Source organism: Ambystoma mexicanum, chromosome 12 (genome assembly GCF_040938575.1).
Source record: "Ambystoma mexicanum isolate Mex_15411 chromosome 12, UKY_AmexF1_1, whole genome shotgun sequence".
Taxonomy (NCBI): domain Eukaryota; kingdom Metazoa; phylum Chordata; class Amphibia; order Caudata; family Ambystomatidae; genus Ambystoma; species Ambystoma mexicanum.
In genome coordinates this window covers 15,139,414-15,427,771 of record NC_090936.1, presented here as the reverse complement: position 1 = coordinate 15,427,771, position 288,358 = coordinate 15,139,414, and positions in this window count along the sequence as shown.

Genomic DNA, 288,358 nt, shown 5'->3' with positions numbered 1-288,358 from the left:
TGGTACTTCTGATGGGTCTGGCTAGTGACAAGTTGAAGGCAGGACAAGCGCTGGTGAGACATTAGTACGACCAAAAAGCTTCCCTCATCAACTTTACACCTGGTCAGCAAGTCCTGATCATGAATCCATAAGGCCTAGAGCTTAACAGGACAAATGGTCAGGCCCTTACACAGTGGGGGAGCCCCTGGGTGAGGTCAACTATTTAGTGGTCCTTGGAAGGCCTGGACAGCTCCAAAAGTGTTCCATGTAAATAGGCTGAAGGCTTTCGTCCCAAGAGTCGAAATAGCAGCACTGCTACTGGCTTCAGATGTTGAGGAAGAGGAGTCTGAACCTCTCCCCAACCTGTTCCAAAGCGGTCCTGCAGATAGCTCCATTGAGGGTGTCCGAGTGGCCCCTCACCTGACTTCTGATCAGCAGGCTGAGGTGAAAAGTTTGCTTGGGCAATTTAACCCCCTGTTTTCACAGTCCCCTGGTTTGACACCTTGGTGCAAACATAACATAGACACAGGAGACAGTGTACCTACCAAAAGTAGGGGATACAGAATGTCGGACAAAGTACGGTCTTACATTAAGACGGAAGTCAACAAAATGTTAGAACTTGGGGTGATTGAACCCTCTAGTAGTCCTTGGTCCAGCCCTGTGGTTTTGGTTCCAAAACCAGGTACTTCTGAGTTGAGGTTCTGCGTGGATTACAGGGCTCTGAATGCTGTCACCAAGACAGATGCACACCCCTTGCCTCGACCAGATGAGCGGGTGGAAACCTTGGGCGCCTCCAAGTACCTCAGCACGCCTGACCTCACTGCAGGCTATTGGCAAATAGCCCTTGCAGAACATGCCAAGGAGAAGACAGCTTTCTCAACTCAAAAGGGCCTTTACCAGTTCAGGGTAATGCCTTTTGTGTTGAAGAATGCACCTGCCACATTCCAGAGGCTCGTGAATCATGTGTTGAATGGGTTGGACGAATTCTGTCTTGCATATCTGGATGATATAGCAGTTTTCAGTGCCACCTGGGAAGACCATGTGAAACACCTTTGGATTGTGTTACAGGCTCTTCAGAAGGCCCAATTGACCATAGAGGCCAGTAAATGCCAGATTGGACAAGGCTCAGTGGTTTACCTTGGACATGAAGTAGGTGGAGGGAGGATACAGCCTCTACCCAGTAAAGTACAAGCAGTACAAGACTGGCCTACCCCCACTACACAGACCCAAGTGAGAGCCTTCTTAGAACTTGCTGGGTATTACAGAAATTTCATGGCAGACTATGGCACCATAGCTGCCCCTCTGACTGCTCTCACTACTCCAAAGAAACCCAAGAAGGTAACTTGGACTGAAGAGTGTGAGAAGGCCTTCAATGGTTTAAAAGACTCCTTGTGCAAGGCCCCTGTGCTCAGGGCCCCTAATTACCAAAGACCTTTTATTGTGCAGACAGATGCCTCTGACACTGGGATAGGAGCTGTACTATCACAAGTAGATGAGAAGGGTAAGGAACACCCTATTGGTTTCATTAGTCGCCAGCTTAAGGACAAAGAGCTCAGATGGTCCACAGTAGAGAAAGAATGTTTCTCTGTTGTGTGGGCCCTACGGAAGCTGAGGCCCTACCTCTATGAGACCCACTTCACTGTGCAAACTGACCATGAGCCCTTACTTAAAGTGGCTAATGAACATGAAGGGAGAGAATCCAAAGTTGCTTAGGTGGTCCATAAGTCTGCAAGGCTTTGACGTCACTATTGAGCATAGGCCAGGTGTCCACCATAGCAATGCTGATGGGTTGTCCAGAATGTTTAACCGACCTGAACACGAAACTCATCCAGGGGTGGATTAGTTCCCCATGTCCTTAGTCTGGGAAGGGCGAGTGTTAGGAAAGATTTCATATTAGAATGTCATTTTCCCTCCACGTGTCAAACCCCAAACATTTTGCTGCTGTTTTACACCTTGATCCAACCTTTGCCAGAGAAGCGCAGCCCTCATCCGCACTCCTCTGGGCTTTCGCTCACTTCTTATGGGGAAACTGACATGCCCTTAAGACATTCAGTACTGGGAGACTTTGTTTCGCTTAGTCCTTTCCTCATGTTGCAGCTTTTGTGCAACATGTAACAAGAGTGCAATGTACCTTACTTTACCGCACCCGTGGGTCTCTAGTCATTTCAGAGGCCCTAGAAACTCTCGCTGGACTTTTTATGAACTGTGCAGGTGTGTCACAGACAGGACTGGTGGCAGCTATCATTTTTCTTATGTTTTGAACCCTTTCTTGCCATGTTATCCGCGCTTACTGCGTTTGGTACGAATAGGTGGTCTGGTTCCAAAATGGCCATGCCACGAGGTTCTTTGTCCTGTCCGTTGGCCATCTTGCCCCTTCACCCTCCAGAGGTCGAGCCGACCTGGGTCAGTCCTTATTTGGTCATGCACTTTTCCGCAAAATCCCAAAGCTTTCACGGGCTTCTACATGCCTTGTGTGCGCCTCCAGGATGTGGGCTGGGATGTCTGTTCCCAATACACATCCTGGGAGCCAGAGAGTCTGGTGTGTCCTGAATGCCTGGGACCACCGTGGTCCGTGATTGGTCCACGTATGGAGTGAGTGTTTGTGAGCAGATCTCCCATTGGGTCCTCGCCGTTTTGGCGTGAAGGGAACTTTGGATACCTCGCCGTTTTGGCGTGAAGGGAACTTTGGATAAGAGGAGGCCAAGAACACCACTACCATGTCGATCTCCTGAGTTCACACGAACAAAGGATAAGGAGCCAAGTATCATGCAACAAGAAGCCGAATCGAGGAACTGCTGGTGGCCCGCTGGAAGGATTGGCACCCTTAACCCGCGAGACCCCTCTGCATCTGATCATCCTAGAAGGTCTGCAAAGGTGCTTCGACCCATTGGAATAGTGGGACCAACTATTCTCGGCACCTTCATCAAACCCTGCAAGTAAGCCTTTTCTGAAGTGTCCCTGGGCCAACCAGGTGGCTGACCAGAAAGTTTGCTCTGTCACCGCCGCGGTTTCGAGGAAGCCCTCGAAACTTGGCATACTGCTTGCTCTGTGTCCACGGCACCCTCACACTGAAGTTCGTACACTTGGCATTCCCAGGTCTGAAGTGAAACGAGTGCGCCCGGACCGGAGTAAACGCGGTTACCGTGTTGCCCTGCTGTGGCAACGACCTGTGCAAGTTCGCTGCACTTATGACCCCCTTGACCCTAAAGCCTGCTACCACGGAAACTACACGGTGTCGAGATGTCCTGATTGTCGCATTCGAACCTGCCAGCGAATTGGACTGTACTGGCGAAGTCTGGGTCTGTCTGCATCAGGGACCTGTGAGTAGTCCATACCCAACCGGTGGCCCCTAGCGCAGGAGCCCATTTGTACGCACAAAGTGGCCCCCTTTCCTTTCCACCGCTATTGCAAAATAGCGACTCCATCCCGCACTCTCAACCTGCCTCTGCCCGCAAGTGGAGGTCCTGCTTGAATAGTGGGGACTTGTTCTTCATCGACCTTATCCACCTTCCTGAGCTGCTAGTGACCCTTGAAGAGACCCTATTTGTCCATTGGCACAAGCGCGTGCATGTACTATTGAGCATGAGGCTCCTCTCTTCGTAGGGCTTGGACTGCCTCTTAGGTGTATTCTTAAGGTGGAACTGGGTCTAAAGATTACTTGCACTGCCTGTTTTCCTCCCCATCTAGGTGGTCTTCATATTTCATGCTTCTTAATCTGTTAGACCCCTCTGGACTTGTATACATATCGTGTTGAACGTGATATGTTGGTTTACTTTAATATTATTGTGATTCTTTGTTATGGTCTATATTAGAAAGGCCTTGTAATAAATGTGTCTATAGTTTTAATATAAAGCCTGTCTGGAGTAATTTCTAAGTGTCCTTGCTTTGTGTGCTCATTGAGGTCTTTCAGTCACCCTCACCCCTCTTGAGACTTAGCCTTGACCGCCTGCCATCACTACCCTGATTGGTCTGGCTTGTCCAGAGGTTACCCTGTTCCAAGAAACTAGGTTGGCCTTCTGAACCTCTGCCCCTCCAGGTCAGAGTTCAGAAATCCATCTTAACAGTGCAGAAGAATGTAATTCAGCAACTTGACACTTTTGACAGATTTGATTTTAACAGAAAAGCACAAAGAGAGGTTGAGCTGGAGGTAAAGGTGATTTCATGACATCTTAGTTCATATTGGTTAGACAATATATTTGTGGCAGCTGGCAATCCAGGTGAACTAAACTTTGGCCCAGCCACACATGTCCCTGTCTTCACCCTTTTAGATGTCATGTTTTTGTGGTCCAGAGGATCTACACATACCACTGGGCCAGGCAGTGCTTGAAATGTGCTTTGCAAATGGCAGCTTTCCAACAGCTTCCCACTTCACCAGCTGAAGGGGAGTGCTCACTTGCTGGGATTCCATATTGTGCACCGCCAGACTGCCTGTGTGAGCAATGCAATAGGTGGCCTATTAAAAGTCACACATTCACCTCGATAGAGGGCATTCTTCATGCCAAATCCGTAGACAATGCTTACCAGTATCCGCTCTGTGCTACAGCCATTTCTGAAGGCAGCTAATCAAAATAACCTGTATGGTTCATCAGACAGTGGGGTACTGCGGCTGGTATCTCAATGACACAAGGCCTAGTAAGATAGTTTGTTTTGTCCTCCATTAGTGGCCAGTTTTTTGTCTATTCACACCTAGAAACACTTGTGTACAGGCGTGTTATAAATGACTTATTAGATCATATCAGACATGTTGTATATGAACATGCTAAACAAAGTTATGCAAAGTGGCTTGGCTGACAAAGCAAGGCTGGCAAGAAAACAGATGTCAACATTGCATTAGCTTGCATACAAATATCATCTAACACCTCTTGGTGATATTCCATAACCAGTGATTGAAAGTTGATTTTTCTGCTTTTACTGAGCATGTTGATGAGAAGGAATAAGGGGGCCCATAGGCAAAGCAAAGAGCAGACTGCACAAAAAAAAACATGCACTGCAGAGAAATAAGACCAATTACAAGAGGACAGGAGTAAGTAAGAAAATGCAAGAATAGTCCAAACACTGTCATGCTCAACTCTTCAGCTAATCAAATATCATCAAGCAGGGAGTGAATCCACTTCTAAATCCGAGGCTGATGACATGTCGATGGATACACGTCAGACACAGCTAGGGTGGTCTGGGGGTCTTGCATGGCAGTAGTAGCACCGATTCTAAGGAAATGTTAGGGCACGGATAAGATGCAATACAGGAGAATGATGAGATAATGAATGGGTAAACTAAGAGTATGGTATTGAGAAAGGGATCGGAAGGGATACAAGGTAAGAAAGGGATATAAGTAAAAGGGGCCACAAAACACTTCCTCTCTTTCTACAATTGTGAGTTTGCCATGTCTTTCTCACTAGCAACCTAGTACAACCAGCAAAAGATGAAATACTGAACATGGTCCTTTATTGATCTTCAAATCTATCAGATTAAAAGGGCTCTGGCTGGCTGCCTTTACCTGCTCTTGGAGGTTGTTTTGTTTGGTTTGGTTTCTTGGACTCCGGCAGCAGTTGTGCATAGACTGCATACTGAGGGCTGAGGCTATTCCTCTCTGGGCCACTCAACATCCATCAGCCCCTGCCTCAGCCCTCCCAGCATGCACTGAGGCCCCTGCTGCACAGAGCGCTTGTACTTTTCAGGTAAGCCCCTCTGGGTTATCTCCATCACTTCAGGAACGTCAGATCCTTTCTGAAATGGCCACTGTTGCCTGCACTGGGCCACTGAGGACCTGTGTGTGTTCGCTCACGCCCCCACAAGTGGCTGATTGGTCAGGATGCCTCTTTTGCCCTTGTGATGATGTCCTCATAGTGAGCAGGCAGGGCCACCGCTAAGGGCTGAGGCTATTCCTGTCCCCGCCTGTTAGGGCCCAGAAGGGGCCCTGCTAATCTGCCCCAAGGTATGTGCAAATAGCTGCTCTTCCTTACAAGATTACCCGTATGACCCCCACATGCCTCTTAATCATACAACTTGACATGGATGTAAGGACTCAGCATCATTCCTACTCTTTACCCAGTGGCAGCTTCTGGAAGTCATTCACCGAAAATGTCTCCCTGCTTTCTCCTAAAGAAACTATAATGCCCTCATCTTCAGAGCTTTGACTCTTCACCCCTCTGCCTGCTCTGTTGATGTAGCCCCAGTCACTTTGGGCGATGCCTTTCCAGCAGCTTCTAGCTGTTTTCTTTCCTTCCTTCCCATTATCCTGTATTTAATTATTGCATGGTATTCTACTGCACGCCTGCAACCTACCATATCAATACTTTACAGCCTCGCACTGCATGAGTAACTTGCCTGCAACAAACAGTATTATGACTTTTCAGCCTAGTGCTGTATATGTAACCTACCTGCATGCACTGTATTATGACTCTACAGCTTTGCGCTCCATATGTAACTTGCCTGTAACATATGACAACATATTCTAAGACCATGTCCGCTGTAACTAGTGCCTGATGCCTCAGGGCTGTGTGGGCTACTATAAATGCAAAAATAAATAGACGTGATTTAATGAGGGGCCTGAAGAGCCAAATTGCTTTACACAAACATCCCAGTCTCCTCTAAGTAGCATACACCCTCCCATTCAGGGCCCGGTTCTCAACTGGTCTTAAGTACGAAAAGGTCTTTTAAAGGGTTAATGACCTTTTTTCGGTACTTAAGACCTATTCTGAAGGTGGCACATCCTTCCGAAGTCGTTAGGGATGCACCCCTTTTGGAATACATGTGGCGGTTGCTAGGATGGGTTGGAAACCTACCTAGCAACCGCCACATTCCTTACCTGGCTTTTTAGAAGGCTATTCTTGTGGCACTCCTCCAGTTTATATATGCGCTAAAATAGCACACATATACAATACCATTTTGGTGCCGTTATACTGGAGGAGTGCCACAAGAAGCCTTGTTTGGTGTATATGAATGAACACTTTCATTTACATGACGTATACGAACACTTTCCTATACACCAAAGTAAGGAGCTTCAAAGCTGCTTACTTTGGTGTATAGGAAAGTGTTCAGATACACCAATGATCCCTGCAGCAGTTTTGTAAAATAACTAATATGTTGTTACTTTACAAAAATGCTGCCGAGATTTCAGGATTGCGCCCGTTGAGCCAAAAATGGGCGCAATGCTGAAGGTTCACTGTCGCGCACTACGAGGACGCCGAGGCCCACTTGAGAATACTGGTGCAGCCTGGGTGTCGTGATTTGGCGCAGTGAATCATGCTCTTTAGCACGTTCACTGCTCCAAGTTATGACTCGGGCCCTCAGTGCCTACTTTGAGATAAGGATATTCAGGATATGCTGGCAGGAATGGGCCTAGTTGAGAAATAAACAACCTGTAGACCTGAATAATACCTTTGCATGGAGGGAGCGGACCCTCAGAGTAGGAAACCATTCAGCCCTATTCACTCGTCACATAATGTGAGACAACGAGCGATAACCTACAAAAAGGGCAAGAAAGAGTAAGCAGTGCTAAAAGCGCACAGTATCACCTTAAAGAATACACCGCTTAGAGCAATGTTAAGGTGCCTGTGAAAATATGTCGTTGATTAGTAAGCAAGCAAATATCTCAATAGCAATATCTGGAACTTTGTTATGCCGGCCAGGACCTCTCATTCAAGACACCCTTTCGCTTCGGACAGAGAATACATCTGTGAGACCGAATCTTGTAAACATCATCCCTTTCTCAACTTGTGCGCACCTTGACCCGAATCCTGGGTGCCGCATTAGACCTGGATAGCAGGTTTGCTTCTGAGAACATTAGGTCTTGGTGCTGGACTCATTTCCAACAGTTGCTGTGCTGGGCATGGACTGCTCCAACATTCACCGAAGTATGTGGTTAGTCTGTGCAACTTCTATGGTCAATATTGGTCACGTATGATGCATACTATGTTTATGTATTCCTGCATTGGAGAATTCCTGTTCCTGTGAGGCTGGATTGCCACCTCAGGATGGACAGATATGAGGGAATTTGGATTGGATTCTTGAGGATTTTGCCAGGCTGCTATGCCTTGGCCAACAGGGAAGCACCTGGATAGGAGAAGCAGACAGTTGTTAGGGAGATGGTATCAATGGGGCAATGACTTCCTGTTTGTTGGATTTTGGTCGGTTTATGGGAGGGGTATTTCAGTCGACCCCACCACTACCATGCAGCTGTCTGGTTGGATGGTGGCTGGAGACTATGGTTGGTGAGAATTTGGTTCAAATGATGTCCTTTGTGAGAGTTTAGCATGCAGTCGTGTAGCATTTTTGGAGGTCCGGCTAAGTTTGAATGTCAGGAAATTGTGTATTCAGGTTATGCCTCGTAGTCATGCACATTTTTATCTCAATGAATTCTGTTAGTAGTCTTAGTCGATAAGTATTTCACACCAGCTCAGCTGATATATATATAGAGAAGGTGAAGCCCGCGTGGTGTAAAGGGCGCGCTGTTGTCTGCTGTGCGGCTGCTACATTGTGACAAAACTCTGTGGGAAGAACTTTGGAAATACCTGCATTCGTCTGGGAGGAGGATCGAGTCAAATCCCTGCGTCCGCTCCAATTCGCGTGAGCCTCTCAGCTTCAGCAGAGAGCAGTTGAAGTGAGCGGCATCCTGCAGCAACACGTGACCCGTGTCACGTGACTACCAGAAGCCACTCCCACTGCTTGAAGCCTCAAAGGCAGAACAGCGCGATCCTTGTGGCGTGAAGCCCGCGTGGTGTAAAGGGCGCGCTGTCGTCTGCTGTTTGCGGCTGGGTGCGGCGGGAGGTGCTGATCAACTGAAGTGGAAATTGTTTCCTGTAAGTCACGCCTAGTCGTGTTTCCGATTCCAGCAATGGAAATCCAAAAACCAAGAACCAGGCTGCAAGGGAAGCTAGAGGAATCTTCTGCGCAAATATCCAAGAATCCAGCTGCTCACATGACAACGAAGGAAATCATTGCAACAGATGATAACAGTAGAGAACATATAAGCACAGAAAGAAGCAAAGAAACACCAAAAGTAGAAGCAATAGCAAAACCCGGAGAGGCAACTGTACTCCCATCTCAGAAAGATCAGTTGCCGATTAAGGATAATATAACTGTAAAATACCTAACAGATTTGGACAAAACAAACAAACACAACGCACCAAAATTGATTGCATTGAAAGCTTCTGGAATGAACACTTCTATGTTTCTAAACAGCTACTCACTGAATCCGCAGCGAGAAGAACCTATGAATAATATGCAAGGAGATGCAGTCTTGGCGCATATGACCCCATCTGATGGTACACTACACTCAGACCAACCATTAGCTAAAAATCTGACAAAAGCAGGTGAAGAAGACAGTTGCTTTACCCCGTCTTTATAAGAGCGAGCAAAAGCGGCTAAATTACATTGGCAGTCAACATATATACCAACGGCGACACAGAACATTGATCAAAACAAACCCACAGCACTGAGAATCGCTCGCCTATCCCTTGATATCCCTGAGATAGATGCCATTATGGAGTCCCAGGAAAAAAGAAACAAAGTTTTTGACGGGGTAATCACGCCAAATCCTCTAAGAAACATCAAGACCTCCACACCAATTGTACGATCAAGATCTGGCTCACCTGGTGATAAAAAGACAATGCATTTGAATAAACTGTTACCCAGGCCTAAAACGGAAGACCTTGACTCTTTCTCCTCAAATGTAACAACTGAACATCAATCCCAAGCACCGGAATCCCAACAAAGAATCCCAACGACCATGCTAGATTTAAAAATATATTGGTACAAGTGTTGTCGACTGCAATGATTCTGTTTTTAAAGATACAGGAATATATGGTTGATTCTACAAAAGATAAGGCAACGTTGTTAGCGATGATAATGAATAAACAAACTTCTTTTGAAACCTTCATAAACACTTTTCAGGAACAGCTGAAACAAGAAGCCGAAACATCTAGAATATGGCAAAGGCAATTAGCAGAATTGACCCGGTAGACAAACAGAATCTTTTGGAGACTGTCTCAACGATTACCAAAAAATTGATTGATGATAAAACAAAAAAACAGGCCCACATGATGGAACAAAAACACTATGTAACAAATCATACACAAACTGAAGATATAAATAAAAAAGAACACGAATTAGACCAAAGTACACAATATGAAATTCAGATCATCCTGATGATTCCAACCAATTTGTCAATACCGACACATTCAGCTAATACTGAGCCACCATCTTGTACGCCGTTTGATATATCTGATCTCTCAAAGCGTGGGATACTGGGTCAAGATTTGTTAACCAAACCAAAGAGTAAAAAAAACGACAAAAAAAAACCAGAATGGATCTCGGGCATTTCTGAGAAAAATGAAGTCAATGCAGAAAACGTTAACGGATGAGTCAAAGAACAACAATAATCATCTGACTTTAAAACAAAAGGGTACACAACAGAAAATGTGTGAAATAAAAATGGCGGTAAGACAAAAAGAGCCTACCAATGTAGAGACGAACGAAGTGATGGAACCATTGGATGTGCTGTTAGAGGTAATCAATCAAAAAATACCTTGTGAACCAGTAAAACCTATTCCAATAATAGACTTATCAATTGCTGACGATATGACTGACTATAATGCTATATCAATTAATTCACAAGATGCGACTCTGATCGTCATTGATGAATACCAAGATACGATTATTGAACAAACTCAAAGTGAATATGAAGAGGAAGAGGCAGCTAACTTCTCATTGGAATATTCAACAATATCTAACGATGAATCGTGGTTATCACTAGAGACGCAATCTGAAGATATCAACAACAATAGTCTGATGACTGAACCAAGTCCTACATTAGTTAGACCAATATTCCAAAATCTGCAGACTACAACATGTGCCTATAGAATAGCTTTATTTCCAATGACAGCTAACACAGAAGAGCCGGTAATAATGAACAGAGCCAATATTCTGCAGTTGTTTAAAGCAATCCCATAAGTGGATAAAATAAAATCGGATGATCTAGAACTAGTTCTGTTTCCAAATAAACAATATATGGAAGAGGTCCAAATTGATTTTTATAAACAAAATACAATGCAAAGGGTTCTAGCAACTAAACATCAGTTTGAGAAACTAGGTTTTGGAATAGAAGAAATATTTGTGTCACGGGCATCGGCTGAAAATAAAGCAAAACATCTGGCTCCGTTTAGACAGCATAAAGCAATCAATAATGAGGAACAGAGCAAAGGGATAAAAGCTGCTCAAAATCTTAATAATTCAAGACCAAAGCTGCAGGAACAAGATTACAAACACTCCCAAAACCTATGGCGTGATTATCGTGAGACTCCACAAATGAAATCAAATGTGAAGACTAAGCAAAGTGGAAGGAAAACCTATTTATAACAACGAAAAATGAATGAATCCCAGAAGTGTAGAATATCACTGGGATCTTGGAATACAAGAGGAAATAAACATCTCCTAGGAAAACAGTCAACACTCCTGGACAATTTGGATATCATCTGCTTGCAGGAAACGTGGCTGACTGAAGAGGTTATCTGTGATGAGTATAGTACCCTAATGAATCCGGCGATATCAACACAACAGGGAAGACCTGCAACAGGAATGTTGATACTAACAAAAATATTGCCCACATGGACAATTGCAAGTAAAAACATACATCCATGGGCTCAATATTTAACTATCAAAAGGGCAACAGATGATAAGGCTGAAACAGCTTCTTCCTTGGATGACAACCTGATATCTATATTTAATATATATTGGAATCCAAATGCAATGTCTGAGACGAAATTCATCGATTCAATATACGATGAAATTGACAACGTGGCCATCTCTAACATCGGAACGGATTTCATTATAGTAGGAGACTTTAACTTTCATCTATTTAATAAAGAAGGTGAGAATTTAGACCCCAGTATATTGTCGAGTAGAGCAAAAAAATGGACTATAGAGCGAATCTGAGAAACCTCTTTCTCAGTAACCAACCTACAGACAGTGAGGGAAAACCGTTACCAACATGGTCAAGGGAAACATCTAACTCAACTATCGACTATATTTTTGCTTCGGAAAGGATCAGAAACTTAAACTACTTCAATTGGAAATTCAATTCAGCAGGATAGCGATCATCATTTGATTCAGATCGAATGGGCTATCCAGGCAACAACTGACCAACATCTAATACTACCTGACTTTGAGCTTACAAATGGGATGAATAGACTCAGGATAAAACACAACCAAATGGCGGAAATAGTCTCAATTTTTGAAGGTGCGCCGATTCAAGATAACCTAAAATTGAATTATGGTTGGATCCTAGAAAAATACCAACATATGGGATCAAAGAAGAATCAAAAACAAATCCACCCTCATTACTTCAATATTGAAGTTCAAACAAAAAAAAAAACACTACAAAACGTTGCGAAAATTGCAAAAACACAAGGCACTAAACTTTGAAATGGAAATAAAAAAAGGAAAGATTAAGTATTCCAATGCAATAAAAGCCATCAAAGCATTGATAAAACAGAATAATGCAGAAGCAATTTTGACAGCACTTAATCAAAAAAATACACGCCATCTATGGTCTATGTTGAACATCTCATCTGCAAGACAGAATATGATTGAAGAAGTGGATGCAAGGAGATGGGTGAATCACTACTGAATATTATATAAAAATACTGTACAAAAAGATATAATTGATATAGAGAGAGATGATGATTCCTGGGACCTGAAATGGGAGACAGAAGACATTATTAGTACCATTAACTTACTCAACTCCTCGAGAGCACCAGGCCCTGATGGCTTAGCAAATAGCGACCTAAAAACGACCCCAGAACATTGGGCCAAATTCTTTAGTCATCTATTAAGAATAATTGAAAAGACAAAAAAGATACCTCAGACTTGGACGACAGCTGTCCTGATCCCAATTTACAAAGCAGGAGATAGAAAAGATCTGGCCAATTATAGACCGATAGCTTTATTGGACCCGTTGGGAAAATTATTTGCCAGTTACCTTCAAACAAAATTGAATCTATGGGCAAGAGATAACGATAAAAAAGCCAAAAGACAAACAGGCTTTGTAAAACGAATAGGCACGAATGTCAACCTCCTGCTGCTGAATATGATGAAATATGAAGAAATGGCTAAATCACAACAACTGTATGCTATTTTTATAGACTTAAAAACCGCTTTTGATTCAGTCAATAGACAACTACTATGGGCTAAGTTAAGAGATTGGGGATGCCCTTCAAATATTCTGAATCCAATAAAACAACTATACTCAAATACTTCTATATGTGTCTGGCTGACGAAAGAGGGAAGAGTGACAGAATCAATTCCAACTGAGAATGGTTTAAAGCAAGGCTGTCCATTAGCCGCGTGTCTCTATAATCGCTTTACCTATGATTTCGGAGAAAAAATTCAAAACAATACAGCAAATCCACCAAAAATCAACAGCAAAACCATTCAAACGCTAATCTATGCAGATGATATCATTATTTTAGACAAAACATTGAAAGGATTACAACAAACAGTGAATAAAGCACAAGATTACATGTTGGAGAATAACCTACAAATCAACATTGACAAAACGAGAATAATGAAACTGATTACCCTAAAGACAAAGACACAACAGAACATAAAGATTCAAATAGAAAATAAAGTGATCATGACAACCAAAACAATCAAATATTTAGGGGCTCTAATCAATCCATCGGTGAATGAAGCAGAATGGAAAGAACAGATTGAAGGGAAAGTGAGATCTTTGGTAAAACAAGGTTGTTTCTTCCACTTAAAATATGGGACTTTTTCAGTAAAAGCCACAATTCTGCTGTACAAACAAAAAGTAATCCCAATCTTGACATATGCAAGCGAGACAATCATTAATCAACAACTAATGAGATGGCCTTAACATGAAGCACTATTTTGGAGGAAAACTCTTGCCTTGCCTAAAACATTTCCAATGAATAGATTAAGATTCAAATTAGCTTTACAATCGGTACAATCTATAGTACTTTGGAAACAAATGGACTTGTTAAGAAAAATCACTGCTGAAGAAGAAATGCCAGCTTTGGAAATCCTAAAGGGGAAAAAAAGGAAGCTTTTCAAACAGCACCATTATTGAAATGGTCCAATGAAATTAAAGCGAAAATGAGAGCTGAAGACATCACAGAGGAATTGTTTAATAGACCACAATATGCAAAACGGAAAATACAAATGAATGATTGGTGAAGAACAATAGAAGTACAGAAAAGGTACAAGTGGCACCTTCATGCGGAAATGGAAGAGAGAGCACTTAATGAACTACCGTCATATTTGGCACAGTTTCCCTGTTGCAATATTCGAGATGTTTTTTTGCGCTTTCGGCTAAATATATTGCCCACCCGAGAATATCAAGCATTGATAGACAAAACACATTACAAATCCGATGTCTGTCGTTTTTGCAACCAAATTAGACCAGAAACCCTCTTTCATTTCATTATGGTTTGTCCAGCCCTGAACGCTAAAGGAGACTTATATAAAGATTTCTTTAAAATTTCTGAAAAACAATCAACAACAGACGAAAGATGGGCGGAACTTCTCGAAGGAAGGAACCAACGCCTGATATTTACTGTGATCAAATTTTGGAATGACATTACTAAAGAAACTGTAGATGAATAAGAAGAATGCTACTGTTTGATAATTGTTAAAGATATATGTAAAGACAAATGAAAAGTTTGTTAAATCAAACAAAGCATTTCAAAAAAAATATAGAAGGCTTACCTGTGGGTATAATTATAATGGGACTTGCAGCATTCTCACAACACATTACGCATCTTTGAGGCTTGACCAACTTGTAATTTTCTCTCATTAACTGGCTTTGAAATGTGCAAATCACCACAACACTAACCAAACAATTGTGCACACAAAGAATAACAAACTAATGTACACTGATGATATATCTCAAATATTTAAATTAAGTGAAAAGGCTACTTCAGAATTTGTCATGCAATAATTGCGTCTTTATTTCATGTTGAATTACTTGCTGCTGCACGAGTAGTGTCAATGTTTGCAATGCACAGTATATCTTCATGTTCTTGAATACCACTTACAGAAATAGGAAAAAGGAAGAAGACAGAGCCATACGATATTTCTTGCTCCTTAAAACAGCCCTTTTACCTCTCTTTTGCTTTTTGTGTGAGACAATTCAGAGTTGGATCATTAATAAGTAGCAACCCTTGAGAAAAGGTCTACGGTGTGAAACATGTTGGCTAAGAGTCATACTAACCAATAAAGGTGAAATAAAACTGATTGTACATGGCTACGAATTTGACCTATTGACTAAACTGAACACATAGTTTCATGATATTTAACCATTCTATCAACTAAGAGCATTTATAAGCCTGCAATCAGTAATAACCCAGAGAGCACTGAGCCTGCAGAACATACAACTCCATAGACCCACCTGAAGTGTCTATTCCTTAAAGGATCTGTGGAGCCCCAGGGAATAAAGGACACCTGATCATGAGGGCGCAGTTGAGGGAGGGGGTACTATCTATTCCCTCACAGATTCCGGGGTTCCTTTGTGGGGCATTGGACTAGAGGGATGCATGATATTGGGGTAAGGATGAGGCAGCTGAACTGATAATATCGACAAATACTGCAGGTGACGTGTGGAGGGACGTTTGGAAGAGACTAACCCAATCAATGCTTGTGACACAAGGGTTGTGGCTGTCAATTTGAGGTGTCTTGGAGAATCTATTACTACTGGAAGCTGTGTTGCGTGCGCGTATGTCAGCTCGGGAAACAGGAAGGCAGGCCCAAGACAGGACTCCATGATTTGCTGTTGAAACAAGCAATTGTAGAAAATGCTAAAAAGGGGGTTTCCCTGTCCTCAACAATTTCATACAACGAGCCGGAAAAGGATACACAAAGGGCATTAACCCAGTTCTATGCAGGATGACTGACCAGATTGTTTGACTCCACTCATAAAGTCAATGCACTTACTTCATCGTGAAGATACAAAAAAGCGAAATACAGCCCGTGTTCCCCTCCCTTTGCTTGGTCGCGCTCTGAAACACGTGTATGAGTGCGATATAAATAGAATATCATATCATACGCTGGCAATATGCCACTCTGCCCTGTGTTATGTATTTGTCAATTACCATGACATGGATATTGACTGAGCATTGCCCTGCCTGCTGTTGTGCACATGCTTTGGATCAGCTGATGGGCATGTTGGTATGTCAGCCCGCTCAAGTTCATCCATCACATTTGAGGAATGTGGTGGAGCACGAAGGGAGTAAAGTGTTTGCGTTTTGTTGATTTTTGCTACGTTTTCAGTGTATTTTTGTTGTTTGTGGTCAGCCTTGTTCGTTTGCCTATAATGGGTTTTTGTGTACATTCCAATACTTTGTGCTTGCCTTTTTTGTAGCCATTGACACCATCTGTGTGCATTGCCTCATTCACCTTACGGTTGTGCCAACGCTTTGCGGCGCAATTTGCAATTGTGCTCTCATTAGCGGGGCGATAGGTGTATTGCCAAATGTTGTCTCTGCTCCAAGTTTCATGTTCTGGCATTAGAGTGAATTTGTTTTTAGAATGTTTCCATTTCTTCATTAACAGTCTCTGCCAAAAGGACCATCCAACAAATAATTTGTTGTGAAAACAAGTGACACCTTTTCTCGTAAAACTGACTAGAAGCAAATTGCGAAATGATGTGCTGCATGAGACAATGTTCCCATAACACTCAATTTGCACTGTGGCATCCCTTTTCCCCCTCGTCCAAGTTTTATTTTTATTTTTTATATTGTCATTTAAATGCTAATGGAAAGCAGATGGAGAGGGAAGCAATGAAAAGAAGCCCTTGGTGGAATTCTCTATTCTGGCCAAATCAATCAATTGATTCATACACAAGCACTAAATTGAACAAGTGGAGACATTAACATCTGTGCTTCTAAGGTTTTCTCTTCTATGAATATCAAGTGCAATGAAAAACAAGCAATTGGACATGATGGCAGTAGACCGCGACAATATTTGTTGATGAATTTTGAGTGCCGTAGAGCTCCAAGGGGGTTGTGCTTTGTGTATGTGCGTGACACGCATGGACCAGCTTCTCAAAACATATGTGCAAAAAAATGCAGCAAGTAAACTTGGCACTAATGTTTCTGCTTGGCAAAGGCAGAAAGGAGCAGACAGACCTAGCGCACACTTTATATTTTCAACAAAACAAATCACCAGAGCAACAATCAAGCACGCTGTTTTATATACTACGTTTGCTGTGTAACATCAAATGTAATGTCTCTTTTTAAGTCAAGCAGCAGACTGTGGCAGGTCAGACGAAGAACACAGACTCTTATTTTACTACTGGTATTTATTAAAGGAAAGAACTCCTAAATCTGCCTATCCTAAGGTTGTCACCTCCCTAAAAAAGCGAACGAAGGTAGTCGTCAGTGTGAGTCCAAATCAGACCAGTCCACTGTCCAAAATAACCTATACCAATCCGACGAATATTGGAGCAACACAAGCACTGGAGAATGTCTCCCTTTACTGTGGGCTGGTTGTTCACCAAGTTCAGTTTAATAAAGTATGCTTGTATAGCTACTTTTATTAAATCACATATTTCTGGTACGGGGTTCTTCATGGTTTCAACCTTCTCTTGCAGTCGCTTACTCTTTCTCTCCTTCCTGAAATCATCTTGTCTTCTTCTAGCTGTGTTTCTTTTTCCTTTAATGGGACAAGTTTGAACCTTTCTCTAAATTCAGACGTAATGTTTTCCCCTTTCTAAATGCCCGCTCTTTATATTGATTGGGATGAATTTGAAAATTCCAGTATTGGTTCTCTTGTCTTCCTTTCAGTCTGAATCTTTTGTCTCGACTGGGATGAGCATGAGCCTTCCAGTAATTGTCTGTGGTCCCCATCCCACATCTCCCGCTTTCCCCATTACCTGAATTGTTCAGGGATAACATCACTGAGAATCATAACAGGCTGGTTCCCTCTGTTTCATTTGTTAGGTGGGCTTCTCGGTTTGTCTATAGGTGCACATACGTTTTTCCATTCCTCCTTTGGCTGGTTCACTCCACAAGACCCCAAGGGAAGTGATATCAGCGATGTTCTCTGACTCGCTGTTCCATAGCAACTTATCTGACGTCGCACCGTAAATTCTCTTGCTCAGGATCAGGATGCCGTGCGTCACCTTGGTTTCTCTTGTTTCCTCTTCTCTCAAATACTGCATGTCGGACTCAGTACTTGGGTTCTCCTGTAGCATTGGATGCCGTATGTCCAAGTTTCTCACAGTGTACCTCTGCGAACCAATTCGAAACTCATCGGCTCTCTCTCATCCGACGTCCCCACCTCTGACTTTTATTTCACTGCCATTGGGCTTCCCCAGCACAATGGCAACATCATTTCTCTTTGCTTAATTCATACTATGTATTCTTCCAGGTGTTCGCTTCATCTCAGTACAACAAAAGTTATCTTCATGGGCAAAATATTCGGATGACAATAACAGATTCCGGTTTGTTCTTTATATCTTTCTTCACTGGATGTTTTTGAAGGTGGGCTACTCATCTATTCCTTAGGCAGTGCCTTGTAAGAATGGGAGTCCTTATACCCGACGGGAGGGGTTCTCGCTCGGTGATGTTCCACTTGCTCTACCCCTAGGGAAGATATTGCGAAGCCGGCTCAGCACCCTAGCCAGACAAGGCAAGTCTTCCCTCCTTGGGAAAAGGGACGGAATCCTGAGAATCATCACAAGACATAGCAGAAACAACATTCAAGTGCATTTTTACACTAGTGCCCATTTTTTTTACACACTAGTGGTTGTGAAAAAAATGTTTGTTCCATTCTGTATTATCTAAGCATTTGTTCAATGTATTTTCACTGGTTCAAATATTAGGTAATCTGCCCCCATATGTTCCATGAACTTTCCAGTAAAATGCGGAAGACAAAATATTGAAAAACTTTAGAAAATGTCTGCGCTGTTCCATTTCACATTGATTAGCAACAACAAGCACTGATGTGCGCCCTTAACTGGGTATTTTGTTAAGAACAGTTCACTGCAAGATTTTTCTGTGGTGCGCTTGGCTTGATGGAAAGAAGGTAGCATATTGCATCCATTGAAGTGCATCATTCCTCAATACTTTATTTTTATTATTTGGATGCTAAGATTATTGATGTCATAGATGGCATCCAACTAAGTTGCAGGAATTGCACCAAGATTGCACGGTTTACCATGCATTCAATTGCTGTGCTTTAAGATGCAATTCATATGGTGTCTTTACTCACTTTCTCCCCTAAGAAACAGCGTGGTGACTCATATTTGTTTTTAAAACCATCTATTGTATTTCCTCAAACATGGTGTCTTAACATGTCAATGTATTTTCACCTTGGTTTGTATTGTGCCTATGGAAGAATTTGGTGACAGGTCTACCAGGTTTGGGAGGCGGTTTTGTCCAAATAAATTTTGAAAATTCAATAACTATTGAATGAGGGAGTTATTATTTGGTACCAATGATAGACAACATGTTCATAAAATATACTTGTAAGCAATATTTCCAGCCACTTTTCTGTCATCAGATTGTGGGCTCCTTGGTTAGACATCAAAAGGCTTAGTAATGTGCTAGGCACCAGATTTAGTAACACTGTATATCATAAAGTGAACAGGCCAAGCAAAACCAAACAACCATGCAGGCTCACAAATCCATACTTTTAATATAAAGATTCTAGATCCCTTAACAAGGTGATAAATATTCCCATTTGCATTGGCTATAGGTAAGAACATGAAACAAGTCCAAAATAGAATAAAAAAAGAAGCACCAGCAAAACATACATTCACACAGTGTTAAAAAATAGAACATACAATTGAATTCTATACTAACAGTTATTTTGGGGTTCTGAAAAGATCGAACTGGCATTCATTGATAATGTGTAGCACAGCATGGCACTCTTAATTGCTTCCCCCTGATTACTACCAATAGAATGGGGATGGAATTAAGAGACACCCTGGCAAGCACTTCAGTTGATCTTTATAAAAGCAAATGCATTTTAGAAACAGCTTCAACTCCCATTTACCCCTCGCCCTTTAGCTGAGGCTGAGCTAGTATGATCTTACAGTAAATAAACACTTCCGCAAAGCAGAACAATTCCTGTACCCAATTTTGATTTAGGCAGCTACCTTGATCTCTTGGACCTTAGGGATAGAGGGAGATGCAACGTTTGGGTCAGTTTGACCAGGCCAAAGCACCCCTGCAAGAGATTCCAGTTACTTTTGTCCCTATGGATACTCACTTCCCTTTACTTGACTCTTGTAACCCGAGCTCTGCTTGCCTGTCTGCTGTCTCAACACCAATCACCAGCTACTGCTAATGTTTAGCTCAGGATTCTTTGGAACACTGCACTGATTGGAACTCTGTCGCACTGCCGCTACCCAGATAGTACCTTCACTCACAGTCCCAGTTTAAGACCAGTGAGAAACCAGAAGGCACTCTCGCAGCTACTCGCCAGGGATCTTCTGCTCAGGTGGCCAGCGAAGGGCCATTGCTTTTGGATCACTACCCTGGGGCGGACAAGCGAGGGAGGTGCACCCAAGTTTCTGCTGGCCGTGTTATCTGTACCCTCCACAATTCTGATCTAATTCTTTTATATATCCTTATATTTGAAACTGAAAACTAGACCTGCATTTCCTGCTGGGCCCAGCCCAAAGGTCTTGAGGTCAACGTTTCAGAGGCACAGACCTTTCAGTTCAGTGGGGAAAACAAGCTACATACATAGTTCTAACAGAATAGCATTTTATTTTGAATACATGTGTTCAACATGACATCTTGTATCACATCTGGTCCTGCTGTTTATAACTACAATACAATATTTAAACAGATATTAGTTCACTTTGGGTTTTATTCGCCCATAATCCACAGTTAACATAGGAAACTATTGTTCACTTCTTCAAGTAGGCCTTTCCATTTTAATGTCAGTTTATTTGAGGAAAGTAACGGTAATTCTCCAAATTATTTCTCCAAAATATGTCACTTGGCTTCACTTTTTAAATGTAAGGCACAATTCCTCCTTTGTATTTTTCAAATGCACAGCATTTCAATGCATCTTTTCCCGTGTGTACTTCTGCAGCTTTGAATCTGTCAAAATGTGCCTTTTCCCAGGTTACATGAAGACAGCATCTGCAGCGGCACGTGTCATTTTGGAATCCATGGAGCACTGTTAGCAATATTACAGTTCGGAGGCACACTCTCCTTCAGCTGAGCGCCTTTCCATTTTGACAGAGTTGAGGGAGGCCCGTTTTCGTTCCCTCATTAGGTATCATGTTGGAAAAGAAGTGTTTTGAACTGCTTTGAATATTCCAATAGGTATCCACATCACCCAGCTTCATTCTTAGGACGAGGCCTTGCATGGCCTCTCGACCTCTGTCACTCTGGGGCTGTATTTTCACCCCACAACATGATCAGTCTTTAAATAACAAAGCACAGGTTCACATACCGCTCTCATCCTTTGAGGCAGTGTGCTTGCAAACCATGAGGGTCATTCTAGACATCAATGACACAGTGAGTAGTTATTGTTCCACCCCCACACCCCTCCCCCCCACTGCCTGCAGAGGGTTCACTGGTAAACTCAACCTTCTGATGAACTCAAGAACACCAGCTTACCTTCTTTCTCAATCTGGCCTTGATGATTGAAGACCTATGTAGATGCATGCCCCCGGGATCCAAAAAACAGTAGGAATCGCCCCCCAGTAGGAGTTTACCCAAAAGGATCGACCCATGCTCACTAACCACTAGCTCTACCCTCCGTAGCACTGCATATGTGGTGGGACTAGTGTGTGATCTGCTTGTGGTGGAGCAATACACATGTATGTAACTAAAATGTAGCATTTGTGAAAAATTGTTCAACACCTTTGCAGCTCCCACCGATGTTGGCATCGCGTGCACCCTGAATAAAGTCCTTGTTAATAAGGAATCATAAACATGTCACTGTGCACTCATTGAAATAATGTTTCTAAGGCATTTGAGTTGACTTGAACTAAAATGTGGAAAGCATGTTTCATCAGAATTCAGATACCTATTTTTAGGTATGCAGTCAATGTGAAGCCCATTACAACTGTAAGGTACTCATGCAGACAACAGATGGGTGATTGAGGTGATCAAACGTATGTATATATATTAGTATGTGTAGTACATTTCATTAATATTTTATCTCTCTATATATGTATGCATGCCTTTGCATTAAATGCCATGATTGCGACATAAGGCAAATCTGAAAAAGACCAGATATTCTGAGAAGCTGCAGTTAATCTTGGCAGGTCTTAGTCTGTTTGTCCAAAAAAGGCTCCAAGAGGCCTCTGTCCTTGGTCAATTTTCATGAAAGATTTTAGAGTTGACGTGTCAGTCTCTTCGTAGTTGTATGTTTTAACCAACACCACGTGTGTTTTTGTTACTGTATACCCTGAGGAGCCTGCTAGTGGGGGTCCTCTCTATTTTGGCCCACCGTGTCTAGCTAGCTACCTTCTGTAGCAACCGGTCCTAATTGTCACTCTTCACTGCACCTAAACCGCCTCTTTATGAACCCGTAACTACCCATCATCCTCTTCACTGCCATGGAGTAAAGCAAATATGTCCTTATTTTAAGTTGGTGCATTCTCTGAAGGGTGGCATCTGGCACTGGTAAACCCAAGAGTCATCCCATGTGGCGGGCTGTAGGTCATGCTGCTGTCGCACTGCAGGTCACGCTGGTAGGAAATAACTACAGCAATAGCTACTGCTAAGGTACTCATTTTGGATGCCTTGAATTGAGGGAAATGAGGGCGAGGGGTGGGTGTACCATGTAGGACAAACATTCCAATGCCAATAGCATCGCAAAGTCCTGCAGGAAGCATCTTGATATTGCAGATGAAGCATTTCAGCAGTGTGTTGTAACATGTTTTAGTGATTATTGTAATATATGTATCTTTATCAATAATGTTGCGTGTGTTCTTTTACTGAGTGCTCTCTTTTGTATCTTGGTGTATGCTGTGTGCTTTGTTGATGATCTGTTTTTAGTAGCTGGATGTGTGTAGGTGGTGCACTCCAGCTCTTTGTGTGTGTTTCTGGCCTCACATTGTTTGCCATCTTTTGCATGCTGTTGCCTGGCTGTGCCAGTGATCAGCTTATTGAGTTTGTCTCTGTTCCTTTCCTCTGAGGCACTTGCATTGCTCTCTGGCAACTGCTGGTACGGGATCCTGGCTAGCATTCCACTAATCCAAAGAGCTGTAATACAATGTCTGGAATGAGAAATGCTTGTGTCATTTTCTGGCGGGGATCCTATTTGAATAATCCCTTGTTTGTCTCTTTGCCAGAAGAAGGATATTGAAGCACACAAAGAAGCGCGGCACGCGAGTAATTGAAGCGTATCGCTTGGAATGGACACCACCTAAATGGGGAGCTTGCATAGACGTGCATTGACCCCAAGTATATTGCTTTTAATAAAAGACAGGAAAGCTATGCAGGAAACTAACAGACATATATCCTCAAAACATCAATCTTGCCCCAAAGCATTATGGGTTCCTTCTTTGGGGAGCTCCGCCCCCGCGTGCCAAGCTCTGTCCCTGCATGCCATTTGCGCTCTTGAACAGAACTTAGTTCATAGTGACACAGAAAAACGACCCAAATAAAACAAACTTTTACTATAAATTAAATCCACAGAAATGTGGAATCTACTAGAGCAATATTTATTTAACATCATTATTTTCTGTTAGTTGAAGCACTGTTCTTCATTTGGAAAAGGACTGGTAGTAATACATTGCTGGTGTCTGGCAAAGAACAAGCGATTCAATCTGTGCCAGTGTCTTTAAAGGGGCTGAGCGTTTTTGACTATTTAGTTTGATCTTCTGGCGTCCGGCGACATCCAAGCTGCAATCCTTTTTTTTGGTTTTTCTTTTGAACGGTAGGTCTTCCAAACTGCAAATCCATTTCTGATATATTTCTGGAAAGGTTCAGCATTTTTTAATCATTTTGTTCTTGTAAAACTCCCAAGCAGACCTATTTATTAAAGTTCACGCCAGACCCTGTCCAAAGCTATGACATATATTTCTAAAAATAACTATCCTGATGCACAATAGCATTTTTTTTTTATTTCTAATGTATCTTTATCTCACAACAGATGACAAACGGAACAGAGGACATATGTACTATTCTTATAGATGTTGAAGTGCACTCCACAAAACTCATGTTGATAAGGAATACAGACAATGCTTTACCAATAATCAATTTATTTTTTTATTATTAATACCACCGCCACCACCACAGGAGCTACCGAGCACTGTACAGGGCATAGAGCAAGTTTGGGGCAAGAATGTAACAAGTCTCCATCACTTCATGTTATGGGGCATATCTCCTTTGAATGTCCAAAAATCTCTCTCGTTATCTGCAAGTATTCATTTGAATTGATACACAATAATTGCTGTAATTGAACACAATGACGGAAGCTAATTACCTATCTTATGAGGAACTAGTGGTAGGGATCCCATCGATTCTAGGACCTGATGACCCACAAAGTGGAGGGGTTAACACAGACGAATAGAATGAACTAGAGATGTTGAAGAAACAGCTCATTACAATGGAGCTACATGGTGCCATGATGACAGAATATATCAGGGCACATATGGCACAAATAGGACTGATGATCAAGATTGAGCCACATATATTTCTGAACCAGCTCCAGATCCACAAGGACTGGAGCTACAATGTCAACAAATGTACCAGAGACGGGCAAATCCTGATCATTAGCACCACTAAATCTTTGTCAGAAAAACTATTACATGACATTGAATCCAAACACAACTTGCTGTACAATCAAACAATGGTGGCTAACTTCAAAACAAGCCTGGAAGACCAACAGGCATCCATGAAGAAAAAATGTCAAACTCAAGAAAGGTATTAACTCCTTCAAACATGAGACCGCAGAGTCCTATTATGTTTGTTTATTTATTTGTAGCACGCGCCAGACCCGGAGGTAACCGGGCGCGTGTTCAAGAATACTTTAAGCTTACAGGTTACAGTTACATACAGTTACAGATTCCAAGTAATTACATGGTGCATTGACAGCAAAAGGATGAGGATATACAAGGTTATATACACAGGTATTTGCACACAGAGGTGTATACACAGTATACATTGACAGTTAAAGGAGCATGTCGGTGTACGTTCAGTTGCAGGTTGACAGGTGGGTCAGGCGTGAGTAGTCCTAGTGTCGGTCAGTTATAGGTCATTTTCTTTGAGCCATTAAATACAGCTGAGTCTGAAGTGTGGATAGGATTGGTCAGACCTTAAGGAGGATGGGAGGGAGTTCCACAGCTGGGCTGCTTTGACAGGGAAGCTGTTGCCTCCGGCTGTGCTCAATTTAAATGGAGGTACAACTAGCTGGTTGGTATATGCTTCTCTGGTAGCTCTGTTACAGGTTCGTCTTTTGAATCTTTCTGTTAGGTATTTGGGGGCTAGGTCATTGATACTTTTGAATGTTAGTGATACTGTTTTAAGTTTATTTTTGTCCGCTGTAGAGAGCCAGTTAGATTGTTTTCTGATGTCTGATATATGCTCTCTTCTTGGGATTCCTAGTGCGGCTCTAAGGGCGTTGTTCTGCAAGGTTTGGATTTTTTGCAGTGTGTGTTTATTGGACTCTATGTATAGTGCGTTGCAATCGTCCAATTTGGATAATACCAGCGCTCTTGATAGGGTGAGGCAGCTGGTAGTGGACAAGTATGGTTTAGCTGCTCTGATCAGCTTAAAGGTGTATGCAGTACTAGAGGCCATCGCACTCACCTGCTTTGTTAGGGAGAGGCAAGAGTCGAGGTAAAAACCTAATGTTTTTACCTCTTTTGCTACTTTGATGGTGTTGCCATCTATAACAAATGATGAATAGTCATTGTTCAGTCTTTTGATATTTTGTGCGTTCCCCAGTAGGATGAGTTCTGTTTTGTCATCATTCAGGCATAGACCATGACGGGCCATCCATGCCTGGATGATGAGGTATATCTTGTTCACCAAGGCCAAATCCTGTTCGTAATCCCCCGAAAGTGGGATGAGAATCTGAGTGTCATCTGCATAGTTTGTGTAGGTGACACCCAGAAGATCCAGATCATCAAACAGGGGCTTCGTGAAGATGTTATACATGGTCAGAGAGACACAGGATCCCTGGGGAATGCCTCATGTGATGGGTACTGATTCAGATGCTGCAGAGGTAGAGAAAACCCTCATGGTTCTGCCACTTAAGAACGACTTGATCCAAGCAATGGCACGTGTGGAGAAGTGGGCCGCAGATTCCAGGTGGGAGCAGAGCACATCATGGTCCAGCAGGTGAAATGCCGCTGAGAGATCCAATAGGAGGAGTAGGGCAATTTTTCCACGATTTATCAGCTCATCGACTTGGGTTTTGAGATCGATAAGTGCAGTTTCGGTGTCATGTGGAGGCCTGAAGCCTGATTATCTGGTACCTAATAGTTGATGCAGCTCTAGGTATTTTTGGATCTGTAGATAAGCCACTCTGTCTAATATTTTTAGCAGGAATGGTACCGTAGTGATTGGTCTGTAGTTGGCCGGGATGGAGGGGTCCAAGGTTTGCTTTTTAAGGAGGGGGAGGACCCATGATTGTTTAAGGTTGTCTGGTATCGTGCCTGATGCAAAAGAGGCATTGATAAGTTTGGAAATAAATGGGGATAGGTCTCTGGCCGCGTCTTTTATCAGTTGTGCTCGGCATTTGTCACCTCGACAGTTGGTTGGTTTGAGCGAAAGTATTATTTTTTCAATCTCTGAAATGGTTACTTTGTTGAAGCTGAATTCATGTTCTGGTTTGGTAGAGGTAGGTGGTTTACCATTTTGATAGGATGAAGGAGGAATATTTTGTTTCTTATTCTCAATTTTGTTTTGGAGTGTGGTGATTTTGTCGTTTAGAGCTTTTTGGATGTTAGAGCACCACGTTTTATTTTTGTCGCAGTTGTCAGGAATAGGGATGGGGTTTTCCAGTTCCTTTAGTATAATGAATAGCTCTTTGGTTCCGGATTTAGCCTGTAGTATTCTGTTGTTAAAATTCTCTTTTCTTGCTCTCCTTATTTCATTTTTGTAAATCTTGGAGGCATTGATGAGAGCTGCTTTATTTGTCTTAGATGGAGTTAGTCGCCAGGCGGATTCACATTTGCGTTTTTCAATCCTTAGGGATTTGAGAAGAGGGGTGAACCAGGTGTTTAGGTGTGCTCTGGGCTTACTTTTTCTCATTTTCAAAGGGGCGATAGTGTCCAGGGCTTTGGCCATGGTTGAGTTGAATTTGTTTACTAGAGCTGATGGATTTAGCGACAGGTAAGGAATTTAGAGTTGGGAGGATAAGTGGTAGCAGTTATGAAGACCAGACAACCAAGATGGGTGGGGGAGTAACAACGGATTCCAACAAAGAAGACACACTAATGGACCATTCCCAAGACCAGATAATTGGAATTTTTCCAGTGCTAGTTGACAGTGGACCAACCACCTCAGACATAATAATAGTAGCAGCCCTAAATCTTCCGGCGGGAAGTGCACAATTCCAAGATAGGAGCAACACGACTGAGAATAGGAAGAGGGTTCCTTTTTACAGTCAAATTGAGGAAGCGCAAGCGGACAAGACAGACGGCAAGATCGCTGGCAAGAACAGTAACCATGAGTAACTCGTAGCAGAGGACGAGGGTGGAACCAAACACAGAACCCCTAAACCAGAGGAGGAATGATTCACAACTATCATGTATGAATATCAACTTGTGTATGCAACCATCCCTTATATTGAACCTCTCTGACCCAATAATCAATCAAGACCAGACATCCCTCCTGGAAAAAGGTTTATCCTTTGACCCCATGCTCAACATGATCTATCCCAGACCAGAATATAAATCGCACAACATGTGCGCAAAGTGAGATTCTTTGGAGAAACAAATACAGAAGAACGAACTAGCTCTACGAATTTGAGGAACAAATCAACTTTTAACCCCCTCCTGGAGCTATACACATGGAGTCAGTAACCTTAGAGAAAGCAATCATCAAAGAGCAGTCATACACACAGGGATTTTCTAACTTTTTCCACCAAAGATAATGCTGCCCTCAAATCCTTCACCAAAAATGAGGACATCATTATTAAACCAGAACTTTGAATAGCACAACACACGATTGTGTGCACTAGCCTCGTTGACTTGCAACGTTTGATATTTACAATGTACACATCAAGTACCTCGGTGTAATATGTAAAGGACTGTAATATCATGAACGGAGTTGGCAGCAGAGTTGAGTAGCTGCAGTCTGTGGCAGTCTACCCTGTCAACCTCTACAGAGACCCGAGTCTCTCTTCAGTTGCAGTTTCCAGTGTGTGTGGGAGGTCCATTAAACCCCACTCCAAACGCGGAGCGGCCGCAGAGTTGGCAGCAGAGTTGAGTAGCTGCAGTCGGTGGCAGTCCGTGGGCAGGACGAGCAGCCCCCCAACTATGGTACTGAAACCTCCGTCGGACCAGGAGGAAGACCGGCACTGGTTGCTGAGTACCAGCGTATCCCATAACAGATCAGAGCCAACCAGGGGTTCTTCGACCTGACTAACCCCAGGCTCTCGAGGTTGCCCTCCTCTGATTCTATCCCTCACCAATGGGCCCAAGGGTGTTAGTACCTCAGGAACAATCAGCAGGCTATCACCAACAGAATCATCGATCATCCGAGCGGGGTCTCCTACCCCCTTTGTCCAGTCCACATCTGCTCCAGAAATCTCGGCCTTGGATTCTACCAAGTCAGGTACCCCGACGAAGATCGAAGTTCCATCGAGCGGCATATTGACCCCTGCAAAGGTCGGGCCTCCACAGCCGGTACAACCCGTTGCGGTGCAAACTCCCGGCTCGCCCCCAGTGCAGCCTGCCGAAGGGCGACTGCGAGGGACTTGCCCGCCAGTCTGAGTTGCTCCGCCGGGGCTGCGCACAAGCTGTGTCAGGGTCACGTCATGGAGCCCACGAACCGACCTCCACTCACCGTTTCTTCGCCGCCATCAACGGGTGCTCGTGATTCGCTGTCTGAATCCACGGAGGCCCAGGTCGGAGTCCCGGGCTTCGACTTCACCGTCGCGCCAGTGGTGCTGGAGGGAGCGGAGGGGCAGGGATCGTAATCGGAACAGAGGCGGACGGCGGCTTTATTCCACGCCTCCGAAAATGCAACTCTGCCTCCAAGTGAAGGCGGAGCCAAGTGGGGCCCAGAAGAAAACAAGCTGGCAACGTCGGAAGGGCGAAGGCCACACGCTCCGATCTCGGAATCTAGTGTCCTAATAGACGACTCCATTGTAAAATTGGACATTACGGAGTCTTCCATCTCGCCTTCTGCGACTCCCCCTCCAAAAAAAAACTATAAATCAAGATCTGGACATAAGGCGGCACACTCAGCAGTGTTAAAAAAACCAAAAACCATCCAGCAAAACGCCCAAAAAAAAAAACATCTGCTCTGAAGACTTTGTCTAAAACAGTGATAAGCAATTCCCTGAAGAAATACTTTGTGAGCCAAGGGAAAAGAAAATATGACGTCCTAAAAGAACTCACGTATGCAAAGATACTAGAAGTCACCATTGAGCACTCAACAGCTCCAATTCGAAGCATGCCTGCCTGAACTGACTTCAGTAATTACAATAAAGTAAAATGTGCGCCTAATCATCCGTGTGCAGGAGGGGAAAATCGGTCGCGCTTGCGCCCGATAACCTCACCAGCCCCCGAAAATCCATCATCTCCTATTAATTCTACGCACCACACAATCTGTAAAGCCCTGGGGCTAGTCACCCCCAACTTTCTTATACAGAACCCTTTGCCATGGCCTACTCTGACTGCATCGTTGCTGCCGCAATTTCTCTCGCCTAATATAGCACAAGCAGAGAGCGCGAGGGAACTTGAATCTCCAACAGAACACCCCTCCGCGTCCTTAAATCAGGGAAACACAAAGGGAAACCAGTCCAGCTCCCCCAAAAGCCTCTCCCCACAACAAGTGAATTTATCTCCAATTGCTAAGGACTCAAGTTGGAGAGAAAGGAAAAAGAGTGGGGAGCAAACCCCCCCCACCTCTTGACACCGCCCCTAGCGACAACAAGAAGAAAAAGTAAACCAGGGGAGCGGGAATAGGATGAATCTCAGAAAGAATCACCGCCTAAGCGCCTAGACATAGCAACTCTAATGTCGGCAATTACCATCGCCCTTGCCCTGTTTGGCAAACTATACGAGGCAATAAGTGACTCACTCAAAGATCAAACAACCTTGCTTGCAATGACTCATGCAAAACTGATCTACCTGGAAGGTTATATTGCAGCAAAAGAAAAACTGGACTCCGAACTTTTCAATAAAATTCTGCTCACGTCCACTAGATCAACCCCCATATCGAAGCAGTCAACCCAGAGACCCATTGAGATCAAAGATTCCATAGATCAAGGCTCCCAAACAGAAACCGCCTTCCCATCTGGGCAACAGTTGACATCCAACCAACGACTGGCGGCCAACAAGTTGTCTTCTGTCAACTCTCCTGTTCTTCAGAACAAACAAAAAAAGAGCCTGTCCTTCCCAGCTCTCCCGGTCTTAACTAACTTACCTTTGACGGAAACTGGGTTACGGGGGCCCACTACCTCGCACCTACAATCAAAAGGGCAACCTGCTAAGCTGCACGAATCCCAGAACCACAGGAAAACTGTGGATGGTGTGTCAACGTCTCCAAAGAAGGTGGAGACAGCAAAGGTGTCACTACAGTCCGACAATACCACAGAGTACCGTGAACGTAAGGATTCAAATCCCCAGTCGCTTCAAACGGGCCCTTCAGTCAGGCCTAAAATGAAAGTCCACAAGGATGATGAACTTCCGAGACCAGTACCATCTGGTGTTTCTCAGGAAGAAACCTCTAACTAGGCAAACCAAAGAAAGTCCCCAATCACAATGGAGGACTTTATGAGAGATAACCTTATGAACCTAACCATCCAATCATCGCCGACGAGTGTAGTCGAACCACAGAACTGGCTCTTTGAAAAGCAAAAAACACCAACAAAAAGCATCAAGCCCGTCTCTCCTCTCCCGAAAAAACGTAGACGACAGAGTGGCCCCTGCAAAGAAGAGTCCCAAGCTAACACCCCCAGAAACCCTTGAGGCCCGCAATAAATGAGAAACCGTCTATCTCCAACAAAATACCTCCAAAAAGAAGCAGAATCAACGGATAACGACTACCACAAGCAAAGAAGCAGAAGAAGTGCCGATAGTCCAAGAAGACGTTATAGCCCAAAAAAACAAAATAGTCCCAACAGACCAAAATTTTCCTCACAAGTCCACAGACCTCAGCAAAACTTCCCTCCGTCCATCATTTTCAAGATTGAACAGATCCCACAAAACTCAGAAGCAATAACATTGAACAGAGGAACGGTCTTAAAAATTCTGAAACACTCTAAAAACTTAAAACACTTGACAACGGCAGACCTAACACTAGTGGAACCTTACCACAAAGGACACAGGGCTAAGGCCTTCCTCCACGTCAAAATCCACGCGGTGAGGAGGGGTTCAAGAGACGACTCCAGCGACCTCCACAAATGCGGGTACACCATCACAGAATGAACAAGTACAGCAGGAAAGGAAACCAATCCCGCGCTGAATTCGCGGTCCACTCAAAATCAATCTGCAACAGAAACCAACTGAGCACCCACGATCGCATCAAACCTACAAGCCAAAGGACGGCCTCCTCACTTGACTTCGGCAAAGAGGGCTCAGGTCCAAAAAGAAAAGGGAACCAAAATTCTGCAGCGATGGAAAGAGAAGAAAGAAACACAAGCCCAGTGCCACAAGGTTTATCTAAAACATTAAGAAATGAACGTCATCTCAAATGAAGAGACGAGCGTGAGGTCACCCCCAGAATCCTCAAACACTTAGTCATCATTTTCTCCCATAAAACAACTGCTAGCATGGTTGCCCAAAGCGCTAAAGTCCTCGATGAAAAAATAGCAATCAACACCAGTGAGTCTGCTAAACAAAGAAACAATCCAATTTCCAATTTCAGCAGCTTCACAACACACAACGACTCAAGATCGCTCTGAGATTACAATGATGTCCTGGAACACAAGAGGATTCAACCACCTTACAAGACCAGGTGAAGTCAACCTTGCAGAATACAACATTATAACGCTACAAAAAACATGGCTCCTTGACAAACCAGGAATCAATGGCTTTATTGTCATGGTTGCGCCTGCCAGCAAGGGTCATCTGGGACGTCCGTCCTCCGGTCTTTTGGTAGCAGTCCAGAATGGAGTTGGTCTTACAATCAAGAAACGACTGGCCGCTACCCAAAACCACCTAGCAGTGCTTGTTGAATGGGCTCCCTCTTCTGAAGCAAAGACCGAGAAACACATAAACAGAAATAAAAAACAAAAGGAGACCCAATGGCTGGCCATAATCACTACGTATTGGAACCCGCAGTCTATCACGGATGAGAAATTTCTTAATAGCATCAAAACAGAGATCGATGGAATTCTAGCAGCCCAAGAAGAGGCGCAAATTATAATAAGTGGCGACCTAAACGCGATGTGCCCAAAAAAGGGACAAAAAACTATCCGCCTGAGAGAAAAAATCAAGGCCAAGTCCGAGGGGAGAAATGGCAGACACTAATGAATACTAGAAACCTTCATAACATCGAGGAGGCCCTCCTCCCAGTAAACCTTATCCCATCTTGGGAAAGAGGCACGCAAAAGGGGACTATAGACTACATCTTTACATCGGAGGGCATGTTAACCCGGATGGCTTCATTCGAAATATTGCAGACCGCTGCTAGCGACCATAACATCCTGAAAGTCAGCTGGCCGTCGGAGCATAGCACAAGAGTATTCCTGTCTGAAGCCCCGGACCCTACAGCTCAAGGAAACCGACTCAGACTTACGAGGGAAAGGATCAGAGAACTGACGGGAAACTACGAAAGGCAACAGTACAGAGAATCTGGGCCTTTAAATTATTTAGCAGACTACCAACCTCTGCTAATTCCATACTACTCAAATACACAAAAAAGCAGGGTTTTCAGCCAACCCGCTGCACGAGTACAACTTAGAGCTAGTACTCAAAAGGCGAGAACTCCGGAAATTGAAGAAACAAGCGGCAAATTTAAAAACAAGTGACGCAGTGAAAACCTACTTGCTAGAGCAAAAAAGCTACAAATCCTGGCTAAGATTCCACGGATCAGCCTTATACCAACAAGACTCTGAAGAAATGCTAAAGAAATTGGCAGATAAAAATTCGGGAGCCCTTTGGCAATTGATAAAAAAGAACGACAACCACATGCCCTCTTCAACATCAAACTGTGTCACAGAGGTTGCTTGGACAACTCATTTCTCCTCTATTTTCAAACCCCCGAGGCGAAGGCTCTCAATACAGTCCCGCCGTTGGATTATACTGTTTGGAAGGACTTCTCCGACATTGAAGACATCATGTCAGCTTTAAAAAGGCTAAAGTCATCAAGAGCTCCGGGACCCGACGGAATTACCAACATCGACTTGAAAAACCACACGTGAGAATGGGCCTCCTTCATTATTCAAGTCTTTAAGAACTGTGCCCTGTCCAGATCAATTCCAGCCTCTTGGTCCACCTCAGTTGTCGCCCATATATACAAGAAAGGAGACAGGTCGGCTCCTGTAAACTACCGCCCGATTGCTTTGCTGGACACCATCGGAAAGATCTATGGCTCGATTCTACAAAGGAGCTTCCAAACTTGGGCTAAATCGGCTGAATGCAATGACCCTTTCCAAGCGGGCTTCATGAAAAACTGCGGAACTCAAGTCAACATTCTGATCCTCAGCATTTTGAAGAGCAAACTCATGGAAGGTTCTGGGAAGGTCTTCTTAGCCTTCATAGATCTTACCCAGGCTTTCGACCAAGTCGACAGAGAGAGATGCTATGGTCCAAATTGTCCGCCTGGAATTGCCCGACATCACTACTGGAACCCATCAAAGCTCTTCAAACAGAAACCTCCATGAGAGTTAAACTGAACCACCAAGACTTACTCTCTGAAGTTATACCAACATTCCGAGGGGTCAAGCAGGGATGCCCCCTGGCCCCGGCTTTGTTCATCTCTTTTCTGGGGGACTACAAAGAAAGTGAAAACCGAATAAGATCTATCCCACCAAAAATCGGCCAAACACCATTAGCTCGACTTCATTACGCCGATGACATTATCCTCCTTGACCAGACAGAAATAGGTCTCCAAAGACAACTAGATAATCTGGCCTCCTATATATCTGCAAATAATCTGGAGATTAACAAGGAAAAGACGAAAATCTTGATAATGGAAAAACCACCTGGGACGAAGTAAAAAAAAAAATCGAGTTGGCATATCGAAAAAGCAACCTTGGAGGTCATCAAAAACTTCAAATACCTCGGTGTGATGATTGATAGCTCCAAATCAGAAGTCGCAATGCCGAAACACCTGTGGGGAAAAAACACGAAGTTAACTACACAGGCACGGATCATCGACAGGAAGTACGGCCGGTTTTCTCTGTTACCTGTCCTGAAATTCTACAAAGGAAAGGTGGTCCCCTGCCTGGTCTACGGAGGTGAAGCCCTGCCCACTCTTCCAACGGCGATATGGGGAAAATTGGAGGGTTACTTCTGGCGGAGGGTCCTCCAAATTCAGAACTCGACATCGATCGCAGGCATCAGACGAGAACTAGGCCTCCGATCCCTGAAAGCAGCTAAAGAGGCTGGAGAAATGTCACTCTTCAGGAAAATACTCATGCCTGAATCGCCCCAGCTTTACAACCTGATAAATACAGAAATGAACAACGACACCTGCAAGATGCTGACCACATGGGCATCCAAACAAAGAACTACCCTGGATAACATCACATGCACAGAAGAGACACTGATCGGTAATCCAACCAAAGTGTAAAAAAAAATGGACCAGGAAGACTGGATTGAAACCCAAACAACTGCGGAAAAAAACAAACTTCTAAAACACCTGTCCTCTCAACCAAAAAAATTGGATGCTTTGCCCGAAATAATCAAAAGATTTCTGGACAGAGCTCTACGTTCAACCCTCCTTAGGGCTAGGCTGAACTTACTGCCAACCAACGAAGTCCAGGCCATAAGGGGCCTTTCTGCCACAAACCATTGTCGTCTGTGCAAAACTCAATCTGAAAAGGAGTCAGTGAAACATCTCCTCTTAAACTGCCCAATGACCATCAAATGGAGACAAGCTTTTCTCGGCCCTCTACTGGAACCTTTCCCTCAGTATGACGAAGACGTGTGGTGGTCCCGCTTAATGAGTGGGTCAAGGACTTCGTGGTCCATAGCCACGGCAAAAATACTAAAAGCCGCCCTGGACGAATGCGCAAAAAAGGAGACAGGACTAACAGCAAACCCGACCGCCTAAAGTAATGATGGCGAAATGTTAAACTGAAACTAAAAGAACACAGAATTGAAGAGAAATGAAACAAAGTAAACCACTTGCAAAATCATAAAATTGATAAAAGCAAAAAAAAATAAAAAATTAAACCAGTAGATAAAGGTGGGGCCACCGTAATTATGAATATGACTGATTATCGACAGATGGCTTGTGCTATACTTAACGATTACACTAGCTATAGAAAACTCGGCAGTGATCGCACTGAACAAATAAAGGAAATGATAGATCGTATTGTGGATGACCCATTACTAGAAGGCTACATCAGTAAGAAAGAACACAAGTTCCTTATAGCAGAGTATCCCAAATGCCCAGCATTCTATGCACTGCGTAAAGTGCACAAAGGGATGAATCCTCCATCAGGAAGACCCACAGCCTCTGGGATAGGATCCATCCAAGAATCTTTATCCCATTGTTGACTATTTCCTTAGACCAGAAGTCGCTATGATGAGGTTTTACGTGAAGAATACCACAGCAGTCCTTAACCTTACCAAGCACATACCCTTTGATCTAATCAACCAAATCCCGGTGACCCTGGACATGGAATCCTTATACACCAGAATTCTACAGGAAGCTACCCTAACTGTGACTGACAAAATTCTGAGGGAAAAACAGCTGCCCCTAAATACTCCAATAACCTTCATCATGCAACTGGCAGAAATTGCTTTAACCTAGAACTTCATTTATGAGAACAATTTTTTTGAACAAACATCTGGGACAGCCATGGGGGGCAACTTTCGCCCCATTGTCTAACTAATCTCTATGTAGCTGAATTTGAAAAAAGAATCAGCTATGACCCAGGAAATCCATACAAGAAACACATCAAAATATGGACCACATACATAGATGACATATTGATGATCTTCAAGGAAATGATGAAGAACTCGCCACCTTCATGACATGGCTTATTTCTCAGATGGACTTTTTGAAGTTCACGAAGACCAGTAGCCATCTAGAGGTCAGTTTCCTAGACCTGGACCTAAAAGCTCAGGATGGAGGAATAACAAGTACTATTTACCAAAAACCCACAGATAGAAGCTCCCTCCTGCTGTTCCAGAGTTATCACCCTAGGAGCCGTAGAGCAAACCTCCCCTTTGGGCAGTTGCTAAGCTACAGAAGGAACTGTACAGCATTGAGGGTCTATGACAAACAGGCACAGAACCCGGCACAGAAACTGAAGAACCGAGGGCACCTCCAAAAAACAGTCCATCATGCCATAAATAGGGCCAGACACATCCGCAGCGAGATCACTCTAGAGCAACACGGGAAGAGAGATAACGATCAGGAAAACATCACAGCAGTATTTAGCTACTCTCCGCTTATCAATCCCTTCAAAAAAGGAAGTGATTAAACTCTGGCCCAGTCAGAATGTGGGCAGTGTGAACATTAGGCCTCCTAGGTTCTCCATGAAACAGAGACTGAACCTTTGTGATTGTTTTGTACAGACATACAAGGAAATTGAAGAAAATCCCACTAGTACGCTTTGGGACACTTCCAACTCGATGGGACATGCACCTTGTGGGCAATGTGCAGTATCCCCAGTAACACAAATAAGCAAATCCATAGATATCGATTGGCACTATCTGTGACAGCAAAAATAGTTTACCCATTGCAACAACTGTAATGTTATTTATATCATTACATGCCTTTGCGCCCTAAACTATATGGGCATGACAACTCGCCCTATTAAAACCTGTATTGTGGAGCATCGCTCTTGTATCAGGACCAAGAGGACCACCACTCTGATGGTGGAACACTTCCTACAAAAAGGACATGGGCATACAGACTTGACTTGGACTGTTTTGGAAATAATCATTGTGCCTAGAAGGGGAGGTGATGTACACTCCTTTCTTTTAAAAAAATAACAACTCTGGTTCTATTTCTTGCAGACATAGAGAGTAGGCCTCAATGAATGAACTTGCTGGCAGACCCTTTCAACCGTATGAAAAGATTGGCAATCGTCAATCTTTTCCACAGCACACACCCAGGTTGCATTTTTGCAGCGTGCATTTTTCCATGTTTGTCTTATTGTACCTTTGTATCTCATCAGCGCGAGCACTGTAAAGATGTATGGCTAAAAATGCACAGACCCCTGGATACTGCTCTCAAATCTAGATTAGAACGCCTCCTTTGCACGCATTATGTATGCCCCTTATTTCCCTGGTGCTGTATGGGCAATCTAATTATGTTATTAATGTAACATACTCACAAGTGATTTTTTCAAATTGTGCAGTATCCATGCAAGTGAGCATCTACAGAATATAGACTACAGTGTATAAATGCACTGGAGCTTCATCTTGACATGCAACAGCAATGTGCAACCTTACCCAACTGCCAAACCCTCGAACATTGGTCTCAACGTTGGATTAACAGAACTCCACTGTACTTGGGCCAATTGCCCATTGTCCATTACTGACATGGGGCCCTATGTCCGTGGTGCTCTACGCGCAATCCAACATTAACTTTACCCGTGCAACAGACGCATCTATGCCCCACACTTTTGGGCATTGCAATTGCACATGTAGCTTCCAGTGGATACACTGTTCGGTGTTGCTCTTGCAGTTTTACACATTTAAACACATGTAACATTCATCTCAGACCTTGAATAACAAGTACGCTCACTCGCATTGATGGTTGCCATAGGAACCATCACGCGCAAATAACTGAGGCAGTGCCAGCCACTAGTTCTAGGCTGCACAGTGCACCCTGACTCCGATTGAGCAGTCTTTTAATTATAGCAGGTGTACATCAGCAAACCACAATATTTAGATTTGCACTTCAATGATTTAGCCTGCATCAGTAGCAATATTCATTATCAATATCTCTTGCTATCATGCGGTCTTAATGATACCATCATGAATGTCTAGGCAGACACACGTGGCATACCAGACAGTGGACCTGTGAGGACCACACGACGGTGCTGCCATAGAGAAGGGCAAAGGAGGCCACACTCCAACATGCGCACAGCGCATGTATGGCCTGGGATGCCGATTCATGAAAGGAGGGACGGGGATGCAGTGTGCACTGTGCTTCATCTACACAGCACATACCCGAGCCTTTGTTCCTACAGACAAGTGCAATACAAGGTGAGAGAGTGTCTAGGAGGCATGGATGACCAGCGGGTGGTTTATCACACTACCCACTGCTCCCAGTATGCCTCCCATATTGCACTTAATAGTAGCATTCAACATAGATCGCCATTTAAAGACATCATTTGTTATTTGTGTTCCCATACCCACTCCTGACACTATTTGTATGATTGTGTTCAGATCCTGGAAGCAGTATAGAATTGAGAGGCCACTATACTGCTCGATCATAATGTTGGGTAAGCGAGCGTGGTGAAACACCCACAAAGGTATCTTGTATCAGCACACAAGGTTGCATTGAACTTTAACCAAAGCATTCTGTCTGCCCCTCCTATCTCCTTACAGGTAGCAGAACCCTCATGTATCCAGCAGCACCCGAACAAACAGGCTAGTATACTAATAGCCGCATTTTAGGACCTGGAGAAAGCGGGTTTACCATTGCCAGCCACGGAAACCAGTCGACCAGTATTAGCTAGAGATGTCCCAATAATCGTGGCACACCCAATATCAAGATTATGTGCAGACGGCTAAAAGTAATTAGGATTCCTGTGTTGAACTATTTTATGTATACACCCCCATGTGAAACCTGGGTTTTTATTATAGCTGAGCTATAGGGTCAGTCGCTTCTCTGCTCCCTCACCCTAGATAGGTGGCACACCACCGACATCCAGGGCAATTCAACAGCTGGAGGGACATTTAGTGTGGTTCGAGGTTCAAATAGGGCTCATTAATAGATGACAGCAAAATAACTCTTGCTCCTCATCTGTACACATTTATTAGTGAAAGTGTGTTGATAATCTGTACAGGGTGTCTGCAACCACCCCTGGCCCCTTTAGGTACACCATATGCAGAGCCGTCTAATGTCATTCAAAGCGAGGCTGAAATGTGTCCTGTAGGAGGTGATTAAAGAAGTCATTCACATGCATTTCATTAAATGTCAGCTTGATGGTGAGACATGGAGGCCAGGGAGAGGAGAGGGGCAAGGAAGCAGCGTCCCCACATGTTGAGCCAGAAGATACACACGGTCTCAGACCCGCCGATCGGTAGAGTCACATGAGCAGGAAGACAGTGAAAGATCTGCCCCTGCCAGGCCCTCAGGGGGTGGCTACTGTAGGTTAAGCGGTGCCAAGCCAGAGCCTCTGGCAGGAGACATGGCCACAAGAAGCACCAGTCGGGCGAGTGAAGGAGTGTCATTATTTCATTGCCAAGTTGGTAGGTTCCCCATTTGCTTGGCATATTTCGAGGTGATGATAAGTTTGGCATAAGGAAGAATCACGTAACTTGAGTTGTTGGTAGCAGAAGAGACATTGCATGCTAGACTTTTGTTTCAGCTTAGCATGGACGGTCCCCTGGTTAGGTAACTGCCACACAATGTTCTAACCTTGTCCTGGCGTGCCATGCCAGTACCAGCAAATATCTCACTGACCAGAGCTCCTTTCTTGCGGTCCAAGCTCCGCCATCACCCTCGGTGTGGTTCTGGGCACCATCAGGCACACTCAAATGGCAGTCGGGAAGTCTGCTCAATGTATACTCGTTCAGCCTGGCCTAGCAGTATTCATTTTCCTGGGGGTAAATGACGTGTAACTGCAAATAGTGATTATATGTAGCTCGCGACATGCGAGGAATTTCTATGGATAGCGATCCCAGTCTAACAGCGGGACAGAATAGGAAACACATCCTGGCAATTCCCAAACCTATACCTTCATGAGATGGGGGAAGAGGCCACAAACAAACCAATACATGGAAAGAACCCACATCTGTTGGCCGGTGTGTAGGGAATGTGTGCGAGGAACACTTGAGTGGTAACCAAGACCCAGGTAAATGGAGACTGATGCCCCGCAGAAGAAAGTCCAGTCCCAGATTCAAAGCCTTCCTGAAAACATGGCAGGAATGTGTGGAGACTTGCATATTCCTCGACTTGCCTGTCCCAATAAAAGAACGCGCGGTTACGTCCATCTTGGAGCCATTTCCACCTTATTCAGGGTGAATTTGGAAACACAATAGTGGCCCAGGAGGCTGTAGTTCACTTTCAACTACAGGGAAATAGAAGCGGAGTGAATTGTATTGGTCGCCTTGAGTGGTCATTGTAGAAGCGAGGCTGCTCTTATACAATCAATGAACTACAAAGGCCAGCGAGTTCTCGCCTCTCCTGACTTTAAACCATGCATATTACATAGAAAGTGATTTTTATTTTAGATATTCAAATGCCATACTCGCATTGGAGAGAGTATGGCACATTCATAATCTGAGAATCTAAAATGAAACCAGGATGCCCCTCTGAACAAACAAGAAGGCAGCCAGGACATTTCTGGACAATGCATGAGATCAACAGGGCACTGACTCCGAGCAACCGGCAGCCTCCGAGCAAGAGGAAAGCATCGTGTCCTGTGTTTGGACTTCTGTCTGAGCCGCTGAAGCTTTGCCGCGTCTAAACTATCTGCCAGTACGAGCCCACGTGACCCACGTTGTATGAGGGGGCCATTTTCCCTGCTCTCAGTACCTCTGTCCAGACCTCTCTGGGTCGCCTAAGGAGTGTGATTGTCCCTCCTCGCCGCCTAGCGGTCTTGTCACTGGCAGCCAGCTCACCCGTGTACTCTCCTGCGTTGCCCCACTTCTTTCTGCTGCTTCTGAGAGGCTGAATCCCATCACTCCCTTGTCCACCTTGCTCTCCCGTCTCCGCTCCCTCGGGGTCTTCCTCCACTCTCTTGCCATTCTTCTTCGCCTGCCATCATTCACACAATTTCTTCTTGAGATTTCAGGATTTAAGGACTAGTATGAGGGACAATGGCAACAAGGTACATTTCGAGATGTGTTGAAAGGTGTTATGGAATAACTCAACCACTAACTCTCTGGGTAAGGTCAAAAAGAACTTTAGGGTGAAACTAGTATTGTGTTTTCTGTAGCCTTGAGAACTGACCATCTGCCTGCTCACTGCCCTGTAAGACAGAGACAATGTTCTGGATCTAAAGGCTTGCATTTGGGCTAATTTACATAGCCACAATGCTTTGCGCATGTGGCACGGAACTGGGGGTGAACTTTCAGTGATGGCTAAAGGCTGGTGCTGTGGAATATGTGACTCCTCCTATAAAGGCAACCAACCATAGGATCACATCCCATTTCTACAGCCTTGACAGGTGTTTGTCACTGCAGCAATCTCTTCTGAGTTTCACGCCCCCTCTGTCCCACCTCATTATTAACCGGAACAGTACCACATTATCACACCACCAGCTTCTCCCTTGTATTACTCTAGCAAAGACTCTGACAGATATACAAATACACCACAGTCACAGTGCATTGATTGAATTGAATTGTTTTTAAATGTTTTATTGTATGTGGGAGTCACAGGAACAACACTACAGGGGCAGTAGGGTTACACCTCTTCACCTCTTTCAAAGAGGATATTTGTGTGACAGGAAACATCTCTTCCACGTACTGTGGCAATTTCTTAACACAAATCACCAGAACACGTGTAATCTGAAATTGCATTTGAGTGCCCATCACTGTACATCAGCACTTTAATTAGCGAGGTGGTATGCAATGACGCTAATCAATTCTAGCAATTTCTGTAACCTATTATCTATGCGAGCCAATCAGGCGATGTCTGTAACCTACCACATCCGCAAGTAACCTGTAACCATCCTCTGTAACCTTTTTACACGTGCAAGCTAATCATGACATGTCTGTAACCTACTACCACTGTAAGTAACCACTGTAACCAACTCCCTGAAGCAAAAAGTGCCTGGATGCCTCTGGGTTGTGTGTGCTATACAAATGACAAATGAATACGTTATTGCAAGTGTAAATGCTACCAGACGTCGTCTACGTCAGTAAGCATGCCACATTTTGTAATATCTCTTTCCCGGCTATGATGGACTTACCTTTAAATTAGAAATGGGTTAAGTAGCTGGATGCACAATATTTGATGATTTTTTAATAGGTATCCATTGCACTGACTTTGCTGCGCTCTATCCTGCAAATGTGCAATATAGAAGGGGGAATTGCTTCAAGTAGGATGGATTGGACGGATCGGGCATTAAGCTCAACAGAGCATGTCCCAGAGTAATTGCCTGTCCAGCGGAGAGAACATAACCCAAAGTCAGGACTTCTGCAGGATTCTATTTGCAATGCTTCATTAAGCTTCATAAAAATTGCTGATATGCCCTTTCCAACGTCGAATACTGGCGAGTTTCGTTTAACGCTCATCGGCAGCATTAACCGCGTCTTCTTCACACTGCTGCACTCAGGACTTCTTTTTTTGTACTCTCAATCTAACCTATTATTCTCCACTCTGTTGTATGTAGCTCTTACAAATACTTATAAAAGAACTTTACAGCTGTTTTCCATATTCCAGGCTATTTTTTAATGTCTGTCCTTTCAATGAATTGTACACTTACCCTTGACTGGAAAATGCTTTGAATTCCTCCATAAAGTCAATTCATCTAGACACGCTTTTATAACTGTACTGGGAGCTTTGGGAAAGAAAATAGCAACAGAAAAAAGGAACATTAAAGTTTGAAGGGACACCTGAAGAAAAATAAGAACTCATCCGCTAGCACAAACTTGCATTTTGCATTTTCTTTTTTAACTGTTCCAACATTTTGGAAGTGCAAAGGAAACTGAAACCTAGAAAATGAAATATCTCAAAAGCAGAAATATGCAATTTTAGGGAGGGGGTTTGGGGGCTTCCCTATTTCCCTTCCCCTTTTTGTGTTGCCAATTTACTGCAGTATTCTCTTCTCAGGCACGTTGCTTCAACTGGTAACCACAAAGGTGCATCAACTGCTTGAGAAGGCCAACCAGACCTGAAGCTCCCCTACAGAAACACAAGCCCCACCTGCCCTTACCAAAATTCACCATAAGCTTACTAGCATGGACGCCAACTAGATGTACACAGAGGCACCAGCAGCTACTCCTGGCAATCTACCCACTACCCCGGGCTCTGCCTCTGAGACCTCTGCCCTACTGGCCCTCACACTTATATGTCAAGGAGGGACTGATTGACAGTGGAAAGAAGACTGCTGACGTGCAATACATCACTGCATCGTTGGCAGTCTGTTAGGTCTCGTATTCCTTTTCGGAAGCAGACTGTACAGCGGGAGCCACCATCAGCACAAGTTATTGCTGAACGTGTGTCCACTGTGTCCATTGGCATAAGGCAAGTCAACATTCTCCACAAATGCACTCAGCACCATGACACTTGTCATGGCGTCACGAGGTTCATCATTTGGTAGGGCGCTGTAGTTCTCTTTCTACATGCTGTGACGGTGTTAGGGACATGACCCTTTCAAGAGGGGATGGGGACCCTTCCTAACCTGTGACAGGAGTCCTACAAATGTGTTTGCCAGAACAAGTACTTCCCCAGAGGGTGGAGTTGGAAGGGCCCCAGTATCTGTCCCTTGTAGTTGCGCCTGGCTAGAAATGCCAAGTACCACTTGTAGTCTCGGGAGGAAAAGCTCAGGGGCAACATGTTCACCTTGGAAGCAAGACAACACAGAGCACTCACATGTTCGATCCCTGGTACGCGCTTAGAAACCTCTGGGTATAAAGTACGTTATAAATAACCTATCATATCATATCTTTACATAGCCCTCATCCCCTGTTCTGGCTAGTGTTGTCTCTCATTCCTTTAGGACTACAATGAACAGATGTCCTTACAATGAAGGGTGGAGTGAGCAACACAATGCAGAGAGAGTTGTGGTGAACTATTGAACCACAGAGCAATACGAGCTGCAAATTGGCGAGCAGTAAATTCAACGCTATAGGTTTACGAGCTTGCGGAGTGAATGCTGTTTTTGTAGCCGTCATTGAAAATATCCGGCGGAGCTGCATTTTGGGATCGAATGAGGAGGACCTGAAAATGAACTATAATTTCAGTGTCCCACCATTTCAGAACTCGGGTAGACCCACATTCCACGACCACGCTCATGCCAACTTTCAAAATGACTCTTTGTTGTGGGCCACTATGGTATAACCCCGGGGAGCCGTGGTCGTAACGGATGAGGCAGGGCTCACAAGGCCTTTTAAGTGTTCCCAGGTAAAGAACAGGATCACAATTGGCCCAGGGATCCAGGTAACCATCAGGATCAATCTGAGGGGGAGAAGGAGCATAAAAGGGGGGGTCTTGGGAGCTTGGAAGTGTGGTCTATTCGGGTGAGGTCGGACGAGGAGGAGGCAGACCAAGAGACGGAGAGGAGGAAGAACGGTGCAGCAGAATGTGGAGGAAGATTGTGAAGAGCTTGTGCAAGGTGAAGTATTGGTTGGTGAGGGAAAGTGGTGCATGGCTACGAGAGTGCGTTCATGGTACAGTGAGTGACTGAATGAGAGTAAGTGGGAGAGTGGAGGAATAAGTGAGGTTGAGTGAACGAGGAGGTAAATGGTGAAGTCGAAGTAGTAGGGGTGGAATATAGAAGAAATGATAGGGCAGAGTAGTAAAGAAAGGAGAGTCGTATGAGAGTTGAGAGGGGAGACTGCTAGCAGGACTCAAAGGACAATAGGATTAGACAGAGGGACATTGGGGGCAGAGAGAGGAAGAGGAATCGAGAGGGAGGGAGGTAAGAGAGGGGCATGAGAGAGGGGAGAGCAGAAGGAAAGGAAGGATAGAACATCAGAGGGAAGGATACAAGAGAGTGCAAGGAAAGGACAGAGTGATAACCGGGTGATTTGAAGGTGTCTGTGCTGGATAATGTTATTATTAGTGTGGGATCCGGGTTACGATTCACCTATATTCATCCCAGAGGAAGTGAGAAAGGTAAGACATTTACTTTTAGGCCATCATGAACAGCCAGTAAATTACCAGATAATAAGGGTTACCGATCTCTAGTAACCAACTTGTGTTACAGGGACACCTGGGCTAGGGTGCAACAGCCTGTGGGAGATGGGGGGGGGGGGCTGTCCTTCATGAGCCCCTTTTCCAACTTGTTATATAAATTTGTTATATAAAAACCTTGAACTGTGATTGAGAGATTGTGTGTTCTTGAGGCCACCTTTGACAATTTTCTTTCTGCACGTTTGTGTGTGTGTGAATGTATGTGTGTTTGTATGTGTCTGTGTGTCTGTGTGTGTGTGTGTGTGTTTGTGTGTGTGACATCTCTGTGTTTGCCATTTGATTGTGTAGAGGAGCAGGTAGACACATCATCTCTGGCTCCCGCCCCCTCACCTTCATATTGGAACAGCAGGGGAAGAGCCGTATGTGGGACACCACATATTATCCCAATACTGCATCGAGTGTGTGAGAGATGATATGCACTCGGCAACCATTCCGAATGTACCCTCACACTGAAAGGGTGGAAGGATGTTTGCACGCACCATTGTACATCATGCAGTGATAAGTGAAATCGGACGAGGGCACAATGGCGTCATGAAGGAGACATACTAAGACGTTTTGAAATAATATAAACATAGTCCAGAACAAAGATGTCACTGAAGTAACAAGAAAGATATACAAAGAAGATAACGTAACCTGCTGACTAATCAGTGTATATACGCAGAAACACAAGGAAGATGAGACATATGGAAGCTTGCTGCAGAGGAAAACATAACGTGGCTAGGACCACCATGATAGAAAGATTGACATCGGACTCGTATTAAAACCAATAAAGCTACTTAAGAGATGCAGAGTCAGGAGACCGAGGAGAAAATGCTTTGTGTGAGAAATAAAGAGGAGTCGATTTGGCCTGGGGTCAAGGATGTCATTTCAAGAAATAATTGCAAGACACAAGGGAAGTGAAAAGGATAAGTCCTGTACACAAGATATTTCCCTTAGATTAAGGAAAGAAGTAAACCTCTGCAAGAGCCAACTGTTGGACAATTAAGATGCGCAGAGCCTATTTAATGTGGAGTGAGCAATTATCCAGAGGCCAAGAAGAGTAATGACACTCAGGAATTTCAATGAAATAGCGGTAAATAAAAAGTCTAAATGGACAAATTTGTGGTCTACTCACACTTCAGTTAGAAGTCGAAAGCAAGGGCTATTCATTAAGCTTTGCATGAATATATTGTTCTGGCTTCACTCCCTTAAAAGTCCCAGAACAGAGAACAGGCTGCAAGGTCAACTACAGATGAGAAACCTTGGCCTGGGGTGGACCGATGAGAGACAATGGACTAATTGGGAAAGTGGGGAGTAGTCTGCCGTTACTCTAAGCACCTGCGGTCCATTCTGCTTACGTGCTAACGAGCCGAAAGCCCAAGGTTGGGACAGCATGCCAACCAATCGGAGGGTCTATGGAGCAACATGCTATACAATGTGGCATATTCCAACCTGCTGCCATTTATATGTTATAATAAGTATTATACATAATTAGAGGTGGTTAGAGGCATGTCCAACAGACAGGGGGCAGCCACTGGTGTCATTAACACGTATGTATACTATAGGTAGATATGCGCCTTTAACCAGTCCCTCCGTTAAATAAGTTTCATATTTTGAAACATAGGATGACGTCATAGATGACGTACATTGAGGTATAAAACCTCTGTATAAAGATGTTTGTGTGCGAGTGTCTGAACTCTATAGATTGTAGTCCTCCAGATGGCCCTACTTATTTTATGCTAATAATAAAGCAGTACTTTGCCATATTCCTTGAGTCTGTCCAGTTATTTGGATCTGAGATCTATGTTGGTAATTCCATCTGGCACCAGAGACGCTTCAAGGTGCTAGGGCACAATGGAGTGTCATATTTTAAGTCTTATGTGTGTAGCACGTCACTGTAAACTCTGCAATGCTCTTAAGTGTATGCGTTCTGTACATTTAGGAAATAACTGCCTTTGACAGGATGCACCAAGAGCTTGAAATAGCTCAGTGAAGAAACCACTTGCCACTAGTAACTGTGTTCATCCTACTTCCCAGTGCACCACAATCATTCATAACTTCATTTTACCCAACAGGTTTTGAAGCAGATTTTTATTTTAATATTTTCAGATTAATGTGTTTTGGTTTTGCACATCTGCTTCTGCTGATGTGCTCTAGTGTGCAAACTGGAAACAGTGGGACAGGGGTAACTGGGCACACATCCAGGCTTCTCTCCAAGTGAGATATGTGTACATTTGTCCAAGGTTATCACCAGTTTACTTGACAAAGATGTATCCCAGGGTGCACATGTTGTGGACTAGGAGCTGCAGAATCCCTCCTCATTGACTCTGTTGGCTAGGTCTGATGGGAGTTGTAGTCCAAAACATCTGGCTAGGTAAAGATTGCAGACCCCTATTATAGGGACTCTTAGGATCCATCAAGCAGGGGGAGGCATTGGTGGGCAACAGCGCAGTCGCAGCTCATTGCTTAATCAAGCATTATCGGAGGCACTGTTCCTGCAAGAATGATGACCTCTGACATATATAAAAAGGGTAAAACTGTGTATTTAATTTAGGAAAAAATGTAAATCTCATTATCGGCTAATAAGCTAAGTTAAACAAAAATGCAATGAATTAGTAGAGCCAGGGCCCTTGCATGAAGGTGGCCTGGTGAGGCTAGGTGAGCATGTTTTAGAAATGACAGTGCATCAGTCCTCCATCTTGTAGGTACTATTGGTTCACAGCACAGCGGTCTTGCAACAGTTCACATGAATGCCAAAGGCATTAAAAGTCTCGTATTATTGGACAAAGGACGTTAGTATCTCATCGCTCACATTTTCACAACATGCAATTAAATTGCCAATGGTATGCACAGGTGTGTCGGATTTGCAGGTACATGGGCCAGCCATCTTTCATGATACGCCTTTGAAAGTGTAATGGCGGTATCCACGGCGCGGTTCACATGTTGCCAGTTCTGCTGATCCGTGAACAGGCAGGACCGTGGCAGGGCATTCATGGATATGATGAAGGCCTGGCACATCATTCTGCCAAGCAGCCCAGCCCAATATCTCTGGAGTCCTCCAACACTCTAACAACTGTAAGGGCCGGCCTCATAACACCCAATTCCTTGATAACTCCCGAAGCCACATTGTGTGTCACGGGAGTCAAAAGCAGTAGTAAAGTGTGTTGCACGTCAAGGGCTATTTGACCTGTGTTACTGACACTCTACTTTAAATGGCAGGCGAGGTGAGAGCCTGTGACTATGGTAGTGTCCTTGATAAAGAGAATGCCATTATGTTATGCATTATCTGTAATCATGTGCCAATACACTCCCTGAATCAATCATGACATCAATGATTCCAACACGATTGCATTGGTCTAGATGAAAACAAATGCTGCAATGGCATAAAGAAGAGGGGGGCTGACCTGAAGAGGTGGCTCTGGGGCATCCTGTCTGAGAACAGGGGGAAGTGCAGGGTCTTCCAGACACATGCATGCGACCGTTGGAGCCACAAGCAGCATTGATGATATTAGTGTGACGGGTGCAGATGCCGAGAGAAGAGGAGTGTCACAGAGTACATCATCACGCCCAGAGCACCCTCTTAACCCACAAACGATCAGTCTACGCTGTACCCCAAAAGAATGCGGTGAAGGGGCAGGTTCCCAATTCGGACCCCGTGTCACAGAACCATTGGACACCTGTGCTAAACCAGTTGACGTGTCGCAGGATGTTCTTCAACATATGGTGACCACAGATGAGACCACAGACACTGCAGAAGTGTCTGCAGCAAATGTAAACTCAGATGACCCACTCAGTGCAAACCATTGCTACTCAAGTTACTCTGCAAATAGCCGCCATCATGAGGCAGAATGGCCGGTAGACCCCTTTTCAGACTCTGCAGCCACTCGGAGGGGGCAGCAGTGATCCCAGGCACATGGCAACTGTGCACACCCTGGGGCCATCATGATGCTCATTGGGAGGTGGATTACAGACTGGAGTGACAGGTGGGCCCTGCCTCATCCAGCCTGAGTGTGATGAAGAACATCTGGAAAGTAAAGACAGATGTGGGGAAGAAGATGAGGGTGTCATAGTACTTGCCTATGTGCCGGTCATGAAGTGATCACCCAGCAGAGCGGACGAATGAGGGAGACAACCGGTGCTGTGGCACAGGGCTACCAGGAGCAGTCAGGTGCTGTGACACAGGGCTACCAGGAGCAGTCAGGTGCTGTGACACAGGGCTACCAGGAACGGTCAGGTGCTGTGGCACAGGGCTACCAAGAACGGTCTGGTGTTGTGGCACATGGCTACCAGGAGCGGTCAGGTGCTGTGGCACAGGGCTACCAGGAGCGGTCAGGTGCTGTGGCACAGGGCTACCAGGAGCAGTCAGGTGCTGTGACACAGGGCTACCAGGAACGGTCAGGTGCTGTGGCACAGGGCTACCAAGAACGGTCAGGTGCTGTGGCACAGGGCTACCAAGAACGGTCTGGTGTTGTGGCACAGGGCTACCAAGAATGGTCTGGTGTTGTGGCACAGGGCTACCAAGAACGGTCTGGTGTTGTGGCACATGGCTACCAGGAACGGTCAGGTGCTGTAGCAGAGGGCTACCAGGAGCGGTCAGGTGCTGTGGCACAGGGCTACCAGGAGCAGTCAGGTGCTGTGACACAGGGCTACCAGGAACGGTCAGGTGCTGCGGCACAGGGCTACCAAGAACGGTCTGGTGTTGTGGCACATGGCTACCAGGAACGGTCAGGTGCTGTGGCAGAGGGCTACCAGGAGCGGTCAGGTGCTGTGGCACAGGGCTACCAAGAGTGGTGAGCTGCTGTGGCACAGGGCTACCAAGAGCGGTCAGGTGCTGTGGCACAGAGCGACCAGGAGCAGTCAGGTGCTGTGGCACAGAGCTACCAGGAGCAGTCAGGTGCTGTGGCACAGGGCTACCAGGAGCAGTCAGGTGCTGTGACACAGGGCTACCAGGAACGGTCAGGTGCTGTGGCATAGGGCTACCAAGAACGGTCTGGTGTTGTGGCACAGGGCTACCAGGAGCGGTCAGGTGCTGTGGCACAGGGCTACCAGGAGCGGTCAGGTGCTGTGGCACAGGGCTACCAAGAGCGGTCAGGTGCTGTGGCACAGAGCGACCAGAGCAGTCGGGTGCTGTGGCACAGAGCTACCAGGAGCAGTCAGGTGCTGTGGCACAGGGCTACCAAGAACGGTCTGGTGCTGTGGCACAGGGCTACCAGGAGCGGCAGGTGCTGTGGCACAGAGCGACCAGGAGCAGTCAGGTGCTGTGGCACAGAGCTACCAGGAGCAGTCAGGTGCTGTGGCACAGGGCTACCAGGAGCAGTCAGGTGCTGTGGCACAGGGCTACCAAGAGCTGTCAGGCATTCTACAGAGTACTGAGAAATGCCCAGCCAATGTGCTGTCTACTCTGGTGTACAGTATCCTATACCATCTTCCACTGCGACTCCCACAGGGGAATCTATGCTTGCGTGTCCTCCGTTACTCTCTCTGTGACTATCGTGCCTCCCTTCCACTGACTTCCTGGCTGAGGCAATACACCAGATTACCCATGAAGGTACTACATGTCTTGATACAGATGTTTTGTTGGGTGGGAGAGTCTGCTGGGGTGATGTGGTTATTGTACAGCAGAGGGGTGGTGGTGCATGTTGGGATAATTCTAGTGGAGGCGGAGAGCTGTTGTGGTTATTCTATGGCAGAGTGGTGAATCTAGGGGAGGTGGCGTATGGGTCCTCGGATCTCTACCCCTGGTACGCAAGGGGATGTGAATTCCATCAACCCATGGCCCGACCATGGTGCAGCACGCCGTTGGTACATAACAAAACATGTCCATGTTTACACTGGCACATGCAATAGGCCTGGTATTGCAGTTCCTCCATCAACATGCGCCGGACCTCATTGCACAACCTATCACCCCAGAAACCTCTGTCACCAATGTGTCTTCTAATATAATATTGTAACACCAGACACCAGATGTCACCTTTAGACCACATATGTAACATTGATGCAGGCCCGTGTGTGGCATTAGGTGGAACATAACACTGCTGCACTGCCACACTATCAGTATTGGGGTGACCTCTAGTGCTCCTCAAAATGTTTCTGAAAAGCCCTTCCAGGCACAGCTCGGAAGAAATGCTGCCTCATGATTTGCCCATCCCACTCGTCTCATTGGCAATAGACATCAGGTTCTAGGCCATAGCCACCACAGTGCTGGCACTGATATCTCTCACATTGATGGGAGGCGGGGGATACACCCTCCTCTCCTGCATTCCCGTGATGCACTTGGCCCAACACTCCAGGGCAGCACTCGACCGGAAGCAACACATTCCCCACATTTCACCCATCCTAAGGGACCTGCCCTGGCTTTCAATGCCAGCCAGAGCACTCTTTAATGCTGCCCACTGTGATGATGAACAAGGTGTCGCCACATCTCCCAAGGGGGAGCCCTTTTCCATGAGGCTAAGGAGGTGTGGCTGCTACCCAGTAGTCCTCCTAGCTGTGGCTTAATGTAGGAGGACCGCATGGGGAGGGACCCCCTTCTGGGGATAAAGACAATCACCTGAGGAACAGACCATTGAATGTTGTTTCTCCCCAGCATTCCTTAGCCCTCCTTAATGTCCAGACCCCCTACATTGAAAGCAAACCAATGTATTAAAACCTAAAATCAAAAGTGCTAGGAAGAGCACAGGAGACATAAAGATCATTGACTGTGTTAACACTGCTACGAGGTGGCCCCAAGGAGGCATGAGGCTTAAGTCACTAACAAAGAAGGACTTTTTGAAATCTGAATGGGAGGAACTGGATACAATATATAAAAAGAAACAAAGGACTATTAGAAGTGTCAAGCTCGGCTGTGGAGCTGAACCCAGCAATAACGAGAAGCACAGTGGTGGCTGGCACAGCGGTATCCATTTCTGTTGGTGAAAGCAGCCGGCGTCCTAATTCCCCAACGAGGTAGATTCAAATGCCAGCTGACAGCTTTGGAAAAGCAGTGAGTGGCGCGAGGACGACAAAGAAGTTCTTAACTGGCAGAGTAGAGGTAGACGGAGTCCTGAAGCCAGGAAGATGCCACAAGCCAAGAGTTCAAAGAAGAGAAGCCCACAAAGTCAGAGAAGGGTGCCCCAGTCCTGGGAACTCATGGCAACATACCAGAGCCCTGTAAGGGAAGGTACATGAGAAGATGAGGGGAGCCAGGGGTTGACACAGAGGCTAAGGTGGGATTCCCACAGCCCAGTATTAGCAAAGATGATAATGGGTATACGGAGCAAAGGGTCTGGGACCCCAACAGTGAGAAAGAGAACGCTAGCATCAGAGGAAATCTTCCTCAGCACAGTGGCACTGAGGAAACTACTGGCCACCAGAAAAGGATCTGGGACCCCAACAGTGAGAAAGAGAGTATCAGGGGTAATCCTCCTTGGTGCAGATGTAGTGAGGAAACCACTGGCCACCAGAATAAGGTCTGGAATCCCAAGAGTAGGAAAAAACTGTGCCAAGCAATACAAGGAGAAGGAAGTCATTCTCCTGGTACCGAACGATACACTGGCCGTATTGTGAACTCTTCCATCCTACGTTAGGAACATGGAGTCATTCTCCTGGTACAGGTCCAGCACTTGGGCTGAAGACACCATGGAAAGGGAGTCACTCCCCCTGGTCTCGTGGGGAACTGTATCAAGTAAAGCCAGGGGAAGGGAGTCATTCCCCCTGGCATTTCTGCTGTAAGAGAACATTCTTTTGGCACTGTTCAAGAAGGATAAGGGAGCCATTGTCCTGAAGAAGGAACTTCCTGTTAGTTCATCTTTTAGTTATAGTGCGTGGGTTAGAGTAGGATTTGACACAGGGCAGCGGAACTTTGATATGACTGACATTCTGATAATTACTTTAGTTTTAGTTTGAGGCAAGGAAACCCCTCTTAAAGATTGAGCCAGATTGGAATTTCTATTAGAGAAATAAAGGTTTAGAACCAAAACGATGCCGATGCCCTTACACCAGACACACCCACCGACACACCTCTGTACCTCCGGTGAGTCCCACCACACCCTGATCCGTGCTATTAACAGGCTCGCTACTAAGCTGGCATGAATAGAAATCACCCGGAAGCAGGCCTTGTTTTGCTACTGGGACAGCACCTGAGTGGGAACACTCTTGCGTCGAGGAAGAAAATGAAGGCCTAGACCTTTAGTCAATACCCAGATCCTACCAAGGCACGTTTTGTTCTCACACTGCATCCCAACCTCATGGGAGAATCATCCAGTGACTCCTTCCTCACTCATATGTTATCCTTAGTGACATGTAGCGCTCTTTCTTGCTGGGTTTGTACTACGTAAAACCCCAAATACAGTGCGATTCTTCTGGTGCTCCTTCATCCATGTATTCATCGCTGCCAAGTGGCATGGTGCCATGGATGATCATGGGCACATGGCGCCTTATGAATAGATGATGAATCGTGCCACACGCAATGGCAATGTGTTTGACGATCGCCCACGGCTCGTACGTCATGACTTCGCTGTAGGTATCAGACCGGTCATCTCAATGGTGCATATGCACTTCATGGCATCGACCTCTTATCTGGGCGCTGTAGGTTACTGGATGCCATCGGGAGCCATGGCAGGAGGCGTAACACTGGCAATGGGTGGCCTCCGCACACTCCTCCTTGAATGTAGAGTCTGCTTTTACTAGTGTGCTTCATTTCTCATGCCACCAAAACTAGGTATAGCTCCCAGGTTCATTGTTCCTCCATGCGGCTGTGTGCGCGCGCATCCGCGCTTCAATGTCTAGCTAGGCCGCCTTTTTATTTTAGGGTGGATGGGCCTCACTTGAGTGTCAGTGGCACTCACTACCCCTTCACCTGCAATCAGTTCTGCCTCCACTTAGCAGGTGGTAAATTTTGGAGGTATTTTCTGCTATGATTTGTGGCAGTTTCTTGACCCTCCATCTTGCAGTATTTACCATATCGTTTGGGTGCCTTTTATTCCAGTGTTTACCACCTTCAGTATCTAAAAGTTAACCTATGCATTGAGTGCAGTCTGTGCCAGTCTGTTTTCATGCGGTTTGTGGCTCTAAAAACATCCTGTATGACAACGTTGTCTGTTTCGCCACTGTCCCCCGAACTCAAAACGAGGCCCTCAGACTTCAACGTTGGTGATTGACAGGCGGACAAATGAAGCACGCGACTTGTGTTCGTGCGCCAGAGGGTTCACGTCCGTTGGTGGCCCAATGATAGCTCGTGGTTTATGCTTTTATTTTATTCACACATGCATTTTGGCGAGACAACCTTTACTTGGTTCAGAATTGTTTTCTGATTGGCAATGCGAAGCACAGGAATTGGACACTTCAAGCAGTTTGTCTCACAGATAGCCAGCCGCGTGTGGGAATGTACTGCCCAGTGGTACAGACTTTGCCGACTTTATGAAACATGGTCATAGCGGCTCCCAACAGAGATTAGGAAGCTGCTTCCAGCACTTAGTGAAGTGCAAAGAGATTGGTGTTTGGCAACCGCGAGGCCGTGGAGTCATTGTGATCCAACCTGGACTAGACTCGAGTCTGGGCACCGATCCTGTCGAGCAAGTGAACGGCAGTCGTTTATTTAATGTTAATATTTTGCAAAGTTACAGTGTATGTCCTAGGAGTCACATAACACTGGTGCTGCTTGTGATTTTTTTTTTTTTTTACATTGTTCTATTTTCTTTTTTTTTAAAGTTTGTTCCAGAAAATTGACTGCTGCAGCGCTTATAGATCGTATGTAGCCCAGGCATGATTCTTTCATAGCAATCCATGAGCCAATAGGCTGTCTCCTGCGAAGTGCAGTTTGCAGACATAAGAGCTTCAGGCTGTGTTTTATAGAAACGGAGTTCTGTACTCATTTTTTGGTGCCACCTCATTAGTTGAGGCCTCCTCGCTCAACTCCTCAGAATCCAGCGTCTTGGCGGAGGAGCTGCGGTTTTACAGGCAGTGGTCCAGTAACTGATCCGCAGCTGTCCCGCTTAGGTGTTAGCCATGCTCTGAAGACAGTCCATTGGTGACGGAGCGGAGAGTGAAACCGCTCTGCTCCTGAGAGCAGAGGGGTGGTGCTGGAAAGACAAGTTCCAGTAACTGCTTCCTTCTGTTCCTGCGCTCTCCTCCTTCCCCCAGAAGGCATGATGTCATGGGCCGTGCCGCGAAACACTAAAATGGACATTGCTTTCCGGCTTCAAAGATAAGTTCCGGAAATTTCTTTGAGCCCGGCTTCGTACGTGCCAGTTGTAGTTGTTCACTCCTCCCGGTTATGACAGATGACCGCTTTACGCGCGTCACTGATATAGGAGAGCGATCATTCTTTTTTTTTTTTAGTCATCTGTTACAAATAACATATTGGAAGTTGACCTGAAGAAGTGTCTGACTGAAGCTTTCAACAAGTTTAAACTTTATCCTGCTTTATGTCTAAACATATTTTTGAAATATTAAACTTAGAGTGCACAATTTATACTGTAAATTACATAAACACACCAGCTACTATGATTTTTTAGAATGTACTGGGGTAATGCATTACAATGGGAGTTTGCAACACTGTATACATGATCTATGAAAAATGCTACTACGCTAATTTTATGATCTCTTTAGTTTTATTTTTTACACATTTGCGTCCCCTCATTTTTTCTCTTCATGTACGGGTCCGCCCCAAAGCCCATCCAAAATTCTTACCCACAATATCTCTAAATGTGTCGGGGTTTGGAATTCAGACAGCCCCATCTCTCCAGGGTGTTTTCATGTTGTTCTATTTTCAAGAAAATACCCACAAATATAGGAATGCGTTGGTATTTGTCCTTGCTGGGTTTTTCCAACTTAATTGAAAGTAGGATTACATATTTGACAATAAAAGTAATGTGCATACATGTGTTTTGACCATTTGTGTCATTGACATCAGAGTTGCACAATGTACACCCAAGTCACCTGACAATGGATGGCTGCTTAATTTACTAGGAAGGTTTTGATGAAGTGCGACATTACATAGGCAGAAGAGCAAGAGATCATAGTCCCAACAATGGCATCGCTCTAGAAAAGCAAAAATAACAAGAATAAAAAGTTACCCGCTAACACATTTTAAGCTCCTTTTGGAAAATGGCAACCCATCACTAATTTGCTGTTGTCCAGTAGGGAGTTGATTCAGGCAGTAGTAGGACCACGCACAGGAAAGATGGAACCTAGATGCCGAATGCAGAGTTCCTGCTCAATCCCAAGAGGCCTGAATATCCCAGAGGTTGTGGAACGTCCCGGACAAGCAGGTCCTGCTGAACTAATGTGAACACTATCATTTGGTCAAAGTAAATTATTTCATGGTAATGACCTTCACCGAAATTACCTTGCAGCGACAAAATAGGTAAATATATGTTGCGGGGTGTAGGGTTGTGGCTTAACTGGGTGGAGATGATGGGAAGTACAGGCAATAACACCTAAGAAGTATTTTCATAAAAAGATATTTACTTCAATGAAAGCATGTACAATAGATTTCTAAGAATATTGATTTTTTTAAAATATGTTTTACTTTTAAATTTCCCTAATAGTTCCTTGAACATTTGCACAAAAATGCAACTTCACAGTGCAACATCTTGGCCGTCTCTAAACATGAAGTACATTGCTAACAGCTTATGCTAATATGCACCTGATGAGCAAGTACAACCAGAACTATTCTAGAATGCCATTATCGTCCAATAGTCACCCTGCAGACAAAAACCACCTCAAACATGAGGAAAGCACAGAAGCGATGGGGATGGGAGAGGGGGGAAAAAGAAGCATGACATGAGGCTGGGTCCACATTATACATGTAATGCAACACACCAACCTCTCACTATAGACATCTATTACACCCTTTGATGTGTAAAGACATGCTCCCCATAGCTGGCAAGGAAGCCACGCCCAGTGACCAGTCAATATCAAACCTGTATCCTCTTAATATTCAGAGCCAGTAGGTCAATTTCATTCAGCAAATACACTGCACACCCTTTACAGCTGGGGAGCACCTAGAAATGCCCATTATAAATGATAATCTATGAAGTCCCACTTCCGCCTGTTGCACCGCTCCCTGCACACCTCTTTGCAGCATGCTTGCTGTCTTTGCACCCAGGGCAACTTTAGCCATGCACCTTTCCCCTCTTTTGCAACGTCTCCATCCTGCTCACATTCCCTCAATTGTTCTTGTCCCATTTGAACCTTTCGCCAGGTCTGAGAGGTTCTTCCCCAATCCCCCACCCCCATACAGAAACACTTTCACAAGGCCAACCCTATTGGCTTCGCCAGTGCATGTTTTATTATAGAGATGGATATGGCTTCAGTCATTTCCAGAATGAGGCACCCTGAAGAAAGAGCCCTTGTCTCCATTACTGTCGAGCCGAAACCTTGTGAACATAAGAAGCTTACTACAAAACGATTTCAGAGCTCTGCCATGTATGTAACGTGTTCCTCAACGCATGATGAAACCAGGGTCTGCCAGCTGTAGAGACATATGTACAATTTAATGAAAAACAAATTATGTAACAGTTTCATCCTACCTATATCAAATGATTTTTGGGTGAGTGTACTCTTGAGAAAGTGTTTAGTGAGTGATTAGGGGAGAGAGAGATGAGTGCGTGACATCTTAAGTGAGTTAGTGGGTGAGAATAAACATGGGGAATTTTGCAACACATTCTATGATCAACGCAATGTGAAACATTGCAAACAGTGCGCTAGATGGGTTCCTGCAGGAGGTTCCTGCAGAGAGGTTTCCTGCAGGGAAGGCGGGAATCAAATGCCTAAGATGGTTGTGAAGGGAGGTTTGGGAGGAAAGTGCCTAGAAGCAGAGGTTGTGTCCTGCAGTTCTGTCTTTGTGAAGCCTTAGGACACAAATGGGTAATATTGTAGAGCTAAGGCCGGGTCTGGGAGGACAGCACTGGGGGAACTGCGCTCATCTTGGTAACAAGAATACACTGAGCTGCACAGGTTTGATTACCGCTCCCACGCTTAGACGCTGGAGTCTGGCATGAAGCAGGTTATAAGAAACCGAATCATTTTATTTGTTAATTAATGCATTTTGATCCACTTTCAGGGAGTGGATTGGTGGGAGGAAGGGGCGGTCAGAACTGTAGTGTATGACAAGATGTGTATTGTTGCAATATGCAACCCAAAAAAACATCTAAACATGATCAATGAAGAGAAGTTCCTAAGAGTGAAATGAGACACAGCTGCCTGAATATGGCTGCAGAGTGTGTTCCAGAAGCAGGCACCCTGAAGAGAGAAGCCTTGTCCCCATTAGTGGCTCTCCAAAACAGTACAAATGTCAAAAGCTTGCCATAAAAGGATTGCGGAGCTCTGCCAGGTGTGTAGTGTGTGTCTCAAGATACGAGGTAACAAGGGGCCTACACACTGCAGAGACATATGCGCAACTAGTGTCTGCAGAACTAGCCACAATGGTTAACAAAGAAACCAGCGGGCTGATGGCACCCATCCAATTGAAACTAATCTGATTGTATTTTTTTTTTTTTTGTATTTGTATTTTATTTATTTGTATAGCGCTCCAGACCCGAAGGCGACCGGGCGCGTATCTTAGAACAAGGTACAGATAAGGCAATGGTTACAGTTACATTAGTACAAAATGAGCAGGTTAAATAAAGTACATAGCAGTGCAAGAAGCGAGAGGTTGTTGTCAAGTAGTCAGACGACAAACGTCAGGTGGCAGGGTAAAAGGCAGTTAGTCAGGTTTGGCGGATAGCCAGAGCTTTGCTTTGTGTTTGAATAGAGTTGGAGAGGACAAGGATCTGATGGTGAGAGGCAGTGAGTTTCATAGTTTAGAGGATAGAACTGGGAAGCTTACACCCCCGGCTTTCTGAAGTTTGTATCTGGGGATGGTCAGGCAGTGTGGTTGGGCTGATCTGAGTGTCCGCGTGGGTATGTACTGAGAGAATCGAGAGGCTAGGTAGATGGGGGCTTGATTGTTTACACATTTGTGTGTGAGGGCAAGGGATTTCAGTGATATCCTTTTTGCAACTGAAAGCCAGTGTAGACTTTTCCTTGTTTCAGATCTGGGGATGTTGAGGGCCGCTCTAATAGCATTATTTTGAATGAACTGGTGTTTGTTGAGGTTACGTTGGTTAGTTAGTTACTTGATAAAGTGCATTGCAGTAATCAAGTTTGGACATGACCAGTGTCCTGGCTAGAGTAATGCAATTCTGTGTGGAGAGGAAAGGGCGGCAGGCTGTGATGAGCTTATATGTATAAGCAGAGGCAGCGACAACCGCATTAGTTTGTCTATTAAGGGGAAGTGTAGAATCGAGATAGATTCCCAGAGTTTTGGTGTCTTTGGACACTTTGATGGAATTACCATCAATATTGTAGGTGCTGAACGATGGGTCAAGCTTGTTGAGTCTCTGTTGGTTGCCCAGGATGAGAAGCTCTGTCTTGTCATTGTTGAGACAGAGCTCATATTGGGCCATCCAAGTTTTGATGACTTGGTAGATGTCATTCAAAGCTTTGGAGTCAGCCATGTAGTCACCAGTGATGGGGATTAGTATCTGGGTGTCATCAGCGTAGTTGGTGTATGTGACACCCAGATAATCAAGCACATCAAACAATGGTTTGGTAAATAAATTGTAGAGTGTAGGTGAAACACAACCTTGTGGCACTCCACAGGGGACCGGGGTTCGATCTGCGGATGAGGTAGGTGAAAATACACAAGTGTCTGTTGTTCAGGAAGGAGCTGATCCAGTTAGTGGCTTTTTCAGAGAAGTGGGCAGCTGATTTCAAGAGACGGCAGAGTATTTGGTGGTTTTACCAAATCGAAAGCTGCCGAAAGATCAAGTAGTAGTAGGTGGGCCGGTTTGCCATTGTCTTTTAAGTCCTCAATTTGAGTTTTGAGATCTAATAGGGCTGTTTCTGCCTTTACATCTTTAAAGACTGTTTCTGTCCCATGCTTAGGTCTAAAGCCAGATTTTCTCGTACCAAGTAAATTGTTAGTTTCCAGGTACTTCTGGATCTGTAAGTAAGCTGCTCTGTCTAGTATTTTTAGAAGGAAGGGGACCGTATTGATGGGTCTATACTTGGAATGTATAGAAGGGTCCAGGGTGGGTTTTTTCAACAGGGGGATGACCCAGGAGTCCTTGAGATTGTCGGGGACGATGCCAGAATGATATGAGGAGTTAATAAAGGAGGTGATGAAAGGGGCAAGGTCATGCGCAGATACCTTAATGATGAGGGCAGGAATAGCCTTGGCAGTTGGATGGTTTTAGCTTGCTAATGAATTTTTCAACCTCTGGGATGGTGAGAGGTAAAAAGCTGAAAGGAGTATGAGTAAAGGAGGGTGTGGCCATCTTAGATGCCAGGAGTTTGGTTTGGGAGGAGGTGAGAAGGCAGTTTTGTTTGGCATTAATTTTAGATTGTAAAGTGGTTATTTTAGTGAGGAGGGCATTTTGAATATTGTTGTACCACGTGCTGTCTTTGCTACATGTGTCTGGGATGGGCAAAGGGGATTATAATTCTTTAAGAATTTTGAATAGCTCCTTCGTGTTGGATTCTGCTTGCGAGATGCGTAGGTTGTATGTCTCATTTTTTGCTTGTACAATCGCTTCCTTGTAATTAAGGGATGCTATGAAGAGGTTGTCTTTATTAGTCTTGCAAAGGAGACTTTTCCACAGAGCTTCGACGCTGAGTTTTTCTTTGCGTAGTGCTATCAATTGTGGTGTAAACTGTGAGTTCAAGTGAGCTCGTTGTTTAGCTTTCCGTAGTTTGATGGGTGCTGTAGTATTGATGGCTTTGAGCAAGGTTTGGTTAAAGGTGTCCACTGGGACTGTAAGGTCGTTGTGCTCTGAAGCACATTTGTTGAGTATTGGTAAGATGAGGGGGGAGTAATTTGTCCCTAATAATGTCCTTTTAGTTTCTTGTAGGAATAGTGGATGCCAAGTTGGGTTTGGGACGTGGGTTGTTAGCCGGTATGTGAAAAATGATGTGGTGGTCGGACCAAGCACATGCGGAACTGGAATTTATCGACGTGTTGCAGTTTAAATCTGCAATCCAATCAAGCGTTCTGCCCTTGCTGTGAGTTGGTTTGAGAATGCAATGCGAAAAACCTAAGTTTGAAATGTTGCTAGCTACCTCATTGGCCTGTAGATCCTTGGGGTCTGATAGGCCAAGATTAAGGTCGCCCAGTAGCAACACTTGGGAGTTAGGTTTGGTGTTGTCAGTAAGGATGGATATAATGTCCTCCGAGAAGGAAGTGAGGGGTCCTGGTGGGCTGCAGATGAGGTGCAATGATGCAGTGTTAGTCGGTGATAAAGAAAGTTTGACTGATAGAGATTTGGCCGAGCTGAGTTGAGTGTTGGGAATGAGTCTCATATTAATGTTATCCCTGTGTATAAACGCAACACCACCACCTTTGGAGAGGCTGGAACGACAGTCGTTTCTGAGGATGGAGTATCCGTCTGGGATAGCTAGGGCCAAAAGCGGACCAGAGGCGAGGCAGCATGTAGGCATGTTTCCCTGATGACAATGAAGTAAAGGTTCTGGGCAGTGATGAGGTCTGCAATGTCAAGAGTCTGGGCCGGGAGGGATCTAGCATTGGTGGTCAGGTTGAGCCTGCATAGGTGGTTGGAGAGGATTGTTGATGAAATATCTTACTAGAATTTAATGTATAGTATATTTACACTTTTTCTTCTGAGATATTGTAATGTTTTTTTAAAAAATAAATAGACACAATGCAAAATTAAAACCATGGATAAGCCCCTCACCACCTCCTCGCTCCCCCTTCTAAAGACTAGTTTTAATAAGCATCCAAAATATGCGATCAGACACTTTTGATTACCAGGCTTACCACGTCTGCCCAAACATTACCCAAAAATTACTTCTTACCACACAAGAAGACCCTAGCAAAGTGTAGGCATGTTTGATTGATTATTTGCGCTTATACGCAAGTGTTTCAAAGCAAAACCATGCATGGGAGGGGAACACAAGACAACCGATTTTACTAGGCATGTACATTCAGATTATGCACGTGAACACAAAACGAAGTGTGTGTGAGGTGGGGGAATGGATCTCTCATGGGTCGTAACCGAAGTGCAGTAGTGCTGTGGCAAGTGCAGGAGACAGACCAGGAAAGCTTGGGACCTCTGAGGGGAGAGGGAGAGGGAGGGAGAGGGAGAGGGAGGGAGGGAGAGGGAGAGGGAGAGGGAGGGGGAGGGAGGGAGAGGGAGGGGGACGGGGAGGTAGGGGGGGAGGGGGAGGGGGAGAGGGAGGGAGAGGGAGGGAGAGGGAGGCAGAAAAAAAACCTCTTTTCACACACACCTCTTTTCACACACTTTGACCACTGACAGGGTCTCTTTTTCACATTGATTTGATAGGAGGCGGGATAAAGTTCAGCAAGACTTGCAAAGTTTGCAGTGGGAAGGCGCTGTGGTGTGCCAGAAAAAGGCTTATTAACGTAAATAAAAAATGCATAACCCCAAGCCTTGCGGCTAGGATGAGATTCTCTCTCGGTCTCAATCCTAATCTAACTGTTTGGCCCGACCACTAGACTGAAATTATAACTACTGAAGTAAATGGCTGTTAGAATTAGGGGTGGGCAAAATGTCCACCTGCAAACTGAAAAAAGTGCAGAATTCGCACTGGATTGCTCTCAAGCCCGCAAAATCAGCATTATATTTCAACAGCCATTTACATTTTGTCTGTTTTCTTTTTGTGGTTTCACATGGATTTCCAATGCAAAGGGTCTTGAACGTAATCCTTGAAGCCACGGGGAGCCAGTGAAGTGATTTCAGCACCAGAGAGATGCGGTCCCTGGGCTTGAGGCCAAGGATAAGTCTTGCGGTTCTGTTCTAGATGAGTGTAGAGGATGGGAGTAGAAGTAGGAAGGTTGAGAAAGAGGCTGTTGCAGTAGTCCAGCTGAGAGAGGACCATGGCTCTAGAGATGGTGAGATTCTGGGGGAAGGTGAGAAAAGGTAGAATACCTCTGAGAAAATACAGTTGGCAGTGGGACTTTATAGAAATGTCTGTGATGTGAAATGAGAAGGAGAGAGTGGAGTCGAAGATGACCCCCAAGTTATTGAATTGTTGGTAGGTGGGGGCGTTGCCCCAAGGGAAGCCGGCTGACCAGAGAGGAAAAGGGAAGGTGGGAGCAGGGGTCCCGATGAGGACAACCTCGCTTACTGCAGTTGAGGCAGAGGGCGCTTGCAGCACACCATGAGTGAATTGTGGACAGACAGTCCGGTATGAGTGAGGAAGAGGAAGAGGCTGAGTGTCAGATTCCCATCCTAACATCCGTGTTCTTGCCCTGCCAAAATGCATTAAAAAAACATAGCTGGTTCGTACCTCTCATTCAAGAAAACACGTAGCAGCCAAAGATCAGACCTTCTTTAACCGAAGGTGGCGGTTGCCATGGAAACTAGGGCAGACCCGATAGCTTCTGCACGCACGCACGCACACATTACATCCCAATCATGTGATCTATGCTTTCCTTGTTTAACTCCTCACAAATGTTCATTCAGTGCTTCTGAATTTGTTGAAGTACATTCTTTCCTTGCTCTTGTTACATGACCTAACCTGTGTTCTTGAACTATTGCCTGGTTTTCTGGACTCCTTTTGCCTGCTCCCTGCCTGTTACCTCGTTTGGATTTGCTGACTTCCTAGTTGCCGACTCAGACTACTTTCCTGGATTCGTTTTTTCTTCCCGTTTATCACCGTGCTAAGGAATACTGTTACCGGCTTGCATCATCTTAAAACAGATTCCCAGCCGGGTTCCCTGGACGTTTCCGGAATGGGCTTACTGTTGGCCGGATCTACTCTACCTTCCTGTAGCACTACCATCTGCATCCACTTGGGCAAACCCGGAAGCTTTCTTCTTGTGTGTGCCCGTACAGACTAGAGACTTCCGCGTACTGTTGGGGCATACTAGGAGCATCCTTGTGCCGTCGAGTAAAGAAAAGGACTTCCTGCCCTTAGATGTACTTGTGCCGTCGGGAATAGCTCCTGGTCCCGTAGTGCTTCTGGGGTTTTTGCCATAAGTGAACTATTCTGTAGTGCATCAAGATCCTCCCTCCTCAAGACACAGTAAGACACCCTAACAAAACCTAACTCAATTCACATCTTGTATATCTGCTACAACCTGTATCATTTAGTTTATTGTCTCCTTGCCTTAGATTTCCCAGATCCATCTTGAGTTCTATTTGTTTGCCTTGACTCCTCATTTAATCCCTGCTGTTCCGGGACTTACCTGTATCCGTCACACTGGTTGGTTTGATCCTGCATTGTTTTCGTCTCCTGTTTGCAACATCTGTTTTCAGTGTCTAGCTAACTTGCTCTTTTCCTTTCCGGTTCTCTTAGATGGTCTGCAGATCGCGTTGGGTCCATTCTTCCAAATAATAGATCCCTTGGCATCAGTTATTCTATCCATACACCGGGTTATACTGTTAGGTAGAATTCGTCGTCTACACTTAGTGGGAAAAACAAAGGTGGATTCTGACACTGAGGGGAGCCTGAAGGAGAGCTGCGTGCGTGTCATCTACGTAACACTGAAAGTTGGAGTTGAAGGTGGCTATCATACGGGCCAGGGGGGCCATGTAGCCATTAAAAAACCAGGGGGATGGTTAGATCACTGGGGGACAAGGCAAGTAGAGAGAGTGATAGGGGAGAGGAAATACCCCAGTTCCACCTGGGATGGGCGGTCCGAGAGTAAGGAGGTTAGTTGATGCCCAGGGTATCGCAGAGACGGGCAATCAGGATGTTGTGGATCACCATATCAAAGTCAGAGGAGAGGACGAGTAGAATGAGGACAGATGATCTATATACAAGAGTTTCAAGGTGCGGCAAGGGAGGGGAACAGAGGAAGGACAAAAAACAACAATCTTACTAGGCCTAGTGACATTGAGATCACACAAGTGCAGCAGAGAGGGGAGGAGAAGAAGTGCCAGTGGAGGGGTGTGGGAGGAAGGACAAGTGCAGGACCAGGAATCAATATAGCAAGTGGTGCATCCAACAGGTGGCAAGTGGGAGTGTTAGAAGTGCAGACAACAGGTGTCTATTAAGTGCAGGTAGAGAACTGTAGGATTACAGATACAGACCACAAGTGCAGTGGGCGCCAGGAGGCAGTGCTAGTATGCAGCTGGATGAGCAGGGACCTGGGCCCGAATTCAGAGGGTAGCCAGGTGACCAGTGTCAGAAAGGAGATCCGCAGGGGAGAGGAAGAGAGAAGGTAGAAGCATAGATGAAGGTCTTGAGGTGCTTCTGGAACTGGAGATGGTTCTGCTCAAGTTTCAGAGAGGCGGGGAGTCTGTTCCAGAGGAAGGCACCAGCCGAAGAAAGAGATCTTCCCCCGCTCATTGCTTGGAAAAGCGACTGACACTGAAAGAGTTGGAGGTAGAGGAGCGAAGAGCTCGAGTAGGAAGATGTTTCCATAGAGAGAGTTGGAGGTATTGCAGTCCCAGGCCCCAGAAAGCCCTGTGGACAATGCAGAGGGTCTTGATCCTTGCTGCCACTGGGAGCCAATGGAGGGATTTCAGAGCTGGAGAGATACGATCCCTGGGCTTGAGGCCAATGACAAGTCTTGCAGTCCTCTTCTGGATGAGTTGTAGACGACAGAGGCAGGTAGATTTAGAAAGAGGCTGTTGCAATAGTCCAGCCTAGAGGGAACCAGAGCGCGAGACAGTGAACTTCTGGGGGGAAGTGAGGAAAGGAAGAATACCTCTGAGGAGGTGCAGCTGGTAGTTTGACTTCTTAGAGATGTCAGAGATGTGAGGAGAGAAGGAGAGTGTGGAGTTGAAGATGACCCCAAGGTTCTTGGCCTCATAGGTGGGAGCAGGAAGAGGTCCAACAGTGGGCAGCCAGAGAGTGACAGGAAAGGAAGGTGTTGGTGAGCCAATGCGGAGGATCTCTGTCTTACTGGCATTAAGGCAGAGATCATTGGTGGCACACCACTCCTGTATTGCGGACAGACAATTCCAGATGAGAGAGGAAGAAAAGGCAGCTGAGGGGAGCCTGAACATTAGCTGAGTGTCATCCGCATAGCACTGAATGTTGGAGCATAGAGTAGCTATCTGGTGGGTGAGAGGTGCCAGTTATTGGTTGTACAGCCAGGGAGAAAGATTAGACCCCTGTGGAACACCACGGGTAGAGAGACAGACAGAGGAGAGGAAGGACCTTATTTGGACCTGGGAGGGTCGGTCAGAGAGAAAGGAAGTCAGCCAGTCCAGGGCCTGATCAGTGATACCCAGGTTATCACCAAACCAGTTGGGCAGGATGGTTTGGTTGACAGTATTAAAAGCAGAAGAGAGATCGAATAGGATGAGGAAAGAAGGGTGGTTAGAATCAAGATTTGAGAGCAGAGCTTCACGGGTGTTCAGAAGAGCAGTTTCCGTGCCTCTGGATGTTCTAAAGCCAGACTGATGGTCCTGGATGCACCCAATAGATTCAGTGTGGAGGGTAAGCTGAGAAATAGCCAACTTCGACAGGAGTTTGCCCAAGAAAGGAGCAATAGAGATTGGGCGATAATTTCCTGGAATAGAAGTGTTAGAAGAAGGTTTTTTGAGGAGAGGGTGCACAGGGAAGTGCTTAAGAGTAGTGGGGAAACCTCAATGGCGAAAGAGAGGTTGAAGAGGTCGGCCAAAGCTGAGGTGTGAAAATATATGTTGTCCTTGAAGGTTTTGGAGGGACAGGGTTTCACCTGTTTGGAGGAGGCTTTCATAGACCAGACTTGTCTAGTGACCTCCTCAGGTGTGACAGGAGAGAGAGAAGAAGGGTACGGGTGGAGGTGGCCAAGGGTGGTACAAGAGATCTTGGTGCATGAAGTGGTGAGGAAGAGTTAGAGGATAGGATATTCTTTGTTTTTGAGGTGAAATATGCAGCCAGGGCCGAGCAAAGGGCCTGTGAGGGTACAATGATGGAGGAGGCTGCAGTAGGGTTGGCTTGTTCCTTGCAGACTTTGAAAAGTGTGGCCATGTTAATGGATGCTGTGGAGATGCAGGCTTGAATAACAACTCTTTTCTTAGGGTGGATACAGTGTCTATACTGCCTTTGTAGGAGGCGGCAGGCCCGTTTGTCTGAGGGTGCGCCTGAGGAATCCCTTTTCCGTTCAGTTGCCCTGCACTTGTATTTAAGGGCAGCCAATTCGGAGTCGTACCAAGAGTTGCTCTTTTTGGTAGGCTACAGTCGTACTCTCATGACACGGGCAAGAATATCAAGAGTGCTGGAAACGGGGAGGTTGAAGTTGGAGAGGGCTGTGTCAGGGTGGCAGTCAGCTGCAGGAGTGGAAGGAGCAGGGTAAGTGGATGCAAAGGCAGGTCTGATGTTCTTTTCATGGATTGGATGTCCTTGTAGATGGGAGGCACCGATGCAAGAGGAGAAGAGAACTTCAAGTGAGAAGAAAGGAGAGAGTGATCATTCCAGGAGAGAGAAGTAGTGTGAGGGAAAGATGGAGGAATGTCAGTTGAGATGAGAGCATCCCATGTGTGGGCAGCACTGTTTGTTGGGCCAGAGGGTAAGATGGAAAGAGAGAGTGAGTTACTAAGGTTGCTGAAAGGTCCTGAGGAATCAGGTGAGTCGAGATGGATGCTGACATCACCAAGTAGGAGCAGTAGAGAAGAGGAGGAATGGAGAGAGGAGCCAAGGTTAGCCTTTTCCAAAAGGAAGAGGGAGGGCTGACCAGGTGGCCAATAGAGGGTGGCCAGCAGGAGTGAGGAGCTAGGAGACCAGGAGAGCCTGCAGAACAGGTCCTCAAAGGATGAGTAGGCCTGAGTGGGAATGACAGACACAGGGATCCACTCAGGGAATATCAATGCTACTCCCCCACCTGGTCTGTTTGGTCTAGGATGAGAGAGTATTGTGTAGCCTTCTGGGAGAAGTGTGTCAAAACTGATGACAGAGCAACCCTTGAACCAGGTTTCACTGATAGCAAGAACATCACAGTCCAGGAGTTCAATGAGGTTGCAGATGTCGGAGGAGTGTTTGACAGCAGAGTGAGTGTTTACCATGGCAATGTGGAGCAGATTGCAATCAGTGAAAGACTTACGCGGGAAGCAGGGGACAGTGGGCCCCCCTAAGTGACGCTAGTGCCTGACGGACAGAGGTAGAAGGGGGCAGAGGGGCCAAGGCTGGCAAGGGGGCCAGGATCCTAGTGGTTGAGAAGGGAGCCATTGCGGTAAGGGCGACAGGGGGCGAGAGACCCCCAGATATGGTTTTAGTGGCTGACAAGTTCACTAAAGAGGAGGAGGGTGATGGGGTTGTCAATGTGTGGGGTGGCAGCAAGGAGGCTGTGGCGAGGGTAGATGGGTGGTTAGGCAGCAATGGAGCCAAGGTGGGCACCTCTGGCAAGGGATCCAGGGATACTGAAGGAGCTGGTGCAGAAGGAGGAGGGAGGTTGGTAAGGCAGGGGAGGAGCCTATCGAAGAGTAGAAGGTTGGGTTGAGGACCCTAGACAATGATGGTACCATTGCTGTAGGCATTGATGATGACCCTGCAGGTGGGGAAGGCGAGAAGGACCTCCCAGCGGGTGCCACCATTGATGGCTGAGGAAGAGAAAGGAGAGAGAAGAGCGATCATAAGGAGAGTCCATAGGTCGGGTGAGGGAACGACAAAGAGGATGTCAGTGCGAGTCTCCCTGGCAGAGGCAGTAACGTTGGTGTCTACAATGGAAGGCCTTAGTTAGAGCCCAGTATTGAGTGTCTTTCTGCCGGACTTACCAAGGGGTGAAGGATAAAAGATAGAGAAGCAGTTTGAGAAGATAGGAGAGCTAGAGGGGCCATATCAAACTGCAGAGAGTGATACACACTTAACCAGGCTGAGGCCACAGAGGCGTGGGCAGAGCAATAGGTAGTGGTTGGGGGGACCAGGGAAGAAGACTTGGAGAAACACAGTGGGAGCTGGGGGGCGGTAATATGCAAAGAAAAGCAGTGAACATGCAGAGGCAAGGAGGTAGTGGGTGTATGGCTGAGAGGAATAATAGCACAGAGAGACGATGGCAACTGAGCGAGGGTGACGGAACAGGTAGCAGACTACGCAGAGAACAGGGGGTGGACTTGTCAACACATTCTCATGAAAATCAGGTTAGGCACAACGCTAGAAACAGATTAAAAACAGCAGCAGGACAACCAGGATGTGCACACAGCTAAATTTGATTTTAAACAGCAGCAGGACAATCAGGATGTGCACACAGATAAATTCGTTTTTAAACAGCAGCAACACAATCAGGATTTGCACACAGATAAAACACAATTTTCTTTCTCTCGTCAACAGGTATATGAGCAGGTTAGAACACGAGTGTAGCAGTGGAGGTAAACGTCCAGGAAGATGTTTGTTTTAAGAGTCAGTGTTTTTGAAACAGAAGTGAGAAGAAAAGTGTCTTCCAGGGATAGTTAATAGCGAAATGTCAGGAGAGGCTCGGAGTCCAGAGGAAGATACAGGCAGCATAGAAAAGGTCACACTTACGTGAATGGTGAGGGGGCGATCCCACAGCCAAGGAGCGCCAGGATAGGGTCCCCAGCGTGCAGGTGCATGTTGAGGGGTTGGGAAAGTGGGGGCTTCCTTTAAACCTCTGTCTTCTTCTGAAAGGGGACTTAATGCCAGCACTGCCAAGCTGGGCTTTTCCTGCTGCCTGCCCCTGTTGTTTATCTTGTCAAATAGTGTTAATCCTGATTCTCTTTGACATTGTGCCCAGACTGTGTCAAACCACAACCGGGGGAAAAAAAGAGGTTATTAAAAATGCACTAACCTTTTTTGTGAGCCTTCATTTTGCTCCAGAGCAATGGCCAGGACAGTCACTGAAAGAGCTGGCTTGCCTGAATGAAAAGGGGGCATGTACTGTACTCTTGGAAACAGGATTCCCAGATTCTCAGAATATTGTAGCAAGCAACATGTCAACATATCAAATATTTAGCAGCTTTGCTTATGCAGTGGATATGAGCCAAGCCGATTGGAGCTCGACGATTGGCGTACCCATCGGGGAACCTATTTAAAATTGCTTAGGTAACGCATTTAAATCTGGGTATGCCCTGATGCAAATCGGCCCTTTTGGCTACAGTGTCCTTATGCAAGATGCGCTGCAGCATAAACAGGCAGCCAATCTGCAATGCCTTTCCCATCTTGATTCATTGCAAGCAGGGATTTTCCTATGCGATATCCAATACGTTGCACACTCAAAAGGCATAATTACACAATCAGATAGTGTAATAATAATAATACATTTCAGCAATAGGTCAGAGATTAGAGCTAAGCTGGCCCTCACATTCTAAACTAATCGTAAAGTGAGTCAACATGTTCTTTGGGCTGCCTTCTGCAGCTATGCTTTGCAAGTTCAATTTAAAGTTCCAAAATGGAGCAAAAAGGAAACAACCAGTGTGCCAAAAGGATATGGAAGGCGTTCCCGTCCCCTACAATTCCACAGTCCCCTTATAACGGACAATCTCAAGATATCAACAGATGTTCACTTCCTTTATCTGGTTTTCCAATGTTGCCACAGAATGAAGAAATGTATGTTTCTCTTGTTCACGAGACTTGCAGCGTCAAGCTATAGCTTTTCCTCTTGTTATGAACCCAATGGTGTCATCACTTCTTTCCTGGCAGTGACCTCTCCCCATGTGGCCAGGCAACAGCAGCAGCTTCCTGTCCCTGACGGCGACTATATGATGCTGGATTACATGGGTGAGGCAGCCCTCAGGGTGGTGTCATGACATCATCGGGCAAAACATGGTATACCCCTTTTTCTTTTGAGGATACCCCTGCCATACCCCATGCGTTAATGGCATATTGTCATACCTCTCCTCTCCCATTTAGGAAGAGTACTCAAAACACTTTCACAGGATCTGTATACAACTCATCAAAACCTGATTTGTCATTCAAGATTCCTGAAAACACCTGGCCATACTCTGTATACAAGTAATCAAAAACGGACTTGCTTTTCAAGATCACGGAGAACACTGTCCCAGACCCTACATACAAGTTATCAAGAACTGGCTTCTATTTGCCTAAATTTGAAAATACTGTGACAAAGAACATGAGCCGAGAAATGAAGATCGATGGCAGCCAAGAGCACAAGATGCGCTCTAGTTGTTGCAGGAACATGCCTGATCCCGGGAGATTTAAACCGGTGAACCAGCTGACAAGGAGACTCTAGTTGGAGTGTACACCGAGGGACTGCACTGCTGGTGCGAGGTCTGTGGAGCCACCCGGCTCAACAAAGAGGTAGAGTACAGTTAACTAGAGGGTATATGTTATATATTGTTTATATAGCACTTATACACAGGTGAAGTGCTTCAAAAGCGCTTCATGGTAGGAAGATAACAAGGGATACAGTAATTATTCTTCGGCCTTAAAGATTCTGAATAATCTAAATAGAAAAAAGTAGCATACTAGGCCTATCGGAATTTCTCCTAGTGCAAGTGCATGAAGTGGTACAGTTCAGACCAAGCTCGGGAGGTGGGGGGCAGGACAGACAAACTAACTGGTACTAGTACATATAGGTCATGCATGTGACTGGAGATTCCAGCCTTTTAAGATGAAGTAGCAATACCCTTGAGATGGATGGGGATGCAGAAATTATTCAAACTTCAATAATCAAATCAGGTAGTTGGCTAAAGGATAACTGTTTTAATATCAATTATCTAAAACAGGGAGTACAACGGACATCAGCGGACATCTCAGTTTAAGGACTCTCAAAGCATTTTTTTTTAAAGTTTGCTTTTATAACAAAAAATTGTCATAGGTGACGTCAACCTTCGTACTTCTAACATCATCCTACATCGTAAACTACAAAAACGTATTGAAGAAAGTGATAGGATGAAGGGATCATCTTAGTATGCAATCCATACTCGTCTAAGGCAGTGGAAGAAAGTGATTTGTTTCTTAACATCAGGTGGGGCAACTAAGACCTCTCCTTAAACAGGTCACTATGAACGTCACTAAATACACGACGTGCCATTGGCTACACAAACTATAGGACCCTCAATCACAAAGCCCCCTATCATTGGTTGGCTTCTAACCTCTGTCATTACTTTTCCACCTACGTTTAGCAGCACAAACACTTGGCTTCCAGGTGCTGGTAAGCTAGTCTTAAGCATAGCTTCCCACCAATTAGCATAATCCTCCATCATCACCTCAGTGGTATGCTGTCAGTTAGGGCTTTGAACTTGTCCTTGGGAGTGTTCTTTGCTCTGGAGAATTCAGGGGAGTGAAGGCACACTTTGCCGTCATGTGAAGGTGTGACCATCATGCTCGTCCAACTTCATCCCTCCATGTGACTGAAGACCACAAAATTAAGCTTCTAGTGTATTAAAATACTATTTTCTAATAGACCTCTGACGTCTACCTTGTTTTTGTCCAAGCCTCCTGAACAGGAGCTTCGTTCTTTCACACGATTTGTATTAAATGTCTGCTCAACCCAGCCTAATATGGCCTTGGCTTCTTGGCTCATCTAGCCTCGTCTTTCCGGGACTCACTTTGTAATTCACTTGATTTCTAACTGTGGCACACTGGAAAAGAGGCCTTCCTTCTTTAGCCCAGCTCTGTTATAACACGTAGCGGAAACATCAATTCTTTACTCACTCCGATATAAATGACACATGTTGGCGCATGCCGCAATCTATTCACTATAAGCTAGCCTCAGGAATACTTTGTCTGCATGTGTTTCTTTGCATCTGTACACGTGTAAAACAGCTTGATATCTTCATCACATGTAGCATAAGTTTCTTCATCTTGATCCCAAGGTGTCACTTATTTTTGATACTTCCTCAATGCCTTATAGAATATCTGCATTCTCTAGTCACTGCATCTCTTCTATGTACCACAGCTCTGCTCTGCATGACAACCCCATTCTTCGTCATTCAACCGCCCGGCTTTTTCCGGGATTTCATTAAAATGGCCATCATACCGTCTTGTATGCAGGTATGGTTTTCTTAATGGGAACCTTGCATCCAGGATTCTCCTTGGCATCAGTATTTTCACTGGTACTGCACATGTCTCCCACGCTGGTTCCCAACATAAAGGCAATATGGGCGAGGTGACTGAGGTGGGGGTACTTAGCTTCTTCTCTACAAATGCGTAAATACAAAGGTGCAGAGATGGGGGGCTCTGGGGGAACAAAGACTCCGATCCAGCAAGGCCCTGGGTTAAGTGCAGAGAGGTTGCCCTGCTCAAGGAGCGTAAGCTGAAAGTGCAGTAATGTTGAATAAAGTGCAGTGGCCCGGAGGCAAGTGCAAAAGACTGGTGGGGGAGCCTGGGACCTGTAGACTCTGGAGGTGAACCAGGCAACGAGTCAGTAACAACTGAAACCGTGTTAGGGAGGAAAATGAGAGCAGAGAGAAAAAAAGGAGGTTAGCAGGGGAGAGGGAGAGAGAGGGAAAAGGAGGAGGAGAAAAGGAATGTCTTGAGGAGTTTTTCGAAAATGAAGGTGCTCCGGCTCAAGACGGAGAGAGGCAGCGAGGATGTTCCAGAGGGAAGCACCTGCAGAGGATAAGGATCTACCCCACATCTCCGTTTGTGAAAGCGGCTCACACGCAGAGAGTTGGATGAGGACGAGCGGAGGACTCTAGAGGGAGAGTATTTAGTTAGAGAGTGTTGTAGATAGTTGGGCCCCCTTCCCTGGCCCCGGAAAGCCATGTGGATTATGCAGAGGTTCTTGAACTTGATCCTTGCATCCCTGGGGAGCCAATGGAGGGATTTCAGCTCTGGAGAGGTGCGGTCGCAGGGCTTGAGGCCAAGGATATGTTTTGCGGTTCTGTTAGGAATGAGTTGTAGAGGACAGAGAGTAGAAGTAGGATCATTTAGAAAGAGGCTGTTGCAAAAGTCCAGCGTAGAGAAAATCAGGGCTCTGGAGACGGTGAGCCTCTGGGGGAAAGTGCGGAAAGGTAGACTACCTTGAGGAGGTGCAGTGGGTAGTTGGACTTTTTGGAGATGTCTGAGATGTGAGATGAGAAGGAGAGTGTGGAGTCGAATATGACAATTCTTTGTCTCATTGGTAGGTGAGGGTGCAGGGACAAGGGAGGCAGGCCAGTGGGAAAGCAGTAGCAGGGGTCGCAATGAGGACAATTTCTGTCTTACTTGCATTCAGGCAGAGATGGTTAGGAGCACACCAAGCCTGAATTGCGGACAGACAGTCACGGATGAGCGAGGAAGAGGAGGAGGATAGCGAGGAGGAGGGTAGCCTGAAAGAGTGCTGCGCATCATCTGCATAACACTGAAAGTTAGAGGTAAAGGCAGAGATCCTGTGGGCCAAGGAGGCCATGTAGATATTGAAGAACCAGGGGCAAAGGTTGGATCCCTGGGGGACACCACAAGTAGACAGAGTGGTAGAGGAGAGAAAGGGCCCAAATTCCACCTGGAAGGGCCAGTCGGAGAGAAAGGAGGTGAGCCACACCAGGGCCTGGTATGTGATGCCCAGAAGAGAGGTCGAGAAGAATGAGGACAAAGGGAATGTTGGAGTCAAGATTTGAGAGCAGGTCTTCAAGGGTGTTCAGAAGAGCAGTTTCCGTGCCTCTGGATACTCTAAAGCCAGACTGATGGTCATGGAGACAACCAACAGATTCAGTATGGAGGGTAAATTGAGTGATAGCCAGCTTCTCCAGGAGTTTTCCCAGGAAAGGGGTGATGGAGACTGGGTGATAGTTTGCCGGAATGGACGGGCCGGTAGAGGGTTTTTTGAGTAGCGGATGCACAAGAGAATGCCTGAGAGGGGAAAACTCCAGTGGTGAAAGAGAGGTTGCAGAGGTCAGCCAAGGCTGGAACGAGTGTGTCAATATTGTCCTTGACGGTTTTAGAGGGGCAGGGGTCCACCTTTTTGGAGGAGGCTTTCATAGACCGGACTTGTCTTTAGACCTCCTCAGGTGTGACAGAGGAGAGGGAGAGAGAAGACGGGGAGGGGTGGGGATGGCCGAGGGGGGCCCAAGAGATGTTGGTGCAAGGGGAAGCAGAAGAGAGAGAGGACAGGATGTCTGGTGTTTTGGTGGTGAAGTGTGCAGCAAGGGCCGAGCAAAGGGCCTGGATAGGTGTAGTGGACGATGCGGCTGCAGTAGGGTTGGTGAGTTCCTTGCAGACTTTGAAGAGTTTGGCTTTGTTGTTAGACACTGCAAAGATGCAGGTTTGAATGTAGACTCTTTTATTGGAGCGGATGCAGTGTCTATATTGCCTTTGAAGAAGGCGGAAGGCCAGTTTGTCAGAGAGTACTTCTGAACATCCACATTTCCGTTCCACTGCTCTGCACTTAAGGGCAACCAGATCAGAGTTATACCGATATTTTGAACTTTTTGGCAGGCTTCAGTCGGACCCTCGTGACAGGGGCAAGGATGTCAAGAGTGTTGGAGATTGAACAATGAAAGTTGGCGAGGGCTGTATCAGGGTGGGAGTCAGCCACAGGAGTAGAAGGAGGAGAGTAGGTGGGGGCAAAGGCAGCTGCTGACACTCTTTTCACAGGCTGAATGACCTTAAAGGCAGGAGGTGGTGTAGGGTGTGCTATTGCCAAAGGAGAAGAGAGCTTCAAGTGAGAAGAGAGAATAGAATGATCAGTCCATGAGAGTGAAGTAGTGAGAGGAATATAGAGTGGGGTGTCTGTGGTGGGGGGAGCATCCAAGAAGTGGCCAGCAGTGTGCGTTGGACCAGAAGGTAGAATGGAAAGAGAAAAGTAGTCATTCAGGTTGGGCGAAAAGGTCCTGATGAGTCAGGAGAGTCTAAATGGATGTTAAGATCCCCCAGAAGGAGGAGTTGGAAGCCGGAGGAAAGGGGAGAAGATGCCAGGTTAGCCCATTCCGAGAGGAAGAGGGTGGACTGGCCCGGTGGATGATAGAAAGTGGCCAAACTAAGAGAGGTGACAGGTGAGAGAGAGAACCTGCATACCAGGCCTTCAAAGAAGGAGTAGATCCGAGTTAGCTGTTGGGCCTTGGCTCAGAGAGGATCTTGTAACCTTCAGGGAGGTGTGTGTCAAAACTCGTGACCTAGCTGTCCTTAAATCAGGTCCCAGTGAGAGCAAGAACATCAAGGTCCAGGAGTTCCAGAGGTGGAAGAGGTCAGAGGAGTGCTTGACAGCAGAGCAAGTGTTTTAGTGTGGTGACATGAGCAGGTTGCCACTTTTGAAGGACTTACATGGGAGATGCAAGGGACAGAGGTCCCCCCCCCGCAGGTTGCAAGAGTGCCTGAGAGATAGAGTCAGGAGGAGGCAGAGTAGGCAAGGGAACTCCAGATTCAGTGGCAGTGGGTGGCCATGGCAGCAGGGTGGAGGGGGCTGATGAGGTTGTCAGTGTAGTGTGAGTAGCCAAGGGAGCTTGTATAGTTGAGAGTGTCAATGGGGAAGTTGTGAGGTTGGTACGAGGCAAGGTAGCCATGGTGGGCATAGTTGGCAAGGGAGTCTGGGTGGCCGTAGAGGCAGGTAGTAAGAGTGCCCATGAAGTGGAAAGACGAAAGTTGATAAGGCGAGGAAGGAGCTTATAAAAAAGTAAGAGGGTGGGTTGAGGCCCGTGTACTAGGATGGTACCGTTTCGATAGACATTTATGATGGCCCTGGGCGTGGAAGAGGAGGAAAGAAAGGCCTCCCAGTGGGTGCCAGCATTTATGTGTGAGGAAGAGTAAGGACAGAGCAAAGCGGCCATATGGGAAGTCCATAGGTCAGGAGAAGGAATAACAAGGAGGATGTCAGTGAGAGTCTCTGTGGCAGAAGCACGATGTAGGTGTCGGAGATCGGAAGGCCTGGGTTAGAAGAAAGTATGTCCTTCTTGAGTTTATTCCTGGCAGACTTAGTTAGAGGCGAAATGTACGAGATGGAGAAACAGTTAGGGCAGATGGGGAAGATAGAAAGTGTCATAATGAGGGGTACAGGGTGTGGTACACTTAACCAGGCAGCGCAATTGAGGTATTTGAGAGGAGGTAGGCAAGAAGGGAGCAAGCACAAAAGAAGACAGAGATAGAATACAGAAGAGACAATGGGGGATGACGAGGGTAAGGACACGGATAGCAGACCAGCAGAGAAAGAGTGTTGGGTGGGGTAAACCGGTCAACACGTTCTCATGAAAAGCAGGATGTTAGCACAGCTAAAAACGATTTTAAACAGCAGCAAGACAACTAGGATGTGCACACAGCTAAATTCAATTTTCTTCTTTTTTAGGTCAAACAGGAATAGCAGCACAACAGTACTGGGGTGTAGTTAATGGAGGTGAAAGTCCAGGAAGGAAGTGGATATTAAGGTTTGGTGGTTTGAGACAAAAAGAGAAAAGACAAGTGCCGCCTAAAGACAGTTTATAGAGATTGTTAGGAGAGGCACAGTGTCCAGAAGATGATGCAGGGAGCACAGAAATAGTCCACACTTACGTGATGGCTTACGTGATAGCTGAGGGCGCCTGGATAAGGTCACCAGCGTCCAGGTACATAATGGAATTTTGGCAAAGATTGTGGGCCCACAGCGCCCAGCCAGGACTGGGCAGGACCATTAGGAGTGGGGCCTTGGGAGGTGGGCCAGCATTTGCCTGCTGGCTTGTCTTGATTGGGCCTGACGCAGGAGAAAGGCTTCAGAGCATTCACAAGTACCGAAAGGCATCTTCCACACCGCCCGAGCCTGGAGAGAAACAGAATCTACTGCACAGAGGTGGCAAAAGAACAGAACGCCAAAGAGCCACTGCAGATTTTCGTCATGAGACCCTACACACACCATGTAGAGCCAGTGAGTCCACCCAAGAGAAGTGGGGACACAGGCATTTTGGCAACCCTACCACACGCAAATAACAGTGAATGCAGTATAGAATAAATGACGAGCAAGTGAATATCACTTAAAGAGAAAGCACAAAGTACATATAAGAGACTGTCAAGTTTGTAAGTGTATTCTGTATGCCTATAAAAGAAGTCCTGCCAGGATAGTATACTAGGCAGATACAAGACAGAACAGAATAAACATAAGAGACTATCAGGTTTGTAAATGTCCACAATTCAAATAAGGAAAGCCCTGGCAGGAGAGTGCACCAGGCGGACTCAAGACACAAAAACATCATTATGTGAAAGGCCTGGCAGAAGAATATACCTAGCAGGTTAAAGTGTTGAGAATATACATATAAGGAAAGCCCTGGTCAGAGAATATACCAGGCAGATTCAAGTCACGAGATGAAAACCATGCAAGAGAATATTCCCGGCAGATTTCAGTCACTAGAGAAAAGCCCTTGCAGAAGAATAGACAAGGCTTATGCAAGTTACAAGTGTGCTCATATGAGAAAGCCCTGGTAGGGAAGCATACCAGACAGATGAAAGCCCTGGCAGGAGAGTATACCAGGCAGATGCAAGCTACATGTGTGTTGATATGAGAAAACTCTGGTAGGGAAGCATACCCGGCCAGGTCAACTTGAAAAGTGTGTGTAAAATACATCACCTAAGGAAGTCATGAGAAGGATATATCTGGACTAGAAAAAAGGTGTGTTAAAACATATTGACAAGGAGTGAATCCCTAGAAGGAGTGTACACCAGGTATCCTACCAAGATACATACTCACAGCCAAGTTGTTTTGTGAACCAGTTGTGTTGTTGATCAAGAGAAACCTAAGGAACTAATATTCTTGAAAGTATAAAATAAAGGGAAGAGAAATCCAGGGGAAGGAAAACACCCTCTGGAACAAACAACTCTATTATTCTGAAACTTTTGTGCTGGAGTTACACATTTCCTTTTGAACATTTGTACACAATTCAAGGCCAAAGACATTTCCTTTTCTCATTAGAGTCAATTTTTAGAATGTGAGGGCCAGAATAGTACTTTGCACACAGGACGTTTTGCTTTGGACATTCTGACGTTCCACAGACCCTTAGTTTTGTTTGAGGTAGGAAAACAGAGAGGCCTTTCCCAACCCTGTGTTCTTTTATTAATATATGTCTATGGCCAAAACCATAAGTCTCCATGTCGGTGTCTCATTCCTTGTTCCTCATACTCTTTTGACAAACACCAGTTTCAATGCATCCGTTTATATGGTTCACAACACCAATAGATTGCTCCTTCTCTCTCAAAGAGCAGGACTGCTCTCTTGTTTGCAGATTTCACAGGGTCAAGAGATTGCTTCTCCTCTCTCTTGACAGAATTATTAAAAATATGTCTAGTTTTGATGTCTTTTAAAGCAGTTTATCTGGTGTACTCTCCTGCCAGGTTTTGCTTGAGCATCTCAATTCACAATTCTCCAAAACAACACACATGGTATACTCTCCTGCCAGGTTTGTTTCAAGCATCCCAGTTCATAGCTCTCCAAACAATGCACCTGATCTACTCTCATACCAGTACTTGTAAAAACTTCATATGTTTTCCCGCCAATATTGGGTTCTTTCCCATTTCCTGTTGGCCTTTGTCAATGCTTGTTCTTGTTCACTACTTCCCCACCTTGGGATTCCCTGGTTTTCCCAATTTCTTGCTTGTTATACCATTATTGCTTGCTTAAATGGCCCAGCTCCTTGAACCGAATCCTCCCTTCTCAATCTCTATGCGGTTCACACAGCAAAGTGCCCTTTTGTCCCCCTTTGCTTGCTTGGACTCACTGGTAGTTTCTAGCTGCTTCAGCGTCCTCTCCAGGCAGCATTCACTGACGTGATCTTCCTTCTCTTCTTGTCAGCATTTCCTGCACTCTCCAGTCTTCTAACCGCTCTGACATTCACATCGGAGCTTCACGGCTCCATATATTGTGAAAGCAGTGCTTCCAGTCTTGAGTCTCTCCTGCTGACATCTTCTGCTCTGCTGCACGCCACAACATGTCTGCTTCCCGAGTCACATTTGGAAAGGAGATTCTCCATCTTTCAGTCATACTGTAGCTTTTAAACTTCCTGGTATGGGTCACCTGATCAGAATGACTAGACCACATCACATGCTTCTTGCTGCTGTAATCAGCATGGCTCTTGTTCTCTTCTTCGTCCGGTGGTACCAGCAAATGAAAGCATGACTTCAAACACAGGTAAGTAGAATGGGGACATAATTGCATGGGCGGGGAAAGGGTTAGACTAGTAGGGCAATGCTGGGAAGCATGGTGGTTGAAAGGGGCCCATGTCCAGAGAGAGCTCCAGGGTAGCAGAAAGGGACAACAAGCAGTGAAACAGGTAGCGCTAAGAAGATGTTGATTCAAGTCAGCATGCGTAAAGCCTTACGCCAGATTAGGATCTTAAGTACCTCCACAATTAATGCCCTGTTTGCACTGTGGGCTGGGTAGAGATCTATTAGGTGCATACATATGTGCAGGTGTGTCTATGTGCATGTGCTTTGCATATGTTTGTGTTTTCCTGTCTCTGCATGTTTGACTGCATGTGTGTTTGCACCACTTAGGTAGGTGCACAGTTTGTGTGTATGCATATATCTATATCTGCATGCGTGGGTACTAGCATGCTCTCTATAACACATTGTACACGTAATGCTGGTGCATATCACCTCCTTCCCCAAGCAAATATGCCGCTCTTAGCAAAAAGCTCTACCCCTGTTCAACATAGGAAGTTAACACTGATTGCAAGTGGGATAAGCTATTAAACAGGCCTTTTACTGGTGCGCACTCGATTATGCAGAAAAGACTGCCCCTCCACCACATCCTACACTTCAGGAAGTGCCTGGAGACCCTACTCTTCAAAGAACATCTCAGCAATTGCTGATCCGGGTGCTGATCGCTACACTGCACCCTGTTCATCCCCTTTCCAAACTATGTTCTCCGGTGCTACCTCTACTCATTACAGCTACTACTGCTACATAGGGCCCTACCTGTAACCCCACGGTGGCACCCCCTATCCATCCTCCGCAAGGTTTGTGCTTCATCAATCCCAGACACTCATTTGTCCAAGAGCGCTTCCCTCTTCACGGAGTGTACATGAAGCGCTGGAATGTAAGATGGGACCCCGTATAGAAACAGTGCCCCATCGCTCATCTCCAAATAGCACACTCCTTGCAATTTCGCAGACATTGTTTCCCAAATCCCCCTTATTCTAAGTTCTTTACCAATCTGTGCCACACAAAAAGAAATCAAACTTACATCCTGCCACCCAGTCCATTAGACGTTTTAGTCAAACTCAAAGTCAAAACCTTGATGCTCCGTATACCTGAGTGATTTGTGTGATAGGATCTTGACCATCGCGTGGTAGACGGTCTACCGGGGCATATGCCAGAGCTGATCCTACCCAAGAAAGTGGGATGAGGGAGTTGATGGTGTCCTCAGTTCCGTATCGTTCCGAGCATGTCTTGTGCGGTAAACATATCGGTACCACTGCTTTTTCAACCGTGCCTTCCGAAGTTATTTGCAGGATTACAGCATCCAGAAAACACCGCTGCCACACCAGGACAAGCCACATGAGAGAAAAATGATAGATCAGCTGCAAGTCTCATTCCACCAATGCTCGCCACAACACCCTGGAAACTCTAGAATTCAACAGCCCAAGGTGGTCAAACTAAGTGGCACCAAACCAGCCAAACAGAGCAAATGCTGGCAAACTGAAAAGGGATGCATTCAAGAATAGACTTGTGAAAACCCGGCATCTGGCAGAAAGCACAGGGAAAGATTGCGTGAAGCGGACAGGTGGGCCTAAGAACCAATGGGAAGGCGGGAGTAGCTGAACATCAGAAAGGCAAGGCTTGAAATGCCCCCCATGAAGGAGGGGTGTTCAGGTGAGTTTGGTGGACCGAGAGACCAGGGAGTGCAGAGCGGAAGGGCGGTGCAGATTGCCGAGGAGTTTTTCTAAGAGTTGGATAAGAATGCAGGTAAGGTATTATGCAAGAGTGTGCTACCAAGCTTGGGAGGCCGTAGTGATTGTGGTGTAGGTGTCAGTGTGTGAGCAGAGATGGGTATGGGAGAGATGGGATTGTGAGATTAGCCGGAGGGGTGAATGTAGATAGTGGAAGATGAGCGTGGAACATAGAGCGAGAGAACATGAGAGTTAGACGGGGAGGTTAGTATGAGAGCGGAAGCAGGCGTAGTGGGGGAGGCTGGAGAGGAAGGGGGAGGAAGTGGTGGCAGGTGGAGAGCAGCCAGAAAGGAGAGAGGTGAAAGCTAGCAGTGGGAAGTTTTGAATTAGGAGGGAGTCGTGAGCGGGAGAGAGAGGAAGACGAGAAGATGATGTGTAGGGAGAGCGGTGGAATGAAGAGGGAGATAGAGGACCTAGGAAGAATAAAGGGGGGCAGGGAGGGAGAAAGATCAGAGAGAAAGAGACACACTGTGCATACGCCATCAGTGCATCATGGAAACCCTCCTGGGGAACCATTAGACTTGGGAACGCTTAGGAAGTCTCACACGCAGTAAGGTAGATGAGCCTGTGCCTTGTAGGCCCTCATTGAAAGACTAGGTAAAAAACAGAAAGTAGGAGATTCCGGTTTCTAGGCTTGCACCACATACTGTTGGAGAGTAGGGATGACTGTGCAAGAGACTAGTGCGAGGGTGTCGAAGAAGGAAGCTGTAACAAAGGTGGCATGGTGGTGGTTATAGACTTTTATTTAAGGAAAAAAGACCCTCACTATCACTATAATCGGAGGGTATTCCCTGCCTGAAACTTATACTAAAGGACCCATCAGAATGTCCCATCAAAATGATACTCCACCGTCCTGTGTCACAACCTACTTTTATCCTGTCTCTCTGGGTGCTTCTTCCCCATTCCCCTGAGGTTATGGCCCTTGGAACGTGCATCTATGGCTGCATGGGATTACACCAGAATAATTCCAAATAACCGGACAAACACAAGAAGATGGCAAGTTGCTGTTTCATTAGCAATTATCTATAATGGGGAGGTTACAACGAACATCAACGGAGGGAAGCTCATTCTCTCAGCGATTTCCACAAAAAGTACAATGATAAACTTCTTTAGGCGTCAGAATGCTGTCCTACTACGTGGCAATAGTGAAAAACATATCAAGGGTCGGGATTGGTTAAGGGACACATCTAGATATACAATCATATAGGAGCTAGGTTTGTTATTGGCTGTCATAAATTATCCACCTGATATCTGACTACCTCTTCTTACGTGTCCTTTTAAGAAAAATCAGTTACACAGGGCATTGGTTTCTCAACCTATTAGGTTCTTCATTATACAGACTAATACAATTGTTTGGCACGCTTGTGACATGTCTGGAACATTTGGTTCAATTAGCAGCACCTAAGCCAAGAGCCAGATGCAAGCAGATGGGACATGAGGCTGCCCTAACCACCAATTAGCCCAACATCTCGCATCACCCATGCCTTCTGCCACAAAATTATCTTTGTAGTTGGCCTTGCAGAGTATTCTTGTCCTGCGGATTCAACGGGAGTGAGAGCACTCGCTATTGTGCCTGGAACTCCAAGTTCAAGCCCTATTTCCATCCTCTACTCACGTGACGAGAGACCACAAATCTGTTCATTCTGCAAGCTTTTAAATGTTCTAAATGAATTAGAATTGGCATCCTTTGTGTTCTTTCTTGCACTTAATGCAAGAGGATTCGTCCTCCGCACACATGTTCCTCTTCAACATAGATAGCCGACCACTGCGTCTCAGTTCTTGACTTTAGGCCCGACAGCCTCCAAACACAGCTGCAATCAACCTGCTATTCTACTGCGACACAGCCTTTAATTCTTTCTTCATGATTCTGTGGCTTTTTTATTTCATGATACCAATGGCAATTGTTTGTACAATGGCAGCTCCACCTGCACTCTATCCACTACTTGTAGCTAGACTATACGATGACTTGATCTATCTTGTGTTTCAGCGTCTGTACATTCTTTATACTTATAATTTCTGCAGCAGTTTTTACTGTTTAATCTTCTTCTTTTACACTTTAAGGTTCACTTGATTCTTGTAATTTCTCCTCTAGAATCCATACATTGTCTTAATTCAGTATTTCAGGACATCGTGCACACTTTCTTATGACATCAACAGTTCATTTTCTGAGCTCTTTCTCATATTCCTTAAGGGAATCCTCCTGTGGGCTGTCATCAACTCAAGGGTACATTCGATATGGTCATCTTAATAGATGCCGTCTTCCATATACTCGCTGTGGTATTGGTACAATAGCTGGTGTTAAACAAGGCACAGTCTGATGTCTCCAATACAGGGGAGGTGGATGGGGGGGTAGGATCTCCTGCGGATATGTACGTCTGCTCCTCTACAATCTCTTACACTGCAACTAAAGACTAATAAAATCCCACAAAAAGTTCCTTCTCCTTGGGAATGACTCCCTTCTCCTGCTATGTGGGGAGTGTTCAAAGGAATGCTCTCTTGAAAAAAGACTGCCAGGGGAATGACTCCTTTCACCTGGCCTCTCTTGATTATGTCCCACGGGTTACTGTGTTGTCTCCAGGAGAATGTGTCACATGCCCTGGTAGTTGCCGCTTCTGGAGCCGTTGGAGGAATCGCCTCCATTGATGTTCCGTTAAGATTTGTGCCGCACTTTTGGTGCAGTCTAGTTGTTTTAAGATGGCTGACCGCTGGAAGGTTCTTATTCCCATGCCTCCCAGCAGTCGGCACGTTACAACTCTGATGTGCCTCTATCATTTGGGTCTAAACGCTGTGATTTCCTCTTTGTCTTCCTGCCATCTATTCTTTCATCCGTCCTTGACGGTAATCTTCGCCTTCATTTTCCACCTTACGTGGCAGGTTCTCGTCCCTGTCCACGGCATTGGTTTCCCTGAGTGCTGTTCTCTCTGTCTGTCTGTCTGTCTGTCTGTCTGTCTCTCTCTCTCTCTCTCTCTCTCTGTCTGTCTCTCTGTCTCCCTATCCCTCTCCCTCTCCCTTTCTCTCCCCCTCTCCCTCCCGCTTTCCCTGGTTTTTCTCACCGCTTGCTCTCCACGCCCTGATTTTTGACTTCCCGGTTCTGTCTCCCACTAGTTTTCCATTTCACCAAGGAAGTTCTCCTCAGGCTCTCAGTTCCCTTGTGTTGGATCCCAGACCCTTCCTTGGTGGTCAGTGGACTTATTGCTGCCACTGTGATGATAAACGTCTCCTTGGATGCTTGCTTTACTGTTGTTAGGGTCCCATACCCTTCTCTGGTGGTCAGTGGGCTTATTGCTGCCACTGTGACAAGGAAGTTCTCCTTGGGTGCCTTCTTCACTGTTGCTAGTTTGCCAGGCCCTTCTCTGGTGGTCAGTGGGCTTATACAAGGAAGTTCTCCTCGGATGTCTTCTTCACTGTTGCTAGGGTGCCAGGCCCTTCTCTGGTGGTCAGTGGTTGTATTGCTGCCACTGCGACAAGGACCTTCTCCTCTCCTGCTTGGTTCCCTCTTCCACTGTCCAGTAGCTACTTCGTTACTATGGGTATGAGGGAGATGCTTCCTGATGCACTCTACACAGTTCTGTTCTCCAATAGCCCCATTGATGCCACTAGGGTGAGGAACGTTACTGTGTATCCCTCTCTCTGCCTCCTCTGTATCCCTGGGTCTCTCATGCCTCCCTTTACCTTTTCATGGGATGCATCATGTCACTGGTCTTTCCTGGGATGGGGTTCCTGGATGTATGTGATTTCACTGAATCCATTTCACCTAAAGACAACAACTTTTTTGTTTTTTTTCTTCAAATTCTTTTCTTTATCATGCAGCGGGAGACTCCCTGCCGCCCCACTTCCCCCTACCGTATCCTTTACCTGTACCCCATTCCCATCTGTTTTGAAATGTAACCACTAAGCAAATTCAAAGAAAAGAAATATCAAAGATTTCTCATTCTGTGAAATTGGATTCGGTGACATGTAGGTGTTGGCGGCTTCCTCTGCTCTTCTCGTCCACTTCGATGGTCCCAATACAGCTTTGTGGTCCTCGGCTCTTACGGTCTTGGCTTTGCTCTTGGACCCGCTGGTACATCTTGTTGCAATCATGCTATTGATTCTGACTTCGGCCTCGCAGTTGGGTCTGCTCCCGCCAGACCCACAATGGACTCTTGCAGCCTGTCGATGGCGTCCTCTGCACAGCCTTTCTTCCAGCCCTCGCTCAGAGTTTGAAACTCGTGGGCTCCAGCCGGCTTGTAGCTTCCCCACTATAGGATACCCTTTAGTTCATCTTCTCTTTCCTTTTTATCTCCAGGACTCTGCATCAACACCTGCAAATAATATCCCTTGGCATTCCTCATGCCTTTGGTAGCCACCTTCTGGCAGAATTTAATAGATGGTTACTCTTCATGATTGCTGTGTTCTTCCTCGTCTCAGTATGTTCTGTCCTTGCAAATTTCCCATGTGTTACAAAAATACATGGGCTTCCTCTCAATGACATGGCTCGGTATGGAAGGGGGGCTAGGGAATGTTGGGGAGTGCCAGGGCTCAATGAGCTGTACCCTAAGCGGACACCCTTCTCCCCAGATTTGAAACTACCTGTGACATTTGTTGGCACCATACAGTGCAAACACACATAATGAATAACTGAGTTAATAAACTAGGATACAATGGACCTGATTCACAGAAATCTTTGCAAATACAAATCCATTTGAGCATACATGAAAGGGCATTTTGCATATGTGTAAACTGTGTCTGACCCACAAAAGGATAAACTGTGCAAATGTGCACGTGCTAGGTATGTGCAGATTGGGCCGCCTGTGTCAGTTTGCACACACACACACGTGTGTGACTGAATGGGAGGGGGTGGCATTCGCACACCAGTATAACTGGGCATGGTTAGGATGGGTGTGACTGGGGGAGTGGCTATGGACAGGTGAAGCAATTGAGGACCAACACTGTGCAAACCTGCACAGAGCAAGTAAATGCAGAAACAAGGAGCTCCTTTTCTCACAGGTCTCAATCTATCCCAACTTGAGGAAGTCTTCAAGAACTCTGCCTATTCTGCGTTGATCATGTTGACTATTCGATTTAGCTTGTGCGAGCTCTGCGGTCTGGCGCGGCCTCGTGACATGTGCTGCTTCTTAGTGATGGGGGACGATATTTAATCAGCAAATTCTACCCGACGCAAACTGAAGATTTCAGGCAAAGGGATTCTTGGTGAATCACCATACGCCTACGGTGTGGGTGGTCACTTATACAAATTGTGCCGGATATAGTTTGCTCATCATCCAGAGGAGGTTCTGTCAAGCAGGCCTTTGTCAGAAGTTCCTACATCTAGGACTACTGACTTCCGGAATGATTTTTAATAAATTGCCAACAAGTAAATGTTGGGAAAAGTAGTAGCATGGTCAATTTATCAGCAGAAATTAATCACCACCTAACAATATACTGCACATGACTAAGAGGCAGTGTGATAAATTGCCGCAAGTGGGAACAGAAACATCTTTTGCTGTCATTAGTTTGAGCTAATATGTGAGTGCGTGAAAGGTTATCGCGCGCTGCAGATTAAATGGATTGCATTCGAATTGCAGCAAATGACCCTTGCAGCTCCTTAAACTTGATCGATCGCAATGTAATCGTCCAGGCGGTCTAGCAATTAATTTTCATTAGGCTTGGAAGCCATTGCCGCGTGCTGGTAGGGGAAGTAAGACTTTCGGTGGGGGGGGGGGGGGTGGGAGGAAGGCAATCATACGTGGGTTACTGCTGAATCCATATGTGTAATAGAAATTCGGGGTGCCCCTCACACGCTCCTTCTCTTGAGATTAACCTGCAGTGCATTGAAATACAGAATACTTTGATGCTGGCCCCGAAAGGTCACGGCAAATTGCAAAAACATGAAAACAAATGTAGATTATTTTAAACAAAATGGCTGTAGTGTATGGTTTACAGTATAACATAGGTTAAATGGAAACATTGACCGTGTTCTAAAATTAATTTCTATGACATAACGAGCTTATGCACCCGTCTTCACCCGGGATGTCCATTCTCAGATTTTTTGTTCTTATTCCACCGAAAAAGATGAACAAATATTGTTGTTTGCCACAAAGGAAACATGCAATACCTGTTATAATAATTTGACCACCAAATTTTGATTAACTCCAATTTAAATTCTCACATGAATGTCATATGTGTATGCTTCCTTTAATATTGTCAGTGTTTTGAGCACTGGTGGCAATTGTTCGCTGCTAAACACACTCTGCAAATAATCAGCGTAAGCATACACATATGAAATTCATGTGAGAATTTCAATGGGAGGTAAATAAAAATGTGGTTTTCAATGAATTTGTACAATTAACAGGTATTGAGTTTATTGCAAAACAAATCAATGAAAAGAAAGACACACTAACTCTCACGTAAGAAAATGTGTAAACAAAATAAACACAAGTCCGGTTTAGCACAGACAGCGCAATGATGAGCACTTTACACAAAAAACCTGTAGATGGCGGCGGAACACCACAAAACGTAATGCCGAAAAATAAAACAAATGAATTATATCGGGAATGGGATGACCTGTCGATCTAGAAATAGTTTAATTCATTCGGCAATGAAATAAAGAAAATCTCATGCAAAATTCAAGATGCCAGACCGCACCGTTCATTAGGAGTTACGTCCCCAATATCAACCGGGGAGGATAACTCAGTGGCAACGTGCTTGCCTTTGAAACAAGACTACACAAAGCAACACATGTTCGATCCCCGGGTCCGTGCTTTAAAACTCCGGCTATTAAGCGCGTTATAAATCCGCAACTAAGAGACCTATTCCTGTAACAGCGCCTCGATGCCCACGGGCTGTGTGAGCGCTTTAAAACTGCAAATAAATAAAAATGCAAATAAATAAAACCCCATATACACACCCACAAACAGGACTTTGTTTTATATATATATATATAGATTCCATTATAGTTGCAAAACACTGCATATGTGATTATATATATATTTATATAATATATATATAGTCATCAATATTTGCTATCTGGTCCAACACACAGTGCCTCACTGCTGATATATGATCCTTGCATCTCGGAGAGCCATCCCAACACATTTTTCTTTTTTCTTCCCCATTATCGATGCGCCTAAAAGAAAATTAATTGCACGTCTCTATTCTCTCAATGGCATGTCATCCGTTGAACAATACATTTCTCATGTGCAAAGCTTGAGCCCTATCCAGCATGTCGCATTATCTGCTGTCCTGCAGTGTAGGTACCATCCATAAAATGGGTCTGCTGGAGAAGGATGCACCGTGCAGTGTTTAAGCTTAAATAACCTTGTACTAGCTTCATAAATGAAACATTGGTAATGTAGAGAAATGGACAGAGCATTGAAGACAAAGTGATCAAACTTGTGAGCTGGGTTCAAACCTTTCCACCAGTGCTCAACTTTGTTTCAGATGTAAACTGTTATGAGTGGAACTGGCCTGCATTTAACACACACAGCTTGATTCAAATAAGTGTGGGGGAACTGTCCCTGTCTCCTTGGGGTGCAACACAAGCAGGGCCCCTCTTTTCAGGGGGGTGGAGCTCATGGTGAGTGCCTATTTTGACAGAAAGTGTTATTAGGCAGTGATTATGCAAGCAGCCGGTCGCCAACAGCCAGTGTGGCTGAAAAATAAAATAGATTGCTGGTCTTCTGGGGGTTCAGATATGGACATTTCGACTGATAGAAGAACTCCCTCCTCTGCCATTTTTCCCATGAGCATTAGTTGCCTCTGAGGGGGTTGAGGAGGGTAAGCATACGAGTGTAGTCTGTTAATATTCTGTAGCCTCAGACAGTTCTCATAGACTTCTGCCACCTTGCCTGAATCTGTGCATCAGGTTTTTAGGGACTACCTTCTAACTCTATAGAGTAGATTTTAATAAAAACGTATTTATTATCTACTACTTCGTTGTGAAAGAGCTCTGAATTCATACCATTGCTTAATGGGTCATACTAGAAACAAGTCATGTCAATTATTACATTTTTTCAGCAACAACAATTGTGGGTTCAGCGGAAAGGTTTGGTTTAACACCTTTCGGGGAAGATGCTTTTGGGCATGTGATGGGCTTGGCAAGCTTTTACAACATGGTTTGTATTTCAGAAGGAAAGTTTCAATAATGTTTTACTTTGGTAAGATGGAAAAATCACCTGTAATTAATATACTCCATAAACATCCATGGGGCCAGGGATCCCTTCATGATGGCTGCTCGCTATTCTTCCTTTTACTCTCCATATCTTTAATGGGGAGTGGGATATACCATCTCATGGAGGTTTCTTGTCATCCTCACCACCACAGCAAAGTGAACTCTTTTATCACAAGTGCTCAGTTTTTCCATTTGTGCTGACACACCTGGTTTCTGCAACCATAGAACTGTGAAGCCACTTCAGGCAATTCACTTGGCGCTGTAAGGAAGGCATGGTATCAACAGGAAGGCAGACAAAAGGGACCACAGTTCAAAGGTGTTTATTGAACTTTAGTTGGGTCTGAAAAATGTCTATCTAATCCTAAATCTAAAGATGGGAGCAAACCATGCCCATCAAATAATAGTATCACAGTCCTAGTGGTGTCTTGTCAAAATAAAGGGGCCTATACTAATAAACCTATTGTCAATCCTTACCTCTAAATACAAATATTGTGGGAAACCATGTTATGCACAAGAAACGTGCTAAAAAAATGATATGTCAGGATTTTCAAATAGTTGACTTCCCTTCACCACATTTTCAGCACGGGACAAGGTGGAACACTCGAGCTTAGCACAGTATCTGGCTTCTCAAGCATGAGGGTACAGTTCAAAATCTCAGTATCTGGACCTTCTGTGCCAAAGTGTCTTTGCCATTCAAAGTCTCTTATTTCAGAGGGTGTTATGCAACAAACAAACAAAGTTCCTTTCCTTTTTGTATTTCACGTGTACACAATTTTTGTAGGTGATTTACTATTTACCTCTTATCCCCCTCCGCCGGGCTCAGATCCACTGTAACACAACATTCTCAGGATTTTCGCGTATCCAATTTCTCAGGTGATTCACCGCTCACCCCAGATCACCCTCTGCCGGGCTCAGATCCATTTTGGCATAAAAAATCTTTAATCAGTCTCCCTCTGCTGGGCTTGGACCAATTTATCTATTGTAACACAAATCTTTAATGTATCAATATCGAAGAATTGTGCGCAGGATTTTGGGTGACCCAACGCATGACCATTTTGATTCACAATCCGTTGTCACTCTTTTACTTTTGTCAATTTTCAGCTAGATACCTTATAGAGACCTTCGTCTGAGCATACACCCGATGCCGGACCATTCTGTCAAAGGTATTGTATCTTGGTATCAAAGTTCACTCACTCATCTGTAGTACAACTTAACTCGCATTGGTTATCACAAATGTTTCATTCAATGTTCGTTCCAGCGCTCACCATACAATGTTGCTCCTTGCAACCTTGGCTTCAACACAAACCGGTCTTGTATCGGTCTCCCAAACTCACCGGCTGTGTTGATTTCACTTACGCTGCTTTGTTTTTGGAGCCAAGAACAGTACTACAGCAGCTGGCTATTGTTGCTGCCTTGACTATCGATGCAGGAGGGCCCCGGGTACCTCCGACACACCATGCAGGATTGGTCAGCCTGGTTTCCTGATCTTATGCATTCTATTCTCGAGTCTTTGTGAAAGTAATTGTTCCTTGTCAAAAAAGTCAAGGGAACTTCCCTCCTTGCGATCCCCTTCTGTGTTGCCCTCTTTCTCCTTTTGTTAAACTGCCATCTTGGAACTGCTGTTTCCATGTGTGCTTTGTCTCACTCAAAGTGTGTTCTCGTGCTCTGCCTTTTATCCATGTGGGGAAGTGAAATGGAAGTCAGGTGTGTGTGATGGTCAGTAATTGCTGGACCATTGTATTCTGACATGTCAGGTATAGGGCTCGGGTGTTAGTCTATTTTCTCTCATAGTGAGCTGTCTGTGAAAAACTGTAAGTGTTGTAAAAGAGGCGGGAGGTAGAGTTCCTAAATATCCTACCTGTTAGGATAGGGTAAAGGTGCTACAGGGAAGGGGATACCGCATCTCACCATCCGTTGTCTCACTCCTACTCCCGAGGACCCCTCACCTAGGTGATCCTCCCGCACTGGTCCACCCTCAGGAACTGGATCCAAAAGCGATGGCCATGTCCTGGCCACCTGGATGACCAATCCCCGGGGACCAGCGGGTGAGACAACTTCTGGTTTCTCACAGCACTCTGATGGGAGCATCTTCAGGAGAGGAAATGGAGAATATCATTGTGGAAGAGGCCAGGATAATGTACTTCTTTACCATATCAGTTCTCGGCTTCTCGGGAAACAGAACTCCTAGAGCAAGGTGATGAGTGATTGAATGCATTGTCAATTCATGTTGATATCATCTCAAGACATCATCAATCAATGATATTTATGATCCCGGCAATTGGGATATCTGGAAATCAAATTGAGACCAGAATTCACAAACCGTGCTTGCCATCCATTCCAACACCCTATCTATTTTAACTTAAATGTTCAGATGCTTAGCACATTTTAGTACGATGTGATTGAACTGTGGGAGCATATATGCATATTATAGACAAGTCTGCTTTATTGCTAACCAGTCTATTTCCAAAATGGAGAAGTTCCGTTTACAAACCATCAATGTGTGAAATAAGTATACAATAGGAGATCCTGAACCATCATTGTGTTGCTTCAATGAAACTGCATATAAATCCCACTCTGAAGCTTCCGACTACTATGTAGAGCGCCGTATAGCATTCAGGTGTCAAGCACTAGGAGCTGCGGGGAAGGAATGTTTTATTTGTTTGAATGCATGTTGAGTGATCAAGTACAAATGCAACAGCACTTCAAAATACCTAAGCATTGGTTATGGATTTTCTTGAAAGGTTTGCAAAGTTCAAGAAACACTGCATCACTGTGGGAGCTTGGGCCAGTTCCACATTGATGCATATGAGTTAGGCTCCACAGCTAAGCTGCTCAGGAGCATGGCACATTCTAGCTTCTAGATAATAATTTAACATATTCTAGATTGTAGTTATTATTCTAGATATTCTTTATCGGTCTCTCAAACGTTTGCTTGTCTGGTTTCAGTGCTAGTCGACCACTCTCTCAGATGTCCTTGACTGTGTGTGTTACGGCATTGTCGACATTGTATGATTTAAGCTTCTCTGGATCTGCCAGCCCATGCCTTGCCACCTACCTTACTAACTGGTTCAATTCTCTATTGTAATGATTCAAGACCGTAAACTTGGCCTTGACCAGTGGACATCCTCCTAGTCTCTGTGATCCTCATTTCAGAAAGTTTACTCATGATTACTAGGTCCACCGGAATCATGGCCAATACAACGGATAGCTTTCTGAATCCAAACATATGACTAGATTCCTGGGCAAGACTTTAAAATACCACACACTCCATCACCCTGTGTCTTGCTACGTACTAGCAACTTTCTGCAGAGTGGATCCTGCTTCTCATTGCAAAGACCGGCCAGATCTTGCATGACTGCTGTTTGTGGGTTTTCTGGTAATTAAGGGAATACCAAAATACTTGCAACAATTCCCTTGTTGTACAATGCAGTTAAGATCTCGGCTGAGTTGACAGGAAGCTGCCAGGCATTTTTCCATGTCAGCATTATAGGGTAAAGGCAGTGCATAGTAGCATATCGGGTATTCTGTCGTGTTCACGTTACATGTTTTGGTATATCTATGTTTTGTGAATTTAAGAACCACATTACTGGATATATATTTGTGTTTCTTCCACTGCTCACAGGAGGGTCTCACCATCTTAAGTAGCCTGGTTGTGGACTCTTATTAGCAAAACCCACAGTCCACGCACTAGTTGCAATCATAGATGGATGCCACGGTTGTCCACTGTGCCCCGACCCGACTTGATGTCTTCCAGCCTCTTGACACATTGCTTAATCACACCACCTGCATGTTTTTCAATGTCTCAACATCCATCTGAGTTTGATCAAGATGCTGAACAATGCTCTTGGAATGTGTGTTCTTCATCTTTAATTTTATTTGAAAAATGTTTAGGACCATTACCCAGGCCTAAGCATGTCCCCCTAGGCATGCCCCCACCGCCTTACCTTACTAGGGCGATGCAGCCTTGCCCTGTATTTCTTTTCTTGTAATGTGCTGTGTTGTTCGATTCTTACTGATCACGCTGGTAGCGCAGAAACTAAACTGGGAAGTCTTTCATACCCTCAGTTAGCCATCTAGCTGAGGATTATAGAAGGACAAATGTGGCGCGTGCAGCATCTGGCGCGTGACCAAGAGTGGAACCAGCAACAGTTAATGGCTGCTACACGCAGAGAGTCTGAGATTCATTTCAATGTACGTATATAGGAGTTATCTGCTACATCATGGGTAGGCTAGGCTGAAACAAATACATCATTGTTTCAACATTCCTACAATGCGTACATCTTTTACAAAGCTGTTTCCATGGTATTGACAGCCATTTTGGTCAGATGTCCATGTGCTGAAGGTGGATATTGGAATGATAGTCCCGCTTTCATGATAAACAACTTATACTGTGTGCATATCGTCTTTTAGTGAGGACATGTGTGATTAGTGAAAAGCAAGGACCGAGACTATTTTAGTATCACAAACCCTATCTCGGGATCAATACACGGCTAGTTTTAATGTGTCGAGGCCTACCTTAAATTCATTCTTAAGTGGAAAGATGCTGACCGGGTCATCAGCAAACATTCATCAAACAACAGATGCAAGATAAGCCAAGATGGAAAAAGTGCTGAAACCGCACGCACCAGAGTTATTTCTAGAGGGACATTCCAGGTAAACGGGACACAAAAAGACTGAATGAAATTTCCCCCGATTCCGGGAAGTCTGTCTAAACCTGGCTCTCTCAAGAAAAAACTGTTACTCATATCACCAATGCGGCTGACCTAGGAAGTAAGGGAGACAAGAAGGCAGCACCAGAGGGAGAAATGACTGGTGTGTTTTAGTGTCGATGTACAGGCATGAATGCACTCGAGAACTGATTAGAACTATTCTCTGAGCACTTGAGTGCATTCATGCCTGTACATCGACACTACAACGACTTACCCACTGCCAGGAGACTCTCCGGAGCAGTCCAAACCGCAGCCAGCCTTCTTTGCAAGGCCATATGGAATGGCAGTACCGGGTCAGTTGGTGGACCTTGGTCCAAGATATATGTCAGGTCATCCTGCAGAAAATCCAATGGTGGCGCAGACCACCCCAAGTACTCCATATCACCCTCGACATGAGCAGCCGGTACGAAGACTCGGCATGCGTGCCAGGCTCAGGCTTACCGAACTCAACCTCCGGAGAGGTGTTCAGACCACTGGCGTCGTGCAAAGACTGACGCAGGTCTTCCATCTGGCTATGACCAGATAAGACGACGTCAGGAACCTCATCAGGAACCAAACCTTCCTCAGACCCTTCATCCATCTCAGAAATATAATCAAGAGGCTGGAATAAATCCCTGGATGAGGGCACAGAAAAAGGCACAACCACATTTTTTGACTTGGTCAGAACCTTTCTCTGGTTTCCACCAGTCTCCGGGGCACCCCCGATAAAGCCTCCTCGAAAGGCATCGAGGTCATCAACGGAATCGGCATTGAGCGTGACACCAATGGCTTCGACACAGACCTCGAGGGCGGTGCCCCGAGCGTGTCCTTCGACGGCCTCTGCGCTGATGGCTTCGTCAGAGGTGGAGCCTCGAGAGAGTCCCTCAACGGACATGGTGCCGATGGCGTCGACGTCTTCTTCGAAGACCTCACAGGCTTTGACGGTCTCAAGGGCATCGAGGACTGAGGACCGGGACCTGGAGCGGGCATGTCTAGAGCGATCCACCTTGTCCGATCAGGATCTTCGAAGGCTCCCGATGATCACGCCGACCACCCGAGCCCAAAGGCGTGCGAGCGGTGGCCCTAGCACGTTCCCTGCCGGCTTCTTTCGAAGGCGCGCATGGAACAGAGCCCTGTGATTCAAAATTCGCCATCTCCTTACGAAATGTATCCCTTCCGCAGGAGAGGTATGCTTGTTGGGACAAGCAACCCACCGACGGGCAGAGTCCTCGGACGAGGGAGGGGAAGGTGACGGGTGACTGCACTTCCGCGAGTGCCTCGAAGAGGCAGAGGAATGGCGGGATCCACTCCGGGACCGAGACCCCCTAAACTTACGCCAACAACGCAGAGAGTCACTGTCATAAATCACCCAAGTATCTTATGAAAAGGATACGGTAACCAAAAAGTATACAATTGGTAGGGCTCTTCAGGATTCTTGATAAATCACACGGCTTGACAGTAGTGCAGTCAAAATTATACCTTCCAAATGATAAATCTCTGAGACTAGTAAAACAGGCAGAGAGAGGGATAACTGGAAAGGGTGTGGGATCATCATAGGAAGTAAGCCTTGGATAAAATAAAGTATAATGAGAAAGTGTCCCAACTAAACTCTCACTAATACTACAGCAATAGCACTTAGTACAACACTAACCTGAAGACTTAGAAATGGAGTCTCCACCAACAAAGTCTCTGAAGAATTCCAGGAATGAAACAACGACAAAAGGTTAGTAAGGGAAACTTATCCCGAATGGCACGTGGCTCACGCTAGATACCGGGTTGGTGCACCACAGGATAGCATTCAAAGTAGTGTGCACAATCACCTTCAAATAAACAATTATTGGTAATACTTCCTTTCCCACGTAGAATTGAAAAATGATGAATAGAGTCCACCTGTTATCTCATCGCAGGTGCCAAGGATTAAATCCAAAGCGAAGCACAACCTACATGTGGAATTACACTTTTAACGAGTTCAAAAAAAGTGTGCAGTTACACATGCGACAAAAGTTCATGCAGCCTGGACAGCCGCGCTCAAAAAGTACAGTAGACAGCGTGGGGTTTTACACGCGACAAAAGTACACGCTGCCAGGAAAGCAGCATGCGAAGATATCAGGAACCCGCGTGTGTTGATACACGCGACTGAAGTGCACGCAGACAGTGCTGCCAGAACCTCGCGTGTGAAGGAAAGCCGTCCGTTGGTCTTCTAATGGACTGCCGAAGATAGCGTGTAGAAATTTCACGCAAACAGGAAAAATCTGCCATAACTTCTAGAATGCAGATCCAGGAGTTCGCGTGTGGAAGGAACACGCAGAGGAAAACCAAAGAAGTAACTGAAGAGATGCGAGGATCCAGATCAAGGATTCAGCTACCAAACGCCATGTTGGTTCAATCAGAAGCAGCAAGCAACGTCTCCACGCTGCTTATGAACGTAATTCAGTAACACACGTAACTACCCTGAATCACGTGAATTCAACGACGTGAATAATTCAAACGTCGTTTTCCAGGCAGGACATCAAACAACCTCCATTTAGAATAGAAAGGTCTAGCAGTTCTATGAGCATAACCCGTTCTGTGTGAATGCGGTGTTCCAGGTCCAGAGGTAATATGTCCACCATGCATGACAGTCGCCTCTCGAATTGTTGGTCGAAAGCCCAGCGGATTTTGACTTTCGGGGCTTGGAAACCCTACTGACAGAAAGCTGCTTCTTCTGCTCCCGCAAGGCCTTTGATGTTAACGACTGGCAATCGTCACAGTCATCCGTGGCATGGTCCTCACCGAGGCACCAGAGGCAGGCGTTGTGCGGGTCCGTAAGGGACATCTTGGAACCGCAGTCCCGACACTTATTGAATCCCAACCGTGCGGTAGAAAAATACAAAGACATGATATCTTCACAAACAAACAAGTTCGAAGAACCAATAGAAGTACTCGGAAGAACCGAGGCACGCCGAGATCACCGAAGCGAACACATTCGCACAAAAAACGGAACTGAGGCTACGGGCGTCGTGCATCCTACTTATAACATCTGGTGACATTGGCTCGACGGAGGCCCTCGAGGACAGCGTATCGACGTCATCGACGCAGGACGCAGACGTCGAACATTTTCCAAAGCAGCACAGCTGTGGTGATTACCTGTCATAGATGTGGAATACGTCGGAGGAGCCAATCCCTTCGAAACTGGGATATTAGTACATGGTCTGGGACTTGTCGCGATCTTGGAGATGGAAAATGTTTGCAGTCTTAATGGTAATCCTTGGCATTATACTGTTCTGTTGTTGTTGCATACAATGTCTGCCTCTCATTTGTTCTATGATAGGAGGAAGTTTTGAACAGGCAATAGGGACACTAGAACCTAAGACACTTATGCCTGGAAAATGTCTAATGCCTTAGTAATGCAGGATATTACCAACAAGGAGTTAATGGCGATTAATGTTTTGGAAGACAGCGATTCAGGATGTTCTAACAAAGATACATGTTTTACAGATAATGCTGATGTTGAATAAATGCTCTTCGCTTAGGCCAAAAGGAAGGTTTGTTACAGTATATCTCACATAATACCACTTAGAAACGAACATTTACCTAAGCACATTCGCATCGCATTGAAAATCGCATTTGAATGAACCTGAATAAGGCGGACTACTCCACCATTTTAAAGTCATCTGCCATTTTGATTACCTTCTGCTTTCTGTCTCATGTTAAACTTTGTGTTTTTGGCTCCAGCAGAGAAAAAATACTTTGTACTGTGTCAACGTAGATAAACATGTTGAGGCTGTTGAAAGTGGATTGTTCGTCCTGCACTAAGAAACCCTGGAGCTAAACTTGATTTGAACTGAACAGTAATTTAGATGTTGTCTGTATCAATAGCGTTATCCTCATTCAAACAGTGTAACATAATGTTGAATAGCTGAAACCATGTACCTTGGCAGAAATCTGTGTTTGTTCCTTGAAACTGGATTAACTTTAAGCTTGAAAACAAATGTTACCATTATATCGTATGTGCAGAAAAACATGTGTACTATTTCAGGAAAACATTGAACAATGTAAAGTTATTTGAACCTGTTTTAGTTATGTGCACTGGCTACAAACCCTAAAATAAATGAATAACACGAAGAGGGGCTCGACAATGTAACTGGGATTGTGTCAAAATGTATAAAAACCTGTGTCTTTGTAATGTTCAGCACTCTCTCCCCCTCAGTGTCTGCTGGTGCACAATGTAAGGCGTTGGGAGCCAGATAGCTATCTGACCAATAAACTGTACATGTACTTTTGAACTTGTGACTGGCGTTTTTCATTTTTGGTGGTATTAAGCCTCGATATTCCTTAGGATCTCTTTCAGATACTCAACTATAGTGAACCGATATTTCATTTAGTTAAGAGAGAAAATGTAAAGACGCTTTTTTAAAAAAAAATTCTATCAATACATATATTTATAAAGCATGTTTTAAAGGATTTAAATGCATTTCTAAAATGTGAAACATGTCAGCAGAAGCCAGTTTTGAAAAGGGCACTTATTCTAGACCCATTTTAACCCTGTAAGTGCCAAGGACGAGATTCCTTGGCACTTAAGGGGTTAATGACATTACACGGTAGGCGGAGGACCAAGGTGCTATTAGCACCTTGGTCCATGCCGGTAAAATACCGGCACTGCCTGGTGGAAAGGGGAAAGAAGAATTGCCGCCCTATTCCAAGGTTGGCGGGGCGGTAATTCCTCCTTCCCCCATTGCCTTTCCCCATTCCCATTTTTGCCCCATAGGGCTCTATGGGAATGGGGAAGGCGCTAATTACGGTTCCGCAAATTGCGGTACCGTAATTAGCACACTGGTCCCTTTGCGGGTTGGTTTTTAACGCCTGCTAAACAGCGGGCGTTAAAGTACCTACCCGCAAAGGGACCTCGCAGTAAGGCGGTAAGGGTTAACGGTCACCGGTACCATTACCGGTGACCGTTAACCCTTACCGCCTTCCGTATAATGAGGCCCATTGAATGGTGAAATACCGGAATCACCAAAAAAGGCCTTGGCACTGGGGGTGGGGGAAGGGGGACCAATGACAGTTAAAAGATTCAAATGTAGATGCACAGTTATGAAAATTGTCAGTTTCCACGTCCTTATTGGGTACTCCGATGCAGCCATGATTCACCAGCTTCATATGGGATGGTTAGCGCAAGTTTTAGTTTTTTTATGTTAAAAATACAAATCCTAATTATGGACCCCACACTGTCCAATACTGTAAAACTAAACACGCATGTTCCATCATTGACTTTTTCACAGACTCATTTATTGCACGGAACTGTATGCTTGCCCCCCAAATATCTCCTTGGGATCCCCCACTATCACCTACTCCAACTAGTGGACAAACTCCCTCACTCCTCTCCTACCAAGCCGCACCATGTCATTGCCCCCCAAATATGCTCGGATCACATCTGACTGTGGAAGGTCTCACAAGTGGCCTCTTCTGCCTCTTGCGACCCTTACAGCCACCGATCATCATCCACTAATGCATTATAGCCATAATTTGCTCTGCAAGTCAGTCATTCCCAATGCTCAGCCCTGCTTGCCAGGTGTGCGAATAACCATTGGCTCAAACTGTGCAAATCACCCCAGACTGCACGCCCAGGAAAGTGGGAGACCGAATGGCTGGAAGTAGCCATCTGCTGACTATTGTGAATGCATCCGCACACCTTGCTCAATGTCGTCAATTGGCCTACCATCTTTACCTCAGCATCTTCCATCCCTGCAGAAGTAATGGTACATAAGTACTTCTGGATCTACCCCTTTGGCCATCAAAGAGATTTCTCTTGTACAGTAAAATAGTTGAACGCAATGAGAATCAATATATACCTTTGGGTATCTGCATGTTGTGATGTCTCAATGCGAATTATACACCCTCTGGAGATGAAATTGCAAGAAACTTCCTTAGACTCATGTGTGGGTTCTCTGAAAGCCGTATTTTAAGGTAATCCATAGAGCCACTACAATAAATACTAATTAAAAAAGCCAACAAAACGAAACCTATGAATGAATTCCACTTTCACAGTCTCATCTTTAGTTTCCTGAGTGAGATGCCAGCACAGTAAAATAATATTGCAACCTCCATCATGAATTCTCCTTGGCCAACTTCTTGGCTTGTTGTTCATTCTCTATGCTATTAGAAGCCATTGGCAGTATCCTGTTGGCCCACCTTTGCTGGAAATGGTTCTGGATCTTTTGGCTTGCCGTGAACACCCACACCTACTACATTAGCGGGTGAAGGGGTGTGTGCTGATCCTTGGGGAGCCTTTTACCATGGTTGCCACCCCTGGACCTACTGATATTAGGAGAAGGGGTATTCCCACGGTCTCCCTAGCCATTTCAGACATGCATTAATCTCCCATGGGCCAGCGGTCCCTGGACACAGCATTATGAGGTTCCCACAGAACCAATATGGCAGTGGCCTACGTGGGTCCCTCAGTTCAGGAGCAGAAACTGGTGCAGCCACACGTGTTTGGATCTTAGGAGCCCGGGGAAGGTGGCAGGGTTGGAGGGGCTACCAAAGGCTCATTGACGTGCACCCTGAACCCCTTTTGAGTCACTGAGTTCGGGGAAGCGCAACCTTCAGTGTTATCCCTGGCCTTGTGGGTTGCTCTGCTAGGGTGAGCAATACCACCTCATGCGCTGGGTTAGATGCGACTGCCTGTGTTGACACTAAGCTTCCAAATGCCCGCTCCAATCCTTGGTCCCTTTCATGTTCTCACCAGGTGCCCAAGTAAAACCATTACCCCTGAACCCAAATCTGTTTCTACTGATCCCTGTGGAACCATTTCAGGCCTGTCAATCTCACCGGGTCGGGATGGAAAACTGGACTCGATCCCTTTCTCTATGTCTGGAGATCAGGATCTATACCCACGTCCCATGGGGGTCCACGGGGGTCGCCATGGGAGCCAGATGGTTATACTTGCAGGTGCCACCCAGTGGCAATATCCATCGTGTGAGGCACTGTCTCAAGGGGAAGAAATAAAGGATGACCCAACATTCTTGAAACCTACCACCTCAAAGAGAGGTGTGCAAATCACGAGAGTTCAAGGTTTCCTGGCTTATCTCTCCTCCTTCCTTTGCCTCGTCTGCAACCTTTGGGTTCTCAGGTGGTTTGGACTACAGCTCCCATCAGCCCGAGCCTGCTGTGAGTTGACTTTGTGCCTGCAGGTTGCACACAGCCACCTACAGCCAGAGCAACTCCCCCAGCTGCCCCACCAGGTATTCACTACACAGGTGAAGATCACTTCAGGGTAAAGGGGGCTGCTGCAATGGGCCAGTTTATCACTCAGCTAAGAACACTCTGTCGCAAGCTAGTTTTAATGTTCCATTTCTTTTTTACAGCGACATATTGTGTTGGGCTGCTGTTAACAGCTTTGCACTCACCCTGAATTGCATGCTTTATTGAAATGTGCGTGAGGCTCAGTAATTCCATTACACAAACTCTCAGTTCCTTTTTCTATTTGATGTTCTTATCAAGCGCCAATAACCAGCTATTTTCCAATTTCAGTAGCAATGGATTTAATCTGCTGAGTTATTGCATTTTTCACTCGCATAAGCAATTTCTTTACAGTGTCTTTTCCAGCTCGTTTACAATAATGAACTACAACTAAAACGCCGTTAAAATGTGTGTTACTTGACAACTTTTTTATTGGTAATTTGCATTGCCGTAAGTGACGTATCCAAATCGTGATAGTGTGTAGCCCTAAAGAGGAGCAAGTGCAAGAGATCCCTGTGGTAGTGAGTAGTCCTAAAGAGCAGCACGTGTAGCCCTAAAGAGCAGCACGTGCAAGAGAGTCCTGTGGTAGTGTGTAGCCCTAAAGAGCAGCAAGTGCAAGAGAGCCCTGTGGTAGTGTGTAGCCCTAAAGAGCAGCAAGTGCAAGAGCGCACTGTGGTAGTGTGTAGCCCTAAAGAGCAGCAAGTGCATGAGAGCCCTGTGGTAGTGTGTAGCCCTAAAGAGCAGCAAGTGCATGAGAGCCCTGTGGTAGTGTGAAGCCCTAAAGAGAAGCAAGTGCAAGAGAGCCCCTGTGGAAGTGTGAAGACCTAAAGAGCAGCAAGTGCAAGAGAGTCCTGTGGTAGTGTGAAGCTCTCAAGAGAAGCAAGTGCAAGAGAGTCCTGTGGTAGTGTGAAGCCCTAAAGAGCAGCAAGTGCAAGGGAGCCCTGTGGTAGTGTGTAGCCCTAAAGAGCAGCAAGTGCAAGAGAGCCCTGTGGTAGTGTGTAGCCCTAAAGAGCAGCAAGTGCAAGAGAGCCCTGTGGTAGTGTGTAGTGGTAGTGTGTAACCCTAAAGAGCAGCAAGTGCAAGGGAGTCCTGTGGTAGTGTGTAGCCCTAAAGATCAGCAAGTGCAAGGGAGTCCTGTGGTAGTTTGTAGCCCTAAAGAGCAGCAAGTGCAAGAGAGTCCTGTGGTAGTGTGTAGCCCTAAAGAGCAGCAAGTGCCGGGGAGCCCCTATGGTAGTGTGTAGCCCTAAAGAGCAGCATGTGCAAGAGAGCCGTGTGGTAGTGTGAAGCCCTAAAGAGCAGCAAGTGCAAGAGAGTCCTGTGGTAGTGTGTAGCCCTAAAGAGCAGCAAGTGCAGGAGAGCCCCTGTGGTAGTGTGTAGCCCTAAAGAGCAGCAAGTGCAAGAGAGCTGCGTGGTAGTGTGTAGCCCTAAAGAGCAGCAAGTGCAGGAGAGCCCCTGTGGTAGTGTGTAGCCCTAAAGAGCAGCAAGTGCAAGAGAGCTGCGTGGTAGTGTGTAGTCCTAAAGAGCAGCAAGTGCATGAGAGCCCTGTGGTAGTGTGTAGCCCTAAAGAGCAGAAAGTGCAAGAGAGCCCTGTGGTAGTGTGTAGCCCTAAAGAGCAGCAAGTGCAAGAGAACACTCTGGTAGTGTGTAACCCTAAAGAGCAGCAAGTGCAGGAGAACCCCTGTGGTAGTGTGTAGCCCTAAAGAGCAGCAAGTGCAGGAGAACCCCTGTGGTAGTGTGTAGCCCTAAAGAGCAGCAAGTGCAAGGGAGCCCTGTGGTAGTGTGTAGCCCAAAAGAGCAGCAAGTGCAAGGAAGCCCTGTGGTAGTGTGTAACCCTAAAGAGCAGCAAGTGCAAGGGAGCCCCGTGGTAGTGTGTAGCCCTAAAGAGCAGCAAGTGCAAGAGAGCCGTGTGGTAGTGTGTAGCCCTAAAGAGCAGCAAGTGCAAGAGAGCTCTGTCGTAGTGTGTAGCCCTAAAGAGCAGCAAGTGCAGGAGAGCCCCTGTGGTAGTGTGTAGCCCTAAAGAGCAGCAAGTACACGAGAGCCGCGTGGTAGTGTGTAGCCCTAAAGAGCAGCAAGTGCAAGAGAGTCCTGTCGTAGTGTGGAGTGTTAAAGAACAGCAACTGCAAGAGTGCCCTGTGGTAGTGTGTAGCCCTAAAGAGCAGCAAGTGCAGGAGAGCCCCTGTGGTAGTGTGTAGCCCAAAAGAGCAGCAAGTGCAAGAGAGCCGCGTAGTAGTGTGTAGCCCTAAAGAGCAGCAAATGCAAGAGCGCACTGTGGTAATATGTAGCCCTAAAGAGCAGCATGTGCAAGGGAGCACTGTGGTAGTGTGTAGCCCTAAAGAGCAGCAAGTGCAAGAGAGCCACGTGGTAGTGTGTAGCCCTAAAGAGCAGCAAGTGCAAGAGAGACCTGTGGTAGTGTGTAGCCCTAAAGAGCAGCAAGTGCAAGAGAGCCCTTGTGGTAGTGTGTAGCCCTAAAGAGCAGCAAGTGCAAGAGAGCCCTCTGGTAGTGTGTAGCCCTAAAGAGCAGCAAGTGCAATGGAGCCCTGTGGTAGTGTGTAGCCCTAAAGAGTAGCAAGTGCACAAGAGACCTGTCATAGTGTGGAGGCCTAAAGAGCAGCAATTGCAAGAGAGCCGTGTGGTAGTGTGGAGCCCTAAAGAGCAGCAAGTGCAAGAGAGCCGTGTGGTAGTGTGTAGCCCTAAAGAGCAGCAAGTGCAAGAGAGCCCTGTGGTAGTGTGCAGCCCTAAAGAGCAGCAAGTGCAAGAGCGCCCTGTGGTAGTATGTAGCCCTAAAGAGCAGCAAGTGCAAGGGAGCCCTGTGGTAGTGTGTAGCCCTAAAGAGCAGCAAGTGCAAGAGAGCACTGTGGTAATGTGTATCCCTAAAGAGCAGCAAGTGCAAGGGGGACCTGTGGTAGTGTGTAGCCCTAAAGAGCAGCAATTGCAAGGGAGCCCTATTGTAGTGTGTAGCCCTAAAGAGCAGCAAGTGCAAGAGAGCCCTGTGGTAGTGTGTAGCCCTAAAGAGCAGCAAGTGCAGGAGAGCCCCTGTGGTAGTGTGTAGCCCAAAAGAGCAGCAAGTGCAAGAGAGCCGCGTGGTAGTGTGTAGCCTTAAAGAGCAGCAAGTGCAATTGAGCCCTGTGGTAGTGTGTAGCCCTAAAGAGCAGCAAGTGCAAGGGAGCCCTGTGGTAGTGTGTAGCCCTAAAGAGCAGCAAGTGCAAGAAAACCCTGTGGTAGTGTGTAGCCCTAAAGAGCAGCAAGTGCAAGAGAGTCCTGTGGTAGTGTGTAGCCCTAAAGAGCAGCAAGTGCAGGGGAGCCCCTGTGGTAGTGTGTAGCCCTAAAGAGCAGCATGTGCAAGAAAACCCTGTGGTAGTGTGTAGCCCTAAAGAGCAGCAAGTGCAAGAGAGTCCTGTGGTAGTGTGTAGCCCTAAAGAGCAGCAAGTGCAGGGGAGCCCCTGTGGTAGTGTGTAGCCCTAAAGAGCAGCATGTGCAAGAGAGCCGTGTGGTAGTGTGTAGCCCTAAAGAGCAGCAAGTGCAAGAGAGCTCTGTCGTAGTGTGTAGCCCTAAAGAGCAGCAAGTGCAGGAGAGCCCCTGTGGTAGTGTGTAGCCCTAAAGAGCAGCAAGTACACGAGAGCCGCGTGGTAGTGTGTAGCCCTAAAGAGCAGCAAGTGCAAGAGAGTCCTGTCGTAGTGTGGAGTGTTAAAGAACAGCAACTGCAAGAGTGCCCTGTGGTAGTGTGTAGCCCTAAAGAGCAGCAAGTGCAGGAGAGCCCCTGTGGTAGTGTGTAGCCCAAAAGAGCAGCAAGTGCAAGAGAGCCGCGTAGTAGTGTGTAGCCCTAAAGAGCAGCAAATGCAAGAGCGCACTGTGGTAATATGTAGCCCTAAAGAGCAGCATGTGCAAGGGAGCACTGTGGTAGTGTGTAGCCCTAAAGAGCAGCAAGTGCAAGAGAGCCACGTGGTAGTGTGTAGCCCTAAAGAGCAGCAAGTGCAAGAGAGACCTGTGGTAGTGTGTAGCCCTAAAGAGCAGCAAGTGCAAGAGAGCCCTCTGTTAGTGTGTAGCCCTAAAGAGCAGCAAGTGCAGGAGAGCCCTTGTGGTAGTGTGTAGCCCTAAAGAGCAGCAAGTGCAAGAGAGCCCTCTGGTAGTGTGTAGCCCTAAAGAGCAGCAAGTGCAATGGAGCCCTGTGGTAGTGTGTAGCCCTAAAGAGTAGCAAGTGCACAAGAGACCTGTCATAGTGTGGAGGCCTAAAGAGCAGCAATTGCAAGAGAGCCGTGTGGTAGTGTGGAGCCCTAAAGAGCAGCAAGTGCAAGAGAGCCGTGTGGTAGTGTGTAGCCCTAAAGAGCAGCAAGTGCAAGAGAGCCCTGTGGTAGTGTGCAGCCCTAAAGAGCAGCAAGTGCAAGAGCACCCTGTGGTAGTATGTAGCCCTAAAGAGCAGCAAGTGCAAGGGAGCCCTGTGGTAGTGTGTAGCCCTAAAGAGCAGCAAGTGCAAGAGAGCACTGTGGTAATGTGTATCCCTAAAGAGCAGCAAGTGCAAGGGGGACCTGTGGTAGTGTGTAGCCCTAAAGAGCAGCAATTGCAAGGGAGCCCTATTGTAGTGTGTACCCCTAAAGAGCAGCAAGTGCAAGAGAGCCCTGTGGTAGTGTGTAGCCCTAAAGAGCAGCAAGTGCAGGAGAGCCCCTGTGGTAGTGTGTAGCCCAAAAGAGCAGCAAGTGCAAGAGAGCCGCGTGGTAGTGTGTAGCCTTAAAGAGCAGCAAGTGCAATTGAGCCCTGTGGTAGTGTGTAGCCCTAAAGAGCAGCAAGTGCAAGGGAGCCCTGTGGTAGTGTGTAGCCCTAAAGAGCAGCAAGTGCAAGAAAACCCTGTGGTAGTGTGTAGCCCTAAAGAGCAGCAAGTGCAAGAGAGTCCTGTGGTAGTGTGTAGCCCTAAAGAGCAGCAAGTGCAGGGGAGCCCCTGTGGTAGTGTGTAGCCCTAAAGAGCAGCATGTGCAAGAGAGCCGTGTGGTAGTGTGAAGCCCTAAAGAGCAGAAAGTGCAAGAGAGTCCTGTGGTAGTGTGTAGCCCTAAAGAGCAGCAAGTGCAAGAGAGCCCTGTAGTAGTGTGTAGCCCTAAAGCGCAGCAAGTGCAAGTGAGCCCCTTGGTAGTGTGTAGCCCTAAAGAGCAGCAAGTGCAAGAGAGCCCTCTGGTAGTGTGTAGCCCTAAAGAGCAGCAAGTGCAGGAGAGCCCCTGTGGTAGTGTGTAGCCCTAAAGAGCAGCAAGTGCAAGAGAGCCGCGTGGTAGTGTGTAGCCCTAAAGAGCAGCAAGTGCAAGAGAGCCGTGTGGTAGTGTGGAGCCCTAAAGAGCAGCACGTGCAAGGGAGCCCTGTGGTAGTGTGTAACCCTAAAGAGCAGCAGGTGCAAGAAAGCCCTGTGGTAGTGTGTAGCCCTATAGAGCAGCAAGTGCAAGAGAGCCGCGTGGTAGTGTGTAGCCCTAAAGAGCAGCAAGTGCAAGAGCGCACTGTGGTAATATGTAGCCCTAAAGAGCAGCATGTGCAAGGGAGCCCTGTAGTAGTGTGTAGCCCTAAAGAGCAGCAAGTGCAAGAGAGCACTCTGGTAGTGTGTAGCCCTAAAGAACAGCAAGTGCAAGGGGGCCCTGTGGTAGTGTGTAGCCCTAAAGAGGAGGAAGTGCAAGGGAGCCCTGTGGTAGTGTGTAGCCCTAAAGAGGAGCAAGTGCAAGGGAGCCCTGTGGTAGTGTGTAGCCCTAAAGAGCAGCAAGTGCAAGAGAGCCCTGTGGTAGTGTGTAGCCCTAAAGAGCAGCAAGTGCAAGAGAGCCCTATGGTAGTGTGTAACCCTAAAGAGCAGCAAGTGCAAGGGAGTCCTGTGGTAGTGTGTAGCCCTAAAGATCAGCAAGTGCAAGGGAGTCCTGTGGTAGTTTGTAGCCCTAAAGAGCAGCAAGTGCAAGAGAGTCCTGTGGTAGTGTGTAGCCCTAAAGAGCAGCAAGTGCCGGGGAGCCCCTATGGTAGTGTGTAGCCCTAAAGAGCAGCATGTGCAAGAGAGCCGTGTGGTAGTGTGAAGCCCTAAAGAGCAGCAAGTGCAAGAGAGTCCTGTGGTAGTGTGTAGCCCTAAAGAGCAGCAAGTGCAGGAGAGCCCCTGTGGTAGTGTGTAGCCCTAAAGAGCAGCAAGTGCAAGAGAGCTGCGTGGTAGTGTGTAGCCCTAAAGAGCAGCAAGTGCAGGAGAGCCCCTGTGGTAGTGTGTAGCCCTAAAGAGCAGCAAGTGCAAGAGAGCTGCGTGGTAGTGTGTAGCCCTAAAGAGCAGCAAGTGCAGGAGAGCCCCTGTGGTAGTGTGTAGCCCTAAAGAGCAGCAAGTGCAAGAGAGCTGCGTGGTAGTGTGTAGCCCTAAAGAGCAGCAAGTGCATGAGAGCCCTGTGGTAGTGTGTAGCCCTAAAGAGCAGAAAGTGCAAGAGAGCCCTGTGGTAGTGTGTAGCCCTAAAGAGCAGCAAGTGCAAGAGAACACTCTGGTAGTGTGTAACCCTAAAGAGCAGCAAGTGCAGGAGAACCCCTGTGGTAGTGTGTAGCCCTAAAGAGCAGCAAGTGCAGGAGAACCCCTGTGGTAGTGTGTAGCCCTAAAGAGCAGCAAGTGCAAGGGAGCCCTGTGGTAGTGTGTAGCCCAAAAGAGCAGCAAGTGCAAGGAAGCCCTGTGGTAGTGTGTAACCCTAAAGAGCAGCAAGTGCAAGGGAGCCCTGTGGTAGTGTGTAGCCCTAAAGAGCAGCAAGTGCAAGAGAGCCGTGTGGTAGTGTGTAGCCCTAAAGAGCAGCAAGTGCAGGAGAGCCCCTGTGGTAGTGTGTAGCCCTAAAGAGCAGCAAGTACACGAGAGCCGCGTGGTAGTGTGTAGCCCTAAAGAGCAGCAAGTGCAAGAGAGTCCTGTCGTAGTGTGGAGTGTTAAAGAACAGCAACTGCAAGAGTGCCCTGTGGTAGTGTGTAGCCCTAAAGAGCAGCAAGTGCAGGAGAGCCCCTGTGGTAGTGTGCAGCCCAAAAGAGCAGCAAGTGCAAGAGAGCCGCGTAGTAGTGTGTAGCCCTAAAGAGCAGCAAATGCAAGAGCGCACTGTGGTAATATGTAGCCCTAAAGAGCAGCATGTGCAAGGGAGCACTGTGGTAGTGTGTAGCCCTAAAGAGCAGCAAGTGCAAGAGAGCCACGTGGTAGTGTGTAGCCCTAAAGAGCAGCAAGTGCAAGAGAGACCTGTGGTAGTGTGAAGCCCTAAAGAGCAGCAAGTGCAAGAGAGCCCTCTGTTAGTGTGTAGCCCTAAAGAGCAGCAAGTGCAGGAGAGCCCTTGTGGTAGTGTGTAGCCCTAAAGAGCAGCAAGTGCAAGAGAGCCCTCTGGTAGTGTGTAGCCCTAAAGAGCAGCAAGTGCAATGGAGCCCTGTGGTAGTGTGTAGCCCTAAAGAGTAGCAAGTGCACAAGAGACCTGTCATAGTGTGGAGGCCTAAAGAGCAGCAATTGCAAGAGAGCCCTGTGGTAGTGTGGAGCCCTAAAGAGCAGCAAGTGCAAGAGAGCCGTGTGGTAGTGTGTAGCCCTAAAGAGCAGCAAGTGCAAGAGAGCCCTGTGGTAGTGTGCAGCCCTAAAGAGCAGCAAGTGCAAGAGCGCCCTGTGGTAGTATGTAGCCCTAAAGAGCAGCAAGTGCAAGGGAGCCCTGTGGTAGTGTGTAGCCCTAAAGAGCAGCAAGTGCAAGAGAGCACTGTGGTAATGTGTATCCCTAAAGAGCAGCAAGTGCAAGGGGGACCTGTGGTAGTGTGTAGCCCTAAAGAGCAGCAATTGCAAGGGAGCCCTATTGTAGTGTGTAGCCCTAAAGAGCAGCAAGTGCAAGAGAGCCCTGTGGTAGTGTGTAGCCCAAAAGAGCAGCAAGTGCAGGAGAGCCGCGTGGTAGTGTGTAGCCTTAAAGAGCAGCAAGTGCAATTGAGCCCTGTGGTAGTGTGTAGCCCTAAAGAGCAGCAAGTGCAAGGGAGCCCTGTGGTAGTGTGTAGCCCTAAAGAGCAGCAAGTGCAAGAAAACCCTGTGGTAGTGTGTAGCCCTAAAGAGCAGCAAGTGCAGGGGAGCCCCTGTGGTAGTGTGTAGCCCTAAAGAGCAGCAAGTGCAGGGGAGCCCCTGTGGTAGTGTGTAGCCCTAAAGAGCAGCATGTGCAAGAGAGCCGTGTGGTAGTGTGAAGCCCTAAAGAGCAGAAAGTGCAAGAGAGTCCTGTGGTAGTGTGTAGCCCTAAAGAGCAGCAAGTGCAAGAGAGCCCTGTAGTAGTGTGTAGCCCTAAAGCGCAGCAAGTGCAAGTGAGCCCCTTGGTAGTGTGTAGCCCTAAAGAGCAGCAAGTGCAAGAGAGCCCTGTGGTAGTGTGTAGCCCTGTGGTAGGAGAGCCCCTGTGGTAGTGTGTAGCCCTAAAGAGCAGCAAGTGCAAGAGAGCCGCGTGGTAGTGTGTAGCCCTAAAGAGCAGCAAGTGCAAGAGAGCCGTGTGGTAGTGTGGAGCCCTAAAGAGCAGCACGTGCAAGGGAGCCCTGTGGTAGTGTGTAACCCTAAAGAGCAGCAAGTGCAAGAAAGCCCTGTGGTAGTGTGTAGCCCTATAGAGCAGCAAGTGCAAGAGAGCCGCGTGGTAGTGTGTAGCCCTAAAGAGCAGCAAGTGCAAGAGCGCACTGTGGTAATATGTAGCCCTAAAGAGCAGCATGTGCAAGGGAGCCCTGTAGTAGTGTGTAGCCCTAAAGAGCAGCAAGTGCAAGAGAGCACTCTGGTAGTGTGTAGCCCTAAAGAACAGCAAGTGCAAGGGGGCCCTGTGGTAGTGTGTAGCCCTAAAGAGCAGCAAGTGCAAGAGAGACCTGTGGTAGTGTGTAGCCCTAAAGAGCAACAAGTGTAAGAGAGCCCTCTGTTAGTGTGTAGCCCTAAAGATCAGCAAGTGCAGGAGAGCCCTTGTGGTAGTGTGTAGCCCTAAAGAGCAGCAAGTGCAAGAGAGCCGCGTGGTAGTGTGTAGCCCTAAAGAGCAGCAAGTTCAAGAGAGCCGTGTGGTAGTGTGGAGCCCTAAAGAGCAGCAAGTGCAAGAGAGCCCTCTGGTAGTGTGTAGCCCTAAAGAGCAGCAATTGCAAGGGAGTCCTGTTGTAGTGTGTAGCCCTAAAGAGCAGCAAGTGCAAGAGAGCCCTGTGGTAGTGTGTAGCCCTAAAGAGCAGCAAGTGCAAGAGAGCCCTGTGGTAGTGTGTAGCCCTAAAGAGCAGCAAGTGCAAGAGAGCCCCTTGGTAGTGAGGAGTCCTAAAGAGCAGCAAGTGCAAGAGAGCCCTGTGGTAGTGTCTAGCCCTAAAGAGCAGCAAGTACAAGGGAGCTCTGTGGTAGTGTGTAGCTCTAAAGAGTAGCAAGTGCACAATAGACCTGTCGTAGTGTGGAGCCCTTAGGAGCAGCAACTGCAAGAGAGCCCTGTCGTAGTGTGTAGCACTAAAGAGTAGCAAGTGCACGAGAGTCCTGTCGTAGTGTGGAGTGTTAAAGAACAGCAAGTGCAAGAGAGCCGGTGATAGTGTGAAGCCCTAAAGAGCAGCAAGTGCAACAGAGCTGTGTTGTAGTGTGTAGCCCTAAAGAGCAGCAAGTGCAAGAGCACCCTGTGGTAGTGTGTATACCTAAAGAGCAGCAAGTGCAAGGGAGCCCTGTGGTAGTTTGCAGCCCTAAAGAGCAGCAAGTGCAAGAGAGCACTGTGGTAGTGTGTAGCCCTAAAGAGCAGCAAGTGCAAGGGGGCCCTGTGGTAGTGTGTAGCCCTAAAGAGCAGCAATTGCAAGGGAGCCCTCTGGTAGTGTGCAGCCCTAAAGAGCAGCAATTGCAAGGAAGCCCTGTGGTACTGTGTAGCCCTAAAGAGCAGCAAGTGCAAGAGAGCCATGTGGTAGTGTGTAGCCCTAAAGAGAAGCAATTGCAATTGAGCCCCGTGGTAGTGTGAAGCCCTAAAGAGCAGCAAGTGCAAGGGAGCCCTGTGGTAGTGTGTAGCCCTAAAGAGCAGCAAGTGCAAGAGAGCCCTGTGGTAGTGTGTAGCCCTAAAGAGCAGCAAGTGCAGGGGAGCCCTTTGGTAGTGTGTAGCCCAATACAGCAGCAAGTGCAAGAGAGCCGCATGGTAGTGTGTAGCCCTAAAGAGCAGCAAGTGCAAGAGAGCCCTGTGGTAGTGTGTAGCCCTAAAGAGCAGCAAGTGCAAAGGAGCCCTGTGGTAGTGTGTAGCCCTAAAGAGCAGCAAGTGCAAGAGCGCCCTGTGGTAGTGTGTAGCCCTAAAGAGCAGCAAGTGCAAGAGAGCCGTGTGGTAGTGTGTAGCCCTAAAGAGAAGCAATTGCAATTGAGCCCCGTGGTAGTGTGTAGCCCTAAAGAGCAGCAAGTGCAAGAGAGCCCCGTGGTAGTGTGTAGCCCTAAAGAGCAGCAAGTGCAAGAGAGCGCAGTGGTAGTGTGAAGCCCTAAAGAGCAGCAAGTGCAAGGGGGCCCTGTGGTAGTGTGTAGCCCTAAAGAGCAGCGAGTGCAAGAGAGCCCTGTGGTAGTGTGTAGCCCTAAAGAGCAGCAAGTACAAGGGAGCCCTGTGGTAGTGTGTAGCCCTAAAGAGCAGCAAGTGCAAGAGAGCCCTGTGGTAGTGGGAAGCCTTAAAGAGTAGCAAGTGCAAGGGAGCCCTGTGGTAGTGGGAAGCCTTAAAGAGTAGCAAGTGCAAGAGAGCCCTGTGGTAGTGTGTAGCCCTAAAGAGCAGCAAGTACAAGGGAGCCATGTGGTAGTGTGTAGCCCTAAAGAGCAGCAAGTGCAAGAGAGCCCTCTGGTAGTGTGAAACCCTAAAGAGCAGCAAGTGCAAGAGAGCCCTGTGGTAGTGGGAAGCCTTAAAGAGTAGCAAGTGCAAGAGAGCCCTGTGGTAGTGTGTTGCCCTAAAGAGCAGCAAGTGCAAGAGAGCCCTCTGGTAGTGTGTAGCCCTAAAGAGCAGCAAGTGCAAGGGAGTCCTGTGGTAGTGTGTAGCCCTAAAGAGTAGCAAGTGCAAGAGAGCCCTGTGGTAGTGGGAAGCCTTAAAGAGTAGCAAGTGCAAGGGGGCCCTGTGGTAGTGTGTATCCCTAAAGAGTAGCAAGTGCAAGAGAGCCCTGTGGTAGTGGGAAGCCTTAAAGAGTAGCAAGTGCAAGGGAGCCCTGTGGTAGTGTGTATCCCTAAAGAGCAGCAAGTGCAAGGGAGTCCTGTGGTAGTGTGTAGCCCTAAAGAGTAGCAAGTGCAAGAGAGCCCTGTGGTAGTGGGAAGCCCTAAAGAGCAGCAAGTGCAGGAGAGCCCCTGTGGTAGTGTGTAGCCCTAAAGAGCAGCAAGTGCAAGGGAGTCCTGTGGTAGTGTGTAGCCCTAAAGAGCAGCAAGTGCAAGGGAGTCATGTGGTAGTGTGTAGCCCTAAAGAGCAGCAAGTGCAAGGGAGTCCTGTGGTAGTGCCTAGCCCTAAAGAGCAGCAAGTGCAAGGGAGTCCTGTGGTAGTGTGTAGCCCTTGCATTTGGAAGAAGGTCATTTAGCGATATTGAAGGTTTGCATATATAGGGGCATTTTCGAGTGCATGTTGTATGGTCTGAAGATCCAGCTTCATTTCAGCCTCTCAGTTCCCCCTGTGACGTGTCATCCTACTCCAGACTCGTTGCAGCAGCTGTGCCAAGCTTGAGTGCAACACACACAGGATGCACCACTTTCTTAGGGTAAGAGGAGAATAAATCATTTCATTCTAAGTGGTGTTAACTGTTCCTTTATGCGGCCCGTTTGTATGTTGAATGCCTGCTCTTGGCTTTGCTCTTGAGTCGTTGCCCTGATATCCCTGGGCTGCGGGCAGCTTTACCTCAGGGAGTGGGTGATGCCAGTTAGGTCAGACCTCCTTCAGTCACTCACAATTGCTTTTCCATTGACCACTTGACCTTCACATTTGCAAGAAAGTAGTCCAGTTTTTGCTTTGGGCAGCACATTGGGTGACTGGGGTTTAGTCCTGCTCTGCTCCTTACCCACACTGTGGCCTGTGGCCTCGTGGGAAAATCACCCATATTATCTACACTTCGGCAGCTTTAGCTAAACATTTGGGATTCATAAAGGGACCCCAACACATGCAAGAGACAGCGATTGAGCTGAAAAGCAATACATCTTCGGGGCTCACACCACAGTGACCGAGGGACAACTGTAAAACAAAAATGGCACCCGCTAAATGTTCTCCCACTCCCTGCAGGCCATCTTGCCTCTCTCCCCCAGCAGCACAAGGGTAATTGACCAATTAGATTTCACTAAATCCTCTTTGCGCTGCACGCCATGCTGCTCTGGCCCTACACCATTTCACCACATTTAACAACGGGCATTGAGGGTGGGGGGAATCCCCATACCCCCCTGTTTTTCCTCCACTTTATCCTGTGCCCCCCCCCCCCCTATGCCCTGTTCTTTGAAAACCCCTACCCCCCACCAGCCCTACACTTGCGGGGATAAATTGCAATGAGTTGCGCTGCACTGACACAGAGGTAGGATGTGGTAACATATTTTTGGCATTTATATGGACGCAAGCCAAGGAGAACCATCACAAGTTGTGCTCAAAACACTCTACACCACGATGTACTCCATTCACCTTGACATAAATATTTCCCACCTTATGTCTTCTTTTCCTACATTTACGGTTGTGCTCTAGGGACGTTTTGTCTGAATCGGAGAATTCACCTTCTTTTGTCATTAGTAGAAAGCGAATGCCCGAGTACATTTAATTTCAGAGAGATTAGGGCCCCGCTCGTAACATGCATTCATTCTTTAGTTATGACGACTTGGGCTAAAAACTGGCTTTTGGTCAAAAGCAAAATCAATGTCCCCGATTCCTTGTAGAACATGCAGACATCTGCCTTTGGTACACTGACACAAATGAGTGCTGCTGCAGTTAGGAGTTATGTCCCCGGAAGTTCATAAAAGTAAACATGGTGAACGCATTATCCCGCCCTGCCAGAGGGGTCACTTTCCGGTTCATTGGGAAAACAAGATGGTGGCGCGTGCAACATGGCCGCCTGCTAGGGATTAAGGGAGCGCTTGGCCTTCTGTATGGCCACTGCTAGGGTACTAATGGGATTTGAATTCATCACTGGCAGCTCAGACACACCAGGACCCAATTGAAGTATACAGGTTAATATGGATCCCAGTGAGCCGTCTGAACAGAAAAACGCAAAAATTCAAGATTTTAAACGAGCATACATTTTTCAAGGTTCTCAAAAGGCATGTTCTCTGCACTGCACTCCCCCACAAGACAGGGGGAGGTGGTCATATATGCCTGCCAATTAGTTATAAAGCAGGATCAGAGAACAGTAAAGCAACTTCAAAATGCAATTCATCATTAGGCAACAACAGGCTAAAAACGAATTGCCAATTTTAGGCTTAGGTGTAAATTATACGATATTCTGGAGTTAGGGGGGAGGGGGATGGTGTACAAGACACCCCATGGGAAGCACCAAGGATGCATTCATGCAAGGGTGAACCTTACTAAAGGGCACTGCATATTTTGTGAGGGGAGGGATGTAGGTGCATGTTATTTATGTGGGCCCAAGATGCTTGCCCAAGGAAGACACGGGGCATGAGCAGGGGTGGGGAGAACAGGGGAGACACGGAGCATGAGCAGGGGTGGGGAGAACAGGGGAGACACGGGGCATGACTGGGGGACGGGGGTATCACGAGGGAGACACAGGGCATGAGTGGGGCATGAGCGGGGAAGTGGGGGTAACACGAGGGAGACACGGGGCATGAGTGGGGGGGTGGGGGGAACAGGAGGGAAACACGGGTCATGAGCGGGGGGTGGGGGGAACAGGAGGGAGAAAAGGGGCATGAGCGGAGGTGGGGGGGAACACGAGAGAGACACAGGGCATGAGCGGAGGGTGGTGGGTAACACAAGGGAGACACAGGGATGAGCGGAGGGTGGGGGGTAACCCGAGGGAGACACAGGGGATGAGCGGAGGGTGGGGGGTAACACGAGGGAGACATGGGGCATGAGCGGGGGGTGGGGGTAACACGAGGGAGACACGGGGCATAAGCAGGGGGTGGGGGGGCAACACGAGGGAGACACGGGGCATGAGCAGGGTTTGGGGGTAACACGAGGGAGACACGGGTCATGAGCGGGGGTTGGGGGGAACACGAGGCATGAGCGGGGAGTGGGGGAACAGGAGGGAGACACTGGCCATGAGCAGGGGGTGGGGGGTAACACGAGGGAAATACGGGGCATGAGCGGGAGGTGGGGGGAATAGGGGAGACACGGGGCATGAGCGGGGAGTGGGGGGACGGGGCATGAGTGGGGTGTGGGGGGTACAGGAGGGAGACACGGGGCATGAGCGGGGGGTGGGGGTCAACACGAGGGAGACACGGGGCATGAGCGGGGGGTGGGGGTGAACACGAGGGAGACAACGGGCATGAGCGGGAGGTGGGGGGCAACACGAGGGATACACGGGGCATGAACGGGGGTGGGGGAACAGGGCAGATGCGGGGCATGAGCGGTGGGTGGGGGGCAACACGATGGAGACTGTGGGCATGAGCGGGGGGTGGGGGCAACATGAGGGAGACACTGGGCATGAGCGGGGATGGGGGGCAACACGGGGCATGAGCGGGGGGTGGGAGGCAACACGAGGGAGACATGGGGCATGAGCAGGGAGTGGGGGGGCAACACGAGGGAGACACGGGACATGAGCGGGGGGTGGGGGGAGCAACAGAAGAGAGACGGGGCATGAGCGGGGGGTGGGGGAATAGGAGGGAGACACGAAGCATGAGCAGGGGGTGGGGTGCACAGGAGGGAGATACGGGGAATGAGAGGGGGGTGGGGGGAACAGGAGAGAGACACGGGGCATGAGCGGGGGTGGGGGGAACAGGGGAGAGACACGGGGCATGAGCGGGGGGTGGGGGGCAACAGGTGAGAGAAACGGGGCATGAGCGGGGGTGGGGGGCAACAGGAGAGAGACACGGGGCATGAACGGGGTAGGGGGCAACAGGAGAGAGACACGGGGCATGAGCGGGGGGCAACAGGAGAGAGACACGGGGCATGAGCGGGGGCTGGGGGCAACAGGAGAGAGACACGGGGCATGAGCGGGGGGGTGGGGAACAGAGGAGACAAGTGGCATGAGCGGGGGGTGGGGTTGAAAAGGAGGGAGACATGGGGCATGAGCAGGGGGTGGGGGAGAACGGTAGGAAAACACGGACATAAGCTTAGTGTGCAGGCGGCAGATCCCGCTCCTCGGCCCTCCGCAGGCCACCGTGTGCCGATGGCGTGAGCGGGGACTGGAGGAACAGGGGAGACACGGGGCATGAGCGGGGGTGGGGGGACAGGAAGGAGACACGGGGCATGAGCGGGGGGTGGGGGGAATGGGTGGAAGACACGGGCATGACCTTACCAGCAGGCGGCAGATCCCGCTCCTCGGGATAAACAAAGATGGCGGGCGTCTTTCAAAATAGACGCACTGCACGTTGCGCCGCAGCCAATGGGAAAGCATGTAACATGTCTGCGGACACCACACAAGCCACTTGCCCAATCCCTGTCCTGTCCGCGGAATGAACAGGGAAGTGTGTCCGTGAAGCGGACACAGATATCACTAATTTTTTCTGACCTACTTTTTGGTCATTTTTTAAAAAACTACTGGACGGATTTTCACCAAATTTGCAAAAGCACGCTTTCGGGACCAAGCCGCTGCTCCTGGTCCAAATTTGGTGAAAATCCGTCCAGCGGTTTGAGCAAAGTTTTTTTTCCCATTCAGTCTATGGGGAAATAAAAATTTGGGACCCCCCCTATAACTTTGCCCCCCTGGACCAAACCTCACCAAAATTTGCAAAAAAAAATCAGAGTGGGCCATATACTTTTTTTTGCAAAGTTTGGTGTGGATTCCTCCATGGGGAGCGAAGTTATAAGCCGCCCAAAAAGTGCTCTTCCTATGACAACAGCAGTTTAAGCATAACTACATGGCCACTACCATGGCCATGTAATATATATATATATATATATATATATATATATATATATATATATATATATATATATTTTTTTTTTTTTGTAATGCAAGCTCCTTGGCTGTGGCAGCACCATGTTTCTCTTTACTTCTGGAGTGGCTGGCTTTCTTGTTCAGGCCCCTTTAAAAAAAAAAGAAGAAACATAAGAACAGGAGTGCCACAAGTCTAACACTTTCAGCACTGACCCTAAATAATGTTAATGTTAAAGAATATTTATACCGCACACTATCACCACCGGATTGGTCCCCTGGCGCTCTGGCGGCTCTGAAAGAGGGAGAGGGGGGGTGAGTTAGTGGGAATGAGCTGGAAAAGTGCAAGAGTGCAGTGATTTGCTGTTGGCAGTCTCAGCCCGGTGGGTCCGTTGCTTGGGCTTGAGGTGTTTGCGGTCCGTAGTCGTGTGCTGTTGTGCAAGTCTATGTGCGGTTTGTTTTGTTGTTGTAGTGTAGTGAAGTTTGTGCGGATTGCTGCGTATTAGAGTTGTGGTTGTGTTTGGTTAGAGTTTGAGCGGTGTATGCAGAGAGCAGAGTTTGTTAGTGGATTGGTTAGTTGCTTTTTCAGTCTTTGCAATTGTGTCTAGGTGTGATGTTTGCTATCATTCACTATTCCTTTTCAGTGTGTGGCGCTTGCTAATTTCAAAATTCTGTCTAGATGTGAGGAAGGCTAGTGATCGTGATTGTCATCATTCACAGTTTCATCTAAGTGTGGCACATGCTAGCATTCATAGTCCTGTCTACATGCTAAAATTCATAAACATGTCTAGATGCGAAGCAGGATTAAGTCAAGAATTCCATGTAAGTGTGGTACATGCTAACATTAAAATAATCCTGTCTAGTTGTGACGCAGGCTAAAGTCATGAGTTCCATCTGAGTGTGGTACATGCTAATATGCGTAGTCCTGTCTAGATTTGACGCAAGGTAAAATTGAGAATTTCATCGAAGTGTGGTACCTGCTAACATTGGCAAGTAGTTTGGTTAGTATGTAATGCAGGCAACATTTACAGTCTAGTCAGCCTTGAGTAGATTTAGGTTGGTGGTCATACATCTCTAAGTATGCGTGGTGTGAGGCTATGGAAATCCATAAAAACGAAAAGTAAGCTAGAGAAGGTCTTTTTGGAGTAGAGTAATTGCTCTACACCCCACCTGTGCCACACTTAAAGTTTGTGTTGGTGTCTGTTGACTTCTGGCTTCATTGGCTTCCCCTGCAGACACCTGCTGACACGTCTTGGAGCCGCCAATGTCGGAGCCGCCCTTCGCCTTGGGGCCCTTAGCCACAGGGGCTGCCGGGCAGAGGGCTGCCCTGGGTGGGTTTGTGATATGTGGCCAAGAGAGCAACCAGGGTGCCGGGGGAGGGCTGGGAGGTGGGATTGGGCTGGGGAAGGAGGAAGGGGACTGGAGCGCTGAGAGTGCTAAAAAGCCATTTTCAAAACACTTTTACGGTGTTTTAAGTAGTTGTGGGGCCATCTGGGGGCAAACTCACCGTGGGCAGCCTTCTGGAGTGAGAATAGGAAAGAATAGGAGTACCAAATAATGTGTCTTTCTAGAATTCAATACGATAATTGCTAGACTCATCAAAGGTTTATTTCAGGCACAATTTAGGGGGGGTGTCACTGATTTAGTCTGTTCTTAAATGCCTCAACTCAGCCTTTCATCCTTCTGAGGTCGATAAATGAGTACCAACACAGGTTGGGTGATAGTGGGTGTATATTTTTTCTATATAAAGCGCTTAAGCGTAAATGCTATATAATACCACATCATTATCATTTGGTCATGGACGTCTGCTTGCATTCACAGTAATTTGGTAATATGGGCCTATGCACACTGATCTTAACGATACATATGGCGATCCATTCTTGTATGAAATGTACATCACATTAGAGTGATATCGTAACCATATTTTTCGTAGTATACAGTGCTACTTCCTGTTTTGTCAACGAGTGAAAGGTCGTGTTCCATCGCTTCCCGCGATATCACTTCAGGGTGGGGTCAAATGACACCACTTCCTGTGATGTCATCAGGGGGTCAAGGGTCGTGTGATGTCACGTCTGCTACTCCTGGCATTTTGGTGAAATTACGTCCGTGATTAGGCGTTTTTCCAGCCCGCATATACAGTTTAATAAACACCCTTGAGCTGTGATCACGTGTGCCTGTCTTTAATGTTGTCAGCATGAGTTGCTTACACCCAACACTGCTATAACATGCCCAGTACTAACACTACATCCAACCTTCATGGCCAGGTAATGCCATTACAGCAGAACCTGGACAATGCTTATCCCATTCCTAACCAAATGCCAGTGTTTACTAAAACGTTTGTACACTGTACTAGTGTCCACAAAAGTCAACCAGATTCATGAGATGAGAAAGACCTTTCTCATCTTTCCAAGATGGGGTGAATGGGGGGGGGCTCATAGACCCCCATTTAAATAATGAAACTGACAGCATTTCCTGTTTACTTCCTGTATAAGCTGATAAGTACACCTCAATGATTCCATTTCACCCAAAGGAAATTGTGTGTGCGTGTGAGGTCTTACAAGAACAAAGTAATGTATAATGATTTCATGTAAATAGATGTGGGAGGGTGTCAGTGCTGATACAAAACACTAAGTAAGAGTCTCTTGAACACACTTGATTTTCTTGCACGGAGATGCTTTTTTATATAGAGTTTTAATGTGTGTGCTTAACATCTTATCACCCCCCACAGTGGATAAACAGGTCACTTCATTCATTCAAATTTTGGCTATCCAGATGTTTGGACTACAATTTCCACCAGGCCTTCCCAGCAAAGGCGATGATGAAACATTATAATTGAAAGGACCTCGAGCGCCTCGAGGCCCATTCACCAGCACTTTGACAACCTCCAGGTGGTTTTATGAATGCATGGCACACTTTGGAGTGTTTTTGAGGAAGTGTGAACATAGGCGACGTTCAGATTTTGGTGTGTTAAGATTAATGCAAATGTTTCTATTATACAGAAACACAAATACCAACACAGAAAGACAGTGAAATGCCAGAGTGAGTTGGAGCTCCCGAATACTGAACCAACCGGTCCAGCATCAAACAAGGTGGGATGGGGGCAGATTCACAAAGACGTTACTCTGAGTAACTCTGACTTGCCCTTGACTAACCTGGAAAGCGCTACTTGATGTACAAAGTAACTTCTTTGTTACTAGGCAGCGAAGTGTTGCATGTTTGGTGCCTGTCTGACTTAGAGAGGGGGTCCACAGGCATGGGTTGCATTGCAAGGGTCTGTGGGCAGCTGTGACGCCGCCGAGGTGAAAGACGTCTTGTTAAGCATGCAGCTTTGAAACACTTATCTGAGTGCATTAGGCCTTCATATCGCAGCTTGTTAGAAAACGGAGAAGGGGGGACTATATTTAAACCAGCAGTCACTGAGCTTGGTGCTTAAGGGATTAAGGGGAGAGTAAGGCCCGGCGCGGCTAGGAATGCCGCCCAGATGCTCCGTTCCTTTTTTCGGCCATTATTGCGCACTCTGCGTGGTGCAGGGGGGCTAACAAGCCGGCTGAGCAGGGCCCGGCTAATTCCTTCCTCCTCTGCCGGCCACCTTGGGCGCGAGGACCGCAGGACAGCGGTGTTGTGCATGAGCAGAAACAGCTGGTCATGGGAGCCATCACGCATGCAGGCTTAGGGTTAGGCCCACTCGGCTCCGCTGCCAAGAATGGGCTTTGGAACAGCAACACAACCCGTGAAACCCAACCCTGGAGTTCTTATTGTAATTTAGCTTAAAGGCGGGTTCTCATTGGCTGTTTACGTTATTCTGTGAGTTGGCACGAGGCACCACATTATGGGCTGGCCCGTTTCTCTCTCCATGGTCACCCGTTCTTATGCGTGTGATAGATGGATTTAGTTTAGACGGTCACCTGCATGACGTGGTGCATCCATGTTGGCCGCGTGCCTGCCCGGGTAACTATGAAGGCGGTTCCTCGCCATTTTGTGAGGCACGAGAGAGGAACATCTACTGAGGGTTTGCCAGCCAGTGGGGGGGCGCTCTTTGTGACTGATGCTCAGTTAACCGTCATGTAGCAATCTCCCTCTACTTAACAATCCTATATGGGTTCTAAAGGTTGAAGTGGGCTACAGATGCTTAGAGCTCGGTTTTGTCGAATCTTGGAGTCCGTCTTTTTGTGTGTGTGTGAGGTTTACCCTCCGCTCATAAGCCCATGAAATATACATACATGTCTAGGTATGTTTTTACAGATGAAGGTATATATGTATACATGTTAGACTTATTACAAGATTCAGCAAAACCATGGTCGAAGTAACCACATGTTTTATGATGTAACCTGCACTGCATATTGTCTTACTGGATATATTTTTAGTTATTTGCCTGTCTAATTATGCTTTTTGCTTACTAACCCCACACACTTGTCAAGACTCTCCTCTTCTCCTCTTCCGTCCCCTCCCGCTCCCGTGCTAAACTCTTAAAACTGCAGCTGCGACTGGGGCCTGGTCCCTTCAGTCTCATACAGGGGCCGGACCACCCCCCCACCAGTCTCTCCCAGCATCCTTTCCCAGCACTTGCCCTCGGGCTCCCTTTCCTGGATTATACCAACGTAGTCCTCCCTGTCCAGTGCACTCTTCCTCCTCTCCCCCTCGCCCCCCTGGCACTTGCCGCCTTGGCCCGCCCACCACTTGCTTGCCCCCACCCGTGTGGGTTCCCCGCTCCTGCACTTCTCCCTCTACCCTCCCCGCCCTTGCGCTTACCTTGTCATGCACTTGCATGGTAGGATTGTCACAAGGCTAATATAAGCGGTTCTTTGTTGTTGTACTTGTGTGATTCCCATGTCAAACCTCCCCACCCCCATCTTGTCTTGTAGTCCTGGAAACACCTGTGTATAGCCATACAAATGCCCAATAAATACATATATAAAATATATTTGTCTTGAAATCTGACAAATTGAGATGCCCACAAATCCGGAATTATGGCACAGCCACAAGACTTAGTCAATGCTATGCCGCCTCTTTCACAAGAAGTCCAGGCGTTAGAAGCCCAAAAATGCTACTGCATCTCGGGAAACATTAGGAATTGAACCCTCTGCCGCCTCTAACAATATGCAAAACATGATGGAAATCCCAAGAAACTGAAACATTCATAAACACTTGCTCATTGTACTTTTTTTTCAGGACCTTGTCTTTTTCATCTGACCGGGCTACAATAGGATATATTGTATCCAATTTAAGCAAAAATGCACTGGCATGGACTACGACTTTCTTAACACCGGACAGTTCATCCATGAGAGACCATTGAAATGATCTTCGATCCTTTAAGGAGACGCTTGCTCGGCGAGAGCTGGCCTATTCAGAGCAAGAAACCCTCCTCGACATTACTCAAGGCTCAGGAGTTGTCATGTCGTATATAACACAGTTTTAACAGATAGCTTCTCCAACCGGTTGGTCCAAATCTTCTCAATGTTCCTTCTGTCTTGAGCAACGATCAAGTCCAACTTTCTGCTGCTTTTTGATGTGTTTATATTCGGACAATTGATGGATCCAGCAGGAGCCTTCCGAAGTCACGTCCTTACAGTATGGTGCATAGCCACGCCCCTTTAAGGCTCAGGAGATGTAATGTTGTATATAGCACGATTTAAAGAGAAAGATTTTGAAACTGGTTGGTTCAAAACTGCTCAGTTCATTTTATTCCGACAAGGTCTGAATGATGATTTAAATGACGGCTCATGCAATTTCCACAACCTTCCTCTTTTTCGGGTATAATGACCCTGGCGATGCAAAAAGACTTTTCGGATGCAAAAGAACCCTTACCGGGGATATACAGACTTCAGAAGCTGAACTCATGCAAGTAGGAACCGCTATCAGAAGAGCAATGAAAATGCAGAGGCGAACAAGATGTATACTCTGGTACCACCATGAAGCTCGGGAAACGAGCATTCACACCCAAAGTAGGGACTATGGGTCGGGAAACTTGTACGATTAGTCCCTTCAACCCTTTGTGTCCTACAAACAACATGGACAAATCTCCCTCATCGTTTTGCGGGTCTCTCTTGAAACAAAAGCCACTGTTATTGAAACTGCAGGGCAGTAGGTTTCTTTATGGACACTGAATGAGCCCAAAAGCATGCAATTGCATGGACAACCAAAGCTGAAGCTCAACCTGTTGAGGGAATCGGTGGGCTGCCTCTAAGTTCCGGTCCTATTACCACACATACTTTTTTTTTAAAGCTGTGGATTAAGAGCCACCAGGAGACCGCTGTTTTCAATCTAATACAGGCAGCTCATTACCCAATTGTACTGGGGATGCCATGGCTCCAGATCCACAACCCTGCTACCGATTGGTCAGCTCATACGTGCATCTAGACTCTTCTTATTGCACAGAGTATTGCTATACGACAGATGTTCGCCCTCAGCATATATCGTCCATTAATCCTATTTAGTCTACTTAGCCCGTAGGTAATATCAACCTAGTACCTACAGGGTACCATGCATTTATGGACATCCTCAGTGAACAAGCAATCATGTCCCTACTACCCATCATGAATTTAGATTGGGTACCGGATATGTTATACCAATCGGAAAGATGTTCATGCTTTCAGAGTCAGAAAAGAAGGCCCTCCTTGACTACTTGCAAGTTAATCTTCAGAACGGTTTGATAACTGAGTCAAAAAGCTCCATGCAGAGCCTCACTCTGTTTCAGCCCCAAGAAACATGGTAAAGAGTTACACCTGTGTCTGGATTATAGAGGACTCGACAGCATCACAACAAAGGACACATATCCTCTTCCTCTTACTCATGATATACTAGAAGCGGTCCGCGGGGCCATCGTATTTACTAAACTTGATATCCGGGGTGCTTACCATTTAATCGGAATCAGAGAGTGAAAAGAATGGAATACGGAATTCCAGACTCCCTTTACTAAGTTTGACTAGAGGGTCATTCTCTTTGGACTTACCAACGCTCCCATCACATATTCTTTGACCTCCTATTCCAATCTATTATTTGGATGACATCTTGATCTATTCACGAAATACCGTAGAACATTCCTCCTATGGGTAAAAAGTCTTGTCACATCTCTGAGAGACTAATTTCTTGGTTAAACCTGAAAAATATCTTTTCAGAGTATCGAGCATATCTCTTTTGGGCCACATATTGTCATCTTGCGGAATACAGATGGATCAAAGGAAGATCGATGCCCTCTCAAGTGCATTTCCCCTAAATCAATCAATTTCACTAATAAAAACCTATCAAAACCAGTTGAAAAAGTGTTTTAAAGGGATATTATGGTTACAAGATAAATCGAACCCCCCTCCCCCTAAATTCACCAGTTATGGTAAGCTAAGCAACCATGACTCGCTCCTTCACAGTGCACGTCTAAAACTAACACCCAGGACGTGAAAGATGTCTTCACAAATGTTATTGAACAGCGCATGTAGTCTGCGGACATAGCAGTAAAAACAAATAAAAAAACACAACATTGCCCTTGTCAAACAAATGAAACTATCTCTGGGGAGGTGATGGGTGATGCGGATTGGATGAGAAATTGCCATAAAAAGACTGGAAAGTACACTGAGTGTCAATTGCAAACACAACAATCTGGTGTATTTTCTCCTCAAATGTGTCTGTGTTTTATGTTTTGAAGTGTGTCATAATGTTGGAACAGAAAATAGTGATGTACCTTTGGTGACTGAACCCTGAGCAAGGACAAATGTGTACTCTGATTTGCTTACTAGGGCGTGCACCAGGGACAAAGCCCTGGGTTTGAATGGGGACAAATATTCTGCTTGCAGCTACAACCTGAAGCGCTGGACTGGATTATAACAAACCTGCACAAGGAGCCTCAACAAGGACCTGAAAGCATGGTTTTGCAAATCTGTCTTGTGTTTTATTTTTGTTGCACATCATGCAAAATTTCAGTGGGAATCCCACAGGATTACCCCCGAAAGACGAAAATGTTTTTCATTTTATGTTTTTTTTCCCCGAAAATGTCAAAATGTCAGTACAAAAACCAGTGATATAACTTTGGTGCATGTACAGTGGGCCTGGATCTTGGCAAGGATGAATGTCTACAATGATTTACTTATTGGGGCGTGGGGCATGCAGCATGGCCGAAGCCCTGGGATTAAGTGGGCAAAAGAAAATCTGCTTGTGGCTGCAGCGTGAAGTGTTGGACCGGATTGCAACAAACTTGCGTGAGGAGCATCAGCAAGGACCTGAAAGCATGCTTTTGCAAATCTGTCCTGTATTTTGTTCTTTTTGAAAGTGTCAAAAAGTAAGCACAACAAATAGCGACATAACCTTTCTGTCTGGGCAGTGGACCTAGCTTTGACATGGACAAATGTCTACTCTGAATTGCCTACTGGGGAATGCGGCATGACCAAAGCCCAGGCCCTACGGATTGTGGAGACTGGCCATGGCTGTAATCCATGAGCACTGGCCATGGGTCACATTATGAGGGTATAGTCGACAGTGTAGGGGAGATGCAGTGGACAACAGGGGTGGTTCAGTGGAGCTGAGGTCATGGTCGAGCCTCATGCCCTAAGCAATTCAACCATGACATGTATCGCCAGCATGCGCTGCTGATAACGACTCACATCAGTATGCATTACAAAAAATATGTTTCTTAAAGAAGGTCTACAGTTCTTGAAGACACTCATTCTTTCTCTACTTTCTGACGTACAATAGCAATTGCCATGATTTTATTTGCAAGAATCCATTACAACATCGTCTAATGTTTGGGGCTCAACACGAGCTCAGTCACGTTCTTATGGAAACAATTATCTCTTTATGGAAATCGAATTTAGGATATGTTCTTTATCCCATCTCCCCATGGGAGAGCACCCCCTTTGGGACTAGGGGGGTGATCCTGCTAAGCTTAACACCCCTCAGGGGACAGGGCATGCAAGTCCACACTGGGTTTTACCAGCCCCACCACACCGTAAAGGACAGACAATCCCTAGAAAGGAAGTTGCTGAATGATACCATCTCAACAGTACAAAGATTACACGCTTCAGCCGTACACGAACGGCCCTTATGTTGAGGTTGCCTTATTCTTCCTGAACCTATCAAATGACTAATTCAACATAGTGTTAATACATTGAGTGGTGGAAACCTATTGATTCACCTTCATGAACTGCAAAGGATGTGTGTTAGTTGAGGTTGTGACTACCACTGCTTATACCACTGCGTCAATCCCAACCGTCTTCCTTTAAGCATTCTTGCATCCAACCTCCCTAAGCTCCAACAGGCTCAGGACGGGGCTGGTGCCGCGGTCTTGATTCAACCACGTTATATCTGCACTGGAGACTTTCCCTTTCGGCCATACGCATGAGTTACTATGTCTGATATAAGACCACCAGGAATGTGTACCAGCTTTCAGCACACACTGCAGCCCTTCTCGTTCTGGGGAGGCCACGTTCTCTGTACACCGTGCAGTGTATCGCGAGGCACAGCTTGGAGCGCAGGCTTCGTTCTCCCTGTCCCATCCCACGTGTGCTCTTCCCTGTGGAGCCAGCCCATTAGCGGGGTTGCGGGTGGGCGGGTTCAGATGGTAAGGCTGCCTGTTGCGCTTGGACTCCCACAATTTCTGGAGAATTCGGACAGCTAAGACTTTCTGGTCCTGGTTTCCCAATCTCTGCTGCACACAATTAATGAGACCTACTGCTGTGGTTGACTGGGTCCTGTCTGAAGCTTCTAAATCACGCCCAGTCCTTGTGCCTGATGCTGGCTAATATCCTGACCTCCCACCCCCATGCGTGGCAAGCCATTCCTTCAGAGAGGTTTGCCACCTGATCAAATCTCCAAGCCTTAGCTGAGTATTTTTTTTCTTTTCCATTATGCTGCTCGGCTGCTGCACCTCATATAGCAATCATTTTTAGATAGTTTTTTTTTTTAGTTTAAAGTGCTTTATTCAGGAACTATATAACAGGATGGAATGGCATTAAGAGCAACTGAAAACATGTCAGTATGGGTCCAGCGACTTATAACAAAAACGAAGGAAAATCAAAGTGCGACATGTCTCTCCGTCTCAGGCAGTACCGGCATTCCTCTCCTGTACAGTGAAAATGGCACACAAACAAAAACATTTCACACAAATGAAAACGTCTCTAGGTCTGGACTTGCCATTCACTGGGTTTCTTAAGATTTAATCACCTGTTTCGCTGGGCTGCCTCCCCTTAATGTCTCCTTTGTCCCACTTGGCCTTGCTGGTTCACTGTGAGTGCGACGTAGCAGTCTCCCCTTTCTTATGGTCTCCGAGGAAGTCTCCCCCCTGGAGGTCCTGCTCTCCAGAATACACAGAATCAGGTGATGGGGCGTCATTCTTGACACTGTGCAGAGTCCAGGATGTTGTCCAGGGAAGCTTAGTAGGGTGAGGGGATGGCTGACTACCCTTTCCCCTCTTTAATTCCCCCCATTATCTATGTTTGACCCCTGTTCAGGCCGTAACCCTCTCCTTCCCTAGCCACCTCTGGTCAGTGTATCCATGGTACCCCTCTGTCCTTGTGGTTACCTTCTTTGCCACCCTGTAGGATGCGTCCATGGCCCACTCCGCGTGTTGGTCTTGCCAGTCTCCTTATTGCCTTCTTTGTGCACAGCTATCCCTCTTCCACCCTTGTCACCCCTTTGGGATCAACTGGCCCTGCACCCACCTGCTTTGTCCCCCTTGGGCAAACCTTTACACAGTTGCAGGCTCTCCTCGGTTATCACCTCCTTCATGCTTGTGGGTACACAGATTGGACCAACACACACAATGTTAATTTAAAGTGGTTTATTCAGGAACTAAATAAGATTCAATTAAACACGCGTCAGAACGGGTTCACAATATCCCTCAGTCTCTGGAGGCACCAGGGTTCCTCTCCTATAAAGTGAAAATGTTGCACAGAGCAAAGTCTCTCCCATAAGAAAATTCCTGTGTTGTCCCTATATCCGGGACTTGACTTTATCTGGGTTCCTCAAGGCTGAGATAATCACAGGTTTAACTGTGGTGTCCCCCCCCCCGACTTCTCGATCCACTTTGTCCCTTGGCCATGCTGGTTCAATGTGGGTGAGACTCAGGAGTGACCCACCTGGTGTGATCTACGAGTCTGTCTCCCCCCTTGCACATCATCGATCTCCAGTACCAGCAAAATCAGGGGATGAGGGGTCTCTCTCAGAAATTAGTAGATGGAGTCCAGAATGCAGGGCCAGGAACGTTTGGCTGTATTAGGTGGTGGCCAACTACACCCCCTTGCCTGCTTAGTTCCCCAGCTACACCAGTCTTTGTGCCCCGTCCAAGCTATCACTCTGCAGAGTAAGTCTATTTGTACATTTCAAGCCACCCATCTCTTGGAGGCTCTCCGTCTATATCCATATCTGGTTAGTGTATAATTTTACCCCCTATCTACTCAGCAACTTTCTTCACCCCTCTGTTCTCTGGTAGTCTCCCAGGATCTGCCCTTCTCTCTCCTTCTTCCACTCTTTGCTCAGAGCTATATTCCGGCTTCCATGTTTACTGCTTCCTCCCTTTGGGCACCACCATTACCGCAAGAGATCCCGTTAGCTCATATTCTTTGCCCCCTTGGGGACAATTGGCTCCTCTCACAAACCTTCTCACCATCTACTTCAGAACTTTGGGCACGACTTTGCCCACTCACCAGCTCTCCCCAATTATCATCTTACTTCATCGATTTGTGCACAAAGTTCCCCACTCTCCAGTTCTCCTCAACTATCACCTTATTCACCTCTTTTGGCACAAGGTTTACACTTTCCAGCTCTCCCCAACAATAACCTTCTTCACTCCTGTGGGTACAATTTTCCCGCACTCTCCTGCTCTCCCCAGCTATCACCTTCACCCTTTTGGGTACACCTTTCCCTGCTCTCCAGCTCTCCCTTGATATCACCTTCATCACCCCTTTAGGCACACCCTTCCCCACTGTCTATCTCTCCCCAGCTATCACCTTCATCACCCCTTTGAGCACACCTTTCCACTTCCTGTATCACCTGCCTCATGCCTTCGGGCAGGCTATCATCCACTTCATTCTCTTTGCCGTTTGCCTTCTTCACTCCTTTGGGCACACCTTTCCCTGATCTCTATCTCTCCACAGCTATCACCTTCATCACCCCTTTGGGCACACCTTAGCCTGCTCTCCCCAGCTATCACCTTCATCACCCCTTTGGGTACACCTTTCCACTTCCTGTATCACCTGTTTCATGCTTTCGGTCAGGCTGTTGACTGCTTCATTCTCTTTGCCTCTTGCCTTCTTTAGTCCTTTGAGCACACCTTTCTAACCTTCTGTGTTTGTTTCACTAGCACCTAATGCACCCCTTTGGCACCTACCTCTCCAGGGGCACCTTTATTCTATTTTGCCACTGCACACTCACTCGTTACTAGCGGTATCATTTCTGTTGGCCCTCCAGTCTGGTCCCTTCTCCAGCCAGCTCCAGTAGGACCCAGCATGCCATACTGCTCTTCAAGAATGTTGGCCTCTGCCCCTCTCCCCAGCACTCCCATTGTGCTCTCCTAAAACATTCCTCAAAACAGCTCCTGTTTTCTTCATCTGGTCTCCAGATCCTTCTGTCATCGTTTCCAACCACAGAGGCTTTGGCCTTTTAATACTCTAGCCCTGCCACCAGCCTCTCTCTGACAGAATGGCCTTCTCCAAAGGCAATACGGACAGCCCGTCCGCTCGAAGGAGAGGGCCTATATCCAAGCCCGCATCCCTGGGCCCACTAACTACATGGATGAACTTTTCAGAATCTGCAAGGAACTTGCCAATCCATCTGCAGTCTCCATTTCTCCTCTGCCTTCCCTGGCCCTCCGCACTGCACTTAATTAGTAAAACTCAGGACACCATGTCCTCACTCTCCTCTACACCACTCCTTTCTCCCTCACCTGCTGTCAGGCCTTCCTTGGCCGCCTTCGCCCTTCCCTCCTCTCCTATTTCACCTGATGAGGTCTCGAGACAAGTCTGCTCCATGAAAGTCTTGTCCAAACAGGTGCTCCGCTGCTCCTCCAGAACTATCAAGGACAACATTGCCTCCCTTGCTCCAGCCTTGGCTGATTTCTGCAATCACTCCTTTGCCATTGGATCCTTCCCAGTACTCCTCAAGTACTCTTGTGCACCCTCTCCACAAAATGCCTTCTGCCGACCCCTCCTTTCCAGCTAACTACCACCTATCTCCATTACCCCTTTCCTGTGCAAACTCTTGGCGAAGCTGGCCATATCCCAGCTTATTCACCACACTGAGTTTGCCGGTTGCCTCTACAACCACCAGTCTGGCTTCAAAGCAGCCAGAGGCAATTAAACAGCACTCCTGAAAACCCTTGAAAACTTGATTCCAACTCTCCTTCTGTTCTCATCTCTCTTGGCCTTTCCTCTGCCTTTGATACAGTGAATATTGCCACCCTTATAAATTGGTTCTTTGATACCCTTGGTATCAGACACCTGGCTCTGGACTGGTTGAAGACCCCCCTCTCTGACCGAACTTCCCAGATTCAACTGGGCCCTTTTCTCTCCTCCATATCACCCTCCACCTGTGTTGTCCCCCCTACCTCTATCCCCTCACCACAGCTTTTCAACATCTACCTTTCGCCTCTAGACCATTTTTTTTATTTATTTTTTATTTTTATTGGTTTGTTACAAACCTTTAAAAAAGTAAAGTTACAAAAGAACAAAAATAAACAAAATTTGAATAGCAGCTTAGGAAAAGGGCAGAAACAAACCTAAGGCCATCATCTACCATGTGCCAGAAGCCCTGCAGGAAACACTTTTCAAGATAGTTAAGCATTCCACCAAATAGTGAAAATGAAGTTCATAGCATGTTTTCCCAAAACAGGTAGAAGTTGGCAATAGGTTTGGCATGCGCTAAATGATTTAGCCATTTCTAGTGTCTTTGGCTGTTGGATTCTGGATTTGTTTCTTCCTTTAATAGTTTTTCTTGTCTCTGAAATGCACAGGGAACCCCCCCTCCCTAGATTGGGGTATTAGCGTAATAATTCATCTCAGAAAGAAAATCCAGGGGAAACAATTTACAGAAAAGTGTATTAAGGATTTTATTGTACCCAATACATTTTACTCTGTGAATTTAATCACTAATTAATCTGCACTCAAATATTTATTTTATATACAGGAATAGTTAAAAAAACATCAAAATGTGTTAAAAATCATCCTATTAAATCATTCATACATTTATCCGCATCCATACAACATTCATCAAACTACTCATACAACTCATCAAAAAGTACAAGATAAAAACATATAACAAATATGACAATTCATCCACAATGTCATTATTATACAAAAAGTTTTTATGAAAAACATATAGTGCAAGGCCACAATAAGTTTTTTAAGTGGTCAGCAACAACAACACACAATGCATGGCCACGGTAGATTTTAGAAGAGGTGGTCGGCAGTCGGAATAGGCCAAAAAGAGACTTCACAAGTGGCCTTATCCTGGGTTTCTCTCTACCGGTTTCGACGTGTAAGCGATGGTTTTGCTACGTCTTCATCAGGAGATTATGGGCAGTTGTCTACAAACAAAACAAGTATATGGACCCATCAGTTCCCTATCCAACACTGAGATTAAGTGAAAAAGAGGCCAAGTGAAAGGAAAGCGGAAAAGAAAATGTAAGTAAATGACTTCACAAGGCTAGATCGCAGACATGAAATATTCTGTTGTTGTCCTGCTTGAAATGCCCCAATATCTACATATAATGGGGTTAAGCTCAGGGCGTCATGCATGGAGTGCTACCATAAAGAATCAGTGTCCCTAGACCAGGCCGGTGCAGATCATAGGCGTGGCAAAAAGTGATAGAAAAATTAGATACACACCAAATGGGAAAGAATCAGAGCCCACATACAGTTGTTTAGAAAAAGCTTTTAGAGGAACAACTTGAAAACCAACCTTAGCAACTGTGACAGGAGTCAATCCGTTGTATATATTTTTGTATGGAACAGATCACACTGTCGTGCGAATTGGCAGTGTTCTGGTTAACGATCCTGCATGGCAGATGGCTGAATTATAGACTCCAATCTGTGTGGGATTCAAAAGAAAAATCAGAAACCTTAGCCAAAATTGCTAGATAATTAGATTTGACCAATATCCGAGGTGTCTAGTCTTAAATAAAAAAAAGGTGGAGAACCTCGTTATAAAGACCCAAACGCCTCATTTGACAAAGGCAGGCAAGAATGCCTTATAAGTTATTCTGTGGCTGACACCAAAAAGCTACTTACCTGCGGATAACAGCCCACAAAGTTTGTAGCCGCTGCTGGAACGGGAACTGAAGTCCACGGGACCAGCTGCCTGCTCCGGTCATCTACGGGTCGTTCAAAAGGGTAAAAGACGTGCATCTAGACTGCGTCTGCTTACCAGCGTGTTAAATGCAGCTGGCTTCCTATCACGTGGTTACACTGTGCCGCGTTGATAGGATAATACACGACCTTAGGGGACACCTGATTATGGGTCCACAAAGCACGTGTATCCGTCAATCGTAAATGCTAGATGACTTATTTACATTGAGCCATGTTAATGGGAAAAATTGTCGGCTTGAGATGACCCGTGATTGTTGGTCCACGTGGCGCGGGCAACAGTCACCCGTAGATACTGGGTGACGTGAACCACATGCAACCACCAAATGTTACCTCAGCAACCAGATGCTCGAACTGAATCGAGTAGTTTGTTTTGGGAAGAAAGAATGCTGAGACACAAACCAAACCCAGGCAAATGTGCATCTTTTGACATGCAAATGGACCTTCCCCGCAACTGCGTCATGCCTGCACACTTGGCCCACACGCTTTTCGCGGGACGGAAATTCGCAGCACGCCATGAAGGCAAAGCAGAACCAATTGCCGTTACAACGAAATAGCTCTGGTGTGTACCGGCATCTGACCCAATGTATGAGTACAAAATAAATTTTGGAATGGATCAAAGAGGGACACTATGTGCCTAAATGCCATGGTTCCAAAGTATTTAAACCCTGGATGATGACTCTCCCCGCTCCTCGGTGCTCAAGATGACAGGTTCCTTAACTAGAGGACTCCTCCCTTGGTGGTTTAAGATTGATTTGCATGGAGGGCTCTTGTTGGTTGTCCTGCGTCTGTTCTGTGAGCATTCAAAAGGCTGTGATAGGCTTGAGGCAACACGCCTTCTTTTCCTTGCCCCACTTGGCCAGTGTTTCCATGGAGTGGATTCTTTTACCTAAAACATTGGCGATTGTAGAGCCTGCCAAGGTTCAATTTTGGATCCTTCCAAATTAGATTTCAAGTCATTAGCCGCAGAAGGTTTTGAATTTAGGGTTCCATTTAATTCTGTTAGGGCCAGCAACAGTTTGTTCACGATGGCCAGCGAATTTCGTCTTTTGACAGGGGATTCCACGATTTCTCTCGGAGTGTTTTCCTTTACGAGGGGTGATGAATCTGCTTCCCCCTGTGCATTTTCCTGTGGAGTAGAACCCCCGCCTCCTCCACAACATTTTCCCCCATCCACCTACCCCCCACCCCATATTACAGTTTGGTGCCTCTTTGCTCATTTCCGTCCACAACTTTCCTTCTTAGCTGTCCTTCCCAAAAAAAAGCCATCCGTAATCAAAGGAAATGTTCCTTTAAGAACCACCTTTCACAGTTTAAAAATATTTTTTTCAAAAATGCACACACTCCATCTACTTTATATTTCTCAGTAAAGGACATAGACACAATAACATTTGCGATTAACAATCTATATTTGCAAAGCAGTAACATGTGCTACTGAAAAAGAGGATTTGTCTTTCTAACACGGGACGCCTGTGGCGTCCCGGATTAGAAAAGAAAATCCTTTTCCAAGATGGCCACCATAGAAAGGGAAGGCGATTGCTCCATACATGGCCCCTCTTCGCTTTCCATGGCTGCCTGCAAAAATCAAAAAGGAAATGCTGTTAACATATTACCACCAGCACTTTTTCTGCTCCCTTTCAAATGTATCGTAATGTCGAACAACTTTACCACAAAGCCAGTCCCAGGTGGACATGGCCACTGTAATCCTATCGTTTCTCCCTTTTGGTCATGGCTAGTAGCCACATTGTGCGGATCATGACCTTATACCATGACCCCAACATTCTGCCCACTCCCCATGGCTGCAGCCTACCCCTCAGTCAATAAACATATACCGCTACGTTTTTTAACTACATTGGGACACTTGTGTAATACAAAGACACTCCCACATCTCGTCACATAACCAACCCTAATGATATTGAACACTTGTTTGGATGACGTTCCTCTCCAGCATAGCCAATTGCGCCCATAAGCACCTACGTGCCATGACACAGAACCTGCAAATGAACACACAGCGACGTACAACGTAGCACGTTACATTTTGAAATAATAAACTGTTTTCTAAAGGAAAACATTAACAATTTTAGAATTTATAAAGTACTTTAATTTCACAATAAACTGTCATAGACCATCAGACTATTCCCATTTTCAATCAAATAGTAACTTTGTTTGTTCGGTTGTCATTGAAAATGTTAATCGTGAGGCACACGTTGATCTTTTCCCATACACAAAGTATTCACTTTCGATAAAGCAACTGCTTCGGTCGTACAATGATTTCCAAGACGTCGGCATGAATTTTGGCCTACACCACCATAAAAAATGTTATGTTGCTCCTAATGGCCACTCCAGCGTATGGACAAATGGGGGCGGGCCGGTCGTCCCACAATACAGTGACGGTTAGGCAGCCGGTCATGATTACGTGCATCTGGTGTGCAAAGAATCCATCACTTGGCATCTGGAATCCACGGCAATCACAGTACAGCAGAATATAGTTGTTCAGAAAACGTAACAGAAAATACGTATCAATACCCAACCTTTACCAAACAATTTTAAAAAAGACAAAAAGAACGTGGAAACTGATACACAAATCGACGTGGTCATGCATGACATTTTAAGGAAATAATAGCGTTGAACATGGGTGAACCTAATGATAGCCTACAAATGGCGAGAATCTGCACTCTCCATAAGTTTAAAAAAAAAATGACAACTACACAGAAAGATAGTACCTCAGTTATAATGCCAAAATTATTGTTCTGGTAATAAAAAATTAAAAGTCTTTCCGGTGTTGAGTCGTCAAAAGTAAACTTACACGATATTTACCATCTCCATTGTCTTCGTTAAACCCAGACAGCGATGCACTTGCAGCAAAGAATCTTCTTTAACTGATATTACATGTGTCTTACAAACGTTTTGAATACATAACCTTATCAAATAGTATTTTTTCCAAACATGCACTCCCTACATTCTTACTGAATTTTCCCTTTCGCTCAAGGTCAAAAAACAATTGACCCTTATGGGTTCAGTCGGATGCGTGGGGCTACTGAGCTCGCAACCGAAAAAGCAAACCAAGTAACCTTCACTCAGAATGAAAATACATTCTGACTTTGCAACAACATATCTGAATCTATGCATGAGAACTGCTACTCCCATACACTTGCAGAACTTACACTTCTGCAAGTGTATGGGAGTAGCAGTTCTCATGCATGCATTCAGATATGTTGTTGCAGTTTCCATAAAACAGTGCAGGTACTGTTAGAACTGATATAATATTGTTTCATCCTCATCGTATATGTTGGCCTATGCCCAGTCGCTTTGCGAGGAAATCCTTATTACAAGGTCGTGACCTCAAGTGAATCAAGCCTCCATTTAGGTTAGAACCGCCATTTTGGGGTTTTGTACAAAGTCACCCTGCAATCTAAAATGGCCGTCTCGTGTGCTCTTGTTCTTGCCTTAACCTCTTCAACCTCTGTAGGAGAGTTAATGTCCAACCTGCCTTCAGGCCACATGTTAGGGTCATGTAGACCTTGTCCTTTGTTGACCTCGGGAGCAGGGAATAACTTGAATCAGCAATGCTAAACTACAAGTACACAAAAACAGTAATGCTATCCGAATATAATATGCAAAACATTTGTTTGATCTATATTAAAACCATATGTAAAGAGTGTAAGGTTAAATTGAGTGTGTTAGTAAATGTATTTAAAGGTAAACCGCATGCACGAGGTATGTAAATTAGGAAAGTGAACCTGGTGCGACCCTAGCCCAATGTATTATTAACTTCTAAGAGGCTGGACATCATTTTTACAAATTGTATAAATATGTCGATGTCCAGCTAGCAAATTGTGCTCACTGCTCACATTGAACCCTGCTGGTGGTCTCTTTGATGTATTGATGGCCAATTAGCTATTTGTGTACTTTGTTGAATACTGTTCAGTTTTGTAATAAAGATTCTGGGAATCTTTATAAGCCCGTGTAGGTGTATTTTCCTTTGCTTGGTGTAACAGCTGTAATGTTGTATTTTTTTCTGATTCCACAGATGCCGCCCGAATAGGGACCCTCAAGATTGACTTTGTCTCGTTGAAGGTTTGCTCGGCTATTGGACCGGGATCGGACGGTGCCAACAGAAACGGCCACTCTAGACGAGAAGCGAATTCCTCGACAAAACTGCACAATCCGATCCCTGAACGGTGAGCTGTAGCCCGAGACGACGTCTTGACGAGGGTCCATACATTCGAGGTGGGTAAGTTTGCCGAAAATCACCAGACACGTGGGTTCTTAGATTGTCCTTAGTAACCCGATCGGGCCTCCCAGTCCTTTGGTCAGGTGAATCGTGTCCCGATTCTTAATCTAACCCTGACAATTTGAATTTGCAGCATTTTACTTGCGAGCACAATTATTTAACCAGGTAACACCAAAACTTTGATATGCCTGGGAAATTATCTGCCTGCTTTAGGGCATTATTCCACAGCGACAGACAATCTTTGGAAGATAGCCGTCCCGCACCACAGCAGGGGTCGCCGGCATGTACTATGTACTGTAAGAAAGGCATTGGTAGTATAGCATTTAATGACATTTGGCACAGACAGACCAGACATAATTCTAATCTTCGGTGGCCAACCAATGGTAGTTTTGAAATCCCCCGTATAGAATATTTAGAGTCTGTATTAGTAAAGAAAAAGGCTAGACCTGCAGCATTTGACGCATTGCACAGTTGGAAAACAGAAGCTTTGCAGAAACAAAAGAGTAGAAAGAAAAATACGCGTAGATATATGACAAGTGTCGAAAAGGCACGGTTATATGATCAAAATAAACAATTGGAGTCAGGAACACGGACAGGGCGTTTCAATTAGGCATTCAGAAAATCTACCCTTAAAAAGATTTTCATACGTCAGATGAATTGATTAATAAACTTTTGCATAAACGAAGGCCCGATGCCTCCGCACATCCCTCCTCATGTCGCTTTACCCCTTCCCGTTGTTGTTCCCCTCCTATAGTTCCTCCAGTCCTCCCTTCTGTTCTTCCTGTTCTTCCAGTCGTCGCTCCTTTGCCTGCCCCCTTGCCTCCACCTGTTGATATTCAGCATGTGCCTACTCTTTTTCTTCCAAGTGATTCTGCATCGCTTATAGTAGACCAGGGAGCGAGACCAAGGGTTGTGACTCGTAATACTGTGTTCCCAGACAAGAAGAGTGAATTGATTGCTTGGGCTAAACATTGTATGGAGAAGGGTGAACAAGCCGATGTTTTTTCCACACTCGAAAATTTAAAAAGTATTCCTGAGAAAAATGTTTTTAATGAAGGATTAGGGACTCATTTGAGTATAATGTGGAATAGACTAAGTGATGTAGATTTCCCACAAGGGTTACGGGATTTGAACGCCTTAGCGTTGTCCAGAGATACTGCGGAGAAGATATATGAGCATGTTGAGAGGATTTTTGAGTATAGGAAGGAGTTGGAAGGGATACAGAATGAGGAAGCAGATGGTGATAGTTTAGGTATCATGTACTTACAGAAACGGTTTTCTCTTCGCCGTGAATTAAAAGGTGAGGAAGCATGAATTTCTATGAAGGATGTGATAAGATGGATTTCGGATATGTCGATAACTCCAGATGAAGTATATGACACGTATAGTCAGTATACGTTAGAAATGCAAAAGAAAGTGATACAGGTTATGGTAGAATGCATGCAGAATGAGTGTGTAAGAAGAAAGATCTGTCCCGCAGAATTGTTTAGTGTTTATAAGAGAGCCCTTTCGATTGATACTTCTTCGACTGCCTTAGCGCTTGATTTGGCTCTGTTGCTTAGTAAGCGTTCGGAGCTGCCTACTTCTCAGTTGCCTATGAGAGATATCTCCAACATTTTTCCCGAATGTTGAGATTGCGGCTGATGCTGCACGAGGTATAGAGTCCGGAGAAATTCCTTCACATTACGTTTCACAGTTTGTTCATGTCCCGTTTTCAAGACAGTAAGTGAACACCATAAAGCAATCTATTCCCGATATAAGAAAGAATCTGTTCGGATTCTATAAAGAATTAGAGTCGGTCTTACAGTCGTCGGTATTCACCTTAAGTGATATTGACCTATTATTTCCCGTACCCCTGCCAGTTGATTTGTGGAAACAGATTAGGACTATAGATGACATACCTGGTTTGGGAGATACATGGGATAACATGGTTAGGCTAGATAGATAAAGACCAGCTGGCGAACGATCGCCACAAGTGATATTAACCTTGCCTGATAGAATTATTGTAAAATTGAAAACTATGGTTCCTGAAAAAAGAATCATTTGGGACAAGCTTACACCCTGTGTCCAAGGAAAGTCTGAGGGCGCTACCGATTTCTTCAATCGGTTCGAGCAGATATTCTCAGATTTCAGTGGACAAGACTTAGGCACAGAGTCAGGGAAAAGGCTGTTTGTCGACAAATTTGTACGTGGATTGCTGCCTGACATCCAGTTACAGATTATGTCTTCTCAAAGCGCTTGGCAGGCGAAATCTCAATCAGAAGTACTGCATATGCCTCAGTACTATGAAAATTGTTTAAATACTGAAAAGGAAAATCTTGAGAAAAAAAAAGGTGTCCTGAAAACTAAAGTTTTACTACAGCAGATTGTTAGAAGCCCTAGAGGGGTAATCAATTTAGAGGTCAGTACATTCCACAGGGAAGTGCACCCTTGGCTCCGGTAACCATTAACCAGTGTTCCCATTGCCTGCAGGAAGGCCACTGGTGGGCACAATGTCCGACCTTGCAGCAAAGGTCATTTGGGAACATGGGTAGCCGATCCAGAGGTCACCCTGGTGCAGGGGGCCCTGGCAGAGGTCAGTTTGCACCAGAATCACAGCAACCTCCTTCACAAGATAAGCATGTTTCGAATGTGGATAATAGAAACATTTTTGATCACCCTTCTGCCGCGTACCTCTCTGAAGAGCTTCCCTTTGAGAATATTCTGTTTCGCTAGGATTGCCGAAGCAGGATTTGGAACCTACGCCTATTCCCGTTCATCAGAAAGGCCCCTACGCTGAGATGGCGGTGGGAAATAGGAAGCATCTATTTTTAGTAGATACGGGAGCACAGAAATGTTCCATTGAACATTCATGGGTTCCAAATATTCCCCTGTCAGGGCAGTCCAACGTTTCAGTAGGGTTTTCAGGCACACCTGTAGTTTGTCCGGTCTCTTTACCAGTACCAATAACACTGGGTCCCTTGACGGAACAGTGTCCATTTCTACTTACCACAAACTGTGGGGAGAACTTGCTGGGGCTAAATTTATTGAAGGCATTGCATGCAGTAAAACATTGTTCTCCGGACGGAGTTTGGTTAACAATTTCACCTCAGCAATCACTCGCCTCTCAGTTTTTGACTCGACCTTTACCGCCAGAATTCAGTAATGTCCCAGAATGCTTATGGGAAATTGATGATAATGATGTGGGCATTTTTCAAATTGAACCTGGTAAAATTATTTTGAAACATGGAGTAAAATTGCCTCGTATCCCGCAGTATAAGATCTCAGTTGAAGGAGAACAGGCTTTGAAATGTATAGTTTCTGATTTTGTACATCGTGGAGTAATTGAGGAGATTATGGGTAGCATATGTAACAGCCCCATTTTGCCAGTATACAAAAAAGGTGATAATGCGATTCCCTTTCGTTTTATAATTGATTTACGTGCTATTAACAAAATTGTGGCGCCTCAATTTCCTATTGTACCTGATGTTACAACGATACTAACCATGATTCCGGCTTCTGCCACTCATTTTAGCGTTGTAGATCTTAAAAACGCGTTTTTCAGTGTTCCCATACATGAGGATAGCAGGTATTTGTTTGCGTACACTAGGTGGACGCTCGTTTACGTTCACTCGTGCACCACAAGGGTACACTGAGAGTCCAAGTATTTATAGTAGGGCATTGAAAGAGCAGCCCGATACTCTCGAGTTGCCTACTACTTGCACATTACTACAGTATGTAGATGACCTCCTCTTGGCTGCTGATTCTGAGAGCGCCTGTAAAGAAGGCACTGTGTTGTTGCTTTGTCATCTAGCGAAACATGGCCACAAAGCTTCACTTAAAAAATTCCAATATTGTTGTCAGGAGGTCGCCTATTTAGGCTACCTCCTGTCAAAGGAGGGAAGACGGTTGACACCTGAACGAATAAAGACTATTTTTTGGCATGTCTGTCCCAAATACACAGACGGAAGTTAGAGCCCTGATGGGTATGGCTTCTTATTGTAGATTGTGGATCCCTAACTTTTCGTTAACGATTAAACCAATGCTGGCTTTGACAAAGAAGGGCATTTCTTTGCCATTGCCATGGACTTTGGAACACCAGACAGCATTTGATTTGCTCAAATCCACGCTGTGTTCAGCGCCGGTTATGGGAACTCCGAATTATGACAAGGCTTTTGTATTGTTTGTGCATGAACGTGATGGATGTGCTTTGGCTGTATTAACGCAGGAGCATGGAGGGAAGAATGGGCCGTGTGGTTACTATTCCTCCGCCCTTGATCCTGCAGCATGCGCTTTGCCGAGATGTTTGCGTGCTGTTGCTGCATCTGTAAAACAGAGTGAGGGAATGGTCTTGGGTCATGCGTTAACCCTAATGGTACCTCACTCTGTAGATATTTTATTGAATAGAACTCAAACGCAACACCTCACTTCTGCACGATTGACAAGATATGAACTAATCTTGTTTGCCCCCCACATTCAAATTCAGAGCTGTTGTGTATTAAATCCGGCTGAACTTTTACCTGTCTCGCAACATACTGCTGATGGTGGCGATACGTCACACGATTGCCTTTATATGACAGAACAGGAGACTAAAGGCAGAATCGATCTGAAAGACACGCCTTTGAATAGCCCACAAGGAGAGCTATTTTGTGATGGCTCTTGTTTTAAACTTCCAGACGGTACATCCACGGCTGCTTATGCTCTTACTACTTTAAGCACAGTTGTGGAAACTAAAAGAATTATGCATAACTCTGCGCAGGCCGCAGAAATTATAGCGTTAACCCAAGCTTGTGAACTTTCTGAAGGGCTTACAGTGAATATATATACCGATAGTCAGTATGCTTTTGGGGTGGCCCACAATTTCGGTAGACTTTGGAAAGAACAAGGTTTCTTGACCTCGCACGGAACGAAAATCCAGCACAGCACTTTAATAGTGCGATTACTTTCAGCACTCGCACTCCCTGTTCAGTTAGCTATCATAAAATGTTCAGCACATCAAAGGTTTACAGAGGATGTAGGAAAAGGGAATGCTTTCGCCGATCAGATAGCTAAATAAACTGCCACTGATTTCAGTTCAGAAATGTACGCTGTAAAAGAAATTGTAAACGTTTGCACTTTGGGTGAAAGTATCGATGCTGTAAAAGATATTCAAGCAGATGCTACCATAGAGGAAACTAAGAGATGGATCGAGGGTGCAGGGAGATTGGATGATGATGGGTGTTGGGTAGACAATATTGAAGGAAAATGGTTACTCCCTGACGCCTACATTACAATGATGGTTATTATGGCTCATGGTCCGACACATGTTTGTGAGCGTAAATTAACAAAAATTCTACACAGTGTATGGGCCAATGATAAGGTTTTCGAAACCGCGGAGCGTTTTGTCCAAAGCTGCATGGTCTGCTTACAGCACAATGTAGGAAAAGGTACCTCGCCTCCTAGAGGAAGTTTCGCTCCACCTTCTGTTCCGTTTGAGGTTATTCATTTTGATTTTATTGAAATGGAACGTTGTAACAATCTGAAATATGTGTTGGTTGTCATTTGTGCCTTTAGTAAATGGGTCGAGGCCTTCCCGGTTAGAGATGCAACGGCCATAACCACGGCAAAAACTCTGTTGAAAGAGTTTTTTCCTAGGTTCGGGCTGCCGAGCGTCATCTGGTCGGATAATGGGCCACACTTTATTGCTACTGTAATCCTACAAATTTGCAAAGGATTACAGATTGACAAATGGTTCCATTCAGCTAGACATGCCCAAAGTGCCGGATTAGTAGAAAGGCACAAACTCGCTAAGACGTGTGCTGGCACCAAGCTAAAATGGCCGGACGCCTTACCAATCGTGTTGCTATCGATGAGAACAACCCCTCAAACTAAGATTGGGCTCTCTCCCTTTGAGGTGGTAATGGGGAGACCTGCTAATATTTGGTGTATGCCAAAAAGTTGCTCATTGCGGGACATAAAAAATGTGCTTCTTTCAGATTACTGTAACCAGTTGACTAAAAATCTGTTTTCGATTTATCACCAGGTGCGAGAGGCATTACCTGTGCGTTACGAGGGTCCTAGTCACAGTTTACGACTGGGGGGACTGGATCCTCACAAAGGTTTTTGAGAGGTTGTCTTGCCTTGCACCTTGGTGGAGGAACCCCTACCAAGTCCTGCTAGTCACCCAGACTGCTGTGCGGGTAGCGGGTCGTAAAAACTGGATTCATGCGACACACACCAAACGGATCCCATAGCCTGTGCCATACGATACAGAAGATACAGAATCTCTTCCCACTGCTTTATCTAGTGTGCCTGAAATAGCAACAACCAACAAGGGAGAATCGGAGACCGCTTCAGAATACGCAAGGCTGGACAAAACGGCCATCTTGTCTCCGCACTCCCCAACAGTGGAACTTCCGGAGCAATCCTTTTCTGATCCCATTTCCGTCCATTCGCCACTTCCAGGAGGAAGTGACGACACTTTGTCCTCACCAGAAGCTGCAAAATATAATTTGCGCCCAAGGAAGTAAACGTACAGCATGGTCTGACTGTGTGATTGAGAAAATCATTTGAGGGCTTGCCTTTTGGCCCAACTGTACGGGAAGATTCTGTTGGCTAAGAGTTGTGGGAAAGAAATTAAGAAGACGTGCGACTGGAGTCGCCAGCAAACAAACAATTGGTGCTTTTTCGGTTGAAGACGACAATGCCTGCACCCGCTACCGCTCGTACCAAACTTTTAGATAAACATTTGACTAGCAGAGACAATGATCAAACATGTAAGGGGACCCCCAAAGTGTATTGTTGCCATTTTGTGATAATTACTGGATTTTTAGTAACTGTTGGGTTTGGGTTATGGTATCTGGAGGAAGCATATCCGTTAGAGGACTTTTTACCTATTGAAAATGTATCTGTTATTCCCACTCCTTCCGTGCAATTGCATTTTGTCCACTATAATCAGGATTACACGTATTTAGAGGTAGTTCGAGGTATGTCTTACAGATAAGAGACAGCCAATGATGTACTAACCGTTAGTACACTGCCACGGTAGTGGCCGTGTAGTTATGGTTAAGTTGCTGTTTCCATAGGAAGAACACTTTTTGGGCGGTTTATAACTCCGCTCCCCCTGGACGAATCCACACCAAACTTGTGTATGGGCCACTGTGAATTTTTTTGCAAATTTTGGTGAAGTTTGTTCCAGGGGGGGAAAAGTTATAGGGGGAGGGGGATCCCAAAACATCTTTTTTTTCCCATAGACTGAATGGGGGAAAAACTTTGCGCACGTCTACAGCCCAAACGGATGGACGGATTTTCACCAAATTTGCGGCAGGAGCTTGGTCCAGATAGCGTGCTTTTGTAAATTTGGTGCCAATCCGTCCAGTAGTTTTCTTTAAAACGACCAAAAAATATGTATGAAAACATTTGTGATATCTATGTCCGCTCCGCGGACACACTTCCCTGTTCACTCCGCGGACAAGATATCGATTGGCTAATCCGTAGCGTCATGAACTCACACATGTGGCGCATTCACTGATTGGATGTTGAACAGCGTGAAGTGCGTCAGATTCTGTCGCTGCGCCCGCCATCTTTCATTCGTGTTTTGGTGTACACGGACATTGCCGCTAACTCATATAAAACAAAACACCATTGCACTTGTTAACCGAGGCAGGTATTGTGGAATCAGAAAAAAATACAACATTACGGCTGTTACACGAAGCAAAGGAAAATGCACCGACACAGGCTTGTAAAGATTCCCAGAATCTTTATTACAAAACTGAACAGTAGTCAATAAAGTACACAAATAGCTATTTGGCCGTCAATACATCACAGAGACCACCAACAGGGTTCAATATGAGCAGAATTTGCTAGCTCGACATCGACGTATTTATACAATTTGTAAAAATGATGTCCAGCCTCTTACAAGTTAATAATAGGCTAGGGTCGCGCCAGGTTCACTTTCCTAATTTACATATCTTGTGCATGCGGTTTACCTTTAAATACATTTACTAAAACACTCCATTATTCTTTAATTTAACGTTACACTCTTTACATATGGTTTTAATACAGATCAAACAAATGTTTTTATATTCGGATAGCATTACTGTTCTTGTATACTTGTAGTTTAGCATTGCAGATTCAAGTTATCCCCTGCTCCCGAGGTCAACAAAGGACAAGGTCTTCATGACCCTAACATGTGGCCTGAAGGCAGGTTGGACATTAACTCTCCTACAGAGGTTGAAGAGGTTAAGGCAAGAACAAGAGCACACGAGACGGCCATTTTAGATTACAGGGTGGCTTTGTACAAAACCCCAAAATGGCGGTTCTAACCTAAATGGAGGCTTGATTCACTTGAGGTCACGACCTTGTAATACGGATTTCCTCGCAAAGCGACTGGGCACAGGCCAACATATACGATGAGGGCGAAACAATATTATATCAGTTCTAACAAAGCCTCCTTTTGGCCTATGCCAAGTGCTAAACTACCTTCAATTGCTTTACGATTAACTCCACATTTCAATGTCTATACATCCCGAATCATTGTCGGACATATCTATTGCCATTAGATCTGACACCAGAGTTTCTTTTAACACATATTCTTAGGAAACCTTCTCTGGGGCGTATATTTTATGCCCTAGTACACTTGTTGCTTGCACGCATCATCCCCCTAATACTGAGCATATACCAGGGAGACACTGTATACAACAGCAAAGAAACAAAAAACTTCCCAAGATATTCAGCAAGGCTGAGAACAACTTCCATCCCCATGACCGTAGGTGGTCCCAAAACCATGCACTAAGTGCCCAGTTTCCTTCAGGAACATGTACTTCTGAACTAAGAACATGTAGATTTTGGATAGCCCTAAAGATCGTTGGAGAGGAGTCTAGTACGTAAACGCAGCAAGCGGAACCCACTAATTTACATACTCCTTCACGCTCAGCCAGAATGACATCTAATGCCATCCGGTTCTGAAGAGCCACTAATCTTATCGCTCTCTGCTCTAACGTCATATTATAGAGTATGTCAGTGGTCCGGTTGATGGTTCTCTCCAATACTCTCGCTAGTCACCTGATATCTTCTGAATTCGTAATTTGCCCAAAAAATGGCACGAAGGATTTCATAATGTCCCCTAGAGTTTGTGCTGGAGTATCCCGTTTCACACCTCGTCGTGGACGAGTCTTTGAAATTTCTGTAGTACTGGCAATAAATACCCCAGGTAATAGAATCCCTAAATAACAGGTTCCTTGCCAATCCCTGGGCGACCATGGAAATGCCACATTACCGCAAACAAAATAGGCAGGTTTGCCTACGTACAGAGGTCTGTTTTCACTAGTCAAATTCGCAACGTTGGCACACTTTCTAAAATTACCCATTGACCGTGTTCCATTCCTCTGTATGCAGAAGGATACTGAATCGGGGCTATGGTTAACAGAATAAGATGGAGGCGTGGCATCCTGATTGCCTATAGGAGCCATTTGGAAAGAGATCAAAGACTGAAAGGCCCTCTGATAGATTGTCTCGTCCCTAACAGAAGCAACATTTGGCTTACTTCTATTTGCAAAAAGCGAGCATCCCAGGCGCATCAAAACATTCTTCTCAAAGTTATTTAAATTTGTACCATCAAAGTTCCCTGAGATGCTGTCATTCCATCGACCAAAAAATAGTGCTCTAAGAGAAGCGTAACAGGCAGTTGTCAAAGGTAAGGGATAAATATACCAACCTAGCCCCTTATCCCCATGTTGTTGTAAATGCGAACAGATCCAACAATTGGTCTTATTAAAAATTGCATGAGTGGCATTCATTATTAACAAAAGAATATTATTCTGATAGTTCCGTCTATGCAAAGAATCTCTAGGCGAATCTCTAGGCAACAGATTGGTCTATGCAGCATTGTATAGCAGGTTGCCCCATAGACCCTCTGATTGGTTGGCATGCTCACTGTACCTTGGACTTTCGGCTTGGCTAGCAGCACTCAACCAAAATGAAACCCAGGTGCTTGAGTCAAGTTAGATGACTCCCCGCTTTCCCAATTAGTCCATCATCTCTCATCATTTCGGCCATGAGCCAAGGTTTCCCATCTGTAGTTCACCTTGTAGCCTGCTCTCTGTTCTGGGACATTCAAGGGAGTACACGCACATCACTATCTTGGTCCAAAGTTTAAAGACTAGCCCTTGTTTTCGACTTCTGAAACACACATTTGTCAATTTCAACCTCTTATTTACTGCTATTTGATTCAATTATGCTGGGTGTCATTGATCCTCTTGGCATCTGAAGACTTGCTCACTCCATCTTGTATAGACTTTATACACTTTCAATTGTCCATTACTTGACTCCTGGAAATGTTTTCTTCTTCTTTCATCTAAGAGGAAATATGTCTCTCATTCATGGCTTATCCGTCTGCCTCCCATTTTGCTCTGCAGCGATTCCTCAAATAGCATCCTTGATCCCAAGCCAACATAGGCACCTCTTTATTTTGCACACAAGATCATTTCTCCAATGTCTCCTGACCCTGCAGACCTGGTCTGAGGTATCTGGAATGAATCTTACACAAGCCGATGTCCATCTTCCTATTATGGCCATCCTTGCCACATTATATTGTCCTCTATAGCAAGCTTCTATGTGTCTCGTCTACCTTGCATTGCTGCATATTTACACTTATTGGTCAGCAAGTTAATCTAATTTATTTTACTTATATGATTACTTTATCATTTCGTACATGTTTCTCTTGTTGCTTCAGTTACATCTTCATTATTTACTTTTGCATTTATTTACAGCGCACATAACCCGTAGGTATCTAGGCGCTAGTTTCATTGTGAAAGGGTAGATTATTTAGAACATGCGTTTTCTTTTCTTTTTTTTTTCTCAAGCGCAGGTCCGGTATTCAAACCTGTTTGCTTGCTCAGTGTCACCTTGCTTCCAAGACCCGTACCTTGCCACAGAGCTATCCTCCCGTCCTTCACTCTTAAGTATGTTCATATCGTTTCAGTGTGTCTTTGTTCATCTTCTTGATGCCATCCCTCTTCCCTCATTTGATTTCAGTCAGCACTCCAGGTTGTCCAATGGTGCGTGCTGTCATCCTTCCACTCTTTCAGTGAGAGGGTACACTTGGTATGGTTGCCTGAGTGTGTCGCATCTCTCGTAAACTTGATGCGGATAGGGACAACAAAGGGGGTCGCACACACAGCTCTTCTACTGCTGTACCAACCAGTATGATGGTGATGAGGGGGTGGGAGTTAGGGTAAATGCGTCCATCAACTCCTCTACACCTCTCTCTCCTTCTCTACTCACATCACAGACATTGCCAAGAAGTCCCACTTTCAGCTTCACCTCCTCAGAGGCATTCTCCCTTTCCTCACCTTCCCCCAGAAGCTCAATGTCTCCAGAGCTCTGGTCCTCTCCAGGCTGGACTACTGCAACAGCCTCTTCCTCAATCTGCCTAACGCCTCCTTTTGCCCCTTCAACTAATCCAGAAATGGACTGCAGGCCGAGGGACTGAATCTCTCCAGCCATAAAATCTGTCCATCATCCCTAATGCTTTCTGGGGCCTGAGACCCCGCTAATTCCAACTCTCTCTCCCTATATACCTCCTTGATAGAGCCCTTCAGTTTTCTAGATCCAACTCTCTGCAGACCAGATGCTTTTCTAAGCAGAAAGTGGGGGGTAGATCACTCTCCTCCGCAGGTACCTCCTTCTGGAATTACCTCCCTGCCCCTCTCTGACTTGAGCCAGATCTTCTTAAATTATGGCAGCTTCTCAAGCCCCTCCTTTTCTCTTTGTCCTTTCCTCTCCCCCTCCCCTGCTAATGCCCCCTCTGCCTCTTTTACTAGCTGCCTGGTTCCTTTAGATGCTTGCAGGGCACCAGGCCCTCCTTGACGAGTCTACATCTGGTCTCCCCTGACCCCCCTCCTTACGTGCACTTGCCCTTCCGAGCTACCTCCCCCTGCCCTAGCCTGGCTGGACCTGCACCCCATTGAGCCCTTCCAGCCCCGTCCCTTGCACTCAGTACATGGACCTTCTTTTCTCTGAACTCTCTGCAGTCCCCTGGCACTTTCCCACCTGGCCTCCCCTTGGCACTTGCATAACCCATGGGCCCTTTCTGTCCTGACTGGCACTTCCCGCCTCTCCCTCGCAATTCTTGTTACTGCACTTGCACGATCCAAATGATACAAGGCCTTTTAGGACTGTATTTGTTTTTCTTCATCCCAGCCCCCCTCTTTTGTCTTGTTGCACATGGCAGTGGCCTCCTAAGGCACCCCTGAGCAAAACACAAAAAGTGTTCGGGACCCTCTGTGTCAGAGTTATTTAGTTTTTTTCTATACATACAGACTTTGGCTGCTGAGTGCGTGGTGCCATAATATTGAAAGGATATTTTGTTGGGGAGACATTCCAAGACAGTAGCACAATCACTTCCAATCCAAACACGGAATCTGTGCAAGTAAACAAGAAATTCTCCTGTTGCGCTTTAATTTTTCTCAAAATGCATTTACATCAGTATCTGCATCGGAAGGCAGTTTGTTTTTGCAGAGCAGACAGTATTAATAGGAAGGTTGGGCCTGTCACTCTGTAGAAAGTCACTGTGTGGCTTTATTTTTGAGACCGCCAAGCTGAGGTTGTCCTCCACTTCGAGCCTTGTGGGTATTTCGTTTTTAGTACACCCATTGCTGAAAACGGCTATTTCGCACAAGTAGGAAGACCCAAAGGGTAGGCAAGCTTGTATAGCAGACCGTGCCAATGTAGGATAGTCCAGGTTTACCTTTGGCCAAAAGTCACCGACTGCAATGTTCCTAAATTAAGATTGCGGGGTAGTGTCCAACTGAACCTCAATCAGCTCTTCCTGGGCATCGAATGGAAGATGCGCCACCTCCTCGGCCAGAAAAGGCTGCATCACCCAGTCATTAATGCCAGCATTTTCTTCAGGGAAGTATTTATCGAAGCTGGCCCTTAATGTGGATAAGTGACTTGTGTTGGTGCTAGGACATGCAGCAAACTGTACTCAGTTTCCTCAATTGCTTCTGCAAGCAATGGTAACTGAACTCCTACCCCAACTTCAATTGTTATTTTCCAGAGGTCAACATATATGTTTTATTCATTGGAAATGATTGCAATTGGATCCTTGCAAAGACATATTGATGGTTTTTAGCTAGTTGAAATTATCAGTTGTTTTGCGTTACTAGCATCCATAGCAAAAGGAATTGCCACACTTTGTTTCGGAGTTCGAACACACATTCCAGCCCTCTTGTGTCTGAAAGAGCAAACCTTCATGCTCTGCTCCCCTTTCTGCACACAGAATGGCAAAGAGTTGTGCTCTTGTTGGCTGTGTTTTGATGGCATTAACCATTTTTACAGCCGAATTGAGCACATCTGCAAGTTCATTGTCCATATTCCGAGCAGCAAGCGCTTCACAGTGAATTATGCAGTGCGTCCATGCAACATGTGGAGCGACTGCTAACACTTTGGCCTTCAACGCCAATCTATCTCTACACATTGAAAGCGATCTGATGCTGTTACCCTGGTTTTAATGGCTTTACAGTATTAAAAATGTCTTTTTCCAGACAGCGGTCTGTCACAGAGCGCCGAGGGGGTCCCCTTGCATAGGCAAACTCACTGGTCTTCCTCTGCACGTCCTTCTGGACAACTGCTTGTTTGGTTTTTGCTTCCCGTATCGGGATTTAAATGCCTAACCGCTCCGCTCACACCTCCAGTGCTCAAGCTTTTTGTGCAGGGAGTCCACTTCACTCTGTTCGTACTCCGGTGTTCACCAGCCACCCAAACAGCACACAGAACTGGGTGAGCTCCTCTCGTCCGCGGGACAGTCAGCCTCCACACCGCTTCCCGCTGCATGATCTCTGCAATGACTCTCTCAGGATTGCAACATTCTCGAAAAGCAGCAGTGGTTCCGGCAACTCCTCCCTGCTTCTGCTGCTCACACGGCTGATGAGTTCTTCTGCTACTATTCATCCTTCTGATCTGCACCTCAGGAGGATTTAAATAATCAACATTCCTGCTTAGGCGTAGGTTGTATGGAGCAGTAGACTGCACACTGCAGTTCCTTGCCTCTGAGCCAGTCTTCCTCGTCCCAGTATCTGTGGCATTATGGGACTTGAGGTTCCTATTGCTTTGATTCTTCTTCATTCACATATTTCTGTTTTCATTTTACCAAATTCATTCTGTTGATAAGACACATTTCTGGATACAGCTTTTAAAGATAGTAATGGTTGGTTCTTACTTTAACAACTCAAAACAAAGTGAACATCACATCTCTCAGGAATACTGATATTGAGGTTCTGAGCTTTACAAGTTCACTTCATATGTGGACCATAAGGTTTTTTTTATTATTAACATGTTGGATATCTTTGGGAAGGGAAGCTTTACTCTGACAGCAATCTATTGGATATTCTGGCATCATGGACATCTCATCCTCTGAGGAAGAGGAGTACCACACATCCCTTGGGGGACCTTCTCCTCCCAGGTGATCTACCCGGGTACTACCACCCCCAGGGCTAGGATCAGGTAGTGGCTGCCTTCCCCATGCCACCTGGGAGGAGACTTTAGGCTGGGATTCTGCGAGGACTCTGCCGGATTCATCACACTGGGGAGTGAGAGACTCTGAAACACGTGCAAGAGAGAGAGAGGCGTTGATGTAAAGGAAATCCAGAGGATTCATAGTCAAGCGCCTCAAGTTCGCAAAAAAGGACAGGGGATACCTGAGAGAAGGTGGAAGAGTCCCCTTTAGGAAGTAAAGGAACTGATTAACTATGTCACAAGGAACTATCTCAAGATAGACTATTAAGCCTGAGAAGCCCTCTCCTGGAGAACGGAGTAATTCTCCTGGAACCCCCTCTTTCTTTTGTTAGTTGATAATTAGTGGTAGGATCTTATTAGGGTAATTTCTGGAAATAAAAATTATAATTACACTATCAAAAGGGAACGACGGTTTACCCTTTGCTTTGCCAGCATGTCCATACATGCAAACATCCCAACTACACACTGTTGCGTAAATAAATGGGCGTTCCAGAACGGGAGCTTCTGCGCTGTTCTTTCCTATCCATTTTCACCTAAATCGTGAATGTTAAACTTTAATTGTGAAATATTGACAGTGTTGAGCCAATCTCCCTGTAAAGAATACTTATGGCGGGGGGGGGGGGGTGATAGGGCCTGACTCTATGACAGATATTTTTATAAAACAAAGTTTCCATATGTGTCGGTAATATTATGTAATCCAAAATATGGGGTTCCATTATTGCTGATAATCAATGCAAATGCATTAAACAGGGTTCTGCTTACCTGTGTCTTAAACTGCTTTGATATCATTATTTATTCTTTGTTTCCTTTCCCTTCTCTTTCTTCCCTCTCGTTTTTTTGTCTAGTTTAATATGTTTACCCGGTCTGTCCACATTAATTATGGTAATTTATTTCATCAATGTTCTCATATAGATATTTAAAATTGTTTACTCATCTGCAAATATTCTATTAATCATGAAATGTTATTTACAATCTACGTAGTAAATTCATTAATACATTAATATGATTAATGTAAATCAACACACAAACACGATAATAAAAGCAAACAGAAAATACAACAAGGAGGTTTAAAGTCCCCATTTAAGCACATGTTGAATATCACAATGCACCTGATGAGGTAAGTAATTAAGCAATACGACCCTCGCGGGGGGGCATTACCTACTCAGGTAATGCCCCGGGGCCCATAGTTATAGGCCTGAGCGAAGCGAGGACCTTAACGAAGGCACCGGGGCATTACCTGAGTGGGTAATGCCCCTGCCACGAGGGTCATATTGCTATTAGTATCCCGGCCCGCATTACATGTGTGACTGGGGCACTAAAAGCATTTTTTTCTGTCCCGAAACGCTGCAGCGTTTCGGGACAGAAAAAAAAGAAATGACCAAGAAAATGGCCGCCATGGAAAGGGAAAATGGAGTCTGTTTTCCCTTTCCATGGCAGCCATCCGGAGCGGATGAGCTGGGAACACAAGGTAAGTGGGTTTGGGAGGGCGAGAATGGGACGGGAATAGAAAAAAAAAGCCTACCTGCGTCCCCGGCGAGGGACGAGGGAAGCCTCCAGCCGTGTGGAGCCGTGGAGCAGGGATGGCTCCTCTCCGAGTCTCTACACGGCTGGAGGCTTCCCTCGTCCCTCACCGGGGAAGCAGGAACAAGAAGGTAAGTGGGGGTAGAGGGGAAGAGGGAGGAAAGGGAATTTAAAAAAAAAAAAAGCCTTACCCGAGTCCCCGGCGGGGGGCGAAGGCAGCCTCTCAGCCGCGGGGAGGCTCGGACCTGGGATGGCCACGCTTCAAGCCTACTCATTGGCTGAGGGGCTGCCACGCCCCCCGCCGAGGACGAGGCAGCTGGAATCCCGGCCGATAATCGAAGGATTCTCGGCCGGGTAAGAACCCGGCAAGAGCCAATCAGAATGCGTGTTGCATTCTGCTTGACTCTCGCCGGGTTCTAATTATGCATTAAATTGTGTTTTCAAGTTAATTGGAGGAGGGTTTCCCAATTCTTGCACATAAGAAGTAAATTATAGTGCCAGCGCCTCCCCGGCATCTTCTTACAATGCCTAGAAGTCCTCTATCTCATTATTTCACCGCTTCTTCATCCAGCTCTCCAGAATAATGCACCTTTTTAATTACCTTCAAGATAGAATCTCTGGCTTTATAGCTGTTTGTTTAATTTTTAAACTCGGGGTTTCACCAAAGAATGTATTGCAATCACATTGTCCGATTCAGAAGGGATTTATTGCCGGCGATGTTTGCACTCTGCATTTTTTTGCACATCTTATGAAACACAAACTAATGCCACTTGCCACCGATCGCATCAAAGTACAGGTGTGCAAATAAATTCTAATTGTGCAATTTCCGTTCCTGCCGTTCTTTGAGTTTATGGGCGTTATGTGATTGGCTCTACCTCAACACCCAGTTTAAATATGCAAAATAGGTGTCTTTGGAGGAGTGACTTTGGCCAGTGAAAGCAAATAAATGGACACGCCTACAAATGCAGAGGACCCACCCTCCCCTATTCACCAAACAGGAGCTAGCCTTTTCGCTCCTCAATTAACATGTCTCCCTTGCAGTGTTCGCGCCCACTAAAGTCTAACGCCACTTTCAGGGGGGGATGTGTATTCATTTGTCTATGTTCCACTTTTCGCCTCGCTTGCTACATGCAGTTTCCCAGCAATTGGGCCTGTTTTTAATGACATTCTCTAGGTGCAAATTGCGCATGTCACGTGGGGGATACGCACTGAATTGCCATGTGTGCACCTCGTGAAATTCGGCATTGCTCAAATGCGCACTTTTGGGCATTTGCATTATTTGTGAACTGACCGCACTGTATTGGCTTAATAGGTCCAGAGAAGATCTAGTTTTATGTTACTTCTCAAATACCTCAACAGGTGCCTCTCCCTGTTCTTTCTCGTCCGCAGCCACACAACAGCTGATTGCACTCACACTGTGAAGACCCTCTACGTTGCGTTGTGGCCGTGCATGGTTTAATGCATGATGTCACTTTTGTAGAGTGGATGTAAACCATGAGTGTATATTGAACAAAACAAAGACACGTCTCAGGTTTATGAAAGAGATAGACATACAATATATGTATTATTTTAAAGATAAACGCCTATAGCTGTCATACTGGCTAAGAACCCTCATCACATAACAGCTGTTTTAAGATTAGGACATTATCTGAGGCGCGCAAAGGGTCATTTCCCTATCCCTGGGTGATGTGTGGGGCGAGTGGAGATGCAGGGCGCAATCTGCAGGTTATTTTTATCCTGCGCTATTTATATCCATAGCGATGCATATACATTTCATATGAAAATGCGTCAACACAGCTGCAGGCCTTCGGGTCCAGAGGAAATGCGACCCCTGCTCGCTGGACAATACATCCTAGGAAGACTAATGCAGTGTAATGTGATTTAGCAATACATACTGTGAAACACAGGGCTTTGAAATGGGAGCTAAAAATAGATATTGACAAAATAATCCCAAAATGCGGCAGGTAATATAGTAGGTCGAATCGAGCGATGTCGTCACTGCTTCTCTTGCGTGACGAGCGGAAGGCAGAAGCACCTCACTGTGACCCTGAGGGGGGCTATCTGCGGTAGTGTCACATGTGCGATGACGCACTACAGGGAGGCAGGGTAAGGACATTCGATCAAAAGAATTCCTTGCCAGGATTCCTTTATCAGAACCCTCTGATTTTCCCCCATTCTTGTATGGCACATTGTGGGGTGGGTAGACAATGTCCAGTGCTTACGTGCCACCAACCTTATGTGCACACCTCCCCCTTTACCACTAAGACGAGACGAAGGGATGGAGGAATTAGGATCACTAGTATTGGGAAGCCAACACCGAGTTCCAGTCGTTGGAGGATGTTATTTATTTTATTTATTTATTTACATTTTTAAAGCGCTCACACAGGCATCGAGGCGCTGTTACAGGAATTGTTTGTTTTTTAGTTGCATAATTGTTTTTTTCTTTTTTGTCTTAGTTGCGTATTTATAAAGCGCTTAAACACCCAGAGGTTTCTAAGCGCGGACCCGGGAATCGAACCTGTGTTGCTTCCAAGGCGCGCACCTTGCCGCTGAGCTATCCTCCCGGGTCATGTTAACAGGTGCCAAGATATTCAAAAAGGGAGCACCTGAACAGAACGAGAGACTCCGCCCTCCTGATGCTGATTGGGATATAGGAAGAAAGCAAGCTTCTGACCAGGGGCGTGGAAACTGGCGAGAAGAGCATCCATGGAAGTCAGGCTGAAGAGTGCTCACGCACTACCGTTAGAGGCAGGAGCAGCTGACGAGCGAAGGAGAAGGCAAGGTGGGAACCGAGAAGCCAACAAGGTGCGCTCCCAGTCAGCAGATGGACAGTAGAGGAAACGGTGAAACACGAGGGATGCCGGAGCTGCCAAAGAAGACCAGTAAGCCAAGATGATGAGATTGGGATACTCGGGCGCTTCAGGGTGTACAACTGAAGAAGGGTCAGTGGCCCGACATATGAGAAATATAATTACCTTGATACAGAAACAAGTGAATGCAAACTAAGTGTGTAAACCTGGGATTTGCACTTAAATCTTGAGTGGATTTAAAAAGCCCTAGCAGGAGAGTAAACCAGGCACTCAGTGAGTCTTTGACTCACACCCACGTGAAAAGGCAAACAATTGCTAAATAAAACCCTGGCAGGAGAGTAAACTAGCAATTTGAAAAACGGTGCATAGAGCCCCCAGGGTGTGTGGAAAAGTTTAGAAAAAAGGGGAAGAGACCTTCCCATTTCACGTTATATTGAGTTTAGTGAGTGAGGGTCAGCTTAGGATTTTGGACACATGACGGATAACTCTTTTTGATTTTGACATTCTGACGCAGACGTTCCTTAGTTTTGTTGAGGGAGGGAAAACCCTCTTAGAGCCAGGAATAGGTAGGATTTCCCCAACCCTTCCTTTTGTTATGATAATAAAATACTTTATCCAACACACAACTTGTTATTGTGTCTGAGTCTTCCTCTTGATCCCTCACAGTAGCTACACATCCTTCACATTCAGCCCTCCTCTCTCTGCTACTGATGACCTCACATAGGATCACAGAAGACATTACACAGGTCAGCAGGGACGACATCTTTGATAGCATCACATGCGACAGCACACGGTGTGCACATTGTTTGTTGGAACATAGAATATGTGTGGTCAGTGCAGTGAACAACCAATGGACAGCTCATTGGGCAAATCCTGAAGCCAAATATGACCTGACATGACATGACATGTCATAGCAAGGCCTGACCAAGCCTAATAAGTCAACATAGGCTGCTTTTCTCCCTTCCCACCTACCACTGGCCTCTGCAGACAGCACAGCTCCCATTTCACGTTCTCACGTTGCCACTAAGCTATTCATTCTTTGGTCTCTTTCTCTCTCGCTCTCTCTGTTTCCCAAACATATTGCACTCCATGTACAAGGATCTGGGAATTGGCAGGTGAGGGGAGGGGCCAGACTCCGCTCAGTGCTATAGGTGAAGGGCTGAGGCACCATGAACCTTTGGTTTGGAGAAGTGGCTCCATGAGACTTAGAGGTCCAGGTGCTCATGTCACCTTGCTTAGAATGTGTGTTGGCAGACTGAGAGCTGTCTAGTTCCTCACTTTAGGGTGAGCAAGTGCTGGGCTCAGTTTGTGATCAAGCGCCACGTTCCCTGGCACTATCTCCCGGAAGTCAAAGCTCGTGGATCCTTCAGCGACGCGTAACTATGTGTATTAAGCATTTAGCGCAAGGCCTAAAGACTGCAGTAACCTCCAGCTTCTCCAGCTGGTAAACATGAACTGACCCAGTCTTTCTAGATCATTCTGGTTCAACTGTAGGCATTCTGACTGCAGCCTTGGGAGTAAGCTGCACCCAGTGGTAAAAGTGTATAGAAGGAAGTAGTGGAACTATGTTCCCCGCTGGCCTGCCCCTGCTCCCCACAAGCCCCATCGCCACGCCCCCTCCCAGGTGCAAGCCAAACCCCCAAACTCATGCACCTGCTGTTTAAGGGAATGTTCACTGCAAGTTTCAACTTCTCACTACAAATTTACTTTAAAAGTAAACCATTCCAGAACGGCTTCCGTTTAAAATAAAACATATAGGAACAGTAAAATCTTTTTTTTCCAAGTGGATGAGAACCCCTCCAACCACTCCCACAAACTTCGACCACTGGCTGCACCAAGATGCTATTGAGTCCTTTGCTATACAATATCTACCCCAGTGTTCCCCATATTCCCCCCAAACTCCTCTCTCTCTCAGGCAGAGCATGCAGCCACTGGCCAACATAATATTCCTCCCCACCTCCAGGTTGCCCTCCTCGTTTGGTGTTGAGGCAGCGCCGTAGCTTCAGTTTCAGAAGGGGTCCTTCACAGGAAGGTTGATGAAATGAGGTCCTTCATGGGAAAGGTGATGAAATGAGGTCCTTCACAGGAAGGCTGACGAAATGAGGTCGTTCACAGGAAGGCTGATGAAATGAGGTCCTTCACAGGAAGGTTGATGAAATTAGGTCCTTCACTGGAAGGCTGATGAAATGAGGTCGTTCACAGGAAGGTTGACGAAATGAGGTCCTTCACAGGAAGGTTGATGAAATGAGGTCCTTCACAGGAAGGTTGATGGCATGAAGATGGGAATAAAACGAACCCAGCTTCTTGTCCGTTTTTTCATGTAAGACACTGTTTAGACATTTTTCTTCAATAAAAGATACACCAGAAAACGGTTTAGAGCCGTCTTCCGCGACCTTGTCCTAAAGCCCGGGGTGTTTAACGTCCACATATTAGCCCTGATGCCCCACCAGCATTGCCCTGATCGCCACATTGTTTCTCTGACACATGCCCATGCATTTAAAATTTAAAAGAAGATGGTGGATGCAGACTGAATTGTAATTGAACACCTGGCTCCCCGGAGGGGCCGGGGTAGACTTATAAGTGTATTTTGAAAATAATGATGCTGTCCTTGCCTTGTTAGCACACTAAAGCGCGCGGTCTCTTAACCCCCGCCAGGTTACCCACCGCTGCCAAGTGCAGCTCTGTGCCGAGTGTGTGGCCTCCCCATGTTAGCACACGCTGATCAGAATCTGCTCCTGATGTCGAAGGCTGATATTTCCATCAAGCTGGAAAGGGGAGCCTCTCGGATCTCCACGTGCACCGAACGTGATGAAAAGCACGCCGCCTGGTGCTGATGTCATCGCGTTATCAGATGGCAGCCTATCTTTTTTGGAAACCTCATGTGTAAAGCTGCGCCTGGCTGCACAGGCCTGAGGAGTGGATCGCTTTCATCTCGAGATGCCAGGCATTGCAAGTAGAAACCCGAGGAAGGGGCTGGTGCAACCCACCACAAGGAGGCGTTTTATGCCACCTGGGCCAGGCCCACCCAGCACAGAAACGTGGCGCATAGTGCCCCTAGTCCCCGGACATTTTCTGCAGGGTGGACTACACCCCCCTGCTTATGTGTTATGGTATCTGCCATTTGCATAGTGCCTCATGCAATTTATAGCAACAAATGAAACATTGGACCGTGGTGTCAGTTATCTACATAAATTGATATGTGGACATGTGCGTATATGGTGGTTCAATACAAACAAAATATGTAGGGGGTCCAGAGGGCAGTTAATGCTGGGAGCAAACAGTGGGGGTGAAGCCATTTTGGAGGAACTCCCATTAGAGATAAAAAAAAAGAGAGTAAATGACCAAGTAGTAATGTATGTTTATGATACAACATAGAGCCAGCACAGTGTCAGGTGTTTTGTTGCCACATGTGCTGTTTAACACGCTTTGGAATTCTCTTGATTCTCTTTCTCTGTATAACAGCCGGCTTCTGGCCACAGGAAAGACATTGATTGCTGGATCATATACAAGACACGTTGTGGCATTGACACCGTGCCTGATTCCCATCAGCACACCAGAGGTTGCGCCTGTGCCTGTATTTATGGCGACCATCAATGCTTTCTCTATGTGGCCCTTCGCATTGTCAATCAAGATATAGCGGTCAGCCCCTCGGACCACCATACTTGTAATAACCCCTTTAGTTCCACTAACGCAGGGATTTGCAAACTTTGCCTGTCCAAATGTTTTGGACCACAACGCCCATCAGCCCGTAGTCAATGATAAGAGATCATGGGAGTTGTAGTCCAAACCATCTGGCAAGCTGCAGGTTGCAGACCCCTGTACTAGCATTTCCATCTTGACATGGTTATTTTTCTGTCTTGCCCCGTGTGATGAAACGCGCCATCCCTCATAACAGGTATCATGTCTTTAGTATTAGTACAGACGGACAGACACACAAGTCGCCCGTACACAGCCTAGCCCTCACTAAGCTTCACCCTAGGCCTTGGTATACAGATATCATGACTTCTCTGTGTATAAAGGCACATGCACAGCAAAACCTTCAGCACCCTGATACACACGAGACGTCAAACTCAGCAAATGAGTCATTAGAAAATAAGAGAAAACCTGGCTTTTGAGGTGCAACTCCTTAAGTTACAGAAACTCCTCAAGACCTTCCTTTTCTCCACCTCTCCCCTAACTCTGCTCAGCTCGCTCACCTCCAGAGCCTCACAGGACCCAGGCCCCCGCACAGTCTTTGCACTGGCCCCGGGCCTCTGCACTATGCCCATCACATCATTCCACGAGGGGGGTAACCCCTACTGCACCTCATCCTGTGTTCCATGAGAGAGGTAACATCTCTGCACTTAACCCAGGGCCTTGCTAGACTGGGCACACTTCTTTCACCCTCCCTCTCCCTTGAACCTCCGTCTGTACACTAGCATGATCTGAATTTACTAGGCCTAGTAAGTTCTGTCTTGTCCCCCCTTTGTCTTCCCGGCCTTATCTGGTTGTGCCTGTTACACCTCATGCACTTGCACCAGGTGAAATGCTGGCAGGCCTAGTATGCTATTTACTCTTTTTGTTAGATCAATTCAGAAACCTCAAGGCCTGAGAATGACTACTGTTTTTCCCTTGCTCCTTTCCCACCTTGAAGCGCTTAGAAGTACTTCACTTGTGTAAAAGCGCTGTACAAATAAACAATTACAATTACTGCCCTTGGACCGCACCTGTCTAGGCACTCAAGGAACTACAAGCAACCCCTTGGGAATTATTTAACACAGCCAAGGCTTCCTACTATCATAAGACCTTGTCGGAAGCTGACAACAAAAGCAGAGCCCTCTTCAAAGCTGTCAAGCACTGCGTCAACCTGCTACCTGACCCTGCCGCCATACTACACTCCATCGAAAAAACCACTGCCATCAACACTGTTGATCGACAAAATCAGCAAGATATGCCAGCACATAGACGCCAGCTCTTCATCCACAGACCCACCTCACACCCGCCTTCGCAAAATCTTCACACCCTGAACAACATTCAAAACACTCAACAGAGGACCTGGTAGAGACCCTGGCTGCCCTCAAAGCCACATTGTATACAGGCAACATATTCCCATCATCCATCCTCCAGAGTAGCTCTTCTTCCCTAACTGGAGATCATCAACAGCTCACTAACTCAAGGCCCCTACCCATCGACCCTAAAGATAGAACAAATCCTCCCTCTTCTAAAGAAACCCACTCTGGATCCCGACACCCTAGGTAGCTGTTGCTGCATCACCCATCTTCCCTTCCTAGGGAAGATCGGGAAAGCAGTAGCCACGCACCTCCTCCAACACCTTGGTAGGTTTGGAGTAGATTGTTTGGGATTACTTTCCCATTAGACTGGATGATAACTCCAAGGCGGTGTTTTCTGTGTACTCAGCGGTTATGTCTAGTGGTTCTGCAAACTGGAGACAATGCAGCACATAGGCACTGACCAATCGTCTGCGGTCCAAGCACCACAGTGACTACGTTCTATATGAGAGGTAAGAAAGGCTGTTGTAGGAAGAATTAAAAGCAATGTGACTCGCGCAAAGTGCAAGAGTGTATGGTTGCAGCTGCCCATTCAAGATTACCTGGACAAAAAGCAAGTCTGGCCTCCGGGAAACCGTTCCGCAGATGCTGTGCATCGCGGTATTGGTGAAATGATAGCTTTAGACTTAAAAGCATTTTCCGATGTTGAGGGTGTAGGTTTTGTGCTTTTACTTAATGAGCTGAAGTCACGGTACAAAGTACCATCACATACAAATTTTTCGACTCGCATCATCCCTGACCTGTATGAAGAAGTGAGCCAGTATTGGGCTTCTGAGGTTCAGAGTTCTGATACAAATGCATTTACGGTAGACCTTTGGACCTCTGATAATACAGTAAAGTCTTTTATGAGCTTATGTGAACATTGGCTAGCCAGCAACATGAAAAGGCATGGAGTTTTTTGCAACGTGAGGCTTTTAATGGAAGCCACACTGGTGCCAAAATAGGCTTGCCATTCCAAGAAATACTTCAAAGGTGGCACATTAGCCATTCTAAAGTGTATGTGATTACTCGCGATAATGCAGCTAACATGTGTAAGGCCTTCAGAGATGCTGACTTTGTTAGTGTGCAGTGTTTTGTGCATACCCTACAGCTTTGCATCCATGATGGCCTTTTCGTACAAAGATCTGTGTTGGACATGCTGTTGCATGCGAGAAAACGTGTTGGCCACTACAAACTTTCGAGTTCCGCCACTTCTCACTTGCACTCAATGCAAAAAGATCTTGGGTTTCCTGAACTGCAGTTAATTCAAGATGTGTGAACACAGTGGAACTCCTCATTTTTGATGCTGGGGCAGAGGTGGCCAGTGAGTTGGCACTGTGTGGAGGACGATAAAGCACCTAATCTTTCTGCCTGTCAGTGGCTTTTGACAGAAAATGTTTCATCTTTGTCTGCACCCTTTGCAGAGCTTACAAAGGAGATTTGTTCAAATGCATCAATGATCTCCTTGGTTGTTCCTGCTGTCAAAGTGTAACGGTCCTACCTGGGCTTTGGTGAGGTTAGGGACACTCATGTGAAGCTTGTGAAAACAGAGTTATTGAAGGCTGTAGAGGCAATGTTTAAAAACATTGAGGACATACTTTTCAAATTCATAATTTTCAGTAATGATGTGGCTAATAATGGCGAGTGTGCAATCCACTATACTGCCTTAACCCTGTGTGAAGAGACCTCACACCCTCCTGTGGGGCAACCTGCCAACCCTGACCTGCAAGTCGATGAGCCACCACCCAAGAAGAGTGTTCCACCATGTGGCATATGGGCCTTCTGGGACAGTGTTGTTCAGCAGTCCACGGCTGGTGTGAGTCAGTCCATTAGATCCCCGGTCACTGAGCTCACTCTGTTTTTGAGTGAGCCTCTGCTCCCTAAATAAGAAGACACGCTGAAGTGGTGGGAAATGAACAGTGTACAATTTCCAGGGTTGGCACAAGTTGCTTGTGTGTACTTGGCACCTGCTTATACCAGTATGAATAGCGAGTGACCGACCAGTACAGCTGGAGATATTTATTCAGAACACAGACGCCTCTTAGCAGAACATGTTGAACGCCTTGTTTCTCGGAAATATAACCTTGCCCTTAAAGGTTTCACTCATTGGTGAGATCGGAGCAAAAGTGAACTTTTTTCAGGTTATTATGTTTTATTTCTTTTTATCTTTCTTTTTAGTCAGTTTACAAACATGTATTTGTCTAATTGAAAAACAAGAATACCCGTGCAATAGTATGTCTTCATATTTTCTTAATTGAAATGTTGTTTATTATGTTCTAGACCATGTTTACACTTTTATTTTATTTTTTTAAACAATTCTGCTAACTATTCGGCTTCGGTTGAATGGCTGGACCAACTATTTGGTATTCAGCCGAATAGTAAATTAACTATTCGGTACACTGCTACTTCAAATCTGATTTTTCATCTATTGTATGTTCTTTTGTGATCAAAAGAGCACTGTTCATCCATGTATAAATAAATAGATTGAGGCCTGCAAATCATACTCAGTCCCAGGAAGTGAACCGAAAGGAGAAGGAAGAGGCTGGATGGGTTGGAGGGGGGAGCAGTGCTACAAAGATATGGGAATTAAATATATCTGCCCTTTTGTTTTGAGAAAGGCTGAGCATAAGGCCAAAACATGTGTCAACAGTATCCAAGGGCGATCACAAGATTTTATACAATTTGAAAATACAAGATTGTGTAATAACTAAATAAACTGTGGCACAATTCTTTGGTGTATAAAAACGTATGTCTCAGGCTGCATATGGCAGGAGTGGCCTGGATATTAAGGAGCATCAAGGGGCTTAATAAGAGGCCAATATCCCTGGCCATGTATGCTAGCAGCCAGGGTGAATGAGAAGAGCAGAGGAGGATCATATTTCCATGTGGCAGGATTGTCCCGGGTGAAGGCGCGCAGCAAGGGTGTAGGCTAGCGAGGTATATAGCAAGTCCTAGGCAACCCGGACAAGGAATGGTCTGGATGATGAGAGGGTGGGGAGTAGCGGCAGCTCTGCAACCACGGGACGCAGAAATGGGAAACTTTGTGGGAGAAAAGGAGTAGGGCACCGGGTGGGTGAAATTGTTCAGTTTTCAATATCCTCAGAAGAGGGTCACAAACAGAAGAGGTACATGCACTCTTTAGAATGCTAGTGGTATGGGCTCTTCTAAGCAGGGGAAATACATGTCTCTTAAACAATAAAGAAATCAATCAACTTTATAAACATTTCCACATGCACTTCACATTTAACACCCATTTTGGGAAGGAGATTACAAAGTGTGTTACACTAAGCATAGTTAACAATATACACAAGAAAAAGCAATGCCCCCTGACTCCTTCTCTTCATCTCAGCTCAGAGCACAAATCAGTTTTGATTTACACAATATTTTCTCTCCTTCGGCTCACAAAACATATTCTGCTTTTTGGTAACACAAACGTGTTGTATTTGTTAACAAACAATAAAAACAACAGGTATGAACATGCACTATTACATCTCTCAGAGAATGTAGCATTGGGATATCATCCATGGCAATCATACTCTGGATATCAGTGGGCTTCATATGTATTCCCACGTTTCCCCGCCCACCCCCAAATACTCCTGCATCACCTCTATTGTATCTCAAACAACTCTGGGAAATTAACTAATATCATGTTTTCCTTACTTTGAATAGGAAAATCTAGACAAGGTGGCAGTTGGGTGGGCTCTGTCGGAGACCAAATGCAATGATCATGCTGCTGGTGTGCAACCCCCACATTGCTCGATGGAGCTGCCCTCCTAGGGCCACACACCACTGCTCTATTCAATCACTCAATTGATATGATATGGCATTTATAACGCACCTATACACAAGTGTTTGACCTCCAGAGTCCCTCAGCTCAGCTCATCCTTTCAAGTTCCATGATCTACCGTATGAGATTGTGAGATTTAGAAGAATACAAAGTAACACCTGAACTTTCAACAAATGAGTATCCGCTCCCCTTTATTGCACAACCCACTACATAATATTACCCCATAGAATGAGGTAGAACAAGCAGACAAAGTAAAAGCAGGAACAATGTGTTGCAGTGCAGGTGTTCAATTTGTCTCTGACATGTAGGACCTGCTTCTCTTTGCTCAAAGAGGTTCCTTCTTTGTGTAGACATTGTTGTACAGCTCATCTGATGACACATCTGTGTACTGGGAAACTCATGCACACATTTCAGCACAGAGACAAATTGGGCATTGTTCTCCAACCTGCAGCTCTCCAGATGTTTTGGACTACAACTCACATGATCCCCCTCCTTTTGGATAATCTGGGTAAGGCTGATTGGAGTTGTAGTCCAAACAGGGTAATTGTTTGGTTAGAGAAGATGGACACGAAGGTTGCATGTCTAATAATAATAATAATATTAGCATAGACAGTCAGAATAGTCTTCGCTGAAAGTTTCTATCATGTACGTTTTCTGACCTTTGCACCTCTAGCTTTAATGTCCAACTCTTTAGAGTTCCCGAAAGGTTATGCCACACCCCCCACCTTTGGCCATATGGTCTCATTGGGTTCCATAAAGTTGCTCTTTAGTTGCTTCCAGGTGTGGGCTCTGCGGGTCTCATGCACTGTGATTATCGCTGTCACCGTTCTTCGTGGCAGCCGGGTCATTGGTTCCATCTGGCAGAGATAGGTAGAAAGGGCTGCCTAGACATCTTCCACTTTCCCTTTCCGAACTCTCTCTATTTTCCAGGACGCTGCATAATAAATCCCCCCCCACTTTCTGTACCTACCTGGAGCCAACCTGGCCCCAATGAACCCTAATATTCAGGCTGTGTAGGTCGTAGTCTTCCTTGCTCTCCTCCTTACTCTTCCTTAATTTATTTAAAGAGTATTTACAGTGTCTTCTGTTGTTGCATCTGCTTCTGTGTCACTCCTGGGTAATGATGATGTCTCTCGCCCTTACCTGATGGATCTGCATCCTTCTCCTGTCTTCTACCTGATCCCATTAACTCCTCCTTAAACTTCTTCCATACTGATGCCTCTACTTCTCAATCTTTACCTACTGTGGTGAATCCCAGGATGTCGTCACTTCCACCCAAAGGGGAACCCTTTCCCTAGGGAGGTGAGCCCGCTACCCGATAGTCCCCCCGGGGGTGGTGCACAGTGGGAGGATCTTACGGACGGGACTCCGCCTCTACCCTCCTCTTGCTCTACTCTTTTTAGCACATCTATGTGCTACTGTAATGTTGGTAGAAAACCTTCTGTAAGTACTGACACAAGAAAAGGCACAGAACCATGAAGAATACCTGGTGGAATTGCAATGACCATTCTAGCTTTCTGCAGAGGGGTGGTTGTGACTCAAAGATGAACACTGAGAAGGGACTTACAGAAGCAGTTCTGAAGCCTGAGGCGCTGCACTCGGGAGAGCTGCATCCACACTAGCCGGCCAGCGCGAAGGACTGCCCAGCCCGAGAGATAAGAGGACATGGAGAAGAGGAAAGTCATCCAACCTTGAGGAGCAAAGACAGCGGTGGTGTGGGGCTGGTTCAGAGTAGAACTGGAAGTTGGACGTTCTGTTGGGAAGGAGAGGCATGGGACGGACCAGGCAAGCACAGTAATACCCACGCAGTCTGATGAACAACACCAAGTACCCATGGAGAACTGGCAGAGCATCCCAGAGCCCAAGAAGGTATAGGGTTCGATGCTAATACCGGTGGAGGCTTGAGAAAAAACGGGGTCATGGACCCACATCAAGAAGTGTGGAATCTTCCTTATGGCATTGTTTGGTGAAAGAGTCAGCCAAGTGGGTTGATCTGAAGAGCGAGAAAAAACGGGTTCTGGGACCCACATCAAGAAGGGAGGTATCTTCCTCCTGGCAGAATTTGGCGAGATAGTAAGCCAAGTGGGCCGAACCAAAGCGTGAGCAAAACCAGGGTCTGGGACCCAAATCAAGAAGCAAGGCACCTTCCTTGTGACAGTACTTGGCAGGTTAATGAACCAAGTCTGCTTGTCAGTCTAGAAATACGGATACCTCTACTTTGAGACCGCAAACGCATTTTGGTGGCCGTGGACCAACTGTCTCATGCAAGATACGACAGAATATAGGTTTTCGAGTTTGCCAATGAACGGCCATTTTGATGTAACAAGAATCGCCATTTTGTTTTCTAACCATTGCTCATTGCTTTCTGTTCCTATTGCTTCGCAGTATATTTTCCGCTTACACTGCTCGACTGTGGAACATTGTTGTCTGTATGTGAAAAGGACAAGGCCGCAGGGCCGTGAGGATAACAAGAGTTTGCTGAAACACAAACGTAGGCAGCGCCAGGAAGAATGCCCGGCTCCCTCCTTAATGTAGGCTTGAAGCAGAGCTGCAGGGCATTTAATCATTTCACAGCTGCCAGCCAGTCTCGTTATATGGTAGAATATGTTAGAATAATACCGCTAAAGGCTTGAATTATACCCCCCTTTGCTGAACCCGCTAGAGCATGTCGGCTGCTAGGACGCGAATAGCACCTGATAGATAGCAAGTTCCGGAATGCAACTCCCCCCCATATGTAGTTTGCTTCCAAGAACAGAAGCGCCGTGTGCTATTCAATAACCAAAAGATGCCTTTGCACTCACAAAATGCAAATTGTCACTAGAATAGATGTTTGAAGGTGTCATAGTGGTCGATGTCCATCATCACACCAAGTTCAAAGAAACCCAATAAAGGGGGGGTGTTAAACATGTCATGGCTGATTGTTTGATATGCATTTTGTATATATGTAACTGATGTACGTAATTCACTCTCTTGCGTCCCTCGAGGTCTAGAGATACACGTCGCGGGGCGTGAGACCGAGTTGGCCAACTGAGACTTTTGCTTTGCAATGAAACCCTTGCTTTGGGAATACAACCTTGTGTCTGGCGCCTCTATCGTGTGTGGTGACCCGCCTTGTTTCCATAGACGTCAGGGTCCCCTAGGGGCCCCTTTCATGCTCATGCAGCAAATCTGGGGAACACAAGTCTGGGACCAACAAGAAAGGAGAATGAAATAAACCTCAATCTTATTCCTCGCAGCAGCACTTGGCAGGAGAGTGGATCAAGTGAGCCGTGACTGGGGAAGACTGGCTCTGAGACACTAAACCTTATGTGAACTGTGCTGCAGAGCAGCGTAACAGGAAAGGAGACCAGGAGAAGGGAGTTATTCCCCCTGGGCTCAATAGGCTGAGAGATCCAAGATACCAGGAGAAGGGAGTGTGACACTTGAGGTAAGAAGACAAAGAGCCTGGGAAAGGTAGTCATTCCCCCCCATGCTGATGATGAGCTGCAGCCTGGAGAAGGGAACCATTCTCCTGGTAGTGTGACACTTGAGGAAAGAAGGCAATGAACCTGGGGAAGGGAGCCATTACCTCAGGCTATTGATGAGCTTCATCCAGAAAAAGGGAGTCATTCTCCTGGCTACTTACACCCGGGGAAGAGAGTCACTCCCTCAGTTTGTGTGAAGAACTTTCTGATACAGAGTGTTACAAGTTGGGAAATCCCTTTGCCCATGAATTATCCAGTCCAGGAGAATAGATCCCTTCTCCTGAACCAAGCACATTGCAATGATTTATTTTTGGAATCCTGGGATCGGGGGAAGGGAGTCATTCTCCCTGTTTAATAACTGCAACCAATACTGATTTCCAGTCCAGTAGATGGGAATAATTGTCCTGGACAGGAACATTGACACAACCTTCTGGTTTAGTTATAAGTGTAGGGGACAGAGTTAGAGATTTTGCACACAAGACGGTGGACTATTTAAATTGCACGGTCAATCTGACAGACCCATAGGCATTTTAGTTCAGGCAGCAAGACCACTTATAGAGATTGGGAACATTTGGTTTTCTCTTTATTTTCTTGGTAAATAAAAGACTACAGCAAACACTATGCCACCTGTGGGCCAGTCTCGTCCATCTGCACTCATACACTACATATCTCACCACCTCCTCCACAAACAACTGTCCCTGCCGTTTACTCTCAGCATGTGTGGAAACCATCGGCTTGGCTTATACTACACCCTTCTGCATTGTCTCCTCTGATGTTTTAACTTTTGTGACAGCCACCATCTTCTTGCTCCCCACTCCAGGTGTTACCACCTCATTTGATACCATCATCTCCTTCAATTCTCTTTCCACTCCTTTCATTCCCACCTCCTTCCTCTCCATTCACAGACATTACCACCTCTCACCACAACCTCCTTACTCACTCCTTCAGCTCTCACTAAATCCTTGTGCTCTCCTGTGCCACCATCACTCCTCTAGCCTCCTGGTTTTCCACTGAATCTAAGTCTCCAGCCTTACCTGAAACAAGGTTCAAGCTCCTGCAAACCACAGGGCTGGTCTCGGCTCTCTGCCCTCATCCTGGGTGTGGCTCTGGTTGGGTGCCTGCACCTGTGTTATCCAAGAGTTTGAGGAGGGGCTGGTCTTGGTTCCTATGTTCCTGTGATCAGAATGAGGCAAAAGGCCTCTTCCTATATGACCCTGGCAGGAAGGAGACTCTTTTTTGAATGTTCATGCTTTATGAAGTGGTTCAAAATATGGGTATCAGTACATATTATCCCCACCAACAAAATCGCAGTATATATGGTCGTTTGAAAAGGCCATAGGTGATATGGACATAGCAGACCAGTAAACAATTGAATATGTCATGTATGGTAGTGCATGTTGAGCACCACATCTGTTCTTATTCCAAATGATTGCAGTAAAACTCCAAAAGATGGACTGTTGGTCTTCCCGCTAATGCAGACCTGTGGAATCAGAAAAAATACAATATTACGGCTGTTACACCGAGCAAAGGAAAATACACCGACGCGGGCTTATAAAGATTCCCAGAATCTTTATTACAAAACTGAACAGTATTCAACAAAGTACACAATTAACTATTTGGCTGTCATTAGATCACAGAGACCACCAGCAGGGTCCAATATGAGCAGTGAGGGAATTTCCTAGCTGGACATCGGTGCTTTTATACAATTTGTAAAATGATGTCCAGCCCCTTTTACAGGTTAATCATGTACTGGGCTAGGGTCGCGCCAGGTTCACTTTCCTAATTTACATATCTCGTGCATGCGGTTTACTTTTTCAATACATTTACTAACACACTCCATTATTCTTTAATTTAACATTTACACTCTTTATATATTGTTTTAATACAGACCAAACAATGTTTCGCATATTATATTCGGATAGCTTTACTGTTCTTGTATACTTGTAGTTTAGCATTGCGGATTCAAGTTATCCCCTGCTCCCGAGGTCAACAAAGGACAAGGTCTACATGACCCTAACATGTGGCCTGAGGGCAGGTTGGACATTAACTCTCCTACAGAGGTTGAAGAGGTTAAAGCAAGAACAAGAGCACACGAGATGGCCATTTTAGATTACAGGGTGACTTTGTATAAAACCCCAAAATGGCAGTTTCTAACCTAAAATGGAGGCTTGATTCAAGATGGCGGCTTACATCAATTTCTAAGGTCAAGACCTTGCCGGAGAGAGTTATTTGCGTACAATTTTAAGCAACTTGGCGTAGGCCAATATACATACAAATCGTTTGTAATAAGAGGCATAAATTAATATCCGGTTTGACAGACCACCACTTTGTGATGTGGGGAAGGACATGTGAGTAGGAACTGCAAGAGCACAGACAATTTGGTAATTGCACATTGAAAGACATCTTAATTATTAGTTTTCTTTTTTTAATCTCATTAGATAGAAATGTGCTGTAAAGGTTTTGGTGGCTACTGGCGCATAAATTCTATCAATTTAAATGTTATGTGGACGAATTTCCTTATAATAATCATAAACACTGCTGGAGACAGCACTGCAGTTTTAATCAAGTCTCAAAGCTGTTTCCAGCTCAGTGGATTCTGTCAGAATCATTCCCACATCCAATCTTCCTGTACAGTGTTACTTACATAAGCGTGTATCCTTTTCATATGCATAAATGCTCACTTGAAAAAGCCAATGTAATAATTATAAGTTTAAACAGCAAAGTGTCATTTCAAATAAAGGAGCTGTACATGGCAAGATTTCCCTTGTAAACAGCACAAAAAAGTAAAGAATTTATCAGCAAAGGCCGCATGCAGAGGTTGGAAATTAGAGATGGTTTGGTCTGCACTTGCTTCTACAATATTGTATTTCTCACCCCATATCAATGAAACCAATTGATTATCGATAGCTGACTGCAATCCTAGAGCAATGTTTTTTTTAAATCATTTGTTTTAATACCATGTTCTGGCCCAAGGTGGTCTTGTGTTTTATGGTTTTGCTAGAGATGAGGTCAGAGCTTTCAGAGACAGTCCCACCCCCTCCCCCTCCAATACAATCACTGGTCATTGGAGGGGTGGGGAGGTGGCGGAGAGGGCCTGCATCTGTGACTCAATCTCATTGGAAACAACGGTCCCTTTTCTGGTACTAGGACCTTTGTATTTCTGTGTCTCTTTGTTTAGTAGAATTGATGGTTGCAAGGGGTCAATCCTTGCCATTCCATTTGGGAATCTCTAGGGCAAATTCTTCCTAAACCAGAGAGAGTCAGATGCAGACAGAGGGCCAATGTCCAATTGTGTGAGGAGGGGGTCACTGGATTCTTATTCACAACAATATGGTGCAGGTGGGAATGGGGTTTGATGGTTTTTGAGTGGAAGGTCCACGACTCCATCAGCTTCAAGGGTGTCAAGGTCCGCGTTTTAAGGCTTTTTAGCAAAGCGGGATGTTCACTTCTCACATGTGGCTCAAGAAGTAATTTAATATCTCCCACTCTTATCCAATGTATGACCTGGGCACAACCTCTTCATCTTCTCAACATTCATCCATGTCCTGTACCTAATATATGGAGCACAAACGGGGGCAGCTACAGCCAGGCCAGCGGGTAAGAAGAGGTGAGTGAAATGTGGAGTCAGGAGGAGGTCTTTTGGGGAAGGCAAGGGGTTGAGGGAGAAGGGAGCATAAGCAAGAAGGTGGGAGTGGCAGGGGTGCTGGGGGTCTCCTCTGGATAAGGTTAGCAAAGAGGGAGAATAACAGGCAGGGGTTCCAGAGATCTCTACCGGAGATGCAGTGAGGTGACAGGGAGGAGGGTGATGGGGAAAAGGATGAAGTTATATTTGTTTCACAACTCCATGTACACAAGACCGTCACAGTTGAGATGCAAAAAGGACGAATTTCATAAAAGCAATGTAGAAACGAGGATCCCCATCTGAGATGCTTGGGGTTCCACTGCATGTTGCTGAAGAGGCACTGAGAATTCCTAAACAAGTGAAAAGTGTAACCTACAGGCTCTTAATTGCCACCTTATTTTTTATGAACAATACTGCTCGCAAAAAAACAGTTAAGAAGCTGCAGGTGACAAGGGGAATAGATTCAGCAACGAAGAAGTCAATGCTCTGGACAGCTCTATTTGTTTGAAGAAGGCAATGCTCTGGACACCTCTGTTTTTTCTTGAGCGATGAAGAAGGCAATGCTCTGGACTCCTGTGTCTGTTTGAAGAAGGCAATGCTCTGGACAGCTCTGTTTCTTTTGTGAGAAACCATAAGGTGTCTCACCTGCTAGTCCCCGGGGATCTGTCATCCAGATGGCCAGGACACGGCCATCACTGTTGGAGCCAGTTTCTTGGGGTGGACAAATGCGGCAGGATCACCTGTGTAAGGGGTCTTCGGGTGTGGGAGTGGGACACCAGATGGCGAGACACACTATCCCCATCCTATCGGGTACAATACTTAGGAACTCAGCACCCCACCCCCCTTCCTCCTTCCTGACACAAATACTTTGTCGCTGACAGCTTACTGTGTGAGAATACAGACTAACACCCGAGCCGTATATCTGACATGCCCCAATTCAATGATCAGAAAGGGTCAGGAAATTACTGATCATAACACATACCTGACTTCCTCACAATTCCCCACATGGATTAAAGGTGGAACACAAAAGCACACTCTGAGCGAGCACACGAGAAAGCAGCAGTTCCAAGATGGCAATTTAATACAAGGCGAAAAATGGTAAGAGTAAAGAGGGTTGCAAGGATTTAAGTGCCCTTGACCTTTTAAGTAAAAGACTGTGACTTTCATGAACCTTTGAGAATAAGAAATGTAAGACCCAGAATCAAAGCTGAAGAAACCTTCATTGTGTGTTATACCAGGGGCTCTCTGGCTTCGATAGTCCAGGCGGGGAGAACCGTTTGCCACCACGGTACTGTCCTTGGCACCTTCAACAAAGCTGCACCAGTGAAGTCAGCACAACCAGTGAAGGCAATGCTCTGGACACCCCTATTTTTTGTTGAGCGATAAAGAAAGCAATGCTCAGGACACCTCTGTTTGTTTGAAGAAGGCAATGCTCAGGACACCTCTGTTTGTTTGAAGAAGGCAATGCTCAGGACACCTCTGTTTGTTTGAAGAAGGCAATGCTCAGGACACCTCTATTTGTTGAGCACAGTGGTTATTTCATTCTCTTACTGTCTGTCTTCTTCATCCAATATTATTTCCACCTGCTGCATGGGTGTATTTCAGCTGTGTCTTGTTGGGTTCTCAGTGTTTTCTAATGCCTCACTTTGGCCTTGATTTGTGGGCCAGGAAAGGGTGCAAGCAGGGATTCATTGGAACAATATGTGGCTTCCCACACATAACTGTAAGACATCATTTTCAAGTTGCTTTCTATCCATATCATTGATATCGTGTTGGACAGGTTGAGGTCTTGCTGGTAAACACGTGGAGTCCTTCAATGGATGATGCGCTGTGAACATAGTAAGGGCCTCCTCAAATGGTTGTAGCACATGATTGTCATGACACCGCAGCTGGCACTGTCTTCATGTCAATGATTGCCCATCTAATGCTCACACGTGACTATTATCCAAAATGTGCAAAATAGACATTTAGTCGGTGGTAAACATAGTCTATTTGTTCAGTTGCAACTTGTGGTGCAGCTGCAGTTGGCGCAGCACATTGCACTGTAGGCTGGGCTGAAGGTTTAGCTCTTCCCCTGACCCATGGTGATCATTTATTTACCAGGTTGGCAATTACTGATGGCATTTATCACAAGAAATGTGAAGGGCAGGCTCACAGCCAGGAACACGCATGCTCCTTCCAATTAATAGGTAGCAGGGATGTTAGAGGACTTGTTAGCAGCAACACAACCAGCTGGAGATTTCAGACACTTATCCTGTGTGCCACTACTTCCTCCAGCTTCTACCAGGAGGCATCATGTCTGGGGCCTCTGCTTTCAAAGCGTTTTGTCCATAAAGGGGTCTGTTGACGACTTCATATACCTGCTGCCCACATGGAGAAATTCAGGATTGGGACCCCGCTTGGTTGGGAAGGGAGGGTCCCAAAGTATGCACACACAGCCATGTATCGGTGTCCTGGCCGGTGGTCCACTTGCGCACGAATATGAATTGGACTATTTGGCACTGAGGTTGGTCTATTGTAGTTCCCTCTGCCAAAAATTCTTACGTACAACTCTTGCAGTCTTGCATGAAAAATCATGTCCACTGGAAACGACCTGTCAATCATTCATTTTAAGCATAAGCCAATAAAAACAGAGGTTTGCACAGTAGCACCTGGAGTGTTCCAAGTTCTCAATAAGATGACCACTATACATCAGCTATGATGTCATCCTGTGTGGCAAACAGTAAAAGCCTATTGGGCGGAGGGATTGATTAAGGGGAATGTATACATATAGTCTGCATAGGTGTTACTATCATCAATGGCTGTTTATGGTCATAAAACCGAAATTAGAAATCTCGAAAAAAAAAAATCACGAAAAAAAAATATCGAATTTTTGACGGTTTTTTTTTCGAAATGGGGGGGTTCCCCCCCCAACCCTGCTTTTTTTCTATTTTTTTTATTTTAACCCTTTTTTTTACTTACCTGACCCAAAAAATACATATATATAAAAAAATAATAAATTTTATATTTTTTTTTGTCGGCTTTTTTTTTTGATATTTTTGTTATTCAGGATTTTTATTTCGGCCTTTTGACCGACCACCATCAATGGCTGCCCCATATCTGGTAGATATGCCTTGAACAACCTCAAAGTATGTAAAATACTGATAATAACAGCAGCGGATAGGCTTTTGCAACAAAGTATTGTCCACCATTACATGGGCCCTTACACATGGTTGGCACTCTCTTGCCAACCTTGGACATACAGCTCGTTAGCAGCATGGAAAAGAAATCCAGATGCAAGGGATCAACATCACACAACTGCCCTCCTTAGCTAATTAGCCGACCATCTCTCATCAGTTAGCCCTAAGCCAAGGATGCTGCTTCTCTGTTGTTTACCTTGTGCTATATGATTCAATCATATTGGGTGCAATCACTCTCCTCGGCCTCTGGAAACTTGATTGCTTCACTCTGCATATGCTTTCCATGTCTTTAATTGTACAATACTTGGCACTCACTGATGGTCGCTCCTCTGCTTAATCTAAGAGAAGTATGTCCTGCATAGGCTCATACTCTTCGACTTCTTTCAAGCTTTGCAGTTGCTTCTTGCTGTGGCATCCTTGTTCCTGCACAAATTTCTATTTCAGTGCCTTTCAGAATTGCATCCTTGCTTTTCCTTTTCGATGCTTTTCTCTTACTATTGTATACAATGCCGATGCCCATTTTCTCATCAAGGCTGCTTTACTCGCGTGCTATTTCCTACATTTAGCAAGCTTCTATATTGTATTATCTACTTAATGTTTCTGCGCAGATACATCTACATCTCTTGTCACTTATCAACTAAGCATGTATGGTTTTCATCATATTTACATATATGTTTGCTTGTTACTTCAGTCATGTCTTCACTCTTTCAATGTTCATGAGTTAGTTTCAGTGCGCCCCCGTGCATTCTCTTCTTCATGACATCATTTTACTTCAGTCAGACTCGACCTATAGTTCTTCTATGTCCAATGGTTTCTGCAGACTCATGCCTACCGCATCAGTTTGGGGAACATTCAGTATGGTTGTCTGAGCACATAATGTGTCTCATATCTACGATGTGCTATTGGAATGATACCAGGTGTCGTACACAGTGCTTTCTTGTGGTTCTTCCAGTGTGACAGAGGTGGTGGGGTGGGCTCTACTAATAACGTGTACGTTTGCCTCTCCACCTTCCCTCCCTTTGGTCAAGTCCTCAACCACCTCAACTTTCTTCACCTTTTCTTCACACTGTAGTTTCCTCAGGATCCATATCTTTGTCACCCCCCTCAGCTCACCTGCATTCTTCATATGTTCATCCACACTCCAAATAGTATAGCAGCACTCCCCGGTCGCTGAACAGAACACCCAACGTCCTACATAGTTCTTATGGTCTTTACGATTCTGCAACTTTGTTCCTAGGGTGCCATGGTACTTCCTTTCAAATGCTCACAGGTGGCGTTTTCGGTCTGGGTGTGCTTGTCAGCCACAACATTCATGTCGATCATTATCTTCATCCCAATAGCTTTCTCGGCTGTCCCTTTCCATTGTTCTATGATTATTCTTTTAAGATACAATTCCAACAACACTAACACTAGTATTACTCCCAACATTATGAAGGCATTTGCCATCCAGTTTGGAACACATGGGAATAGAGATGAAGACCAATCTTCACCTTTGGTTTCATCTACTTCTTCCTCCATCTACATTTTCTCCATCATGGGCAGGATTAAATGTAAAGCAAGAAGGTCCAGTTTGTGCGCACACGCCCCCTTCCATTGCTGTAATTAAGAACAGTACATACCTGTTCTGAGGGTCATAAGTCTGATGGCCCTAAATTCTTCTTTAATTGCGTTAAATCCTTTTATTGTCGTGTTAATTGTTTGTAGCAGCTCCCATCTGGTGATTTGTACCCACTTGGTGTTTGCAGCAACCTGAATTCCTGGCATTAATATAGTTGTAAATATCACTGCCATCCTATCAAATAATGTGTGCTCATCTGGAATGTTGTGATTAGCTTCTATTGATTTTGCCAAAAAGCCATGTTCTCAATTATTTTTAGGTGAGGTTGAGCAACTTCCTCTTCCTTTGGTGTGCATCCATTTTGTAGAATGCGGCTATATGGAGATCACCAATACAGGAACATGTATTATGACTAAAGAACATATTCCTCCCCAATGTATAGGTAGCTTCATATATGTTTTGGATCCACAGTCCCGATAGTGGTCCATCAACACAGCAATTCCTCCTTTCATTCCTGGCACATCAGTGATATGCTTGCATCCATTATTTTCTCCAACTTTGGTCTGACCACTGTTTCTGAAACATAGTGTTGCATTCTTCATTGTTAATATCGATACAGGTGCTGCTTAATCTTCAAGCCATGTTAGTAACTTAAAATAGTTGGCCCATTCCTTAAGAAATGTGTCCTTCACTATGTGCACTATCTGCACTGGTGCTGTCATCAATACGTGTGAACTGCGTCCCAGCATCCCTTCTTCCAATTCTGTACTTGTGGCCACTTGTCCATGTACCAATAGCTGAGATTGCTTCCAGCATCCTGGCAATCCTGGTGTTTCCCATGCACCTGCACAATTCAAACTCTTATGTTCAACAATCCTCATCTCTCCTCCCCTCAGACCACTAAATGCGTACAGGAGCCTTCTGCTCTACCAATTCGGGTCCTTTATGCAAGAATCTTCATATGGGAATGATATTTTTGACATCCACCGTAGGGTTACCCACTTCCCTTCAAATTGTCCTCTGGTCATGCACGCTGCTAGATGACGGAGGCACTTCACATTAGGCATTTGCATTTCTCTTGCTATAAATGTCCGGGCTGTGCTCATGGCATAAGGGATGAGAGAGGATACATGGCAGCTCTCATCTGACATGCTTCTCCCCACCTCAATCATGTGCTGATACTGCATGTTGTTTTTTTTAAAAGGGCTGAATTATCAAGGTATGCATTTATTGTCACTCGCAGTCGCGGTCATCACCACGACTGGCGATTTCTTCCGCGTTAGAGTTTGAGAGGACGTAGAGGAGGATTGCTTTAGTCCTTTTTCTGTGTTTCGCTCCGCAGCTCCGAACGCGGGACGCGACGCTGCCGGGAGTATTTAAATCCCCGCCTCCCGTACTTTTTTCTTCGCCGCCGTCCCTGGGCGGCACTAGCTGTCTTCTCTCTCTCTCTCTCTCTCTCTCTCTCTCTCTCTCTCTCTCTCTCTCTCTCTCTCTCTCTCTCTCTCTCTCTCTCTCTCTCTCTCTCTCTCTCTCTCTCTCTCTCTCTCTCTCTCTCTCTCTCTCTTCTCTCTCTCTCTCTCTCTCTCTCTCTCGTCAGTGTGAGGGTTCCTTCCGTGCTCCTCCGCAGTGCTTTCCTGGAACATTATCGACCTCCACTGCAGCCTCCTCAGCCGCTGCCTTCTCCGCCTGCGCTTCAGGCCTACTGCTATTGTTGGACTTGGACATTTATTGCCCCCGTCAGTTGTTGGAGATCCTTCGCTTCCGTCTTTTCATCTGGGAACAACTGGCCTTCACCGACAAGTCTTGGCACCTCTTATCAGGGTTTTTTCCCCTTTGCGGGTTTTTCCCTGCATTTTCTGGCTTGGTTCCGGAAAGGAGGTCACTGTGCCGCTGTTCTCACCCAGCGGCCACAGTGGCTTCTCCCCGTGACAAGCCCACGCATCAGAAAAGAGAGAGAGACTACCTGGCACGTCGAGGACTGCAAGGAACCATTGACTCGGAAAGCTCAGGTGAGGAGAACGTGGGTACAGGGGAAACTCAGCCAAGGGTACTTGTCAAGTCACAGATTGCAACGCCAAAGAGTATCACGATGTCAGCTGAGGAACAGGTCCAAGAGCTGTGGAAGGCTTTTCAAGCTATGTCCCAGGAACTACAAGGGGTCAAGACTGAAAACGCTTTGCTTAAACAAATGGTTACGGCTAGGGAACCGACTCCCTCGGAATTGCCACCCATGGCGCTGTCCTCTGGGAAGTTTGATGGCTCCCCCAAGAAGGTGAAGGAGTTTCTTGAAGCAAGCCTGGTACATTTCACATTCAGACCTCGTACCTTTGCTACGGATCAGGCCCGGGTGGGTTTCCTAATATCCAACATGACTGGAAACGCTCTGTCCTGGGCCACCCCATTGGTGACTAGTGGAAACGCCATTTTGCAAGACTATTCGGGGTTTCAGAATCTTCTCAAACAGGCCTTTGAACGACCAGAGCTCTCCTTCACAGCCTGCGAAGATCTGTTGGATGTCCGGCAAGGCTCGCTTGACGTTTTATCATATATTTCCTCTTTCAAGACATTAGCAGCCGGAGCAGGATGGCCCGAGACAGCACAGTATGCCATTTTCAGAAGAGGGCTGAAGGAGGAAATTAAAGACGAGCTGGCCAGATCTCCTCGTTCCCCTACTTTCTCAGATCTACTTTCTGCTGCACTTCATATAGAGTATCGCCTTCAAGAGAGAAGAGTTGAACGTCGGAAGCAAAGGATTCCTGGCCATATCACAGACCCCTATGTACCCGTTCTCCCTAGTCGCTCTACTAACATCGTTACTGAAGAACCCATGCAGATCGGTGCCACCAGGGCGCCCTTGTCCGCAGCGGAAAGACGTCGCAGAAGAGAGAAAGGACTGTGTGCCTACTGCGGATCAGATCAACATTTTCTCAGAGACTGTACAGAGCTGTCCAATAAGAGGTCGGGAAACGACTACCCTCGGCGTCAGTAGGGACAAGCGACCGAGGGTCTTTGAGCAATCTTCATCGTCCCTATGTCTCTCTGTCAGTGACTTCTTCTGAAACCAAGGAGGACTCCAGGCTGATGGTCATTCCAGTACAGCTCAACCTCGGAAAACATCAGGTGGAGACACTGGCCCTATTAGACTGTGGCGCGGCAGGAAACTTCGTTGACACCCTGTGGGCAGACAAGGTGGGTCTCCGTAGGATTCCCAGGGCAGAAGGTCAGAAGGTGGAAGGTGTGGACGGTTCACCTTTGTCCTCAGGTCCCATCACCCATACCACCGAAGATCTCTCCTTGACGATTAACCAACATAAGGAAGTCCTGAGTTTTGATATTATCAGGGCCGCCCATTTCCCCATCATATTGGGCATTACTTGGCTCCGTCGACACAATCCTCTGATCAACTGGACCGAAAATCAAATAAGTTTCAGTTCCCCGTACTGCGCAACCAACTGTTTTTTACTGGAAGGTCGAGCTGATCTGCAGCCAGTCAAGGTGTTTTCCAACAACCATGTTGGTATCCATGCTTTACCCAATTTCTGCTCTGGCTTCTCTGAGGTATTTCAGGAGTGCCTCCATGCCAGACTTCCACCCCATCGGCCAGAGGACTGCACTATCGATCTGGAGCCCAATGCCTTGGTTCCGTTTGGACGGATGTTCGCTCTCACCCAAACCGAGAGACAAGTCCTACGGAGATACTTGGATACCAACATGGAAAATGGTCTCATTCAACCTTCAAAGTCTCCAGCAGGAGCCCCTTTGTTTTTCATTAAAAAGAGAGATTCCACCGATCTTAGACCCTGCATTGACTACAGGGGCCTGAATACAGTGACAGTCCGTGACCGGTATCCTATGCCCCTTATTACGGACATTATTGAGGCGGTGCAAGGTGCTCGAGTATATACCAAACTGGATCTTCGCAACGCATACCATCTGTTGCGGATTGCCAAGGGTGACGAATGGAAAACCGCGTTTCGTACTCCCCTGGGCCTATTTGAGTATAAGGTTATGCCGTTCGGTTTGGTGAACGCCCCAGCGGTGTTTCAGAGGTTTATGGACCGGATGTTCTCTGACATGCTTTCTATCTCGGTTATCATCTATTTAGATGATATCTTGGTTTTTTCCCCTAACATGAGAGAACACATCACACAAGTACGACGTGTTTTGGAGCGTCTTAAGGTGAACAATCTACTGGTCAAAGAGGAGAAATGCAGATTCGCTGTACCATCGGTACATTATCTGGGATATGTTCTATCAGAAGGAGGGATAGCCATGGATCCTGACAAGGTACACGTTATTCTTGACTGGCCGGCCCCGACCTCCGTCCGGGAGATCCTGAGGTTCCTGGGTCTTTCGAATTACTACAGGAGATTCATTCCTAACTTTTCGGAGGTGGTATACCCCATCACCCGCCTACTCAAGAAGACGGCCTATCCTTTTTCCTGGTCTACTGAGGCGGAAAAGAGTTTCTGTTATCTAAAAACCCTCTTCTGCTCTGCCCCGATTCTGCAGCATCCCAACCAAACTCTTCCATTTATTCTGGAGACAGACGCCTCTGCCATAGCTGTCGGAGCAGTGTTGCTTCAGTCCTTTAACCAGGTAGAGCATCCTGTCGCCTATCTCTCCAAGACTCTTTCTCCCAGCCAACTCAACTACTCGGTTCTGGAGAAAGAATTGTTAGCAATGAAACTGGCTTGTGAGGAATGGAGGCACCTTCTCATGGGTGCCCGCCATCGGTTCCTCATTCGCACCGATCACAAGAACCTAAAGGCTTTACAGGACATGGAATGTTCAAACTCCAGACAAGCCAGATGGGCCTACCTGTTTTCGCAGTACGACTTCCAGATCACGTACATCCCTGGGTCTCTCAACCGTCTGGCTGACGCTTTGTCTCGCAAGGATTCCCACTTGGAAACGGTAGCTGTCAAGTCTGAGCCAATGTTCCACAGAAATCGGATCCTAGCCATGGTGAGTTCTTTTCTTCAGGAGGTCAAGGCTGCTGTTGCGCAAGAGGCTCCTCATATCTCTTTTTCAGCTGATTCCCCTTTCCAAATCAAGGACGGTTGGGTCTTCTACAAGAAGAGGTGGTATATCCCTGAAGGGTCGTTGCGCCGGAAGATCCTTAAATGGTGTCACGACTCTCGTCTAGGCGGTCACAGAAGCGGAAATGGTACGATGGAACTTATCTCAAGGTCATTCCTTTGGCCCAACATCAGGAGAGACGTGTTCAACTACGTAAAGACCTGCCCAACTTGTGCCAGAATCAAATATGCCTCGGGGAAGCCCCTAGGACTTCTCACCCAAGTGGAGATACCGACTCGCCCATGGGGACTCATCTCCACGGACTTCATAGTGGAGCTTCCTGAGTCTGAGTCATGCACATGTATCATGGTTACGGTAGACTCTCTAAGCAAGTTAGCCCATTTTTCTCCTCTTCCTGGACTTCCCTCTGCCACCAAGATGGCAGAGACATTTGCCCGAGATATCTTCAAGCTTCATGGCCTCCCCGACAAGATAATATCCGATCGAGGAAGCCAGTACATTTCCAAATTCTGGACAGCTTTGTGTTCTCGTTTGGGAGTGGAAAGGGCCCTTTCCTCTGGGTTTCACCCACAGACGAACGGCCAAACGGAGCGACTCAACGCAACCTTAGAGCAGTACTTGCGATGCTTTATATCCCAGCGTCAAGATAATTGGGTTTCTCTACTCCCTACTGCAGAATTCGTCTACAATAACTCCAGGCACACTGCCACAGGCCTATCCCCTTTTTTTTGTACCTACGGTGTTCACCCGCGTTATCTAATGCCCGAGGTGCCCAGGTTCTCTAACTCTCCGACTGCAGAAGAGGTGCTCAGAAATGTCAAGGAGGCCAGGGACAGTGCATTGCTAAGCTTGAAGGATTGTAGACAGCGGAATAAGACTGAAGCCGACAAACACCGCAGGGAAGCACCTTCATGGAAACCCGGGGACAAGGTGTGGTTGTCTACCAGATTCCTTCCCAGATGGACGAGACCTTCTAAACTGTCTCCGCGGTTCTTGGGACCTTTCCCCATCCTCTCCAAGGTCAATCCTGTTGCCTACCGTCTAATACTCTCTCCATCCCTCAGACGCATACACCCTGTCATTCACACCTCTCTTCTTAAGCCCTACTACTCTGATCCACATCGCCGGCCTCTCAACCGGAATCTTCCTGTCACTGCTGCCAACCAGGAGGAATACGAAGTTTCTGCCATCCGCGATTCTAGATTTCTTCGTGGCCGGTTGGAATACCTCCTGTCATGGAAGGGCTACCCGGTATCGGAGGATTCCTGGGAGCCTGCTTCTCAAGTCCATGCCCCTCAGCTGTTGGCTAGGTTCCATCGCTTGCACCCGGGTAAGCCCGGGTGGTTGCACTCTAGGGGGGGCATACTGTCACTCGCAGTCGCGGTCATCACCACGACTGGCGATTTCTTCCGCGTTGGAGTTTGAGAGGACGTAGAGGAGGATTGCTTTAGTCCTTTTTCTGTGTTTCGCTCCGCAGCTCCGAACGCGGGACGCGACGCTGCCGGGAGTATTTAAATCCCCGCCTCCCGGCAGGTCGTTGCATTGCAACCCTCCTCTGTTGTTTACTTTTCGACTCTGGGTCCTTCGCTCTTCCTCTACACCTCGCTTTGGAATTTCTCAGGGGATTTTCCCCTTGGATACTTTACTCCGGGGTTCCGGCTTTTCAGAACACCGTACTTGTTTCCCTTTTTTCTTCGCCGCCGTCCCTGGGCGGCACTAGCTGTGCTTTTTTCTCTCTCTCTCTCTCTCTCACTCTCACTCTCACTCTCACTCTCACTCTCACTCTCACTCTCACTCTCACTCTCACTCTCTCTCTCTCACTTTTTCTCCTGTTTCCCTCACCTTGCTCTTTTTGGTCCAGTCAGCGTGAGGGTTCCTTCCGTGCTCCTCCGCAGTGCTTTCCTGGAACATTATCGACCTCCACTGCAGCCTCCTCAGCCGCAGCCTCCTCAGCCTGCGCTTCAGGCCTACTGCTATTGTTGGACTTGGACATTTATTGCCCCCGTCAGTTGTTGGAGATCCTTTGCTTCCTTCTTTTCATCTGGGAACAACTGGCCTTCACCGACAAGTCTTGGCACCTCTTATCAGGGTTTTTTCCCCTTTGCTGGTTTTTCCCTGCATTTTCTGGCTTGGTCCCGGAAAGGAGGTCACTGTGCCGCTGTTCTCACCCAGCGGCCACAGTGGCTTCTCCCCGGGACAAGCCCACGCATCAGAAAAGAGAGAGAGACTACCTGGCACGTCGAGGACTGCAAGGAACCATTGACTCGGAAAGCTCAGGTGAGGAGAACGTGGGTACAGGGGAAACTCAGCCAAGGGTACTTGTCAAGTCCCATTTATACCCTGATGATCTTCTCCAGCATCCCTCTTAAATCGGTTAATTTGTTTCAAAATATCAGGGAAAATATCACTTGTGTTTTTGTTGGGGATAGAAAGAGAGGTCTCGTTGTTGGATACGCCATTTAAATTAGAAAACATAATTTCATGAAGCACTATAAGCATGAGAAACTAAAGAGAATACATTGTACAAAATGCAGCTACAGGAAGTATTGCAAAATAATTATGTTGAATTGTATCCTGTGCAGTTTGCAGCCTTCTTAATAGTAGTGTGTGTCTTACACAATGGAAGATTCCTATTCTTCTTTATCAACATTAAGTTCCTGTTATTTTTTATAACCACCACACTTTTTTTATAACAGAATTTGTACCAATATTGCAATGATAACCCTGCAAATAATAGGACTGTTTTCAGGATTTCTGAAAAAAGTAACAATATAAACATTTTGTCTTAGTAGAGCTGGATAAGATCGAAGTATGTAGACAAAAACAACATACAGAAATGTTTGCAATGTTTCAGGCAACATAACGTGTTGTGTGAATCCTTAGTCTTCTATCTTAAAAGCATTTTCTCTTTAGCTTAATAGGTATAGTTCTGTGTACCCTAAAAGGTTTGTTTGTTTCCCTTTGAAGTTCCGAATAATCGGTAGTTCAAATTGTTTTTACTTTGCCGTCTCTTGCTGGCTCTTGGTAGCCAATCTGGTCTGCATGCGCAGAACTTATCTTGCTTCACTGTCAGTAGGTGCCAGAGCGATAAAGGTCTCCACTTCGTAAGGCTTTGCGTCATTCAGATGCATCCAGCGTTGTCGTCCTTGGTTCTTCACGGCAGTTGGAGAGACCCCCTCTACTAGATATCATCCTTCAAAACGGGGCTTATTCCAAGTGCGAACAAAACTCTAATCATGCAGTTGGTCCCCCGGATACAAACTAGGTAGGTGACTTTAAAATTTCAATAGGGTTGATCATTTGACTGCTGTCTTCTTTAATCTTCTTCGACCCTTCCCTCCAATTTTTGATAGGTTGGGACATAAAAGAAACACCAGCGTTCATATTTGTCAAATAATCATTCATCTCACCCCTAATTTTCTTGCTACACTATGGGCTTCAGTTTCAATTAAAGTACAAGGAGTGAATGCACCCACTCCCTAACATGTCATACCAAAAGGACCAAATAAAGGATACACCCCGCTTGGGAATGAGACCAGGAGATGGATTGCAAGTGAAACAGGTTTATATAAGATCAATTGTGCACTCAGAGAACTCTGCTGCCCGCAGAGCGCTCTGCCAAACATTACACGGGCAGCACGTTATAAGTCAAAATCGCGGCGCTACTGACTACACACTATAGATATAAAACTCTGCTATACAATTGGTGAGAAACAATGGTAGACTTTGTATCCATACAGTGTGACCAAGTTGTATTGGCTGTTGCTTAGGTGGCAATCTCGCTGCACGAGGGTCAGTTGGGTTAATTTCTGTGGGGTGAATGTCGTGTTGGCAAAGCTCTACATTCCTAACTGTCTAATCTAAAATAACAGGACCTGAGGACATGAGTCAAATGGCAAGCATACAAGTTTGACATGAATGAGGGTGCTTTCAGAGTTCACCGACAGGTAATATGGGCATTCTACCCTGTGCACCCAGGCACCCATAAACACAGTGCCCCAGACCAAGGTGCCTGTCTTGGGGGTTTTGATATATCTGATGCCTCATGATATGGATAGACAGGTGTTATTTTTTGTAGAGTATATATTGGTGCTTGGGATTAGGGCTATGGCTGGTGTCCTCATATGGTCACTGCAAGAGTTCAGATGGGTATCTATATCAAGAGAAGCGGTGTGGCATGGGCCCAGTGGACAGTGGCCTGGTGGGCTGGGGGTCGATGGAGCATAATTGGGTTAGTGGAGATTGATGGGGTCTTGGGCTGGGCCTGCTCCGGTCTCACACAGTGCAGTGAGTGCATCTTTCCCCTGGGCAACACTAACTGTTGCAACAATGAATGGCTGGACTTCCATGAGAACAGGACTTGTGTGTAGCTGGCAGGAGGTGGGGTGGCCTGTGCTCTTTGTGCGAGTCATTAATAGTGGCTAGAGGGTGATTAGTACATATTAAGCACAGGAGAGAGGTGGCATATTCCCCTTTAGTATATGTGGGATTTATCCTGTGTGGGAATGGAAGGGGGGCGGAAAAGACCACCTCTCCCCCAACATTAGCAAGGGGTATTCTTATATGGCGTCCAGTCACCAACTCATGAGGGGTCAAGTGGTGATCTGACCCAGTCTGATACCTCAAAGCAAAAAGGGCAAGGGGAAGGCAATATATCCATTCCTTCTTCAAAGTCATCTTTATCTTGGCGATCCTTTCTTTGAGGAGTCTGTTTATATGCTCACAAATATCATTCGCCTGTGGGTCATAAGCTGACGATAACATATGCTTTATGCCTAAGAAAATAACTATCTGTTTGAACATTTCATTTATATAATGCGGCCCATTGTCAGACCAAAGGACTTTGCATACACCCCATCTAGGCAATGCCTTATGTATGAGAAACATGGCAGCATGCGTGGCATCAGGGTGCATGCATGGAACTGCCTCAATCCATCTGGAAAAGGGACATACTACCACTAACATGTATCTGTACCCATTGCATGTTAGCAACATATCCACATAATCCATATGCAGATGCTGAAAAGGGCCATTGGGACAGGTTATAGCTCCTGTCACTGTTCGCAAAGTATGTCCTGTTGTGAATTTCTGACAGACAAGACAGTTCACAATGAACTGTGCAATGTGTTGTAACACATTTGGTGAAAACCTGTCTTCTGCAACCATGGCAGCAAGACTCTCTGGTTGTATGCGTGGGATAGTGAAGCTGATCCAGAGCAACTTTCAATAATGCTAGATGCATATCTGGCTTTCCGGTACTCTCTTGTCTCCACATAGCCTCTGCTGGGGATAAAGAACACCACAGTCTTTTATATAAATCCTGGTCTTCCTGTGGAGCTCGGCCTTGCAGCGCAATTAACTGTACAATTGATAACATAATACTGCCTTCCTTCATCATCATCATACATCGTTCTGACACTTGCTTAACACTTTCTACTGAACAGTTAGAAATATTTGGAAATGATGCTGCTCTTTTTGCTTCAACATCTGTGGTCTCATTACCGGGAGAAATCATGTCTGGCTTCTTAGTACAGGCTGCGCACTTCACCATGGCGATAGCCAATGGGAGCTTCAGTACACCTCAATAAGCTTGTCCAATAGCAGCGCATGTTCCATTGCTGTGCCATCTGTGCGGAGGAAGCCCATCCTTTTGCAGCGTGACAATCCTGTGTATATGGATGATGTCACATAGATGGAGACAGAGTATACTGTCACTTGCTCATCCTCATATATCTGGAGTGCGGCGATAAGTGCCACTAATTCTGCAGCCTGTGCTGAACAATGTAAAGGCAATCTTGCACTTGTCACTACTTCAAATTCAACATCCTTTTTAACTTTGTACTGCTGATCCCATATGTCTTTCTCCTGTTGTCTGATAGATTTGCAAAGACCAGTCAATAAACAGCATACCCACCCCGCAAGCATTTTCTCTAACATGGGGAATATCATCATAAACCTCAGTATATGTTGTGCAGTCATGTACATAGTCCTCCTTCTCTACTGCTTCTGTTATGAATGTTGCTGGATTCACTATTCTACATCCAAAAATTTTGAACGCTGGTTTAAATTATCATCTTATAACTTGACCCACTTTGTGTAGTCAATGTACTCTTAGGTTTCTCTAAAATGGTGAATAAGAGTGCTCGACAAATAACCTCATTGAGCATCCCATTGTAATGTTTGCAGCTTTTTGCAGCAACTGACACTTGTTCACAGGGGTAATTCCCTCTCATTACTGGGTCTAAAATCCCACTGTAATAAGCCAATGGTTTATATCTGTGTCCTAATGTTTGTTTCTGCATGAGGACTGCTGTCAATACCACTGCATTTGAATGCGAAAATAAATAAAACTCTTCTTTGTCTGGAATCCCTAACAAAGGGGCTGTACAAATCACCCTTTTTAATTCTTCAAATCCTTCTGTCATTTTGTCTGTCCATACTCTCTCATCTTTACCTGTCTGTGCTTCTTTGAGTCCTTTTAAAAGTGGTCTAATATATGTACTGTAATCAAAAACCCAGCTGCTAGAATAATTGCGTAGCCCTATACATTGCTGCATTTCCATCACTGTCTTAGGTCTTAACATTTTTGTGATAGCTTCTGCTCTCTCAGGTGTCACCTTTCTCCCCTCTTAAGAGATGAGCTGTTCTATATATATGACCTCTTCCTGGCAATACTGTAGTTTTTCTTTGTCCACTTTGTATCCTTTCTCTTCTTTGTATCCTATTCTGCCAGGGTACTCTTTGTATCCTGCAGTTGCTTCTTGCTGTGGCATCCTTGATCTCTGGCCAACACCTATACTTTGTGTGCAAAGCCATTCTCCAGCATCAGTCAGATCTGCAGCCCTGGTCTCTCTTCTGCAAGCCTTTTACTTACCATTATTCAGAGCCGGCATCCATCTTTTCAATATGGCCGCTTTAGCCGTGTTATATTTTCTACTGCAGCAAGCTTCTATATGACTCATCTACCTTGCATTTCTGCGTATTTACATTCACTACTGACCTGGTTATTTACATATATATACTTACTCGTATTTATGTTTACTTTGCTTCTTCAGTTACACCTTCATTCTTTAGGTATTTTCATATCATTTCAATGTGTCGTAGTCTCTTCTCCTTATGAGATCACTTTGCACCTCTCCGATTTTTCTTACAGGCCCCATCGATATTCAGCTGGGTCTGAAGTTCTCCTTCTACCGCTCCAGTTCGAGGGTACGTTCGTTATGCTTGTCTGAGAGCATAACATCTCTCAAACACTAGATACAGTTTTGGAATTATACCTTATGTCATGCACAGCTTCTTCAGGTTCTTCATACAGTATGTCGTAGGTCAGGGGGTGGGTTCTATTAATGACATACTCATCTGCTGCTCTACATTCCCTCCTCTGGTTGAGTCCTCGACCACCACCTCCTCAATATTCTTCATTTTTATACAGAATGACTTCTTAAGTGTCCATATCTTAGTCACCCTCCCTCAGGTCACCTGCATTCTTTATGTATTCATCCACACCCCAGTCAGTTGACAGGACACCCAATGCCCTACATAGTTCTTATGATCCTTGGGGTAATGAAACTTGGTTCCTGGTGGTGTCAAAGGACTTTCTTTCAGGTGCTCACGGGTGGTGTTCTAGGTTTGTGTGTGCTTATCAGTCACAGCATTTACATCAATCATTATCTTTATTACAAGTGCTTTTGTTTCTGTCTTATTACACTGTCCTATAAATGGTCTTATAAGACAGAATCCCAGCAACACCCAGCAACACCAACACTAGTATTGCCGCAAATATTTTGAAGGCATTCGCCAGCCAGGTTGGAACACACGAAAACAGGAATTAAATCCAATCTTCATCCTCAGTCTCGTCTACTACTTCCTGTCAGGGTAAATTTTTTCCATCGTGGGCAGGTATGAATATACAGCAATAAGGCCTACTTCCATTGCTGTAATCAAGTCCAGGACATACCTGTTCTGAAGGGTCATTTGTCAGATGGCCCTCAGATCTTCTCTGATTGCATTCAATCCTTTTATTATTGTGTTAATTGCTTGTAGCAGCTCCCTCTTAGTGATTTGTAACCATTTGGCTTTTACTACAGTCTGAATTCCTGGCATGAATATAGCTGTAAATAACACTGCTGTTCTGCTGGATAGTGTATGCTCATCGGGAATGTCATGATGGGCTTCTATCGATTTTACTGGGAAGTAATTCTCCCTATTTTGTCATGTGAGGCTAAGCAATCTTTTTTTCCACAAGTGTGCATACATTTTCAGAAAGCTGTCAATATGGAGATCACTTTGGGGAATCACCAATGTAGGAACATTTATGATCACCAGAGAACAAACTACTCCCCAAATTTTAGGCAACTGCATGTAGGCTTTACATTCATAAGCCCAATAATGGTTCATTGGCACGTCGCTTCCAACATTCATTCCTGGTACATAGGTTATTTGTTTGCGTCCTTTATTCTCTCCAACTGGAATCAGGCCTTTGTTTATGAAACACAGTATCGCATTCTTCATTGGTATTATGGACACTGGTCCTCAATTTTCAACCCATGTCAGTAATTTAGAATACTTGGCCAATAACTGTAGGCATTCATGATCCACTATCTTTATGTGTGCTGTCATCAACAAATCTACTCTGCATGCTAGCATTCCTTCTTCCCATCCTGTACTGGTGGCAACTTGTCGGTACACCAACGTCTGAGGTCTCTCCTAGAATCCTGGCAATCCTGGTGTTTCCCATGTGTCTGCACAATTCAACCTTTTTTGTTTAACCATCTTTATTAGTTCACCAGTCGTAAATGAGTACATGAGCATTCTGCTTGTCCAACCGGGATCTTTTTCTATCTTCTGTGTTTTTAAGTAAGCATCTTCATATGGGAATGTTTTCTCCGATCGCCATCATAAGGTCGCCCATCTTCCTTCAAATTGTCCTTTTGTTGTGCACGCTGCTAGATGGCTGAGACACTTCGCATCATGTATGCATATTTCTCTTGCAATGAGTATTCTTTTTGCGCTCATGGCATAAAGGATGAGAGAGCATAAATAGCAGATCGCATCTGACGTGTATCTCCCCACCTCCTTCATGTGCTGATACTACATGTTATTCTTTGAATGGGCCAAATTATCAAGATATGAATGTATAGCTTCATTATCTTCCCCAGCATCTCATTAAGAAGAGACAATTTGTTTTGAAATATTAGAAACAATATCATGTGTGCCTTTATCAGGGATAGAAAAATATGTCTCATTGTTAGATACTTTAATTGTAAAACAATATGTGTCGAAATGGAAAATCCTAAGAAAATAAACAGTGTAACAACATCCATGTTTCATGGAACCATAGCTGTATAGGTTGGGAGTATGTATACAAAAACAGCTTGCAGAGATGTGTGCAAAGTTTCAGGAAGCATAAAGTGTGTTGTACAATCTTTGTGTCTTATTTTTAATAATGGTCTCTTTTTTTGTTTTCTTTTTTTTTTTTTTGTTTAACCAAAAATGTTCTAGAACTGAAGCAAGTCCATTCATTCCCTATTAGGGTTAGAACATGTCAATTTATTCCAGAATGTTTTTAATCTAATGGTTCTTTATCCTTGCCCTTGACAGCCGTTCTGGTCAGCATGCGCTGAACTTCTTCTCCTGCTTCACTGTTAACCATGCTAGAGAGGTCTGGGTGTCTCCTGTGTAGAGCATTATGTCATTCAGATGCAGCCAGGCTTTTGTCCCTTGCATCTTGACAGTGGTGAGGGTTACCCCCTCTACTAGGTATGGTCCCTCAAAGCGGGGCACGTTCCAAGAACGGACAAAGCTTTTGATTAGTACTCGGTGCCCTGGGTACAAACAAGGCTGATTGAGTGAGTCAATAAAATCAGTTGGATGGCTGTCTTCCTCAATCTTATTTTACCCTTCCCTTTGATTTTTGAACTGTTGAGAATTAAAAGAAACACTGGCGGTCATATTTGTCAAATAATCATGCATCTCATCTGCTAATGTTTTCGCTACACTATGGGCACCAGTTTGTATTTGAGTGGGAGAAGAAAGGGGTACTCTCATGCAACATCCAGTCACCAACTCATGAGGAGTTAGGTGGGGATCTGAACCAGGCTGGTTTCTCAGAGCAAATAAAGCAAGGGGTAGGTAATGCAGCCACCCCTTCTTCCAAGTAATTTTGATCTTTGCTATACTTTCTTTGAGAAGTCTGTTTAGCTTCTCACAGACCACATTCACATGTGGGTTATAGGCTATGGAAAACGTATGGTTTATGCCTAATAGAAGTACTAACTGTCCAAACAACTCATTTACAAAATGTGGTCCATTGTCAGACTGTAGACTTTGCACGCACCCTATCTAGGAAACACCTCATGCATGAGAAACTTGGCAGCACATGTGTCTGCGTTCATGCATGAACCTACCTTAATCCATCTGGAAAAGGGACATACTACTACCAGCATGTACCTGTAACAGTTACATATTTGTAACATACCCACATAATCTTTGCGTAGATGCTGAAACAGGTCATTAGGTCTAGGGATTGCTCATTGCATTGTTCACAAGGTGAGCCCACTTGTAAATCTTAGCATACAATGCAATTTACAATAAACTGTGCAACATGTTCTATTAAATTTGGTGTGAACCAGTCCTCTGTGATAATTGCAGCAAGATTCTCTCTGGTGGTGTGTGCATTGTAGTGAAGCTGCTCCAGCACCACTTTCAATAATGCTAGAGGCGTAACTGGCTTTCCAATGCTGTCCTGTCACCATAAAGCCTCAGTGGTGGATAATAAACACCCCCGACCCTTTCATAAATCCTGCTCTTCCTGGGAAGCTCAACCTTGTTGTTAAATTGACTGTACAATGGATACAATATTAAATCCTTCTTGCATAAACATGCATCAGTCTCATCCTTGCTTAACATCCTCTAATTCAAAATCTGAATTTTCTGAAAAATATGCTGCTCTTTTGGCCTCTACATCTCTGGCTTTGTTACCGCAAGAAATCAAGTCTGCCCCTTTAGTATGGGCTTCACATTTCACCATGGCGATAGCCAATGGGAGCTCGTGTACCTTAATAAGCTTGTCCAATAGTGCTGCATGTTGCACTGGAGTGCTGTCTGCATGGAGGAAATCCCTCCTTTTCCAACGTGACAACCCTGTGTGTATGGTTGTCATCATGTAGGCAGAGTCAAAATACGCAGTCATTTCCTCATCTTCAAGTCTCTGAAGCACGGCGAAGAGCACTACGAGCACTACGAATTCTGCAGCCTTACCTGAACAATGTGAATGCAGTCTTGCACTTGTCACTACTTTGAATTCACCATTCTCTTCTAACTTCACTATTGCCATCCCAGTATGACTTTCACCAGTCGTTTGATCAATTTCTGAAGAACCATCAATAAAGAGAACTCCCCCCATCGCCCCAACGCAGAGAGCAATTTCTCTAACATGGGGAATATCATCAAAGAATTCAGTGTAGGTTGTGCAGTTATGCACATAGTATTCCTTTTCTACTGGTTCAGCCATAAATGTTGCTGGATTCACTATTCCACATCTAACCATTTTGATTGCAGGGTTCGAGATGATCACTTCGTATACAGGCGCACTTTGTGTAGTCATTGTACTTTTGGGTTTCTCCAAAATAGCTAATAGAGAAGGTTCATGAAATAATGTTATTGAGCATTCCATTGTAGTACTGGTAGCTTTCTCAATTGTGAAAGCAACAGCAGCTAACGCTTGTTCGCAAGGATAATGTCCTTTCATTACTGGGTCTAAAATCCCACTAAAATAGGCTTATGGTTTGTGTCCATGTCCTAATGTTGTCCTTTGTGTAAGTACTGCCGTCATCACTTATCCATTTGAATGCGAGAATAAGTACAATTCTTCATTGTATTCTGGTATTCCGAACACAGGGGCTGTGCAAATTGCTGTTATTAATTCTTCAAATCCTTCAGTCAAGTCATCTGTCCACGTTATCTTACTTTGTCAGTGGTTCCTTGAGTCGTTTTAAAAGTGGTTGAATATATGTACTGTAATCAAAAACTCAGGGCCTACAATAATTACATAGGCCTAAAAAGAGTTGCATTTCCCTCACTGTCTCAGGTTTTGGAGTTTTCATGATTACTTCTGCTCTTTCGGGTGCCCCCCTTCTCCCTTCTTTTGATTTAAGCTCTCTTGTGTACAGGACCTCTTCCTGATGATAATGTAGCTTGTCTTTGTCTTCTTTGAATCCATTTTCTGCTAATTGTGCTAATATTGTCATTAGTCTAACTGAATCATCCCTGCATCTGTCCTCTGCACACTAATATATCATCTACATATTGAATTATTGTGCTCTCGAACTGTACATTGCCTAGGTCCATCTGCAGGGCTCTATTAAAGATTGATGGGGACTGCCAGTACACTTGAGGCAATCTTGTTTGGTTTAGGCACTGATCTATATACGAAAACAAAGTACAATCCTGAAAATCTTAATGAAGGGGAATTGAAAAGAAGGATTTTTTTTTTAAATCCATCACTTTAAATTATTTATCTGTGATGTTACATAATAACACAGCAGTATTTGGAACCACAGGAAACTCTGCTTCAACAATATTGTTTAAAGGGTGGAGATCTTGATTATATCTACTTGACGACCCTGTTGATTCCTTCACTGGGTACACAGCATTATTACCTGGGGACTCGAGCGGCACCAATGTTCCCTGCTTTATTTAAACAGAAATGGTCTCAAATATGCCTACATCTGCTTCTCTGGACATGGGATACTGTTTTGCTTGTGGCAACATTGCTTCTGGTTTAAACTTAATTTAATCTGTTCCTGCCCCACTCAATAGACCTACATAATATGGACTATTGGTCCATTAGAGGCTTGGCACCTTTTCTAAATCTTCCTGTAAAAAAAGTCAGTTTCTTTTTTACCAATGCCATGCTCTGTGGTATTTCTCTGTTTTGAATTTTCATCCAATAAGTGAGACTTCTGAAAAATACTAATTCATTGCCCGAATATTGATCTCTAAACAAGTCTTTGTCAGTCAAATTGTTCATCTGTATCCTTCCTTAAGGGCTAGTACTGTTCTCTTTGCTCTTCCTTCATCTGTCCCATGAACAACCACTCTTTCTTGGTTGACCGCTGCTGCCTCTAGCTCTATGGGAATGACCTGTCCCTCTTCATCATCCATCTGTATCTCTGGTCTAAACAAAAGTTAATCTGGTATTCTCTACATTTTCCATGACAGTCCAGGAAGCCATGCCAACAAAATATTTACATCATATAAAAATATCTCTGGATCTAAAGGGACCCTCATAATGCCTTTGGCCTGTGAAAGCTAGTATAAGCTCTCTCACATTTTGATAATGTATACCTGTGTTCTAACTTGATGGGTCCGACTTGATGGTCGTGCAGTTATGTAATGCCTCCGCCCCCAAGTACCGCTCGAACAGAATGTAAAATACTTCCCTAGCAATCTTTGAGGCCACAGGTGGGAGTGTCGTCGTCAGCCTGGTATCGGGAACGCCGGAAGGACCCCTGGGTGCTGTAAGGCAAAGGGTTATAATCAAGGAAACACCCAAAAAGGCAATTGGCAGAAGGAGCAAACAAGATGCAGTGACACCAGCTTACCTAAAAGGGATGGAGTATAGGTAGGAAACCTATGCAGACAGCAGGGGAACCCACAGCAGGCTGAGATGATGTAGTTGGCACTCCTGAAAGCACCTGGTGGAGCAAGACTAGATCCGTGGCAAAACTTGAAGCAATCCGAGGGTTGCAAAAACAGAAGGGCAATCCAAAAAGCAAGTCCAGAGTACAAATAGATGTCAGATGTCCGGGAAATCAGAGAGCACGCCAGAGTCCAAGGGTAATCCAAGAGCAGGTCCAAATGAAGCGTTCCAAGGTCGAGGCAAGGAGAGAAACCAGAAGCAAAAGGTAACGCCTGGCAGTCCTCCGTAGAAGTAGCTGTGAAGCAAAGAGTCTTGTTTGCCGGCTTCGTTTGAAGCGGCGAGCGGTATCACGTGACGCATCACGTGACCGCTCGCGCACGTTGCGTGGAGTGCAACGCGGCCAGCGATTGGGCCTGCCGGTACCTCCTGGTATCCTGGTGTCGCCGGCTGTGCAGGAGGCGCCATGGCAACCGCCAACGCGGAAAAGGGCGAAAAGAGGCGGGTCCGCCCAACATGGTATTCTGCCTGCCGTGCTTCCCCCGCTGATGTGAATAGAGAATACGACGGCGAGAAGCGCCTGATGAAGGAGACAGGTGTGAGGGGGGAGGTGAGAGACGGGTTGTGTGAGAGGGCGTGACAACCTGGAATTGTACACACTATCCCTTTGTCAGAAAAAGATATCATCATGTTTAATATTTTCATCAAGACATAACCTAATATGTTGACTGGTGTCTGCCTAGAATGTAATAGTGGCATTGACACATCATGTTCACCTATAGAGAGTGGTCATTCATCAGTAAACTGAACCAAACTTGTGGCCGCAGAGACTCCCAGTGCATTCATGGCAATCCCAGACATTGGATATTTTCCCCTCTCAAGCACAGGAATTAGTTGCTCCTGGTTCAATGAGGAATGAAAATGTCTTGCCTCCTAATGTTACCCTGACCCTTAGTTCCTTCTGTGGCTCTGATGTCACTGATGGTACTAAACACATCAAGTCGCTCTGTGGGCTTTCCTACTGTGGAACTAAATTCATCCCATCCCCATAAAGGGATTCCCTCTACTGCGGTCACACTCCCTATCCTGGATGTGGATGTTAGTGGAGCTCCTGTCGTCTTCCATTGTGGTACTGTCACTTGTTGCATTGGTGCATACTGTGATTGCTGTGTCTGTGCATGTTGTGCCTGCATAGGTGCTTCCTGGGGTTGCCATTGTGGTGACTGTGTTTGCTATGGGATCTGCTTTGCTTGTTGTATTTGTGGCATGCCTGTCTGATACTCTTTGTGATATTGGGCATACTCTTCCTGTCGTTCTGTGTTGTACTGTGGAGAATGGCCCATCCCCCTCTTCGAGTTCGCCAGTTCTGTTGCATGCATCCTCCTCTGCTTCTGCATGTTTAGGCAATATGTCCTGTCCTTGCACAATTACAGCACTTTTGTGGCTGACCCTCATTAAATCCTCCTCCCAATGAGGGTTTTGAAATCCACCTCATCTTCTAGGTCCATTCCCTCTACCACGTGGCCATAAATCCTACCCACTTTGATCCATGGGATGCACCACATTGCTTTGCTGTTCTGACTTTATTTCTTGTGCGGCACACCTTCACCACTTGTCAATATGCTCCCGATATAGCGAACTTTGACATTTTTTCTGAACTAACTTCTCTTCCTCCTGCTACCTATTCTCAGCTTTCTTGTTATTTTTCTCTTGTAACAATCGATAATGGTGTATGATAGTCAACTGTATTTCTGCCCGTGGCTTCGCTTCCATCCCTACCTGCTTCTTCATCTGCCATTGCACTGGCTCAGGCAGTCCCTGACATAAAATATGATAAAATAATGCCACAGTTTTATCCCACAGTTCTCTCGTCTCAAGAGGCCAACGTTTCTGAATCTCCTGAATAAAAGCAAAAAGATCTTCGTCCTCTCACATTTTCCTTATTCTATTCACACCCATGTCTGATGTGTTGTGATACTGTACTATAAGCGAACCCCATAAGTCAGCCCTGTAATTATTAAATGGCAGTCCATCATGTGTTGTGGTTTGTGCTGTTACATTCGCATATCCTTCTCATCTCCAAATGTCATCAGCTCTCTACCCTAGGAGAGCTGCCAGTAGGTCTTTTACATCACCCATTACTAACATCATTCCTGCTGTCATTCTTTCTAGCTTTCTAGCTCATTAATTAATGTTTCTATACCCTCATTCAAACTAAGTAATTTGCATTTCTAATATTCCTTGTCCATTTGTGGCCATGGAATATATTGTGGTCTTCCTCCCCTTTCTCTAATAACGGGACCTGTGTAAATGATGGTCCAAAATCATATCCACCTACACTTAGTGTCTTCCAGGTGGGGCTAGATTTGCCCTTTCATCTTCTTCCTGGTATTGACCTTAACCTGCTTACATAAGGTAGGGGCATATCCCCTGCACTAAGATACCATACTGGTAGTCGGTCAGAATATGGTGGAGGTTCTGGTGTTCTTTCTTTCAGGTCTTCTAAATCAGACTATTTTACCCACTCTCTATTTTCGGATCTATCAAAGAAACACATGCACCTTCTTTTTGCGCTTTTTCGTTATCATCCCTCTCTTTGTCTGACATCATTATACCCAACTCGTATGGCTATTATCCCTTTCCACATCATCAAGACCTAGACTACTTGCGGACAGCGTTCAGTGATCGACCATGCATGCGTTGTCTACTGTACCTACTATTTCCTTTGGTGGAGATCCAGCAATGCTCCTCATAGTTTTGTAACCACCCTTCCCTCTTATTTGTCTATATAGATCCCAATCCTTTTCCCTATGCCTTCCGTCTTATGTTGATCGGCTCATGTCTGTATTCTCAATGTCCCTTGCAGCTCCCTGTGAGGGGCTTTTGTGATCCATTATTTTCTTCCAATCGTTCTGGTGCTTCAATGGGTATCATACTTCTATTAACAATATGCTCTATTTCGTCATCTATGTGTCTATTCCTTCTCATTACTTTTTCCCTTCTTCTCATCTCTCTGTTTTCTTTTTCCTCTGGTCTTCTTTTCCATCTACATTTGTTCAATCTTTGGGCTTCTATTTCTTCATGCTTCTTCTCTTCTATTCTTTCTTTTTTCTGTTCTTCATACCTTTGTTGTTCATTTTGTTTCCTATCTCTTTCGTTTGCTTCCTTGTATGCCCTTTATCGTTCCTTTTCCTTCTTCTCTCTTTCCTTTCTTTCTTCTCTCTTTAACATTGTCAATACCTTTCCCATCTTAGTATAATATTACCTGTCCTCCCATCCACTCCTTTTGTTCTATTGTCATTCCACTTGCCTTGTCTTTCTCTCTTTTTTTGTGTTATGACTTCCTCTTCTATTTGGCTTCCGTTATGTTCTGATTTTTAGGAAAAGAAAGAGGAGCTAAAGGCGTTACATTGTCCTCTTTACGCTGATTGAGCATCCACTCCTTCTCAGGTGGGTCTTCTCTCTCACTCTGATGCATCTTCCATAGCTCTAAAACAGCTAACCTTTTCTGTAGCGTCTTCCCCATATATCTACTTTTCAAGTATGTTGTCATGTGTTGTACTGTTTTTGAAAACAAGCCGTTTTGAGGCCACGGCGCAAGTGTTTTATTAGTCGTGCCTTTTACCCACTCAGCGTATTACTGTCTAATCTTAGATGTGTATTTGGGTAATGTGCAGCATATATATAAAAGGGGAGTGTACCCACAATGACAAGTTAGTTTTAACTGTCAATACTTAGTGGGATGTTTTAGTTTATTATTTAATCACACTTCAACAATCACTTCGGCCAGCATCATCAACCGCCGCCCATTTCCCAAAAACTATTTCTCCAAACAATTTCCAAATGTATACAACATCCATTTTATCTCTTCATTTATAGTTATCAATTCCCACTATCCAGTTTATTATTTTTGATACTTTAAGAATCTTATTTTATTCTGTTTTTTCTCAAATACTCTCCTCGGTTTGATTGCCACCAATCACTTGCTTTTTGCCTAGTGTCTAATAACTTGTATTGCTATTCTTTTATTAGCCTTCAACTTACTTTATTTCCACTAATACAAAACAAATCAATATTATTATATTCATTTTTACACTGATATTTTTTCTAATCCCCGCAAAACATATGTGCACACTTTTTCTAAAATCACATTGTCCTATTCTCTGATAGAAGTATCTCCCCTGTATTTCACTCCAATTTGGAGTGTGACAAAGCACCCTTCTTTGGCTGTAGCTGCAGGAATCCCTTAAATAATATTCCATTCTAGAGTTTGGTGCCATCCCTTCTCCCTCCGTGAGGACAGGTATTGAGGTATCTCCTTTTCCTTAATAAATCCTGTTACTTTCCCTCACTATATATCTATCTACACACACACACACCTACACACAGACACACCTACACACACACCTACACACACACCTACACACACACACCACACACCTGCCCCTCTCATTTTTATTTGCCACTTTTTGATGTTTCAACTTACATCCATTTTTCAGGTTGAGCCTTTCGGTATCGACTCTTGCCCATTCGGCCACTTCACCTTCAGTCCACGGGGCACCTGCGAGGACTGGACAAGAATTGTTTTCAAAGGGGCACCTGCCAACGATCTTAGGTTACATGTTGAAGCACTGCTCTCTACAGGAAACTGTGTGGTTTTCCAGCTAATGGTGGAAGACTTCAGGCATCGGAGGTTCTGGATCGGGACCATCCTCTGCTACCAAAATGTGCAGTAGCACCTTTGGGTATTCTTATGCGCAGAATGGCATTACTATAGTAAATTATCTCTGACCCAAATAACCAGCCAGACTTAAAGAATATGGAAACAAATTCTAATTTATTATCAGATCAATAAAGTAGACACACCTGGCTAACAACAAATCGTATTCCACCCAATCTCGATTACATTTCAATTACACAAAGACTTTATACCTCAATGTACATCAGCAATGATGTCATCCTACGTGGCAAATAATAAAAGCTATCAGACAGAGGGGTTGGTTAGGGAACATATCTACTTATAGTCTCTATGTGTTAGTAACAGGATTGTCTGCCCCTCATCTGTCAGGCATGCCTTTAACTTCCTTGTATGTATAATACAGATTATAGCAGCAGGTTGGCCTCTGCAACAGTGTATGTTCACCATTGCATTGGCCCTCATGATCGGTTGGCATCCTCTCCCAACTTTGGACATTTGGCTCGTTAGCAGCACGCAAGCAAAATGAAACCCAGGTGCAGAGAACAACATCAGACTACGGCCCACTTGCCCAATTAGTCTACCATCTCTCATGAGCCAAGCCTTCAGCCTAAGCTTCATCTTTGTACTTGACCTCGCTCGATGTTCTCTTCCCGGGAACTTTAAAGGGAGTTAAGGTATATCATTATCATCATCTGGAGTTTATGAATAGTCCTTGTTTTCTGGTCTTACACCACATGTGAAGAGACCATGATTTTGTCCATCTCACCTTTTATTTAGTGTTATTTGACTCAATTATCCTGGGTGTCATGACTTTCTTCGGTCTCTGGAGACTTGGTTGCTCCGTCCCACAAATGCTTTCTACATCTTTAACTGTCCAATACTTTGCATTCACAAATGTTTGCTCATTTACTTAATCTAAGAGAAATATGTCCTGCGTACATTGCTTTCCCTCGTTGACAACCTTTGTACCTTGCAGATGGTTCTTGCTGTAGCATCCTTGATCTTTGGCCAACACCTATTCTTTGTTGGTGTCCAAATCCATTCTCCAGCGTCCGTCAGCTCTGCGATCCTAGTCTTTCCTTCAATCCTTTTGCTTACTATTATCCAGAGCCAACGTCCATCTTCTCAACATGGCCGCCTATCCCATGTCATATTTTCTACTGCAGCATGCTTCTATGTGACACATTGACCTTGCGTTTATGCATTTTTTTTTTTAATATATTTTTATTTTATTTTTAAGGTCAAACAAACACACTACAACTGTTTCAAAACATAGAGAGCATCATATTCCAACACATTTTCAAACTCCCCAACTCCCCCCTCCCCCTTTAAACTAGAGCCAGTTCTCACATATCGTTTACGGGAACATCATTGGGTGGCACACTACCTAGACAGCCATCAATCGGGTCTTCTGTTTCGTTGTCACCCTGGTGAGGGTTTGATAACGAGGCCACCAATTGCCGCCAGGCCAGCAAGGGCCCTGCTTCTTCTTCGCCCCCCCGGGTGACCGCTTCAAACCAGACTACGGATTCGGCTTCCGCCCACCTCAAGAGGTCTGTCCACCATAACTCCACCCTAGGTCTGTGGGCCGCCTTCCAGCCCATGGCGATCCTACGTTTGGCCAAGACATAGGCCAGGTCCTTCATCTTGCTTATGTGTTTCAAATGCCGGGGTCTAGGGAATAGTCCAAGCAAGCATGACCAGGCCGATTCCACATCCAGCACCACCCCCCCGCCAGCCAGTTTCGTCTTGACCTCGTTCCTAAATCTATGCACCTCCGGGCAAGCCCAAAACATGTGTAACAGTCCCGCGTTCACCTCCCCACACCTGGGGCATTGCTGCATAGCTGATCCCCCAAACTTTGCTATCTTCCCAGGGGTTAAGTAAGCCCTGTGGGTAACATACAATTGAAGCTGTTGGAATCTCGCATTACGGGATACCTTTTTATGGTACCTCTGGGCCCGTTCCCACTGCCCATCTGTCATGGGTCCTCCCACCTCCTCCTCCCAATCTTGTCTCAATTGGAGCAACTCCTTCCCTGCCCTTGCTCGCAGGAGCTGATATATCCTCGATATTTTGTGCCCGCCCTCCGATACATCATACATGGTTTCCAGGGAGGCATCTGGATCCTCCGCGAGCACTGTCTCCGGCCATCTTTCTCTAGTCTTTTCACCAGCCTAGTGTAGGTTATATATTGGCCACCATGTACTCCCGTCTCTTCCTGCAGCCGCTGAAAGTCCACCGCCTCCCCTTCCTGCCATATGTCCCCGAGGGTGGCTAGGCCTACCTGTTCCCAGTATCTGCGGACCGATTCAAGTTGTTGAGAGTCGCTCCCACACAGAGCCGCCAAAGGGGCCTGCTGGGAGTATGGTTCTGAGTCCCCCCCAATCTTCCATGTCCTGCGCCAGATCTCCCAGCCCAACCTCAGTAGCCGCCCCTTGCCCACCAGTTTATCTCTGCCCAACCACACCACTTCGATCAGAAAGTATGGGGCTGTATCTTCGCGCAGGAGCCTGGCTTCCGCTGAATCTTCAGTCGAGAGCCACCTGGCCACGTACTGCAGCTGCCCCGCCAGGTAATAGAGTTCGAAGTTGGGCAGGCCTATCCCACCCTTGTCACACGGGTTCTGGAGCTTCCACAGAGCCACCCTATTCCTAGAGCTGCCCCACACAAAACCCCTACATACGCTGTGAAGTTTCACGAATAGGCTCCTGGTGCAAGAGTCTAGGCAGGACTATCATCTTGAGCAAGGCCGCCCTCCCCATCATGGTCAGGGGCAATCTGGACCAGAATACCATACTGTTCTTAATCCCCTCTATCGCTTTTTCCGTGTTGTGCTTGTGTTCTGTCTCCATCTTGTGATAAACGTTTATTCCCAAATACCTAAACGTTAGGGGCTGCCATGGTATTGGCAAAACAGGCAGCCTCTGCACCGGGACATTCCTATATCTACCCAAAGGGAACAGGCTGGACTTTCCAGGGTTCACCGATATACCGGAGAGGATGGCATACTGTTCTATCACCTCTAGGACGTACTGTAGGTTTTCTTCTGGGTAGCGCAAATAAAGGAGCATATCATCCGCATATAATGATATCAGATGCTCTCCACTGGCCGTGTTTATGCCCACCTCCTCATATTGTTGACGCAGGCATATTGCCAGCGGCTCCAATGCCAGTATATATAGCATGTGTGACCAGGGACATCCCTGTCTGGTCCCCCTGCTCAGTTGCCAAGAATCTGAGACCGTGGACCCTGTCTTGACCCTCGCCATCGGGGTGCTGTAAAACAACTGTACCCATCTGAGGTATCCGGGTCCCACTCCGTACCCCTTCAGGACCACTTTCAGCCAGGGCCATCGTGCCGAGTCGAAGGCCTTGACTGCGTCTAGCGACACTATAGCCAGCTCGCCCGTGTCCTCCTCAGTTTGGTCTGTGACATGGTGTAGCCTCCGGTGGTTATCGGTGATGTTCCTGCCCGGAACATATCCCGTCTGATCTGGGTGTATCTGGGTGTATCAGTTTCTTAATCACCCTCTTCAGTCTATTAGCCAGCACCGCCGTGAGTATTTTGCTGTCCTGGTTGAGCATGGACAACGGTCTGTAGGACCCACGCTCTGCGGCCGGCTTGCCTGGTTTCAGGAGTGGGATGATTACAGCCTCACAGAGGGACAATGGGAGTTCTCCCTTCTCATAGTCCTCGTTGAAAGTAGCAAGCAGTGGCTGGAGCAACTCTTGCTGGTACGTTTTGTAGAACTCGCTGGGCAGCCCATCCGAACCCGGCGCCTTACAAGTGGGCAAGTTCTGAATCACTACCTCCAGCTCATCCGAGGTGATGGGTGCGTCCAACTCGGCACGTTCTAGATCATCTAAGGTGAGCAGCTCAATGTCCCCCAATGTGTCTAGTTTGTCTTGGCCCATATCCTCCCCCGTGTCCTCATACAAGTGTCTGTAAACCTTAAGGAATTCCTCATTTACCTCTTTCTGGGTGTTGCATATGCTGCCTCCTTCGCACTGAATCTCACTAATCACCGAGCGGGGGGTCTCACTCTTGCCAGCAATCTGCCCGGCTTGTCGCCCCCTGCGTGTATCCTCTCCGTATATTTCCTGTAGCTGAGTCTACACAGTCTATCCCAGAGTGCACTGCAGGACAACTGTAGCTCCTCTACTTTGGTTCTGTTATCATCAGCGGTGCTCACGCAACGCGTGAGCTCCTCTAGCTCCCTTTCTGCCTCCTGGAGCTCCCTTTCGACCCCCCCCCTCTAGCCCCTTAACTTGGGAGATAGCTACCCCACGCACCACCACCTTAAATGCTTCCCACAATGTGCCCACAGAGCCTACGCTTCCCGTGTTTGCATCAAAATATTCTTCGATGGCGTCCCTCAGGCCCTCCCGAAACCCCTCATCCTGCAGAGCCTCGGTCCTAAGTCTCCATGTAGGGATCTGCGGTCGTGGGGGCTGGTGTCTCCAGTGTACCACCAAGGGCGAGTGGTCCGACAGCACTCGGGCTTTGTATTCTGCTCCTTGTATTTCTCTCATTATCCCGGCTGTTACAAACATGTAATCTAACCTTGTGTGCAAATCATGTGGCGCTGTGCAGTTTGAGTACTGTCTATCCGTGGGATGCAGCCTTCTCCACGCATCCTCTATGCCTAGGTCTTTCTGTAGGGTACTCAGCGCTTTAGTCGCCGGTGTCGTTTTTCGTGCCTTGTCCTTGGACCTATCCATACTGGGGTCTACGGTACAGTTAAAGTCCCCCCACACTACCATACCCCCCGCCAGGGGGCCAAGTTTACCGTAGAGGGTCCTAAAGTAGGCCGCTGTATCGTTATTGGGGGCATACAAATATATGATATGTACTTCTCTGTTTTCCAAGAGTCCCGTTACCACCACCATTCTACCCTCCGGGTCCACCGTGGAATCAAGAACTCGAAACGGCACGTGGGGCGCTACCCAAGTGACAACCCCTCTGGCATACGCTGAGTACGCCGCCCCCACAACGGTGCCCTTCCATTTCCTCCCGACCACCTCCAGCCTTTCCCTAGTGAGGTGGGCCTCTTGCAGCAGGGCTATGTCTACGCGCATCCTCTTTAAATACATCATCACTTTGTTACGTTTAAGGTAGCTGTTGAGGCCCCATACATTCCAGGTCATACTTCTGAGATTACCCGATGCCATCTAGTCGGTCTATCTCCGTCCCATCCCTCCCCATAATGGTCCCCATGTAGGGTCGCTTCCTGGCTCTTTCCCATCTGTTAACGAACCGTGCCCCCCTTCCCCCTTCCCTAACCTCACACCACTGCACACAACTCCCCCTCCCCTCCCCCCCAACCCCCAACAATAGCCCAGCTCCATCCCTGGATCTCAGGCCTACCCACGTCTGGACCCGTCTCGTGACCAAGAACAAGGACCCCGCGGGGTGTCACCAATCTAACAGTGGCCTAACTAAGTGTACTACTATCGGGTGCAGAGGTTGCTCCCCAGGAGCTCCCATTCATCTGTTTAGGAGAAGTGAATTCAACGGGACCCGCCGGCAGATGCCGTGACTTCCCCCACACAAGCACAATATCAAACTATATTTTAGTGCCAATGTCATAGCTATGGCCTCACGGGTGTCTCTGCAGCGTGCTACTTATCTCCATCCGCTTCTGTCTGGGCATCCGATTCCTGTGGTCGACCTTGCATATCCAGCCATTCCATCGCATCGCTCGGCGTCTCAAAGAAGAGGGATCTGTTCTTATGAATCACCTTTAACCTAGCGGGGTAAAGCAACATGTAGCGGTGGCCTGCCTCTCTGAGCCTCCTCTTCACCGTTCCAAAGTTCATTCGACTCCCTTGTACAAGCAGCGTGTAATCCGGATACGCTGTTATATTCGCTGACCCCCTTTCTATCGTGCCCCCTTTCCGGAAAAATTCGAGAATCTTCTCGCGGTCACGATAGTTCAAGATCTTTGCAATCAACGGCCGCGGGGGGGCTCCTGGGGCACCCTGTGCGCCCTTTCGACCGCGAACCCCTGGGTCTGCTCTCCACCTGTGATCTCCTGTAAAAGCATGGTTTCAACGAAATCCATGGGGTTCGATCCTTCCATTCCCTCCGGTACCCCAACTACCTTGCGTTTATGCATATATACATTTACTACTCATCTAGTTACTTATCTACTTTATATATATATATTTATATATATATATATATATACTACAAAAAAAGCGTTGTTGAGGGGACATTATGGTTAAGTTGCCCTACGAAAAACCTGTGCACTTCACTAAAAATAAAAATGTTCGCCCTCCCCATTGTGGTTCAAATTAAAAATGAATAACCCCTGAAATTCGACAGTTATGGGAGACTGAGCCCCCTTACTTGCCATCGCCACTGTGCACTGCTAACTTCTGTGCACTGCTGTTTTCGTTGCCTGCCATATATGTGTACATATATATATACATATATATATATATATATATATATATATATATATATATATATATAATGTGTGTACATTCAGTAATAAAAACTTTGTTAAAGGGATGTTATACTTCACAGTGAAACCAAAAAACACTGCACATTCCCCCATTATGGTAAGCTAAGCAACCATAACTGCCCGCACCACTGTGCACTGCTAACACTAACACCCAGGACAAGAACAATCACATCACAAATGTCATTGATGACATCACTGATGACATCATATGTGCATTTAATTTTTAGACAAGGGGTTGAGAATGTAAGTTTGGTAAACAAAGTATCAGGGATTATCGGGACATGTGTAATAAACGTCATACTTCAGCACGCAATGTAGTGTTCTAATGGAAATTCCATTGCAGTGTTCTTTCTAGTACAGGAACCTACTCATACAGAAACGTAGGTATTGGCTGCAGCATACTCCTTAGAGGTGCTATATTTCTACTTTCCAAAGTTGTACTATAAAATGGTGAATGCTTCTGTACCAGACTTTTCTGGTCTCTGAAACATGTACTCAGTTGTTAATAATGCATCACTCAATACATATTTGTAGTAATACACACAAAACATAGACTGCAATGCATACAAATGTGGGGCTTATATGTGGAGAGTAAAGTAAGCAAACAAGAGGCAGTATCATGAGCCACTGTGTATAATCTACATGATTGTATTCACGCACAAAAATGATTGCTGTGTTTCAGGCCTGCCACTTCCCCTATATATGTACATCATAAAATGCGATTAAATTCCAAGGAAAGTAGTGTAAGAACATGTGAGATTAGAAATATCCATAAATGTAATACTTTTTCAAAGGTAACTTTCTGACTGTCAGTAAATACACCTACCTGGCCTAGATATGACAGTGAACTTAAACGAAGGGGCTACACATGTGATGTCATCAGTAATGTCATCAATGACATTTGTGATGTCATCTTTCTTGTCCTGGGTGTTAGTGTTAGCAGTGCAGCGTGGTGTGGGCAGTTATGGTTATCGGGAGGGCGAACATTTTTTTGTAGTGAATTTTACAGGTTTTTCGTAGGGCAACTTAACAATAACGTCCCTGTAACAAAGTTTTTTTAACTGAATACCATATGTTTTTAGTAGTATAAATGCACCATAACATGACTTTAACAAACATTTTCAACTACATTTATCAGGGTTCTAATAGTAACACGTAAGCATACGACTGTAAAGGAACATTTGAAGTAACTGCCCACCTTTCGAAGAATTCCACATTATCATAAGCTGACGTATAGCATGGGGCGTGTTCGAACAGTCATACACACTTCACAATGACATGTGTAACTGGTTGAAAGTAGATTGGGCTTTGTTGTAAGAACTTCTAACTGCAAAATTTCGGGCGCAGAACTCCACAATGCAAGTGTGCAACACAATATAAGCAAAAGTGCATACCAACGTTTCTGGATCATTCACCCCCATTCCTCCCCAAAGAGTGGGGGATGAATGCCATTGGCAATCGAGATTTTACAGCAGTAATTTTTGGTACCAAGAAAGAGGATTTTTTGTCTTCAACCGGAACGCCTCCGGCATTCCCGGCTGAAGAAAACAAATCCTTTTTCAAGGTGGCCACCATACAAAGAGAAGACTGGCATTGGATAGAAAGCCTTCTTCGCTTTCCATTGCAGGCTGCAGAAAGCAAAAAAGAAACTGTTACTGTTATGACAGCACCACATTTGTGTTGCTTGATAAATGTGTGGTTATGAGCAAGACGTTTACCAGAAAGGCAGTCCCTTTCTCCCTTGCAGTAAAGGCCAGTAGGCATATCCCCGACATTGTGGGAACTACCCATACATAGAAGCTACCCCTTAGATGCAGAAGCTGTACCGTTAAATATGAAAAGACTATCACATGCACAACACAAAGCTTTTCAGTCGTTGTCAATGACCTTCACATACATGTGTTGTACATGTACTAATTTTTTTCTGTAAAAATGTGCGTAAAAACAGCAAAGGAGTAGTGTACTTACGTTGACAAAAAATGACAAACTCTATGATACGAAGCGCAATGACGTCAGAAATACTGGATGCAACACCTTTACCACTCACCTTTCGACACATAATTTTGTAAATGACACAGGTGGAAAGGTGTGAAGATGTGTATTGGGAGGGTGTAAGCATATATTATTGTACAAAGATTTCTGTGCATAGGGCATCTGGGTGACAGAAATTGGGCTGACAGTGACAGAACCTTTCTCCATAACGTTCCTTGGCAGCTTAAACAAATGCGTCCATGTGGATGTACGTGCCGTGATGTAACACCTATAAAAGAACACATTACGACCTACAACGTAGCATGCCACATTGCGAAAACGGAGAGTAAATTTGTAAAGAAAACACTAACATTTAAAAATGTGTCCAGTGGTTTTATTTCACAATAAAGTGAGCAAAATCATCGCCCTATGCAAAGTAGTAAAGTACTTTTGTTTCACAATGAACTGTGCGAAAAGATGGCACTATTCACTTTTCCATAGAAGTATTAAGTTTGTCTCTTTGGTCGACAATGACAATGTTAAAGGTCACGTTGTTTTTTTCCACACACAGAAAGTAAGCGTTGCTGCCACAAAAGTCATTTTCCTCCCACATTGATGTGCAAGACGACGTCAACCGCTGTGATCTACACCACCAGAAAGGATGGAATGTTACTTCTTATAGCGACAGTGGCGTAGGGACACAGAGGGCCCACACATTCATCCCAGTGAATTATGATGCTCAGACAGTCAGTTATGAACAGTTGCATTTGACGGTTAAAGAACCCGTCACTTGGCATCTGTAATCCGTGACAATCACAATAGGGAAGAAAGTATCTGAGAAGGAAATGTGAATTAAAAGATGTATGAATACGCAACCTTTGGATAAACCACAGTTGTACTACATAACATTTTCAGTAAAAAATTCATTCAATAGGAGGAAAAGTAGTGGGATCCTAGGGACGGCGACAATGTGCAATGTCCATAATTGGAAAAATAAATTGAACGGCACAGAAAGCTAGAACGTCGTTATTAATACCATTTTTGTTTGGAAGTAGCTGCGCGGTGGAAGGGGAAATAAAATGTGTATCACTGCACAACCTGTGCACAAAACAAATTCTAACACATACATTTTTTATTAAATATTATTTTAATTTGGGGAAATGTAGTGGCACCCTACAATCGGCAACAATGTGCAATGTCCATAATAGGAAAAAAATTGCAATGGCACATAAAACTTGTAAAACATTGGGAAAATATTTTATTTTTTAGAAACTAAAACATAACGTCAATTTGGTATATATAGGTGGCAAAAATACACTTACATGATGTGGAGCGCCTTCATTGCGATCGCTGTAGTCAGACGCTAGTGTATGTGGAAGACTGCCTGTTCGGGAACTAATTTCTCATGGTCGGTGCAAAAGTTTTTGAAGCATAACCTTATCAAACGATATGGTTTTCAAACTGTCACTCCCTACATTCTTTCTACTCTTTCCCTGCACCTCCGTGGCTGTATATATATATATGTATATATATATATATATATATATATATATGGTTTCTTCTCACTCGTACATATGTTATGTTTGTTACTTCAGTTGCATCTTCCTTCTTTAAGAATTCTTACATTGTTTCGGTGCGTCATCGTCTCGTTTCCTTATTACATCACTTTGCACCTGTCAGATTTTCTTTACAGCTCTTCGTTATTCAGTGCTATCTGCAGATCTCTTTCTATCACTTCAGTTCGTGGGTACATTCTGTATGGTTGTCTGAGTGCATAACGTCTTTCATATACTCAATGGTATTTGAATTATATCTGGTGTTGGGCATAGTGTCTTGTTGTTCTTCACCCATTATTTTGGAGGTGAGGTGGCGGGTTCTATCAATGACGTATATGCCTGCTTCTTTACATGACGCTATTTCAAGCAGATATTGGGCATAGATTTCTCTCCTATGCAGGTTCCTCCCTCTCAAATGGCCTCTCTGCCACTCTCAGACTTCAGCTGGATCTCCTTCGGTTCCGGAAGCTTCTCAAGACCTTCCTTTACTCTTGTTCCTTCCCTCTCCCTTGCTAATGTCCCCGTCTGCCTATTGACTGGCTGCTTGTTCCTTCAGAGCCTTACAGGGCACCAGGCCCCTCTAGTCAACCCCTGTGCTTGGCCTCCCCTGATCCCCCCACGCCCCTCAACCTGCACTTTCCCTTCTGGGCCCCTCCCCCCATACTAGCCTGGCTGGGCCGGCTCCCTTGTAACCCTTCCAGCCCCTTACCTCACACTTAGCTCATGGACCTTCCTTCCCTCCCCTGCACTCTCTGCTTCCCCTGGCTGTATCCACCTGGCATCCCCCGGTGGTCGGTTTTCTCATGGGTCCTTCCACCCTGCCCGCACCCCCTCCCCTTGTCCCCTGCACTTGCGCGATCTGAGTATCACAAGGCCTAGTAGGACCGTTGCTTGTTTGTCCTCCCTGTTCCCCCACCCTCTTGTCTTGTTGCACCTCGAAAAAACATTGTGTATCGACGCATTATAAATACCCAATAAATAAGTAAAATACATGCCTTGGATGCGGAACAAGATATGACTGATTTAGTGTGGAAATCACTAACCACTGTATATATATATATATATATATATATATATATATATATATAAAACACAATATCAAGGATACTGCAGCCTTTGCTATACTTATTATGGTATCCACACAACTGGGTTCTAGGTAGACCTGGGGGAGCCTGGGAATTCATGGGTCGGGCCGAGCCTGCAGGTCAGGCCTGGCTCTCGGAGCTCAGCTCGGGCCGAGCCATGGGAGTGAGGGGGGGGGATTTACTGCTTAGGTAGGCAGTCGCGTTGTAGGTCCTCCAGTCTTCTCCTGCCTGCCATGTCACGGTAACAGCCTTAAAGATCTGATAGGATAAAAGGGCAAATGCCTCTCCCATCAGCCTCTTTAAGGCTACGCCAGTAACTCCCTTTTCTGCCCCCAGCCAATCGTGTTGTCTGGGGGTGGGATAGGAAGTCATGGCTCGGGAGGTTGGTGTTTTGGTGGGCCTGCATGCAGCGTACGCTATGCTGCTTTTTTTATTTTTTCATCGTCTTTGGTACAATCCTGTTGCCTGGGCAGCCATGGTGGGGCCCCGCGGCAAGCCTGTGGTATCCAAGGGTACCAGCCCGAAATGTGGGTCGGGTTAGAGCACCCGCTTTGAGCCCGAGCCTCGCCAGGCAAACCCACATCTAGTTATAGGTGATGATGACTATATGAAATTACTGTGGAAAACATTTTGTGTTGGAATGACGTTGCTTTAATTTTTCTCCTGACTAAAGTGTGGTCCTATATTGGACAGATTAGAGAAGTAATAGCTGATTAATTGTCATAAGTTATTGCTCCTGTAATTTCTGGTATGCAGTCACTTTATGTATTTGTATAATGTTATTGTACATTTTCATAATCAGATTGTGTTTGTATGAAAAGTCCTAACAAGCTAAATTACACTAACATGAATAATAAACAAGATTATATATGAAATATAAAAGAGAAACATGTGTTTGAAAATGTAACAGCCTGTCACATTGGCATTCCAGTAACCACAATATAGGATGTCCAAAGCCAGAGGTCCTAGGATTCAAGCCCCTACTCTTGAATGAGCTGCAAGTGTCATCCATCTAAACCCAGTCGTTTGCAGAGGAAATCAACACTTCCGCTTGACATGCATGCACTGGACACACTGTAGCAACCCAGATGGCGGGTTTCTTTCTCTCCTCCCTCCAGGAACACCGTAGAAGGAATCAGAGAGTGTTGTTCAGAAACCCCATGAAAATAAAATGGATCACATCTATTTCCGGGTGCAGGAAAAGAAACAAAAGTGTGTCTCCAACCACAAAAGTGAAATGTAGTCAAGATTCCTATTACACTCCAGAAAGCATCATGGTTGATAAAATATTATGAATTCTTAACCGCAACCACCACAAGCACCACAAGCACCCAGCACAGAGTTCACTCGTATCTGTACTCTTCCCTGGGCTACAAGACTAGTTAGGTACATTGAAAGCACACACTGGGCTTGCAAAGGGATCAATGGGAAAGCAGGTTCCCGCGGGGGAGGGGGAATGAGAAACCTCACATTATCCATACCAGTTTAACATCCAAAATTAAGGAGAGCAGCCCTTTTAGTACTTTAGGTAACTCCCCCTGAGGGACCACCTGACTCCAATCACATGGGCCATTTGGAAAGCAACACAGCACACACCGCTGGGCTACGGGCTATCACCTTAGGGCACAACCAAGGGGAGGAGCAGCCCCCCTTTAAAAGATGGCCAAACCAGTTGGAACTGGTCAGTTCGGGGAAGGGCAAGAAGGGAGATTCTGGATTACCCCAAGTGAGCCCGCACGATAGAAGAAAGGGGGAGAGTTCACCAAGTGGTAGCAGAAGACGGGGAGACCTGGACCAAGAATGATCCCCAAAAAGAAGAAAGAATGATGATGAAGTGCTTCATGGAGGAAGAGCTGGTGAATCATGAGTTGGAAGAAATGTGACAAATTAAAGATGGATTGGGTTTATTAGACAGATGCCCATTAGAGAAGAGGTGTACCAGCCTGGGGAGTGAGACGAAGGCCACCATTGTGTGTATAAGTGCTTTATAAATAAATAAACAATACAATACACCGTCTGGCAGGGGAAGAGATAACGTTTGATAGAAAGAAGTTTCAAAGTGTACTTTAAGAATATTAGAGTTTGTTTGGGATTACCACAAAGCATGGTACCAGCTTGGAAAGAGAGAAGCAAGGGGTACCATCTGGGAAGCTAAAGAGACAGTGGAACAGAAGGAAACTGATAGAGAGGGGGGTTATTTGGAGAGATCTATAGTGAGATATGGCAGTCAGATGGAGTATCTGTGTGAGAAGTAAGAGGGAGATCGTCCACATATGGTTCAGCATTAGGACCGAGTGGGGATACAAGAGATGACCTGATGAGTGAGGAGAAATAGCTAGAGAGAGAGATTTAAGAATAGGGATTATATTGAGGGCAAGGTTGGCCCAGGGTTGGAGCATAGAAGCGAGGGGTGATTTGAGGTGATGATTTTACACCAATAGCAGGAAGGGCCACATATAAATGTCCAAGGGAAAAGAAGGCTCAGGAGAAAGCAGGAAAGCAGGGATTGGGTAGCTAGGAGTAGGGTCATGTTTCTCAAACGAACCCAGAAACAGCCAGTCACCCAGGTAGGAAGAGCTGAACACACAGGGTACAAGTTATTCCAATTCCTAAGCCCTGGAACTATCTGGATGAAATGAACTATGAGACAGACATTTGGCAGACTACTAAAGCATCTGTCTGCCTAAGTGCCGTTGGACCAAGAAGGATCGCACCACAATTGTGGATGCAATGGGACGATAGGAGATGACCTCCCTGTGAAGATTAGAGTAGGATCCTTTTTAAGGACACTAGAACACTCTTTTTGAGAACTCTTGAGGTTTCACGTTAGCCAAGATTTGGGAATTGCTTTGAACTTCTGGAACACTCGACATTTGGAGAAGAACACTCTTTCGACCAAGAGGGCGGGTACATATTCTTTTTGTGTTCTTTGTTAGGAAGACCCTTTGCCTTTATACTCGCATTACATTTGGACACTGGGGGACCTTACCCAACCCTGCAATTGTTGGACCCCCTTGTTATCCTGACAACTTTCGTTTTTCATTTGACAAACGTCTTGATAGTTTATGTTTAGTCATGCTCAAATAACCACAAACACATGACCTCATTTTGACTGCCTCCATTTCTGGTAGCACAAGCGATGCTATGGAGTGACCCAGCAGTCTAACCACAACGGTTAGCCTGTATGTGTGTAACAGAGCTGTGACACACTGCTACATTCATTCCGTTTTTAGTGAGTAAAGTCTGTGGCAGAGTGACAGAGAAAACATTTTCCAAACCAGTCTTAGACTAAAGGTGATAGTCACAAAATAAAGTCCTTCACAAGCAATGCTCTGTGCATGATCAGTGCATAACGTGCATTGCACATGTGCATCCCTTTGTGTATGTTTGTAGTGCACGGTAGGCATTTAGAAGGACATATAAGGAGGTTTTCTAATGTTGTTTGTGCATATTTAGAAGAATGCCACTCTGCGTTGAGTTAATGTTCCAATTGACTGTCCAGAGCGCTCTCTTGGTTAGTTTGTGCTGGTGCCATCACAATGCGAGGGGATGAAAAGCTGGACTGGATTTCAGAAGAGGTCTAGGTGGAGAGGTGCTGAAGCAGACCCCTCGACTCCACCTAATGTAGTTTCAATGGGGAACACAGCTGTGGCGCCACAAGAACATCAACATGGAATGTGTCCAAATGGCCCATAATGTTATACCACACTCAGTGTTTCCTTGGCACTCTTCATTGGAAACATCCCCAAACGTGCATTCGTTCTTGATATATTTCTTTGCATACATCCAAGAAATTGGGCATAACACTGATACATAACATGGTGGGTCAAATCTGATGGCCTATAGAGTTTCCAATCCCTATTAGTATTAATATGGGAATTGATATTAACATGTGTGTAGAACTGTGTCGTTCAGCAGTCATGCCAATTCCATGCAATGGCCAGGGACCTGCACTGTGAAGAAAGGGGCTTAAGCACACAATTTACAGCTGCCCCCGGACACACATGTTGGGCCTCCTCGAGTCCAGCTGAGGCGGATGTGAGTAGGCGCAGGAAATGAAGTTGTCTTACTGGTGGGGGTGGCGGGCAGCGCTTTGCTCATCGGTCTCTCGACCCGGCGCTTAAGGGCAAGGGGATGTTTTGAAACGTGAGCAGCCCACCATGCCGAAAAGGCCATGCCAGTAGCCACCCGGCCAGCAGAGCAGACTGAAATGGGCACCCTTAATCAAAGGAATTGCTCAGAACGATTGGGTTCAGCGTTCATTTAATTGTGTGAGAACCCAGGCTGCGTTCAGCTGTTGGGTGAATGGGGGCACAGTGAGCCCCAACAGGTGCGAAGCTTCACAGTCTCTGGGCTAATCAAGACATCAAGGGTGCAGAAAGCCACAAATGAATATGGTAACTGGCACCACTTTGCTGGTTCAAGTGGGCATTACTACGTCCTAAATAACAAGCGCATTCCTGGGGAGTTGTGTCCTGTTTCACACTGCTTTATTACCCTGGAACGTGTCCATGAACGCCACAGAAATGGTCATTAATTATCCATGCACGTTCAGTTAAACCTTCTCTCTTGTTTCTGCCATTTTGAACAGCAGAACCCCACTGAGATTTGCTGGAATTCTTTGTGCCTGAGTATGACTATTCCAGAAATGCATTGTCCGGACCCTGCCGCGATTTCTCACTCTCCCGACCTGCCCACCCCCCTTGTAGCAGTGACCTTTGCTATGTGCAATGCACGTGCCTTCAGGTGCGGGGGCGCCCTCGCCCTGACCCTTGTACATAACCTGATTTCTGTTATTCGAGGCACGTCTGTGAAGTAAAAATAATTGGAATGTTGTCTCGCTTATTTGACACTTTCTCGCTGATTTACGGCGTGATTAACCGGGTTCACTTGAACGAGGTAAATCTCATTAAAATTCTAATTAGTGTATTTTCATGCCATATATTTGTCGAGCAAGAAGCTTCCCATCATGCTTTGCCTTGAGCCTGTACAAGAACCCGCGTCACGGCTCAGGCGCTCCTCGCGTGTGCAGGTGTTTAATTGAAATGACAAAACGCATTTCGAGTTCTGCAGCGACCTGTGACAGTTACACAATAATGACGTTTATTGATATTATAAGTGTCTTATGTGGTATGAATTTTGTTACGGACATTTCAATAGAATTTTAAGAACTGCTCTTTTTCGCATGTTTTTTTAATGTAATGAATGTATGTATCCTTTAATAAAATTGTAAAGGTTTGATGAAACCAAATGCAATAAAAAAATGATGTAAAAAAGAATGATTTCACTGCAGAAGATGGTGTGGCAATGTGAAGAGAGACAAGGCGCTTATCCTCAGGGTAATGGACCAAAACCTAAATTAAAGAGCCCAAGAGAAGCGACGGCCCTTTAACACAGGTGGTGGGGCCCTTACTAATAGGCTCAGACTCCCCAATTGTGAGAGGTGGGTTCTACCGGTTTATGAAAAGTGAAAAAAAGTAACTTGCCTTACCCAGCCAGCTTCAGCCAGAGGAAGAGGAAGGTGTGTCGAGAGGAAGCTTAGAACGAGGGATGGGAACCTGACTGGCTGGGTGCGTCCTCACGTGTGCTGATGAGCATAGATTGTGCCCCGGGGTGTGCTATAAGGATATGTCAACTGCGGCAGGCGGTCATAAGGGCATGGAGACCATAAACATGCCAAGTTTAGAGCTAATGTCTGTTGCGTGTGGCCAAGATCCATTCGAGCCCCCCGTGAACTCCCCGTCACAGAGCACACACAGGCGGACCTGCTCTTGGTCCGGGCCCCATGGTTGCTCTGGCCTGGCCGTGGAACGCCCGCTTATTTAAAGCACACGCGGTAGAGTTACGTCACTCCGCCGCATGTGTATGCCCTAAAAGGGGCAGACACCACACTCCTTCTTTTTCATATCAAACAACACAAGAGGTAAACTTCAAACACTCCAAAATCATCACACTGCATACAAAATGAACACCCCTTTAATCACATTCCTCCCCAGTCCTACAATTCACTCTTCAGCCCATGGGCTGGGCCCACCAGCTCAGGGGTCCAAGACATAGTCATTGCGATGGGCAGGCTTCCCCCTCCCAACCCTTTGGGGATACCTCCTGCCTGCCTCCCGGAACGAGTCTCCTCACCTGCGTCTTAAAATCGCCTCTGGACTGGTCTTTACAACCTTCATGAAGCGCTAGCATTGCGGGTGACAGTGGCAGTCCCATCAGAAGCAGTCACCATTGAGCCGTGCCCTGCCACCACGTCCATTGGACCAGTCTCATAAGTGAACGGCAGCTTGCCTTGAGGGTGCTGGTTCTTCACAAGCACTTCATCTCCTGGAGCTAGCTGCTGGGGCTGGAGTCCTCTGCTCATGTTCTCTCCCTCAGTCCTGAGTCTCCTCTCATGTTCCACATGAGCGTTAGCAAGGACAGCTGGTTCACACTCCCGCACTTCAGGGATCAGACCCCTCGGACATCGCTAAAACATTGCCTCTGCTGGTGCCATTCAAGTGGACGCATGCAGGGTGGCCCTGTATTTCCTCAGGAACTGATGCAAGGCCCATTGCAGGCAGTGCCCTAGGCCGTGGGCGATGCAAAAGACTATGTTTAATGTTCGCATAAACCTCTCCGCTTTGCCATTTGCACGGGGCCACACACATGTGCTCTTTCTATGTTTTATTGTATACTCCACCATCAGCTGGGCAAAACTGTCCCCCAGGAATGTTGGCCCATTGTTGGAACACATGGTCTGAGGCAGGCCATGGGTGGCAAAGATCTTTAGGGTCACCGCCACCTTGTCAAACAAGACAGAGTCGATGAATTCGACCTCAGGATACCGCAACCATTCATCGACGAATACCACGAAGTGAGTGTCGCGGCCTGTGGACCCGAAGTCAGCCTGGACATTCTCCCAGGGTCTTGTCCCCCGGGGCATGGTCTCGATAAGGGGCTACTTCTGTGCTGGATACAAACTCCTCCACCTGTCTCTCAAGGTCTGGGAACTATGCCTTCTGTTAGAGACGGGCCTTAATTTTGGCAATGCCTTGATGGCCCTGGTGTGTAAACTCGATGACTTGTGGGACCTTGCACCTCGGTATTACTATGTGGTCAGCCCAGAGTAGGAGTTCCGACTCCACAACAACCAGTTCATCCTTAACCTTCCACAGTTGTTCTAATGCTGATCTTGCCTCCTGGGTCCTCTCGGCCAGTGTGTCCACCACTGACCTCCATGACCCTTGCTGAAGGGCCGTCTTTAGGGTGGTAATTTTCTCGTCCTCGGCCGCTTCCTTTTCTAGCTCCAGGATGGGCACAGAGTTTGGGGTTGCCGCCTCTACCACCAACCTCACATGTTCATCTGCTTCGTCGACACTGATGTTTCCACGCGCGCTGGAGGCTTGGAAGACAAACCAGCCATGATCGGAAGCAGGGGCTTGTGCTCAGTTACCACCGTCACCAGTCATCCCAGCACATACAAGCAAAAGTGTAAACATCCCCACAGGACTGCCAAGGCTTCTCTCTCGATTTGTCCCCATTTGCATGTGTCTAGTTCAGGACTGCACCAAGACCAAACAGGCTGACATCCACCACAATTTCTGAGGACAATGATGGGTCGAAGAATGCCATGGTATACTCTGCTGTCAGCTCACCCTTCATGTCCTCGAACGTGGCCTGCTCGAGGGGACCCCACTGTCACGTTGCCTCCTTCTTGTTATGGGTTCTCACGAGCTCTGACCTGGATGCTAGGTTCCACATGAACCGGCCACAGTAAGTGACCATCCCTAAGAAACTTCGGACCTCTGACACATTCTCTGGGGCCTCACCTCCACAATGTCCTTGACCTTGTGAGGATCAGGTGATAAGCCCCCCCTTCAAGCACGAATCCAAAGAATTCAATGGTTTTCTTGGGGAACTCACACTTGTCCTTATGTAGAGTTAGTTGGAGTGCCTTCAGCCATTCCAGCATCTTCACTAGTCTTTCCAGGTGCTGTGGTTCCATTTTCGCAGACACCAGAATGTCGTCACTGATGTTGAGGATCCCATGCCAGGGCCCCACGAATGATAATCTGGAATATCTCTGCCATGGATGACACCCCGAAGTTCAGGTGTTTGTATCAATAGAGGCCTCAGAGGGTAGTAAAGGTGGTTATGTACCGTGAATCCGGGTACACCTCTACCTGCTGGTATCCTGCCTGCAGGTCAAGTTTCGAGAAGAAACGCGTCCTTTGCAGTTCTGCAATATCATCATCAATCGTAGGGTTGATGTGTCTTTTGTGCTTAATGGCTTTATTCGGAAGCCTCATGTCCACACAAATTTGCACAGAGTCAAGTTGCATGGGCTTCCTTGCAATGACAATTGGAGACACCCACGTGGTCGGGCCATCCACTTACTCAATTATATCCATGGCCACCAAACTGTCCAGCTCTTTGTCAATGAGATCCCGCCTATGAAATGGGACTTGGCAGTGTTTGAGTGCGATCGGTTGTATCGATTCGTCTATATGCAGCCTCACTGGGTCACTAGCCATGCAGCTAATTCCCTCAAAGAGCTGGCTGTACTTCACTAGCAGCCCTTGCACGTCATACATACACTGAGTATGCAAAACTCACAATGCTGATTGCTTCCGCTGTCACACAACTCAGGAGAGTATTGCTGCTGATGCTTGTTACATAAAACCGGGCCTTGATGCAGGAACCTCTATGCTCGACATTGGCCACAAATGCCCCAGCCAACGGGATGGACTGCTCACCGCCAAAGGTAAATATGCGCGCCTTCGGCTTCTGTAATTGGGGCGGTGCCACCATGGCATCGTAGTGTACCCTGGCCATCACGTTAAATGACACCCCTGTGTCCACCAGCACCGGCACCGTTGATTCGTTTACCTTTGTGGAAATCGAAATAATATTGTACCTCCTATCGCATTGTTTGAATGTATGTTGGCCTACGCCAAGTTGTCTAAAAACATTGTGTACATAGACTCCGCGGCAAGGTCTTGACCTTAATGTATTGTGCAAATCGCCATCTTGGATTAAACCGCCATTTTAGGTACTCTTGCAGTGTGGAAGTCACCCTGAACAACAAAATGGAAGCCGAATGACATTTCGAGTGGGATTCTGGCCGTTGTGACCTCCGCACACATGAATAAGTAATATGCCCGCAGGACACTTGTTGGGGTCGCAAACTGAGACCTTGTCCTATCCCTGACCTATGTGTAAATGAACAACTGTATCAGCGGAACTGATCAAATTGCATACATTATGGGATTGACCTGGCAACGAACCCTAGACCTGGTCCAAAGAATGGTCAACCAGCGAGGGGGTTGGCCAAGGCTGGATAAAAAGTATAAAAACCCAAGTATCCCGATGTTCAGGTCTCTCACACTAACACGGCGAACTACCGTTGATGGTTCGTTCTGTTACTCTGAGGGCCGTATAGCTATCTGTATGTCAATTGACTTTGGTAATTGTTGTAACTTTGAATAAAGCGCTTTGTATGTCCTTTGTAACCTGTGTTGGTGTGTTTCCTTTGGGCTTCCCGGCCTCATATCAATTTTTCTGTTTCCACAGTTGGCGCCTGAATAGGGACCCTCAAGATTGATGCCGGATCATTAAAGGTTGACACAGACTATCGAACCGGGATCGGACGGTGTGATTCTGCGGGCCCGACCGATCGAGACGCGATACCTCGGCAGCGCTGCACGATCCGATCCTTGAACGATAGTCGTGTGGTCTGACACAGCATCTTGACGAGGGTCCAATTTTTGAGGCGAGCAGATTTGCCGAAACCACCAAACGCAAGGTAAAATTTGTTAGGTAAGTCCTTTGTAAACCGTACTGTCCTCCTTAGGTTTGGTCAGTTGCAGTCATGACCCGGCTCTTAATTTAACCCTGACAATTTGAATTTGGCGTATTGTATCTGCAGACACAATTATTGGACCAGGTAACACCAATTTTTTGAGAAATGCCTGGGAAATTGTCTAGCTGTTTTAGGGCTCTGTTCCGCAGCGACAATATTTGGAATTTAGCCGTCCGCCACTACAGGAGGGGCCGCCGGCGTGTACTATGTACTGTAAGTATGGCATTGGTAGTATCGTATTTAATGATATTTGGCACAGACAGACCAGACATGCCTCCGAATTTCAGTGGCCAATCAATGGTAGTTTTGAGATCCCCCGTATTGAATATTTAGAATCGATCTTGTTAAAGAAAAAGGCTAGACCAGCAGCCTTTATTGTGTTACAAAATTGGAAGAAAGAAGCATTGCAGCAGCTTAAAAGTAGGGATAAACATGCACTTCGTCATAAAACAAACGCTGAAAAAGCATTATTGTATGATAAAGAAAAGCGGTCAGAATTAGTTAAAAATATGGATAGAGCCTTTTCACTCGGGGTCCAGAAAATTTACCCCTCTAAAGATTTCCATGTTTCTGAGGAATTTATTGAGAAGTTATTAAATGAACGCAGGCCCGATGCCTCAGCGCCACCTCCATATGCTCCTGTCTTGGGCACTCTGCCCATTCCTGCTGTTGTTCCTGTTGCTATTCCTGTTCCCCCTGTACAGCCTATTGTTTCTAGTCCTTTAGTTGTTGTTCCTCCGCCTATCGCACCGCCCCTTCCCCCTGCGCCTGCACCTTTGTTAAGTTTACCTATACCTCTGCTTCCGAGTGGCCCTGTATTGATTGGAGTCGATCCAGGTGCAGGGTCAAAGATTGTGACTCGTAGTACTGTTTCTGCAGACAGGAAACAGGAATTGTTTTCATGGGCTAAGCATTGTATGGAGAATGGTGATCAAGCTAATGTTTTTTCTACATTATCTAATTTGAATAGTTTTCCCGAGAAAAATGTTTTTATCGAAGGTTTGGGGACTCATTTGTGTGTGATGTGGGGTAGATTACAAAATTCGGATCTTCCACAAGGAGTGAGAGATCTGAATGCTTTGGCACTTTCGAGGGACACGGAGCAGAAAGTATATGGACATGTTGAAAGATTGTTTGAGTTTAGGAAAGACTTTGAAAAATCACGAGATGAGGATGATGAAGACGATAGAATATATGTACAGAAACGGTTCCTTCCATGCCATAGAGCGGCACCTGAGGAAGTACGAATTTGTACCAAAGATGCGGTTCGATGGATCTCAGATTCATCGATACCGCCAGACGAAGTGTATGACACATATAGTCAGTATACAGTAGAGATGCAAAGAAAAGTAATTCAGGTGATGGTACAGCACCTACAAGAGGAATGTGTAAGGAAGATGGTTAGCTGCCCCATAGAATTATTGAGGATTTGTAAAAGGGCTTTTTCGCCCGACACTTCTACAGCTGCCTTAGCGCTCGACCTGGCTCTATTGCTTAGTAAGCAGCCGGAGGTACCTATATCTCAGTTGCCTATGAGAGAGGTTCCTCCGACCTTTGTCCCAAAAGTTGAGATCCCCGCCAACTCGACAACTGGTGCCCCCGCGGTGGATATCCCTGCACATTATGTATCGCAATTCGTTCACATCCCGTTTTCACGACAGGAAGTGAACACAATTAGACAATCAGTTCCCGATATTAGGAAAAACCCGACAGGATTTTACAAAGAAATAGAGTCCGTTCTACAGTCCTCTGTGTTCACCTTGAGTGACATTGACTTGTTATTTCCTGTACTCCTACCCGTAGATGTATGGAAACAGGTTCGGACAATAGACGATGTGCCAGGGCTGGGGGATACGTGGGCAAATCTGATTAGAATTGATGGAGAAAGACCAGCTGCTGAAAAACCGCCACAGGTAATACTTACTTTACCTGATAGGATTGTCGCTAAACTAAAGACTATAATTCCAGAAAAAAGGATTATTTGGGGCAAGCTTACGGCCTGTGTCCAAGGGAAAACTGAAGGCGCCACCGAATTTTTTAATAGATTCGAGCGGGTATTTTCTGACTTCAGTGGACAGGATTTAGGTACAGAGTCGGGGAAGAGGTTGTTCGTGGACAAATTTGTACGTGGACAGTTACCTGACATGCAGTCACAAATTATGTCCTCCGAGAGCGCTTGGCAGGCAAAATCTCAATCTGAGGTTTTGCACATGGCTCAGTATTATGAGAACCGTGTTAATAGTGAAAAAGAGAAAATCGAAAAAAGAAAGGGTGATTTGAAAACCAAAGTATTATTGCAGCAAATTGTTAGAAACCCCAGAGGAGGTACGACACAGACTATAGGTCAGTATGTTCCAAAAGGAAATGCTCCTCTGAGTACTGTGAATATTAATCAATGTGCCTATTGCCGCCAGGAAGGTCATTGGCGAGCACAGTGCACTGTCCTTCGCCAGAGGTCAAGCGGTGTGTTTGGGGGTATGGGTAGACGACCTAGGGGCCGTCCTGGAGCAGGGGGCCTTGACAGAGGTCAACTTTTGCAAGATTCTCAGCAACCTTTTTCACGGGAAATTCAGACCTCGAGTATGGACTTGAGAAACATATTTGATCACCCTTCTGCTGCCTACCTTTCTGAAGAGCTTCCTTCTGATCAGGCTCTATTTTATTAGGATTGCCCGAAGCAGGGTTTGGAACCTTTGCCTATTCCCGTTAATCAAAAAGGCCCCTACGTTGAATTATTAGTGGGGAATAGGAAGCACCAGTTTTTGATTGACACTGGAGCACAGAAGTGCTCCATTGATCATTCCAGCGTTCCAAACATCCCACTGTCAGGGCAAACAAATGTTTCCGTAGGGTTTTCTGGTATACCAGCTGTCTGTCCAGTTTCTGCGCCGGTATCCGTTTCTTTGGGTCCCTTCACGGACCATTGCCCTTTTCTTCTCACTTCAAACTGTGGAGAGAATTTGCTGGGGTTGAATTTGTTAAAGAAATTGAACGCAGTAATTCATTGTTCTTCGGATGGAATACGGCTAACGGTTTCACCACAGCAACTTCCTAATTTTCAGTTCTTGATTCGACCTTTACCTCCCGAGTTTAGCATTGTCCCGGAATGTTTATGGGCGGTGGACGACAATGATGTCGGGGTATTACATATTGAGCCCGTTAAAATAGTCCTGAAACATGGGGTGAAACTGCCACGCATTCCGCAGTATAAAATATCAGCTGAAGGTGAACGTGCTTTGAAATGCATTGTCTCTGATTTTGTACATCGTGGGGTGATCGAAGAGATTACAGGTAGTTTGTGTAATAGTCCGATCTTACCCGTATATAAGAAAGGCGACAATGCAATTTCATACCGGTTTATAATCGATCTTCGTGCCATTAACCGAGTGGTCGCCCCACAATTTCCAATTGTGCCTGATGTGACGACGATATTGACAATGATCCCTGCTACAGCTACGCACTTCAGCGTTGTGGATCTAAAAAACGCTTTCTTTAGTATCCCTATACATAAAGAAAGCAGATATCTGTTTGCGTTCACCTTGGGGGGACGCTCATTTACATTTACAAGGGCACCACAAGGGTATACTGAAAGTCCCAGCATTTATAGTAGAGCTTTAAAGGAGCAGCTCGACACCCTTGAATTGCCACCTACTTGCACGCTGCTTCAATATGTTGACGATTTACTTTTGGCTGCAGATTCTGAGAAAGCCTGTAAAGAAGGCACTATACTGTTGCTTGTTCATCTAGCTAAAAATGGTCACAAAGCTTCGCTTAAAAAATTTCAATATTGTTGTCAGGAGGTTGCCTATCTAGGCTACCTCCTGTCAAAGGAGGGGAGAAGATTGACACCTGAAAGAATAAAACACATTTCTGGCATGTCTGTTCCAAATACACAGAAGGAAGTCAGAGCCCTGATAGGGATGGCGTCCTACTGTAGGTTGTGGATCCCGAATTTCGCACTAGTGGTAAAACCGATGTTGGCTTTGACGAAGAAGGGCATTTCTCTGCCACTGCCATGGGAATCGGAACATCAACGATCATTTGAGCTTCTCAAAACCGCGCTATGTTCGGCACCGGTTCTGGGTACTCCAAATTATGACAAGGCCTTTGTGTTGTTTGTGCATGAATGTGATGGATGTGCTTAGGCTGTGTTAGCACAGTAACACGGAGGGAAGAATAGGCCGTGCGGCTACTACTCATCCGCCCTTGATCCTGTCGCATGCGCTTTGCCAAGATGTTTGCGCGCTGTTGCTGCCGCGTCTGTAAAACAGAGTGAGGGAATGGTCCTAGGCCATGATTTGATTTTGATGGTACCTCATTCTGTTGATATCCTATTGAACAAAACCCAAACGCAACACCTCACCTCTGCACAGTTAACAAGGTATGAACTGATTCTGTTTGCCCCTCATATCCAAATTAAGAGGTGTTGTGTTCTCAATCCGGCTGAACTCTTACCTTTCCCGCAAAACACTGTTTGCGGTGGCGAAGAATCACATGACTGCCTGTATACCACCGAGCAAGAAACAAAGGGCAGGATAGATCTCATAGATACTCCTTTGGATAATGCAGAAGGGGAGCTGTTTTGTGATGGCTCCTGCTTCAAACTTTCGAATGGTACATCTACAGCTGCTTATGCAGTTACTACATTGAACAAGATTGTTGAAACTAAGAGAATTTCGCATAACTCTGCGCAGGCCGCAGAGATTATAGCATTGAGCCTAGCTTGTGAACTTTCCCAAGGGCGAAGAGTAAATATATATACCGATAGCCAGTACGCATTTGGGGTGGCTCACAACTTTGGAAAGCTTTGGTCGGAAAGAGGGTTCCTGACCTCGCATGGGACCAAAATTCAGCATGGCCCTTTGATAGTGCAATTACTTTCGGCCCTCTCACTCCCTAAACGGTTAGCGATCATGAAATGTGCAGCACATCGCAAGGTCGTAGATGATGTGGGCAAAGGGAACGCTTTTGCAGATTTGATAGCCAGACAAACGGCCACAGACCTTAGCACGGACATGTATACCTCGAGGGAAATGAGAGATGTTTGCATAATGGATGAAGGTATTGGGTCTGTGCGAGATATTCAGACTGATGCCACGATGGAAGAATCTAGAAAGTGGGCTGAAGGAATGGGGAAATTGGATGACGAAGGGTGTTGGGTGGATACATCCGAAGGGAAATGGTTGCTTCCTGATTCTTATGTATTGGCGATGGTTACGATGGCACACGGTCCTACGCATGTGTGTGCCCAGCAGATCACGAAAATGTTAGAACAGGTTTGGGTAAATGACAAAATTCTGGAAACTGCAAAAAGGCACGTCCAGAACTGCATGATCTGCCTACAGCACAATGTGGGTAAAGGGACAGTGACCCCAAGGGGAAGTTTCGGGCCCCCCTCTGTCCCTTTTGAGGTCATTCACTTTGATTTTATTGAAATGGAGCGATGTAATAATTTGAAATATGTTCTTGTCATTATTTGTGCCTTTAGTAAATGGGTAGAGGCTTTCCCCGTTAAAGATGCTACCGCCATGACCACTGCAAAGATTATGGTAAAATAATTCTTTCCTCGATTTGGGCTCCCGAGGATAATCTGGTCGGACAATGGTCCTCACTTTATCGCAGCAGTAATTTTGCAAATATGTGCAGCCCTGGGTATTGAGAAACGATTTCATTCAGCTATGCATCCTCAGAGTGCTGGGTTGGTAGAAAGACACAACGGTATTTTAAAGAATAAACTTGCGAAAACATGTGCTGATACCAAACTGAAATGGCCAGATGCTTTGCCTATTGTGTTATTAGCTATGCGTACCACACCTCAGACTAGAACTGGGCTTTCTCCATTTGAGGTAGTGATGGGGAGGCCTGCTAACATTTGGGGTCTCCCGAAACCTAAAGCCCTGAGGGAGGTGGAGAATGTATTGCTTGTAGACTACTGTAACCAGTTAACTAAAAACCTATCTACCACCAGGTGCATGCTGCTTTACCTGTACGGTTCACGGGCCCAGGACACGATATACTGCCCGGAAGTTGGGTCCTCGTGAAGGCCTATGAGAGGTCTTCCTGTCTCGCGCCTCGCTGGCGGGGACCCCACCTGGTATTATTGGTCACCAGGACAGCAGTGCGGGTGGCTGGAAAGAAGAACTGGATTCACGCGACGCACGTCAAGAAACTTCCTCACCCGACGCCACATGTTACAGAAGAAGCAGAACCCCTCGCTGATGCTACAGTCTCTGATCTTGGAGTAGCAAACAGCGCTGCGAGTGTGACGGAGAATTTCTCTGAGCCTGTGGAGCTTGGGGAACAGCCCATTTCGTCTCCGCACTCTCTTGATAAATCACTTCCGGAAAACACTGTTTCAAGCTCTGCGACTTCCTTCGCCACCGACACGTCGCTTCCCTCAGGAAGTGACGATACTTTGCTTCTGGACCTGACAAATTTGGGTACCATCAGGTACAACCTTCGACCACGGAAATAGAACCACGGCACGAGTGTCGTGCATCTGGAAAAGGAAGTGATCGGAAAATTGTTTTGTTTTGTTGAACAAAAAGGGATTCTGCTGGCTAGGGTTGGGAAGGACTAAGAAATCACGCGACCGTAGTGTCGCCAGCAACGAACATTGGGACCGTCGATCAAGGAACTACGATGCCTGCCACCTTCACCGCTGCTCCCCACACTGAACTTTTAGATAAGGGGGTGACCAAATCGAACAATGAACAATGTGCCTGGGCCCCGAAAACATACTGTTGTGTTTTGATTTTGATTATTGTTATTCTTGCAACTGCTGCTGTAGGACTTTGGTATTTCGAAGAAGTATATCCTTTGAAACCTTTATTACCGACCAAGATCGTACCAACTGTTTTGACTCCCTCTGTACACCTTCACACTCTGTCCCCTAGAGACTCCCAACATAGACAGAAGTATCATAATAATACTCTGATGATAGTAATGAATGCTACTCATGCCATTTTTAATAAGAGTAATTGTTGGATTTGTACTCACTTACCGCAACATGGGAACAAGGGACTGGGATGGTATATACATCCTCTACCTTTAACGACTTCTTGCTATGCCTCTCTTAGAGCACTATTCTTTGGCCGATGGAATGATAGCATCTCAGGGAACTTTGATGGAACTAATTTAAATGACTTTGAGAAACGTGAATTGACTCCCCTGGGATGCTCGCTTTTCGCAAATAGAAGTAAACCTAACGTCGCTTCTATTAGGCCGTCTGACAAACTATCTCTTCCTTTCCAAACTCTGATTTCCTTTAAAATGGCTCCAATAGGCAATAAGGACGCTGTACCTCCTTCTTATTCTGTAAATCATAGTCCTGACTCGGTTCCCTTCTGTGTACAGAGAAATGGCACTAGGCCAATGGGAGATTTTGAAACTTGTAAAAATATTGTAAATTTGACTGGGGAAAACAGGCCTCTGTATGTAGGAGGGCCTGTTTATTTTGTTTGTGGTAGTTTAGCATTTGCCCAAGGATTGGCAGGGGACCTGTTATTTAGGAATATTGTTACCCGGGGTATTTGTAGCTAGTACCTTGGAGGTTTCTAAGGCTCGCCCACGGCGAGACAGCAATGGAGATACCCGTGGGCAAGTATTTGGGGACATAGCCAAATCAGTTGTGCCCTTTTGGGGAGAAATAGCAAACTCAGAGAACATTAGGGGATTGGCAAGGGTATTGGAGAGAACGATCAACCGGACCATGGACATACTCTACAATATGACCTTAGAGCAAAAGGCGATAAGATTGGTAGCACTTCAAAATCGGATGGCATTAGATGTCATCTTGGCAGAACGAGGTGGAGTATGCAAATTAGTGGGGTCCGCTTGTGGTATTTTCATACCAGACTCCTCACCAACAATTTTTAAAGCAATTCAGAACTTGCATATTCTCAGTTCTGAAGTCCACATCCCCGTAGGAGACTGGAACCTTAGTACTTGGTTTTGGGATTCTCTGCGATCTTGGGGTTGGAAGGTGCTTTCCGTCATTCTGGTTATTTTAGGGATCCTGTTATTCCTTTGTTGTTGTTTTCAATGCCTCCCAAGTATATGTGGAATGATAGGGGGGTGTTGTGCTCAAGCAGTGAGCTCAATAGGGCATAAAATATATACCCCAGATACAGCATCTAAAGAATTCATGTTACAAGAGGTTCTTATGAACGACCTTATGGCTATAGACATTACAGACAATGATGCGGAACCTATGGATGATAATACCTGGAGTCATTTTTGAAAGTATTAGGGATGATGTTTAGCTCTTGGCATAGGCCAAAAGGAGGGTCTGTGGAAATCGAAATAATATTGTACCTCCTATCGCATTGTTTGAATGTATGTTGGCCTACGCCAAGTTGTCTAAAAACATTGTGTACATAGACTCCGCGGCAAGGTCTTGACCTTAATGTATTGTGCAAATCGCCATCTTGGATTAAACCGCCATTTTAGGTACTCTTGCAGTGTGGAAGTCACCCTGAACAACAAAATGGAAGCCGAATGACATTTTGAGTGGGATTCTGGCCGTTGTGACCTCCGCACACATGAATAAGTAATATGCCCGCAGGCCACTTGTTGGGGTCGCGAACTGAGACCTTGTCCTATCCCTGACCTATGTGTAAATGAACAACTGTATCAGCGGAACTGATCAAATTGCATACATTATGGGATTGACCTGGCAACGAACCCTAGGCCTGGTCCAAAGAATGGTTAACCGCGAGGGGGTTGGCCAAGGCTGGATAAAAAGTATAAAAACCCAAGTATCCCGATGTTCGGTCTCTCACACTAACACGGCGAACTACCGTTGATGGTTCGTTCTGTTACTCTGAGGGCCGAATAGCTATTCGTATGTCAATTGACTTTGGTAATTGTTGTAACTTTGAATAAAGCGCTTTGTATGTCCTTTGTAACCTGTGTTGGTGTGTTTCCTTTGGGCTTCCCGGCCTCATATCAATTTTTCTGTTTCCACACCTTCACGAAGCAGCGTGGCTGTCTTCTGGTGGTGGCACACAGCGCACTGACGCCCAAGATTCAAAATATATTTTCCTCCTCTTCTTCCTCTTCATCTTTGTGCAATGCACCATCTCCCCTTCGTCTACTTGGGAGACATTGGGCAGGGGCTGTGGTCTAAACAATCCTGCCCGCACTGGCCCCTTTGGTACCACCACCAGCAATGGAGCCCTGTACATGCAGGGATAATGGTCTATGACCTCACACCATCCAAAGGCCTTGCCCTGCGCTGGGCACTCTGCGGGTGCGGGAGGTCATACCTGCACTTCGTGCATGATTCAAGGGACCTGGCACCTCAGTCCCACTGGCCCCCACTTGGACGTTGGCCTCCTCCTCCACCTTGTCCGAGGCCCACAGCACATACCTCCTTGATCTTCCCTGGATGCACAGCCGCATCCATCCTTGAAGCACGCACCTTGACACCACCTTTCATCGGCCGAGCTCCAGAATGCGAGGCAGTGTGAGTCTGGGTTCCCACAGAACCTGTCTGTGTAGCTTGCCAGAAGAGCATCCCTGTATGAGTTGGTTTCTGATCACAGTCTCAGAATTTTCCCAGGCGCATGACAGGGACATCCGGTGCAGCCGTCCATAGAAATTGTCCAGAGACTCATCGTCCTTCTGCCTGGCACTGCGCATCACGAAGCGCTCATAATCCCTGTTGGGAAGTGGCATGAAATGCTCACGTAGTGCGTCTTTGGCCGTCAGGGACTGAAACACTTCATGCACTGCCGGTCCCACTGACTAGAGAAGCGTAGCCACTTTGCTGTTCTCATCAGTCTCCCACGTGGCCCGGAAGTACATGTTGAGCCTATCAATCCAGAGTCTCAATCTTGGTCCAAGGCTTGACGGGGCCCCCAAAAATATCTAATTTGGGCATTGGTGTGAGCGCCCCCTTCTGTCTCTGTGTGCGCGCAGCCACTGGGCCAGCTGGTCCTGGGGCTCCTGCCCCGTCACCCTAGGCATCCATGACAGTGAGCGCACAGGCACCGCACCAGAGCGCTAGGGCCGCAAATCACTGATGGGCTCCTCCAAGGAAAACTGTGTCAAGATGTTGAGTGTAATGATGTTGTCCAGACACCGCTTGCAGCCACTTCTGATGATCCCTCCCCACCACCCCACAGCCACCAAAGGCCCACCTGGTGCCTAGATCAAAGTGTCCAAAAATTGGGCATATAGCCACTATCAACTATAGCACCCTAGGGCCAACAAACACAGCAGCTCCCTCCACTAATGTCCAAACAGCCAGGAATAATGTAATAGTTCTCCTGATCTAAGGATTGTGTTTCCATAAATTGAGTAGGGTGGGCCCAGGGGACAAGAACAAAAGACTGTAGGCCTCCCCAGCTCCTCACCTCACACTCGATGCATTAGAAGTGTAAAAGGCGATGCTGTCCCCTGCACAGGGATTCTGAAAATTGCACTTGGGGGGCACACACGCACTCCTAATAGGTGCCGCAACCTGCACCGCTCCATGCACAAGATGACAGCCGACCGCATGGACAGTGTCGGATCTGCGGCATACAGAACCGGCGAAAATTGTCTCTGCCTTTCACTGCCTATGCCCGGGTCCGTATCGGCATGCTCCCCCAAATCAGCGCCACTGTTGCGTGTGGTCAAGTTCCCTTCTGGCCCCCCGTGTACCCCCTGTCACAGAGCACATACAGGAAGACATGCTCTTGGTCCAGGCTCCACGGTCACTCTGATGCGGCCATGGAACACCCCATTTATTTAAAGCACACGCATCTGAGTTACGTCACTCCGCCATCTGTATGTCCCTAAAGGGGCAGACACCACAATTTCTAAGCACTATTCTTTCCACTTGGACATCAATAAAAACCTCTCCCCAAAGGAAAGACCTGTGCTCTATTTCTGCAATCTGAGGGGTGAAAGAGGGGCACCGAGCAGAGATATGCTGCCCGCCATGCTGCCCACCAAACTGCCGGCCAGGCTTCCAGCCATCTTGTCAATGTGTGTCTTTTTACCCACGCATGAGATTCTCATGCAGTCGTGAAATGAATGTTTTTGTAACTGCTAAAGACCAGGTGTATTCCCCAAGAACTCATTAATACATGCTGCCTGCCTGCAAAGCATCATTTTCAAGCAATATTTCTTTCTTTCACAAGTCAGAGAGGAAAACTAAACACTTAGGCAATAAGGCCCTAGCCTGCGGGCCAATACCGCATAAGGTAAAGCCTCTCGGGGCCCATAGTTACAGGCCTGAGAGTGGCGAGGGCCTTAACAAAGGCCCCAGGGGGAATGATCTTATGACGTGATGGCCGCAGGCTCGGGGCTTAAGGCCAGTAGTATCCCACCCTGTTAGACCGGGGTACTAATAGTGTTTTTTCCTTCGGCTCCGAGATGCCTTGCATTTTGCAGCCGGAAAAAAAAGTTATAAAAATGGCTGCCGCGGATGGGAAACTGTAGTACGTTTTCTCTTTGCTCAGCAGCCATAGCAAACAAAGACCATGCCCACCATGGAAGGGGAGAAAAGGACTACATGTAGACCCCTCGCCATTTCCATGGTGACCTGGAAGAAAAAAAATGTTGCGAGTGTCGCGCAAAAGCGTTAAGCGGCCTTAACATCAGGTAAAGCTCATAAACAAACCAATCGGTTAATTTGTAAGCGAATGAAAAACCCAAGCCGGGCATTTATGAAAGGTAATGCACCCTGTTTTACACTTTTGTATTCTCCTACACCTTGTGATTGTTCAGAACAGAACGCATGGGACCCAACAGCGTGCAAGTGGAAACTGACGGAGCATCCACCACAAATAAACAGTCTGCTAGAGGCTTCTTGAAGTTACAAGGGTGTCTATTGAATATCACAACTGGATTTGTCTCAGATAGTTTCAGGGCCAACCAGGTTCTTGTGGAATGTTGGTGCTAGGGCCGTCCCTCTCTCTCGACTTCCCACTGGTTTACCCCCTCCCTAGCCCAGGCGCACTTAGCAAGGGTTATTGTTACCGACATAAGGCACCTATCTGTCTTTTAACTATCTTAAACTCCCTTCCTAAATCGGTGTCTAACTCCCTGGCCCCTTCAACCTTCCATCTGTCCCTCTCCTAGCCCCACTTAGTTTTCTAGGGAAGTTAGTGGTGGTGCCTCTTTCTACCCAGTAACACTGACTTGTTAGTCAAGCACGGTCTCACCAAACCCTCTCCTACACTGGGTTCCAAGATGCTCTGGTCCCACCACTCTACTATCCTCAGATCCTAGGTTCCTTCTTCCTACCTCCACCCGTTGATGTTAGCTCTCATCCTCCGTCCAGTGCCGCCCCTTTCTTCTGCCACTACTGCCGATGCAGCACTCTTCCTTCGCTCTGTTACCACCATCGCTTCTCTACTTGGACTTCTCCTCCATACTCACCACCACCTCTCATTCCCACCACCAGTCTACTATTCTAATTATTAGTACCACTACCACCCCTACTTCCATTCTGCTGCTACTCCACTCATTCCTTACTCTCACGCACATAGTCTCGGGAGGATAGTTCTGGGGCAACTCGCTTGCCTTGGAAGCAAGATGACCTGGAGCAACGCAGTTTCGATCCCCGGGTCCACGCTTAGAAACCTCTGGGTATTAAGCAGGTTAATATGGTGGGCTATTGGTTGATCTCCCTGTGCGGACTCCAGCAGTGTTGGTGCTACAGTGTTCCCCGCGGCCGCATGACCGCACCTGCCGCATCTGCGGGGTGTCCCGGTGAGATGTTGCCACCTCTAACTCTTGCTGCAGCACAAGAGCGGCCGTCATTGTTCCGGGTAAGGAGGGGTTGAGTGGGTGTCTGGTCTCCATTCTGACACCAGTCGTGGTGTTTGGGGGTCGGGCTACGTCCCACCATTGACAGGTCCTGGGACAGACCATTTTACAAAATGCCGTTGGTCCCTTCCATAGAACCAGTCGTAATCTCCATTAGATCATGTGATTTCAAAGAGGGTGTATTGCAAAGGGTGTTTATGCTGGAGGGTGCGCCCGACTGTTGCCCAACGCAAAATGAATGGCTTCTTCTCCTTAAGACAGAGACAGCAAGTCCTCTCTCACTGTTCTCTACTCGTCAGCTGCCACATCCTTTCCTCAAATTGAGCACACATGCGAACCCCAAGATTAACCAAGCATGAGTTCTCAAAACCTCTGTTATCCTTTGATTAATAAAGGATTGAAGGTGCAGTAGCCTAACTTCCCATCACACATCTCGACTGCCCCACCTAGGAGACCACCTTCACTTTTCTTTTGGCATCAGAGCGTGTACTCTCATTGATGCGCAAATATTCAGTCTGCTTCTAAGAATAGACGCAGTGTTCTGGTATCTCTCGCTTCAGAAGACCACTCCTACATGTGTATTTTAGTTGCCAAAATAATCAGATGGGTACTTTCTCTGATAGCTAACCTATGTCTAAAACTTGTAAAACATGTTCAGTATAATTAATGTATTACTTTCTTATTGCGTTCTAGAAGCTTAACAAACATTAAACAAGAAACCGAAATAGGTACTTGACTGTGTGTCAAGATGTGGAGACAGCGTGCAGGCAGGCGGCACTCCCACCACGGAATCCTTGTACACATGTGTGTTATTTTATGCCAACTGATCTCTGCTCTGCCCTTTCTTGGCAATTTAGATGACAGCGCCCTCCAAATGGACTATTATCAAATATTTAAATAAAGCCTTCACATTCTTTTCTAGAGTAATTTAATTAAGTCTCGGAGACCGAGAACGGATCCTTGTTGCGATTAATGATCCCCCACCAACGTATTGGCTGAGGAGAAGATCAGGGCTATATATTGGGGGGGTGGGGGCGGCATTATACCAAGTGATAATGACCTCTCCCAAGATATATAAGGCTATTAGTCCATGGGGTCTACAACAAAATATAAAAGTGAATTTATTATGCAGGGGCTGGCCCCACAAAAGTTACTTATAATGTTCCTGTATTGTATGTGCAACTAGTGACACACACTTCACATTTAGTGTTTCATTTGTGGTTTGTTAGTTTCTGGAATTGAACTGCCCGTGCTCCTCTCAGCCTTTACACAGGTGAATCCAGCTGTTTCCGGGCTTCGTCTTAAGCCTTTACACAGGTGAAGACAGATGTTTCTGGGCTGCTTCTTATGCCTTTACACAGGTGAAGACAGCTGTTTCTGGACTGCTTCTTATGCCTTTACACAGGTGAAGACAGCTGTTTCTGGACTGCTTCTTATGCCTTTACACAGGTGAAGACAGCTGTTTCTGGGCTGCTTCTTATGCCTTTACACAGGTGAAGACAGCTGTTTCTGGGCTGCTTCTTATGCCTTTACACAGGTGAAGACAGCTGTTTCTGGGATGCTTCGTATGCCTTTACACAGGTGAAGACAGCTGTTTCTGGGCTGCTTCTTATGCATCTACACCGGTGAAGACTTCTGTTTCTCGGCTGCTTCTTAGTCTGTTGCTCAAGTTGGAGTATTTGGAAACAAGGTCTTTACTAGACATTAGAGACTGCATTCCGAGGATTTGGATTGGCTGAGGGGGAGGTCTACAATGGAATCAATGCTGCAAATGTGGCATTAACAACCGATTCGGCGGGCCGTAGAGAGTGTTAAGGCCAATCGCATTCCGGGTTACCAAAGCAGCAAAGCGGGGTGCCAAAAAAAAAAAGGATTTTCTTTCTTGGAACGGGAAGCGCGCAGCGTCCAGTTGTAAGAAGGAAAACAATTTACCAACATGTCCGCCATGGAAAGTGAAGGCAAGGCTCCGTACAGACCCTCTCTTCCATTTTGTGGCAGTCGTTCTCCACAGAGAGGAAGGTGCGGCTGTGGCGGTGAGTGCCGCCACAGCCACAATCAGGCAAATTGAGGGTGGGGTGGATTCAAAATAAAAGAAAAGGGATGAGCGGTGGGGTAAGATGGCAGTGAGGGGAGCCGGCCATCGGGCGGCTTGGAACGTGGGCTTACACCAGCGGTTCAAGCTGTGTTCCTAGCCACCTGATTGGCTGGTGTCCCCCACTCTGGGTGCTAATATCCATTGAAATTATTTGAAACAACTTTTGCATCACATTGTATACAAACAATATTCCTATACATGCGTTTTAGGTTCTGTATAAAGTGTTTTGTGTTGCCCTTCTTTTATTACTGAGTGACCACCATCATTTCAAAATATCCATATGGAAAAACAAGATGAAATGTAATTCATCATATACAGTCACCGATGTATTTGTATTCTGTTGGCACTTCACTGGCCTATAAAGGCGATATCCAGCCTGACCTGGCACACTGCGGGCCAGGGCATGTGCACAGCATTGCCACATTGTTGCATGTGTGCAGTAGGGAGGGGCCACGGTCATATTCCATTTACAGGCTGAATTATGCACAGACCATGGACACAATTCTGGCGAGGCTGGGGGGGTGGGGAGAGTCCAATTCAGGCTTTGATGCTTAGCACGAAGGGGGTTGTAGGATGCTAAGGGATCTCTACGGAGGGGGCGGGGTAAAATCCTTTACCCAATGCAAGAGCAATTTCGGAGTGGGAGACGGGGAACGTTTCTGATACACCCAACTGAGGCACTGGGCCCAGCACCCTAAAATAAGAGGCAGCAACAAGTGAGATGACTCCATTCGAGAAATGGGTATCAACTAAATGAAGGGATAGACACCATGGTGGGGAGATGTACAGAATGCTCAAAGGGGGGGGGTGGGGGAAAGAATATTCATGGGCATCAGAGAAAGGGACGTCAACCAAACAATCAACATAGACCAATGGCAGAATCTGTGTGCTAACATTCCCAAGCTAACAAACTCGCTGCAAATTCAAGAGAATATGGACATTAGCTGCCCTGGAGAAGGTGGCATACTGAATATTGGGTAAACACCACACATTTCTTATGGACTGGGACTAGGTCCTACAATTTCTTATGAAGGACTTCAAGGACGCTTGGTGCCCACAGAAAATTAAGCTTTTGGGACTAGGATAGAAGTGGCCCCAGCGAAGGAAAGAGGAGGGGAATGTGTCAGAAGGAGGGAGGAAAGGGGGGAGGCCACCGGCATGGACGAGAAAGGAGTGGACTCAAAGCAGATACGGTGCAGGGTTATCCAGCAGAAATGGTGAGACAAGAGGAGGTTTGATGGTGAACACTCTACGGACAAGAATACAGAATGGAATTCTGACCTGGGAGGGTTGGGGGGACGGAGGATTGTTCTTATGTTGCAACACAATTTGTTTAAGAAATGCCAATAAAAACTTACTTGAAAAAAAAGTATCAATAACACTGTAGTTTGTTCCGGCATTCAAAACTCTCAATTTGCTTTCCAAAACCAACGGTCATCATTTTCAGTTTGTTTGGTATTAACATATGCCTGCTTGCAGTCCCTGGAGCGCCCCAGTGTGAGTGTTGCCTCTGTTACACTCACTGGTATGCGGCCGCTCCTCCGGGCATCGTCTTTCTTCAATCTGGTTTCCTTTCGCTTTCCTTTATGCTTCTCTGGAACCCTGCGAGCAGCACTCGCCATCTTCGAACCTTGCTGCTTGTTGCGAGCAGCTCCGCTCTTCCTTCGCAGAAGCTTCCAATAGCCTACTGTGCTCACGAGCCTTCAGAGGCCCACAGTTCCGGCTGTGGACACAAGGTAAGGGTACTGCAGGTGTCTCAACCCTCTCACAGCCCTCAGACTCAGGTCCTGGTGTCTCTTTAACCATTCTGCTGCACACAGCGTCTTTCCTGCCGGCCCATCTCCTGCCTGTTCCACATCTGCCAGATGCGTCTTGACCTCAGCAAAACACTCCAGGCCATCATTTTTCAGTCTGCCAAGCCATTACAGCAGGGGAAAAACCATATACAAATCAGGCTTGGTCCTACCCCAAAAGGGGAAGTCCAGCCCGAACTGCTAGGTCACATCCCTTCTGCACGAGACCACAAGCATCCCCAGACATGTTTCAGCCTTGTTGGGCGTCATCAGTGAGGAGTAGCTTGGGTCTCTAGGCCCTGCAGACACGGGACCCACATCTGGGCATACCCGTCCCACTCGGGGTGACTTTCCCCTTCTGTAATGGCTTGGCAGGCGAAGAACGATGGTCTGGAGGGTTGCCCAGAGCAATGCCAGAGGTTAAGATTAATTCTAAACCTTCCAGCCATCACCTCTTTTGTTTTGCTCTTGTCACCCCGAGTGGGACGGGTATGCCCAGACGTGGGTCCCGTGTCTGCTGGGCCTAGAGACCCAAGCTACTCCTCACTGATGACCCCCAACAAGGTTGAAACATGTCTGGGGATGCTTGTGGTCTCGTGCAGAAGGGATATGACCTAGCAGTTCGGGCTGGTCTACCCCTTTGAGGGGTGGGGCCAAGCCTCATTTGCATATGGTCTTTCCCCTTCTGTAATGGCTTGGCAGGCGAAGAACGATGGCCTGGAGGGTTGCCCAGAGCAATGCCAGAGGTTAAGATTAATTCTAAACCTTCCAGCCATCACCTCTTTTGTTTTGCTCTTGTCACCCCGAGTGGGACGGGTATGCCCAGACGTGGGTCCCGTGTCTGCTGGGCCTAGAGACCCAAGCTACTCCTCACTGATGACCCCCAACAAGGTTGAAACATGTCTGGGGATGCTTGTGGTCTCGTGCAGAAGGGATATGACCTAGCAGTTCGGGCTGGTCTACCCCTTTGGGGGGTGGGTCCAAGCCTGATTTGCATATGGTCTTTCCCCTTCTGTAATGGCTTGGCAGGCGAAGAATGATGGCCTGGCGGGTTGCCCAGAGCAATGCCAGAGGTTAAGATTAAATCTAAACCTTCCAGCCATCACCTCTTTTGTTTTGCTCGTCACCCCGAGTGGGACGGGTATGCCCAGACGTGGGTCCCGTGTCTGCAGGGCCTAGAGACCCAAGCTACTCCTCACTGATGACGCCCAACAAGGTTGAAACATGTCTGGGGATGCTTGTGGTCTCGTGCAGAAGGGATGTGACCAAGCAGTTTAGGCTGGTCTACCCCTTTGGGGGTGGGGCCAAGCCTGATTTGCATATGGTCTTTCCCCTTCTGTAATGGCTTGGCAGGTGAAGAACGATGGTCTGGAGGGTTGCCCAGAGCAATGCCAGAGGTTAAGATTAATTCTAAACCTTCCAGCCATCACCTCTTTTGTTTTGCATCTTGTCCTCAGGCAGGTTTCTCCTTTCTCCATTGTGGTCTCTCATTTTATACACCTGGGGCCTGTTAAATGGATGCATATGCAAGACCTTTCTTCAGTTGCCTGATCATAGGTAAGCCTATTAGCTGGGCATTTCAGTAGTATTCCTTCGTGGGGATTGGGTCATCCGACGTATTCCATATCTATGACAGTAATCCCCACAGCTGTGCTGCTTTGGAAAATCTTTCGGCGTCTGTGTCCTGCATCGATGATGTCGATAGGATGTCACTGGATGTTATAAGTAGGACACACGATGCCCGTAGCCTCGTTTCCATTTTTTCCGTGAACGTGTTTGCTTTGGAGATCTTGGCGTGCCTCGACTCTTTGGAGTTTTTGTTCTTTCGGTTCTTCGAACCTGTTCGTTTGTGAAGTTATCCTTCATGATGTCTACCTTGTCTTCCACCCCACGTCCGGGCTTTAAGAAGTGCAGGGACTGTGGGACCAAGATGTCGGTGATGGACTCACACAACGCCTGCCTCTGGTGCCTTGGGGTGGCCCATGACACAGATGATTGTGTCGACTGCCAGTCGCTTACATCCAAAGCCTTGCGGGAGCGCTAGAAGAAATTGTTGGTAGGTAAGGTGTCCAAGCCACGGAAGTCGAGGTCTGCGGGTTTTTCGATGGACGATTCAAGGGGCGACTCTCTGCATCATCATCAGAAGTCCAGTGGGTCTCGGTCCCGGAGTAGGTCCCGCCACTCCTCTGCCTCTTTGAGGCAGTCCCAGAAGCGCCATCATCAGTCGCCTTCTCCGTCCTCATCCGAGGACTCCGCTCGTCGGAGGGTTGCTTATCCCACCAAGCATGTGACGCCGGAGGAATGGGCTTCCTTCGGTAACAAAATTCTAGCGATTCTCGTATCGCAGGGCACTGGTCCGTCCACGCCTCTGAGTGGGGTCGGTCATGATCGGTCGAGAGACACCGCTTGTACGCCTTCGGGCTCGGGTGGTCGGCACGATTTGCTGGAAAGATCCCGTTCGGACAAGGGGAATCGTTATCGTCATGCCCGTTCCAGGTCCCGGTCCTCGACGTGCTCGAGACCGTGTGCACTTGTGGTGTCTTCAAGGAAGACCTCGAAGCCTGTGGCGCCGAGGTGGTCGATGGACTCTTTCGAGGCTCCGCCTCCGAAGAAGTCGTCGATGCCATCGGCGCCCAGGATGTCGAAGGACACGCTCGGGGCTCTGCCCTCGAGGCCTGTGTCGAAGCCATCAATGCTGTCTGCGCCACACTCGACGTTGACACCGATTCACTCAACGTCGACGCCGTTTCACTCGACACCTTTCAAGGCTGTGGTGTCGGAGGTACACCGTGGCACTGGGGAACCCCCTAGAAAGGCTCTGGCCAAGGTCGAGCATGGCTTTGTTCCCCATTCTGTGCCCTCTTACCGCCATCTTGAGTACATTTCAGAGGTGGATGAGGGCTCTAATAATGGCATGGTTCCTGATACGGTGCCAGATGAGATTCTCTCGGGCCATAGCCAAATTGAGGACTTGCGTCAGTCCCTGCACGACGCCAGTGGTCTGGACACCTCTCTGTAGGTGGGGTTTTGTAGGCCTGAGCCTGGCACTCATGCCGACTCCTCGTACCGGCGCCTTATGTCTAGGGTCACCGAGTACTTGGGGTGGTCTGCTCCCCCAGGGGATTTTCTTCAGGATGACCTTACGGATATCCTCGACCAAGGTCCACCAACTGACCCGGTACTGCCATTCCATATGGCTCTACAGAGGAGGGTGGTGGCAGTTTGGACTGCTCCGGAGAGTCTCCCTGCAGTGGGCAAGTCTTTGCTGCGAAAATACCACCCAGCCAGTAGAGATCGCTGCTACTTGACCAAGCACCCCACTCCGGAGAGTTTGGTGGTGCAGGCGGCTACAGCCCCAGCAAAGCAGGCGTTGTATCCTACCATCCCTCCTGATAGGGACGACAAGCACTTTGATGGTTTGGCAAAGAAAGTGTTTTCTTCAGGGGGTATGGCACTTCAGGCGGCCAACTCTGTGTGTGCCTCGTCTCATTTCACGCACACTCTGTGGAACTGTGTTTTCTTTGCGGCTGAACATATACCCGAAGGGGACAAACGGGATGGTTTCCTTGCTATGGTCCAGGATGGCAAGGATGCCATGTGTGAGGCCCTTCAATCGGGTTTGGACATGGCATATTGTGTCAGCCGGTCCATGGCGGCGAGCACCGTAATACGCAGGTTTGCGTGGTTGTGGAAGTCGGGGTTTGCTCCTGATGTGCAGGATCGGCTCCTCAACATGCCCTTTGAGGGGGAACATCTTTTTGGCAGCAAGGCTGACGAGAGCCTTGAGAGGTTGCAGACCTCCAAAGCTGCAGCTAAGTCTTTGGGCGCTGCAGTTCGACAACCTATGCCTTTTCGTTCTAGGGGACAGCAGTGGAGGGGAGGTTCCTTTCGTTATTACTCATCCTTTGGTAAAGCGAGAGGAGCTGGCAGTCAAAGGGGCCACCATAGGAGTTCCAGAGGTGGAAAACAAGGTACTCGAGCAGACAAGGCCCCTCGGGCAGTTGCCTCTTTGCCCTCAGGCAACGCCGCAGCTGCTTCAGCTCAGTCATGAGGCCGTGCCCCATGGTTCGCCCGTTGGGGGAAGGCTTGCGCAGCATCTTGTAGAGTGTGGCGTGCCATTACTTCAGATGGGTGGGTTCTGGAGATCATAGCCCACGGCTACTGTCTTCCTTTCCAGCAGAGGACTCACGACAATCCACAGGGGAATCTCACTTTGAAGAGTCCGGATCCGCTCCTTGCGCAGGAAATTCAAATTCCCGCTGGAGAAAGGCGCCATAGAGCTGGTGCCTGTAGCGGAGAGGAACACTGGATGGTATTCCCCTTATTTTTTGATTTCCAAGAAAGACGGGGGATTGAGACCCATCATGGACTTGCGTGGTTTGAACAAACTCCTCAGGAAGGACAAGTTCAAGATGGTTACTCTCTCTCAAGTCCTCCAGGCCCTTCAACTTCAGGACTGGTTGGTGTCTCTCTAACTCAAGGACGCTTATTTTCATGTGCCGATCATCCAAAGCACAAGAAGTACCTGAGGTTCACGGTTGGCGACTCACACTTTCAGTTTCAGGTCCTGCCGTTCGGATTGACCTCCGCCCCGAGGTTCTTCAACAAGCTCATGGTAGTGATGACAGCGCATCTCAGGAAAGGGGGGATTCACGTCTACCCCTACCTGGACGATTGTTTGATCAGGGCGCGCTCTCCCGAGCAAGTCCTGGATCATCTGTCAGTCACCTGCCACTCCCTCCACAAGCTGGCTTCTCCCTCAACTTAAAGAAGTCCCATTTGACACCAACTCAGAGGCACCAGCACATCGGAGCAGTGCTCGACACGTCCCCGGGGCAGTGTTTTCCTCCCCAGGAGAGGTCTCATCACATTCAGCAGATGGTGTACAAGTTTCAGCTTGCCCAGAGTCTCCCAGCATTCGAGTTCTTGAGATTGCTCGCCCTCATGGCATGCTGCATTATTTTGGTGCCATTGGCCAGTTTGCAGATGAGATCTTTGCAATGGGCACTCAAGCTCCAGTGGTCTCAGTCCTCTGGCAGGATGTCGGACCCTGTTCAGGTGCCGTCCTCGGTCGCCCAGGACCTTCTGTGGTGGGCCGTTGAAGGCAATCTGATGAAGGGGGCTCCTTTTTGCATGTGACATTCCCTTGGTTCTGTCTTTTTTGCTTTCTTTGGCCCACAGGGGCTTGCAAGTGGGTACCATTAAAGGTTACCTGGTGGCGCTGTCCATATTTAAGCGCTCGTCTGAAGAGTGTTCTCATTTTAAAATTCCTTTAATTTCTCAGTTTCTAAAAGGGCTCACTAATGTGTTCCCTCCGTCACCTTTCCAGGTACCTGGTTGGGATTTGAACCTTGTCTTCAAGTTTCTGATGCTTGCTCCGTTTGAGCCTTTGCATTCATGCCCTTTGAGACTGTTAACTCTTAAAACTGTATTTTTGGTTGTGGTCACTTCCCCTCTCAGAGTGAGTGAGTTACAGGCACTTTCAGTTAAGCCACCCTTCACTGTGTTTCATAAGGACAGGGTTGTCCTTAGAGTTCGTCCTTCCTTTCTCCCGAAGGTGGTGTCGGAATTTCATTTGGGCCAGAAGGTTGTTCTTCCGGCATTTTTTCCTCATCCGCATCCTGGTAATGAAGAGGACAGGCTCCATATGCTCGATCCTAGGCGAGCTTTAAGATTTTATATTTCACGCATGTCCCAGGTCAGAGTGGACGATCAACTCTTCATTGGTTACGCTGGAAAGCGTTTGGGACAAGATGTGACTAAGCAGACTTTGTCTCGCTGGATTATTCTGGCTATTTCTGAGTGTTACCGCTTGGCGGGTAAGGACCCATCGGTCGGCTTGCGGGCCCATTCTACCAGGGGTATGTCTGCCTCTACTGCCCTACAGAGGGGTGTTCCTATTCATAAGATCTGTGATGCAACCACCTGGGCTTCGGTCCATTCTTTAGTACGTCACTACTCCCTCGATTCCATCCGTGGGCAGGATCTGGCCTTTCTCAAGGCGGTCCTTTGCTCCGCATTTGATTGGGCATTCTAAATTTCTTTTCCCACCTCCTTGCATTGGTACTGCTTTGGGAGTCTGTCATAGATATGGAATACATCGGAGGACCCAATCCCCTAGAAGAACAAGTTACTCTCTTACCTGGTAACGTTCTTTCGATGGGATGGTCCGACGACATATTCCATATCGCTCCCTCCCTGCCTTCCCCGCTACAGAATTTTCTATGTGATTGCAGCTTACGTTTCCACAAGGCTTTGTGTGGTCAGATTGGCAGAAGACTGGTGCCACACATTCTGAGAAAAAACTACAACTGAGGCTACGGGCGTCATGCATCCTACTTATAACATCCAGTGATGTCGGAGGAGGTCCTCGAGGGCGGCGTATCGACATCATCGACGCAGGACACAGACACCGAAAGATTTTCCAAAGCAGCACAGCTGTGGTGATTACTGTCATAGATATGGAATATGTCGTCGGACCATCCCATCAAAAGAACATTACCAGGTAAGAGAGTAACTTGTTCTTCTCACTCCTCTTCCTCGTCTCAGTACCAAAGTGGTGTGAATAAATGGAAGTATGCACAACTTCTAGTTGTTTCTTCCTTCTTTAGGTATTGAACCGATATTTCTCTGAACTAGGCAAGGAAGGCTAATGTGTGTTTAACCTACCCAAATAAGGTGGTGTCCTCCTAGTTGGTCTCTTCATTGTTCCAGTATAATATCAGCATTTCTGAGGGTCATTCTTGAAAGGAAGGAAGGGGGAACGGTTGGCAGTGACCTAAAAAGAATGCCTGGACTGAAAGTTAATTGTGAAAAGGCAATGGGGGATACCATGTCTCACCCAAGGATATCCTCTTCCTGCTCCCCAAATCTCCTTTACCCAGGTGATCCTCCCTCGCACATCTACCCCCCCTATAGTCAGGATCCAAAAGCGATGCCATTTCCCTGGCCACAGGATGTTGGAGAAAAGGAAGTGAAGACGCCCTCAGGTTCCTTAGAGTATTGATTTCATTTGGAATTTATAATGTGCATATACTTCCGGAACCAAGTGGAGAATCGGCATCTAGGCGAAAATGTTAAATTCTTATAACCTCATAAAAACATTACCACAAGTGAAGAAAATCATTGAAACAATTAAGTCTTTAGATTTTGCTGAAAAGGAGCAATGGATGGCATATTCCGCAGGTCAGCTGGAAGTGCATTCCAGAGACAGGGACCCCTAATAAAGACACATTGATCGGCCGAGAGTCAAAATGAGATGAGGGGACAACCAGCAGATTTATTCTAATTCAATGGCTGATGGAGTTTAATTTTCGAGACCAAATAGCTGGGTGCCACTCCCCGAATACACTTATGTATTAGGCATAGTACTCTGAATTCAATCCATTTCTGAACAGGCAGTCAGTGCATCTTCCTCCGGTACATAGAAATGGATACCTTTTTTGGCAGGTTATATACTAGTCTGACAGCGTCATTCTGGGCCACCCCAAGTCCATGTAACTGGCTCTCTGGTGCTTCCAGCAGCAAGTGCCGGAATAGTCAAGTCTGGAGTTCACCATGGTACCCACAACCACTGCCTGGAAACGGTGCAGAAATGAATGGCAAAAAAAGGTTTTCTAAGCCTGAGTTGGTAAAAGACCAATTTCACAACTTCTCAGACATGCACATTACAGGCCATAGATGCCTGCCATGTTGATTGATATTGATATTTTATTCATATTGCGCTCGTACACAAGTACACGTATGCAGCCCAAAGTGGCTGTATCTCAAAAATGGCAGAACAGGGAGTGATAGTATGGTAGTCCCTTAATAGATTTTTGGGCCAAACACTAGAACCTCGGTTTTGGTGGGGTTAAGTTGGCGCTTACTCTTGAGCATCCCAGTTCTTCTTACATTAGCACAAGCTAAAATGCGTTCTGTGGTTTCCGGTGCAGATTTTAATCTAGCATAGATTTGTGTACCATCTGCATAAGAGTGAAAGTTCAGCTCAAACCGAGAGAAAATGTCCATTAGTGGTCTAAGGTAGATATTGAACAAAAGACGACCCCTGGGTCACTGGGCATAAAACAGGGAGGCTCCAGGAATAAAAACCTCCAAATTGAACTGCTTGCATCCGATCTTCCAGAAAGGAGGAAAACCACTTAAACGCACCCAGTGAAACCCGGGCAGCCTTCGAAACCCTGGAGTTGTCCAAAATCAGCCGTATTCCTAGATCATTGGCATAAGAGAAGTGGCTTCTGCCAACTCGCGCAGCTGTCTAGGGATTACTCTGCCATACATTCCGGCATGTGTATCCAACCGGGACATGGGACAGTAACATCCCGGATCACCTGTCTCACCCTTTGTAAAATGGAAATAATTTCACCCGCTTTCCAGAATACTTCCTGCAGCAACTACTGTGCTAAATGCGTGGAGGAGAACTGAACCCCAAATCAGAACATCGCCTTTTGCTAATGTCTGGTTGCATGTGGTCAAGCTATGGGTCTTCCTATTTTTCATTTCATTGCATCACCTCTTCTCCTCAATTGCGTCACCTTTCAGGGGGACTTCCCTATATGAGACTATGGAGTCAGACCTATCCGGACCTTATGGCAGCCCTTTCTCATGATATATATGCATGATCATTGATTGTATCATTGAACGGCACTCACTCCGCTTTCTGGACATGCAGACACATTTCTAGTTTTTCTCTAAAGCCTCCTCATTTGAGAGTTTGCTCGAGCTCTACACTCGCTTCTATCTCCTTCCAGCCTTCTTCAGAACATTGGTACGTGTACTACTTGCACTGAGTCGTACAGGCTTGGCTATCATATGTGTGAGTGTAGATGTAGGGGTGTTCCACCTGACACTCCATTGCTGAGACACAGACATGCATGAGAACATAGGTATTTATGTATTGAAGCTGAAACCTTCAAACTATTGGATCGTCCAAAATTCAATTGCTAATGACTTCAGACACATTGGATAGCATGGACCTGCATACACTTTCCAAACATTACAGTTAGGCATCGGTCCAAAAGATATAAACAGTAGTTTTCTTTTTTTTTAATCTTTTCCATCAGTTGTTCCTTCAGGAAAATGCATAATTTGAAGAGAGTTCCCAGTCAAAACCACTAGATGACTTTTCGCCGGGTCTGTTTCAAAAGCGACATGAAACATGGAGGTACACTTCTTCGTTTCTAAAACAATAGCGAAAAGTGGGTTGCGCCTGGCGCGCAAACCATAGCCATTACTCCCACGATGCATAGTTGGAGAGAAGGCTTTTCAATTTTTAGTAATGTGTAATGGAAGAGAATGTTCTGATGGTCACTAGTCAGAAAAAAGAATCACAGCTGTCTGGGACCTCCCCAAAAAGTGATTAAATTGCTCTGAATTCAGTACTAAACACTGGCAACTTAATATTTAGTCACAACTGTAGGTGCAGAAGCATAAAAAGTGGCATGAAGGAATTGTGTATTGTGTGCGAGTCCTCTCGTTATCAGAGACAATGGTCTAGTCAGCCATATTAATTAGCGTAGCAAGAAATTTAAGATTGAACACTTTTTACACGGGACAGGTCACCGCTACTGATGCATAGACATATAGAATCACAGAACCCTTCAAAATCTGTCAAACGGTTTAGTTGAAGTGACTTTAAGGTGTCGGTTTAACGCAACAAAACCCTTCAAATGTGGTTGGGGTTGGAAGATCTGCCCCCTTAACTCAGAGCTCCGCCCATTATGCTGCTCATGAGCATCACAGACAACATCACTTATGACGTCATCATGATGTCACTCGAAACTATAGCGCATTGATAATATCACAGCTCATCACATACGGCTTGCATGTACCTGGATAGCTTGCGCTTTGCTAAATGATTTGAATTCTTTACATCCTTGTTTTTAGTGGCATGTGTATGTGTCATTGTAGAACTTGGCGGTCAGCCGACACGTATTTCCACCTTGTGTGTTCCGGAGTTGCCTGTCGGCAGGATTGTTGTGGAGAATTGTAGTTCTGGTGGATTGTCGTCTGCCCGGATGGGCTTGGGTCTGGCTGTAGAGCCTGAAGAACCTTGCTGCGACCATATCCCCCCTCTGCATAGTGTACACCAAATGTAACCATTTGATTAGTGCAGCGGTTCAAATATGAGAAACCTAGAATACTTGGATACCGCTGGACCCAAAGGCTAAGTCACAATGTGTTACACTGTCACAAGTGAAGAGGTGTCCTGGATAGTCTGAGAGGTGCACCCGCATCCTTACACTGTTGCACAAAGTCTAAAAGTGGAGGAACACCTCTTTGATGCCCTTCCGCAAATGTCTGCATGCCCCAATTGCACGTGATCATAACAACATTGCTCCAGGCATAGCCAGTTTAGCTCCAGCTTTGGGGTTTGTGAATCAGATGCAGGGTACCAGGTGCAAACCAGAGTCTACTCCTGGGCTACTCCTTATTTGCCCCACTGCAAATCTTTGTGAATGAGACTGTTACTCTTAAACAGAAAACGTGTAACACTCATTTCTCAAATATGAATCCTTCCTGCTTTAGGGTATTCTCTTGTATTGCATTTTCTTTATTAAATACCCTCTGCTAGATCTAGGGTTTAGTCAAATTTAACTTCACTTTGAAGACCACCTTGTAAGCACTTTTCATGTGAAATGATTATGTAATTACCAGCTGTGTACATTGACAATCCAGAATTTGATAACGAAAATAGAATTATAAGGAGGGACTTTAAAAAAAACAACACATTATAGTTCGATAGAAATGATGGGCAGCTCATATAAGCAGATGTCGCCTGGCGATATGCCACTTATCGGGATACCCGCCAGGTTTTATTTCAATTATAGAGCGCACGCACGGATAAATGAGCTGCATCCTCTCCGTCCCCGGCAATTACCCAAGGCATGAATTCACATTTACGGATTTCCTCTATCCCCGCCCCTCTGACCAGACAATATGGTACCCCACCATCCATCACCCGCCATCCTCCGTGCATGGCTTCATTTTCAGGGTACGAAATTCCTGGATGCCAATGTCACTTGAGTTATGCTGGACCACTGCAAATTCTTTCAGAAAAACACGTTAATAAGTGTTGATTTTCTTTCAAGATAGTAAAAAAATTGAATGCCACTTTCTGAGAGGGGCAAAAAGGCAAGAAACATGGGTGCGCATTGATTATTGCAAAGGGCCTAAATTAATTAATCTTTTATAATGCACTTAATACCAGAGACCAGTCTCTAAGCCAGGACCTGGGATCCGAACCAGTGTTGCTCTGCGTTATCTTGCTTCCAAGATAAACACTGTGCCCCTGAGCTATCATCCCAGGCCTTTTGTAATAATACCAGAGACCAGTCTCTAAGCCAGGACCGGGTATTAAAACCAGTGTTGCTCTGCGTTATCTTGCTTCCAAGACGAACACTGTGCCCTTGAGTTATCCTCCCAGGCCTTTTGTTATAATACCAGAGACCAGTCTCTAAGCCAGGACCAGGGATTTGAACCAGTGCTGCTTTGCGTTATCTTCCGTCCAAGACGAACACTGTGCCCTTGAGCTATCCTCCCAGCCCTTTTTGTTATTTCAAACAGAGCCTGAAATACTGTGTTAGCCAAAACAAATTTATTTTTTTTAAAGAGAAAATATGTAAAATAATGGAGTCTTGCAAAGATTGGGTAAACTCCATATTTTTCGTCTGGCTTTAAAGACCACATGGGTCTCTTTCTCAGGCAGTGACGGTTGTGTCCAGAGGCAGCGCTTTTAGCAGTCCTGCTGTGAATGGAAATTGCGAGAAAGAGCTTTAATGACTTGATCTGCGTCAACAGAGGCGTTCCGTTCGTAGGGATATGATGCGAGTTTCCGACTGAACCATCCTCGCCGTGAATCTGGGCAGATCCCGAATCATCCAGGATGCAGGTGGCCGGTCCCGGCGAGGCAAAGGAAGTTCAGGCCAGGCCCGCACCCCGAGTTCCCGAACCTGCGTTATCAAGGAGGGCCGGCTCAGAGCCACACGGAAGCAAACAGTGGGTGGGTCACTTGCATGATTATGGCCGAAGGTTGTGTTTCATAGTGGAATGCCTTCAGGACATCCAAATTAGTTCATGGATGTATGTGCTTTTCTGACTTTACAAACGTGTTTTCTAAATTAAAATAACCCACAATGATACTGTGTGGATAGATGTAATATTACTGCAATAAAGTGTGTAATTCCCACATGTTATCTGTCATGCTTCTCATGAAAGACTAGTTTAACACTGGCTACTTGTTAACATAATATGCCCGCTCCCCTGCAATCAGACGAGTCATGAAAGCTCTATGCATACGTGGAGCCACGGATGTGCCACTGGCACTGTTCTGCTCCTTGATGGATGTGAATGTTAGGGGTGTGCGAAAAGGTTCGGGGCAAACTTGAAATACCCCGAATGTCGGGTGGATAGAGCCCCATAAACCTTTCAAAGTTGCCTGGAGTTTCTTTTGGTGGAGTTCGACATCTCCCACGGCAGAGAGAGCTGGCTACTGAGAGCCCCTAAAAAACACAGTAGCAGTCCCCTCTGCCAAAGTAGGGTCTAAAAGGTCACTGCGTGGAATGTGGGGCGGGCGGGGAGGGGGCTGTTGACGTTTTTATTTTTGTTAGAACTCTTGGGCTGGAAGAAGAGACACACATTGGCAATGCCAACAGTTTGGACTTTGGTGCAGGCAAGGAAAAGGCACTTGCCAGGCATTGCTGTAGCAGTATAGACTGGCGATGGGCAGCAGGTACAAAATGGTGCATGGGCATCTAATAACAGTGCCTGGCACATGCCTAATACTTAAAACGGTTGGCTTTGCCAGTGCTTGTTTTTAACAAGGCTTCGTTGAAGCACATGCATAGTGCTAATAAATCAAGTGGCTAAAGGCAGACCTGGTTTAGACATTTCTATTACACCAGTAGCGGGTTTACCAACTCCAATTAAGTCATTAACTCTGAGAAGACTGCTTTGAAAAACACTGACAGGCACTTTGAGTGCACAGTTTGATGGTATGGCGTGTTTAAGGCAATCTGAAAGAGTTCCCATGTGGAGGTGTTTGAGCAGGAAGGGGCAGGAGCAGGGTGGAAATAGCGATAGGAATTAGCTGGGCCATGGGCAGTCAAAGGGTGGGCAAATAACAAAACACCTTCAAGCCTTGTGCCCCTCCTCAAATGCCATTTCTTCATAGTTTTGGTTTATACTTGGCACAAGTGCCACCTAATAGCCCAAACTAAAAGGAGTAAAGGGTTATTAAGGTGCTCGAGGGTGTTGCGGGGTGAGGAAGACCATGGGGAAGTGTGAGGATGAGTGGGACTGGCCTCACATAAAAAGTGGTACCTCAGAATGTCCCTGGTCACCAAGCTTTTTATATATTCTGTGAAACACAAAAAACTGTGGATCACTTTTGGAGAATTCGATGCGCACCTAGTAAATAGCATTTAGATGCCAGTGTATGGGTGATGGGGGGCATGCATCAGGTTATGGGGATGTCAGCAAATTATTCGATAATTGCCCTTGCTCGGGTCCCAGCTTTCTGGCTTAGTTTTGCTTGTTCAGCGCTGAAGCCCTCTTCTGGCGGGAAGGCAGAAAAACAGGGAGACCATCCCCTGAGACTGGCACTGGGGCCCTCTTCTGGAGGGCAACCAGGATGACAGGGAGACCATCCCCTGAGACTAGCGCTGAGGCCCTCTTCTGGAGGGCAGCCAGGATGACAGGGAGACCATCCCCTGAGACTAGCGCTGCGGTCCTCTTCTGAAAGGAAAGCAGATTGACAGGGAGGACCTCCCCTGAGACTATCGCTGAGGCCTTCTTCTGGAGGGAAAGCAGAATGACAGGGAGACCATCCCCTGAGACTAGCGCTGAGGACCTCTTCTGGAGAGAAAGCAGAATGACAGGGAGGACCTCCCCTGACACTAGAGCTGAGGTGCTCTTCGGGAGGGAATGCAGAATGACAGGGAGGACCTCCCCTGAGACTGGCACTGGGGCCCTCTTCTGGAGGGCAACCAGGATGACAGGGAGACCATCCCCTGAGATTAGCGCTGCAGCCCTCTTCTTGAGGGAATGCAGAATGACAAGGAGACCATCCCCTGAGACTAGCGCTGCAGCCCTCTTCTGGAGGAAAATCAGAAAGACAGGGAGACCATCCCCTGAGACTATCGCTGAGGCCCTCTTCTGAAGGGAAAGCAGAATGACAGGGAAAACATCCCCTGAAATGAGCACTGAGGCCCTCTTCTGGAGGGAAAGCAAAATGACAGGGAGACATCCCTGAGACTAGCGCTGAGGACCACCTCTGAAGGGAAAGAAGAATGACAGGGAGACCCTCCCCAGAGACTAGTGCTAAGTCCCTCTTCTGGAGGGAATGCAAAATGACAACGAGACTATCCCCTGAGACTAGCGCTGAGGCCCTCTTCTGGGCGGAAAGCAGAATTACAGGGAGATATCCCTTGAGAGTAGCACTGAGGCTTTCTTCTGGAGGGAAACCAGAATGACGGGGAGGCCCTTCCCTGAGCCTAGTGCTGAGGCCCTCTTCTGCAAGGAAAGCAGAATGACTGAAAGACCATCCCCTGAGACCTGCGCTGAGGACCTCTTCTAGAGAGAAAGCAGAATGACAGGCAGGACATCCCCTGAGACTGGCGCTGAGGTCCCCTTCTGGAGGGCAAGCAGGATGACAGGGAGACCATCCCCTGAGACTAGCGCTGAGGCCCTCTTCTGAAGGGAAAGCAGAATGACAGGGAGGACCTCCCCTGAGACTATCGCTCAGGCCTTCTTCTGGAGGGAAAGCAGAATGACGGGGAGACCATCCCCTGAAACTAGCGCTGAGGACCTCTTCTGGAGAGAAAGCAGAATGACAGGGAGGACCTCCCCTGAGACTAGAGCTGAGGCCCTCTTCTGGAGGGAATGCAGAATGACAAGAAGACAATCCCCTGAGACTAGAGCTGCAGCCCTCTTCTGGAGGGAAAGCAGAAAGACAGTGAGAACATCCCCTGAGACTATCGCTGAGGACCTCTTCTGGAGGTAAAGCAGGTTGACAGGGAGAACATTCCCTGAGACTATCGCTGAGGCCGTCCTCTGAAGGGAAAGCAGAATGAAAGCGAAAACATCTCTTGAAATGAGCGCTGAGGCCCACTTCTGGAGGGAAAGCAGAATGACAGGAAGACCATCCCCTGGGACTAGCACTGAGGCCCTCTTCTGGAGGGAAAACAGAATGACAGGGAGACCATCCCCTGAGACTAGCGCTGAGGACCTCTTCTGGAGACAAAGCAGAATGACAGGGAGGACCTCCCCTGACACTAGAGCTGAGTTGCTCTTCGGGAGGGAATGCAGAATGACAGGGAGGACCTCCCCTGAGACTGGCACTGGGGCCCTCTTCTGGAGGGCAACCAGGATGACAGGGAGACCATCCCCTGAGACTAGCGCTGCAGCCCTCTTCTTGAGGGAATGCAGAATGACAAGGAGACCATCCCCTGAGACTAGCGCTGCAGCCCTCTTCTGGAGGAAAATCAGAAAGACAGGGAGACCATCCCCTGAGACTATCGCTGATGCCCTCTTCTGGAGGTAAAGCAGGTTGACAGGGAGACCATCCCCTGAGACTAGCGCTGAGGCCCTTTTCTGGTGGGAAAGCAGAATGACAGGTAAAACATCCTGTGAGACTAGCACTGAGGCCCTCTTCTGGAAGGAAAGGAGAATGACAAGGAGACCCTTGCCAAAGACTAGTGCTGAGTCCCTCTTCTGGAGGGAATGCAAAATGACAAGGCGACGATCTCCTGAGACTAGCGCTGAGGCCCTCTCTGGGCGGAAAGCAGAATGACAGGGAGATATCCCTTGAGAGTAGCACTGAGGCTTTCTTCTGGAGGGAAAGCAGAATGACGGGGAGGCCCTCCCCTGAGCCTAGTGCTGATGCCCTCTTCTGCAAGGAAAGCAGAATGACAGAAAGACCATCCCCTGAGAGTAGCACTGAGGCCCTCTTCTGGAGGGAAAGCAGAACGATAGGGAGAACATCCCCTGAGACTAGCACTGAGGCCCCGTTCTGGAGGGAAACTGGAATGACTGGGAGAACATTCCCTGAGACTAGCGCTGAGGCCCAATTCTGGAGGGCAAGCAGGATGACAGGGAGACCATCCCCTGAGACTAGCGCTGAGGACCTCTTCTGGAGGGAAAGCAGAATGACAGGAAGATCATCCCCTGGGACTAGCACTGAGGCCCTCTTCTGGAGGGAAAGCAGAATGACAGGAAGACCATCCCCTGGGACTAGCACTGAGGCCCTCTTCTGGAGGGAAAGCAGAATGACAGAGAAACATCCCTGAGACTAGCGCTGAGCACCACTTCTGGAGGGAAAGAAGAATGACAGGGAGAACATCCTGTGAGACTAGCACTGAAGGCCCTCTTCTGGTGGGAAAACAAAATGACAGGTAAAACATCCTGTGAGACTAGCACTGAGGCCCTCTTCTGGAAGGAAAGGAGAATGACAGGGAGACCCTCCCCAGAGACTAGTGCTGAGTCCCTCTTCTGGAGGGAATGCAAAATGACAAGGAGACTATCCCCTGAGACTAGCGCTGAGGCCCTCAAGCAGAATGACAGGGAGATATCCCTTGAGAGTAGCACTGAGGCTTTCTTCTGGAGGGAAACCAGAATGACGGGGAGGCGCTCCCCTAAGCCTAGTGCTGAGGCCCACTTCTGCAAGGAAAGCAGAATGACAGAAAGACCGTCCCCTGAGACTAGCGCTGAAGACCTCTTCTGGAGAGAAAGCAGAATGACAGGCAGGACATTCCCTGAGACTAGCGCTGAGGTCCTCTTCTGGAGGGCAACCAGGATAACAGGGAGACCATCCCCTGAGACTAGCGCTGAGGCCCTCTTCTGAAGGGAAAGCAGAATGACAGGGAGGACCTCCCCTGAGAATATTGCTCAGGCCTTCTTCTGGAGGGAAAGCAGAATGACAGGGAGAACCTCCCCTGAGACTAGAGCTGAAGCCCTCTTCTGGAGGGAATGCAGAATGACAAGGAGACCATCCCCTGAAACTAGCACTGCAGCCCTCTTCTCGAGGGAATGCAGAATGACAAGGAGACCATCCCCTGAGACTAGCGCTGCAGCCCTCTTCTGGAGGGAAAGCAGAAAGACAGTGAGAACATCCCCTGAGAGTATTGCTGAGGCCCTCTTCTCGAGGTAAAGCAGGTTGACAGGGAGAACATTCCCTGAGACTATCGCTGAGGCCGTCCTCTGAAAGGAAAGCAGAATGACAGGGAAAACATCTCTTGAAATGAGCGCTGAGGCCCACTTCTGGAGGGAAAGCAGAATGACAGGAAGACCATCCCCTGGGACTAGCACTGAGGCCTTCTTCTGGAGGGAAAGCAGAATGACAGGGAAACATCCCTGAGACTAGCACTGAGGACCACTTCTGGAGGGAAAGAAGAATGTCAGGCAGAACATACTGTGAGGCTAGCACTGAAGGCCCTCTTCTGGAGGCAAAGCAGAATGACAGGGAGACCCTTGCCAGAGACTAGTGCTGAGTCCCTCTTCTGGAGGGAATGCAAAATGACAAGGAGACTATCTCCTGAGACTAGCGCTGAGGCCCTCTTCTGAGCGGAAAGCAGAATGACTGGGAGAAATCCCTTGAGAGTAGCACTGAGGCTTTCTTCTGGACGGAAAGCAGAATGACGGGGAGGCCCTCCCCTGAGCCTAGTGCTGAGGCCCTCTTCTGCAAGGAAAGCAGAATGACAGAAAGACCATCTCCTGAGACTAGCACTGAGGCCCCGTTCTGGAGGGAAACTGGAATGACTGGGAGAACATCCCCTGAGACTAGCGCTGAGGCCCAATTCTGGAGGGCAAGCAGAATGACAGGGAGACCCTCCCTTGAGACTAGCACTTATGCACCCTTAACAGGGAGACCATCCCCTGAGACTAGTGCTGAAGGCCTCTTCTGGAGGGAAAGCAGAATGACAGGGAGACCATCCCCCGAGACTAGCGCTGAAGCCCAATTCTGGAGGGCAAGCAGAATGACAGGGAGACCCTCCCCAGAGACTAGTGCTGAAGCCCAATTCTGGAGGGCAAGCAGAATGACAGGGAGACCCTCCCTTGAGACTAGCACTTATGCGCCCTTAACAGGGAGACCATCCCCTGAGACTAGTGCTGAAGGCCTCTTCTGGAGGGAGAGCAAAATGACAGGGAGACCATCCCCTGAGATTAGCGCTTAGGCGCCCTAAACAGGGAGACCATCCCCTGAGACTAGCGCTGAAACCCTCTTCTGGAGGGAAAGCAGAATGACAGGGAGACCATCCTCTGAGACTAGTACTGGGGCCCTCTTCTGGAGGGAAAGCAGGATGACAGGGAGGCCATCCCCAGAGACTAGCGCTGGGTCCCTCTTCTGGAGGGAAATCAGAATGACAGGGAGACCCTCCCCAGAGACTAAGCATTTCCTCCTGGGCGTCTTTTGATCGTAATTGCATGTTTGCTTACTGAAGGTATTAAATGATATGAAATGATATGGCATTTATAACGCGCCTATACACACGTGTTTCAAGGCGCGACGAGGCAAGGGAGGGGCAAACAAAGGGAGGACAGACAGCGATCCTACTAGGCCAGGTGTCATTCAGATCACGCAAGTGCATGGGAAGGGGAAGGAGGAGAAGTGCAGGGGAGAAGGGGGAGAAGGGGGAGAGGACCGTTCAGTACATGGGATAAGAAAAAAACAAAAATAAACAGTAAGAAAATGTACGGCCAGCCGGTGGCAAGTGCAAGATTAAGTGCAGACATCAAGTGTCAAGTGCTAGTAGTGGGACTGTAGGGATACAGAAACAGTGCCCAAGTGCGGGTGGCTGCCAGGAAGGCAGTGCAGAAGTGCGACTGGCGGGGGAGGGATCCTGGGCCCAAGATCAGAGGGTGACCAGGTAACCAGTGCAAATTCAGTGTCAGCCAGGAAGTCAGCAAGGGAGAGGAGGAGAAAAAGCAGAAGCAAAGAGAAGGGTTTTGAGGTGCTTCCGGAACCAAAGATGATTCTCCTCAAGTTTCAGGAGGCTGTTCCAGAGGGAGGCCCCAGCCGAAGAAAGAGATCTACCACCAACTCGTTGCTTGGAGAAGCGACTGACACTGAGGGAGTTTGAGGTAGATGAGCAAACAGCTCAAAACCGAAGGTATTTAGGGAGAGAGAGTTGAAGGTAATGCGGCCCAAGGCCCCAGCAGGCCTTGTGGACGATGCAGAGGGTTTTTAACTTAATCTTCGTAGCCAATGGGAGCCAGTGCAGAGATTTCAGTCCTGGAGAGATACGATCCGTGGGCTTGAGGCCAAGGACAGGTCTTGCAGTCCTGTTCTGGATAAATTGCAGAGGGCGGAGATTAGAAGCAGGCAGATTTAGAAAGAGACTGTTGCAATAGTCCAGCCTAGAGAGAACCAGAGCTCTGGAAACCGTGAGCTTTTGGGGGAAGGAGAGGAAAGGAAGAATACCTCTGAGGAGGTGCAGCTGGAAGTGTGACTTCTTAGAGACGTCTAAGATGTGGGGGAGAGAAGGAGAGTGTGGAGTCGAAGATGACCCCAAGGTTTTTAGCATTGCAGGTGGAAACAGGAAGAGGGCCAAGGGAGGCAGGCCAGAGAGCTACAGGAAAGGAGGGAACGGGTGTGCCGATGAGGAGAATCTCAGTCTTACTGGCATTAAGGCAGAGGTCATTGGTGGCACACCACTCCTGGATAGCAGACAGACAGTCAAAGATAGGAAAGTAGAGGAGGAGTCCGAGGGTAGCCTAAAGAAGAGCTGGGTGTCATCCACATAGCACTGAAAGTTGGGGCAGAGAGAGGCGATGCAGTGGGCCGGGAGTGCCAGATATTGGTTGAACAGCCAGGGAGAGAGGATAGTCCCCTGGGGGACACCACAGGTAGAGAAAAAAATAGCAGAGAGGAGGAACCTAAGTTGGACCTGGGAAGGTCAGTCGGAGAGGAAAGAAGTCAGCCACGCCAGAGCCTGACCAGAGATACCCAGGTTATCACGGAGTGTCAGAATTCCTCTTCACTGGTTGACCCCGTAGTGTAGAAGAAGAATTCTTCCCACCAATGTACCCCTCTGAATGGTAATAATTCACATACAGAGGGATCAATTAATTGAAAGATGTTTTCAATGGTGTTTGGATTTCCCTCAGAGGCTGTAGAAGGAAAGAAGCATCATTAGTATCCAAGTATACCGTGTGTCTTCTCTAAGTACTAACACTCCTCCCACACTAACCTGCTTAGAGATAGAACAGATCTTAAGTTGATTAACCTTGATCTAGCAGGAACCGGAAACAATAGGAATTCTCTGCAAAACAAACGACCTCTCTGGTTACTAATCCCTTTTACACTACAGTACTAATAAGAAGAAAAGCACAGAGATTCTTACCAGAGGGAATCCAGGGTTTAACTATGCATGGTAAATATTCGTGATGCAAGAGAAAGATGAATTGGGAGGAATACGGAAAGTCAAAGTGTTTTTTTCCTAATGTGCAACTCCCGTGATGCAACAAACGTTGTCCCACGTAGCAGCGGAGGCTGTCCCGCGGCGCAGCCGATGCTGTCCCACGTTGCAGCGGAGGCTGTCCCGCGGAGTAGTCTATATATATTCAAGAGAAGTCCTTTAAACAATCCGGGTCAAATCCATACGAGCAAATGTAAACTAGAGGAAAAGACGATAATCAAAATCCGAGGGCAGAAGGCAAGGGTCGAAAAACCAGTAGATCACTGAAATACCAAAACAGACTAGGATTATCCAAAAGCAAGGTCGGTTATGGAAGCAAGGGTTCAGGATACCAGGTAAACGAGATGCAAGACAGTAAACAAGTAGCGCCAAAAATGCTTTATCAGAAGCACTGAGCAAGCAGGGGGGCGGGGTTAAATATCCAATGTCACATGATCACCGCCGTGAACCGACACGCACGTTGCCTCTCCTTAGCAACGCAGTGCTAAGCTTCCATGGCAACCTCCAGCCAACTCGGAGGCCCGTAGTTCGGGATATTCCTTTCTGTGAACCACAGCGCAAAACTCGGTTGAGTCCCGTGTTTTTACTGATGAAACGAACAGTACGTATCCCATTCCGGGAATTTGCGCGCATAACGCGGAGACGGTTGAGCAGGATGGCATGGTTGACAGTGTCAAAGGCAGAAGAGAGATCAAGCAGGATGAGGACACAGGGGTTGTTGGAATCAATTCTGGAAAGCAAGTCAGTTTCCGTACTTCTGGCAGCTCTGAAGCCAGACTGCTGGTCTTGAAGACAGCCAACAGATTCAGTGTGGAAATTAAGCTTGAGAAATGCTTCTGTCACTCTTAATCCTGCCATCAAGCTTCATTTTTGTGTTGGGGCATTTGATTTAAACAAAGTCATTTTGGATTACAGCAAAATTAGGATATCTGCATTTAACGCATGCTTCGTTTTGACGGTTCAGTGCGCAGGTATGCTATACCTGATGCATGAAGGTTTATTTACCACCACTTTCGCACCTTTTAGGTTATGTACATATCTTTTTCGTGGGAGCTGCATTTTGTTTTATGTTTTCTTCCCATAGAGGACTGTGGGAAATGATGTGAAAAACTAGTCATTTATGAATATGAAATATATATATATGACGTAAAATGGAACTTATATTGTGAATAAGAAGTGAAGGTCAAAATAGCAACCACACAAGCCCTCCTTTGAGGATACCACTGACGTTCTGTAAATCCAATGTAATGTAACTTGTCATTGGTATGGCCTCAAAGCTCTGAAGGTGAACGCCCTCGGGGGACCGTAGTCCAAGTATTGGGGAAATTGATCAGAGGTGTTTAGAATTTAGAGTTGAGAATGTTTACAATTATTCTACAAAATGTTCTTCTTGCATTAGTTATCTGTTAATGAAATAAAAAAACATGTTTTTTTCAGTCAGTTACATTCTTCTGTCATTCATGTGGTTCTGGGTTTGCAACCTAAAGCTCTCCAGGGGTTTTGGACTACAACTCCCCATCCGCCAAGCCACCAAAAAGAACGGTATGGATCAGGGGTGTTGTAGTCCAAAACATCTTGATGAGCAAGGAAGGGGGGGTCCAGGGGGTAATGCCTGGTTTGCTTGCCAGTACATTTCATATAACTGAGGGCTACCTTTCCTCACCACAGCCCTCTTAGCGCCCTACACTCCCATACGCTTCTCAACCCTTGCACCTGCTTAGTTGCCTGATAATCCGAAAGGTGTCTCTGGCGTTGTGGGTGTGGCTATTTGTACAAAAGTCTTCAATTCAATGAAGTATACCATTTGAAAGTTAATGGCTTAGAAACGGTGTCCTCGGAGGGATAGGGTGATGGCCAGCCCTCGTTTGGTCAATGCCAAGCGAAGTTGCTTTGGACTCACCTTCAACCATTGGTGCCTGACTTCATACGTCACCACTCGAATGCGTGCAGCTGCCAGACAGTGGAAGCTTTTAGCTCTGGACTATAACTGGGGTGAGGGATGGCTCGTGGGTAGGCTCGGTTTCCCCTCTCGCATCTTAATGACTGCTGGCTTTGCTTAACCGCTCCTCGACGTTGCGTTTCACTTCTAACCCCTTTTTCTAAATGGAGCCCGTCGCACTTTTTCCTCTGAGTGTGACACTTGGAACATTGAGTCGATGCAAACCACCTGTGAAGAGCTAATGACCCTCAGAGAGTCTGTCCGGGTGTCTCCTCGAGACAGCGCATCAATATGAAAGAGAGACTTTGAACCTCAAGTCATTACAAGGTTAGTTGCACATGGGTGGGCGCCAGGATCATTGGAACTCCAGAGAGGACCCCTGGCTCCGCTTCTGCGCCCTCGCCAAACACCACCTATTACTCCAAACACACTGAGAATTGTCAAAGACCACACGCAATGCACAAACAGTAGTAGCCCTGCACATCACAAAAGGAAGGGAGGGAAAACCACAGCTTTCACTATCGGACCCTTGCTTCATAACTCCCACCCATGAAAATGGATTGCTTTTAAACATTTGTTTTTTTAGTCCAGAAAGACATCCCCAAAGGGGATTACATTCATGGGATGGGTTGTGGGGGAAAATGCAAGGTTTTCATTAATGGGATAACGCTGTGTTGGAAGTGTCATATGCTATTTGCACAAGGTTGTATTTTTTTGGGAAAGTTATTTATGTAAGGCAATACACATGTTCAAGGGAAGATCAAATCAGGAAGCACAAACCACGCGGGATTTTTGCAAATCCAGTACAAATAACTGATTTATTTGCAGTGGTTTAAATGCATTAAACTAATGTGGTGGGTCGGTCATATGAGACAGACACCAGCAGTGGAATTCTTGTGAATAGTTTTATTAACATAATAAAGGGGTTGGAAAAACACCTCACTGGCCCCAACACCAAGAGAGGTTTCCCTTGCGAGGAGTCTGAAGGTGTCCTCACTTCTTTCCCCCCGGTATCCTCTGCTTACGTGGCCAGGGAAAGGCCCTCGCTTTTGGATCCTGACCCTGGGGGTGGAGAAGCGAGGTAGGATCACCGGGGTGGAGGAGACTTGGGGAGTGGGGAGAGTATGTCCTCACGTGAGACATGGTATCCCCTAATTCCCTTTCACCACAAATCCTCTATCCCTCAAGCGTTCACAGGCTTTTGACAGCCCTGTCATTGTGAGTCCCCTAAAATATTCCCCAAAATGCATCAAAATGGCCCTGCGATGAAGACGAGAACAACTGGACCAACACATCCTCATTTTATGAAAACAAACAATTGTCAGCCCAAACCAAGTACAGGTACGACGTGGAGGAGGACAACAAGATCAAGGCAGGACTACCCCTTTGCTGTTGAGTGGTCTAGTCCTTTTTGTAATGAAACTGAAACAAATGACATCAGCTGTGGAAGCACGGCGAGAGAACACTCCGGGGTGGCAGCGTGGCAGGAGTAGTGCAGGAATCCCGTGAAGCAGTGCAGAGTGTGTATGCAGCAGGAAGCAGTGACAGAAGAAGCATAACTCCAGTGGCAAGCCGTGAGAACGAATCCAGCAGGACCAAAGGTAGCGGTTGTATGTATCCTGCTTCACTGTGGAAGTCTTGTTGGGTGTCCAAAAGCCACAAGAAGACGCGAGCGGCAGCACAGCGAACGCAAACTTGTGGCGGCGGAAGGACTCGCAAGGAGCCATAAGACCGGCCAGTGAGTGAAACCAGAAAGGGGAACACCGGGCTGACAGGCGGTGACAGAAATAAAGTGATTGCAATGTATTTTGAATACCGAGCGTGATGAAAGCAATGAAACACATGAAAAGTATTTTGAATACTAAACAAATGGAATGCCAGTTAAAACAAAGTAAAGGTATTGTGAATATTGAGCAAATTGAGAACAAGTTGAAAACACTCTTGCATCCTGAAAGAAGTGAGAGAGAGAGTATGACATGTACTGAAACGAAAGTTGTGAACTGCATGGGATAATTAACTACACTAAATGAGAGAAGTTCTGGCAAAGCCAGGAGAGCACAAAGAGTTGAATGCTAAATATGAGAGATCTAATACTGGCCACAACCAAGAGACTGCAAGGAACTGTACACTGTAACAAACAAGCATTGGCAAGGGCCAAGGAACCATAGGAAGTGTAACAAGGATAAGGTGTTTAAATGAACCATAATATATTGTCAAATGTGCGTGACACATTTCACTGAGGCAAATCTCATTTTGGAGCAGCAGTGGACTGGAGTCCAAGGAGAACAGTCATTGGATGGGTACCGGTTGCATGGCCTGTAATGGGTGGGCAGTGTGGTCAGACAACTGCGCGTAGACCGCATGACCCTGCATGGAAAAACCACTAAAAACACCTATAAAGAAGCTTGTGTTGTGCAAAGACTTTTGTTGTGATATTGAAGTCAAGTGTTGTTTTGAGAGCTGCAATATTTCAACTCTAGGGGAAATGAACCCCTGTATTTGATAAACTACTTTGAACTTCAGGAAGGGAACCCCATATTTGATTAACTACTTTGAACGTGGGGAAGGGGAGTTGATCGCAAGCCAAAGAGCCAGAAGAGGCTCTTAACTTTACTATGAACACTATTCATGTTTGATGCTGATATCCTTACACATTGTATGCACAGTGAGTTGTGAGGGCAAGTATATATTTTGGACAATGACTGATGTTTTATTTTGGACTTCTTGACATTCCTTGGTTTTCTTTAGGTAGTATGAACACATCATGAAGCAAGACACAGACAACAGATTCAAAGTTCAAACTCAAATGGTTTATTTTTCTGAACTGTCAGGATGGTTAAAGGCCTAACTTGCCCTATGCTAAGGTGGGATTTCCCTACCTTAATGAAACTAATGAACGTCTGAGTCAAAGTATTCAACTTAAATGTATGTCTGTGTCCAAAACCTACCCATGCCCTCGCAACTAAAGCTAAACAATGTGTAGGGATGTGAATAACCAAAGAAATGGGAATCAACACAAAGTTCTCAGCTTCTTCCAGGTCCTAGCTTCCTCTTCAGCTCCCCTTCCCCAAGTTCAAGAAATTTCCACAAAAGTCTTGAGATTACCTTTCCCAAATTCAAAACAGTTCCACAAATCCTTGAAGTTCCCTTCCCCAAGTTCAAGGCAACACAGTTCAAAAGGAAAGCGGCTTAAGGATCCATCCTCAAGACGACATTTGCAGTTCATCAAGTCTCAGGAATCCCTTCCCCAAGACTTCAACATAGCAACTTTTACTTGTTTCAGTTTCTCAATGATCAACACAACTCCAGGTCAACTTGACCTTCCTTCTGGATTGCATCAATGATATGATATTTTATTTCTATCGCGCGCATACACAAGTGTTTCAGAGCGCGACAATGCAAGGGAAGTGCGGGGGGGTGGCAGGGTGAGCAGGTACATGGGCCCAGAGAACAGAGGGTAGCCAGGTGCGCAGTGCTGAGGGAGAACATAATCAGCAGGGGAGACGGGGGTGAAGGCAAAAGCAAAGAGGAAGGTCTTGAAGTGCTTCTGGAACTGGAGATGGTTCTGCTCCAGTTTTAGAGTGGCAGGGAGGCTTTTCCAGAGGGAGTCCCCAGTGGAAGACTGAGACCTACAACCAGCTTGTTTCTTTGAAAAACGATTGACCCTGAGGGAGTTAGAGCTAGAGGAGGGGAGAGCTCGAGAGGGGAGGTATTTACAGAGGTATAGCTGAAGGTATTTTGGACCCAGGCCCCCGAAAGCCTTGTGCAAAATGCAGAGGGTTTTGAATTTAATCCTTGCTGCCACTGGGAGCCAATGAAGGGTTTTCAGAGTTGGAGAGATACGATCCCAGGGCTTCAGGCCAAGGACAAGTCTTGGAAATAGTTCACTCATAATGCTACTTCTTGGTTTGTTTCACAATGTCTCTTGCTTTCACAATTGAGGGTTCCCTGGTCTGGGTGCAGTTGTCAGACCACATGGTCCACCCATCACACGTTGCGCAACCAGGAATCCTAGGCTCTCTAGCCCACACAGGTGGTTCTGTCTCTGCCCCGGTGTACAGATTCACATTCTCTTTGCTTCTCATGCTGTTTCATATGTTATTTTCAAATGGGCACTCTCCCTTTTAATTTTCATCAACTAATAGCTTTGCTCGCAAAGTTTTCATTCAGTGCGGTATTCAATATGCATAATTTAGCTTTGCTTCAAGTTTTCAATCAGTTATATATTCAATTTGAGTCATACGGCATGTGTTACTTATGCGCAGCGCCTAGGAGCACCCTGGCTTCGAGTGTCATTTCCCCGCACTCACTGGTTCTCGGCGTTCCTCTTCAGTGGCCTCGCTGCTTCCCTTATGCTTTGCTGGCTGGCGGCCAGTCACTGGAAGGGCTGCTCATACTGTGGCAGCTTCCCTGCACACGCTGGCAGCTCCGCTCCTCTCCAGGGATGCTGACCGTGTCCTCTTTTATTTTTCTTCCTTCCTTGCCCGAAGCTCCAGCTGCTCTCTCCCAACCACAGAGGCTCACACGTGGCCAAACTCGGCCTGGGATCCACAGCTCTTCTGGGACTTCTGCTGCCATCCTATCTTTCTCTCAGGTCCCCCCACGGCTGCCTCCTCACACGAAGGGTCCCCTGTTGTCCTCTCCCACACAGGCCTCCCTGTTGGTCGTCCTCTTGCTGTTCTCTGCCTCTCCTCTTATTCACCTGCTGCTACGGCTCGACAGGTTGCAGGTGTGACTTCTCAATTGGATTTGCCTGACTGCAGTTAGAGGGACAGGTCTGACCTTCACAGTACTTTGCAGGCATCTTCCTTGCATCAATACAAGAGTGTTGAAAGGAGTTACTAGTGTTCATTACTCCTAATCGCCTCTTCCTCGTCCCAGTACTGTCATAGGTAAAGTGTGGGAAAATGAGGGGAGATGTTATACACTAGCCCATATAAAGGCTGGGGAAGGGTTAGGTTGGTTTTCAATAGGGAAAGAGGGACACCATGTCTCAGCTGTGGGTTCCCCACTCCCCATCCCCAAGGGCGCTCGACCTGGGTGATCCTCCCTCGCTTCTCCACCACCAGGGTCAGGACCCAAGCACGATGGGCTTTCTCTGGCCACCTGAGAGGAGGATCCAGGGGGAGTAGGAGTGAGGATACCCTCAGGTTTCCCACAGTAGGGAAATTCCACTTTAGCATGTAGGGGAAGTTAGGCATTCATTCACTTGGCCTTTTTACGTTAAAATAAAACTTTGTTGAGAAACGTAAACTTGTTGTCTGTGTCTGACTCATGATGCCTCCCCACACTGCCTCAACCAAACTAATGGACAAGCCATTGTCAGGCTCTCAAAATAAAGTTCTCTGTCCGGTGTCCAAAACCTAATCTGACCCTCACACTCCGAGTACTAGAAAACGTACTACAAGGGAAGCATAAGGTGTCTTTCAGATGCTCCTCTTCAGTCTTCTCCAGTTCTGTTGCACAAAGTTCCAGTAGGTAACCTAGAGTTCTAACAATAATGTCAAGATGAACTTAAGCATGTTTCTACTATGTCAAGGGGGACACTCTTCTTCCCCTGGTCTTTCTGTTTATTACAAGGGAAGACATCTCCAACTCCAGCTGTTTCTTCTCTCCAACTACCGCTCCCACTGCTGCTGCTTCTATTTTGAGTACCGTTGTCTCGTTCTTCTTGTCCTTTGTATTAATTCATGGCCCGGTCTTACTAATGAAACAACGACTAAAGCCTCCATACGAGTTCTGTGCATCCTCCTGGTCCTCCTTTTCCCAGTACCACTCATAGTTCTTCCATAGTATCATTCCTCATAGTAGATCCCGGCTCTGCCTTGTCACAGTAATGTCTCTCTGCGTAATGGGTGCCAGCTTATTGGGGAAACCAATGGTAGGACTTGTGGAAATGTCATTATATATGTCTGTTTCAATCACCTTAGAAGGGTCCCTACGGATGAGAAAAAGGGTGATATCGCCATATTCGTCACACTGCACAACCCCCAAATTTGAGTAAAGCGGTGACTGCAAAGCTACGTGCATGGCATATGGATCTTCAAACTCAGCCATGATTGCCTTGGACGTCAATCACTTCCTGAAAAAATGCACAAGTTCTGGGAAATACTTCTAGTTTCTTTTCGTCGTGTTTCACACTTAGCTTTTGGTTACTGCCACCGATGACGAAGAATAGGATTGGGGCATTAAGTGTGGTGCATGGAGGGTGGCATCGTGTCGGTATCGGGTAATAATGTCCCCATACAAAATGTCACTGGGAAAAGCCGTTGGCGACATTAAATATGGTGACCTTATGTATGGGGACGGGTTGCGGGGCTGTCCCCTGTACTCCTTGTAAAATTTGGGGATTGTGGGGATGTCCCATTGCATTTTCAATGTAATAATGTCTTCGCAACAAACAGCAACTTTTTTGGTCAGGAGAGATTTTTGTGGGAGCATTATAGTTCCATGTAATAATGTCTGCGCTCTAACCGAGTTTCAACCACCACCAACAAAGTAAATACAACTTATAACACACTGATTAAAACCAAATCAAAATAACATTCAGAAGAAGCCAAAGGTGAACACTGCAGATGTAGTCCTTCCTAGCGAGCGAAGGGCACTCTTTAGACGAGGCGAGAATGTCTGTGATAATATCCTCTGTGAGTGTGGTTTTTCTACTGCCTGGCTCTCGTCGGATGGGCAGGAACACAGGTCACCTCCAGTGAAGGCACAGCAGAGACACCACACAAAGTTTGGAGAGCACATGTTCCCAGATCCTGTAACTGCCTCCTTAATTGAAGGGTACTGAAATTCTGAGTCAATCCACTTGGACAGCGGTCTGCTATCTACGGTCCACTGATTTTTTGGACTCTGTCCCCCATGTTCCCTCATCATTGGCTAGGTCGGTTTGGGCCAATGGGATTTGTAGTGCAAAACATCAGGAGAACCCTGCACACGCCTGCACCTGCAAGACACAGGAATGGGTCAGTCTTTCTTTCCACAGCCTTTTGCAGTCTGTCTTCACTGTCTGTTGTCCTTGGAGTGCACCCCTCCCATACTCATTAAGGTGGACACTAAATAGTCTATCTTGCTAACTGTATGCATACTAATGGCCAGGTTTCACTACCCTCTTGCAGTATAGTGCCCTGCTGTGTTTTCCTGTCGGCCTCTGGTGCTGTGTATGCAGTACATTGTGCTGTTTTGTTTTCAGTTTCCAGGGCAGTGACACGCCCGCATCTGCCTGGCTTATATCTCTGCTGGTGTTAACATTCGGTGTTAATTTTCTCTAAGGTTTTGGAGACAATTGACACGTGATTATGACACCAATTTTGCGTGAGTGTGAGCACACATCCACGTTTTGCAGTAGCACTACACTATTACGTTTGCACTTTTCCATGCACCTATATCGTGGTGCATCACGAATTTGGACGTCAAACTCATGTTTTCTCAACTGAACCAGTACCCCAGATTTTGCAACACGTTAGTCACCTTTTTTGTATTTCTCCTAAAAGCAGACGAATGCAATTCTTGCAATGTGCGTGATAAGGCTACCTGCCAAACTCCAATGATTGCTTAAGTCCTTCCTGTTGAACACTGCCGCCTGCTATTACGTCATTGTACATTCTATGACACCTCTGCTAATATATTGTTCTACACAGCGAGTTACCTGATGGGCAAATATAACCACTTTGAATAGAAGCATTGTTTTACTGTGCCCCCCTCCCCAAACAGTGGAACTTAGGTCGTTTTTACCCAATCAGGTGCCATCGTTTAGCGCCTATGGATATTTCAGTGCATACGGTACAAACACGTTTAACAAAAGGCCCCATCGCTTCTTCTCGCCTAATGGTCCCATCGCTTCTGGGGACAAGAGACGGATGGGGGCAAAATGAACCCTTAAGAGGCTGTCCCCAGAAGCGATGGCAAGCTGCCTTGGGGGGCTGTCAGGTGCAAATTAACCGGTTTGAAAAGCGGAGACCAAATTCTTGTTCTGACCTCTGTTCACCAGAACTCGAGCGCAGAGCTTCAAACACTTACACACATAGGATTAACGAGTTCCCACAATGGACAACTGCATTTGAAAAATGTTGCACTTCGTTGCACATGATTACACGCACACAGAACGGTGCAGAGTGAGCAAACGGCGGCACTCCCCGCTGTCATTAATAATGAACAACAGGGCAAAACCCTGTATCTAACATGGTGTGTAAGGTGAGCAGACGCACTGTTGCACAAAGGCCTTTTTGGTTTTCTAAAAGCGAGTCTGTGAATAGGTGCGGAGGATCTGGGTACCTGAAGGTCTCCTTGGTTGTCCGGTTTGGGGTGTGTCCCCACTCCAACTCGGATATTTGAGTAGACGGAAATGCACTTTTTCTTTTAGTGACAGTAGTACTCTGTTTTTGTTTAGTGTTTTTAAATGAGTGCATCATTTGTTCACCCTGGGCTGACACGTGTTTCACACACAGGTCCTGATGAAGCAACCTGTGCGCGAAACATGTCAGCCCAAACTTAGAAAAGGATGTACTTATTCAAAAAAGACAATGGGGCTCATTCTGAAAAGTTCAGTACAATACAGCAAGTATACACATAAAGCTCACATGTTGTTGTGCATTTTGACACTTGTTGCATTGCTTCCGGAGCATCTTAGAAACCTCGCTCAGGCAGACATGGGCATGAAAGGGGAAATATGCCTGCTTCTCCTCATTCCTTCTCCACCTGTAAGGGCAATTTGTTGTATGCTTGTATGACATTGTCAGGCACGCGTAAAAGCAATGAGCCGCAATGGAACCTGCTTGCATTTTTCACCCGCTAAGCAGTCCGCTCCCATGAGAACTCCTTCTGAATGGTGTCTCTGGGGCATCATTTGCCGGGATATTGACGTACTCCTCAATATTGTAATGTAGCATCTTTTTAATCCCGAGGTGGGTTTGTGTGCGCATGCTCAGGCATTTTCAATGATGAATGTCAACTCTTTCCCCAGTTTCCAAGCAAGGCAGATACTGATATTGATTCACTCAATGGCATCCGCCAACAATTTCTAAATGCCATCGCGCGGCACCAGCGATGTGGCGTAACACCTTGAGTCCTCGCCACCCTTGTAAGAGGATACTGTCCCCATCTAATTCTCCATACACCTCTTGGCACATGGCCAGTGTTGCCTGAATAGTGGTTCCACCACTCTCATGGCCTCCCTGTCCATGTCCACTAGTATGTCCCCAACATAGTCCAGGTAACCCCTAGTGTCCAAGTCGTCTCCGTTCTGCTGGGAGGGAAACCTAACGCTCATGGCCTTTACTGTCGATGTCCCTTCGGGATGTCTAAAGGATACTCTTGGTCTGTTTTACTGCCTGAAGTCCCCAGGATCTGTCTCTGTCTCTCTCTCCCTCCCTCGCTCCCTATCTCTCCCCCCCCCCATCTCCCCATCCCTATCCCTTCCTCTCTCCCCTTCTCCCTCCCCCCTCCCTTTCCCTGTATCCCTCTCTCCCTCTCCATCTAGCTCCACCTCACTACCTCTGGGGGCTCTTCATTTTAATGCCTTACATCTGTCCTAGATGCCTCGGGATTCCTGACGCCATCTGTGACATGACATTGATAAACGCATAAAACAAGTTGCCTGATTCACAATACTTTAAAAATGAAATATTATGCTAGCAAAACGAGGGAAACATGTTTTTGTTGTTCCCCTGTTTGTTAACTTGTCACCATGACACACCTTTTAAGAGCACTTTATACTAAAACACCTCCCCATCTCCAAAGTGGAGTACCCAGTTGAGGCTGGAGCTCAGCCCTTTTTTGGCCCACTGATTTCTTCCAGTGGAATGAACCCTTTGCCAGAATGGGCAACGTCTCCCACATTCTGCAATCTGACTCCAGCACCTTTTCTGGGGAGAAAAGAGGAGCTTTGTCAGCAGTGAAGCAGAGGGCACTTTCGCGGTTCCTCCAGGAATGCAACCTGATACGTCAAGACTCCTGTTACTCCCCCCTGCATGATGCCCGAGGGGCAGATGGTATCTTTCCTTCTGACATGAGTGGAACAGTCCTTTTTAAATGGTTAATCTTATAAGCTGCCATTTCCCCGTGTGGAAAGAACTTGTTTTTCACCCTTGTCAAATCACCAGCCCGTGTCCTCCATGTGGTGTCCACTCCCGTGGCTTTACATTAGTATATCTACAATAACGCTCCTGCACCACGTAGTGACATACATTGACATGTAAGTGGATGCCGATTGACATGCATGTCTAGTTAAAAGGATGCTAATTGATAAATAAATAACATTTAAAAAATGTATTTCCCACATTCAATTAACAGTACATACACTGCAGTCTTTAAGAAAGTATTCTTTTAAATAGTCTTTGATGCTTTCCCAATAAACACTGCATCATCCTCAGTGGATACAATTTATTTATTCACTCGCTGTGTTTTAAATATTTTTATTTTTATTTTATTGTGAATTCGGTTGTACCTACCCAATCTTACACAAGTTACATAGAAAAACAAATGATTAGGAATGACATTTCTTAACAAAAAACAATCACAGAAGATAATTACATTTCAAAATTCTCAAAACAAGTTATATTATCGGAATCGAGAGAATGAAGTGTAAAAATACTGAGAAACCATAAAAAAAGAAGCATTAAATAAATCTAGAAAGTAGAAGAGGAAAACACATAGCAAGATCTGACCACGTGATTTCATCTGGCGTCATGCCAGTATGCTTGCCTCACTATCACAACCTTAGTCTGACCAGTCCTGTATAATGTGAGATGTTAAGGACAGCGATTGTAGCTACAGATCCGTGTCCACTGGAGACGGGTAGAATGGTTAAGCCGGATTTTGAATTAAGAGGCCCGACCAGAGCATTTGCTGAGTCTGCAGTGTGGGACAAATCATTGTGGTTACCTAGGTTACATCCACCTAGTTATCCTGCGTGTTGCAATACGATACTTTGAAGTAGGCCAGGAGGGAGCAGATTTAATCTGTATCGTAAGAACTGATGGCGCCAAGAGCTATTGGGGAATTGTACGAAATCTTTGGGAATGGCCCCCAAATGCTTGTCAAAGGGCGACACACTCTTGTGTAGCTTTTGTGATCTCTTTTTAGTTAGGGTGGACCATCCAGTCAGGTTCAAACTGATGCTTTTCCCCAAACGTCGGGTTTGAGACCAGATCGTTCAAAGTTAAATCAGGTCTGCCCAGCACTTGATCTACACCTCTCGTGAAGTTCACCAGTGGACCGAATGATGAATCCGTCATAGCTTTGGCAAGATCGGAGTAGAGATTTCCACCCGAGCCTCCAAGAGCTTCCTGTATAATGTAGTGATCTCCACTCCAGTTCCGAGCTTAGCAATGTTTGGCCCAACTCGAAGCGCAGGGCTACAATGGGCAGGCAGTTAGGTAAATTTAAGGCTCGTTCCGCACACCTGATTCGACCATGTCGTAGTTCAAAGATCTTTGGCCCCCAATTCCATATCATACAAGAGTTTAGGAACAACCTTCATCCCGTAATATTTCAGTAGATGCTTCATTGAAAGACGGCAGAGTTTTGAATTGATAATTTTCATATTTGGGCGGTTAACTGCGTAGCCTTATTCATGAGTTGCGTTGTTAATATGCTCATGTTGCCCACTGTATCTAGATGGAAGCCCAAATAAGTGAAGCCACAATTTGGGTCTATTTTAGACTCCCAAATATACCAATTCTAACCTATACGTTTCTTCACATGATAATGGAAACTGGTGATGCTGTTTTTTTTCTCTTTGATGCTGAGTTTATTTTGTATGGAATAGGGCCGGATCGATTCACGCTGTCTCTGCAAACCCACCTGGGTCCTATCCAGAAGGTAAGGTAAAGAACAGTCAAGGTCCATATTGTAGGTGGAGCAAATGGAACACTTCACCTGCAAGTCGCCCAAATCGTACAGGTAAAGATTGAATAGGCAAGGGGCCAAGACGGATCCTTGGTGAAGGCCCCTCCTTAATGCAATGTGTTCCGTCAAGGCCCCATGTCCATTCAACTGCATCATTAGAAAGGTGGAGTCGTGCGGGTGGATTATAATTGAGAGTAAAGAAGGGGGAATTGCCCAATCCCGTAGCTTCCACAGTAAGTATTGGTTTATGCAATCGAATACCTGAGTGTGATCTATTGCAGCAATACTGGAGAGCTGCCTACCCCCGCTGTACCCTATTTCAAACAGTTGATGATACAACCGTTCAAATCAGTGTCTGTACCCCTCTGGTACTTCTGCAAATGGTTTGTAATACGGGCCCATGTTTCAAGGTCAGCCAATATGAAACTAGCACAAATCTTACTTTCACAGTCAAGAAAGGAGAAAGGACAATAGTTTAAAGGACATGTCCTTTCTCGCTTCTTATATATGGGAACAATTACCGCACAGCTCCAAGATGGAGGTATCACAGCAGCTAGTAAGATGTCAGTAAACAGGACACACAAAATCTCTGCCCACAGAGAGGGATTTTCTTTGAACACTGGATTTGTGAGCCCGATAGACCCAGGGGCCCTTGAATTTGAAGATTTTCTGATAAGTCCCTCAATTAAATCTATTGATAGTGTCAGGGACAAGGGCACTACCTGACGATCAATGGGAATACGATTTTCAGACTCTCTGTAGACCTGTAGAAAATGCTTCTTGCAAATTGATTCGGAGATGGGGTTACTTCAGGCTCGCTCTTGTCGAACATTCATCTTATTAATAATCCCCTCAATATTGCAAGAATCATTCCTAGTCAATATTTCTAGCATGTTCTCCCACTCATTATGGAATAAGATGAACTTATAGCATTTCACCAATGTCTGTGCTTCTGCCTAAGCAGTTTGATTCCTTCAACATGGCCCGCCATGGCTAGTCCCCTCCCCCGTAGGTCCCTCAAATGCTCTCCTTAAGTCTTTTTTCTTGTCCTGTATGACCGGATCTAAATGGTAGGTCGCGGGACGTTGTTTAGCCCTTGCGGCAGGAGAGACATGCTTACATTTGTCAACCAATGTGGCAAAAACTTGTGAAGCTATTGTTTCCCTCTTTTCTTCAATGACTGTAGTGGGCAAGTAAGAGTCAATGGTTGCATTTTATTTGGCGATGCTTCCCACATACCTGAATGATCTGTTTCTCCCCGCACTGATCATTACATTGCTGAAGCATCAAAATTCCCTTTAGAAGTCACCAGGCTGCTCATGGCCACTATTACCTTGCAGGGATCGCTTAGGAGAGCAGACATCATCTCCAGTTCCTCGCAGCACCCGCATCGCCCCGTAGACATTACCACGTAACCTAAACGTGCTGGTTTCTCTCCCAGGGACCATGTGTAGTTTGGCACAGCTCCACTTATAGCTCCATTGGCCATCTTCAAATTCAAAGTGTCCATGAAGCCTGCCCCTTGTTTTCCCTCTATTCGGGATCTCCCTTTTAGATGAGGTTCACCAGATGTTTCCCAAAAACAAACAATCAGTGTTGAAGTCCCCCATGATCATTACGTGAAGCCCGTTTTCCTCAACCAAAAAATCTGCTAAGAGGTCTGATAGGCTATCCAGAAAGCTCTGCATGTTACTACAGCAGGGATTTCGATAGACATTTACCAGCAAGATAGATTTTAACACAATGTCATCCTTCAATTTAATCCTCAGTGCCTGAATACCATACATGTTGTCACACAGTCTCCCTTTCCAATAGTATGGTACTCCTTAATCTTCCTAATAAACCACGCGAGGCTCCCCGCTCAGACCTTTCACTGCCATCTGCTGGACCAGGGTATAACCGTCTAGTATTCTTGGATCAGTTAACCACACCTCTTGGAGTGTGACTATGTCGAATGCCTGTGGGAATTTTCCTCTTTCTTCTGTTCCCAAGAAGCTGTTAAATTCTTGCGAATTCCAACACAGTGGTCAGTTCCCTTGTGGCTGCGGGCTTGGCTAGAGTCCCGTTCCAAAGTCACCCAGTTTTCTAAATGGTCTACCTAGTGACTCTGGCAACCATTCCATATCAGAGTGTATCAAGCCTTACACATTCAACCTACCTTCTATTCTACCGCCCCTAGTCCATGTTCCCTTCATGGGCAAACAAGATCCCTCATCCATGTCCTCCATCTCACTACTGACATCCAACGTGGGATCAGAGCCCAACATTCTGATATAATGCAAATTTGAACTTAACGTTATATTTTTCTACATAGTCCACATTTGGCAACTCGGGCAATGAAGATGGCGGATTGGCTGGTCGGTCCTTTGTGAGGCTCCTGTTGACGGTCCCGGAATACCAAGTTCACGGTGTACTGGCCACCCACAGAGACACTGCAATGATCTGTTATGCTGCAAAGAAACAAGCGGTAACCGAGAGCTGACCCTTCTTTTCTGGTACAAAGCGTGAGTACAGAAATGCTCCCAGCGGGGACTGATACCAGTCATTTCCCTGGGCCTGCCATCTCAGGTGGGTTATCGGAGGCTGGGGGATTCTCGTACAGGGTAGAAGGCAGTACAGTGAGTGAACTAAGCGGCAGAGTGTTGTAGAAGTTCCCTCCCTCTACTACCTTTGCAAAGGATCTGCCGCCCACTCAGCAGGAACCGAGGTGGAAGGGGAGCCAGTGGAGATGCCAGAACAACAGAGACAGAGTTGAGAGTGACAGCAGGGGAGAGATAGTGAAGAGAGATAAGGCGATGTGGGCCTTCCTCCCCAGGCCAGTTGTTGCAGTGGTGAGTGGTGGCCAGGGGAGATAGAGCGAGACATAAGACATGTCCAGCATGCTCAGCCCTTGTTAATGCAGAGGCGGTGCCGCAGCCAGAGGGCACACACGTGGAATGCCTGACAGCTCTCGGCAAGTTTGTGATCCTTAGAGCTACTTTAACATTGATTGCAACAATGGCACCAGAGCGGGGAAGAGCGAATGCCCGTCTCTGGCACAGTTTCCCTGAATGACGCCCACCGTGAAGAAACCCTGCTACAGTGAGGGGACATATTCCAGCCCCAGGCAGTCATTAAATCTGATCTCGGACACATCGGAGACACAATAGATAGCAAGGAATGCCGTCAAGGAGCCTAGACCAGTCGGAAGGCCCTGTGGGGTCTTGGTGATGGTCACAACATATGGAGTGCAGGGTGAGTAATATAGTATCAGGAGCTGCATTGGAATCATAGAGAGATACCCTAGTGTAAGGAAATCCTGGTTCAAGAAGCATAGAGGACGCAAATACCCCACAAGCAACAGAAAGGAAGCATTGCGAGCTTTATGAGTGGAGCATTGAAGAGTGAATCTGCAGTCATGTCTGCCCCTCCCACCCCCGCTAGGTCCGATTGGGACTCAAGAAACAGGGACTCCTGTGGCATTTTGTCAAAGAAGATCTGAAGTCCTTCTTGAGAGATCTGTGGGAGAATCCTGATAAGGAGATGTCTGACCCGAGGGATGGTTTTGCCAAAAGTGTGGAGGGACTCTGAAAGGAGCTGGACTCATTCAGGCAACGGGTGCAAGACATGGAACAGGTGCACACTGGGATTGAGGAGCTTTGAAGAAGGGTATCAGATCCGGAAGACAAGTGTGAAGATCTAGAAAAAAGATCAAGAAGTGGCAACATTATATTGAGGTTTCTTGTAGAAGGGGGTTAGTTGTAGAACATGTTGCGTCAGCTCTTTGCGCTATTGTGCCCAGAGGAACCTCCAAACTACTCAAAGCTAGACAAAGCTCACAGGGTAGGCACAGCAGATTTCTGGTCAGAGCAATGGTCTCTTTAAACCGTACTCTGTCTTAAAAGAGATAATGTTGCATGAGGCCAGAGCAAAAGGCCAATTCATCTTAAAGGGCTCGCAGATACTATTATTCCAGGAAGTATCTAATTGCACCCTTCAGAGATGGCTCTGCCGCAAGTCACAAACGGAAAGCTTATGGAAGGACATGTGTGATACAGGTGGCTGTTTCCTATGGATCTTCAGATTGAATTAAATAATAAACAGCACATGGTCAAAACCCTTGAGGGGGGTTGTGTACTGCTCAACATAGAGATGCCCATTCAGTCGCAAGAGGGAGATGCTGGTCCTAATGTTGGGATGAGGGAAGCCGGCTGGTTGATGAAGAAACCCAGAAGATGCAGAGAGAATGAGCCCAGCTGAATGGAACACCCAGGACAATGACCCGGCTGGTGAGACCCTGTGCAGGAGCCAGGTTATGGGACAATACATGGGGTGATGAGCTATCGTCCCGGGGTGCCATTGTTTGAGCAACACGATGGATTGGGGTTAAGTGGGGGACCCAACCTCATGACGTTGTTCAGACATGAGCTTGGAGGCCCACTGAGTAGGAGTAAACATGGATTGCCAGGCAAGAGATTCTCCAGACGAGAAGAGCACCCTGGTACCCATTGAGGTGGTTTTGTTAGAAAGTTGGGGGATAATGTTGGGGTTTCAAAGAGGGACAGTTTAGGGGTGGACGGGAGGGAAGACAGGGGAGTGAGTGGTGTTTAAAAGGGAGAATCCATGGGATCAGCATTTGACAGTGTGTTCTCACCCAGGAATGCTGCAGATCATATGATTGAAAGTAAGGGGCCTAAACTCCCACCGTGAAAGGGAGAGACTGTGTCAGCTATTAATCCACCAGGATGCAGCTATAGCCCCAATAGTGACACGCTTGATGAAGAAGGATTGGGAGTACATGTGGCATAGAGGTTCCAAGGTGCAACACTGTGCCACGGCATCAGGGAAAAGGGCCGCAGTGACTACACTTTATAACACCGGCAAAGGTGATAGAAGGTGTTAGGATGGATTTGGAAGGCAGATACATTATAGAGAATTGTAAGTTGGGCCCCCGCCCCCTGATTCTGGCATTGGTATATACCCCCACCACAGGTCAGACAAACTAAACGTGGCAAACCTTCAAAATACAAGATCAATCTTCAAAGGGTGAACTGATCATAGGAGGCGATGCAAACATGCTCATGAATGAACAAGATGACCATTCAGAGGGTTCGAGGGCACAGGGAGCGCAGGCCTCCTCAAGGATAAAGAGAAGGATCACTAATTTGGGGTTTGGAGACATATAGCAAGAATTCTATCCAGATGAGAGAAAGCACGCTTATTTTGCACATGGTCACAGAGACTACATGAGAATAGATTACATTCTGCCAGCAGAAAGATTGCAGGGTAGGTCTGGATGATTTTGTGCTCTCTGACCAAGCACCTGTATTTCTACAACTAAGGCTGGGTTTGCTATCAACTCAGGAGCACCCCTGGACACTACACCACACTTGCTGAGGCGCCCAGTTATTTGAGGAGGAGAGATCAGGCAGCAAATTAGGCATTACTTTGTCGAGAACAATCCTATTTACATGTTGTACAATAACACATGGGATGCCTTGAAGCAGTGGCGAGGGGCTGATTCTTGTCTACTAGAGCACACCTGGCCAAGATTACGAAAAGGGTGAGAGAGGGAGAGCCTGTCGGTGGAGGTAAGGGACACAGATGAGAGCTATAGGCAGAGTGGCTCTCCCAGAGTGCTTAGACAACTCACCATATTAAGTGTGTTTCTTTCGGCATTTCTCATCACTTCTATGCCGATGACACCCAGATTTTCCTCTCATTCTCTTCCTTCACTCCGGACCTCCATCTTAAGCTCTCTTCTTGTCTTACTGCCATTAAAAATTGGATGTCATCCCACTTTCTGTCTCTTAACACAGACAAGACTGAAGTCTTATTCTTTCCCTCCAACACTAATCCTCCTCCGTCTCCCCCTCCTTCTATTCACTTTCCTCCCACTAATCTTCCTCTCTCTGCCCATGCTCGTAACCTTGGCATTCACTTCGACTCCTCCCTTTTCTTCACCCACCACATCTCTCTCACTTCCCGCTCATGTCACTACCACCTTTTCAATATCCGCGAAATACGTTCCTCTCTAACCTTCCATGCCACTTAACTTTTAATATCCTCCCTTCTCTTCTCTAGTCTTTTCTTCAGCTCCTCTCTCCTCTTTGGACTCGCTGCATCTCATCTTGCCCCCCTAAAATCCCTCTTCAACTCTGCCATCCGCACCCTCTGTTTACTCTCACCTAAAGACTCCATCTCCTCCTCGCTCTCACAGCTTGGCTGGCTTTCCTTTCATTCCCAACTCAAATTCCACTTCCTCTGTCTCGTCTTTAAATCTGTCCATGAACTTGCTCCCCCTTCTCTCCTCTCCCATCTCATTCTATACTCCCTCCCGTTCCCTCAGATCTGCAGATCACTTCCTTCTCCTTGTTCCCCCGTCCCCATGTGCCTCCTCTCGTTTTCGCTCCTCTCAGCTCCTTGCCCCCCTCCAATGGAACTCCCTTCCCCGCTCTATCCGTTCCATCCCCACCTATTCCTCCTTTCGTCTCTGCTTAAAATCTCTCCTTCTCCACCCCCTCCCTAATACTCTGATCCTCCCCCACACTTCCCTCCCCCAACCCGTCTTTTATCCTCCTCCGCATGTCTCTCTATCCCTTCCTTGTCTCCTCTTTATCCCCTCCTCCGCCCTCTCTCGCCTTCACCTTATCTCACTTCCTCTTCTCCACTCCATTTAACTCTACACCATTTTTCCCTCATTTATCTCTGCTGGCAAATTGTTCTAGTTGATGTATTGTTGGGTTGATTCATATTTGTATCTGCTTCTACTGTTATTGTATTGTTGTTATAATGTACAGCGCTTTGGCGTAAAGCGCTATATAAATAAAATACACATAATAAACATAAGTGACCAACTTAACACTTTAGATGCCAACAGAGCAGAACGATTCCTGCTCTCCATGATGTGCTTGTTTTATGAGAATTCCAATAAAACTGACAGGCTGCTAGCAAGGGCACTGAGAGACAAAAGAAGCAAGGCCTGTATTAAGGTGGTTAAGGTGTCTGAGGGCATTTCGACTCATGATAGTCAAGGTATTATAGAATCGTTTTAGGTTTTTTACGAGACGTTGTACACAGCCGAGGAGGTAGCAGAGGATGTCTGTTGCAAATACATTGAGGGGGCAGCTCTAAGGGGACTTAAGGTACAGCAAAGGGAATAGTTTGAGTCCCCTATTACGAAGGAAGTGGTCGTTAGAGTGATCAAATTACTGAAGGCAAAGAAGGGCCCAGATCGCCTGACAAATCAATCGATAAATCATTGGCAGCAGAGCTCTTAGACACTCTGATAGGTCCATTCAATTATTTCATGACATATGGAACGATATCGGATACAAAACCGGGCAAGGGCCCAGAATGTTGTGGCTCATATCGCCCCATAACCCTACTGAATAAAGAGGAAACCATCTTGGCTAACATATTTTTGCGGCTAGAGAATGTGCTCCTGGACCGGACCCATCCAGACCAAACAGGCTTTATTTTGGGATGACAGGTGTTCAATGCATATGACAATTAACCCATTTGATAGACAAAGCAACGAGGTTCAGCAAAGATCAGACTATCCATAGATGCCAAAAAGGCTTTTGATAGGATTAGTTGGACCTTTCTAATGGAGGTTCTGAAAGGGATGGGATTAGCCTCGCAGATGGCAAAGTGGGACGCAGCTCTTTATGAAGCTCCTACCACTCGAATTAAAGTGAATGAGGGTCCTTTGGCCCAGTTACAATTGAGGAGAGGTAACAGGAGTACCCGGTATCGCAACTCCTCTTTGCAATGGTAATGGAACAAGTTTGCTCAGTGTCTCATGACCCATAGAACATGCCCCTTCTGGACTTCCTGGTCCTTATCGCGCCGCGGCTTGTATTCTTTGTGGTTCCCAACATGACCGGGACAAGCGACTTGCCTCGCACCAGCTTTCACGTCGCACACGGCACGTTCTATAAATTGGCCACGCCCCCGCGGCCCCGCATGTCTCCACGCCTTCATTAGGTCGTGACTTGATGTGTGTGTGCTGTTCAGCGAATCCACTATTCCTTGTTCCTGGTTCCTTCTTTCTTCCTTTCACCCCTTCCCTCTAATTTGCTCCCGGAATCCTGATTCCTAGCGACCGCTACCTTTTTCCTGGACATCCTGGAACAGCGGCCTTCCCGGAAGTCTGAACGCGCTCTGCAGCCGGACGAGACTCGAGCGAGCCTATACAAGACCCGATCCGTCCACAAGAGGAATCCTCCCGCGGAACAGAGCAAGAAGCGATCCCAGGTGAGACGGGGGGAGATTTATGATATGATATGATATGGTATTTGTAACGCGCCTATACACAAGTGTTTCAAGAGAGTTTGAGACGCCAGTTTGAGACGCCAAACGACCGACACTGATACTGCTATGGAGAAAGCAGTCCAGGACCTTATGCGTGGCATGCAAGAGCTCACAACTGAAGTGCAGAACTTAAAGGCTGAGAATGCTGCGTTAAGGCAGCTTGTTTTGTCTCGCGACCCCACTCACAAGGACAGTGTGTTACTGGGTGGAGTGGTAGACAAATATGATGGTTCGGCAAAGTCCTTACGTGGATTCCTGGATTCCTGCTTGGTGCATTTTACCTTTAAGCCCTATTATTTTTCAACTTCTAGGGCAAAGGTGGGCTTCATAATCTCGCACCTCACAGGGAACGCGATGACCTGGGCTACGCCCTTAGTCAACTCAGGGGATGCCCTCCTGGATGATTATGATGGATTCATTCAGGCACTCAAGATTATGTTCGACCAACCAGAACAGGTTTTTAGTGCTCAGGAACGCTTACTTGATTTCCGACAAAGTACTCAGGATATGTTAACGTACGTTACTAGATTCAAACAACTGGCAAAGGAAGCGGTTTGTTCCTCAGAAGCAAGTTTCACTCTATTTCGCAGGGGTCTAAATGAGCACATTAAGGATGAATTAGCCAGCGTGGCTCGTCCTTGTTCATTCCAGGCTCTTATGGATCTAGCCACGCAAATAGACTTCCGAATCCAGGAAAGAAAGGCTGAAAGAAGAAAGACCAAGACACCCTTTCAAAAGAATTCCCTGGAGACCTCTATTAAAACCGATTCTGCCCCAACCCCTGACATAGATCCGGAACCCATGCAAATCGGAGCCTTCCGTGGGCCTATTTCCCCTCAAGAAAGGATGAGAAGGATCCACACAGGCCTGTGCATGTATTGTGCATCGGATAAACACCTAGTTAGAGAATGCCCTCTAGCCCCTCCACGGCTTTCGGGAAACGCCAGCTCCCGATCCTAGATGGAGCGAGGTGTCGGGAGAGAGATGTTTGCTCCACATCAATTCCATCCTTGAACTCGCCTGGACAAAACAGTTTGGTGATACTACAGGCCTTCCTGTTGCCCTCCAAAAACAAGACCTATCCCATTCTGGCCTTGGTGGACTGTGGAGCTATTGGAATTTTCATTGATCAAGACTGGGATGTTAGTCATCATATTCCGTACGAGACACGAAACACCATGCAGCCGGTGGAAGCAATTGACGGAAGACACCTCTCTTCAGGACCCATAAGCCTGCAGACTAAAGAGATCCAACTTTCCATAAACCATCATCAAGAGCGGATTACATTCGACATCATTAAGTCAGCCCATTACCCCATGGTTTTGGGTATGCCCTGGTTACAAAAGCACAATCCATATATTAATTGGACAGCAGGATCATTATTCCTGGGCTCAGACCTCTGTATGTCCCATTGCTATCCCTGGACCCCTCCTCGATAACTCCTAAAAAAACACCAAAAGACCAAGAAACACCACTCATCGTTTCCAATATCATACAAGTTCCAGAGGCCTATCAGGGATATGCTGATGTATTTTCTACTGCCATAGTCCAAGCCTTACCCCCTCACAGGCCCGAAGACTGTGCCATAGATACAGATCCCTCAGCTGTAATTCCTTTCGGCAGAATGTTCATTCTTTCCGAACCTGAGAAAAAGGCCCTTCGGGAATACCTAGACACCAATCTTGAAAACGGCACCATCAGACCCTCGAAATCTCCAGCGGGTGCTTTGTTGTTCTTCGTTCCCAAGAAGGACACCAAGGAACTCAGACCTTGCCTCGACTATCGAGGCTTAAATCAATGCACCCTCAAAGATCAGTATCCACTGCCCCTGATCTCGGATATCCTGGAAGCTGTGAGAGGCGCCGTAATATTCACGAAGTTGGATCTCCGGGGTGCCTACCACGTAATCCGTATCCGGGAAGGAGACAAATGGAAAACAGCCTTTAGAACACCCTTTGGTCACTATGAATACCTAGTCATGCCTTTTGGACTAGCCAATGCTCCCGCAGTCTTTCAGTGTTTTATGGACAGGGTGTTCTCTGATATGTTGTTCCTCTTTGTCATTGTCTATCTGGATGACATATTGATCTTTTCCAAGGATCCTTTAAAACATGAAGAACATGTAAAGGCAGTACTACAACGACTCCGTGAACACAAACTGTTAGCCAAACCCGAAAAATGCTTGTTTCACGTTACTTCTGTTCACTACCTAGGATTCATCCTTAGCCCAGAAGGAATTGGTATGGACCCTTCAAAGGTAAAGGCCATACTGGCTTGGCCCGCTCCCACATCTGTGAAACAAGTGCAATCCTTCCTGGGGCTCGCCAACTTCTACCGGAAGTTTATTTCTACCTTTTCCGAGATCGTTCAGCTGATCATTGCTCTATTGAAGAAAGACACCCCTTTTATCTGGTCTACGCCGCAAGATAAAGCATTTCAACGATTGAAGACTGAGTTCACGCAAGCCCCCATCCTGACCCAGTCCGACATAAATCGCCCATTCCTAGTGGAAACGGATGCCTCTAACTACGCCATAGGGGCGGTCTTGAAACAGGAACTTAAGGATGGACTGGAACACCCCATTGCTTACCTTTCACAAACCCTGACCCCCAGCGAGACACACTATTCCGTTCTGGAGAAGGAACTCTTGGCCATTCACCAAGCCTTCACTGAATGGCGACACCTACTTCTCGGTGCTAGATTTCCAGTTCAGTACTCGTTGGAGTGCAGGAACAGTCGTCAGGCCCGTTGGGCCTACTTCTTTGCCCAGTACCAGTTTCAAATCACTCATGTTCCCGGATCACAAAACATGATTGCTGACGCCTTATCTCGAAGTCCTGGCTACGCAGCCAGTGAGGACAAGGCCTATCCTAAGATGTTTCCCCAAACTATCTTTGTAGCTCAAGCAATCAACCTCCTGGAAGAAATCCGAGTGCAAACCCAGTCCTCTGACCTCTGGAAGTATATTTCAAGGAACAATCCATGGAATCTAAGAGTCAAGGAAGAATATCTATTCAAGGACAATGCACTGGTCATTCCTACGCAGAAATTACAACACAGGGTAATAAACCTCTGTCATGATACCCTTCACTACGGTCATCGTGGTATAACTAACACCCTCCGTCTTATACAAAGACAGTTTTGGTGGCCTCGAATGAAGACCGATGTACAACAGTACGTCAAGGCTGGTACTGTCTGCAGTCAAAACAAACATGATAACAAGAGACCGGTGTGTCTTCTACTGCAACCGTCGCTGCCAACAAGACCATGGGAGTTTATTGCTAGAGACTTCATTGTGGAATTACCACCTTCCCGAGGATACACGACCATCATAGTAACCCTAAACTTATTCACTCATGTGGCTCATTTTACACCTTTGTATAAATTACCATCTTCCTCAGAACTTGCTGGAAACTTCCTGGAACATATTTTCCGTCTTCATGGACTTCCTTCCAAGATCATATCGGACCGAGGACCTCAATATGTCTCACAATTCTGGAAACATCTGTGTCGTATTCTAGGGATCCAACGCGCTCTCTCATCAGGTTATCACCCACAAACCAACGGGACCACGGAACGTGTAAATCAAACTCTGGAGCAATATCTTCGTTGTTTTGCCACCAAGGTTCAGGATGAATGGTCTCTCCTCATACCCCTGGCTGAGTTTGCCTACAACAATTCCGATCACTCAGCACTCAAGGTCAGCCCTTTCTATTGTAGTCAAGGTTTTCACCCATCCGTTTTACCTTCTGTTCTTCCACATCCCACTCCAGTACCTACTCTCGACTCATGGATACAGACTCTAATCAACTTACACAAGGAAGCCAAGGAACAATTGAAAGAGTCTCAAACACGCACTAAGCTCTATGCGGATTCCAAGAGAAGATCAGCGCCCTCTTATTCTGTTGGTGATCAAGTCTGGTTGTCCTCGAAACTATTACCGCGACATCTACGGCCAAACAAATTGGCCCCTCGGTACTATGGACCATTTTCCATAAAGGAAGTCATCAATCCTGTCTCATTCCGACTCAAGCTACCTGATTCCTGGAAGAAAATACACCCAGTCTTTCACACTTCCCTATTGAAACCTTGCATCCAATCCTCCCAAAAATCCTGCAGACCCAGTCCTGTTGTGGTGGACGATCAGCTGGAATATGAAGTGTCCAGAATATGTGCTTCCAGGTATAAACGGGGTCGACTTCAATACCTGGTTGAATGGAAAGGATACCCTCCTAGCGAGAGAACCTGGGAACCAGTTTCTAACTTAAATACCCCTCGACTGCTTAGAAGATTCCATCGCATACACCCGGGCAAACCTGGTGGAACAGGTCTTCGGAGGAGGCATGCTGTCATGACCCATAGAACTTGCCCCTTCTGTACTTCCTGGTCCTTATCGCACCGGGGCTTGTATTCTTTGTTGCTCCCAACATGGCCGCAACAAGTGACTTGCCTCGCACAAGCTTTCACGTCGCACACGGCACGTTCTATAAGTTGGCCACGCCCCCGCGCGTCCCAACGCTATCATTAGGTAGTGACTTGACATGTGTGTGCTGTTCGTCGAATCCACTATTCCTTGTTCCTGGTTCCTTCTTTCTTCCTTTCACCCCTTCCCTCTAATTTGCTCCCGGAATCCTCATTCATAGCGACCGCTATCTTTTTCCTGGACATCCTGCAACAGCGGCCTTCCCGGAACTCTGAACGTGCTCTGCAGCCGGACGAGACTCGAGCGAGCCTATACAAGACCCGATCCATCCACAAGAGGAATCCTCCCGTGGAACAGAGCAAGAAGCGATCTCAGGTGAGATGGGGGGAGATTTACGACACAGAGTTATTGAGAGACGAGCTATACAAGACATCCAGTTTGGGGGGTAGAGGACAAACACAAGTTTGTGGATGATGTTATTCTATTATTGCGTGCCCAGCCTCTTCCCTATTTGTGATACAGGGCGAACTGAGGAGTTACAAATTGGTTTTAGGTTTCAAGGCGAATCTGGAAAAATCTGAATTTTTAAATCTGACCTACTCCCTGAAGACCATCACATATCTGGAAACTAAGTTCCCATTGTGGTGGGTGAAAGAGACTATTACATATCTGGATGTACGGCTATCTGCCAACTGTGCTAGGCTCTACGCTATTCATTATCCCAAGATCCTGGAACAGATTAGGGAAGATTTGAAAAGATGGAGCAAGATTACAATTTCTTGGTTCTGAAGAATTAATGCTTTAAAAATCAATGTTCTTCCATGAGTATTGTATCTTTTCCAGGATCTCACAGTGGTGATCCTCAGACGAGTACTTTTGCTGCTTCATAGCAAGGTCACCACGTTTATTTAGAAAGGGGTAAGGGGGAGGCTGGCCAGAGCGATTATGGGAGCTGGAACAGACAAGGGGGGTTTCCAGCTCGACCATGTAGCGGCTCACCTGTGCATATTAAGAGAATGGTGCCTGACCGAGTCAACCAAACAGTGGTGGGTAGTGGATACAGCAACGGGTGGGCTACCTCTGTGGAGGATCCTGTGGCTCCACAGTCACTATAGGCCTCAGTCAATTGTGTAGGCATCATGAGTCAGACAAAGACAACAGGTTCAAGTTGTCTCTACAAAGTTTTATTTAACTTAAAAGGCGGGGTGGAGTAATGCCTAACTTGCTCCCAGGGGTGTTGCTAGGTCTGGAAAAGACCCAGGGCTACTCTGATGTCAGAACTGTTGAGACTGGGGGCTAGCTAGCCTTTTGGCTGGCTGTAGCTCTCGAAATTCTATCCGGGGCTACAACCAAAAGACCAGGGGCTATAGCCCCCTTAGCCCCCCCTAGCAACATCTCTGCTTGCTCCTATGCTAAGGTGGGATTTCCCCTGCCTAAAGAAAACTAAGGATAGTCTGTGTGAGGAAGTCCAGAGTAAAACATCTGTCTGTGTCCAGAAACCTATACTTGCCCTCACAACTAACTGCGTGTAATGTGTAGGGATGCCAGCATCTAAATGAATAGTGTTCAAAGTAAAGTCCAGAGCTGCTTCTAGCTCTTTGGCTTGAAATCAGCTCATCTTCCCCAAGTACAGAGTAGTTGTTCAAATACAGGGGTCCCCTTCCCCAAGAGTTCAAATATTCCAGCTTTCAAGCAAAAAAGAGTTCAATATCGCAGCAAGGTCTTTGCACAACACAAGCTTCTTTATAGATGTTCTCAGTGACTTTTCCATTCAGGGGCATCCGCTCTATGCTCAGTCTCGGACCACACGGTCCACCCATTTCAGGTCAAACAACCAGCACCCTTCCTTGACTGCTTTTCCTTTAACACCAGCCCACTGCTTCTCCTCAGCAGTGAGGTTTGCCATAGTCACCTGAGTCCCACTCTTGTGACACTGTATTGTGGCATGTTTAACCACCTTGTGCTTGTTACACCTTTGTATGTTTCCTTGGCTTTTGCCAATGCTTGTTTCGTTGCAGTATATCAATACTGTTCTTTGCACTTTTATGGCTGTGGCCAATGTTGGATTTATCAAATCCTGCAAACAACGCATTGTGCTCTCTTGGCTTTGCTAGCACTGGTTTCATTTAATGCAGTTCATCGTTTCAATGCAGTTCAAAACTTTCCTCTCAGTACGGTTCACAATCAATCTTTCACTCGGCTCTCAAGATGCCAGAGTGTTCCCAACTTGTTTTCATTTAGTTCAGTATTCAAAATGGCTTGCTTTCATTTTGTTTGATATTTAATCAATCAATCAATAACTTTCATCGTCCAAAGGCCATCAAAGTACATCTTAACAATACATTTCTAGAAAGTTAAACAGCAATTAAAGAAAAAAAGGAGAAGCAACAAAGGAAGAGACAGCACCCTCCTTAAATACCACAAAGCAAATCTCTAACCAGGCTTCAGGACTCCCAACCCCATGGCCCATTTAGCTCCCTAACACTGGGGGCCCAAAAGGGTACGATTTGCCCCAGAGAGAGGTCCCTTGCTAGTGGAATTGCCAGGAAAGGCCGCAAGACCAGAGATATGGGAGAGGCTTGCTGTAATCCGACTTCTTGGGGTCCGCCCATGCCCATTGCATTGTCACAAGACATCCCTTGCCATGTGATCATCCCCAAAAACCAATTTGACAGAGTTGGGAAACATATCGTTGGGCAATTTAGTGCACGCCACCATAGCAGCATTGGTCACGAAAGCACAGTGTCCACATAGTGTAACCAATCGAGGCATTTGTGCTGAAGGGCATCCCTTGGTTCTCTTCTATCAAAAGACAATTTGGTACCCCATGGAGAAACACAGTGGCCCTTGTAGGCCCTTCATGGGTGGCGTGCCTTATCATAGGCCTCCCATCGCAGGGGTTGTGTGCATTGTTTTCCCTCCCGGTAGGATGCTTAATGCCCTGATTCCTCAGGCAATGGATCTCCATAGGTGAAAGCTCAAACCCCGGGGTGTGGGCACTATGGCGCTCTCTAGATACGTTTGGGATTGTAGAGTGGACATCCTCTGGTTTCCTCTTAGAGGTTGAAGTGTTTGGGGCACCAGTAGAAAAGGGAAGAGGAGGGCACAGGGATATGATCCTTCATTAGCAGTTGGACCCAAGCCCCTATGCCCACCCCCCAGTAGACCCTCTACAGCCCTGCACGCACCACAATCCCCCCCCCCGGCCTCTGTCACACCCTTAAGCAAAGCTGATAGTAGTTCTTTGATGTCAGCCAGTTCATAAAGCACACGGTCACAGGAGCAGCACAGGTAGTGTTTGGTTCTTTGGGTGATGAGGCTGGTGGGGACCAATTCCCTTGGGTAGGTGATCGGGAGTCCTGAGTGGGGTTAAGCATAGGAAGGAGCTATCCCCAAAAAGTGCAGCTGACGTGGACACACTCCAAGTGCTACAGGGGGTGCTCAAAGGATGCTTTCCCTCACAGGATCCTTCCGAACCAAGGTCTACTGGGTCCACTGCCGGGTGGACTGGAAAAAATTGAGGATGAGCAACCTCAGTGGCCAATGCCATCCAAGGTTCAGAGACCAAACAACTAGTACCAGGGATGAGCCATAGTGACAGCCGAGGAGATGTAAGGGGTGCAACTGGTGCCAGTAATGGGGCTGATAGTTCACAGCACACAATGAGCTTGGCTGTACCCAGGGTGATCCTCACACAGCCATTGCCCAGGA